The sequence below is a fragment of the Crocodylus siamensis genome, chromosome 1, assembly GCF_052110815.1.
Source record: "Crocodylus siamensis isolate JL-2025a chromosome 1, ASM5211081v1, whole genome shotgun sequence".
Lineage (NCBI taxonomy): Eukaryota > Metazoa > Chordata > Crocodylia > Crocodylidae > Crocodylus > Crocodylus siamensis.
The window spans coordinates 417,583,857-417,845,370 of record NC_143395.1 but is presented as its reverse complement, the minus strand read 5'-3'; the positions used below and the strand labels follow the sequence as shown (position 1 = coordinate 417,845,370).

Below are 261,514 nucleotides of genomic sequence, written 5' to 3'. Positions count from 1 at the left end.
TGAGCGCTTGGTGAACCACAAAGCATGTTCTGGTCTGCCTTCCCTTTGTCTAATGCTTCCTTGTGTGCGAGCTGTCCTGAAATTCAGCCTGCTGCTTCCAGGAAACTGATGAGTAAAGTTATCTCCTTTCACGAAACCCTATCCACCAGCATCCTGGGTAAATGTGCAAAGGGTGAGTAGTGAGGACCTCTGAAGTCTCCAAATGAGCCAGGAGGAGGATTTTTGTGCTGAAGGCTCTGCGAGTCCCCAAATTAACATTTCAGGGCAACTGCAGAGGTCTGAGAATCTGTGATGACCACAAAAGCACCTGGTCTGTGCTCAAGTGTTCCCTGAAAAACTTAGTGTGAATTCTTTCTTGTGGAAAGCTTGTGCATCATCTTGGTCTCTGCATACAGCTAACCCTACGGAAGATGACCTGCCGGTTTATTTTAAGGACTTCCCTTTATTGATAGCTATTTCCTAGCTTAATAGTAGAAGTTGCCAAAAAAATATTTCAAACACATGAGACTGGCTTTCTCCATTTATTTTCAGCAGTATAATTTTATGTTAAGCGTACTCTGGTATAGTCTCTGCAGGACTCGGATCATGTCTTCTAAATCTCTTTCTAAAACGTTGTTTCCCTCCCGCCCACAATTCCCCTTTGCCTTCCAGAGCTGTCCAAATTGGGGATATTGTGACTGTTGGGGAATGTCGAACCTATCAGCCAGATTACTGATTCAACATCTGCAAAGTCATAAGGGCAGCTGGCACCAAGAAGCTGCTCCAGAAGTTTTAAAGGCAGCAAATGGAGAATGTTCAGAATGAATAAAGCTTTTCTTAAACCTAGGGATTTCATTACCAAAAAACCAAAACCCACCAGGTTGGGGATGCCAAAAAGTATGAGATAATTTGACTGGGGACCGGGATACCTCCCCCACTGGAATTGCAGATGGACCCAGGGGAGGCACCGCCAGGCCTAGGGTCAGGGAGGACCTAGTTAGGGAACTTTTGGAGGGGCTGTGTGTGTTTAAATCACAGTCAGATGGCTACTGCTGGAGCCCTGGGAGTTCCCTAGGATCCCATGTAAGGCTGCTCTGGCCATCCCAGGTGCTGGCCCCAGCCTCCCCTACCCCACCCAGAGCAACTTGCTGCATGTCAAAAATATGTGCTGCTGCTCATCCCTGGGGACTGCATGCTCATGGGGATGTGCCCACTTGGAGTTAAAAATAAAATAGAACAAAAGGAAAGTGCTGCCACGTCTTTCCTGCGTCCCCACGCCCCATTTCAGTACAGTCTACTTTACTCCCTGCCCCTAGGAGAGCATCTGCCTTGCTCCACTCGACCTCTCTTCGCACCTATCCCTTTAAACTGGTCTTCCCATGTTTCCTTGCATGTCTCCCTGGCCTCCCGGTATCCCAAGAATAAAAATGACAGGACCCCACTCTCCCTGGAGCAAAGTGCCCCTCTGTTGTGCCTGCCACAGGGCAGGCTGCAGCCCCTATAACACCTGCAGGCTGGACAGACCCTTCCCAGCTCTGGTGGCCATGCAGGGCCTGTGCCCCTTCCCTGCTGTGGGCTTGGCTTGTCCTCGTGGAGTATAGGCCTCTTTCAGGGAAAAAGGGGGATGGGGGGTGATGAGGTAGCAGTGCTCCAGACTAATGGATGGTAAAAGGCAGATGCCAAAGCTTTTCCTGTCCTCGTTGCAGGGACAAGATAGTTAGGATGGGAGCAAAAATCTGAAATTGCAAAAACTTGGAAACACCACAAGAAAAGGACATTCACAGCATGCAGTTTTCAAACGGCAAGGGTAGCCTCTTGCCATTGCGTCTGAGCCCAAGAGTAGAAAAATCAGCTCTGAAAGCAAAGAGGGGTTTTTGATACATTTTTCTGGACTAACTACCAGGGGGAGAGAAGTTTGACCAGCTCTCGTGCACACAGCGCCCTTCTTCCTGGCTTTCGGGTTGGGATTATAGATGGAAATCCCTGTTGGGCTGCCATCCACCATGCCTGTGTATGGGGAACTCTCCTGGATGTTTCTGACCAGGGTCTTGCCCGGCCCAAAGTGCAGTATGTGTGGGCCAGGCTGCCAACTGGCAGCCCCCCCAGTCAGTGTTCGCCACAGTGAAATACTCCAGTGTCTTCTCAGAGTAAATGAGGCATTTAGTAGCAACAACTGGGATGCAGGGAAATAACAATGGTTGACAGTCTCAAAAATGTAGAGGAAGGAGCATATGGGATTGGTATGGAAGTGCGGAAGGCGTGGTGACATCTCCACCCTCCAGTGTCTCCAGCACAGTGCAGTACTCCCTATTCTCCCATTCACAAAAGAGTAGCACATTGAGATCTACAACCAACCCTTGAAACATTCCCCTTAAATTCAATAGGAAGATGTGCACCCACTATGCAACAGTTGATGATTTCATGTAGGAAAAAGTAGAAGAGTTATGATCTAAAGGAGAACACTGTCAATCAGTACATGCTCTCCAGTTAATACTTGCAGGTGACGCTTTAGCAACTGGGATCATTCTGTTGTTTTATGAAGCTGGTATTCTGTTAGTATACAAAACTTAAGGCTAGCCAGGAGGCTTAGGTCAGGTCTACAATTCTTGTTCCATCATGCATCAGAGGAACAATTCCAGCGGGCATGGCCTATTTGCATCCACACTGATAGCAGGTGTGGTGTTTCCTCTCTGTGGAGGAAGGACCCGGAGCATCTCCAGTCCTCACACATGCTACTCAGTGGCCCACCTTATAGGAAGCACCATGTGGCTACAACACAGCCATGGTACCCAGCACTCCTGTCTACACTGGGAGTTAAGATGTGCTAGACACTTTCTCTGGTCTGAAAACTCTGGGCTGGCTGTAGTTATCCACAGGGCTAGCTGGCCTTCCAATTGCACATCCTGCTGCAATCTGTGAAGCCCATCTATCCAACCATTTCACTGTGTTAAAAAGGGTAATCTTCGCTATTTTACGTCATCGATCATATTGAAGTTCATGTTTTATATTTTAAATGCTGCTGCTGAGGTCTGGGGTGGGAGGGGAGCAGGTCTGTGTGTGTGTGTACCCCCCCCCCCACACACACTACACAGTACTGTTAACTAAACTTTCCACAGGGTAGAATTGTTTTGCCTACCCATGTAATACATCATCATCTACTAAGAAATTCTCTACGTGTTAAAAACGTCTTGTAAATAGGACCGTAATTTTTTAAACATTTCCCATTTGAAATCAGTTATAATCAGAAACCTTAGGTGCTCCTTGACAAGCTGCCATGCATTACAGTAACCTCCTTTGTCTATAAGACAGTACTAGGGGATTAGACATATCATACATCACACAGGTCAATCATCCACAAGGTTTTCTGACATTTCTTTTTGTAATGCTAAAACTAAACATGGTCACATCTTTGTTATCTGGCCTTTTAGTTACTGGAAATTCTATTAATTGGACTTTCTGGCTGGCTGGCGGGGGGGTGAAAAGTCACTCAGAGGGTTAGTAGTAGCAAATTGGGCAAAGATGCAGCTCAGGCCTAGAGATGCAATGCTAGAGGTGGTGATGCAGTACTTAATGCCATGCTCTGCACTACAGAAGCTCCTCTCCAGTGCTGCCAGGAGGGCCCTTTTCCTAGAGATGAAACTCATCCTCTAGCAGGTTTGAAAACACAGGATTGGAAGGGACTCCTGGGTTATCAAGTTCATGCTTCCAGCCCCTGGTCAAACGGGTGTAGAAGAACACCAGGCCTAGTTGCAGAGCACCCAGGAATCAAACAGCTCCCCATCGTGAGCCACAAGAAGAGGGTTGAATGACAAGTGTATGTTCTGGGCAAAAATTATTAGATGAAATAAGATGGTTGATTCAAGGAAGTGGGCTGTGTCCTGCACCAGGGGTCTGCATGCTTTCATTAACGGGGTTGTGGAATGAGCACAGCCAGGTCCGGAGCCAACACACACGCCTGACGCCTCTGTACCACTGGGAGCCTCTCCCAGAGATCCTTGACCAGAGCCTTGCTGGGCCAGACCTCGGTTTCTTCATGCCAGGCTGCCAGTTTACAGCCCCCCCATGCCCGCTGTACTAAGTATAATGCAGCGGTTCCTCCACAGCCCACGGAGAGGAGACAGCAGCCTTAACGCCTGCATTTCTCCCGGTGCTGAGTGCGGGACACTTCCATGAGCAGCAGAGGATCCCTGCAAGGGGACATTTCTCGGGGAACCATCTCCATCCGCTTTAATTTTGAAATGGGATTTAGGCACCCAGGTCATTTAGTTGATTTTGGAAATTTTAATTTAGAACTGGTCAAAACTTAGTCAGCTGCTTTGTTAATTTTTGCTTTCAATCAAGCAAAGCTTTTTTTTTTTTACCGTGAGACTGATTTTGAGAAGTTTCTGACTTTCAGATTTTTCCACAAAAAAGCGTGGTGCCTTTTTTCAGTCCTTTCTTGGAAAATGTTATCGCCAACCTTATTAAACAGCTGCTTCACTGAAAGCTGGCCCTTTGGTAACTCCAACATTTCAGTTACAATTTTGAAAAGGTCACATTTCCAAAAGAGAGAAAATGCTTTATTTGGGACACAAAAACCTTGGGCATTTTTCACAAAAGTCAGGTTTTGGTTTTGGCCAGTTCCAGTGGAGACCAAACCGCATTACACTTTAGGGATCCATGTTATATTTCTAATTCAGACTAAACAATTTAACAACTGTGAGGAGTGTCCTATATTATCATGCACATGTGTTAGTGATTCTTGGATTGGGGCATTGGTATTTTTGTGGAATAATTTTGGTAGTGTGACTGACTATTGCTTTATAGTTCTGGAAAACAGGAGTTGGAGATGTAAGTGAAAACTTTTAACCAGTGAATAACATTATTTTATGCACTATATTCCTTCCCTATCTCTTCTATCCTTTCCTTCCCTGGAAACCTGTCCCTTGCCATAGTTTTCTCTCCATCTGTCTACATTACATTGTTTAATGTGTGCAGTAGCACAGACGAGGTGTGAGATCCTGAGGAGGCTAGGCACTGATGTGCTTGGAAAAGCTCACGTGTTTTTCCTTCTTAAAGACATTGCTATCAGTTGGGGATTGGCATCCATTTTTATTTTTTTGAGTTGAAGTTTATGATCCTAAGAAAAGCAAAGGGAGGGCAAAAAACACCATTTCTGCTGTGAGGCAGGGGAGATTTTGTGCTGCCCAAGGTTTGCATCTCCTGTCTCTCCGTGGGCTGTGGAGGAACCGCTGCATTATACTTAGTGCAGCGGGCATGGGGGGGGTTGTAAACTGGCAGCCTGGCATGAAGAAACCGAGGTCTGGCCCAGCAAGGCTCTGGTCAAGGATCTCTGGGAGAGGCTCCCAGTGGTACAGAGGCACAGTGGGGGTGGCCCAGAAAAGATTTCCACCCATAATCCCACTCCTAATCCAGTTCTCTATTTGAGCCCATATACTTAGTGGAGTGGGTATGGGGGGTTGCCAGTTGGCAACCTGGCACAGCCAAACCGTGCTTTGGGTTGGGCAGCACTGCACTGTGGGTGCTTCAGGACAGGCCCCCAGTGGCAGTGACAATGAAGTGTGGGGTGGCCCCAGAAGTATTTTGCACCATAATCCCATCCTAATCTGATCTTGATTTAGGGCTCTCTACTTGATGCACCAAGACTCACCAAGGCCGAGTACAAGGGGAGAATGACGTCCCGGGATTTGCTCGAGAAGCATCTATGGATGCAAGCCAGCGTTTTGGTCGCTTTACTAGCCGCACCATCACATTGCAGGCTCATGTTCATCTTGTGGTCAATGATGACCCCCAAGTCTTTTTCTTCTGTAGTGCTAACCAACGTAGCACTGCCGAGCCTATAAGGATGCTGCAGGTTTTTCCTCCCAAGGTGGAGAACCTTGCATTTATCTGTGTTAAACACCATGAGGTTCTCGTCTGCCCATTTGCTGAGCTTGTCCAGGTCAGCCTGGATCACCCGCCTATCTTCTGGCGTGGATGCTGTGCCCCAAAGTTTGGTGTCATCGGCGAACTTGGCCAGTCCGCTCCTGACTCCAATGTCCACATCATTAATGAAGATGTTGAACAGTATGGGTCCAAGGACAGAGCCTTGGGGGACCCCACACGATGAGTGACTGCCATCTATTACAACCCTCTGGGTCTGACCAGGGAGCCGATTTCCCAGCCAGCAGATTGTGGTGGACCCAAGGCCACAACTGGCCAGTTTTGCCAAGAGGTGATCATGGGATACCAGATTGAAGGCTTTTTTGAAGGCTTGTGAGATGCCATCTGGGAGATGATTTAATGCTGGTGATGGGAAGGCTGGGTTTTACCGCTTCCAGTAAAATTTGTAGGCAAACCAGTGGCCAGAAAAGGGAGCTTCGGTTGACCAAAGCAGTGGGGAGTGTGGGGAGGTGCACAGGCTGGTCTCCAAAATGTATCTTGATGGGTTCTGGCAAGGCAAAGGAAACTGAACTCTGTCTTTGAATTGCCTTATACTCCTGTCTTGCTTCTTTATGAAGAAAACCTGACTGGTTTGTATACCTTTTCAATCCACCCAAAACCTGTCCTTTTAAAACATAACATTAGAAATATCAGGCGTGCTCAAGAACTCAGTAGAAGCACCAGGGGTGGACTGGGAGCTTTCAGAGACCACATCTAAACAGGAAGCATGTGGGATCTTTACCAAGGAGAGCTGTCCTCCTTAGTGTATCTCAGGCATTTGAGCACATGGTTTTCACTGACATAGAAGCCGTGCATACAAATCAGCGCTCCTCTCAGCCCGTGCCACGTTATGAGACCTATCAGACCTTGTCCATCACTCTCAGGATATTATCAGTGCTACTGACCACAGCTCGGAGGGCACGGGAGGATGGGGTGGGGGAAACAGGAGAGAGAAGCACTTCCGTGGTCCTTCCTTTTCCACTGCTGGATGACTTGTGTGTGCACCGCAACGTGCCCAGGTCTGATTCTGGTGGAAGGCATCTGACATCTTCCCCAGAGGTTGGCACTCACCCCGCGCCTCTCTCCGCCACGCTGCAGACCGCAGATGTGAGCGGAAGGATCGAGGAGACATTTTTATTTTGAGGGAGCTCAGGAATTAGGACCCAGGAATTAGGACCCAGACTTCCTGCCTTTCAGGTCCCAGCTCGAACCCCCGCCTCTGACTATAACAGGTGCCACTGTCTGGCAGCAAGGCAGCAAACACCCCACAATTGATTCGGGCATCAGCAGCAAGTTTTATTCATACCCATTTCTGAGCAGCCTGGCACCGCAAGGACAATTTTGTACCATACAGTGGGCTTGTAGTTTCTTCCGGTTTAACAATCCCAAGCAATCTTTTTTTTTTTTTTTGCATGCAGGCAGATGCATTCAAACCAATACGGAGCCTTCCTTCCGAAGCAAGTTGTCCTGAGACTGCAATGCCCCTTGGGTCACATCCGCAGCCCATCCATGCCAGGGGGGGCCTTCTCCAAAAGGCTTTGCATGGGACCTCCTTTGTGGGAAAGAAGTGAAAAAAATCTCTAGCTATGCTCCTTTTTGAGGTTGCATTGAACAGGACGCTTATCTTAGGGAAGGAGACAGACATGAGCCGCAGCATGGTCCACGCAGAGCCATGCACAGAGCACCCCTAGCTGGGGTCAACCCTGGACACAGAGAGGCCTCATGGAGTAGCAGTATGGAGCAAAACTTGATACCAAACCTGTATTCCCTGTCTTGCCCCTAAATAAATATGACAGCTGCTGCGATCCACCACGGGGCAGCCAGGACAGCATCTGTGAACCCAGTGTAGGCCACGTTGCTGGCAGGAGTCTTTCGTATACAATAGTCTGTGCAAGCAGGTGATGTACAGAGCTGCAGTTCAAGGGTGACCGAGAACCAGGAGGGAACGCAGCTCCCTCTCCTCTGGGCAGCATGGGCCTGCGCCGTACAGGAGGGAGGCACTCTCCTGCTGCTTAAACTACCATAATGGTAGTTATGACCTATGACCCCAGCTGACTTCCTGCCCTTTGGGCTGGGGGCTGGACTCGATGATCTCCCGAGGTCCCTTCCAGCCCTGATGTCTATGAAATCTATGAAATATTCCACATACTACACACCCTCCAAAAAGACAGGTGCTGCATTTTTGGAAGGCAGCATGGAGACCATGACTAACTGGCCTATAGTTCCCCGGGTCCTCCTTCCTCCCCTTTTTGAAGATGGGAACCACACTGGCCTCTTCCAGTCCTCTGGCCCCGCACCAGAGCCCCACGAGCGCTCGTACAGCTGTGCCGGGGGTCCTGCAATGACCTCAGCCAATTCCCTCAGCACTCGGGGGTGGAGATCGTCTGGACCCGCTGATTTGAACACGTCCCGTCCCTCCAGACGCTCCCTGACTAGATCCGCCCTGACCCTGGGCCTGGGTGCGCCTCCCCGGGGCCTCAGGGGGGCCGGTGGGGGGCTGATCCAGTCCCTGCTCAGGAAAATGGAGGCAAAGAAATTGTTAAATATGTTAGCTTTGTTGTCTGGTGTGACCACCAAATTTCCTAGCGTGTCCTGCAGAGGCCCCACATTACCCAGTACCTTCTTTTTACCCGCTATGGATTTAAAAAAAGCTTTAAAAAAACAGTGTCTGCTTGCTTCTTTTCTTCCCTGCTTCTATTCCAGCAAAGAAAAACCGGCTTCTCCACTTAAGACACACCCTTCATTTTCATAGAAAATTAGGGTTGGAAGGGGCCTTGGCATGCAGGTCATCTTGGAGGGTGGATCTAGTCCGGGTCATTTTGGAGGGTTGATTTTTTTGGGGAAAGGTGCATCGAGTGTGCAAGTGCGGTATCTGATCGTGGTCCAGGGGTCGGGGCTGTGTGCGTAAACAATGCTACAAACAAAAAGCCAAAAGCCTGTGAAACAAAGGCCAGTGAGATTCGAGTTAGTCTGCAAAGCTAAGAATGCTTCAGTGCTTAAAAAGAAAAAAACCTTTAAGAGATGTAACCGGGATCCTGGCTTCCTGGACTGTTGAAGCGTGCTAGGGGAAGTATTACTTACAGACAACATTGCAAACAGTTACTGCTTTGTGTAGTGTTTCCCAACGTTTTGGGACTGACGGGCCCCTCTTAGCAGAACCAGGCATCGTCATCGTCTAACTTCTAATTCAAGACACTATGAACGCATATGTGGCCTGGTGCTAGGCAGACCACTTCCCACAGCCCAGGGGTGCTAACCCCTGTCAAGGCCTCATTGTGCTAGGTGCTGTATATACATTCACATGGAAAACGGTCCCTGGACTTGCGAGTCTTGGCCAAGGACGGGTGAAAAGGGGATGGATTGCTACATTGCAAAGATGAGGCTCAGAGGCAGAGAAGCGCAGCAGCTTGGCCCTCATTGTTATGCATTCTCCATCTCCAGAGCACTTGCCAAATATTCTCCTGTTCCCTCTGGAGAGGGGCTGCAGGAGAGCAGGCCTGAGCAAGGTGGCGGGAGACGCTAGCAAGCCCCCCACCGCAGACAGCAGCTGCCTTGGATCATACACGGTGCTGCTCTTCTGCAGATACGCCTTTTCGTTGCCTTTCTTCCCTTCTCCAAGCAAGCCCTCTTTGGACAGAGCATGGTTCTTAATGGATGGGGGGTGTCCCAGGGTGACAGGCCACACCACGAGGGCTGCCAGTCCTAGCAGACAGATCAAGGGTTGACTGTGGACCGCGGACTGGGCAACCCAGGCCCGGATCCTGGCCGGCTGTAAACCAGCCCCGTTAAAGGCGACGGGGCTGTGCACTTTACACCCGCCCAGAATCTGGTGCTTTCAGTGGATTTCCGAATCAAACAGTCTGGGCTGTACTACACACAAGCTGGCACCCAGAGAACAGCCCCGTGAGGCTCCAAAATGAACCACCTTGCGAAGAAAGCTGGTCTGGAGGCTCCCCGTAGCAAATCAGGCTGGGATCGGTGGGAGCCTAGCTGGGCCGGAAGGGCTGAGCACCCGCAGGTGCATGAGGAGTGCGGAGGCTCGGCTCCCCTGAAAGCTGTCCCGAGGTGCTCAAGGAGATCGATTCTGGCAGAGCAGGCGTGGTTGTTTCAATGCCCCCCGTGGCACCGAGATGAAGAGCTTTAGGCAATTCTTCCTGCCTGGGATACGGCCCCGTCTGGTCAACATCCATCTTTGTCTCTGGCTGCTGCTCGGAGGAAGAGGAGCGCCCACGGCTCTCCAGCTCCTGTTGGGTGAAGAGCTGAAACGCGATCTGCTCGCACGGGCAGACCACCCCGCACTCGAACAAGCAGCCGAACAGAGGTGGCGACTCCTCGCACACGGCCAGGTCCGAGTACCCACACGGCCCTTGGTAGAGGACCCAGGGGCTTTCCCAGCTGTTCGTCTCCAAAGGAGTCTTGTTGAGGTAGATGCCCAAGTTGACCCTCCTGCGACTGCTGGTGGGGTGGGAGTAGACAAGCCACGAGGTGGCACCATGGCAGGTGGTGGAAGAGGCGTTCCCGCAGCGTGCCAAGCAGGTCTTCTCACCCACGTCGGGGCCCGTCCCTTCCACACCATCCACCGCAGCAGGCTCTTCTGTTGGCGAGAAGCTCACCACACTGCCCTGGCACCCGTGCGGCGGCTCGCGCAGCTCCGTACACTGTGACGGTCTTGCAAAATCCACCCCGCGGTCTCTGCTGAACGCTACCACCCGGCACTTGCCCGGGGTGCGGGCATTGCAGTACAGCACGGGGCCTCTGTCCGGGTCTCTCACCTCGGCCACCTCACACTCCACTGTGCTCTTGCCCTTGAGGAGCTTGCCTTTATGCCACTTTCGGCCCTGGTCATCGCTGTAGAAGATCAAGGAGTGGGGCGTGGTGAAGCAGGACACGGGAATGCCGCAGCAGCGGGTGTGAATGTAGTAGGTGTAAGCTGGGATCACCAGCCGCCCAGAGCTGAGCTGCACCCCGTGGCCTGGCCCCACTGCAAAGGTGGCCCACTTCTTCAGGTCCTCCCCGATCACTTGCTCCGTCAGATCCGTTAGCGGGCTCCAGGTCTGGCCGCCGTCCCTGCTAGCGACGTTGCACAGCCTGGTGGCATTCCTCCCGGTGTGGATCTGGTGCCACTCTGTCACGTGCTGCCTCACGCAGATGAAGAACAGGAAGACTGTCCCGCTGTCCTGCTCATACACCGGGCAGGGGTTCATGGTGCGGTGGTCCGGTAGCACGGCTGCCGTCAGGGTTTCGATGGGCCCCCACTGCGGCAAGAAGGAGAGAGGGGGAGACCCGGGAGGTTAGCAAGCTTGGCCCGTTCCTCAGGGCATCTCCACGACCCCGCAAGAAGGCTGCTTCTTTAGTGATCACGAAGACTGGGGTGTACAACTGGAGAGCTCATGGACACCAAACTTCCCTCCCCGCCCTGGAAAGAGTTGTTGCATAACCAACACCGCTGAAAACCAGCCCTGCCCTGAAACAGAGGCCTGTGATGCTCCCGCCCCGCATAATTATGGTGTGGGCTATCCCAGTTACGGTGACTTCTCCTTTGGGAGCTGCCTCTGGTCCCATCGGCATTTGCTTTTCCTCCCCACGTGGCTCCCAGCGTGATGGAGGCACAGGCCAGCTCCCATTAGAGACACGGCACACGTGAACTACACAGTTGTCTGTGTGACGGGAAGGGACTCTAGCAGCCCCGTCATCTGCAATCAGCTGTCTTGGCCCAGCCGCCATCTGGAGCCCGTGGGGGGGGTGTGGTGAGGATGAGCCACGCTGGTATTTTTAACTTGGGAGCAATGTGTCATGAATGAGATCAAGGCCTATTTGTGCGGGAGGCTCGATTTCCCACCCTGCCCTGCCGTGGCTGACGTCTGAGCGAACAGAAGACCCTTATCCCATATGCCCCGGAGGGCGACGGCACTCAGAAACTGGGAGATCGGCTGGGAGAAAGCGGACGCCAGCGCCGAGGGATGCTCCACCCGCCCCGGGACGCGGTGGGGTCCTCTGAGAGTGTCAGCTCTGCCTCGCCTGCTGCTTGTTGCCTGTCCCTGGTGGGTGCGGAGAAGGGGGCATGCGACCAGCGCTTAAAGAGATTATCAGCAGCTTGCCCCAAACAATAGAAATTAGCCACTGGCGCTACCGCCTGCGTGCTGTGAAGGGCCGCCTGCGCAACGCATACACAATGCAGGAGGCTGAGGGGACCGGGCTCTGCGGACCTTGTAGGCAGGAGGAGCACGTACTGCTTCTGTTGCACGGTGCAGAGATGATCGGCCGTCCCAGGCCTCGGGTCAATTTGGAAAACTGACGCTCGATTCCTGCTAGCTTCCCACAGCAGGGAAAGGCATGGAGCCCCTCAAAGGAGTGCGCAGCACCTCATAGGCGTCCAGCCTGGCATGAGAGGAGTCTGGAGGGCACCGCAAGTCACCCCCGGGGGCTCTGGAGCCTGCGTATTGGTACGTGCTAAGGCTGAGGCAGCCTGGGGCTGAGAGCAGAGAGAGATGGGTCTGCCGGGCACCGGGCCGCCAGCTGGCACCCGGCGCACGAGGGATTACCTTCACCGAGGCTCCCTGCTTCCAGCCCCTTCGCAGCACCAGGCATTTGGCGTCCTCGTCCTTGACGGAGCAGCGCTGCTCGGCGAAGGCCAGGAAGGTGTGGGTGCGGGGGAGGTAGAGCAGCGCCGGGATCCGGTAGGTCATCCCGCTCTGCGCCTCCGGCCAGAAAAGTGCCTGTCTCCTGGTGTTGGCTGGGGCCCGGGGCATCGCTTCTCCATGCACGGCAACTGCTGCGGGGAGAGGGGAGGGGATCACACCGAGCCTCGAGGGGGCTAAACCTCTGCTGTGCCTTCCTGCCCAGGGGGTGGGTCGGGGAGAACCAGGCATGGGCCAGAGCCTGGGAGCCGAGGGGGAGGGTATGGACCCTGCTTGCCCCCCTGCGCTTTCTGCTCCGGGGGGTTTGAGTCTCTCTCAGAGGCGCTGGGTGCTGCTGCAGCCCAGGCTGGGGATGGGGATCGAGAGACAGTGGCCTTGTCTGGGCTGCTTTGGCCCGGGCTGCTGGTGCTGCCTCAGGCAGGGGTTGGACTAGATGTGAGCTCTGGCGGTCCCAGCCCCACTTCTCTAGGATTGCTTTGATTTCTATGACCCCACATGCTGCAGAGTTGGGCACAGGTGTCCCTCTCCCCTCTCTGCGGACCCCCTCCTGCTTTTGACTTCCTTCTGATGGGAGTTAGTCCCGGTGCCTTCAGCCCAAAATGGGTGTCTGGGCAGGTGCAGCCCCAAAAAAGCCCCCACTATGGAGAGAAACATGACCATAGCATTTCCGGATTGCCCCAGCGACGGGTCGGTGTCGCAGGGGGGGCTTTCCAGACTGCCCCAAAGCTGGATGGAAGCAGGATCGTGATGAGGAGAGAAGGAAACAGCTGCATTACAGACGGGGAGAAGGGGTAGGGGGATCCTAGACCCGAAATGCAGCCTCACTCGTTCTCTGACAAGCCCCGGAGGGGGCCGAAGGTGCCGTGGTCTCGGCAAGGGGGGGCAGAGGTGCTGGACGCTGGTTCCAGCTTTACCATCCCCTCCTGCAGCCCCGCAGCCCCCGGGCCCCAGCCCGTGCATGCACAGCACCCCCGAGGATTGCAGGTGGGCATACGGCCAGGGCGCTGGGCCTGAGGGCCACCCAGCCCTGAGCTGTCAGCACCTGTGCGGGGCTCAGTGCGGCTCTCAGCAGCCCGGGGTGAGCCGAGCATGATCTCCGGCACGCCACGGCCTGGATTCGAGCTCACGCCAGTCTTTCAGCTCTTGCATCTCTGTACACTCACCCATCCCCCCAGCCCCAGGGCCCTGGCTGCAGTCACCGGCTCCTGGAGGCGGAGGGGGACCCGGACCCGCCGTGCAAGCAGGAGAGGGGGCACCCGTAGAGGATGGGTGCGGGGGGGGGTGTCTCTCCAGGCCCCCCTATCTCCATCAGCTCCCCTGCAGCAGCACGGGGTTGGGAGGGGCACCGCCTGCTCCCCCACCCCACCCCCTCTGCCCGGGCAGCCGCTGCGGCCCCCCAGCCCAAGCATTGCAGCCTGCGCTCACCCTCCGCTCTGCCCAGCCCAGCCCAGGCGCTGCTGTCTGCTGGGAAAGTGCCTCCCGGGCTGCAGAGGCTGAGCCCGCCCTCCCTGCGCCTCCGCCCACTGCTGAGCCAGGCCCTGGCCCTGCTCCTCCCCTACCCCTGCGCCTGCCCTCCCAGGCTGCTCCTCGCCTGCACCTGTGCTGCCCCTGCTTGCAAACCGCATTGCTATCTTCCTGGGGCAGCTGGTTCCTCCTGACTTAGAGTCTGTGCACGGTGATCCACACAAGCACGTGGGCACGTTTGGGTTATGTGTTGCGGGCATGCTGGCATTGGGTGCCGTGGGCAAGTTCGCATTGTGTGTTGTGGGTACATTGGTGGTGTGTTGCCGGCACATCGGCGCTGTCTCTTGTGGGCATGTTGCTGTGGTCTTGCGGGCACTTTGGCATTGTCTCTCGCAGGCACGATGGCGTGGGGTGTCGCAGGTGTGTTGGCATTGTGACACAGGTATGTTGGCATTGTCTCTCACAGGCACAATGGTGTTGTGTGTCGCAGGCATGTTGGCGTTGTCTCTTGCAAGGCTCTTCTTCAGAGGGAGCTCAGTCTCCTGGCCCAGCAGCGTCCAGTGTGCTCTGCTCGGTGGCCCCCCCTCAGTGCACTCGTTACAAACCTACGACCCTCACTCCTTTCCTGTCCCAAGGAAGCAACCATTACATCCTCTGTGGCCTACTTCTTGAGGAAAGTTTATAGTTTTACTCAGCGGCCCTAGGCCCACGCTTGCCCAAGGGCATAAATAGGCTGGGCTAACAGGTTCCACGACTTGCTGTCTGCAAGTTCAGACGCATGAAGTACAAGTCACGAGTTTGTTACTGGAGTAACCTTTAATTGCTGTTGGAGAGCTGATTTGGCTGCTGGCAGTAGGGGAATAACACAAGATACATCAATCCCTGACTTGCTTCCCCCCCGTATACAAATGATATATCTATATTTTCTACGGTTGTTTGATGCACATGATCCACTCGTATAAAAACCACGCATGTGGAACTGAACATGGATCATGTAGGTACCTGTACCTTCACTTTACATAAAGGCATCCCAGTGGGTGCATCTACACAAGGCATTTGCTGTGGAGTAGACTAATTAGCTCCTCTGCAAATGTCTCGCATCTACATGTGCAGGGCTACTAGGTTGGAGTAACTAATAAACTCTGCAGCAGGGTAATACTTGGAAACGCAAGTACCAACTTACTGCAGCTTTTTTTACTCTGCAGCAGCACACGCGTAGATGCTGACACGGCTTGCTGGGGCAGGAGGGCGCTTCAGTGCAGGGGCTGCCTGCCATCTAGTCCTGCACTGAATCACCCTCGTGCCGCAGCCAGCCCCTCCACAGCACAATGTGCCAGACTGAAGCAGCTCTGGGCTGGTAGGCTGACCCCACGCTCCCAGCTCAACACACTGCAGTCCCAAGTGCCCAGTCAAGCGGTGCGCCTGGGAGTAATACGCACCGGAGTTTACTGCTGCATGCTAATTGCACATGGAGACGCATCCAGTGTCAACTTTCTGTGTCTCAAATACAAAGTCTCCAGGTTTAGAAGTCCATTCCCAAACTAGCTTGTTTTCCATTAACTGCAAGGCCTCTGCTCTGTTTACTTGGGTCGCTGGGTAAGTTTTGATTCTTCGGGAAGTTTTAGCAGTTAACCCTTCTCAGACATTTTAATGAGACTCGGCCAACAAAAGTCTACAGTGTGGTCAAAGAGCCAAGCTGAAATAGCCGGCCCAACCCCAAAGAAAGGGGCCACAATGGGGGCAGTAGCAAGCCACAGTATTTAAAGTTAATATTAATTCCTTAATTCAGATACCTGTACAAATTCAATTAAGTAAAAGTGAAAAGTCAATTAACATGCCACTAGACGCTGGTACCGAGCTATGCATTTTAAACTGTGCAGAATAAAAAGGAGCACGGGGAACCTCCTACCCGGTAGTAGGAATGGGAGGCACCAAACGACCAGGACAACTGGTCCGACCCACGCTCACCTTGCCTAGCGGCTCCGTACTAACCCAAATTTGCTGGGTCTCAACGTGTTGCAGGGGCAGCAGTTTATCCTGAAGCAGGAAACCTGGCAGTTTGGCTCTGCCACGGCCCAGGAAATCAAGCAGGAAGACATGATGACGGCAGTAGCCCAGCAGTACTTCTATGACGCTGCTCACCCTGCCAGCCGCGACGGGGGTACACTGACCTCAATACCGCACACCTCCCGAAGCAACACAACCCATTCGAGACATTATTGACCGGCAGCTGGAGGATGGAGCCATCATTCGAACTCATTCCCCGTACAACCCAGTGTGGCTGGTACATAAACCAACTGGGGATTGGCCTCGGGGCGCTCTGGAGTCATCATCCTGCTCCAGAGCAACACCGCCACCCTCATCCAGCAGTGACAGGGTGGAGTGCCATCATGACGGGACTGCTGGTCAGGGGCTGTTGTCTGACTAATGTGGGGCATCCCCATGCTCCCACACCCCAGATCGTACCCACTGCCAAGGCCTCAGACCCACTGGGAGCGCCCAGCTGCAATCGAAGAAGTGCGAAACTGGCCTCAGTCGTTGGCGATGGATTGTGAACTGGCAAGGGGGAATCTGTCAATATTACAGTGGGACAGGGTGGTTACTTGGTTTCCTCCCATATGCCAGAACCGGGAAAAACGAATGTGGGACAGGGGGAAATCAGTAGGGTTTCTTCCAATGGCCCTGGTGCTGTTATATTCTGCCTGCAGGTACGCTGCCCACCCCGGGTCCCGGCGTGACCACTGCCGCAACTCCGCCTGCAGCTCAAGATTCTGCAACCGCCCAGAGCCCAAAAGGCGGCGAAACCCTCCAACCCCACCTCCGTGGGAGACAATAGCTCCAGCGGTTCCCCTGCCCCATGACACTTTGGCACAGTGGTGTACAGCTTACCAAATACACCAGTCCTCCAGGTGATGAGCGATCTCAGACACAAAGAATGGCCTGCTGGCTTAAATCGCCATGGACTACCCCCAGTTTTAACCCAACGGTCAGTTTACCGAGAAACATGAAGCACACGATGGGAGGGGTGTAGCAAGACAAAATGCTTTTTTGTTGTACATGGGGGAGCAAACGGCACGTGGTCCACTGCCCCATCTCTTAACAACAGGACAGGGGGAGAACGTATGTGGGACTGGGACTTACATTGTCCCATTTGGAAAATTATAACCCCAGCAGGCTCCAAGTATTTAGCTCAGTCTCCAGTGTATCCTGTAAATGGCATTTTAATAGGCTTAGGAACTTTATGGAGGGGGTGGCCCAATAGTCCCCTGACATGGTTTGTGTAACACCCCTACCAGCAGCTCCCTACATTACCCTAGCTCAGCGGGTTTGTTGGGAAGGTTTTGGCCGCTTGTACATCCCAACAGTACGTTTTAGACCTCCTGCACTAACTTCTGTGCAGAAGACCAAGATTTTCAAGGAGCATCAGCTATTTTAAATGTCCAAGGCCAGAAAGCTATTTTAATGTGGCCGAAAACCCAGTTAGAAAGCATCACCCCGTAACCCAAGTCTTCCAAAATTCTGGGTTAAGGATGTAGACATACCCCAGCTAAAAGGATGGGATAAAGTGGCAGCTCACATTAAAGATTTGTTTGAAGATGCCCGAAAAGGAAAACAACTTGCCCTCATAGCTCAAGAGGGAGGGCGAATTATTAAATGTGGTACTAATATTCCCCTGCTGTGTAAGTGGTATGCAATAATCTATACTGTGCAAATGTATACCTTTACTAAAGGAGCTCCTTTTCCTTAGTTTGTAGCAGTTATGTTTGGTTATGGGCTTAATATTGTTCAATATCATCTTTAAATATTGTTGTTATAAAATTAAGTCTAACACCCATGCCAAAATAAATGTTCTTGTTTCTGCCAACCATGTATATGCCACCTAGCAGAAATCATATTTGTAGGCCTTACCAAATGCTCCAAAGCAGCAAGGGGTGGATTGTGACAGCAAGATCCAAGAAATTACTAAAGAATAAATATGTGCTTCTTAGAGGCATTTGGAATTTTTGTCTAATATAAAGCTTGTATTTTTGTAACCCACAAATGTAACTTGTAACTGTTTGTAAAACTGACTTGGCCTCAAAGACAAAACTATAGTTGTAAAATTAGCTGACCTAACGGTTTTTTCTCTTGTTCAGAATTTAACCGTGATGATGATAAAAACTGGATTCACCCACCTGGCCTACCCAGCACATTCCAGGAAAGCACATCTCAAAGAAGCATAGTCAGAGAGACCTAAAGAGGTTGGATTTAGGCAGAGTAACATTAATTTCAAACCTGAAGATGCTGTGTTGTAATTTGCTTATTGGATAAACCTAAGTCTGGGTAGTAAACTTTTATAATTTTTAACACCTTTTAATCCCATAAGGTAATAGCTGGAGAACAAGATTGTGAATGGCTCTAAAGCCAACAGATTAGCATAAGACTAGGTATAAAAAGCACGTGCATTAGGTGATCAGCAGGAAGGAGGGAACTGAACAGTCATTTTTGTTCCACGCCCAGACCCCAGACTCCCCGTGTGAGCAAGGACCAGATCCTGATCAAGGGACCTTCCCCGGTAATCCCTTCGACAGTGTTGACTGAGGATGCCGGACTTCACTGGAATCACCTGGCACACACTTGGCATTGAGGGACTATCAGTAAGCTGCCAACCCATGTCTGTCTATTTGTTGTTTAAAATAGCCAGTGGCTGATACCCTCGCAGTGCTCAGCTGGTCTGCGAAAGATTGATCCATTTATCTGTTGTTATTATCTGTTATTATTTACTATTAGCTCTTTAATACTGCATTATCTACTTATCGCATTTATCTTCTGTTAACTGTTGTGTGTGTAAGCTATAATAAACTTGCCATAGCTTTACTCCCTACTCTGCCTCCTCGATCCCAAACCAAACAGCCTAGTGACTAAACTGATATACCCACAGTGCCCAGCTGGCCTGTGACACAGAGCCACCACAAAGGCAGGTCAACTACTGCACCTAGACTTTTAGCTCTAAAAATCCTGGATCCAAAGTTAAAAATCTTGCTCATCCAGAGCTGAATAGGATTTCAGTACAAAAACAGAGGCAATTAACATGTGTTGCGATGTAACTTTATTGGTAATTGAGCCTGACCCGACCAGGAAGGTAAGGGCTGGGATCACTTTATTTTCCTTTCCGTGGCCAACCCGTCATGAAGCTTGGAGACTTCTGGCTCATAGGCTTCCATAACTAATGTTCCGTTGTTATCAAAAAACTTTGCGATGGACTTGGTGAACTCTGCTTCTCGCTGCTGTTTGGTTTTTCCACTGATGAAGGTCAGTTTTAGCGTGTATTTATCATCAAACCTGGAGGGACAAAAAAAACCCAGGGGTCTGAGGTCTAGTTTAGAATGAGACTGGCCAAACTGGGCACGGCTGGCACGTGATGATGACCCTGGACCCCAAGGACCACAAGTTATCATGCACAAGTGGGAAAAATTTAATTCTCCCTCATCCTTACTATAGGGGCATAGCTCCCAGAAGCTGCAGGTCCTGGCATGCGATGCTCCACCTTATGGTCCACAAAGGTAGTGCTCTACCTGCCCCAACACATACATCGGTTATGTGTAATACTTGTTGACAGAAGTGATTCTCAACCTCTGTCGTCTCAAGGAACCTCCTGGTAGACTCAAGGCACCCCTTAAGTTTTCACTTATGTTTTGACTATACAGTAAAAGCTTTGTTATCTGGCACCCATGGGGAATGGAGGGTGCTGGATAACAAAATATGCTGGATAACCGAGCAGCCTGAACAGGCCCTAAGGAACAAGGAAGGGGGACCTATGCAGCCTGCTATGCCCTGGGCTGTGGGGGCTTGGCAGCACAGGCTGCTTCCCCGCTCCCCCCCACCCAGTCATGGGGGCTCTGCGAAACTGGAAGTGCCACCATGGGCACTTCTGCTTTCACTTTTCCCTTGCAAGCCGGCATGCCAGTTAACACAGCATGCCAGCTTGTAAGGTGCTGGTTAACACAGCTTTTGCTGTAGTAAAATAACTGAACAATTCTTCTGTTGCAAAGAACTCATATTGCCCACAACCGGCCATAATATTTTTAACACCATGGACTCCTACCTGGAATCTCTGGGTTTATCTTGTGAACCACATTTGCACACCTAACAGTGCTGACATTACAGGGCAGGTTTAGGCTAGATATCAGGAAGCGCTACTTCACGGTCAGGGTGGCTAGGATCTGGAACCAACTTCCAAGAGAAGTGGTGCTGGCTCCTACCGTGGGGGTTTTTAAGAGGAGGTTGGATGAACATCTTGCTGGGGTCGTTTGACCCCAGTATTATTTCCTGCCATGGCAGGGGGTCAGACTAGATGATCTACTCAGGTCCCTTCCAACCCTAGAAACTATGAAACTCACAGTAGTACCCTTGAAATGATCTCATGGCAGCTTGGCTGAGAAAGCAAGACTTCTGCTGTTTAGTGGCAGGTGATTGCTCTGGCCTAATTGCTATTTTCAGCTAGTTAGTTTTAACAAGGCACAACTGACTCAAGAGGCTATAAAATACTGAGGAGGAATTACCTACAGCATTTATACATAGGTAGTCATGACAGTACAGCGCTGGTAAAAGGCAGGTGTGAAGGGTGCTGATTGGAGAACATTTAGGGGGGTTGACTAATAACTAGCAAAGAATATGACTTAGAAGCCACCTGTCAAGGACTGCAGCGCATGAAACAGTGACCAGATGGCTCCTTCCACAGGGCTTGTCCAACACAGTAAACAAGCAGAGGCAGCCCAGCCACTTACTTGGGGGCTACTCTGAGTTAGTCCATACAGAGGAAGGGAGATGGATCCCACAATAGGTACCCCACAAGGGAACACACATGGGCAGGGCAGAGGCCCCAGCAAGGCTTGGCTGTTCCACTGCTCTGCACCTGGCTGGTCCTCACAGCTGCAGAACCCACCGCACCTTTTTAGATTGGAAGAAAGTTGCCAGATGTCATCCGGATCCATCCCTGTGGGATCTCTCCTGTGAGCTACGAGGAAGATGCTCTTTTCTTTGTACGAGGTGTAGATGGTTAGGATCCCCATCATCACAAAATAAGTGCGGGCCAGTTAAGGAAAGGCATACGAGGGACACATGACGACAACAATATAACAATAGCAAAATGTGCATGTAAATCCTTCGCCTCCACTGAAAATCTGCTGTTTAATCTTTTATCATCTTACCATACTGTTTACAACTTGGTCCTTGGTTGACATTTTATCAGCATGAACAAGCTAAGTGCAAATAGGTGATATCTGCTCACTCTGAAATGTCTATCTAGTGGCTCGAGACTACAGCTCTATCCCCATAACAATGAGAAAGGTGGGCTGTTTCACTACTGTTGAAATGCTGATTTACGAAACTTCCTTGATCCCCTATCTTTAAAACCGCTCTCTACATTTTACCGTGGCTTATGCTTCTCTACTCCTCCCATGTTCATGCTGCCTTTCCTTCCTCAAAGGCAGCCTTGTACACCAATTGATCCTGCTGCCACTGCACTCTCAGCACCTGAACTACAGAAAACAGCTGCATGTCAAAAGCACGCTGCAGCTGCAAGCAGGCAGGACATGTGGACTGTCATGTTAACTGAAACTAGAAAGCTAAAAAGAAACCTGCCTAGCTCCAAAGTCTGTGAAATTCTGATAAGAAAAACTGATATATCCTGAGCAGTTCCTGAAAGGAGGAACGCAATGAGGGGCGTTTCATCTGTTCATGAGAAGAGGCGAGTGTCGCCAAACGCAGCACAGGGTGAAGGATATGACACCACACAGATGGCTAGAACGGGTTTGGACTCGGGAAAGGGATGCAGATAATCCCAAATCAAAGCCACAATGGCAAAGAGGCAGGAGATTGTGCAGATGAGGAGACGGCCATCGATCAAATGGAAATTCTCCACGTACTTGTATTTTTCCAGGAGAACCTGATGAGAAAGCAGAGAGTCCCGGTTACTGTGTGCTGTGACTACCTTCAGGCACTAACTTCAGATGCCCTGAAGCAGGTGAAATTCTTTTAGGACAAGAAAGGTAATTGTATGAGTTCCCCATTATTGAACTGGGTCTCAGAAAGGAATAAAGTACTGGAGGGAAATACCTGAGCCATTTACTTCAGTCCCCTGCACTGACAGGCAACCATTTGTCCAAAAATGGTTCTGAGGACCATCCCCTCTTGCCCAGCAGTGCAACCAATAAGAGCCAAGCCTACATTATACTACAGAAAGAGAATAGGAGGAATCAGGTCACCACCAATACACAGGCCACTGCAAGGGCAGGAAATTACAGCAGAGGGTTATTAGTTCCTGTCATTTTGGACACAAACTTGCTTTGTCCAGTTCAAATCCAGGAGACTCATGAAAATGGCAACAGAGGTGGCAAGAATGTTCCCACCTGAGAAACTAGAGCTAAAAACATGTTCTATAAAACTCAGGGGAAAAAGTCCTGATGCTGAACAGTCTGATTTTATTGCTGCAAGAAATGATGCTGGAATTACAGGTTAATTACATGGAAGCATTTCAGAAAGGCAGTGAACTACAGGGTTAGTTCCAGCTCTAAAGGGAAATAGTTCCTGGGAGCCTGATGCTGGACATTCAGCACTGGCGCTGGCTTTCAATGAGAGTTCAGGACACAAGAAGAGGTCTCAGTGTTTCAAGAGGAACCGAGTCAGAGAGAACGCACCTTTTTGGCAGAATCATCCAGAGAATTTTTCACAGCTGATCCATCCCACTTGTCAATTTTTACTGGTTTGTCATCAATCTTCCACTGCAACACAAAGCAAACAGTCAGTGACACCAGAGAAGTTGGCATGTGCTAATATACCGCTGAAGACGCGTCACATTTTTAAAGCCCTGTCTGCTCAGGTTTAACCCTGATTTGTCTTGCAAGTAGTGCTGAAGAAATGGTTTTGCAAAGTTGTTTCACTAATATTTCATTTCATTACCTCGGGTCATGCACACTTAAGGCAAACACTTATGCACTGAAGTATTGCCTTCAGCCCCCTGCACTGCAAGCAGCCAGATATTCTAAAGAGCGAGTTGCTCCGTGACCTGGCCCTACACATTTCAGACCCGCGGGAGTGATTCTGAACTTTGCTTGTTTTATGGCAAAGTTTATGAGATGGCTTACAAACGTACTGCCAAGAGAACATAGCTCCTTTTGTGGATAAAATAAACTTACACCTTAAAATAAGCCCTCATCTTTGATTTACACTCGTGACAAGCACTGAAAAGAAAACGCATATGTGTTCAGAGGAAAGCAGATGGGAATTGTTGGGTGCTGAGGAAGTTTCAACCCCGTGCATACACGGTCACTGGTTTTACCCAGGACAATGGAAACAACCCCTTAGGCTTTGTCTTAAAGGGTCAAACATGATCGTTGCAGTTTTGAACTAAAATTAGCTCATCTCCAGGCACTGGGTGTTCAGGTGGACAGAACTGGGTTTCTTTGTAACAGCTGAACTGGTGGCCAGAAACCTCCAGGGAACCTACCAAATGCTACCACCAAAACCCACTTCTCTGTTCCACTGCTGGAGCGGTGCCAGAAAAAAAACGGAAGAAGAAGAAAGGCTTGAAGAACATAACTGGAACCTGGCTGATTTCAGTCCAGTCTAGTCTCCATTTCTCAAGCCCAAATTCATAGATGTTAAGGGCTGGCAGATGTTAGCAGCTCTCAAGAGATCATCAGGTCCAGACCCCCCGCACTTGGGCAGGAAAGACTGCTGGGGTCAGATGACCATAGCAAGGTGAACATCCAGACATGTTTTGTGGAAAAAGTACACTGCCTGCCTACCCGTGATCCTGTTTTGAACACTGCATGTGTAACACTGTTCTGAAAAGGAGCTGTGTAAAAGATGGTGCCTGGCTTCAGCCCCTGCACCTTGGGACTGCAGGATTGTCTCTGCTCGCTTCAGTGACAAAAGGAAGTGGCTACTGGTAGATTTGCACAGGCAATGTGACAGCTGGATTCTCATTTGGGGCTCGCCACTGAGCTGTGAACTGCTGTTAGCTACAGGAACAAGTTCTGTCCTTGATTGGGAGTGAAAGTCTTGCACACCTGCAGCCTTCATTCCCACTGATGAAGTGCAAAGAAGGGATAAACTTTCAGGGCTGACAAAACCCTGTCTTCTGCAAGCAGTATTAAGAAAATCTAATCTAAAGTTATCAATAAAACAGGAAGCCTCAAGAGGGCATTTCATAAGTCCCCTTAAGATTAGACCTGCACCTGGAAGTGCACTCTAGGGAAAAAAATTAAATTAAAATCAACCAATCGGGCAATTACTATATTGCCTTTTAAAAATTATCTGAACAATTACATTAACTACAGAATTTTTTCACATTTTTGAAGCTACTGTAAGTAGCTCTCCCCACAAAGTCACAGCAGTATTTTTGGCCTTGTTCTCAGGGAAGAAGAAAAGTGATACCAGGAAAATATAAAGATATTTAAAGGGAAATGGATCAATGTTTCATGATTAAACATTTAATATCAGTATTTAAAGTGACTCCAAAAATCTGGAGGCACTGAACAAGTTGTGTTGTTATGAAGAAACTCTGAATTTGAATGTGCTCTTATGTGAAAAGAGCAATTAAGGATACAGGATAATAAAAACAGAGCTGAATACTGCTGTGCTTATAAGTTTGCCTCTATAATATTCACTTTTGTTTCTGGACTTCACAGCACCCTTCTTTGATAAGCAAGTGCTAACTCCATTTGATTTGCATAGTTAGTTCATCAATTCAGCTTCCCCCAGTTTAAAACCACAAGGCAAACCATGCTGCCCCGTCTCAGAACTGCATCATGAGTCTTGCATTATTCAGTTTTCTTAAAGCCCCTGATAACAAAAATCACAGGAATTTCAGTTTTTATTTTAAAAGAAACTTTCTAGTCCTTGTGAATACAAGTCTACTGCCTATGTCCCTGTCCGTGGAACCCTCCCCTGTTGCAGGGGCATGTGGGCAGCAGATCGCGGTTCTGTCCTGGCGTTAATGCCGTGCCGTCTCCATTGCACGATCCCAGGGTCTCCCTGGCTCTGCCCACCCATCTCTCTCCCAGCTGTGGCCCCATCCCAGCTGCCCGGGTGCACACCCTGCCCAAGCTGGTCCTGCTCTTGGCAGTGGGTATGGAGTGGATGGGTCAGGGTGCCTGGGCAGTGGGGCTGGGTCCGGTGGTGGCAGCCAGGAGCTGCTGGCACAGAGGCTGCTGCGGGCCCAAACAGGCCTGCAGGCCGGACTTTGCCTACCCCTGTCCTATCACCATTTCATCTTTTTCTTGCCTCACTTCTTCCACTGCTATAGTCACCCTCATTTATATATTGTCTAAGATAAGACCATCAACCCTTTAGCACAGCAACCTTCTCTTTTCATATATACTGTACTCCACTTACGGGCATACTAGAGAAGTGCATAATTTGCTTAATTGCACAAGACAGTGGTTTTCAACCTTTTTTTCAGTTGTGGACTGCCAAAAAGCTTCAAATGGAGGCACAGACCCCTTTGAATTGTAAGTGTGGATATTCACGTACTTTTGATTGATCATACTCCTCTTTCATGGACCCCTTAGACAGAGCCTGCAGACAGCTGGTGATCCATGGACCCCAGGTTGAAAACCACTGGTGTAACACACGATTTGCTGCCTACCGCCCCTGCCCCCATCATAACAGACCTTGGTTAGCTAATAATCAGGTGATCGAATACATTGTTTAAGTGTGTATCATCTCTCAGCCCTGTGGTCTACTTTACCAACTATACTTCAGTTATGTAGTAGTAACTCCAGCTATGTCTGCCCCTACTTTGTAATTAATAGTACCCCTGTTTAACTCAGTGGTTCTCAAACTCTTTGGACTCGGGGCCTACCTTGTTAGACTTGAGGCACCCACTGGAAAATGCCAGCTCTTAGCTTTCCTTCATTTTTTGACTACAGAGAAATTACTCTTGCAAAAAACTAAGGAAGCCCACAACAGCACAGAAGATTTTTGACACCGGATTCCTATTTGAAATCTCTGGGTTTGTCTTGTGAATCATGCAAGAGTTTGCACATCTAGCAGGGCTAATATTGCGTGGCACTGTATCACCCTTGAAAGGATCTTATAGCACCCTAGTTGAGAATCACTGGCTTAACTGTACCACCAAAAGTGAAGGTGGAACATCTGTCAAAGCGGTGCTAATAGAAGCCTTGAAGATGAGGGGCCCCAGTCAGTGCACTGGGCTATCAATACATCAGCACCCACAGTGCTGTAAGCAATGCTCTTAAAATTTAGCAGAGTCAATTAACCAGAAAAATCAATTAATCAGAGGTCTTGTATCAACAAAATCACCAAGCTGCAGCTGGGTTTTGCTTGTCGGTGAAACAGCTGTGTGTTATTTACTAGTCCTTTGAGATTTTAAAATGTTTCACAGTACTATACATTTATGGCTTGCTGTCTTTCTAATATTTATAGTTTTTATAGTCAGTAATTATAGTTTCCAGCACTTCGTACTGTGTCATTTGATTACCTGGAAAGAATAATTATCCAGAAGGATGGCAACGCTAATTATTCTGGATGGCAGATGTTCTGCTGTACGTGGCACTACCCCTATAGTGGCACTAGCAGCCCTGAAGGTGATGAGTTTTTGAGGCTTCTGATTGTTAGTTTCTGAGCCGCTATTAGAAGCCTTGAAAATTAGGAGAGAGGATGATGCTAATACCACAGCACCACCAGCAGTATGTCCTTCATAAGCACCGTCTGCACTGAGTTTGGCACAGCCTTTTTTCAGAGACTTTGCATACAGGCTAGCCAACCCAGTGAGAAGGGCTTTGGACTCGGTTCACCAGGAGATGGAGACAAAAGCACAGAGGGTAAATAAAGAGCCTGGAGACCTGCATAAAAACTTAGTAAGGGGAAGCAGTAATAGACACCTTCACGTTATGAACACTCAGACACCCAAAATTGTTTATATGCTAATGAGAGAAGCATGGGGAACAAACAGGAAGAACTGGCTGGGATGGTTTAGTCGGGGATGATCCTGCCTTGAGCAGGGGGCTGGACTAGATGACTGTATGAGGTCCCTTCCAGCCCTACTTTCCTATGAATTTCTATGCAGTACACAATGCCCTCTGGAGTGCTACAGCCATTAATAATAATCAAATCAGATGTTTGCTCCCGCTGCAAGGTCACCACAGGACAACTGAAAACATGTCTGTACCAGCTGTCTGAGTAAAACCCACTTTCACGCTGCACATTTGGCTCTGGAAAGGACTGAATGAAAGGGACAGTCCCCAGTCCCTAACCCGCTTCCCTGCTTTGGATAGCAAAGGCCGAGATGAGATGCGTCTTATAATGTACCTTCGAGCTGGGTGTGGTGTCACCAACAGATGCAGGACACATTAAGCCAAGCAGGTTACACATGCGGCCTGTGGGGCTGCTTCATCTGATGCGTTTTGCCAGGGAAATTGGCTTGCTGCACAACCCAGGACCGGCCACAGCAATCAGTGTGCTTGCCCCACCACAACTGGTTCTGCCTACAAAGAGTTCCTTGGGCCAGGTCTGGCCTGGGGCAGAAGGTGAGTTTGACACCCCTAAACTAGGCAATGCAGGAGCACAGATCAGCCCTCAACAGGTAATGTCTGTCAAAATCCTGCAGGTTACCTCCTTCCTGGTACAACTGGACTCACTCAAATCCAGTTTTAAACACACCCTGCTATCTCTCAGCCACCAACTGCATCTAAATATTGAGCTCTTTGATCAAAATGCCCTCTCTAAAATTAACATAGTTTCATTCATAGCTCTGTTTCGCCTTGAGCCTACCAGCAAGAATGGCTGGAATAAGCCTTTCTCCCCTGCAAAACAGAGCCTACTTAGCATATCAAGTGTCCAATTAAACTAAAAAGGGAAAAGGCAGCAGTGAGTCAATTGTCTCAAAAAGGGAGGCTTGAGGCCAAGCAAACACTGATGTGAGAGGCAACACCAACACTGGAACTTTTGCACACTAAGTATGATTGGAGGCCTACTGCCAGCTAAACAAATGTAATAACGACGTGACGACACTTAGTTTGGTAACTAAGAGAAATAAGGCAGCTTCACAGCATCTCAAAGAACCCGGAGGGGCCATGATCAATCATACACCATCAGGTGGCTAGGGTCTTAATGAAAAGGCCTGGAGCTGATCTTATGTTCAAAGAATGCTGAAAGAACCACTAAGGCAGGATAAAGTAACCTGCACAAATCCCACAGAGAAAATTTCCACCTGGTTAGCATATTTGTTATATAATAGTATAAAAATGCTGCATAATTGCCTTTGGTCATGACACACTACAGTCGAGAGGCCTCCCATAGTGCTTGGGTTTGTCTGACTAAACCCACACTTGCAAATGTGTTCAAACTCCAGTTCTTCAGATAATGTTTTAATACTATGCACCCCAAAGGCTCTGCTTCTGGAGGTTATTACCAGGCTTCCTTAAAGCCATCCCATGGAGCAGATAAAAGCATTCTAAAATGGATCAACATACATGGGGGATGAAAGCAGGAGAAAGAAAAGTTCTCAAGTTTGTGTGCAAGTAATAGAAGATGATGTGGCCACCTACAGAAACCCTGAAGAGACTATCCCAGATTATAATTAGCAGCACCAGCAGCTTTAGCGCATGGTTACCAAATGCCACAGCATCCTCTGAATACATTTGCTCTGATCACTTAAATAAATGACTGCAATTAAACGGTTACAAAAGATATTAGCAGTAACAATGACACTTCTAGAAGGCCTCCAGGAAGCCAGCACGTTAAACTTAACCACAAACACTGCAAACCTTTGAAAACAGAAAACTCAACAGCTGCCTGCAAGCAAACGTTTCTGGAAGTACTAAATTAAAAAACACACACACACAAAAAAAACACCCACTGTCCACATCAACAGTTAATTCAGCTCTCTGCAGGTTTTTAAAGTCCCAAAAGCCACAATAACGTGCATCTTCATCTCAAGCTGGGGGCCACAGCAGAAGCATTCACATTGTGACCCCCTCAGGTAATACCTGTGAATTCTGCTAATGCTCCAAACCATGATTTTGATTTTTGATTTCAAGCTTAAAGTGCTCCATTCCAAGCTAAATTCAGAGTAGGCAGAAAGGACCTGAGGAAGATGCATCTAATAAAGAGCATGACTAACCATGCAATTAAAGAAGAGGGAAAAGAGGATACTATTAAAAAAAATCAACTTAAGCATTTCCTTTTAGGCACTACGGCAGGTAATATATTATTAACCTTGAAGGTTGCTTGATGTGCAAAGATGTATATACAACAGCATGACAGGCCTGCCCTGCACCACCAACTCACACCTTGGATGGTAAGAACTGGCCCCAGGTGTGATGGTAAGTTGAGTCTACGCTGACTGATGATGATGAGTTTCTTTTGTACTGGCTTTGGATGCAGTTGCCAAAAGCCTGCTGGCTGCTATAGTATCTGCAGCAATGGGTTGTACCATGCAAACACTCTGGGCCCCCTGAAACTTAGGTAAGAGCCAACTCTTCCATGTATAAAATCATTTAACTTACTGGTGCTCAATCTTTTGGCCCCATCAGGCAGATGAGTGGAGCAGGGCTAGTCTGTGGGCTGGATCAAGCTCCGCACACCAGGATCTGGTGCTGGGAGCAGGCTTTAAGGCCTGGCACTGCTCCCTCATGTCACGATTGGTTTTGGGGGGCCTGATACTGCCCCCTCCCACACCAGTGCACCAGCATTGGGTCTTGGGGGCCTGGCACTGAGATTGATCCTAGGGGGCCTGGCTCTGCCCCCTTCTGCCCCAGCACATTGGTTTGGGTTGTGGGGGCACAGCCCACCACACTGGGATTGGGCCCTGGAGCTCTACTGCTTCTGCCTGGCCCTGCGTGCTGGGAGGGGATGCCAGATCCAATGTGCAGGACCTGGGGGCTCCCCATAAGTCTGAAAGTTTGACAGTGGGGGAACAGTGCCATTGTTCTGCCACTGGCAGATTTCCAGACCCATTGGGAGCCTTGGGGGCCAAGGGCTGAGCACTCTGGTTTCACTAACACAGCACAAGATTAAGACAGGTCTACCTCGGCAACTTCTGCCAGCACAGCTAGCTGCTCAGCAAGGATGCCATCTCCAACCAACACAGCTGTGCTGGTACAAAACTGGAGAGCGTTAGTTAGCTGTGTTAGTCTGAAGTCAAAGTGCAAGGCAGAGTACACGTGCACCTTATACAGTAACCAACGTGTGCATGTGCATGTGCACGCATGCAGGGTAGAGTTGCACCTATACTTATAAACTAACCAAAGCGCGCCCACGTAGGGTAGATGTGCACCTTATACGCTACCCACAGTGCATGTGTAGCTGTGTGCGTCTACAGGGACAGGCAGGCCAGGGTCTCTGGGTCAATCCGGTGTCTTTCATCAGACCAGCGAAACCGCTGTCACACCTCATGGTGTTTAACACCAATAAATGCAAGGTTCTCCACCTTGGGAGGAAAAACCTGCAGCATCCTTATAGGCTTGGCAGTGCTACGTTGGTTAGCACTACAGAAGAAAAAGACTTGGGGGTCATCATTGACCACGAGATGAACATGAGCCTCCAATGCGATGCTGCGGCTAGTAAAGCGACCAAAATGCTGGCGTGCATCCATAGATGCTTCTCGAGCAAATCCTGGGACACCGTTCTCCCCTTGTACTCGGCCTTGGTGAGGCCGCAGCTGGAGTACTGCGTCCAGTTTTGGGCTCCACAATTCAAAAAGGATGTGGAGAAGCTTGAGAGAGTCCAGAGGAGAGCCACGCGCATGATCAGAGGTCAGGAAAACAGATCTTACGATGACAGGCTGAGAGCCATGGGACTCTTTAGCCTGGAAAAGCGCAGGCTCAGGGGTGATCTGATGGCCACCTAGAAGTTTATCAGGGGTGACCACCAGGATCTGGGGGAACGTTTGTTCACCAGAGCGTCCCAAGGGATGACGAGGTCGAACGGTCACAAACTCCTGCAAGACCATTTCAGGCTGGATGTAAGGAAGAATTTCTTTACTGTCCGAGCCCCCAAGGTCTGGAACAGTCTGCCATCGAAGGTGGTTCAGGCACCTACACTGAACACCTTCAAGAGCAAATGGGATGCTTATCTTGCTGGGATCCTCTGACCCCAGCTGACATCCTGCCCTTTGGGCGGGGGGCTGGACTCGATGATCTCCCGAGGTCCCTTCCAGCCCTGATGTCTATGAAATCTATGAAAGATGTCTGCAAGCTTCCAGGCACAGGGGCCCTTCCTCAGGCCTCGGGAGTCTCTGCCTGACGAAGGGAGCTTGCGCCCAAAAGCTCGCAAAGATCTTTCCCCCAACTATTTCTTTGAAGACACCGCGAGACCCTGGCCTACCTGTGCATCACCCCCCACCAGCACCCCCAGCCCATGAAGCTCGCGCTGTTTCTATCGGCTCTGCAGTCCGCAGCCGCGCTGCAGGCCGGGGCGGGGCGCGACCCCTGCAGCCCCGCGTCGGTGGGTCCCCTCGAGCGGCGCTCGGACGCCCGGGCGGAGAAGGCAAGGGCAGGCCGGGATGTCTCGAGGGATCATCGCGGACACGTTGCGCGCCCTCCCCCCACAGCCTGGGCCGCACCCGACGCCTCCGGGGAGGCCGGAGCCCCCCACACGGAGCGCGGAGCCGGCCCACGCCGCACCTTGTCCAGCAGCCCGTTCCGGCCTCCCCTCGCCGCCATCTTGTCTCCTCCTCCCGCCACGCGCCGGCCCGGCCGACCTGTCAGGCGCTGATTGGCTCTCGCCCTTCACTAGTTGGGCACGGGACCGGAAGCCACCACTCTGCCCGCCCTCTCCTCGCGGGGCATGCCGGGAGCCGGCGTTCGGCGCGCGGCGGTTGCCGTGGAGACGGCGCGAGCGCGGGTGAGCATGGTCGCGTCGCGCCCTGATAATGTTCTGTGAAATGACGCGGGGCCACATCGTGGGCTTGACACGCGCCTTTGCTGTTGAATGGAGGCATCGTTTAGCAGCTCCGTTCAGAGCGATGGCTGGCAGCTCCGGGCTTTTGCTGAGTGCCACTGAACAGCGGCAGAGCGTCATGTTGTGGCCAGGCACCACCGCGTTCTGAGTTCATTGAAGGAGGCCGACTGCAGACTTCAGATCGCACCCTGCCCTACACCACAGTCCCCTGGTTAAAGCGTAGCGACCTGGAGTCATATGGGGAGGGGAAGGTGTTTGCGGAGCTTGGAGTACACGCGGCTTCTGTTCAGTCTGTGAAGCTTTTGCACCTCGGCAGCTTATTCAGTGCCTTATTGTTGGTCAAAGTGGCCAGTTTGAAAATGGCGGTACCATGTGGCTTGATCAGGCCTCGGCGGAAGGGGGTAGGGAGAAAAGGGACACGAATTAAAAGACGGGAACGACGTGAGTCACGTTCTGCGTTGAGTGAATCATGAACAGTCCGTTATTTTGAAGGCAGATTTACTGTCTGAATCTTGGCACCCCCATTTGAACATGTTGGCCCCATTCTCTCTATCGCAGTTTACACAGCATCATTCAACGTCTGTTCAGTGATCTGGTCCAGTAGTATTGGCTGCCAGGGAAAGTTTTAATTGTAGGTGTAACTTATTTGTACCCTGATCTTTTAGTAATTTTGCAGATGACTACAAGATGATGGCAACAGGACTATGCAAATTGGACAATGGAAGCAGTTACGCAACCAACTGCTTCCCTGCCAGGAGCATCTTGCGGACAAACGGAGAAGGTAACGTTGATTTGACAGCAGCTAACGTGAAGCCACACAGCAGAAGGAAGGGCCTGTCGGATTCCAGGCTTGTGACTGTTAAAAGCTTGGGGCTGGATCCTGAGCTTGTATAAATCAGCAGAGTACCATTATTTTCACTGAAGTCCTGTTGATTTACACTAGCAAAAGGTTTGATCCTTTAGCTTTTCCTTTTGGTGTCTTTTCATCGCCCATTTGATTGATATATACTTCCAGAGCTGAACAGTATTCAAGCTAGGAACTCCAGATGGCTGTTTCAGTTTGCATGCAAGAATTCTTGCTTTTGCATTCATTTAATATTGGAAAAGTCACTGGCTCAAGTTCAGCCTTAAGTTGTTGCAGTTCCCATTGACTCCTGTGGGAACTGTGCCTCTCTACTCCTGGGCTGAATTTGATTCAGTGTGAAAAAATCAAAACAAAGTAACGGAGGGTGACTCCATTTTAAGTGTCAATGTGTAAAAGCATTATTTTTCACTGGCTTGTTTTATACCAGGCCACGCAGTGCTGTACAAGTAACTTCTTTCAGTATTTGAACCCAGCTCTTGAGAATTGGTCTAGCATTATGTGAACACAGCTAATTAAGGCTGTGTCTAAACTAGAGAACTGAACTACTAGTAACTGAACAGATGGGAAGTACCTGCAGTGCACTGGTCATGTGCTTCTCCTTTATGTTTTGGCTTGTATGTGCATTCGTTCTACAGTGTCATCTCCGCAGCATTTTCCTTTGCTTGGCTTTAATACAGTTCCCAGCACAGCTTCATGAAGTAGTCGGAGGCTAGATGAATGCCTTGCTGGGGTGGTTTGACCCCAGTACTCTTTCCTGCCATGGCAGGGGGTTGGACTCAATGATCTGCTCAGGTCCCTTCCGACCCTAGAAACTATGAAACTAGTGGCCCACCAGTTTCAAAAGACCTTTTAGAAACTCAGGAAATTGAGGAAAAATCAGGTTGTGTTCTGGTGAGATGCCTTAAGTTTCTGGAAAGTGGTGCTATTCCCAAGTCTTTTTCTCCAACTGAAGGCCAGGAGGAGCATGCAGCTTTTGTTTCCTGCTTAGCCAGAAGGGTTTCTGCTGCCTCTCTGGAAGAGTAGTTATGAGACAACTATGTGGAAATAGTATGGATTTCTAGAAGCATGGTGGTGTTTCTCAGGAACCTATTTGACTTTTTTTTCTCCTCCCAAAAAGCCTTTTGAAATTTTCTGTGGGCTGTTGTTTCAGGAAGCTGTGCTTATCTTTGTTCGTTATCAAATGAGCAATTTGGCCACAATGATAATGCACAGTGACAGTTTATATGCAGGGCAAAGCAGGGCAGTTTGTTACCACTGGTACTTACTTGAATGCTAAGTTGTATGTTCACTTGCTAATGCCTGAGTTCTGCGCATACATACAATCGTGGTGTCAAAATTCCTCCTCAGCCTGGATCTGTGCCTCTCATTGCTAAGGCTTTATTTTAGGGGTACCTATTAGCTCATAGCTTGTAAATTCTTTGGGGTTGGGACCTTGTCTTCATTTCTGCCTAGAAAGGGTGAATTTTGGTTTACAAACAGAGTGGAAAACTGCATTGTTTTCACTATAGCTTAGGTCTGTGTTTTTCAATGATTTTAGACTCAAGGGATCCCTTGTTAGACTTGAAGCACCCTTGGGAAAATGCCAGCTCTTAGTTTCACTTGTTTTTTGACTGTAACAAAACAATACAATAGTTCTTCTATTGCAAAGAACTCATAAATCCCACAGTGAGTCAGAATGGTTTTGACAATGTGGATTCCTGTTTGAAATCTCTGGGTTTATTGTGTGAATCGTGTGAAGGGGTTTGTACACTTAACACTGCTAATTTTGAGTGGCACCCTTAACAGGATCTCTCAGCATCCTAGGGTGCTGCAGTTGGGACCAGGAACAAGACAGAAAGTAAACTCTCTTGTTCTGTGTATATATAGAGCCAACCACAATAAGGTTCTGCCCCATGGCTAGCACCTTTTAAAAGTTATTCGTGTGCCAACAAGCATCATCAGAATCTGTAAAGTAAAGGAGCACGTTCTGAAACCTTGTTTAAATGTCTCTGAAAATGTTCCAGGGCTTCCCTGGATACACTGTGAATAATCCACCATTTTAATGCTCATTCCAGCAGGAGTCACAGCATGATGAGAGAGTGGGAAAGGAGCTTTAGAATAGCAGCCAGGGAACAGCGTGTGTTCCTTACAATTGCTTTTTGCTTTGTTTTATGTTCTTTTTTCCCTGGGGTTGATTTGCATGAGGGTTGATTTGCATGAGAGTCAACACTTTTGAAATACTTAGAAATCATTAAAAAAATCCAGGATCGACATTTAAAAAGTAGTAGAATTCGCTGCTTCACATCTCCAGTCAGAGCCTGGCTATTTCTGTCTTTAGTGATATGGTCACTAATTATTTTCTTTGTATGGCATTTATAAATGGGTAATTTGACCATGTTTACATCAGAGCAATTGATGAAGTGCTGAATGGGCAGTCGGTGCTCTATAAAAGGCATATTCTGAAGTTTCTTGGCCACATTGAGATCTGTTCTAATTGTGCACGTTCTTAACTCAGGGGCTGGTCACTGGCTGGTGGCACATAAATCTAGTCAGGAGAAAAGAGTGGTGAAAGTGGCTTCACTGTATATATCAGCGCTCCAACCCTGTATAGCTGTAGAAGAGGTCATTGAGGAGAATGTCCTGGATGGGCCGTTTCTGGTGAGTGTAAACCATTTCTGCTGAGTCGTGCCTCAGTGACTCAAGATATGATTAGTTTTGCAGGTAAAAATAATATATTTGACTGCCACTTCTGAAATCTGGTATTTCCTATTACAGTTGCCCTCACTTCACCCTCTCCACTCTGTTATTATGAGTCACTTGTGCTACAGAGAGGAAAGCATCTACTAGTTCTAAAATCTTGAAGGAAGTTGTGATCAGAAAGCTTCAGTAAGTCAGTGCAACCTTACTCAATGGAACAGCTTGTGTCTGCTTTTGATCTTGCACTGGTTTTATTGATGTTACAAGTATTACATGAGGCCAGAAGCATCTGTCGTGCTATTAAGTCATAGTTTAGGCATTAAAACCATTTCATCCTTCATCCTCATTTTCCCTGAGCTTTGCTTGTTATGTTGGTGAACTGCCAACTATCACATTGCTTCTCTAGGCTGGATAGTGTTACCCCTTTGGTTTGTTCTCCCAGATGAAGCTTCATGGTGTGAAGACACCTTCAGATCTGTGTTCTGTGAATATAAGCAACAAGAACCTGGCATTGGTGAGTATGAGATGCTCTCTAAAATGAACATAGAAAACATCATGAAATCTTGAGAGACATTCACCAAGCTGGCCTTTGCAGGTTGGTGTTGTAGGCAAAAATGTGTGAGAACATGGACCCTTCTTCCCCTGCAACCATTCACTGGCTTGGTGAGATGTGTACTATCACCTGAACCTGTTCAGCCTCCACAAGAGAGGGCTGAGGGTGGATCTAGTGGCCATTTAGAAACTAGTCAGAGAGGACCAACAGGCACTGGGGGAGTCCCTGTTCCCCTGAGCACTACCAGGAGTAACAAGAAATAATGGTCACAAGCTGGCAGAGGGTGGATTCAAACTAGACATCAGGAGGCGCGACTTCGTGGTCAGGGCGGTTAGGATCTGGAACCAACTTCCAAGAGAAGTGGTGCTGTCTCCTACCCTGGGGGTCTTTAAGAGGAGGCTGGATGAACACCTGCCCGGGGTCATTTGACCTAGTACTTTTTCCTGCCATGGCAGGGGGTCGGACCTAATGATCTGCTCAGGTCCCTTCCAACCCAACCAACTATGAAACTATGGACTTAGTTGATCTCTTGCCTATTAACAGATATGACCCTCCCACCCAAGCTTAGTGGTGCTTTCAACTTTTCAACTGTCCTAGCTAACGGGGAAAGGTTAAGATCCAGGTACAGCTTTCCTGCGGGATGGTAACTGGTCCACTTGACAGGGAGAAGGCTCACAGAAGTGCTGATTGTCCTCCAGTGCTTTCCTGTAATTCTCCCTGCATGCGCAGGGAAAGAATCATAGAGTGGCACAAGAAATCATGGTATATGGCTCCTAGTGAGAACATGCAGGATTGCAACACTAGGGAGGACACACGAAGCAGGATAAGGATTTGCAGCATGGTTGCTCACAGCTGAGCTAGGCAAGTACACATGCTCAGATATGGATATAAATCACTCACAGTGAAGAAGCACATGAAAGAGCTTGTTTTCCATTTCTGTAACACAGCAGAGTTGGGTATGACTTTTGGAAGACACTGCAATATAGATGTTGCGAGAGTTAAAAAAAGACTCATTGATTTCAGACCAGGCTGGTTGTTTTCCTTTGTACTTTCTCAGGTCAAAGACGATGACTTTGAGCAGTTTGACTCTGTTGCTTTTGTCAACGCTACAGAAAACCTCTTGACGTTAGGTAAGGAATAATGTTGTTGGAATGGAGATGTGTCCCAGAAACATGGGAGCAGAGAGAAGCTTGTCTCAGCATGTGGCTAGAGCCTTAATTAGGCTTAAAACCCCTCCTGTACATGTAGCACTTCTGTGCAAAAGAACTTCTCCCCACCCATTCTAGTAGATTCCCTTGCAGCAGTTCTTATAATGATAGCACTTAGCTCTTATATGATTGTTTTCATCAGTAAATCTCAAAACCTTTTCCAAAGAAAGTCAGTATCATTATCCCATATAACAGGAGGGGAAACAGGCACAGAGCAGTGACTTGCCAAAGGTCATGTAACAAGTCAGTGGGGGAGCTAGGAACAGGAGTGAGTCTCCCGAGTACAACTCCAGTGCACTCTGCTCCGTTAATAAGTAGAAACCTAAAAAATTGTTCAGCAGAGATCAAGGCATTTTAATGGGTCCTTCTGAAGAGAAATTATATTTGGCCCTGCTACAGTGTAGAGATTGTGCTAAGGTTTAGCTTGTATTTTCCTACAAACACATCCAGGAATAATATCAAGAGTATCCAGGGTGATTAAGGTCAGCACATTTTTGAGGGAGAGGTGCTTCAAGCTTCAGAGCTTCAGCCAATCACTAGTTCCTGCTAATCAAAATGAGAGCTACAATGGGAGGCAAATTACCACAGCTGCTTATCCAGGTCTGTCTTCTTCCTCTGAAGCAGTGGGTGCTGACCACTGCCAGAGAAATTCTACCAGTGATGCTGGGCAAGACATGGGGCACTGGGTTAGGTGGAGTGCGGGTTTGATTGACTCTCACAAGTTCTATATTTTATTGTACCTGTCTGAGGCTTCCTACCTTTACAGTGAAACCAGCATAAGAGAGCATGCTCTGCTCCCATGTATCCCACTTGTTTCTAAAAGAAAAGCCTTGTGACACTGGAATTGAATGGTTAGGCAAGGCAAACTTAATGAAACCCTTTCCAAGTTGCTTTGCTGGAGACAGGATATTCAGTCTCAGTCTCTTATCCTTGTTTCTATTTCTTTGTGCCTTTTTAACATGAAAGTCTTGGTGTGTCTGTCATGGAAATTAGCAGGCCAAGGTCTCTGCATGTAGAATGATGCCAAGCTTGATTTAACTGCTTCGTGTTGCATCTCAGTGGGATCACTTTAGTAGTTGGACTGTCTAGGCCACTCCTTCCTTCAAAATTGACACAACAGCACCTCCCTCTAGAAAGCCACTGTTCATTTTTAAAAGTTGGCATTTTCAAAGGAAAAGCTTTACCCCTTGACCAAGCATTAGAAATAATTGCCTTGTTTCTTCCCCTCTCAGGGAAACATGGTCCCACTCTTGGTACTTTACCCTCATGTACTGTCACAGCCAGATGTGAGTTACTCTTTTAAAGTGACTGATTTCTCATGTGAATATTGTCTCTTTTATCAATATAGAGGCATTCCGTAAATTTCCAGGATTACGGGAGCTGGAGCTTTCCTTGAATGGACTGAGGCATCTGAAAATCCAGGCTGGGGAGTTTCTGACCTTGGAGGTAAGATTGGGAGAAGGAGGGATCTCTAACTTTCTAGCCCCACATTCAAGGTACAGTTGGGGTGGTCACAGCAATGTGTATCTATGTTCCATTTGTTATGCACATTATTTAATGGAGAATGTAGAGGGGTTGGAGCGGATGACCCTTGAAATCTCTTCCAACTCTGCACTGTGCAGTCACTTACAAATAGGCTGTGGGGTCCTTAGTTTTAAACACATGGCAACAGCGTGACCCAGCCCACCTGCAGTGGCCACAGCTGATTGGGGCATGGTGCACAGAGTCAGGACACCTGGCCAAGCAGCCCACTTGCTGCATGGTGTTGCTTGATGTTTTCCCTTCTAGGTCTCAACTATCCCGTGTGTAAAATGGGGTTGACTTGAATGCCTCATGCGCTTCCCTGGAGACATGCTTTGAGGCACTGGAATTCCTCAGGCAAAGGCGCAGCTATTGTGGCTCCAGGTGTTGGTCATCCTCAGTCCTTGTGCCCCCTGCAGCCCTGCCAGAGAGAGAGAGGTGTCTTTTCAGACCCTATGAGGCACATTACAGCCCCAGCAGCATCGCCTCTGGGTTTAATCACTGACTATGTTTTGGGAAACAAAATACCCATTTGGACTGGAAGACCGAGAGGCAAGAACCAAGCCCAAGAATTTCCCCTCAGCAGGGTCAGCATTGGGCCCATCACACTCATGGCTGGGCAAGAGCAAAGCCCTTACAGACAGAGGATCCTGTTTTAAAGACCCCAAGTGACCAAGAATCCAGCAAGTCACCTGGATATGGGAAATTTCAGCTTTCTCTGTCCCCTCCACAGCCATCATCTCTGGGCTCTACTGGGTGAAGCAATCTCTTTACCTCCTGTACCTCTTCCCACTTTAGTGTAGAAGGTTCTTGGGAAGTGGGACTGAGGTCCTCTTTACACCAGCTAACCCAGCAGCCTTAGAGCTTTGCACTTTCACTTGCCCATGCAGGGGGTGAGTTGCTCAGCTGGGCCAGACAGGGCGGTGGGCCAAGCTTCAGTGAAATGCATTTTGGACAACAGAATTTTCAAGGCCCTTTTGGCCAGAGCTGTGCTCCCTCCCATCTGCTACAGCCTTGCTAGCAGAAATACAATTTTAGATCAGTGGCTCTGTGATTTTGGACTATAAGATTCTTTGTGTAGATAGGGCCCGTCATTGCCAAGTATTTCCCCGTTAAAACTCCATTCTCCCCAGTGCCCTGTTCTGGCTCTGTCACACTCCATGGTACATCTTCCATGAACAAACAACAAGAATACTATGTTGTCATAGCTGCTGGATATTTTATTGCTGAAAAATGAAGTTTCATCCTACAATCAATTTTTTTTTAGGGAAAGTATAATTTTCAATGTTATAGATATATTTTGTTTTTTAAATCAAATCACATATCTTCCAGACCAAGTGTGATGATTATGATGAGGGAAAGAAACAACTCTCTTCACAGGGCTTAGTAATAAAGCATATCAGCATAGTCCAAACTAAGTATTTGTTCTGCATTAAATCAGGACTTTCTCTTTCTCGTGGTCCCTAGTTACTGGACCTGTCTTACAATAATTTGTCTCCTGAGGATGTTCGAGCATTGGGAGTTTTGTCTCAACTCAAGGTTCTTCACCTGACAGCCAATGGACTTCAATCTCTCCCTCCCGACTTGGTAATCTCAGAGGAGTAAGTCCTGAAAACAAGACAAGCTTTAAGCATTGGTGGCTTGACCTGAGTAAAGTCAGGCCATTATATGAACTAACGCTACTGTCCTATTGGAAAGACATGCTGCTGGGGTTAAAGGGATGATTGTGTGGCAGGTAACTTTGTTAATTTGATAGAGAGCCATTGTCATGGCTGGCTGGCAGGGGATTTAACCTCTCCTGACAGCAATTACCTCTTGAAAATGGCAATCTTTTATTTTTTTTTTATCAGTGAATAACCTCACAGTAGCTGATACCTATCACAGGGAGCGAGACCCATGGAGTGGGAATGTCCAGTTTGTTAGCTCCACAAACACACAGGTTGGCTGTGGCAACTGTAGTGCAAGGAGAGCTGTGGAGATTGCGGACTCTGTCAGCTCCAAGATCTGCTGGGAGTAGGAGAGAGCCTGGTCAGACCAGAGATCCTGCTTCTCATCCTGTGGGTCATCTGAGGGGGAGATGACATAGCTCTTCTACCTAGACAAGGTGCTGAGTATGGAAAGGCCCCCCAGCTGTCGTCACATGAGGCATCCCCATTAACTCCAGTCTCATTCCTTTCACCACAGGGGCATCTGAGGTCAGGGAATGGGTGCAAACTTGTGGGTAGCTTGAACAGACTCATTGGAGCCATAGCAGCTTCAGTGTCTGAAGCCCAAGTAATCAGAGGATAAATCTGCAGAACCAAGGGGTTGGGTTGAAGGAGCCAACGCAGGAGAGTGCTTTCCTGTAACTGGTGGTGATGATCTTGAGTCTGTCCTGCAAACCTCTTGCTCACATGAGTACACTTCCATCATGTCAGTACTACCCTTGAAATCAGTGAGGTTTCCACCTGAGGGATGGGGACTCGCATCAACTTGGCCAGACTGGATCCTTTCTGGGCCCAAACCTAAAGGCTTGACTGCCAGGAGTATTGAGTGCCCTCAGCTCCCATTGATCCTGGTGGCATCCTGGGAGTGAAGGGTGATCAGGATTGCGCCTTCGATGCTTGCTCAGACAAACTCCCCCTGAAATCAGTTAACTTGACTGCCTCATATGGGGCTTTTGCTGGAGCAAGGACTTCATGCTCAACCCTGCTTCCTGTGAAAGCAAAACCCCTTTTGTCATCTCAAGGAACAGGATCTGCTCCTTCAGGACTGGTGCCTGCTGTCAGAGGGCTTCCAGGATGGCTGGCAGGTGCCATGGCTTTAGTCTGTCACTGTCATAAGTGCCACAGTAAAAATAGCATAACACATTGTGTCATGGCTACAGTATATAGTATAGTTTTGCTTATTGATTGTTAATAAAGACTTAGTTCAGTGGTGCTCAACCTTTTTGCCTGGTGCCTGGTCTGTCCATGGGCCAGACCTGGCTGGTGTTTTGGCGCCTGGGGCAGGCATGGTGGAGCCCCTCCAGCTGGGTGGGGGTAGGTGGTGGGCAGCAGTCCAGACTCAATCTGGCACCACTGGAGAAAGGGGCTTGCCCTTGCCCCAACCCAACCCTATAGAGTGGAAGGGGGCATGGCTTGGCCCCAGCCCAGCCATGTGGAGACAAGGGGACATGTCTCAGTTGTGACCTACCATGCAGGGCTTGGGGTTTAAGAATTTGGTGGAGGGGCGGGTAGCCGTGTTAATTGCTACTGCACCCCCACCGCGAAATTTCCTGATCTGGGGGGAGCCCCTGGCTTAGGTAATAGTAAATAAGGGATTAATAGTTAATAAATGTCATTCAAGGGCTAATTGTTGTGCATTTTTATAAGTCCCAACTGGTCATCCACCAAGAGCACATGTAAGGTAGTTACTTGTTTATAACATGGATTAATCATTTGTTAACTCTCTACATGCCATTTATAAATAGGTTGTTAATACAACACATCGCCTCAAGTGCACTGTCAGATTTTTATATGAAAATGGGAAGAGATCAAGGCTTGTATCACTGGTTGAATTGTATTTTCCCCTTGCGTGACAGCTAGCAGTGTGTTTTCTGCCAGTCTTTGTCAGTGTGACTTATTAATGAGAGTCCCTTTATATCTGCAGGGGTGGTTCTGCTCCACCAAGGTTCCCTTCTCTAGAAATCTTGTTGCTGGATGACAATGATCTTTCTCACCCGAGCGTCTTTGTGAGCCTGGCTAATCTTCGCAGGTAAAGATCCTTCTTCCCACAGCAGATGTGTGATCACTCTTGGCATGTCCCCATCTCTGCCTGCGGCCCCCCCCACTGAAAGCTGTACAGAGAGTCAGGGTAACTGCTTGAGGGGATTTTCCTTTCTACTTTGCCCAGACTTGGGATCTGGGAATCAAAGGGAACCAACAGCACAGTGAAAACCACCAGCTGCCCTAAGACAGACGGGTATATTTGCTGGTACCTGAGGCTCTGCATGACCTTTGGGGCATAACTGAGGCCATGAGTGAGATTTCCTGTTCCTTCCAGCTGCCTCACAAGGCCCAGCACTTTATTTCAGACTAGCTGGGTCAGGGAAGCTGTTGGGTAGACCCTATTTGATGAAGCATTTGTATTTGTTATTTCTGTGTCCTGTGTAGTGGGCGCTGCATTTCACAGGCAGCTGTGCTGAAGAGGGTACAGCACAGTCCCACCCTAGGAGATTCCTGGTGGGGGTTTGTATTGTGAAGGTGGCAATTGGTGATGTGTTTCATGGATCCAAAGGGATTTTGGAGGACACCCTTGGTAAAATCCAAGTGGGAGCTAGTTGTGGGTGCACTGTGTAGCTAGGGAAAGGGCAGGCATGAAAATGCCAAAGGGAGTGGTGAGGAGAACCTGGCTGAATGTCATTCTGTGCTTTTGATGCTCTTTAAACCACCAGCCCCTGCACAGACACTGACCTGCTCAACATCGTTTGCCATGGGTTGGTATTATCTGTTCCTGCACACAGCTCCCAGCACCAACATTAGCTGCTGGATCACGTTTCCTCCCAGCAGGTTGGGTGCTAGGAAGATGCTGGGTCTGGCATTTTGTCCTTCCTCAGCTGTCATGGAGTAGAGTTTCCAATGGCCTGTGAGCATAAGGAGGGGAGGAACTACACTGAGGAGTGGTCGGACCCAGAGGGTTGTGATTGATGGCAGTCACTCATCATGGTGCCCTGTGACCAGTGGGGTCCCTCAAGGCTCTGTCCTGGGACCCATACTGTTCAACATCTTCATTAACGATGTGGACATTGGAGTCAAGAGCGGACTGGCCAAGTTCGCCGATGACACCAAACTTTGGGGCAAAGCATCCACGCTAGAAGATAGGCGGGTGATCCAGGCTAATCTGGACAAGCTCAGCAAATGGGCAGACGAGAACCTGATGGTGTTTAACACCAAAAAATGCAAGGTCCTCCACCTTGGGAGGAAAAACCTGCAGCACCCTTATAGGCTCGGCAGTGCTACGTTGGTTAGCACTACAAAAGTAAGAGACTTGGGGGTCATCATTGACCACAAGATGAACATGAGCCTGCAATGCGATGCTGCGGCTAGTAAAGCGACCAAAATGCTGGCGTGCATCCATAGATGCTCCTCGAGCAAATCCCGGGACGTCATTCTCCCCTTATACTCAGCCTTAGTGAGGCCGCAGCTGGAGTACTGCGTCCAGTTTTGGGCTCCACAATTCAACAAGGATGTGGAGAAGCTTGAGAGAGTCCAGAGGAGAGCCACGCGCATGATCAGAGGTCAGGAAAGCAGATCTTACGATGACAGGCTGAGAGCCATGGGACTCTTTAGCCTGGAAAAGCGCAGGCTCAGGGGTGATCTGATGGCCACCTGTAAGTTTATCAGGGGTGACCACCAGGATCTGGGGGAACGTGTGTTCACCAGAGCGCCCCAAGGGATGATGAGGTCGAACGGTCACAAACTCCTGCAAGACTGTTTCAGGCTGGACATAAGGAAGAATTTCTTTACTGTCCGAGCCCCCAAGGTCTGGAACAGTCTGCCATCGAAGGTGGTTCAAGCACCTACATTGAATACCTTCAAGAGCAAGCTGGATGCTTATCTTGCTGGGATCCTGTGACCCCAGCTGACTTCCTGCCCTTTGGGCAGGGGGCTGGACTCGATGATCTCCCGAGGTCCCTTCCAGCCCTAATGTCTATGAAATCTATGAAAACTGAAGCAGGCAGCAGCAGGCAGGAACCCTGGATTTTATACCTGGCTCTTCAGCAAACTTTCTATGTAACCTCAGTCCAGCCACCCAACCTCAGTGGGCTTCAGTTTGCCATCTGTAAAATGGGAATAATAACACTTCACTTCCTCACAGCATGGCTGCAAGGGTAAAACAGGCAATGGGTTGCTTGTTGCTGTGGAAGGACAGCGAGTAAAAAAAATCCTTGTACCACCCCTTTTAGGCAAAGCTGAAGAGCATCCAGCCCACTGCCAGCAGGCCTGGTCTGCTAACTCCTGAGCATGGCAGTATCCAAGCTGGTCTGAGGGATGCTGAGCTTTCCTGACTGGTGCTAAGCATCTTCAACTTCCATTGACTTCAGTGGGAGAGAAGGGTCCTGTGGATCTCTCAGGATTGTGATCTGCTGTATTTCAGGGATGGACAGCAGCCGCATGGGTGCTAGGGGAGCTCACAGCTCCATGTGCCTGTGACAGCGCTTAAAAGAGGGCGATAATGGTACGTGTGCGATGGTGAGGTCTCAGGCCTGCCTGTCATTTCTGCCTTTGCTTAGCCTGAAGCAGCTGAATCTGGACAAGAACGGGATTTTGAAGGTCCCGTACCTGCATCAGAAGGGGAATTCCCGGTTCTCCCTCTCCCCTGACGTGGCCAAGGTGGGTACCAGAGCAGAGGCAGGGAGCAGGCTCCGGCAGTGGCACAAGCGGAGACAGCGAGGTGGGGCAGATGGACACAAGGAGCTGAAGGAGAAGGGAGGACAACTGGAATACTTTATCTTACAGAACAGCAAGGATCTAGACAGGACAGGTGAACAGCTCTGCTTTGCTTTGCCCCCTCAGGGCCTTCTCCCAGCTCCTGCTGAAATCATTGGCAGGTTTCATGGGGCAGAAAGATCAGACCTTTTCATCCACTGCTGGGCTTCTCTGGAGCTCCTCACTGTGCATCAGTGGGTACAGCTACATGCGACGGGATTCAGACAGCATATGCATTCAGACAGCATATGCTCAGCAGCATTGGAGGAAATTAGGGTTAGGAATTAATTCCCTGGGGGAAGAGTGGGTGAGACCAGCCAAGATCAAAAGAAGCAGCAGGAAAATAGAGCTCCTCCATAGACATAAGGAGTGCTGCGGTGGGACATCAGATGAGGTGGTTACAAGAAGTACCCCCTCCCCCAACCTTACAACTGATGTGGGTAAAATCCTGGCCCAAGGAACGCAGGTATTCAATACCAAAGTCCCATTGACTTCCTCCAGAGAATGCAGTGCATTCAGCAAGCCCGCTAAGGACCAGCTCCTGTTCCTAGCCTCAGTAGATGTGTTGCCATTGAGCCAGGCCTTAGCTGGTACTAACTGGTGTTCTTGTGGGCAGACTCTGACAAAAGACATCACCTGAAGATTGTCTCTTCGGGGATGCCTACACCACAGCAATGCTCCAAATCCAGATTCCAGAGGATCCTGCTGTGGCTACTCTCCAGACTTCAGTCTCTAGCCTGGCTGAGAACAGCTGCGGGGGATGCCCTTAGGAGGCTTCACTGATGCAGTTCCAGGCTGGGAGTGTGCAGATGAAAGTGGGTGGGTGGGGTGTGCGTGGAAGTGGCCATGCTGTCCTTGTGCAGCCACTGCAGATGACTCTAGCATGGCCTGTATCCTTCAGATTCCCCTGGGTGTGGTAGCAGCTAAGACAAGAGTCAGCTTCATGCAGTTGTACTTTGAACCTGTTTGTTTGTGCTTTGTTGCAGAGGTCATCTTCACTTCAGCCTCTCGAGAGCCACCATCTCTGGTAAGAGCTCCCCTGGTAGTGTACAGCTCGGGGCAGTGATTCGCACCATGGGGCCTGCGAGAGCCTTGTAAGGGTGCCACAGAGTGCCACAACATATTAGCACTGTTAGATGTGCAAGCACTTCGACAGGCTCCATAACGCACAGATTTCAAATAGGAATCCATAGTGTCAACACCTGTCTGCCCTGCTGTCGGCTTTTGGAGCTCTGCACCATGGCAGAATAACTTTGTTATTTTTCCATAGTCAAAAAACAAGTGAAAGCTGAGAGCTGCCATTTTCAAAGGGGAGCCTTGAGTCTAACAAGCTTGAGGAGCACTGGCTTGGCAGGTATATTGCACAGTTTCCTCTTCCACAGGATTCTCGCTCTGTCAATGTTAGTCTCTTTCTTAATTATTTTTTGCAAGCCCATCAGATAATGCTGAGGCTGATCAGCCTGAATGGTTTTTGACTAGGACCCACCATTGTCAGAAAGGAGCCTTCTCAAAGGACTTCTCACCTAAACAGTGAACATTTGACCTACATCTGCCGTAGCTTCTTTAAAAGGGACAGCTGTGCAAAATACTGCTCACCCAGGCTTGGAGTCAAAGACAGATGCAAGCTTGCTACCAGCTTTTTCAGCAGAAGGGATGTCTGTTGTCTAATAGGTCGCTCAGCTAAGTCCCAGCTACATGGTTACATGCAGGGGAAGTCTGGGGTATTTCAGCCCATGCCTGTGCCTTCTTGCCCTAGGGCCAGAATGTAGCTAGTTGTAGGAGAAGTTGGGTCTTGCTTCATGCCTGGTACATCTGTCATTTTGGATGGAATGTGCACATTGGTGTCTGACCCCCACTGCATACTGCTTGGCTTTTCATAAACTAGCTGCTGCCCTTGCAGCAAGGCCCAGTGGAGGAAGAGGAGACCCCTGGATGCCTTTTGCTCCATAGTCCAGTAGTTAGGACACTGACCCAGGGAGCTGGAGACCTGGGTTCTAGGTCACACTCAGCTAGAGGGCATTTGAACCTACCTTGCCACTTACTAAGAAAACACAGTGCCCCCCCCACCAGGCTGGGCTTGACTGAGGGAACCCTTCATGGCTTCCCTTGAAGCTGACCCACTGGGCAGTCAAGTCATGTGGCCAGGTGGTGAGCAAGCAGGAGAGAGTTTGGCTGCAGCCTAGCCAGGTGGGTAGTTGCCAGGAAGGGACTCCTGGGCTATGTCCTTGAGGGCTGCTTGAGCCTTTTATATTGCTGTTGAATAAAAAGCATAAACAGTCAGATCCCAGGGGCAGAGGTGGGCTTGAACCTCTGTAGCAGCATGGGTCCTGGAACCCAGGCTTCCAAATCCTGGACAAGCTCCCAAACCTCTAAGTCATCCTTTGGATAGATGGAGGCTTCCCTGCTCTACAAGTCCATAAGGCTGTGCTCTTGGGCGATTAGGAGGCTCTGACTGTGATTCCATGTGGTCAGAAACACCCAATTCACAGCTGCAGGGAGAAGTGCAAATGCTGCTTAACACCAAGAGGGCTGTGGGATTTCAGATCCCCCTCCTGCAATTCCTGTTGGCTACCCAATGCATCCCCTGCAATATATGTGGGTGGGTGAGATACCCAACTAGAAGAGACCCCAAAACATTTAACAACTCAGAATTATATTTCAGAGCCTGAAATTTAGGTGAGGCTGTGCACACGTGCCTTTCTGATTCCCTGTAACACTTCCTATCCGGTTGTAAGCGTGTTGTAGTGCTTCTGGTTGGCAGTTAAGATCCAGGGTTGCCATTCCCTCGCTGTATGACCCTGCATGCATTTTTTTGCCCATCGTGTCAGACCTGAGGGCTTCAACTTAGGCACCAAGATCCGTTTAGGCACTAAAGCAGCACATTTTTTCAGAGGTGTTAACACACAACTCTTTAGTATCACAGGTGCAACACCCCCCCAGCCCACCACACATATGCGTGTATGTGCGCACATGTGTGAATATGCATGTGTGTGTGTGTGTGTGTGTGTGTGTGTGTGTGTGTGTGTGTATACATACGTATAATAAGAGTAGTTCTGATTCCATCCAGGAGAGGGGAGTGTAACCCACATCTTAAATGTTATACAACCAAGTTGGATGTATTTCAAACTGCAAGGTGGTTCCCCGTCCATCATCATGCGACATGTGAAAGGCTCTCAGAAGGTGCCCCAGAACTTGGTCCTGCGATGGCACAATCTTCAAAGAAAGCTGTTTTAAAGTGCATTTTGGTTGCTTTTTAAGTAACACAAAGGAACTATCAGCTGCTACTGAATATCCAGATAGGAAGAGCCAGGCTATATTTCCATGGAGAGCTTTGTACAAAGGTTTCTAAATGCTTTACAAACGTACAGCAATTCTCAGGAAAGAAGTAAGTACAAGCAGTGTCTCCTCTTCTGCTTGTTATGTCATCGAAGTTGCTGGACCACGCAGGAGGTCACACAGTTTTCCCCAACATGACAGTTCCACATCTGCCTTGCCAACTCTCAGCACTAGGGGAAAAGTGAGTTACACAGACATCAAATGGTCAGATTCAGTGCCCCATTTACATTGATAAGGCCCATGCTGCTTTCTTAGTTGCTGTTGAGATGTCTCCGACCAATTCATGATGCCTGCCTGCGTCCAGTTTGTACAAGAAGGTGTTCATTGCATGCATAAGCGTTAGAGTTACAAATGAAAACTCTGAATCCTGGAGCCCAAGAGGCAGCCATCAGAGAAAAAGTATCCAGTGGTAGGTTGATACCCATTTATACCAATTCATCTTTTAAAGGTAGAGCGGTTAAGTGGCTTGTCCAAGGTCTCACAGTCAGTCAGTGGCGGAGATGGGAATGGAACCCAGGCGTCTTGGTCCCTGTTCCTACGTTTTGAGCATCGCGCTCCATCTACTGACTTTGTACATTTTTCTTTACACTTAATGCCTTGCTGGTGGCTGTTAGGGCACATGGGCACTGGAGTGGATTTGATGTTGCCATGTCCCTATCACCTCCTGGTGTGACATCAGATCTCCCTTTCTCCTGTTCCCCTCTTTCTGGTAGGATGTTTCCGACAAAGGGAACAACCAGTCATGCCCTGCTGACTCTGAGGCTCTTCCGGCAGCTTCCGTGAACACAGTGAACCAAGACTTTGTGCCGCCCTTTCCAGAACTGAGGTCTCTCAGCCTGGCCAACAACAAGGTGATTCAGTCCCTGGGGTGAAAGATTTCCCTTGATCTGCCTTGGTGTAAGGATAAATTTGGCAGTTTGAAGTGACTTTGTGAGAGCGCAGGAAGTGGGAGCTGTCATTTCTCTCCTGTGTGCAAGCCCTAGGCAAGCCCTAGGCTTCCTGGGGAAGCTCTTTGAGAAAATTATCCAGGAGCACAACTGCGAGGGACCAGCAGGGGAGATCATACTTAGGGGCAATCAACACAGGTTCATTCAGGTTCCTGTCAGACCAACCTGGTGGCCTTCTATGACTAGGTCACAAAATCCTTGGATGTAGTCTTTCTGGACTTTAGGAACGCCTTTGGCACTGTCTCACACCCCATTTTCATTAAGAAATTAGGCGACTGTGGCATCGATGACTACACAGTCAGATGTGTTGCCAGTTGGCTGGAGGGCTGCACCCAGAGAGTGGTGGTGGACGGGCCATATTCAACTTAGACAGATGTGGGCAGCGGGGTCCCCCAGGGCTCGGTCCTTGGGCCTGCGCTGTTGAACATTTTCATCAGCAACTTGGACAAGGGGGTGAATAGCACCTTGTTCAAATTTGCAGATGACACTAAGATGTGGGGGGAAGTGGGCACGCTAGAAGGGAGGAACAGGCTGCAATCGGACCTAGACAGGTTACAGGGGTGGGCGGATGAGAACAGGATGGTTTTCAACATTGACAAGTGCAAGGTGCTGCACCTGGGGAGGAAGAACCAGCACCATACCTACAGGCTGGAGAACTGCCTTCTCATTAGGGCAGAGGTGGAAAAGGATCTTGGAGTAATCATTGATGCCAAGATGAACACGGGCCGGCAGTGTGGGGACGCGGTCAGGAAGGCCGACCGCACCTTGTCCTGCATCCACAGATGCATCTCGAGCAGGTCCAGGGAGGTGATCCTCCCCCTCTGTGTGACACTGGTCAGGCCGCAGCTGGAGTACTGTGTCCAGGTCTGGGCGCCGCACTTCAGGAGGGATGTGGACAGCATGGAGAGGGTCCAGAGGAGGCCACTCGCATGGTCAGGGGGCAGCAGGGCAGGCCCTACGAGGAGAGGCTACGGGACCTGAACCTGTTCAGCCTGCACAAGAGAAGGCTGAGGGGGGATCTGGTGGCCGTCTGTAAACTGGCCAAGGGGGACCAGCAGGCTGTGGGAAAGTCCCTGTTCCCCTGAGCACTACCGGGAGTTACAAGGAATAATGGCCATAAGTTGACTGAGAGTAGATTCAGGCTAGATATTAGGAGGTGCTACTTCACTGTTAGGGTGGCTAGGATCTGGAACCAACTTCCAAGGGAAGTGGTGCTTGCCCCTACCCTGCGGGTCTTCAAAAGGAGGCAAGATAATCACCTTGCTGGGTCGTTTGACCCCAGCATTCTTTCCTGCTATGGCAGGGGGTCAGACTCGATAACCTACTTAGGTCCCTTCCGACCCGACCAACTTTGAAACTATAGGCATGATTTCTTGGTGGAGATAGCTGGTCCTGGCAGAGGTCCTTGATGGGACCTCTCACCCACCCCAAGGGTATGTTCTTTACCCTGTGATGCTGATGGGCTTGGAAATCTCAAGTCCCTCATCTCAGGCTTGCCTTGTTTCACCTGCACTCTCTGGTGAATCAGTGACTTCCCTCCCAGCCTATGCCATTTGGTTCTTAGGAGCCCCTGTGCCATTGCATTGGTAGCAGCAGGATCAGGCTGCCTCTGCCTCAGGGTGCTGGCCTGGAAACCGCTGCCCCTACTGCATTCATGTGGCCTACACATATGGCTGCTTTGGCCATCAGCTGCCAGCGGGTGCGGGACAGCGTGTGCCCAGCACTTCCCTGCCCAGCTTATGCAGCTCAGAAAGCAATGGGAGGTTTGGCTGTGAGTGCACTGGTATAGAGCAGGCACCTTCTCCCTCCTCCCTGGCCTTGTGCCCACACACGCAGCTGAGATGGCTGCAGTGCTTGCGGGGTCAGGCTGGGTCGCTCCTCTTCCTCTCGCACCTTCGGGCCCAACTGTTGTTGTCTTGCGTTATGTCCTGTGATTCCTCCTTTCAGACAAGGAGATGTGGCTCATGGAGGCTGCACCTCCCAGTATGTGCTGCTCCACATTGCCCTGAGCAGCCAGGCTGCAAGGGAAGGGTGCCTGCACCCTCCTGTGCTGCCAGAGCTTGCTTGGGTGTGGCACATGATCTCAGTGCCTTGGGGATGCAGCTTATCTCCGGATCCTCTGCATCCTCAGTTGCTACCTGGGGGTTTTGCACCATCCTGTGCCCCAATCTCTTGAGGTCATGTCCTCTATTCAGCACAGCCACTTGGGAGGGGACTGGAGGCAGTTCTTCTGGACAGTGTTTTATCTTGCAGATTGAAAGCGAGGAGGATCTGCTTCCCGCCGTTCTCTTTCCATCTCTGCTGGAGTTGAGCTTCTACGGGAACCCCCTCAGCACTTCCAGGAGTGGTACAGTGTCGGCCGTGCACCCTACAGGGAACTCTCCTGTCTCCCTGTATCACCACTGTCCTTAGTGCCTTAGACTGTATGTCTTCCCTTGTTCTGCACTGATATGGCATCTGACCCAAAAGGGTCCTGGATGGTGGCACTGGGGCAGCGGTGCCCAGCCTTTTCACCCCATGGGCTGGATGGGGGGTGCTGGGTTGGTTCATGGGTTGGATCCCATCCATGGGCCTGATCCAGCACTTTGTGCTGGCCTGGCCAGGGTCTGATCCATCTGCACAGGACTTAAAAATTTGGCAGTGGAAGAGCAGCGGCAACATTCTTTGCTACCACTCCCCTACTGCCAAATGCCTGGAACCATGGAGAGCTGTGCAGGCTAGGTGACATGGTTCCTCAGGCCAGATTTGGCCTTCAGGCTGGGGGTTGAGCTTCCTTATGTTAGGGTAGTGCAAAGAATAACAGGGCTTGATGTTTTGTGAGGAGGGACCCATGCAGGGGAGGTACACTCAATGCACAAAAGGGTCTGCCCCACACAAATACTCAGTTTCTCACTAGGGCACTACGGCTCACATTGTGGGCGGCTGTAGGGAAAGGGTGGAAGGTGTGCTGCTCCTCATAGACTAGTTGCATCTGATGGTCCTTCTGCTTTCCCAGCCACAGAGACTGTGCCCATAGCTGCGAGCTGGTGCAAAGGCTGCTGGGATAAGGGAAGGCTGCTGGGATAAGGGACTCCATCCCTAAAACCACCAGCAGAGCTAGCTGCCCTGGTGGGGAGCATGCCTCACCTCTCCTAATGAGCATGGGCTGCTTGGGAGTGTTCACTTCCAGCTCCCCCTGGAGATGGGGCCACTTTATGTAGGAATCTAAGGCCTTGACTTTCTGGAGAGGGAGCCTGTATAGGGTGCTGAGCCTTTGTTATGGCTCTGGGGCTAGGGTCTTCTGGGTTGTCTAAGAGATTCATGACTCTTGATTTTAGAGGCTAATTCCTTTAGGTTCCTGCATCTGAAAGCTTGATCCTCTGGGGTCCTGTGCCAGTGACTTGTCAGCCCTCTTGAGAAATGGGGGCAGACCCTTCACTATCCCCAGTCACTGTAGCTCTGTTGAGATCTGTGGAGTGATGGCAGCTGAGGGTCTCCATGGATGTCAGTGGAGCTGGGCCCCAAGGCTCTTCATAGTCATAAAGAAGTGGGGCTGGAAGGGAGCTCCAGAGGTCACATCTAGTCCAACTCCCTGCCTGAGCCAGGATCAGCCCTATCCAAACCATGCTATACAAATCCACAATCTAACCTCTTAATAAAACTACAGTTAACTCTGATACCACACAAGACCTTACACTTGAACCTGCCACAGGTAAAGCTGGGGGACCACGGTGCCAACATCCTGCTGATGTTAATATATGCTTAAGAGATCCCAGGAAAGGCCATGCTGTCTGCTACAGAGGAAGGCAAAACCCTGCACAGCCGGGCTGCAAATATAGCATCAGTGTGATCCTGAGTGGTGGGGCAAGACCCTCTAGCGAGGAACATCCAGGTTTGAATCTCAGCAGGAGCATCGGCACAGGCCAGTCACAATCTCTAGCCTTGGCTGCAGTCAACACCCAAAGCCCTGAGGAAGGCTTCAAACCACTCACACATGTAGCAGTAAAGGTGGGGGGAGCAGGGTTCCCTCCCAGCCCCATGGGGCAACCAGCAAAGCTCAGAAACCCAAGAAATCCCTGTAGTAGTGCACAGGCATAGGGACACTTAGATCACCCCCAATAAGAAAGCTTTAACTCTTTCTGCACTTAATGGGACCCAGCAGAAAGTGCTGCCCCTACTTGTACTTCCAGCAGAGTCCGTCCAGCTGGCTTCCGCGAAGCCAAGCAGAACGCTGCTTTGCTGTGAGAGCTCTGCTGTGGAGAGACCTTGCTTGGGACGATCACTGGGACTGCCATTGCATTGATTAAAGCAACCCCCGTGTTTTTGCAGGTGATCCACCTCTGCTGACCAGTTTCCTGCAGTGCAAACTGGGGATAAAACTGATCAGGAGAAAGATTTCCAAACTGGGGAAGCTGCACATCTGTATTCCTCTCAAGGCCAACAGAAAGGTAGGTAGGGCCAAGGCTCCAGGATGCTGTTAGCTCCCATTCAAGGGGATGCGAAAAATTGCAGCTGCATGGGTACAGGGTTTTGCCTGCCCTGTGCTAACTTGCACTTGGCTCATCCTGCTGACCAGTCAGCTTGCACATCCCCTGGCTGCAGGTAGTTCATGCTAATAAACTCAGCTGCAGCTGAGTCAAATTGTGGCACAGGTCAGTCCGACCTCTAGGCTTGGGGCAAGCTGCATCTTGACCTGTCAGCTCAGACTGTTGTGCAATCTGATGTTGACGTTGGCTGTGTGCATCATTGCTTGTGTGCTCACCACTAGCACTGATTCCTGTCCCAGCAGGGCAGAGCAGTCGTGGGAGCCTGCCCAGTGTGCGCCATGGCTTTGCAGGTTTCCTCTCCTTCTGTTTCAGATAACATCTCACCTCCCAAAGGTGCCAAAGCAGCCGCTGGTGCTAGAAACCCCACAAGAATCCTGGAAACTGTGCTTGGATACCAAAGGAGCACAACCAGAAAAGTCCAAAGAAGGATCACATAATCTGAGCCTGTCTGACCCCCTTCCACCAATTGGATCATCTTCTGTGGAGCAGAACAAGATGCTTCCCTATGGAGCCAAACTGGAGGAGCCTGAAGAAGGTTCCCCCGGCCTGAGCCTGGCAGAGGAAGACTCCATGATCAGATCGTCTTCTGCAGAGGAGAATGAGGCTTCCCACAGTGCCGAAACCCTTGGTAGCAACCGGGAGATGCCAGAGACAGAGGACTGGGACTCTGAGGTTGGACCTGAAGGAGATGAAGAGGATGTTGAGTCATTTTTCATGACTCAGGTGTGTGAGCTTGGGCAGCCAGCACTCAATGCCTTTGAGAAGCCTTAAACCACCCTGACACATGTAGCAAAGAGGGGTGGGGGGCAGCAATCAGCAAATCCCAGAAGCCTGGAAAATGCCTATGGTAGAACATAGGCATGGCTATGCCTATATCATCCCTGACCAGTGGTCGGGGTGTGCTGTGAGGTCAGGATCCTGTATTAGATGATCAAGTTGTGGTATCATAGTATACACCAACATGGTAGCTGCTTGGACATCTAGGTGTACTTAATGTTAACACTTCCTGAGGTGTTGAGTGCCTTTTGTTAAAGCTGTGGAGCCCCAGTTGCTGGAGCTGTAGTTGGTGCAGCAGTTGCTAGGCTTTGGCCTGGACATCCCAGAGGATGGAAGTGATCACAGACAGGGCTCAGATGAATGTGAGAGGAGATCTGCTCCCTTTCTAGAATTCCTCTTGGCCTGAGGGCATGACCACAGCCACAGTGAAAAACCTCTATAAATATTTGCTCTTCCTGTCACAAGGTGGATGGTGCATCTGGTCCTCTTTGGCGACCTGAAACAGAGGAAAGACATGCAAAGAGGAGCAAGCAGGGGAAAGGGAGCAGAGACCAGGACATTCCAGCGAAATACAAAGGTTACGAAGAACTGCTCGATGCCAAAACTGACCCCAGTTTCCTTGAACCAGTTGGTGAGTAGTAAGGTTTCTTGCTCTCTCTTGGCCAGGGAGAGTGCTCACCACTCTCTCAGAAAGGCTTGGCTCAGTGTCCAGCCTGCCTTCAAGCTTTCCAGCAGTCTAGATAGCACACCAGGGCATCTCAGTGTGTGGGGGGTGGGGGCTAGGAGGGGTGCTGCATTCCTACGCAGTCCCCCATGCAGATGATCTGAACAAAGCTGTGTCACTGATGCTCCCCTGAAGCCCTAAGAGACTTTCCCTTTGCTCAGTTACCCATTTCTCAGGTGAGTGGAGCAGAACCTATTGCCCCACAGCCTGGAGCTCCAGTGGACAATGCTGCTGCTGATCCAGGTGCCTGACTGCCCCATCCAAGATGGAAGTCCTGTCCCAGCTGGTGTGTTACATCCCAGGGAAAAGCAGAAAAAACAATGGGCTATCCCAGCCCTGCCACATTATCAGATGTCACCAGGGGCTGTTTGGAGCCCATTACCAGGCTAAACAATTTAAGCAACCATATTTCCTCATTGAGTAGCCAGATGTGAGATCTAGCTGTGCTGGGGAAAGGTGGCAGTGATGAAAGAAGCATTTCTTAGCCTTTACTCTAACCTGTTGTGCAGTGAGCCTGTGAAACAGGTGCCAGGTCCTCCACCAGGAGCGGTTACCAGGATACAGTTATACACTGCGTTCATGGTTCCCTCTGCCAATCAGAGCATGATGCTTTGGGATAAAGGGAGCTGGGGTCTTTCTTTATCAGACTAGTTCATGTGGCAAAGCATTATGTAGCGCAGGGACACAGGGACAGTGGCGACTTCTGGCTGCCACGTGTTCACAACTGCAATTATGGCAGCAGCTGCTTTTCTTCGTATCCCCCAGCATCAGCCCCCTGGGACAGTTCCTGTGTTCACCCCACCCTAATAATGCCTCTGGTGCAATCCTACTGCCATTGCTGGTGGCAGCAGGGAAATGAGCAAACAAATTTATCGAGTGCTTCCACTTTCTTTCTGGCCCCAGGAATCCAGCAGAACGTCCAGGCTCTGCAGCATGCTCTCAGGCACCCCCTCGTGTACCGTGACTCGAGGCCAAGGCTGGACAGCCTGCAGAAACCCTATGTGCCCAGGAGAAAGGTAAAGAGGTTGGACCCTGAGGGCAGAAACATTGTGTACCTCTGCAAAGCCAGAACAGCTCCAAATCAAAACTCTGGATCCAAGTGTGGGGATAAATCCAGATCAGAACTTGGTAATGGGTAAAGGTCGAGCTGAAACCTTGGGCCCAAATGCCCCAGCCAGGTCTGGATCAGAACTAGGACTCTCGTCTTTTCTCACTACATCTAATCCATAGTCTAGCAGGTGCCTCCTCATCTAGTCATGCATGTACTAACTATAGGTGCGTCAGACTTCAGAGCCTGGTAATAGGTGCTAGCAAATGCTTTTACCAGAACAGCAGGAGCCAACTTTGTTGGCAGGAGTGTCACAAATTGACCCCATGCCCTCCCCAGGTGCCACTCTGATACCCTTCCCCTGCTGCTCTGCTTTCTGCTCTGTGCCCTGCCAGCAGCTGTGTTACCTGTCCCCTCCCCGATCTGCTGGGTGCCACACACACAGGCTGGCTCTGGCACTTGTGGCACCCACACCGCAGGTCGGCCACCCCGGATTAGAACTTTGTAAAGGACCTCAAGGTATTGCCTAAAAGCTTGTCTTCATCCAGTCGTGTGGACTTGATCTCCACTCTGGAGCATGGTGGGCTCCAAGACATGCCATGTTCCAAGCTGCGGTGGCTTGTAGTGTGCAATTTGAAACACGGATGGGATGGGTGTGGGCCAGCACAGCTCTGGTGAATGGACTCAGGAGTCCAATGTTTGATAGCCCCTCAGCTAGGGCTTACTGAGATCAGAATGGCATTTAGAAAAGTCCACCTGAATAGCTACTTATGGAGTAAACACCTGGCAGCAGAACACCTCAAGGCCTATACAGCAGGATTTCTTGTGGCAGTGGGCAGCTGAAAGAGATGGCTTAGTCTGGCATAGTAAAACAAGGATGCATGGCCCTGGGATGCTTCCTTAGGCTTGAGCGAAAGCTCCAGCAGCTTTGCCCAGTGCCGCAGCTCAGCAGTTAAAATGGACAGGTCTTGTTTCCAACAGGAGAACGCTTTGCCTACCCCTGTGAGACTGGGTGGGAGGGAACAGGGCCGGACTGTCAGCATGCTCACAGGAACGAGGGGACTCGCTCTGAGGGAGAGTCACCCCTCCTTACTCTTGCTTGCTTTCCCACAGGTTGGGAAGCCGCCTGGCCCTGCTCCTCGATGGACAAAGGCAGAGGTGCTGGAAGACCTCCTGGTGGCCATGAGATGGCCTGTGAACATCACGGAAGTGCCGCTAGGTGTGTTCCACCCAGCCCACGACTCGTCTCAGGGTTTTAATCCTGTGCAGAGATTGTGCTAGAACTGAGTGTGGAGGCGCTGGACACACCTGCCTTATAAGGATTAGATTAGTGATGGTAACTTAGGTGGCCCAGTGGTTGAGACAGCAGACTTGGGACAGGATGTCTGGGCTCTGCCCCAATTTTCCCCATGGCCCAGGGATGCCAATGGCTGTTCCACTCGATGTCGATGTCTCTGCCCCTTGGTTTCCTCATCTCTTCAAGGTAATGATCCTCCTCCAGGAGGTGCTGAGGGCTTTAGAAGCTGGGAGGACTCAGCCTGTTACAGAATCAGGCCCTCTAGAGCCAGACCTATATGCGTTTCCTTGACAGCTCAGATGCAGGTAAATAAGGAAGTAAAGGTAGCATGGACCCTGCTGCTTCCATTTCTGACATCAGGAAACAATTGCTTTCAAATCTGAAAAAGCACCAACCTAACCCTAGCAGAAGGGTGAGGAGGACAGTCAGGTGTCTCAGCTCTGGAGGGAAAAACAGAGTGTACAGGGAGTGCTGGCTTGGTTCTTGAATCCTCTGCAGCAGTGCTTCAGGTCAAAAAGGCCATGTTTCAGGTGCTGTGATCACTCTGCACTGGGGCTGTGGACTCAAGCCCTAGCACTGTCCTGCACACATCCTGCTGCTTTACAGATGAGGGAAACTGAGGCAGGGAGGTTAAGTGATTTGCTCCAGGCTACAGTGGAGTCATAGAATCAGAGAGGTGGGACAGTTAGAGACTTCCAGAGGTCACATCTAGTCCAGCCCCTGCTTGAGGCAGGATCATCTGTATTCAGACCAGCCTGTACAACTCCATAATTTAACTTCTTAGCAAAGCTACTGTCAACCCAGACACAAACACAAGGCCTAACTCCTGCACCTGCCACAGGTAAAGCAGGGGGACCGCAGCAGCCAACATCCTGCTGCTGTGAAAGGTTGTTAATGTACACGAGAGATCCCAGGTATAACCCGTGCCCTGCCCCCCCCCGTATCAGCCTGACCAAGGGCAACATTTCTTCCTGGCCCCAAATGCAGCAGGAGTCTGAGTCTGAACAGAAGCAAAGCCGTCTAGCAAGAAACCTCCAGCTTTAAGTCCCAGCAGGAGCATTGGCACAGCCCAGTCTCCATCCCCAGCCTGGGCCTACAGCCAGCACCCAGCACCTCTAGGGGAGGCTTAAAAAGACCCTGACACACATAGCCAGGGGCGGAATGTCTTCCACAACCCATGCAGCAACCAGCAAAGCCCAGAAGCCTGGAAAATCCCCATAACAGAAAACAGGCATCACTACACCCAGATCATCCCCCACCAGTGCCTGTCCAACCTCTTCTTGAACCCCTCCAGTGATGGAGTGCACTGCCTCCCTGCTCTAGCTGTTCTCACTGCTTTCTGAGTCAGCCTCAGAAAGCCTGGGGCCGAATCATTTACTCAGGCCACTGAATCAGCTTCTCTTCCTGCAGAGTAGAAGCTGTTTCAGGCACAGCCACAGCCTCAAGTGTTTTTGGGACTAAGCTGCTTTGTGCTGCCACTGTATTGTGAGTCACGGCAGAGGCTCACGTGTCTGCAGTGAGGCGCTTGATGCCTGGGTGCTTCTGGAAAAAAAACAGTCTTATGCTACAGGGCCAGCCTTTCCAGTGCTGATCCTCACCGACTCAATGGGGGCACCGGTGAAGCAAAGGGTGTAGGGTGGGTGGACATTGGTTTCCCCAGGGGAGTTGGGAGGGAAGCAGCAGGAGAATAAAATTCAGCATGACCCCAAGGAGAACTGAGTCCAGGGGAGAGCCAGTGAGATAGTGACTCTGATTTTTCCCTAGTGTCAGTGTTGAAGAAGAAGACGTCCAACCCGAAGGAGTACCAGGAGGCCCTGCGGCTGGTGAGGGAGTTCCAGAAGACATACAAGGCCACGATCGCCAGCTCCAACAAGACCCTTCCCAAGGAGTGCAGGAGAGTAGAAGGGTTGGGTCAGAGCCCAGGTGCAGGAGCTTTTGCCGAGATCCAGGAAAGCAAAGAGCAGCCGTGGGCTGTACCAGCAGCTATGGCCAAGATCCAGAGCCTCAAACATTGTCCCCTGGTGAAGGGAAGTCCATCCACGGGACCAGCCAGAGTGAAGTTTGCTGCATAGACACATCTCGGGGAAACTGGAGCTTCTCTGTTTGCGTTGCTGGAAGATGACGAGTTTTAGAACCAGTCTATTGCAGCGGTTTGGAAATGCGGAGCAGCAAAAGGACATGCGCAACTCGGCCAGTCTCAGATGGTGACATCCATGTTTGCTGGAGCAGCGCAGTCATATTTGCTGCCGTCCACATCATCACAGCTTCAAGCATGGAAATAAAGAGCGCACAAACCTCCTGCAGTTCAGCCCTTGCTCTGGTGTGGTCGACCGTGGGGCATCCTGTGGCTTCAGGCACTTAGCAGATTTGCAGTCGAGCTGTGCAAGGGAGCAGTGCTATAACCGACTGCTCCCACATGGGAGAAGACCCAGAGGGGGTGCAGTGGTGTGGCTGCACCCCTTTTATCCCTCCTCCAGCAGGTGCAGGGAGGGGGAATATGCCTCTGGGCCTCTGCTGCCACCAGTTCCCAGTAACTGCAACCCAGCTGGAGTGGACAGGAGCTTGTCTTGCTCCCAAGATTGCACCCAGGAGCGGCAGGCAGGAGAGGGGAGTGAAGGGAAGCAGGGGAATACTTACCTGCCTTGGGACTGAGCGCTGGCTGCAGTGCTGTCCACCTGCCCTGGTGTAGGGGAGCAGGGGTGGGGAGCAGGCTGGGAGCAAGGGGTGATGCAGCCCGTCCCTTCGCTTACCAGGCTTACATTCTTCATCACCAGAAGTAAACCCTCACCCCTTTGAGATAGCCTCAGTTCCCCCCCAGGGGCTTGGGGAGAGGATTGCTAAGGGTGCAGTTCAAATCTATGTGCTCACATGCCCCGATCATGGGGCTGGGAGAAGCCCTTTCCCTGCCTTGGGATTAGTCAGCCCCATTTCAGGCATTAATCACTCTTCTGGGGCTGGGGAGGAATTTCTCCCTTGCTGCCTAACTGGCCTCTGCACTGGGGTGGGGTCACCTCCCATTCAGCAGTCCAGAGGCCTGGGGAAGGGGGCGTGACATCGTCCAGTGCATGTTGCCACCATTTGGCCTGGGCCCAGCACTGGCAATGGTTCAACATAGGTTTGTGTCCCCCGATAAATCAACTGCAGTTGGATATGGCAGCAGGGAATGGGATGGGAGGAGACAGCCCTCTCCTCACCACCCCTTGGCTTTCATGTAAGAAGTGGGTACAAGGACATAGCTTATACAGTGTGGGGAGATGGCAGGAGCACTCCATCAGGTGGAAGAGATGGCAAAGGAAGGGCCAATGTGGCTCCCATCTTCAAAAAAGGGAGGAAGGAGGACCCGGGAACTATAGGCCAGTTAGTCTTACCTCGATCCTGGGGAACCTCTCTGAGAGAGTTATCCTGGCACATGTCCCGGAGGGGCGAGCGGGGGAGATTATGCTTAGGGGCAACCAACACGGGTTCATTAGCAGCAGGTCCTGTCAGACCAACCTGGTGGCCTGCTACGACTGGGTCACCAAATCCTTAGCCACAGGGGGAGCAGTGGACATCGTCTTCCTGGACTGTCGGCAGGCCTTCGACACCATCTCTCACCCCGTTCTCATTAAGAAACTGGGGGCTGTGGTGTCGACCCCACACAGTCAGATGTGTCGCCAACGGGCTGGAGGGCCGCACCCAGAGAGCGGTGGTGGTCAGGTCGTGTTCGACCTGGAGGGATGTGGGCAGTGGGGTCCCCCAGGGCTCGGTCCTCGGGCCTGCACTGTTCAGCATCTTCATCAGCGACTTGGACGAGGGGGTGAAAAGCACCTGTTCAAGTTTGCTGATGACACTAAGACGTGGGGGGATGTGGGCACGCTAGAAGGGAGGAATAGGCTGCCATTGGACCTAGACAGGTTACAGGGGTGGGCGGATGAGAACAGGATGGGATTCAACACCGACAAGTACAAGGTGCTGCACCTGGGGTGGAACAACCGGCACCATACCTACAGGCTGGGAACTCCCTTCTCGTCAGGGCAAAGGCAGAAAAGGATCTTGGAGTCATCACTGACGCCAAGATGAACATGGGCCGGCAGTGTGGGGACGCAGTCAGGAAGGCCAACCGCACCTTGTCCTGCATCCACAGATGCATCTCGAGCAGGGCCAGGGAGGTGATCTTCCCCCTCTATGCGGCACTGGTCAGGCCGCAGCTGGAGGACTGTGTCCAGGTCTGGGTGCCGCACTTCAGGAGGGATGTGGACAACATGGAGAGGGGCCAGAGGAGGCCACTCGCATGGTCAGGGGGCAGCAGGGCAGGCCCTACGAGGAGAGGCAATATGACCTGAACCTGTTCAGTCTCCACAAGAGAAGGCTGAGCGGGGATCTAGTGGCCTGTTACAAACTAGTCAGGGGGGACCAGCAGGCACTGGGGGAGTCCCTGTTCCCCCGAGCACTGCCAGGAGTGACCAGGAATAACGGTTACAAGCTGGCAGAGGAGAGATTCAGACTAGACATCACGAGGCGCGACTTCACGGTCAGAGCAGCTAGAATCTGGAACCAGCTTCCAAGAGAAGTGGTGCTGGCTCCTACCTTGGGGGGCTTTAAGAGGAGGTTAGATGAACACCTTTCTGGGGTCGTTTGACCCCACTCTTTCCTGCCGTGGCAGGGGGTTGGACTCAATGATCTGCTCAGGTCCCTCCTGACCCTAGAAACTATGACACTTATACAGGACTGGAATGACCGATGCTGTCAAGGCAAGACTGGACTTTTGTCCGGAACAGACACTGGACCCCAGGCACACATGACAGGGCGCAAGGCAAGGGCAGTTGGATGCTATTCTGTCACACAAGGAATCACACTAGCAGTCCTCTGGGACCTTCCCAAACCCATCCACCTGTAACATAGCGCAGGAGACGTTCCCACACCTTGACTTGGGACCCCTCCTCACGCCATCATTTCTGCATGGGCTGGGTGGCTTCCTGGGGGTGACAGCTGCTAAACATTACTGGAGCTCACTCCGAGTCCTGCATTGGTGCCTTCCAGCATCTATGAAGGTCTCTATTTATACAGCAACTCTCCTTTCCCCATGGCTTGTTCTGATCTGCAATGCTCCAACATAGATCTTAGCCCTAATTCTGCTCTCACTGATTGCACTTGGATCAGCAAGGCCCCCGCTGGGCTCTTCTGAAAATCCCACCCTAGGCGATAGGTGGAAGCCAGAAGCCTTGTCTATGCTAGAGAAATGGTGCAATCCTCTCTCATTTTGGCCAATACCAGTTCAACTCAACAGAAGCTGAAGACAGAGATTAGTGTTTGCCTTATGCCATCATCACGTCAGTCCAGTCCAGTCCAGTCCTCGCTGCCAACTCATTCTCAGCCTCAACTTACCATAGTCCAGGGCTTAGGAGCATTTCTTTGCAGCACAGGCTAGCTAACACCTCGGTGGACTGGACGCATCAGTCGCGGTTTCCTTCCATTCGCTAACAGACTTCAGGAGCCAGCGGCAGCTGTGACGCGCGTGTGAACAGACCCTGGAAGGATCACGTTGGGGTGTGTAGTGACTTCAGAAATAATAAAAAAAAAAAAATATACTGGTCATTCACCTTAAGAACCTGGTTTTTATTCTATGTTAACCTCCGCCTTTATCCTGTGGTTAGAGCCCTCTTTTCTGCTGTTAAAATGCACAAGGTATTTGTATGATTGGCACATTTCTATGTTGTGACAGGTTTTCACGACCATGGTATACTCTGCTTGGAATAACAAGCCACAATACGAAAGAACCCCGCATGTTATCGTACCCGCGTATTATACACATGCAAGTAAATGATCTTTCAGTAACCGCTGATTTACTTTATAATGTTGAGACCCAGAATGACCACAGTCTTTTGTTGCACTGCCGTTTGAGTTGTAAGGTGAGGACACACCAAAGCACAACAATTTAAAGCATAGTGGAAAAAAGGTAGCAACATCTAGATTTGTTTTCAACAGTTTGACAGGAAACACCAGAAAACTAGGCATACACAAAAGCCCATTATTTGTAATCAGTTAAAGGTTTTTTTTTCTTTGCATAGTGAAGAGCTAATTCTATCTCTGTTTGATCCTTTGCGGTGGGTGAAGATACAGGGAAGAAACAGGTTTGCATCAAACAGCACGTAGATCGTTCCGGCTTCTGAGCTACGGTCCCAGTAACGGACGCATCCCAGTTTTCACCTAATTGCGAAGATCTACAAAAGATCCCACAGATCTACATCACAGTGATCTTCTGGGCCTTCCTGTCCACCTCCAAGAGTTGTACAAGGAACGGTCTTCCGCTTTCTCTCTTGAAAAATCAGAGAGGATGGGTTTGGATGAGATGCTTCCCAAGTGCACAGGACAAGCTCCTTGTCAGCCTTTCACTGAATAACTACAAGATGGCAAAGAGATCCCAGAAGTCCAGCTGAGAGCCCAGGAGGGCTATCCTTGAAGCATTGCTAAAGGCCTGTTTTTAAGATCAGTTATAGTCTTTAAGGCTTCTACCTCCCCCCTGCTTTCAATGATAAAATACAAAGCACTTGTTCAAGCTCTACGTCATTGACTACTGCATACTGCATGTACAATATCGTTTGAAGAAAAGAAATACTGACAATATAGGACAGCGTTATACAATCATCTTGCGCAATCCATTCTTTTGGCACTTTTCCTTCATTTGCTTACTGATTGACGTCCGTCGTCGCTGACCCCAGGAAAGCATGGCGATACCGATTCCCCCTCCAGCGGAGGGAATGCCATAGATTCAGAGCAACCTTTCAGTCACGTGGCGTCTTTGGCAGATTCAGTCATTCAGCTACGACACAAAATCCCGAGCCCCTTCTGGTCACACACAAGTGCTACGAGCAAGGGCGACCGCTTGCTAGTTGGGTCTTCCAGGAAGGCAGTAAGGTGGGGGAAGGTGTCCAAGATCTTAGGCACGTGCCTGCGCCTTCTGGCAGACCAGAGGGATTGTGCTGCATCCCTCAGAGAACTCGGTATCAGAGGAGGAAGATTAACGATGATTTCCAAATACAGCCATTTTAAATAAATACTTGATTTTGCTCTAGTGCCTCCACAAAATGCGGAGATCCTGAACAGCATCCACGGTTCTGGTGTCTCAGTGCGAGCTGTTACGTCTCCTTGTGACAAAGGAAGCGTGCATTTGACTGTTAGTGTGCGAGAGGGGCTGGGAACTTCTGTTCTTTTAAGTGAGGTTACATAAAGTACGGTTTTTTAAACACAAGCTTTTTAGTAATAAAAGGCTTGTTCACCTTAAAGACAGTGTTAAATGAATAAATACATTCCCTTAGATCTTATCTTAAAATCGCCTCTTTAGTCTCTGGCCTCTCCTCCCACAATTTGCACCAGCACATCAGTGGAAAGATGCCCAGCACCTTCCCAGGACGCGGGGACAGGCTGCAGGGACCCGGTCATGCTCTCACTGACTTTTAAGGGAGCAGGATTTGGACTGCGCTCTAGAACTGGAGGGTGACTGACTGGGGCCTGTCTTCATGAAGCAATGAGATGGCGAGAATAATTTTAAGGACTGCACTTGTGTTTCACAGAAAGGTTGCGCTACCAGAATGCAAAACTAGCGCAATGCTTTGTGAATAAGCACCCCCTCGAACCAGCCCCACCACCACACTGGAAGATGCTGCTGCATCCTGGCAGTGACCAGCTTTTCGAAAAGGAACAAGGTCTTTTAGGACCTGCAATTATTCTATACGTGCACACAGAAATCAAAGCCCTCCTTAAATAAATACAGATGCACTGGACCAACACCGTCAGAAGGGCCTAGCAGGGTCCCAAGCTGTATCTACTGAATCAGTGGCAGCTTTGCTATCGACACAGACCTTTTGTGTGAGCAACCCATAGAGAGCAGAGCACATAACAGACATTCAAGCATTATTTTCTTCCACAGAGCTTTGGCTCAAGGAACTTTTTTGCCCTATACAGTGCCTCTTACACATCCACTGAGACTCAGATTTTGTACAAAAAGAGATTAAACACACAATAACACCCCCCCCCAATATTTAAAAAAGTGTTCAAAAACCATCCAAAAAAGGACACTGGCCTGGTGGGCAGGATCCCCAAATCTCATTCCCAGAAGACACGCACTCGATTTGTAAAACCCACGCCAGGCTCTCAACAAAGCCAGCGCCAGAAGACACCATCATGAGCATGCCGAGAAAGGATGGGGACTGACTGAAGAAGCCTGTTTCAAGTTTCAAGGCGTTAAAACTAGGGGTAAGAAAACTGAAATAAAATAAACCCAGGATGTCTGGATAGTACAAAAAGTTTTAGCTCTTAGAACAAGGGAATGAAGGGTACATAAAAAAAAAAAAAAAGCAATTTTGTCCTTAAATTAACCTGCCGTTCTTAAGCACTAGAAGGGACCAAATTCAACCCTCAGTTATTCACATCCACCCCACCCGACTGACTTCGGCTACGTCAATGACTAGCCAACGTCCTTGACATCCACTGTTGGCTTCAGCAAGCTCAACTCCCTTGGAGTGAATGAATTTGTGCCTGCGTCGGTCAGCAGCGCGCTTGGCCCGGGGAGGTTGCAAGCGTGTAACTGAGGGCAGAATTCTCTCTCCAAAGAGGGTCAGACCGTACCGAACCCGCGAGCCGTAGCCATCCGGGTATAGTCGCGTGCGGAGACCCAGCACCCATTTCCTGACCTCGCATACCATTTGAACATCCAGCAGTTGGTGTGTTAATGCGATAATATATTATGTCATCATTGCTACAAGATTTCTCAAAATGAAAAAAAGTGTCGATCTGTTGAAATATAGTATTTAAAATATATAAATTTCATCCATTAAAATATAAGATTTCTTATTTCTTTTTCTTCTCTTTAAAAAAAAAAAAAAAGAACGAAACAAAACCAAAACATCTGGTTCAAAGTAGCATGGAGCTTCAGGGTCCTTGTAGTTACACTGTGGAAAGGGGAAAATAAAACCAATTTCTTTGATCCCAGGAAGGCAAGCCATTCATTACCACACACGCAGAGAAGCTGCCAAGGTACAGGAAGTGAAGACATGCATCTGAGAGGGAAGAGAACAATTAAACTCTTCTACAATCAACCCCATCAGTATGCCATGCAACCAGAACTTCCCCAGACCCCATCCATCCCCCCAGCAGCCTGCCGCGCTACCTGTTAGGCATCTCTTACTATCACCTGGTGCCAGGGCCTGCAAGACGTTCGCTGGCAGGTTCACACCATGAAGAGAACGGTTGTGTTTAAAGCAGAGAAGACCTGTGTAGTAGCAGGTCTGGACTCACAGTGAATACACTGAAAGGCAGTACTCGAGCAGGGAGCGGGCTTGACACTTCTGAGCCCACTGCTGGTGGGAATTAAGGGAGTTTCAGCTCAGTTTTAACAGCAATGATAATTACAGGTGGGAGGAAAGGGAAGAATGAATCATGGTCCTCTCCTAAGTAAATGCGCTTGACACTGGCTTTGGGCACAGACACATAATATGCCCAGTGACACCAATCCTGTCCTGTAACCAGTCCAAGACACAGGAAAATCAGCACCCGTTGGACATGCTGCACTGGCACCATGCATTGCTGGGGGAAGCTCTCCTGGGTTATAAAAACAGTTCTGCTGAATCTACCCAGGTGATGTAGCTTGCTTTTCAGAGTACGGCACTAAGAGGCCTATACTGTTTCCTATACCTGAGCTAGCCATACACGGCCCATCGTGCCTTGCGGACAGACAGGTTTTGTCTTCTCGAATACCAGGCAGGCTGTCTGGGACATCGGTTATTTGGGCCATGCTGTGACACCAAACTAATGGTGAGAGAGAGCCCTGCAGGAACTGACTGGACTGACCGCCACGTCTGGGGTGCACAACGTGCTCTCCCGTGGACAGGGCCCCGGGCCCAGAGTCAAGAATGCTGGGTTCCCTTCCCAACTCCAACGGCAGCTTATGGCTCGACTGTGGGCAAGCCACTTAGGCCCGGGACGTCACTGGGCGTTGAGCACCCAACATGAGACAGAAAGAGCCAAGATACCGAAAGGTGCTGGATGCCGGCAGCTCTCAAGACTCCAATGAGAGCTTTGTATTACCCAAAGCTGGTGACTATATTGGGATATGGCCACAGCTTACACATTCATGAAGCAATGGCAGCAGATACTTAGAGATACGAGATGCTCTGAACAGGAGTGGGAAGAAAGTGCCAAAGGCATTGTTATGACTGCAGGACTCTGGTTCCCCAGCCAGCTGGTTTGCATTCAGAGAGCAATGGCAAGTTTACAAACTTGGCTGGGATGATATAGTTGGGGCTGGTCCTGCTTGGAGCAGGGGGTCGGACTAGATGCGACCTCCTGAGGTCCCTTCCAGCCCTCGTCTATGATCCTATAAAGCTGCACAGCTCTCCCCTGCAGCTAGTGTGCAACAGGATTAGTATGGACAGATTCTCAGTAAGAAATGAATGCAGAGCCTTCTCTTCCAGGATGCTGAATGCATCTTTAAAGATGCTTACGGGGGAGTCACAAGGAAATGAAATCAGTTCCTTACAAGGGTGCAGGGGAAAGAGGGCCAGAAAGGAAAGCCTCTCTGTTCACAGAAGCCAAGGCAGGGGCGGGCAATTATTTTGGGCAGCGGGCCACTTACTGAATTTTGGTAAGCCACTGAGGGCTGCAGGCCAGGCAGCCAAAGCCAGATAAATATTAATTTTCTAAATTATTTAGGGGCTCCGTGGGCCGGATAGAATGGCCTGGCGGGCCACAGCTGGCCCCCAGGCTGCATTTTGCCCACCCCTGCGCCAGGGAAACCCAAGCAGAGCAGGGTGGAAATCTCCACTTCCCCTGACACCATATGGCTCATTTTCAAGAACACGTTCTCAGTAATGTCCTTGTTTTCCACATTTCCTACTTTGCGTCTGGCCTCATAACCTATGTTCCTGACTCCCGGATGGATTTCTCCTTGTGTGCCCTTGAAGGAGTGTTACAAAATTGCATCCTACTCTTAGCTCTCATTCGCTGGGAAGAAAGCATGAAGCAGAACCACAATCCTGTCCTACTGCTATAAATTTATGAAAAATTAGATAATTATACACCGTGATAAGGATCCGTGCACTATTTCTAGCAGCAATGTAAGAGAGTGGAAAAAGACATAGGATTGGGGGCCTTAACACTGGCCTAGCTGATTCATGTGACTAGGTCTTTTCAATTTCTGTCTCTGCTGAGAGGGCAATACAGCAACGTGCAGGCAATCCAGTACCTTTTTGGAGAGTGCTGGGGACAACTCCTGGTGCAAGTGTTGGAGAGGCCAGGTAGGGGCCGTGCTCTTCTCGACCTGCTGCTGACAAACAAGGATGACTTGGGGAATGTAGTAGTGGATGGCAATTTGGGCAGCAGTGATCACGAGATGATTGAGTTCAGGATCCTGAGGAAAGGAAAGACGAAGAGCAGCAGAGTAAAGACCCTGGACTTCAGAAAAGCAGACTCTGATGCACTCAGGGAACTGATGGGCAGGGTCCCCTGGAAGGCCAGTCTGAAGGGGAGAGGAGTCCAGGAGAGCCGGTTGGATTTTAAAAAAACCTCACCAAGGGCAGGAACAAACTATTCAGATGTGCAGGAAGACTACCAAGTATGGCAGAAGACCAGCTTAGCTTAGCAGGGAACTCTTTAGTGAGCTAAAACACAACAAGAAAGTGTACAAGAAGTGGAAACTTGGACAAATGCCTACAGAGGAGTATAAGGTATAAGAGTATTGCTTAGGCATGAAGGGATGAAATCAGGAAGGCCAAAGCACAACTGGAGTTGCAGCTAGCAAGGGATGTAAAAGGTAACAAGAGCTTCTACAAGTATGTCAGCAACAAGAGGAAGGTCAGGGAAAGCGTGGGTCCCTTACTGAATGGAAGAGGAAACCTAGTGAGAGATGATGAAAAAAGGCTAAAGTACTCAATGCATTTAAACTTCAGTCTTCACTGGCAAGGTCTGCTCCCAGACTACTGCACCTGGCAGCACAGTCTGGGGAGGAGGTGAGTGGCCAGCAGCGAAAGAACAGGTTAGGGACTATTTAGAAAAGTTTGGATGTGTACAAGTCCATGGGGCCGGACAGGATGCATCCAAGGGTGCTGAGGGAGTGGGTTGATGCAACTGCAGAGCTGCTGGCGATTATCTCTGAAAACTCATGGCAACAGGGGAAGGTCCCAGATGATTGAAAAAGGGTGAATATAGTGCCCATCTTTAAGAAAAAGAAGGAAGATCCAGGGAACTACAGGCTGGTCAGCCTCATCTCAGTCCCTGGAAAGATCATGGAGCAGGTCCTCAAGGAATCCATTTCTAAGTACCTGGGAAACAAAGTGATTAGCAACAGTCAGCATGGATTCACAAGGGGCAAGTTATGCCTGACTAACCTGCTTGCCTTCTGTGATGAGATGACTGGCTCTCTGGATGCAGGAAGAGCAGTGGATGTGATAAAGCTTGACTTTAGCAAGGAGTTTGATATGGTCCCCCACAACATTCTTGCAAGCAAGCTCAGGAAGTACAGGTCAGATGAGTGGACTGTAGGGTGGAAAGAAAACTGGCTGGATGGTCAGGCTCAAAAGGTAGCAATCAGTGGCTCATTACTTAGTTGGCAGCCGATACCAAGTGGAGTGCTCCAGGGGTCAGTCCTGGGGCCAGTTTTGTGCAATATCTCCATAAGTGACCTGAAAAATGGGATGGAGTGAGAACTCAGCAAGTCTGGGGAGTAATAGATACTCAGGAGGGTAGGGCTAGTAGCATGCAGAGAAACAGCCAGATTGGAGGATTGGAAAAAAAAACTCTCACAAGGCTCAATACGGAAAAGTGCAAAGTCCTGCACTTAGGAGGGAACAATCCCATGCACTAGTGCAGGCTGGGGGTGACTGGCTGGGCAGCAGCTCTGCAGAAAGGGACCTGAGGGTGACAGTGGACAAGAAGATGAATAGGAGCCAGCAGTGCGCCCTTGCTGTGAATAGCATGCTGGGCTGCACTGGTAGGAGCATCACCAGCTGATGTCTGGAGTCCTGTGTCTAGCCTTGAGTCCCCCCTACCAAAAGTATGTGGACAAATTGGAGAGAGTCCAGTGGAGGACAATGAAAGTGGTTCCAGAACTGGAGCCTATGACTTGTGAGGAGAGGCTGAGGGAAGTGGGCTTAATGGGGAAGAAGACAGAGGGGATTTAACAGCATTCTCAGTGGGGGCAGATAAAAAACCAAGGAGAAATGGTCCCCAGTTGCAGCAAGGGAAGTTTAAGTTGTATTTTAGGAAACACTTTCTCACGAGGAGGGTAGTAAAACACTGGAACAGGATACCTAGAGAGGTGGTGGGATCTCTATTCTTGGAGGCTTTCAAGACCCGGGCAGACAAAGCCTTGGCTGGGATGATGCAGTTGGGGCTGGTCCTGCTTTGAGCAGGGGTTGGACTAGATGTGACCTCCTGAGGTCTCTCTCACCTATTTTCTATGTTCTTACTGCTGGCTCAGAAACTGCTGGTGTCATGGCCTTAGTAAAAAAAAAGCCCGCTTTTAGTCTTAATTTAAAAATGTCATTGACCCATTTCAGTGCATTTCAGTGTATGCATGGTGAGATCAAGACTTCTCTTCTAGACTGAGGGACTATACAAGGCAGATAGATGAGTGTGTGTGCGAGTGTGTGCATGTAACCTGCAAGGACCCCAGCTTCTACTTGAACTGGATCTCAAGTGTTTTACCATCAAAAATGAGAAAATTTTGCAGGTGGAAGTATGACAAGAAAATAGTTTTTTCCTATAGGCTTTTTCAAAACCTCATGTCCTCTAGAAAAGGCAACATCATCCGCTAAGTGCTACTTCGCACCCGTAGTGCTCTTTGACCGCAAGAGATACTGATCCACTCTTCCTTTCCTCCTATCCACTGTCCTGTTTTCGCTGTCAAAAATTTGCTGCAGCTGCAAAGCCAGCCGCCGGTCCTCCTCCTCCTGCTGCAGTTTCTGCTCCATCTCCCTCACCAGGGGATCGTCGACGGCCAAGCCCATCTCGCCAGCTGTCTGCCTCAGTCTTTTAACAGACCCATTCTGTTCCAAGTGCTTTGTTTTACAACATCTCTTCCGGCCCCGGCGCAGCGAAGGGGGCTGTTCACTGCTGACATTTTCAACGGAGTTGCAGGTACCATTCTGCACATTAATTAATTCACTATTATTCAGGTATTTCAGCTGCTTTTTCCCTGCTGTCTTGACCAGAACTCCCCCTGGGCTACTGTCTGGCGGTGCTGGGTTGGCTCCAACGATTCTTCTGGTCATTATTTTTGGGCCAACGCTAAGACAAGATTTGTCCGTGTAGGAATTTGCTTTGACATCAACCGTGTCTTGAGCATTCAGAGAGGCTCTGTTTGTTCTTCTGTTAGGTTCAGAGGAACTGTTGTCTACTGTTAAGGTCTGTGAACCTCTTTTCTTGTCACCAGCCCCTTCTGGCTTACCTTTGCTGATAGAGGGGGAATAATCTATCTCCATGTTACTGTCTGTGGCGGTGTCAGGGGGGACGTGATCATTTAACATTCGTGGTTGCTCTTTGCTGGAATGAAGGGAGTTTGCAAGGTCAGGAACCAGGAAGTCCTCCCCGGTCTCTGAAGTCAAAGATGTCAGGGTGGCTTTAGAGAGAGTCTTTTTGATCTGGCGCTCCTGAAAGATCTGCTCCCATTTTTTCAGGATCCTGGGGCTTGCTTCATAGGTGGTTGGTTTCTGCAGGCTCCGGCTGAGGTTCCTTGGAGTTGACTTAATGATCAAAGGACTCAGGACACGGCCATCAGGAAGTCGCTTTGGAGGGGTGCACGGCGAGCAGACGATGGGTTTGAAATGATTGAGCTCCTCTGAGATGCTGTCGTTGCTCTCGGGGCTGATGGAGCGCTCCGGTTTGTGCAGTGTGGACAGCGAGGAAGCCGAGTTGAAAGCCAGGCGTTTCTCTGCAGTCAGATCGGGAGCGGAGAGGCAGCGATTGTTTTGGGTGGATAACAGTACTCCGATGGGTGTGGATGCACTGGTTGCTGACATGACCTGCAGGACAAGTCATCGAGGTTAGAAAGCTCATGGTTGCTGGGGGGGAGGAGGGAGGGGGGGAACACAGGGATTGCAGTAAGAACACAAGCACAGTAACCACTGGACCCGTGTATCAGACCAAGATACCTGTTGTACCAGCCAGCCTCAAACACCTTATTTGGCTCCGGCCAGCAACTTTCTTCCCCCCAACTTTAACAATGGGCACAAAATCTAGCCTCTCTCCTAGCCCGAGGTCCTGCCTGCCGGCCTCTCAGCTGTGCGCACTCTAATCTGGAAAGCAGCTTATGACACCGCAACAAGTCCAGCTCTCATAGTCTGAAGCAGACTTGGCAACCAGAGCAGGCTGGAGCACATTAAATGGCTGATCATGATGCACTAAACCCCACATTCATCTACAGCATCAGGATATGCTTGTTTCTCCGCAAGGAGGGGAAGTGGGCTGGCTGTACTAGTGGCCAAATGCTTGAAGCAACGGAACAAATAAGGGTCTGAGAATCACTGGCATACACCAACCAGCAGCAGGATTGTTCTGCAAGGAGCCGCTGCTGACAGTAGATAAACAGAAAGATTTTCTTTCCATCAGCTGACTGACAGGGGGGAAAAGAACAAGTATTAAACCCAGGCTTTAACCCCTCGATCTCAACAAGTGGAAAGGGTGTCTGAAGGACACAGAGCAGGACCAGTAAAATAATCAATCCCCCATGAGTTACCCGAACACAAAACTGTTTCAGCTGATGGCATTCAAAGGAATAGTGGAGTCTGCAATGGATCCCGTCAACCTCAATGGGACCTGGCTTGGGCCCTCTGAGAGGGACCTTTTCCAGGACCAGGGGCCATGACTGCAACCTCAGGAAAGCTGGCAGTCCTTTGAATCTCATCACCCACACCATTTGGATCACCCAAGTATGGCTGAGTGAGGACTGTCATCGCTTTCTGCTTCCCAACCATGCTGGCACTCCAAGGGACTCCTTGGGTTTCCTACACTAACTGGATGTTTTGCATGGTTGGATTTCACTTGTGGGGGATGAAGAGGAGGCTGAAGAAGAGAGGATTTAACTGCACCAAGTGGAAGGTCCCAGTAAGGGAGGGAGCTGATGTGGGGAGGACAGGGACATTACTCTGTTCCAAGATGAGTTGTGAAGCTTGCAGGGAGACTGATTTAGTGAGGATCGCTGGCTGGGCGGGGGGTACAGAGGGAAGTTGAGGTACCGCATCGATCAGTGGAGGTCAAGACCCTGACGTGCAGCTGGAGGAAGGAAGGCTCTGGAACAAAGGGCTCAGTCCATGGCTGTAGAGGACACCCCACCCCCATGCCGGGAGGCTCAGAGAGCAGGGGGAAGGAAGGACAAGAGATGAAGGGCTGCAGATCTGCTAGGCAGGCCTTGCCACTGAAGCATGCCACATCTCCCACCTTGACTGGGCTGGACCTTTGCATGTGGACACAAGGCACCAGGTACCGGGTGCAAGTGGGCTACGCAGCACGGACTGAATCGGCAGGGATCACACCTGCTGCGGGAGAGCCAATGCCGGGCAGCACCGACCAGACCACACCATATGCACACGGGAAAGCTGCTGTTGTCGTTGCAAACCATTGGGATCCCACTGGCCAGAGGCATGATTAGGAAGAGGCAGAAATGGCTCCTTGTTGGAGATTAGTAAAGGAGTCAGAAACAGAAAGAATGACCGACTAGCATGGCTTCTGCCAGAGAGGGCAAGTACTGGTGCTGACAAAGGTTTTAGGGACTGAGAAACCCTTGTTTCTTAAGGGAAACATTTCCACAAACTGCTTCCAGAAACAGCAGAAGCAACTCCCTAGATGGGCTGGAACAGCAGCCAGACATTACCTGAAAAAGCTCCCAGATGTGCTTAGGAACCACGACTCCTACCAAAGCCTGTATGCACTGTGGGCACACAGTGTCCCTGCAAAGCAGGCCAGTCACTTCCTTTCAATTAAACACTGGGCCCCATGGTCTTCCCAAAAAGCCAGACTGGACACGCTCTTTGTAGACCTGTGCTACCCGTGCACAGGCAGAGAAGCAAACGCCAGGCCAACAGTGATCATTTTTTGCTCCATCTGAAAAACAACTTGACAGGGACTGGTGTGTCTAGGGGGAAGTAATTATTTTCCAAAACACAGACAGGAGAAAAAAAAAAAAAAAAAGGTTGGGTGGGGCTAGAAGATTTCTTTCAAGGCTCTGAGGAGGTCCATTGGTTTAAATAGTCAAGGAATCAGCTTGGGAAAAAAAAAAAAAAAAAATCACCAAAAAGGAGCCTTTTGACTCAGTTTCATAGATTTCATAGACATTAGGGCTGGAAGGGACCTCGGGAGATCATCGAGTCCAGCCCCCCGCCCCAGGGGCAGGAAGTCAGCTGGGGTCATAGGATCCCAGCAAGATAAGCATCCAGCTTGCTCTTGAAGGTGTTCAATGTAGGTGCTTGAACCACCTCCGCTGGCAGACTGGTCCAGACCTTGGGGGCTCAGACAGGAAAGAAATTCTTCCTTATGTCCAGCCTGAAACGGTCTGGCAGGAGTTTGTGACCGTTTGACTTCGTCATCCCTTGGGGCGCTCTGGTGAACAAACGTTCCCCCAGATCCTGGTGGTCACCCTTGATAAATTTATAGGGTGGCCATCAGATCACCCCATCAGATCAGTTACCACAGGATGCAAGGCCAAAAAAGGAAAAAAGCGCAAGTGTTGTCTGTTTTTTCCGATATCAGCTTCTCTCACAGAGTCTGAGCAATCACCCAGTGCTAACACCTCCATTGACAGAACTTGGCAGTTTCTGTTTCTAAGTGACCAGCGTGGCGGTGTCTTTACCAGCCGCCCTACACAAGAACATCTCCCCCAGGGAACGTGACACGCTTCCAGATTCAGCCGGTACCTTTGTTTTGCTGGCTGGGGCTGCCCGCTGCCTGCTCTTTGATCGATCTTGGAGGGTGTCATTGCAGCTCTGACTCCTCTCCACCTTGGAGGTGAGGCTCCTGGAAAGCAGGGATGAGGAACACATTCAACATGGGTATTCACTTAAAAGCAACACATTAATGACACCAGCAACAGCAACCCACACTGTGTGGGGTGGAGGTCCCTGCCTTGGCAGAACTGAGCTGGCCCAGGAGACCCTCCATGTTTGGGGTGGGGAGAATCGGGAGGCAGACCGACTGGGCACTCTAGTACATAAAGGATGTAGGTGCCTATCTTAAGCGTCCTCAAGAACAGGACCCAGAACCCACTGTTAGGCACCTGGGCTCCCCATACAGAGCAAGGGGGGAGACAAAGGTGCTGCAGAAGGGTGATCCCAAAACACCCACATACTGAGCAATGCCAGCCAAACTAAGCACTAGGGGGCATCTGGGGCTTGTATCAGGGCTGCAGGCTGGCACTTCCTTGCTTCTCCTTTGGAGGAACAGAGCAGGGCTCACTGTTGCCTTTTGAAACATGGCTGGAGGAGGCAGAAGAGGAACTGGTGGTGGTAGCCCCACCTTTTAAGAGCCTCGTGGTCAGAACACGGAGAGCCAGCTACAGTCCTTTCTGCACAACAGCACAGCTTCAATAGGAAGGATGGCATCCAAAGCTCAGGCTGGTGGTTACTGCAGGGTCTGGTGGATTGGGAGATCTAGCTTTGAACTAGGCTCCCCTTTTCCCAGGCAAATGCTGTAATCACTGGGCTCTTAATTTATTTTATTTAGCAAATGCAAATCGGTGAAGCCAAGCAATAGCTTTGGCACTGCTGACTGCCTTTAGAAAGAAAGCAGCTAGGTGTATGCTTTGAAAGGGTACGTTAGACATGGTCTGTGCAGGCATGCTGGACCAGACCCCTGGCAGGGGATCTGCCTAATTTCTGGAGCCCATTGGGGCCGAGGCCGGAACTGGGTATCTAACTGCTTGGGCTGGGGCAGGCAACTGGGGGCACTCCCCGTCAAGCAGGAAGGACCCTAACAAGGTTAGGTATGTCCAGGAGTGGTTGCAAGGTGAGCAGATTTGCTCTCAGCTGTAATTTCAGTCCTTGTGTCTTGTTTCAGGTGCTTTCTTTGGGCCTGGCTCCACACATCAGTCTGCTTCTTGGGGCACTACACCTTGCCCCACACCCAGAGCTTGTGGCACATTACTCTTCAGTAACTGCATGACATTATGAAACCCCTTGTCCTCTCTCATCCTAGTGCTCCTTAACTTGTTTCTCTTTACTCCTTGCATCACAGTGTAAAACTAAGTTATGAGGCAGAGGACGTTAGGGGGTGTTTGTGAGGGCGGTTTAAATAACAGCGTTATGGATGAAGCCACCACATAGGTCATCATGAAGCACAAACAACAAAAATGGAAGTTTAACAAGCTCTAGAATAAATCCTTCCCAGGATTAACTCCCTGAGAATTGTGCGACAGCTACGAGACAAACAGAGCTCGTTTCCCCCCTGTAATTCCAGTCTCATGGTCTCCAACTTGAAAATAGCCACAGCTAATTTTGGGTTACAACAGCTGTTTGAATGAGATTTTCAGCACCTCCGGGATGTTCACAACAACGAAATGATCACGAGCAATATTTAGGTTTGTCATGGACATTACTCAGTTTGCACCGAGCCCCCAACTTCTTACCCTGAAAAGAAAGGAAAGGAGTAAGCGCTGCCCTTGGACACAAAAGCCGACCGATGCGTTTGTTTGCCCTGGAAAGGTTCCTCATTCTCCGAGTCCGAGAGTCGTTCAGGAAACTGAAGTTAATCAAGGAAGAATTAGCTGACACACACAAAATGAGTCACTTGGGAAACAAACTTTTTTTTATTACAACATTTCCAATCCCCAAGAATTCCATGCAGCGGTTACAAGTGACATGTGCAGAGAACAGAATGATTTTCTAGCTGGCGTTAATGGTCACAGATCCACTATCACTGGAGCTACAAGAGTAGCCAAGTGAGGAGCTGGTCCAATATTTTCACCTGTATTCATTATATGTTGCTAGCGTTACAGAAAATGCTACTTTAGGAATGCTTTTAAAGGCATTATTTCTTGCATTCCTTTTGCTACTGTGAAGTCCAAAGGGCCAAGGCTCAGAGGAATCACATATACCTGAGGTAGGTAGAGAAATAGAGAATTGTATTTACAAAAATACATGGGGTGGGGGAAGATAGGATGGTATGGTTTACAGAATATATTTCTACTCTGTAATATCATAGCTGAACTCAAGCTACGATCTCCAGTCCCTTCAGGGGTAGGAAGAAATAAGGCAATTCTGCTATGAAGTTCTCTTTTCTAAGGATATAAAAGTCCAAGTCTCAGCAGCGTAGGAGTGGCAAATACCGGACTTTAAAGTAAGCAATTTTTGTGCCTAGAAGAAGTTACTGCCCCAGGACTGGGTCCTGACAATGCAGAGCTGTATTTGGGTACTTACACATTCCTGATTCATTTTAAGCATCAGTGGTTCCTCTTTTTTTTGCTCTTCCATTTTTCTTTTTCCCACTTCCATGTCTTCCAGAATTAGCTTGTGAATCAGATCCTCTGAAGTTTTCTCCTCTTGTAATTTTTCTTCTCTCAGCTGTGCAAAAGAGAAAACACGAGAACATAAGAGCTGCCATTTACCGGGTCAGATCATAGGTGCATCTTGCCCGGTCACTGGGCTGTGCACTGGCAGAGAATAGATGCTGAAAGGGAGAGTGAACGGGGGATGACCAGGGTTTTTCCACTGTTCCTCTCCCACTTGCAGCCACAGCATTTAGGGTCTAGGAAGTTACCGTACTTGAAACATGCTGTTCGTAGAGGCTGTGTGTTTACTGAATTAAACATGGACCTCGAGAGTCTGAAAATCCTACGTTCTAATCCTAGTGCAATGACTTGCTGTATGATTTCAGCTGAGTTGCTTTATACCTCACTATGCATGTTGGTTTGCACATCTATAAAACAGGATCGTTATCTAACTCTCGGGAACACGCTGAGCAGTCGTTTCTGCAAGGTTACACACACACTTTGTGAGTACCACAGCTATTACTGCCTTCACACATCTTGAAATACCAATGGCCTTGTTCTTAGGCCCACCATTTGATATAGCCTTTCCCTTGTATTTCTTTTGAAAATACAAAGAGACAAAACACTTTCACCTATTTTAAAGGATCGGGTGACTGACCTTGTAACAAAGGTGCAGGAAGGAACTGTGTTACATACCCGTAACACTTCCTGTTCAGACAAAGGCAGCTTTAATTTTCAAATGGATTATTTATTCAGACACACCAATAGTGTTGATTTAATTAAAAATCTGCATTGGTTATGCCGTTACCTATATTAAAATACACTAAAGTACAAGTTGTTTAGAGGCAAATGTCTGCAGGACCTTACACTCGGACTGTATTTCAAGACCATGTTATTATTTCACAAAATCAAAGAGCTGGAAGAGACATCAAGAGACCATCTAGCTCACGCCCTTGCACTGAGGCAGGACCATCTAGACTATCCTAGACAAACCTATTTCTAACCTGTGCTTTAAAATGGTCTTTTCTGCAGAAAAAGCTGATTTCTCCATGTCCTTCCCCAATGGATGTGGTCACCACCTCTTCGTAACAACCTTTTCAATACTGCATGACTTATGCTTCATCTTAGTCCTTCGTTCTCTAAGGACGCAGTGCTCAAGCTTTGGCCCAAGCAGCTGTGTCAACTGGCCCATGGGGCTTTCTACAGGTCTGGAAATTTGGTGGCAGGAGAGCGGAGGAAGTGTTAACTTCCTCTCCCCTGCCGCCAAATTTCTGGACCTGTGGGGAGTCCTGTGGGCCAGATGATGTGGCTCTGTGTACTAGATCATGCTGGTGCTCCATAAGGCCGGTGTGCTGGCCACACCAGCATGCAAATGGATCCAGGTGCATGGGGTTGGACTAGCATGCAGCCAGATCCAGGCAGGCAGCGACTGGGTCAGCATGTGACAAGATCCAGCAGCACAGGGTCAGCCCCAGACCCTACCCCCAGGCCTACCCTGTGCTGGATCTGGCTGGCAGACTGAACTGTGCCACTCATCGGCCTGTGGGACTGGTGGGTTGAGTGCCACTGCTCCAGACTAAAGAAACCCAATTCCTTCAAGCCGTTCGTTCCCTAGAAGTTGTCCAAAACTTTTATCTTCCCTCACGACTCTCTCCAATTTGTTCACATTGCTCTTAAAGTGCACTGCCCAAAACTGAAGTTGATCACAAGGGATTCTGGTTTTCTCTATTTAAAAATCACAAATACGCTGATTTGACCCCTGCCCCCCCAATTCCATGTTTGTGTGCGATTAAAATGGAATACCATTATATGTGAATATATCAGTTGAATGCTGTTTTATTTGCAGACAAGGTTCTTTGGGTGAATCTGATATCTTTTATTAGACCAACTTAAATATTTAAATATTTAAATAAAAGCACCTTGTCTGCCTATGTCCTTAGACCCGCACGTCTACAACCTATGCCCCGTAGCATGTTTTATTTGCAGTTTTTAAATGATTTGGAAGCTTCAATCATTATAATAAAATAAGTTCTAAATACCTATATATTTTGGCATTTGACTTTGGTTTTGTTTTTTATTGTGGGCCACCGCTGCCTCCTCATGGGAGTGGGCTGCAGGGTAGGTGTCCTGGCTTGTTGACACTGCTAGCATGCAGGTAAAGGACCCTGCCTACCTGTCCATCTCTACCCCCATCACAGCATGGTGCACCTGGGTCCTGGAGTAGTGATGCTGCCTGGGTCCCCCTGAGGGCCTCAGTGCCCACAGACAGCCCCCAACCTGGTGCTCCAGCCTCCACCCACACAGTCCTGCTGCCTCTCTCTGCAGCCCCCACTCCACTCCCCAAGCCCTGACAGTGTCACCCACACTTCACACAGCCTCCCTCAACCCCCCAGCCATACTGGTGCCCCTTATTCCCAACCCACAGCAACCCTACCCCTGTCCCCAGCCAGCCCCCAGCAAGCTTTACGTACTCCAAAGGCTTCAGGAAGGAAAATGACCCTGAGCCAAACCCTGGCTGACTCAGATCTTCAGGCCTTGCTCCCTCCCCTCTCTGGACAGGGCTTAGGGTTTCCTGCCCTTTTTGCAAGAAGCTCTTGCAGGCTGGGACTCTGCCAGTTTGCAGAGAGATCTTTGCACAAGGAAAAACCCACAGATCCCTCTACTCCAAATGCAGAAAACCCACACTCTTCTCCTTTTAATGGGAAAAATGCATGTTTTTCTGCAGGAAACAGAAAACCTGGATTCCTGTTGATCACCAAGGGTTCGGAAAGCAAACTTTATCAGGCCTGACCAGTTTGAATACATCTAGTTTATCTAAATAGCAGGACCACACGGCCATAAACATTGCCAGCTCCAAAACTGCAGAAACACAGCCTTTGCATGTGACAGCAGCGGTGCCAACCTTATCCTTCCCCTCCAGTGCCCCAGTGAAAGAATGAGACCAGCTCCATGTGCCAAGAGTGGGTGGTGATGGCACTGTGGTGGGTGGTTACCACTCTATGGAAAACCAGCTTGGGGGGCAGGATCCACAGTTGTGACCAGTGTCACCAAGTTGTGCAGAGGCATCTTCCTGAGAAGGGCTCCCCCTGAGCAATGCTGAGATGATAAATGAAGGGTTTGAGGCTAGGGGCTCAGGGGAGTCAGGGGAAGCCAAGAAGCAAGATGCTTATTCCTATTCTGCCCCGCACTGTCTTTCCTCTGGCCTCCAAATGCATCAGAAAAAGGAATAAGTCTCCAGTGATGTGGAAACCGGTCACTCATGGGAGCGGGGCTGGTTAGGAAAACTGATGCTTGCAAATTCAGGCACTAGGGCCTGTCCAAGAAGCTGCAAGTAGGGGCATTCTTCTTCCACGGGTGATCTGTGGGCTCTGCCCGTCCTCTGCTCATTGACCCAGACTGGTTACATCCGGACAGAAGTGAGGAGAGGTATCACTGCTGACTGAGCGGATGCAGGCTGACAGTCCAGTGTGCTTCTGGGCACACGATGGGACATGGGAAGCATCTCCTTGCAAGGCCTGACTTCAGCAAGCCAGAGATCTCCATCATTCAGCAACCAGTAGCAATATTTCAGAGGTTAGTGGGGAACCCCTGCTCGCAGGGCGACAGGTGGAAGTGGATGGGCCGCCTGCCAATTCTGAGCAGCCAGATGCAAAGGGCAAGGGAGTAAGTAGAGCCTACTGTGACGGTGTTTGCTTGAGGGAAGCCTTAAGGGAGCATTTTGGTGCTGTGCCATGAATGGTAACGACATTTGCTTTTACAGGCAGCACCCCAGTCCTGTGCGGGGAGGAAAGGTCACATGCTTGGGCATGCTGGTGGCCATCCGTGCTTTAATGCACATGCGGAATCCCAGTGTGAAAGAGGAAAGGCTTTATTTTAGGTAACAATACACAGTGATGAAATGCAGAGGGAATGGGCACAGCGAGCCACCTTGTACACAACAAAACTGCCTGAAAACACCAGCTTACAGACAACTGACCCCTAAGCATTGAGCAGGCAGAGTCTGGAGTGAGGAGAAAGGACTAGGGGCTCGTCAGCATGCTGCCTAGAGTCTGGGGGAGGTAAAGCCAGAGTTTCCTGTCCCATCTGCAGCTTTCCGTGATGCAGCCCAGTGGAGGAGATGGTGCGTGTGCCTAGGCTGAGCTAGGGTGTAAAGCTTCTTATCACAGGTGTTTTTCCATGCGATGATGTGATCGTGGAGCGTTAGGCCTGCCGGTCAACTAGTTTCTGCTGTACCACCATCACTGCTTCAGTAGATTCGTTACATACCCGTACCATGGATCATGCCAGGTCGAGACGATGCTCTGCTCTGGGATTCACCAAGAAGCAGCTTTATCTAGTCTCCCTCCTTCGGGGTCCTCGAAGCCAGCCCTGGCCTGACTTCTCAAGGGGCAAGCCTCTGGCTCAAGACCCTGCCTCCTCTCTCTCCCTGGCTTCCTTGGCAACCTGCAACACCTCTGCCTCCAAGAGCTCTTTCTTATTGGTCAGCTTATTGGAAAGAGCGCCAATATCCCAAACAGCACAGCAGACAGCCCAGCTCCAAACACAAGTCTTTACTGTACACGGCAGCCCTTTGCCCTCACTTGGGCCCCTGCTTACCCCTCTGTGGGACTACACTCTTTATGCCATCCTTCCCGGGACTTTTCACCTCTCACCCCAGATCCCTCCGAACCTCTCGCTCTCTTCAGGCACGGGCCACCCACCTGATGGGATGAGGGCTCTGGAGGCATTGCTGCGATACCGTTCTAGGCTCCTGAGATGACGACAGTAGGTCATCCATGTTTCACATCCATAAAGAAGGGTGGAGATGATGACTGCATCGCAGACCTGGATCCTGGCGTCCTTCTGTGATCAGTAAAATCAAGCCAAAGCAATTTCCTGATGGAGATGCTTGTGCACCAAATCCTGTGCTGGATCTCCTCCTCAGTATTTGCTCTGAGAGAGAGGTGGCTACCAAGGTAAGAGAAGTGCTCGATGGCCTCCAGGGTCTTTGAGGAGGGAGGAGGTGTCACCATCCATGGCCTGGAGCAGGCTGGTAGAGCACTTTAGCCACCTCAGTGTTGAGAGAGGACCAAAGTTCAATAGGTTTCTGCTATGAGGTTCAGTGTAGTCTCGAGATTTTTTTCAGTGTGCACACTGATAGCCCACTTATCGGTGTGTTAAAGGACAAGGATGGCTGTCATGAATACTCTGGCCTTTGAGAGAAAGTGTCCTAGACTGAAAAGCCCTCCATCCGTTCGCTATTCAAATATCAATTCCAGAAGGGTGGCAGTCCTTAACGAGAACCAAGATGACACTCAAAAAAAAAAAAAATTAAAAAAAAATGAAGAACAGAATTGGGGCAATGGTGCATCTTTGTATAACCTCAGTTTAAAAAAACAAATGGATCCATCTCCAATCCATTACAAAGCACAGTCGCAGTCATTTGGTTGTGGAAAAGCCTCAAGACTTTAATGCATTTTTCAGGGCATCTAAATCTAGCCAGTACTTTCCACAAGGCTGCATGACTGTTGAGTCAAAGGCCTTAGTAAGGTCAACGAAGACCATATACAGGTCCTGATGTTGTTCCTGACACTTTTCTTGGACCCGGTACATAGCAAATACCATATAACTTGCCCCACAGGATGATGTGAACCACAGTGAGATTCCAGAAGGACTTGCTCAGCAAGAAGTAGAAGATGGTTCAGGAGGATGAGGCTATATCTTGAGAGTTCCCACACACAAACATGTCTCCTTTATTAAAGGCAGTCATGCTGTTAGCATTCCTCAAGTCCTCCGGGATCGCCCTCTGAATTGTTCCAAATTTGCAAAATAAATTCATGGGTCATAGTATCAGTTCCTCACCGCCTGCCTTGAAGATTACAACAGGTATGCCATGCGGTCCAGTAGCCTTGTTCTTCATTTTCTTGCTAGCATGCCAGCCTGCTAGGATAGGAAGGCTGGTGAGGGATCCCCCCTCAGGGTGTTAGGTGGCAGACTTGATGGTGGCATCTGTCACAGCTGACTCACGCTCTTTCCTTTTAGCTTGGATAGATTCGTTGTCTCTGATGCGCACTAAGCCACCACGCAATCAGCCTGTCCCTGGAGCTGAATCTGTCCCTGCCATCACTGATTTTTGAAGATCTTCCTTTGAGCTTCGGCTTTGAGCTGGTGCATCTCTTCTATTGGTAGGAGGTGTCATCTTGCCAAGCAGAAAGAGCCCTTCACTTCTGGTTGAGGAGGGCTTGGATTTCAGTGTTGTTCTCTCATCAAACCAGTTTTGGTGTCGATAGGTGGTATAGCCAACGGTTTCAGTACAGGCCATATGGACGGCAGCTTTAAACTCCTTCCAGAAATCCTCAGTGTTACCTTACCCTCAAGTTGTGGGCAGGAGCAGAGAGCTTTTCATGGAGACGCTGCTGGAGATCCTTATGGCCCTCCTGGCCTTGAAGAGATTTGGTGTTGAGAGCCCTTTGCATTGCTTTTGGCTGTTTTCAGTGTTACAAAGCAAGCTGGGATAGTCATAATGGATCTGATGAGATGATCTGTCCAGCAATCGCCAGTTCCTCACACGGCTTGTGATACAGATATCCATTTGATCATGGGCTCTAACAAGAACAATAAAGGAGGTCCTCGTGCTTAGAGCAAGCGTGTCTCCAGGCAGTTTTGTATTTGTCACTCTGTCTGAACATAGTGTTCCTAATGACCAGGGATCCTGGTTTTTTTGTTTTCAAATCCCCAATTTTCAGATTAAAAAAAGTAACCCAAAATCCACATTTTTCTGTGATCAAAATGAAACACTACTAATATATAGATACCTATCTATAGTGGTGCTTCATTCTGATCACAGAAAAGTATGGATTTTGGGTTACTTTTTTTAATCTGAAAATTGGGGATTTTTCTTTTTTAAATTAGAGAAAACCAGGATCCCTGCAGGAAGGATGGAGAAGCATGCCACTACAGCCAGCTTTCTCTACTCCTTCCTTCCCAGTGGTGCCACTCCAGTTCCAGGTCATGCCCAACTCTGGCACTGAAGTCACCGAGGAGAATGATCTGGTCTTCCTTGGGCGTACTAGTCAGAACTTGGTCGAGATCAAAGTAGAATTGCTGACATCCTTGTTAGTCTCAGTACCCGGTTGTTACTGATGAGATGGAGGGTCACAAGATGTTCACTGATGTCCACAGGGAACTCTGTAAGTTGACTAATGAGCTGATTCTTGAAGACAAAATAGGTGCAGTGTGTGCATTTGGCTTGGGCCAGTTTCCCCTGCCACAGGAAGGGGTAGCCTCCACCATCTTCCCTCAGCCCTCATCCCATCATCTTGTCTCACTCAGACCTGCAACGTCGATGGTGTAACTTACTTCCCTGGAGATGACGCCAGTCCTTTCTTTTCTGGCATGTCACTGTCTTGGTCGGCAGTCTGGTTCCAGCAACTCTGTGCATAGCAACTTCATAGCCAGTTGCTGTAAACAGTTTCCCAAGCAGGATGTCTTGATGCCCCTTTTGCCCCAGGACAGGATGACAGTCTGGGCCTGACAGCAGGCTGCAGTGACTGCTCCCTGGTTGATTCTCCCTAACAAGATGTTTAATTTTTCCCCCCCACTTTTCTGTAGATTGAGACCCTGTAGTGGTAGAGAGACTTGTGTGTCCCAATGATCCTCAGAGTCTCACACTCCTAGCAGGCTCACCCATTGAGGAACAGGTCTGAGGGGAGGTTTCAGACAAACCGTGGTCCAGCTGTAAGTCCTCAGAGGTGGGTCAGGAAAAAGACGATGTCAGGATCTCAATAGTTGTAACAATGAAAGAAGGCCGCAGCAAGAAGGAGGTCTCCTGTTGTCTAGGGCTCTCCCTTGCCACTGGATCCAGATCTCCATCTTGTTAAGGTTGTGTGGTTGTTTTCATGCACCAGCTTCCTCATGTTGAAGTCACGTGCAGGCTTCAAACACAGGAAACACATTCTTCAAAATCCCTGTGGCGATGGATCAGTGGAGATGGAGATAGGACCAGTGCATCTGCAGGCAGCAGTAGCCTGATGGTCGTCTTGCACCTGGGTTGAGACAGAGGTGCAATTTGACAGCTGCTACCATGACTGTGCAGCCCTCTTCAGGATCCCTGCTCATCCTGCACGGGGAGAGGGCTAGAAAAGGTGCCCTAACCCTAGGCTGCCTTATCTGCTCTTGCCTGGGGAACCACATGCAGTGGGATCACTCTCTCTGCAGTCAAAAACGTCACAAGACGACAATGTTTTGGCAACGTGGAGCGCTCTATCAAAGTAGCTGTAATTTACTAAACAAATGAAATTAATAAACCTGCTAAAATACATTGTACAGTATCCCAAAATGCACTTGGAGTAGAAGCTGTTTGTGCATTTGTATGTAGTAGCATGGCACCAAAAAACGTTTTGTACAACAAAAAAGCATGCTAGATGCTTTGGAGAAAGGCAAAAGACCTAGCGGCAAAGAGCTTACAACCTAATGCCCACTTCTATATCGGTGTACCTGGAAGTCAACTGAGATCAGTCAAGTTGTACACAGAATCCAAAAGAAATCAGTCACGTTGGACACACAGTTCTTGCAGCCGAAGCAGAGTCAAAAAGATGCAACATACGGAGGGGAAAACCATGCCCAAAAATTTTGTGCCTCAATGCTGGGGTTCAGCAAACATTTTGATAGATCCAGGCTTTCTAGGGTAGATGAGGGTTTTTACATTAGACTGATAAACAAGGCATCTAAAAACATATCTGAAGACAGAGCCACAGTATTTAGTTTAAGAAACACACAAACCTCACTACACGACATCATTATAAAGATTTGCTTGGTAACGGGAGACTGACGAGCAACCGCTCGCAGAGGCACCTGGCTGTATTACAGGAAGTGCACAGCCCCACTAGGGGTAATGCCTTGCTGGACCTGGTCTTGGCCATGGGGGATGACCTGGTGAGGGGACTGCAGGTCCTTGACCACCTGGGCAATAGCAATCATCACCTGCTGGATTTCACTATCCAACGTCAAGGGCTCACACCAAGGTTAAAGCCCTTGACTTCAGAAGGGCCAACTTCAATGAGCTCAGGAGACTAGTGGGGGAGGCACTGAGGGCCCAGAAGGTAGAGGAGACGGGAGTCCACGAGGGATGGTCGTACCTTAAGGGGGCGATCCTCCAGGCCCAAAGGTAACAGTCCCTGAGAGAAGCAAGGGGGGTAAGAGTGCTCAGAAACCCCCTTGGCTCAGCAAGGGCATTCAGCAATGCCTGAGGACTAAAAAGGGGGTGTACAACCAGTGGGAGGGAGGGGCTGTCACCAAGGAGGAGTACTCCTCCTTGGCCAGCAGTGTAGGAGACCTGTTAGCAAGGCCAAGGCAGAGATGGACTCCGGCTAGCGTCCGGGATTAAGGACAACAAAAAGTCCTTTTTCAAGTACATTGGGAGCAAGTAGAGGGCACCAGGCAATGTAGGGCCCCTGCAAGACGCAAACAGTAACCCTGTGGCTATGCCAGACAAGAAAGCTGATATTTTTAACAGTTTCTTTGCCTCCATTTTCTTGAACAGGAACCGGGACATCCCACCTACCAGAGGCTGGGACAATCTTGGGGATAGCTCTGTCAGGCCTTCAGTCAGCGCAGATGTAGTTAGGGATCTTCTGGAAGGGCTGGACATTTTTAAATCTGCAGGTCCAGATGCCCTCCACCCAAGGTGTTGAGGGAGCTGGCAGGGGTCATCGCGGAGCCCTTGGCCCAGCTGTACGAGCATTTGTGGTCATCTGGCCAGGTGCCGGGGGATTGGAAACTAGCTAATGTGGTCCCAAATTTTCAAAAAAGGGAGGATGGAGGACCCAGGTAACTATAGGCCTGTAAGCCTCACCTCTGTGCTCGGGAAGATCTTGGAGAGTGGGGGGGCAGCAGGGGAGATCATGCTCAGGAGCAATCAGCATGGGTTCATCAAAGGCAAGTCCTGCCTGACCAACCCGGTTGCCTTTTATGACCAAGTAACGAACTCCTTGGATGATGGTGTCACTATGGATGTAGTCTTTCTAGACTTTAAGAAGGCTTTTGACACTCTCTCATCCCATCCTCATCAATAAATTAAGCAACTGTGGCACTGATGTCTGCATAGTTGGGTGGGTAAAAAATTGGCTGATGGGGCGCACCCACAGAGTAGTGGTTGTACTCAGCCTGGTGAGTTGTGGGCAGTGGGGTCCCCCAGGGCTCGGTCCTCAGGCCCGCACTGTTTAACATCTTCATCAGCGACTTGGACAAGGGGGTGGAAAGCACACTGTCCAAGTTTGCTGATGACACTAAGATGTGGGGTGAGGTGGACACACTTGAAGGGAGAGAGAGAGGCTGCAACTGGATTTAGACTACAAAAGTGGACACATGAGAATAGGATGGGGTTCAATGTAGATAAATGCAGGGTGCTGCACCTTGGGAGAGGGAATCCACAGCATACACACAGGCTGGGGAGTTCCCCTCTTGAAAGCACAGAGGCAGAAAGGGATCTCGGAGTCATTATTGACTCCAAGATGAGCATGAGCTGCCAATGCCAGACCGCAGCCAGCAAGGCCAGCCATACCTTGTCATGCACCAAAGATGCATCTCAAGCCAGTCCAGAGAGGTGATGCTCCCCCTCTATGTGACACTGGTCAGGCTGCAGTTGGAGTACTGCGTCCAGTACTGGGCTCCACACTTCAAGAGGGATGTGACCAGCCTGGAGAGGGTTTAGAGGAGGGCCACCCGCTTGGTGAGAGGGCAGCAGGACAGGCCCTACAAGGAGAGACTGAGGGACCTGAACCTGTTCAGCCTCAGCAAGAGGAGGCTGAGGGGGGACCTGGTGGCTGCCTACAAACTCATCAGGGGAGATCAACAGCAAATAGGTAGAGCCCTTTTCTCCCCAGCACCACTGGGGGTGACAAAGAGCAATGGTAATAAGCTGATGGAGAATAGGTTTAGGTTAGAGATCAGAAGGCAATATTTTACAGTTAGGGTGGCCAAAATCTGGAACCAACTTCCCAGGGAAGAGGTCCTCACCCCTACCTTGGGCAAAATTCAAGAGGAGGTTGGAAGATCACTTGTCCGGGGTCTTGTGAACCCAGCATTCACTCCTGCCTGTGGCAGGGGGTCAGGCTAGATGATCTGTTCAGGTCCCTCCTGACCTTAGTTACTATGAAACTATGCTACATTTAGTCCACTACGCGGTAAATCATCTCTCAGGCTGCATCCAGATGAGTGGGAATGCCTGTAGTGGGGCATGCCCAGGTGGAGTAGGGAAGGCTACGGCCAGCAACTATGCTGGCCCTAGCAACCTTACCTGGAGTCCTGGGGGCCTTGAAGAACTGCAGCTGCCATGCTCCTGCAGCAGGAAGCCTGGCCAGCAGCTGGAGAGTCGCTCCAGCTGGCTAGGCTCGTTTTGGGTGGCATGCACTGCTGCCAATGTATGCTGCCTTGTTTTTTTCCCACGCAGGTTTTTTTGACCCCAGGATTTCCCAGGGTCAAGAAACATCGCTGCGCTGCAAAGTAGCAGCATGGGAAACACCTGCATGTGCAGCGTGTGGTGCTGCAGATGGGTCTGCGGCGCCACATACTGCACATCTGTGCTCATCTGGATGCAGCCTCAGAGGCTAGTCATGCACAAAGGACTGAATGAGGGATAACAAATCTTTAAGGTTTCAGTAACGTTCTTTTGAGCTGTCTGAAATCCTCCCACAATTTTTGCTTCCCTTCTCTTGTCCCCCCACCAGAGCCTGTCAAAATCCACACAGTTCTCCATTTGTTCTCTGGTCCATGTTTGTATTTAATTCAGCTTCATGTACAGACACATGCACACAAATAAAAACATAGAAAATTTTTTATCAGCTTGCTGAAACAGACAGCAAGAGATACAGACAGAAAACACTGATGGAGCCAAAAAACACATCTCTTTTGAAAAAAAATACTTTTTATCCTTGTTTTAGAAGCCTTGTATACCTCCTTCAAGCCAGCTGGTTAATGTTGGCACCTAGGCAAATATTTGTGTAAAGATATCTTGGAAAGTTTTGTTTCCATCTGGAATGCAAGTTAAGTTTGCTAGCCAGTGTTACTAAATTTGGCTCGTTAGTTTAATGTTCTCTGATGCGGGTCCTCCATCCCTCTCCAGACATACCTGGATTAGATGTATGGGCTTCCACAAATCAAAATGTCATTAAGATGCAAGAAGAATTGTGCTGCAGAAATAATCCTAATAATAATCCTATTAATAATAATGGGATGTTGCTGGGAAATTCAGGTGTACAATTTAATGGCAAACAAAACTTCCCATTGACAACATTTATATTAGGTTATACAAAACTGTAAGGTTAAATTATTTTCCCCGGATGCAAATAACACCTTGCAGAGTTTCCAACAAAACACTGCAGTACTGTACCAGTTCAGGAGAAATAGGTAAAAAAAATGCTACCTTATTATAGATTTCACAGACATTAGGGCTGGAAGGGACCTCGCGAGATCATTGGGTCCAGCCCTGATTATACATCTCTGATTTAGTTAGTCTACAATGTGGAACTCTAACCTGCCTTCTGCCTAGCTTATCTAAAGCAACCAACTTGTTAAAAGGTAAAAAAAAAAAAAAAAAAAAAAAGTATAAAGATAGATTCATAGAGGTTTCAATTCTAATAACTTTGGATGTTAATTAGTGGTATACGTAAAAAGAATAGTTTTAACCAAACCTTGCAAGAGCCCAAGAAATTGTTATGCTGGGAGTCTGAGACTAATCCTTCCCATGCAACTGAAGGGAAAAAATAAACTTCTCTCATTTCATGGGCAAATTAGGAATTGTATTCTTGACATCAACATATACACCCAAAATCTGGTAAAACTCACATTTGACATCTTCTCTTCATTCCACAAACTCTCCAGGTTTACGTGGTGTTTAAAGGTGCGCTACAGTGAAGGAGACTGCTCTGTCTATCACTGCTGCTGAGAAGGTACATGTCTGCACATGCCACAGGTAGGAGTTTCCCTACTGATTACACAAGATTACAAGCAAAAGACTGTTTGTTGTGTGAAGGAAACTCAAAAACCTGAGATTTTACTAAATATTACAAGTTTTTACCCCTTGGCAATATAAAAAAGAAACCAAAACCCCAAAGCAAGCTTTCCTTTAAAACAAAATAACCATAAAACCCCCTTTATTTTGCATAGTTGGACGGATGCTAAATAATTAACCTTATTTTAAGTACTGGTGCATCTACAAGCAAGCCTGTCCACTGTGTCAAGAATAGCCTTTTACAGAATTATCTGAATCTGATCAGTGGTTTTCAATGCAGTAAGTGCCTATAGACAGCAAAGAAGTACTGTGTTGTATTCAACTACAAAAGGGTTAAAACTAGGGTCAATATTTAGATTTCTAAAGCATCTGACCTTTTCAACAAGATGGAGGTACTTTAAAGCAGTGGTCTCCAAAGTGGGGTGCGCAAGACGATCCATTGAGGTGCGGGAAGAAAATATTAGACCTTCTATTTATATTTATTTTTTATCTAAAAAAAATAAGAAATTAAGCTTTACTAATATTTAATATATGGACTGCCACTGGCGCTCTCACTCAGTCCGTATGCCAGACAGTCACGTGTCCTGTACGGTGCACGAGGTATCCCGAGGGAAGAACGGGAGTTCCACAACGTGGAGGGGTTGACAGTGGCGCCCTCAGCAGTGCCCCCAATAAATATACATATATTGGGGGTGCATGCTCAAAAATGTTTTACTGATAGGGGTGTGCAATCAAAAAAGTTTGACCACTGCTTTAAAGAACTGCCCCTCAAACACAGAAAGATGATAAGCAAACTGGGGAGACTGTGATAAAGTTCGGTGATTGCCCCCACGTCACAAGAGTCGGAGTTGGGTATGGGATTTAGCACTCAAGACTATGGGATTATGACTTCAGGAGTGTAGTCAATTGTGACAAAGAGCTAGTTCATGAATCTAGCCAATAATGACAGTTACCATGAAAGGCTGGTTATTTTAGTTAAAAATGGAGTGTTTGACCCTCAAAATGTCACCTATCATTTTTAAAGCATCATCGCCCAGCATTCATCCCTGTCTGTGGCAGGGGGTCAGGCTAGATGATCTGTTCAGGTCCCTCCTGACCCTAGCTACTATGAAAGCTGCATATTAAAGTAGCTAAGTCTCCGTGATGAATGAAAAGTCAGCAGGCAAGGTGTCAGAAGCTGTAGTCTTGCACTTACTTGCTCACTCATATTTGGGGAGGAAACAGATCTCCCAGCTGTTGGTGAGTAAAGATTTAAAAAGGGAAGGTCAGTGAACAAGCAGACCAAGAGGCGTTAGACAAAAAAATCTATTACCAGAATGTGTGTGGCATAATTAAAATGCCAGCAATATTTCATTGTGTGTGAAGTGTTCCACTGAACTGCATATATAATATCAACCGCTTCAGGTGGGGCAATAGATGCAAAGATCTCATGATGATCTAGAGCTGTTGCAACCTTACTGCAGGTAAAAAAAATAGTCAGTGTAGTACAACCTCTGGCCCTCAATCAGGCACAGCAATCAGATTTGATCCGTGGTGCTCAAACTTTTGGTCCGGTAGGCCAGATGAACAGTGCGGGGCTGGTCCGTGGGCCAGAATGGGCCCCACACTCCCATGTTGCTCCTGATCCACCATGCAGGATCACTCTATCCAGCCTCCAGGCCTCCAAATTTCCAGGCCCTTGGGAGTAGAGAAGCAGTGCCACTGCTTCCCAGCCATCAAATTTTCAGATCCGTGGGGAGCCCTGCAAGATGGAAGACATGATGCCAGGGGATAGATCTGGCCTGTAGGCTGGGTTTGAGCACCTCTGAATTAAGATCTTTCATACAGTTAGTAACTGAGTGACCAGAGAAGTAGATATGAACAGCCATTTACTGGGTCAGACTGCAGGTCCTTCTTGCTAAGTATCCTGTGTCATGCAGTGGCACAGGGTAGATGCGGAAAGGGAGAATGAACAGGGGACGACCAGGGTTTTTTTCACTGTTCCTCTCCCACTTGCAGCCTCCAGCTTTTAGGGTCTAGGAAGTCCTGATTCAGAGGCCGTGCCCCTTACTCCTGCGCTCAATAGCTACTGATTAGCCTTTTCCTCCAAGGATGTGTTCAATCCCTTTTTGAATCTGGCTGAACTGTCAGCTTCCACAACATCTTGCGGCAATGAGTTCCACACTTTACGCAGTTTGTGGTATTAGTTTGAAGTCAGGGGTAGAAATACACCTTAAAGACTACCTGAATCAGAGATGCATAAGCTTTGTGAGCAAGCGCTCACTTCGTCAAAGAGTTTTAACTCCTAGCTACAGAGATTCCCATTTGAGTTAAAGAATAAATCAGACATTTAAGTAACATTCTTAACCTTTCACTGGTGTCTATAATAAGGAATTTCATAACAAAACATTCCCAACTTGTAGAAATGCCCAAAGCCACAACGTTTTAATCTACACAGCAGGCTTGGCTACATAAGAGAAAAGAAAACGGAAAGCAGTCTGATTGCAATATCCCGCATGACAGAGATGTTGCATTCCCTTCCAAAAGTGCTTTAATCAACTGAAGTTACTCTATAAACTGCAGGGACAAGCTGTGGACTCTCCATCACTGGAGGTGTTCAAGAAGAGGGACAGCCGAGGGTCAGGGACAGGGACAGGCACAGCTATGGGTATTTTCCATGCTTCTGGGCTTTGCTGAAGGTCGCATGGGGCTGGGAGGAAATTCCTCCCTCTCCCCTCCCTGTTTTTTAAGTGCTTTTTAAGCCTTCCTCAGAGGCACTGGGGATCAGCTACAGCCCTGCCTGGGAGTTTTGACCAGGCTGTGCCAGTGCTCCTGCTGGGACTGAAACCCAAGTGTTCCTGGCTAGATGGTTTTGCCCCTCTGCACAGGGTCAGCCTGATCACCAAATCTGGGGTCAGGAATTTTACCCCACGTTAAGACTGGTACAGACAGTGGGGATTCTTGCCTTCCTCCACAGCAGGAGGCATGGCCCTCTACCTGGGATCTCCTGAGCGCACGTTAATGATCTTTACAGAAGCAGGACATTGGCTGCTGTGGTCCCACCGCTTCATCTATAGCAGGTTCGGGTGTTACATCTTGCGTTGTGTCAGGATTGACTGTGTAGCTTTGCCAAGAGGTTAGACAATGTGTTGGGTTTGGATAGGAATAACCCTGCCTAAAGGAGTGGGAGATTGGATTAAATGACCTATCGAGGTCTTTTCCAGCCCTGCTACTCTATGATTTTATGACCTGGCCAGCACAGGAAACTCTTTCAGCTATCACTGTGAATGCTGCTATCAAGATTGCAAGAATGCTTTCAGAATGAGAAAAGTGCACGTCTTCACTATATGGCTACACACATATACTCTCCTTGGTTTCAAAGGCGCACGTGCCACTCCTGACCAAGCCTTCAACCAAAAAACCCCCACTTTCATCAAGAAAAAGGCCCTGACCCAGCAGAGTCGACCTGAGCTTGCATTGGCCTTTGCATGGCTCCCTGGGAATGACTGCAATGGTCAGATCAGGGTTTATATCAGGAAAAACCAGTGAGCAACTCAGAACATGGGGGCAGAACGGACACTGGTCTCCACCCTTACCCAGAGCAGCTACTGCTACACCTACTGCATTTCTAACCCACCAGGCAAGCAGACTTCACATGTGGCTCACCGCAGGAGACCTTCTAGTGTAAAAACCTGACTCACTTCAATGATTGATTTTCAAAACATGCTCCTTTTTAATGTACAAAACAATTCTGCCACACAGAGTCTATTTAATTCCCAAAGGTCTAAAAAGGCTTTTTCTTACCCTTTATTTTTTCCCCCCTTTTATTTTCCTTCATCCTTTGCATTAGACCAACTTTTGAAAGCCTGGCTTTGAAAGATTTGATTTCTGAGACAGCTGCGAATGAATGAAGCATGGTGGGGGCAGATCAGGACTGCAAAAGGCTTTGCAAAATAATAATTTGCAACAGCAAATGCACTAATAAACCCTGTATACCTTACAGTTGGTTAAGTAACGCCGAGGAAGGTGCGTTTTCATCTCTTGGAAGCCAGCCTAAGATAGCAGTAGCTGGCTGCTAAGCTGTTAGCTACTGCCAATGTTTCCTGAACTGGCTGGGTGGTATGAAAGGAAAAATGACCTTTGTTGTAGAAGACAGAAAAAGCCTCTGAATGCTCCATATAGGTAAAAAGGTATATTTGTAAAGAATCCCAGTTACTCTGGATGCAAAGTCATTATTAAGCAGAGTACTATACCTTCTTCAGTTGGCTTTCATATTCCTCACGCAGTTCCCCTGGTTTGCTTAATTTGATGGGTGCTCTGAATATAAAGTCTGGAGAGATAAGGGGGAGGGGGAAAAAAGGAGGAACATACTTTAAAAAGGTACAATACTTGGAGATATTTCCCTTTATTCTTAAAAATGGCTAGCAATACTGTTATTTTCCATTTCAGTGACTGAAGTTCGACTCTATTTAGACATACAAAGTTCTACAGCATTTCCTTGACTGCATACATTTGTATTACAACCCTGCTACCAGAGCTGTGTGTTAACACACAAGGTATTCAAGCTGCCTTCACTACACTGCTCTGCTCCTGCAACAGCATGCACAAAACCTTTTGAAGGGAGAGTGCCGATTAATAACTTCCATAGTTTTACCCTGCCTTACTTTCTGCCTGTCTTCAGACTAACACGGCTAATCACCTCTTGCACAATTCTTATCGTGATTCTGAGTTGCTTACTAACAATTAACCGCCACAACATCCCACAGAGGACTTATTTCCATGTTACAAGCAAAGAGAGTAAGCAGCTTGCCCGAGACGTCACAGTGAATCAGTAGCAGAGCCAGAAATAGCAACAACAACAATAAAATGTGCATTTTATTAGACTAATTCTAGCAAGGCCATCTACACCAGCAGCATGATATTCTCATTCCTGGACCCCTTTCTTCCACTTACATAAAGGCATGAATCTAATCATAATATAAATGCTTGTTTAAGCAAGCTGTTATATTTATCAGCACACCTACTAGATCTACCTACCATCCACCTAGCCATTTTACGCTATCAGCTTCTGACAAAGCAACTTTTTCAACTATAATTAGCAAGCAAAGGTTTTCTTTTCCTTGTGCTGCGCTGGGTAACTTTAGCATTAAGTCGAACAAACAGTTTACTTTTAATCTAGAGCAGAAAGGAGGCAAAAAAAAACCCAACTAACAAGAAACAGAAAGTAAACATATTTAGGATATTGGTAAACAGTTACTTTTTGCCTTCCTTTCCAATGTTTTGCCACGGGCCAGCTTCCTTTATGCAGCTCCTAATGTCATCTTTAGAAGTTTCCACCTATTTTTGCATAGCACAAGTCTGGACATGCCATACTTTGCAGTCAGAGAGCACGTTACAGTCATCCCGGAAAGGAAGCAATCTGACAAAGCTTGCATCCTGCAACCTCAATTCACCTACTCGTTATTATGAATTCAACAACAATCCATCATATTAGTGTAGGCAAGCTCTAAATACAGGGGATGGGGACGGATGAGAAAAAAGAGGCAACAGAAATGTGCTTTTCTTTGGTCATCATCTCCCAGCCCCAGCAGGAAGGAAAAAAAAAAAAAAAGTTTATGACTTGAAAGAGATCACGCACTATAAAATTCACTGAGCCGGCATGTTTAACCCTCAAAGATAAAAGGGTGCATACTGTCCAAAGGGCACACGCTTGTCTAAAACGGAAAGTTCCTTAAATAGGGTTACCGCCTGGGTCTTCCTGGACATGTCCTCTTTTTTGGCCCCCTGTCTGGGAGGGTATTTAAGATGTGAGCACGTGTGGGTGTGCGCACGCGCGTGCATGGGAGCTGTGTGGGCAGCAGGGCTGGGGGGGTAGGGGGCTGCAAGCTGGGAATGAGGGGCACTGGCAGCTCAGGGGAGCAGAGGCTTAGGAGTGGGGGGCAGAGGCTAGGCATCGGCATATCACTGCCCCCTCCCCCGCCCCCATCAGATAGCCCCCATAGGTGCTCTCTTTTTAGATACTGGAAATATGGTAACCTCACAACATAAGTAAATTAAAACACAACAGTCTCTAGCCATTTGCAACCAAATCTTTTACATCTAATCTTGCCTATCCATACAGTTATACAACTTCCTTGTTTGTGCATTACAAAGTTTTACTTAGGCTTAAAAAACAAAGACACCCCCCCCCCACACACACACACGATTCAGAGCTGGCAGGACAAGATCCAGTCATTTAGAAACTGATGAAATACTGGACTTCCCCATTCCTGCCCTCCCCGCTTTTGCTTTCAAGTTTTCCAGCATTTTGCTGCAAAAGGTGACCCAATCTCTGCACAGAAATGAACCTGGGGCAGAGGTCTGGAGCATCTGAAGCTCTGAGGAAGGGCCGTGCGTGGCCAATATCAAAGGCTCAAAAGCAGTGAGTCAGGGAGCCAAAAATAAGTATGAGATGAGATTTTCAGAAGTGGTGAACTTCGGGAGATTTGCTTCCTGGTTTTTGATATATTCAGGAATACACTTTCAAGATGTTCTTGTCAACTGCAAAGTCTACAAACTTGCTTTGCTTTTTAACCAAAAGCTGAAATTCCTCTTTGAATCGCATAACTTTGGATTTGTGATAAAGATCAGGACTGGAAATGCTGTGAAATGAAAGCCTGCATTCCCTCACCCGGTTTCAGCCTCCTCTTCCTGGCCGGGAGTCACCTAACAGTTTTGGATTCAAAACCGGTGAGGCAAGGTTGGAAAAGCCATGGCACAATTACATAGCTTCTCCACCCTGTTTTCCATTCATGTCCTCCAGCAGTTCCTGTTCCTCCCGAATTATCAGGCTGGATTTCCACTGAGACCATGCCAACGGGTCATCAACTTGTAACATGCTTCAGGTACTTTTAAACATTTGGAGTTTGTCTAAGGTCTTATCTTCACTACTAAAAAAGTATGCAACCCCACTCAGTGTAACTAATATGCATGAGTTAGGAGGCAAAAAACCCAGCAAGGAAAAGGCATAGCTTTTGTTTAGGTTGGTTTAGCAGCCCAACACAAGTTAACTTGGAATGGATGCAAGGGTGCCCATATACAAAGTTGCATGGATTTAATTAGGTTTAACATCAATACTTTGTATATAGCTTGGGCTTCATCATCATGCTGTGAAAACCTTAGGGTAGCTACACATGCTATTAGTATACAGCACTCAACTCCAGCCCACACTGAGCCAGAGTTTATTGCTCCTGGGTGCACCATTTGAACATGCATCCAGAACCACAGCACATTGAGGTCAGAGTAGCCACAGCTGGCAGGGGACCTAGGGGGTTGGCTTGCCAGCCCCAGGGCTGCTCCGACTTGGCTCAACGAGCTGTGGATAGGTTGGATGGGGCACGAGGGTGCTCCAGTATGGAGCCAACCGGCAGGCAGCCCCCCCACTGTAGCACACTTGTGACCCAGCCAGCTGGGTCAGCATTTACAGCTGTGCACAAAAAACCCCACACTCTGAAGCAGGATAGTATTTGTATTTAAAACTACTATCCTACCGTGGAGTTTATTAGTTTCTTGCTGCCTAACAGCACTGCACATGTAAATGTGAGATGTTTACTGTGGACCTGATTTACTCTGCAGTAAACGTCTCACGGAGACTCTCTCTTAGAGTGTAAACTAAATCATGAATAACTTCTCAGGTGCACCTAGTATCCAGGTTGTAGCCGTACTGGTCTAGAAGCAAAAGGAATACAAACTTGTGGCAGAGGTGATATCTTTTATTAGACCAACTAGATATTTGCAGAAAAAAAATTCTTTATTTGCAAGCTTCCAGGCACAGGCACCCTTCATCAGGCATAGGGGAATGCAGACTGTAAAAGTTCTTGTTTTTCATTTCTACCTAGGAGAGCTTTTACAGTCTTTGCAAGCTCCTGCACCTGATGAAGGGCGCCTGTGCTCAAAAGCTTGCAAATAAAGTTTTTTTTTGCAAATATCTAGTTGGCTTAATAAAAGATATCACCTCTGCCATGAGTTTGGATTCCTTTTGCCTCTAGACCAATATGGCTACAAACTGGATACCCAGTATTTCAGCACATTTAATGAGAAAAAAAAACCCCTAAAAAACCAGATAAATAAGTTACATGCCCCCCAAAAGACAAAGGGCCATAAAGTCAGTTCAAATGACCATCCAAGAATCTCTCTGGCACCGTGAAATCCTCAGGAGCCAGCATAACAGCTCAGCTGGGATAATGCTGTACTCTGGTTAGCCTGGGATGCTAACAGCTGGATGTACACATAGGCAGTGTAGAGTCGCTATAAATTATGCCAGGGCTGAACTGGCTCCCAGACAAGCCTAAGGGGCCTAGTTTAGGGAGATATAATACTGATGTAAAATCACTATGCTCTCACCAGCCAGATCTCAGACAGTCACCAACAAACATGCCTATGGTCTCATTAAATATCACTGGAAGTTGGACAATTTTAATTTTTTTTTTAAAGGAAGTTGATTGTGGTCCTGGAGGAGTTGTGATAATTTTCTTGATGTGCTTTACAACTGTTTTAGATACCACTCCTTTTTTTTTTTTTTTTTTCTTCCATATGTGCTGAACCTCCATATATCAGAGGTGCAGGAAGAGCTTTTCTTTTTCCCCCATTTTACATCTGTTGCCTGAAAAGAACGGCACGACTATTTTGTCATATTGTTTGGAGCTCCTGAATGTCATCTTCAGCCACTGGACCCACTCCTCTCCAGCCTCCTTTTCAGGTGCAAAATCAAAGTCAAGAAACATTTTCCCCCTCTATATGGACCACTGTATTCATCCTCACACCATTGATCATTGACCAATAATTTTTCCCTTTGTTTCCTTATTTGCTGCATTCTAGTAACGGCCACATAAATTGAAATCTACCCACATATCCCGAGATCCTTCAATATTTTGTTTAAATTGCTCACTTTGGAGTGCCTAGAAAGCAATATAGTTAGCTTAAAGGAATGGTGCAACTGGAACAAAGCTTAAGAGATGGCTTTGTAGCTGTTTTTGTCGTCGAATTACTGCCTGATTTTTGTCAGTTTGGAGGGAGGAGGTGAAAGTCAACAGAAATTGCTTTTTGAATGAAGCTGAAATTGAAGCGGTCAGTAGTGAAAGGGCTGGCTCCGAGACCACGATTACTGTGATGACATTTGGATGTCTCCGGCAGCAAACTCAGTGTTCTGCTCCACTACTTCAATAAGCATTGGGTTTCATCCCGTAGCATATCTGATGCTGAAGAAGCCAAAGCAGATGCTTTCTGTACCATCCAAGATGTCAGTAGATATTGGCCACATCTACATGAGATGCTGGCTGCGCAGCAGCTTGTTACTACCGAGCAGCAGCATCACGTGGCACGAAGAGTGACATGACGCGACTGCGCAGTAGTAACGAGCTACGGTGCAGTGAGCATCACCAAAAAGCTGGGGACGTTACTGCGCAGTGTAGATGCAGCCATTTTCTAGTCTGTTACTTAACAACATCTACATTTTACTTCGGGAGAACTGTCTGCTTGTGTTACTTCGATTCATTCAGTTGCTCCTTTCCTATAATTTCTTTCAACTATGCTGAACCAGATAAATTCATTAATGACAAAAAAAAATAGTATTATCGATAGCCTACAGTATTGATCACCAGTTTTCGCACTGATGATAGAATGAATCTGCTATGCGAGTGTTTTTTCATTAACATGAAGACAGAAAAATGAAGATGAACTCCTTAGCTTTATAAAAACCATGATCTGGAAGCACTGCTCAACTTCCAGAAGCATCAACCTTCGGTCAAATCCATTTTAAGGTTCAGTTCACTATTCTACCCAATCACAATAATTAATCCTACCACTAACCAAACCCCCCCGCCCTCTAAATTTAGGGGGCTTTGTAACATTTTCCATGTCTGGCATTATAAAAACTACTTGAGGTCATCATTGCTTCTCTTTTAACTTGTAGTCAAATCAAAGATCAGCAGTAATACTTTAAAGAAGGAAATGAGAAGCACACACAAGTATCAGAGCAGTGGAGCTCTGGAACAAAATTTGCAAAGGAATAAAGTGCATTAAAAACTACCATTTTTAAGATGAAATTTAATAAGTTTATGAAAGGGCCTACAGGATATTGTGCCTCTGACAGTAAGGGCTGATGCAACAGGTGCCTTCCAGTGCTGTGTTCCTAAGTTATGCTCATGTAAATATTTTAGGATGAAACACAAAAATGGAAACAAAATCCCCTGGGGGAAAAGCCCTCGATAAAGTCTCTTTTTTCATCTACTTCCTGAGAAAACAGGTTTTCCACAGCTCTGCCAGACTTAATGAAGAGTGAAGGATGTAGACATCAAGGAAGGAAAGGTATTCTACAGGAGAGATTTCCAACCCCGGACCATGGCCCAGTATCCGGCTACAAAGTGTTGGCTGCTGGTTGGCAGGAGGGTTGGCTGCTGGACTGGAAGTGACTGGCATACTGCGGATCGGCAGCCAATCCTTTTTATACCGAGTATAAAAAAAGGGATGGCTGTTGGTCCGCAGTATACTGGTCACTTCTGGACTGCAGTATGCTGCTCCGCAGTTCACCAGTCCGCAGTCTAAAAAGGTTGGGAACCACTGCTCTACAGGACTATGCAAAAAGGGCAATAAAAATACTAGAGATACAAACAAACAGGGCCAAAAGCAGCAGGCCAGCTGTGCCAGGATGTGCAATCCTAAGGGACAACAGGCATGGTGTTCCCTGCTACCAGGGGCTTGTCCAGAGATGCCCTGGCACACGCCTCTAAGTGGAAAAAGCCGGGGCTCTCCATTTGCAGAGACCCACCCCAGGGAGACTCCTGGATAACTTCCCTGTAAGCTGGGAAGGCCAGGTAGGCGCTCTCGAGGCTTGAGGGGCCTGATCCTGTATAGGCATTCCCAGGGCATACAGGATTATGGAAGCAGGGCCTGGAAGCACCTGCTCAGGATGAATAAACAGCATGGGCAGCTCCATGCTGCCTGTGCTCTCCCATCAAAAAGTTAACAGACACCTGCCACAATGAAGTCGCAGACACTATTACCGCCTTTTATCAGGGCCACCGACGTGGCTATTTGTGGTGTGACAAATGGTGCTGCCATAAAACCTGTTCTGGTGGCACAAAGGTTACGTCTGTTTGTGCCCTACGACCCAAGGACTGGAATTTAGAAAGTTTAAAGCTCAGCAGGCAGGTCGAGGCAGTCGAGCTAGGTTTCAAGCTACTCATTTTGTTATTCTACATGAGAGCTCAAAGGGTAAAAAGTGCCCGAAAGCTTGCAAAGAAAGTTATTTTTTTTTGTTATTTCTTTGCTGGTCTAAGAAAAGGTATCATCTCTGATCCGGGAGTTTGAGAGTTTTGCATTTCTTTTTGTCTCGGACCGCACTGGCTACCAAATACATCCCTGACACAAGGGGTAAAGTGGCATTTACTACCTTTAACAGGATGGATTTTGCTTGTATAAACAAAACCTGTCTCTTTCCCTCCACAGACAGAATCAGGATCAGGATCAGGATCATTTATTTCCCTGCTTTACACAATTATCCCCTACAATGCTTTGAAAGAAGCCACAGAAAAAAAATGAAGTGGACACAATCCTTAGACATTTCAGTCTGGAGATGGCCCAGTCTAGATTTTTTTTTGCTGGCCTTATTCTATGCTCTGCCATAGCCTTTCCCAGACACTTAGAGCAGATGTCACAAACTTACTGTGCCAAGCAGCGGTGCCCCCACAAATGCCAGCCCAGTGGAAGCAGTGCATCTCCTGAACCTAAAGTAGCCTAACTGCATGCATAAGGTGCTGCAGGGAGGCTAGCAGGCCCTGCTGCGTGGCTATGTAATGAACTGGCCCGCTGTGATGCACACACACGACCACGCAGCTTCAGCCCAGAAGGCAGCCCCCGCAGAGCAGAGAAGCGTGTTCGACGGGGCTGCTGACTGGCTTGTTAGCTGGATGGACAGACATTTGTTGTATAGGACAACGATAAAAGCTCGATGTTGTGTTTGTAAACACACTCCCCCAAAATACAGGCTTGTTAAAAATCGTTTTAAAGCACTTGGTTTTGGTTCCAAGAATTTGATTTAGGTACAAGCACTGCACAAATGCTGCAGCATTTAGACATAAAGCTTGTAACCGTGTTGGTCTCAGGACACAGGCGGGCAAGGGTCTTTGGGGAAATCTGCTTTTATTAGACCAACTAAAACAGTTGGAAAAAATTCTTCTTTGCAAGCTTTCAGGTACAAACACCCTTTGTCAGGCTGACCAACTGCAGACACTTCTTAGCCGGACGAAGGGTGTTTGTACCTGAAAGCTTGCAAATCTTGTAAGGTCCCATCCAGCCTCTAACATCTATGAAAGAAGAAATTTTCCAACTATTTTAGTTGGTTTAATAAAATATACTGGATTTACCCTATCTGCAGCATTTAGATTGTAGGCAGCAAAAGAAAGACCTTGTATTTACAAGAATATACTACTCCATGATGAGCAAAGGACACAAAGTACACAAGCAGCACCAGCCATGAATACTGAAGGTTTTTAAAAGTAGTCGGTTTTAAAATACGGTTTTAAGGGAACGCACCGTTTTACTGCAGATTTCCAAGATTCAGGGATTATAAGGCTTGAGGGAACCACTGTGATCATCTGCTAGGACCTCCCGTATAACATGGACCTTAACATTTCCTATATTAATTCCTCTTTGAACAAGGGCATCTTTTCCTCGTAAAGAATCCAATCTTGATTTTAAAGCTCCCAATAATGGAGAACACACCATATTCTCGACGGGTTGTTCCAATGGTTAATTACAATTAAGAAAAGAAATTTACATTATTTTTAGTCTACATTTTTCTAGCTTTAACATCCAGCCACCAGTCCTTGTTGAACCCTGGCCTCCTAACCTAGTTAAAGGGCCCCTGATTATGCAGCTGGCATTTATGACCTAATTGTCATGTCATAGTTTCATAGTTTCATAGTAGCTAGAGTCGGAAGGGACCTAGGTAGATCATCTAGTCCGACCCCCTGCCTTAGCAGGAAAGAGCACCGGGGTCAGATGACCCCGGCAAGGTGCTCATCTAACTTCCTTTTAAAAATCCCCAGGCTCGGAGCCTGCACCACTTCCCCTGGAAGCTGGTTCCAGGCCCTAGCCACCCTGACTGTGAAGTAGCGCCTCCTAATATCTAATCTAAACTTACCCTCCGCCAGTTTGTGACCGTTATTCCTGGTCACTCCTGGCAGAGCACGGGGGAACAGGGACTCCCCCAATACCTGCTGATCCCCCCTGACCAGTTTGTAGCAGGCCACAAGGTCCCCCCTTAGCCTTCTCTTGTGGAGGCTAAACAGGTTCAGGTCCCGTAGCCTATCCTCATAAGGCCTGCCCTGCTGACCCCTGATCATACGAGTGGCCCTCCTCTGAACTCTTTCCATATTGTCCACGTCCCTCTTGAAGTGTGGCGCCCAGAACTGGACGCAGTACTCCAGCTGCGGCCTGACCAGTGCCGCATAGAGGGGGAGGATCACCTCCCTGGACCTGCTCGAGATGCATCTGTGGATGCATGATAGGGTACGATTGGCCTTCTTGACTGCCTCCCCACACTGCCGGCCCATGTTCATCGTGGAGTCAATGACGACTCCAAGATCCTTTTCCGTCTCCGTGCTGGCAAGAGGAGAGTTCCCCAACCTGTAAGTGTGGTGCCGGTTCTTCCTCCCCATGTGCAACACCTTGCACTTATCAGTGTTAAACCCCATCCTATTCTCATCCGCCCACCGTTGCAACCTGTCAAGGTCAGCTTGTAGCCTATTGCACCCTTCTAGTGCACCCACATCCCCCCACATCTTAGTGTCATCAGCAAACTTGAACAGGGTGCTTTCTACCCCCTCATCCAAGTCACTGATGAAGATGTTGAACAGTGCAGGCCCGAGGACCGAGCCCTGCGGAACCCCACTGCCCACATCCTTCCAGGTCGAGAAGAACCCATCCACTACCACCCTCTGGGTGCGGCCCTCCAACCAGTTGGCGACCCATTTGACCGTGTGGGCATCGACACCACAGTCTCTCAGCTTTTTGATGAGGACAGGGTGAGAGACAGTGTCGAAAGCCTTCCGGAAGTCCAAAAAGACTACATCCACAGCAACCCCTGCGTCTAATGATTTGGTGACCTGATCGTAAAAGGCCACCAGGTTGGTCTGACAAGACCTGCCACTGATAAACCCATGTTGGTTGCCCCTGAGCATGCATTCCCCCGCAAGGCCCTCCTGGATGTGTGCCAGGATAATTTTTTCAAAGAGCTTACCCGGGATTGAGGTCAGACTAACTGGCCTGTAATTTCCCGGGTCCTCTTTTTTTCCCTTTTTGAAGATAGGGACCACATTGGCCCTCTTCCAGTCCTCCGGCACCTCGCCAGAGCACCACGAGTGCTCATAGAGCCGTGCCAGGGGTCCCGCAATGACCTCAGCCAGTTCCTGTAGAACCCTAGGGTGAAGATCGTCCGGACCAGCGGACTTGAACACGTCCAGCTTCTCCAGAAGTACCCTAACTAACTCCTCGCTAACCCTTGGCCCAGGCGTGTCTCTCTCGGGGCCCGAGGGGGGCCCAGCAGGGAGGTGGCTGAACTGGTCCCTACTTAGGAAGACAGAGGCAAAGAAATCGTTAAATATGTTAGCTTTGTCATCTGGCGTGATGACTAAGTTGCCCATCGTGTCCTGCAGGGGCCCCACATTACCCGGGACCCTCTTTTTACCCCCTATGTATTTGAAGAAGGACTTCTTATTGTCCTTAATCCGGGAAGCTAGTCCTATCTCCAACTCTGCCTTGGCCCTCCTGACTGCCCCCCTACATCCTCGGGCGACTATAACATAGTCCTTCTTGGCGATGACCCCATCTCTCCATTGGGTATATGCCTCCCTTTTAGCAAGGAGACATTCCCGGATGCTCTTAGTGAGCCATGGGGGTTTATGTGCCCTCCTGCTCCCTTTGACCCTTGTTGGGATTACCTCCCTTTGGGCATGGAGGATCGTCTCCTTAAGGAGCAACCACTCACCTTCGACATCTGATTCCCTTCCCCTCTGGGTCCTCAGCGCTTCCCCAACTATCCTCCTTAGCTTGTTGAAGTCAGCCCTCCTAAAGTCTAGGGCTGTTGCCTTGCTGCAGCCCTTTGCCACCTTACGCTGGATGGTGAATTCCAGCAAGCGATGATCACTGTCTCCCAGGTGGCCCATCACCCGCAGCCCCCTCACCAGGTCATCACCCGTGGCCAGCACTAGGTCCAACAAGGCGTCTCCCCTGGTGGGGCTGTGCACCTCCTGGGTTAGATGGAGGTCCTGCAGTCTGGCTAAGAACCGACGTGAGCGATCAGACTTGGCTGACTGCTCCTCCCAGCAGATGTCTGGGAAGTTTAGGTCCCCCATGATGACCACATCCTTAGCCCTCACTGCCTCTGTAAGCTGACCTAAGAATTCCAGGTCGAGCTCTTCTCCCTGGTTGGGAGGTCTATAGTAGACTCCCACCGTTAAGTCTCTCTCCCCTGGACTGCCTTTTACTCTAACCCAGAGCACCTCAGAGTGCCCCCCCTCTACCCCCATGCTAATTAACGAGGAAGTATATTCCTCCTTGATGTAGAGTGCTACTCCTCCACCTTTCCTTCCTATCCTGTCCTTCCTGTATAGCCTATAGCCCTTGACACTCACCGCCCAGTCATGCGATGAGTCCCACCACGTTTCTGTGATCCCTACTATGTCAGGGCTGGTGACAGCTAGGAGGAGGGCGAGTTCCTCCTGCTTCTTCCCCATACTTGTCACCCGTACCTCCTTCACCCAACCTTTCGGTTAAGCTATGCAGATCAGACTCTACTGCTCTTTCATTATAAGAGTTCTTCCAGTCCATTCAGCACTCTCCTGGCCCTTGGGGCACCCTTCCCAGTTTATCTAAATCCTTGAACTGTTGACACCAAAACTAGACACACCGGTGCCAAATACAGACATATGTACAAGCCATGGGTGGGGAAAAATACAGCCTGAGAGCCACGTCTGGGCTGCCAAGGGGTTTTATCTGGCCTTCAACAGGTCCTCTGGCGCTGCCAGATATGGGGGGCAGCCTGGGTTGTGGCATGTGCCACTGGTCCCACCATACCTGGTCATGCAGCGGGGCTAGGGTGGCGTGGCAGCCAGACTCCGCTTCCTGGCAGCCCAGGCGGTAGCAGCTCCTTCTGGCTGTCACTGCTAGTGTTGTCCTGCCCCCACTGCCCGGGCACCCCAGCCCATCTGCCCTGCACCCACGGTAGGGGACGCAAGACAGAGCAGGCAGGCGGACAGGGCCCCATGGAGACTGGCCTGGGATTCTTGCGGGCAGGGTGCCCGTGGCTGGGTGGATAGGATGGGGCCACGGGCAGGAGAGGAATGGCATCTGGGACTGGGACAGGCGAGCAGGTAGGGCCAAGGCTGGGATCGCAGGGTAGTGACAGTGTGGGGCTGGGACCGGACTGACCCGGGTGGGGGGAGCGCAAAGCGTAATCCCATTACCCGCCCCCACATGAGCACAGGTGTGCGTGAGCAGGCCCAGTACAGCAGTTCAGGGTGGCCCCGTGTTACCGGGTTCCTCTGCCCCACGGCCATGCTCTACAGGGGCTGCCTGCGCATGCCTGTGCTGGGGTGAGGGAAGCAAGGGCCAGGTCACAGTCCACTGTGCAGGGAGCCGATCGTGGCTCTGCCCTGGGCCCGGCCCCATGCCGTCACGGTCCTGGCTCTTGCTGCCTGTCCCACTCCTGGATGCTGCTTCCCGCCTGCCTGCAGCTGCATCCCATCTGCCCAGCCAAGTGCACCCTGCCCGTAGGGATCACTTCAGGAGTTTTGGCGAGTTGTAAAGGGGGGGGAGGGTGCAGAGTTGATGACCCAACTCACCAAAACTCCCCAAGATGTCCTCCAGCCCAAATAACTGCGGCCTTCCAGAAGTGGGCAGAGAGGCCGTGGTTCCTTTTTCAGGGCCCGTGGTAGTGCAGAGTTTTTCCCACTCCCATGCCCAGGGGATGGAGGTAGTTTTACCCATATTCCAGCTGGAAGTTCTGGCTGCAGTTGGCTGTGACTGGTGGGCTGCAGTTTGTCAGGCTGCGGCCACTTCTGGGACGCAGTTTGCCGGGCCATGGCATAAAAACCTTGGGAACCCCTGCCCTAGAGAGTAGGGCTAGGATCCACAATGACCTAGAGAGACTGGAGAAGTGGTCTGTAATCAATCAGATGAGATTCAACAAGGATAAGTGCAGAGTCTTGCACTTGGGACTGAGTAACTGGGGAAGGACTGACTAGGTGGCAGTACTGCAGAGAAAGTAGACCATAAGCCGACTATAAGCCATGTGCATGCTCTTGTTGCAAAAAAAATGCCAATCGCATCCTGGGTTGTATTAACAGGAGTATCACTTGCAAATCAAAGGAAGAGATTCTTCTGCTTTATTCAGCGCTGGTGAGGCCTTGTCTGGAGTCCTGTGTCCAGTTTTAGACCTCACACTTCAATAAGGACGTGGACAGATTGGAAAGAGTCCAGAACAAAGCATCAAAAATGATTACTGGCCTTGGAGTCAAGAGTTAAGGGGAAGGGCTCAAAGAACTAGGGTAATTTAGCCTGGTGAAGAGAAGACTGAGAGAGGATTTGATAACAATTTTCAAGCATCTGAAGGATGATTACAGAAATGATGGAAATGGACTTTACTCCTAGTCCTGTCCCCTATAGCTACAGAGAAATGTCCTCAAGCTTCAGCAGGGAAAATTTAGTTTGTAATTAATTTAGGAGGAATCTTTTGACTAGGAAGGTAGCCAAAAATCAGAACAAGCTGCCCACAGGATTTGTGGAATCTCCATCCTTGGAAATTTTCAAGAGCAATTTGGACAAACACTTGGCTGGGATAGTTTAGTTGGGGAAGATCCTGCCTTGAGCAGGAGACTGGATTAGATGGCTTCATGCCACCCCTTCCAGCCCTACTTTCCTATGATCCTATGGTGCAATATTAAATCAAATACCTTATACAAGTGCAAGAATATTAAAAACCTGTTACCTTTACCAACCAGGCGAGCGATTTCATAAAAAAGAAAGTTAGGTTGATGGATCTATTTTTCATAAATCCATGTTGATTTTGCTTCTTCTGTTTTTATTAAATGCTTACAAAATCAGCAATTATTGTTCCTGAGATTTATATCATGCAGGCAAGCTTGCAATTCTCTCTGTTGTCCATTTACCTTTTGAAAATATTGTACAACATTCATTTTTTTTCCCCTCCTAGTCCTCTGGAACTCGCTCACTCTTCTAATATTTTTTAACACATGCTCACTCTCTCTCTCACTCCCACCCCCTTAATGGTGCAGCGAGCTCCTCAGCCCACTCTTTGAGAACTCTTTGATGCAAGCTCACCAGAGCAAGTGATTTCATAGGAGCTCTTAACTTCTGCTCAACTCTGCCAGTCATAAGTTTTTCTTTGTGCCTTTGTTTAACTCAGTGACTAGGAAAAATGAGGGATCTTCATTACTGGCATCTAACACACATGGAAGATTAGACAACTTCTCTATAACAGGTTCTTTAACAAAACCTCAGCTGGGAATTTTTGGCTTTTGGAGTATCTAGTAAAGTATCCTTAAACAACTTCCAGTGACCATTCGTATTTTTCTGTTTAAGTTCTTTTTCCCCACCCCAACTGATTTGATTCCTATTTGCTTTCAACTTTTGAGCCTTGTCCTTTTACAAGTACGTACCAGAAATACATTAGTAGCTCGGGGTTGATTACTTGTGTTACATGCAAATAGAATAAAGTCATGATCACTTGTAGTTAGGCTGTTTTAAGTTTGTACTCAACTCCTCCCTCCTTCAAAAAGTCTTATACAGATTTTATTCAACCTGGATACCACATTTTGTGCTCAGAACTGTCCTCTATATTTAGAACATCTCAGGACATTTTAAACCTGGCAGCATGAGATCTCCAAGATGTCACCCACAGCATGACCAAAGGCAATGCTGACACAGGTACAGTCATGGTAGTGCAACAGAAATTAAAAAAAAGCACGCAGATGACACAAATTCCTAATCTGGGGTAGAAAACTACCCCAGAAAGAATTAGGGGTAAAACTGCTGGTTGACGATACCAGGTACCACTTTCGATTTTGTTTGTGCTGGAGTAATCAATATAAACCGTAAGGGGGTACATACTTTGTCTCTGCCCCTCCAATGCCATTTCTTGCACACCTTGCTACCTTTTATAGATGGGTATGTAAAAACTTACTCTCCTTGTTCTCAAAGGATCTGTTAGTTGGGTCTGACAGAGACTGGGGCCAAGTAGCACATCTGCTTGTTTGTTCGTTGAACAACTGACCAGTGATGCATGCATGACAATCCCGAGTTCACAGGGACTCAAACGGGTGCTCCCGCTGACAGAGTCCCAAATGCCTTTCCTTTCCAACTACTGGGTCATTCTTAAATACCGGCAGATTATATCCAGTGTTTTTAAACTCTGCAACCACTACAAGTTTTCCCATCAGGTTTCAGTCAAATTGTATTGTTTATTTAGAAGCATAATCTCCTCTTGTATTATCAAGGCTCTTCGTATTAGCATATTTTTAATTAGAGACTTCCCCCCCATCATATCCTTTAGTGTCTTTAATTTGGTTGCAAGCATCTTCATTCTCTGTAAATTGGTTCCTTTTTAGTATTTGTTTAACAGCCTCCAGACTAGCCTAGCCAACCTGTCCTCAAAGGCTGGTTCCCCCTATAAGAGGCTGCTCAGACAGCGCAACCCCCTACCCACGAGGTGGATCCATGCTGCACTACAGCCAACTCCTCCACATTACAACACTTATCCATAGTCAACAGCTTATTTCAAGACTTTGTTATCTTGCATCTCCTTTGTTTGTGGAACCAGATTGACCTCAGTGATCACTTAGCCCTATTCTCCATCGACATCTTTCCCTGAAGTCATCAACACATTGTAAAGGTAACCTGGAAAGTAGTGCTGATCTTTAACATCAATGGATTTTTACCAATCAGCTTCAAACATCAGTCTTATCATGCTTGCCCACCCTTCACTCCTTTCATTCTTAGCATAGTTTCTGCAGAGATATACCATCTTCTTTGATAGCTGGTTGTCTCTTTGCGGGCTCATCAGCCCACCCCACCTGTACACACCTCTGATCTATAAGACCTGCTTGCTCTTCAGAGATCTTCAGTTGTTCTGCAGTTTCCATTCGGAGGACCTGGTAGTGATTGAAACATCTAACTGGTTGCATCTACACGTGCTATTACGCTGATAAAATAAACCCCAGTGCAGTTTGCACTAGAGTTAACTGCTCCTAGGCACAGTGTCTATACATGGGCCTGGGACTGCAGCAATTAAGAGCTGGGGCGGAGCAGCCCCAGGCAGGCAAGAGGTATGGGGATGGATGGGGTCAGCTCCAGGCTCTTGGCAGTAGCATTGGGCAGCAAAGGGGCTGGGTGGGCTAACCAGGTGCAATTTGCTCCTGGCAGTAACCATCCACACAAGCATTTGACTGCAGTTAGTTACTCCACTGTATGATAGTATTGTCAGTACAGTCCTTGATAGTATGAACTTATGGTAGAGTTAATTAATTTACTGCATCCTAATACCAGTACGTGGTATTTACTGAGAATCTAATTAGTCAACTCCGCAGTAAAGCACGTGTAGATGCACCCACTGTGTGGAATACCTCCTGGTCTTCTCTCTGCTTGCTCATCTTCACCTGTCTCCGGCCTATACTTCTTCCTTCTGATGATAACAAACTACAGATGTCTTCTCTGATTTCCTTGGTGGCTGGAGTAGTAGCATTCCTTGAATCTGGAGTAGTGTTCCTTTCCAAATCTAGTTGTCCAAGGTCTCTTCAACTGCTTCAGTACTCTGCAATATCTGTACTTCCAGCACAGTGCCAAACTGCACTTCCTACAATGAAGGTCGGGGTGTTACATCTTGTGTTGTGTCAGGATTGACTGTGTAGCTTAGGGTTTAATGTAAATAAATGTAATTGGTTCTGCATCATCTGCCAGCCCTGGCCCTGCCTCTCCCAGCAAGGTACTGCGCGGGCTCTGCCAGGGAAGGCATTGGCTCCTCCCGGCCTCACTGTTCTGTTGCCGTGATGGTCCCAGCTGGCCCATACCCGCTGGCCACCAGTGCACCTGTGCGTGGCCCCAGCCACCCAAGGATTAACAGTGAGAAGGCAGCGGGGCTCTGGCCCGCATAGGAGCAGCTCGGGATGGTATCCACACCCCGTGGGCAAGCACATGACCTTGTACTCCTAGCCTTGGGCCCTGTGTTTCTGCCACTCTAGGCCCTGCACTCGCGCCCCCCACCAACCCCTTCTCACCACTGCCACCGCTCCTCCCTGCCCACTCCAGCAGCACGTGCCGGAGCGGACCCTGGGCTCCTACCACTCCACCCTGGGCCTTGCTGGCTGCCACTCACCGCTTCACTCAAAGCCGCTGTCACGACTGCTTCTCCCCTCTCCCCTCCATGCTAAGCTTTATAACGAAACGCGCTGAGTGCCAAATGAAACCAGGTAGGTACTTTAAATGCGTACTACAGTGAAACGTTAAGTGGGGGTTGCTTGAATTGGTCATTTTTTCTTTGGAGACAACTGTAAAATTCAGCTGCTCTAACAGGCGCAACACCGCTTGGGACAGTGCCACTTCAGAGTCAGCACTGTATCTCTGGGTGCATCAAAGCCACAGAAATATGAAGGTGCTGTATACAGACCAACAAGAAAACTGGTAGCAACACAACAAGCATTCAAAGTATTATTTTGATGTTTGCTCCCAGTGCTTGAGACACCGCATAAATACATTTATTATCTTTCCTTGTTTTCACTAAGTTTAGAGTACTCTGTTTTTTGTACATATTTGTGCGGCACTTAGCACAATAGATTCCTGAATCCCCAGTTATGGTTGTGGGCTCTCCAATTTAGATATTTCATAATAATTCCAAAGTACATATTAAAAAACCAGGATAAAGACAAATCCTAGATAAATGTTTCTGTTAGGTGGAAAGTTATTTTAGTGGAAGACATGGCATCTTTCTGGTGTCATTTCAGAAATAAAAGCTATAAATATTCCTAATTGATAGTTTTATAAATAACTTAGTCCAGCTTCCCATTTTTAAGTATTTTTTTAAGCATGTATGCTGTCTAACTTGCTTGGCCTCTTGCTAAAATCCTGCAGACTCTAGTTGCAGTTGCTGGTAGTGGACCGGCTAACTCTGCTTTCTGAACTGTTTAATTTACAATGTAAGCAGGCAATTACTTTTACAACCCAAAGTTAGGTCCAAGCCCACTGGGCTGATGAAGGCCATGTTGAAAAGTTGCTGACTCTCAGCATAGTAATGCAGAGGCCATGCATCTATAAGCAACAGCTCAAGTTAGCACAACTGCACTACAATTCAATCAGAGTGTCGTCCAGATGTTACTTTGAAGCACCTCAGTTACATGGGTATCCTAAGATCATCTTCAATTTCTGCACTTGTTCCTTGCATTTGGGGCACGTCCCAGGGCCCACTCTACGGGGACACTCTAGGATTCTCTCCCAGAAAAAACATGTCCGTCTTCCAGGCGAACCATTTGGAAGCATAAAAGGACTGAATTTGTTGTTGTTGTTGCAAAAAATCTAATTGGTTTAATAAAAGATATCACCTCTAGCATCATCCCAAATGCTTTTTCCTGTACCAATACGGCTACAACCTGGATATTGGCATACAGATAATTTAGGGCAGTGGTTCTCAATGTTTTTTTGTACCAGGACCCATTTGTAAACATCGATGGCCAGTCCCAACCCAGGGCACCTCACTCCCAACCGGCTGCCCCAGCGTACGGGGCAGGAGGGGTGTGCGTGGAGAATGTGGGGCCCCAAGCTGCCCCTTGCAGGCTGGAGCTCTGCCAGCCTGCAAGGGAGAAGCCACAGTTTCCCACGTTTTTCTCCTTTACAGAAAAATCCATTTTTAAAAGTTTATTGATCCATTTTTAAAGTCTGTTTGTGACCCTCCATATATTTTTGCAACCCATGAACTGAAAAACACTGATTTTGGGCATGCAAAAAAAATACTGAGAAGCAAGGAAGGAAGGGGCTTTGCTATACATCAGGTGCTCTGCAGCAACTGCTCACACACCCCCTTTAACTAGGCAGTACATGCCAGCTGATCTGTAGTAATTTACCTGGCTTTCACTTACCACTAAGTAAAGAGTGTGCAAAGGTAGCTACCACAGACCAGCTGACAAGTGGCAAAACCCTGCCTCTCCTTTCCTTGCCGCCACTTGTGCCTGTGCCCCTACTCTGCAAAGCTTGCAAGCAGGGTCCTAAGCCGAGCCCTCCATCCAGGTAAGGTAGCCCTCCGCATGCAGCCTGGAGCTTATTATGTGTGAACAATGGAGTGGGGAAGGGTTAAAACTCAAGTAAGATCCCAATCTAACTATACAGCATTGACATCTGCACAGCATGGTCAGCCATCCATGAAGCACTGGCTTTAATTTGCAGCAAAGTAGATTTATATGGGGGCGGGAGGGCAATTCTTCCTTACTATTAGACAAGGAAGCAATGGGAGAGAGTGCCCAGGGATGCTGTGAAATCTCCTTCACTGGAGGTGCTCAAGAGGAGGCTGAATAAGTATTGGACAGGGATGATTTAAGTGTGCCAGTACTGCTTTCATGCAGGGGGCTGGACCAGATGACCCTTGAGGGCACCCATGCTAGGAAGTCTGGTGGTCACACCAAACGACAAAGCTAAATTATTTAACACCTTCTTTGCCTAAATTCTTCTGAGCAGGGACCAGGTCATCCCCCCCTCCCCCCACCAATCACAATCCCTGATGGTCCCTGGGGAGGCACAGCCAGGCCCCGGGTCAGAGCAGACCTAGTCAGGGACCTCCTGGTGGGACTGGACGCATCCAAATCAGCAGGTCCTGACAATCTCCACCCCAGAGTGCTGAGAGAGTTAGCAGAGGTCATTGGGGGGCCCCTGGCACAGTTTTACAAGCACTCATGGTGCTCTGGCAAGGTGCCAGTGGACTGGAAGAGGGCCAATGTGGTCCCCATTTTCAAAAAAGGGAGGAGGGAGGACTCAGGAAACTATAGGCCTGTTAGTCTTACCTCAGTCCTGGGAAAGCTCTTTAAGAATATTATCCAGGAGCAAATCTGCAAGGGACCAGCAGGGGAGTGTATGCTTAGGGGCAACCAACACGGGTTCATTAGCAGCAGGTCCTGTCAGACCAACCTGGTAGCCTCCTATGATCGGGTCACTAAATCATTGGACGCAGGCAACACGGTGGACGTAGTCTTTCTGAACTTTAGAAAAGCCTTCGACGGCGTCTCTCACCCCATTCTCATTAAAAAATTAGGAGACTGTGGTGTCAGTCCCTACACAGTCAGATGTGTCACCAACTGGCTGGAGGGCCGCACCCAGAGAGTGGTGGTGGATGGGTCTTTTTCGACTTGGAAGGATAAAGGCAGTGCGGTCCCCCAGGGCTCGGTCCTCGGGCCTGCGCTATTGAACATCTTCATCAGCAACTTGGACAATGGGCTAAAAAGCACCTTGTTCAAATTTGCAGATGACACTAAGATGTGGGGGGAGGTGGGCACGCTAGAGGGGACGGACAAGCTGCAATCGGACCTAGACAGGTTACAGAGGTGGGCATATGAAAATAGGATGGGTTTCAACACTGACAAGTGCAAGGTGCTGCACCTGGGGAGGAAGAACCAGCAGCAGACCTACAGGCTGGGGAACTCCCCTCTCGCCAGCACAGAGGCAAGCACTACCGGGAGTAACAAGGAACAATGGCCATAAGCTGACAGAGAGCAGATTCAGACTAGACATCAGGAGGCGCTACTTCACAGTCAGGGCGGCTAGGATCTGGAACCATCTTCCAAGAGAAGTGGTGCTGGCCCCTATCCTGGGGGTCTTTAAGAGGAGGCTGGATGTGCACCTTGCTGGGGTCATCTGACCCCAGTACTCTTTCCTGTCAGGGCAGGGGGTCGGACTTGATGATCTGCTCAGGTCCCTTCCGACCCGACCAACTATGAGGTCCCTTCCTGTGAGAATGAGTTTTGTTGAAGTGATGCACAGCTGAAGATGGCTAACCCAGGCCAACTATGGCAATGAATATAAGACTTAAATCAGCATTTAAGAGAGTCTGGAAGTGAAAAATAACAAGTCTGTTTATCTTATCTAATCTCTGAAACATGAGCATCACTAGTCAAAAAGCATCAGTGGTTTCTCTTTCTTTTTTTTGAATGACATTTTTCAAAAAATTCTCTCCAGCTTGCGTCCATTTAGCTGTGTGGCTTTACAGACGGACAGGGAATTCGCTACAGGAAATGGCGAATTCAGCGTTATTGAAGGTTTCGCCAAGAAGAGACTCCCTTTGGCACTAAACTTGTGTCAGTTCCTAATACTACAGAGATTAACTCCACTTACTGCTATCAGCTGACCAAACCGAGCCCAAGGACAGTACTTCAGTAACCATTAACTTCTGAGCGATGTATTTTGCCAGCGACAAAGTAATTAGTAATCAGCCATCTCTGTGTGTGCAAGACTGCGGAAGGGTTTTTCTGAAGCATGTATTTTTCAGCTTTGAAATCACAACTGTGCAAGCGAGCTGAAGACGTTATACAACTGCTTGATAGGAAGCCAAGCACATACAGAAACTATGATCACATGTATCTATCTCCCAAAAGCCGGTTCTTTGCTAGCTTTTTTAACCAAGGCTCGTATTGATGAAAAAAAATTCAGGGACACTATCTACAGCCTAAAAACAGGCAAGAGGGGTTTTAGTGGGAGCTATTTCTGCTTATCCATCCTTCTCTAAAAACACACCTAACACAATTTGTCTGCCTACGTCCTTAGACCAACACAGCTACAACCTACACCCCCCAACACAACTCATACTTGTTAAAAATAGGCTCAGCAATGCTGGTTTAAGGAAATGCCACATCCTTCTGAGCTTAGTTCTCAAGAATTTTATCCTGAGGTATCCCAAGGACTCGGATCTTCATGTAAATGCTGTGCAGCCAAAATTTAACCTGTGGCTTTTCTCTACAGAGAAAGCTAACTCATGGGTCTTAAAAAGCAGCTCAGTGTCCTGCCCCCCAATTCTCTGGCTTTGGCTCTTCTCAGCCCGTATGCCGTCTATTAAAAGTTTAGGGGGCTGCAGCTAGAGAACAACATAAAGGGAACTCAGGGCACCATAAAAAAAAAAAAAAAAAAAAAAAAAAAAAAAAAAAATGCAGCGTGCAACTGCCTTCAGCCTGGATAAATATATATTACACACATACAAAACACCACCAATCACCTGGAGCCCAGTCAATGTCAGCGAACGATTTAATGTCATCCTGGGTATTAGAGAGGAACCAGAGTCCACCCACCAATGTTTGTGGTATTTGAATCACACTCACCACTTTATGGTTTCTCTCCCCTGTTGCCATGTGAAAAGGCTTGCGTAAAAAAAAAAAAAAAAAAAGGGAAAATAATTATCAATTTAGAAAAAAAAGAGTCCAACTGATTCCCTATAGCTAGACTGTTATCAAGTACAGGAGCCAGAAACTGGCAGGAACTTTCTTCCCTCTAATCTTTCAATTTGCTATTTTCTAACATTAGCAGATTCAATTCTCAGGAAGAACGAGGTATTTCTAAGTTGATCTGGACTCCTGAATGGAGCAGTATTGCCTGCCAAGATAACCTGACAGGCCACCTGCTTCTGTAAAAGGTGGGAGTTCATATGCATAACCCTCCATCCAGGACAGATCACAACTCTATGGAAAGAAAAAACAAAGCACCTGCAATCTGCGCTTTATTAAAAGTGTGCGCAGCCTGGAGACAAACAATTAATTACTGCCGCAACTCCAGGTTTACTAAGCCTTGTTAACATCCTCCCTCCTTTATGAAATTCACCCCAAGGAGACGACCGCTGGAAATTTATATCAAGAAGCAACCACAGAAGCAAGGCTATCACTGTAAAATGTAATCACACCACACTAGGACAGCAGTACTCTGCTGTTTTGAGACTCAAGGGCCCCCTCGTTAGACTCAAGGCTCCCACAGAAAATGTCAGCTCTTACTTTTCCATAGTCGAGAAATAAGTGGAAACTAAGAGCAATTCTGCTTTTGCAAACAACTCCAAAAAGCCTGCAACAGGTCAAAATGGTTTTGACAGTGCGAGGTCCTATCTGAAACCTGTAGGTTTCCCCTTGTGCACGACGCGTTAGGGTTTAATGATGCTCATACTGCGCATTGCTGGTAAAGGGGTCTCACTGCACAGCAGTTGGGAATCGCGGCACTAGAACGAGACAGTGGGTCTGACTGGAAAAAAAAGCCCCGGAGTGCCCCAACCCCACCACCAGCCTACAACGTGCAGGTCTCCGAACTGTTTCATGAGCCCGACACCCAGAATACAGTGGTTCTTGCAGCCCCCCAGTGCCTGGTGTGGCGCGGCCTGCTGCATCGGTGACCCCCGAGGGACCTCGCCTCAGCACACTTAGTTCACGTGACACCCTCATCTCAGCCCCTTTGCAGACTCCTGCATGGCCCTGAGGGCTGAGGCCCTGCACGCTCAGTACATGTAACACCCCAGCCTGATGCTATTAGGCAGGCAGCTCCATAACCCGGTGCCCTGCCTGCCACTGGCCCCAGAGCACCCCCGCCCCACCATGCTATTGCCACTGGACACTGGCGCCACTGGGAGAAGCGCTCCTTTATAGCTCACATCGCTCGCTGCCGTCCCCCATGAGCTGAGCTCCGGCACATTCACTGCACGTATGCACGCAACCCCCCACACCATCCTTCACTCTGCATGTACTGAGACCTGACACTCGGTGCATGTAACACCCTCACTCGACTGTAACCACCAGTGCAGTCAGGGCAGGCACCTCATTCACAGCCCAACTCCGTGGGGGCTGAGTCCATGTGCGCTCCAGCCACAGGACACCTTCCCGTTCTCCCTGCACCTGCACAAAACCGGGGACCCGCCACAAGCACGGCCTGTGCACAGCTACCGACTCACAGAATCACAGGCCCTCCACATGCACATGCGTGCACGCACACACATGCACAGTATCATGGACCTCTCAGCAAACGCACACACACAATTATGGACCCTGCACACATACCTATGTGTGCACACACAGCATCATGGACCCTTCACACAAACACACAAACTCAAGGATTCTCCATATGCACTCACATGTGCACACCATCAGGAACTTTCACACACACGCAGACAAATGGGTGCACACACAATCAAGGCCCCATACACCCCCCCACACACACACACAAATGCAAAATAACGGGCCTTCCACACATACCCACATATGTGCACAGAGAATCATGGACACACATAAACACACACACACACACACTCACGGACCCTCCACACACACGTGCATGCACACACAAAATCAAGGAGCCTCCACAAATACCCAAGTGTGCACACACAATCATGGACCCTCCGCAGGCCCCGATGTGTGCGCACATGTAGACACACACACGTACACACACAATCATGGACCCTACACACCCACCCACACATGTCCACACACAGTCAGGGACCTCACACACACATGTGAACACACACGCAAAAATCACACCCTCCATCCCCCAGTCAGGCCCCCCGGGAAGCTGTTGGGGGGGGGGGCGGCCCCGCTGAGGCCGGACACACTCAGGACACCTCCCCTGCCCCTCTCCCCGCACGACGTGTCCCGAGCCCACGTGGGGGGGGCCCCGCCGCGCCTCATCCCCCACCGCGGGCTGGACCCGGCCGCGCTCGTCGCCCCGCGCGGGGCCGCACCTGGCTCCGGCGCCCGCTGCTCCCCGGCGCCTCCCGCGGGCTCGGGGCAGCGGCGGCGGCGGCGGCGGCCCGGCCCGGGCACGCACCGCGCGTGCGCCACCGCCTCGGCCGCCGGGCCTGGCCCCGGCCTCGGCCCCGCCTCCTCGTCCGCCGCCGCCGCCGCAGCAGCCGCCGCCGCCGCCCGGCCGCGCCGCCACCCCCGCCGCGCCCGGCTGCCGGGGCCCGCCGCCGCCGCCGCCATCTTCTCGCCCGCCGCGGGGCCCCGCCCCCTCATGCATATCTACCCCCGCCCCTTCTTCCTTATTCATGAGGTGGCACCGCCCCCTCTATTCATATTCACGAACCGCTCGGCCAATAGGGCGGGGCGGATCGCCTTTGGCCACGCCTCCTTATTTATAAGCTGCTGCCCCGCCCTTCCCTCAGCCGCAGGCGCCCTGAGGGGCGAGAGGGCGGTTTTGTTTTCTGCTGTCCTCTGCCCGTCGCCGGTGTGGGAGCCTTGAGGCGGGAAACAGCCCCTGGGCATGACCCATGCTCTGTCCCCAGACCCTCGAAGACCCCCTTCAGGCACCACTCGTATCAAAGAGCTCTGTCGTCCCTGATGGACGCCGTCGTGCCAGTCCCACGTGCTCCAAAGCCTGCTTTTCACCAGGCCTTCCCTCTCCCAGGAACCAAAAAAAAAAAAAAAAACATCTTCCAAATAACAAAGCTTTCCTTTTTTGTGTTAAGGGTACGGTGCCTCTCTTTTGGGGATTCTGGCTTCATTTCAAGCCCTTTGCCCACTAGGAGCCAATACCAGGCCGACCGGAAAGATCCAGGCGCCGACTGGAAAGATCTGGGCCAGAAGCCGTTCTGCTGATGTGGACGTTCGGCTCAAAACGAATGACGAGTATCGCAAAAGACCTCTGGGCGCTGGGGGGCAAACGTTTCGTTGAGGGGAACGCGATGTGTCGAGAAGTTGCTGAACAAGTGGATGGTGCGGGAGAAGTGTGCGTGAACCCCGCGCTGGGCTATGTGTGCGCCACGTGTGAGCGCCGGCTGGGCGGGGAAGAGCACGCAGCTAATGCTTGAGCATTTGGGCTTTGAAAGTAAACAGCTTCAGCCTCAGCAGTTGGGAGTGGGTGTGTGCACTAGGCACGGGCTGCCGACGGAGAGAGGACGCGTGCGTCTGCCTGCCTGCCAGGCCTGTGCAGCAATCGTGGCGCTGCCTGGATCTTGCTGGTTTGGAGGCTGTGTAGCAAGAACCTTTCCCTGCCGGGCAGGTTTGCAGCAAGGTGGATTTCAACGAGAGACGGCTATTGGAGAGATTTGCATGGTTTTCCTACACGTAAGAAGAACTCAGGCCTCTGTTCCATCTCATTGGACGGATAGAGCCGAGTTGGTTATCGTAGCCTGGAGCTGTCTGGAGTTTCTGACCCACGTGGTCCTAAGCACAAGCAGTGCGCAAAGGGGTGTTGCTCAAACACACAGTGCATGTGCTTGTAGCTCTTGGAAAGAGCATGGGGCAATGGATTGCCTCCCCCTGCAGCCCACTGCTGCAAAGGTTTGGGAGGAAGGTAATGCTTCCTTCTGTCACTGCTCCAACGGGGGATGGAGACAAGTAGGTATGATGTGAAGAGTCAGCTTTGAGCAGCTGCTGCTTCCTGTTGGGGTTAGCCAACAGTCCCCTTGCAACTGGGACGCACTGCAAGTTGCAGTCTGATGTTTCTGCCTCCTATGCTCTGCAAAAGGACCTGGGGTGGATGGGTGAAGAGAAGGGGGTTTGTACGACAACTGATATCCTGGTTTCCTCTTCTCCCAAGGAACTGTAGGAAACAACTTTTCCTGGTACTGTAGGACTGTACTCAGGTCTGCCCTGACCAATTTATTACTGCTTCTTTAATCCCAGTCTATGGGGGGCTTTGTGGCACATGGCTGTCTCAGCTGTGTGGTCAGAGCAGCTGGATCTGTGCAATTAGCTGTGGGAACCTTCTGTTGCAGAGGACTTGAAGGGAGTGGTTTGGGATGAAAGAAAGTCCAGACCCAAGTACCTTTCCGCAAGGGGGTGATGTTGCTGCTCCCACAAGCAAGCACCACAGGCATCGAGGTCATTTGACATCAATTTCCCTGGGCCAGATGTCCGATTCCAGACTCCTGAAGCAAGTTTTGTTCTCCCAGCTCTGTCAAGGTGTACGCTCAAGAGGAGGGCAGAGTAGTCCTCAAGGCCAACTTGAAAATATGCAACATTGACATCAACAAATTGGAGACTATCACCCAGGACCACCCCAAATGGAGGAAGAGTCTGCTGCAAGAATCTCAGTAGTTTGAAACTTTATGACAACAGGAGACAGAAAAATGGGAGCAGCAGATACAGCATGTCGTCGACCAAACCGAGAACCCAGAGCCACCCACCTGTGCAGAAATGTGCCCAAGCTGCAGCAGAGTCTGTTGATCCCAGATAGGCCTCATCAGCCATTTTCAAACCCAAAAATAAAATAATCATGGAAGACAATTATCTTCAAGTGTGAGGGAGTGCTGATGCTGATTTTGAAGGCCAGGCTTTTGAAGACATTTAGACACCTGAAGATGCAGATAGGCCTCGGGGATTTTCCAAAGCAGTGAGGCACCTTTCCCAGTCTCCTTCAATACAGAAAGACCCCAGAGCTGTTCCTAGGGAAGGAGGAAGGTTAGTTTTGTGGCTGACACATGGATTTGTGACTTCTGTCCTGGGTCTGCCTTGCTTGTCCACTGTAAGGTGTAGCATGGCTGCCTCACAGCACCTGGTATGAAAAGTGCATTGACTCCAGACAATGCAGAGAGGGAAAGGAGGAGATGGGGAGGTTAAGAAGCAAAAAGAGTGATACAGGAAAGCCATGGAGATGCAATAGTAGGACCAAGAGTCCTCTAGAGCCCAAGCTAATGCTATGGACCAGAAAACCAACCACTTGCTTTCCCCTCTTTTGTGTAGAAACAATACAGCTCGACAAGTTTCAGTATCATGCTTCAACCCTTTGGCCAGCAGGGGCCAGAACTGCTCCATGCAACAGGAGCCCCTGCTCTGCCTTCTGGATCCTGTGCAGGAAGCATCAGTTTCTGGTGACGGATAAGCACAGGATCTGCCTTATCTCCCATTCCTGCTGATTTTAGACTATTGACCCTCATTCCTGTAGGGGCCCTGTATTGTCACTGATGTTGTGGTCCTTTACGCAGATCATTAGTTATCTTATGCACCAAACAACAAGGGCCTCTATATTTCTCCCTCTGGCTAACCTGGTATTTGCTGCTTGTATAAGGAATTGCCTCTGGAGCTTGCCTTACCCCAGCTAGTTGCTCTGTCTCAGCTTTAGGTTTTATTAATGGGCAGTGAAAACTGGGTTGGTGCTCTGATACCCTTTTCTAATATAAGCTTCAGTTAGATTGTAACTCAGAGCCAGGACTGTATCTTCTCCCTGCGTTTTTGCACCACTGAGCATACTGTGTGCTGGAGAGTATACTAAGGGCTAGATTTTAGTCTACCTATTAGACACATAAGTGGACTTAGGCACTTAAGTGTAGGTTTATTCTATCCTGCTTGAGTCCCTAGAAAACAGCTGGCGCAAAAAGGGAGTGAGTCTTCTCACTGCTTTCTGCTGAGTCAGTCTTAAAGGTAAGCTGACAGCATGTTGCAGAAGTAGATGCATTAATGTTTTTCCGGGGGTGAAGGGTGGAATAGAATTGCACATAGGTATCTGCATCTACTTAGACAGCCATTGAGATCTGGCCCCTGCAGTGTAACAGATATTCAATTGCTATGAAAGGGTAGTCCGTAAAAACATAGGGTGAAGTTGCGCTTAGACCACACTCACGGCACTTAAAACGCGAGGTTCCTCATGTTAAAGCTTGTTGACTCGTGCTAAGTGCCCTTTGAGCCTCTCAAAATTAAGCCACTTCAGGCAAGGGTTAGAGCAGAGGTGTCCTGGCTCCTGGCCACATCTCTTGCTCACCAGCCCTCTGCCAGCAAGTCTGAGCTGTGCAGGTAAGAAATCATCTTAACCCTTAACGTGCATAATCACAGCACGTTCTAACTTCACCAGTGCTCAACTTTGCACAGATTTAATACAGGCTAAGTGTAATGTGTAACTTTAGAGTGATTGGTATACTGCAGGGATAAAAGCTGCAAGAAAGACATGTAGTGTGGTGGCTGGCATTCGGGCACCTGGTGTTGACAGGGAAGACTAGAAGGGTACGCTTTGCGAGGAGGAAAGAGGAGACAAAGCGGTACTGCCTCACATTGTCACAAGGACTCTGCCGCCATGGAGGTCAGTCTCACATAGATGTCAGCAGGTACATAAACCTCCAGGAAGAGGATTCAAGGGAGAACTGTTTGCAAAAACTCCAGCGGGGCTCAGAGAGGCAGGTCTGTCATTGCTTGTTTATTGAGAGACGTAGCAGAATGGTCCCTGACAGTTGGAAATTGTGTTGTGAGAGCTGGACCAAGATAAGAGAGAAAACCTGGCCACTTCTGGGCCTACTTGCTAGTCTAGTCTAAATAATCAGCCCAGGCTTCCCCGTGTATCTGAGTCTGCCTGTGCCATGGTCTCCCCTCTTCCTAGAGAGTAGGGGACAAGGAATACAGCAGAGTTAGCTACAAGACCTTGGGGACACAGCAAAGGTGTAACAAGCCTGGGCCCAGCTGAGGAAGAGCCAGCCTAAGGCCCCAGCTGGGAGAAATCAGGAATTAGGTAGGCTGAGTCATTCCCCAGAGCTACAGAAACATGGTCCTTCCAAAACAGGCCTTTATCAACCCAGAGCAGACAGCAGCAAACTTCTTGGGCAGTGGACTGTTGTGTTCCTGGCTGCTTGGACTGCCTTGCCTGGTCCTGATGGTCCCTTCTGATCTTGACTCTGCAGCTCTGACCTTGGCTTTGCACTCATGACTTGGCTTTCTCCTGGACTCTGCTTGCCTCTTGATACTTTAATCCCTGACCTCAGTTTCTGGATTCTGCCCTCTTCACACAGGTGACCTACCCTACCTATGCCCCGGTCCCTTGCGAACAAGGGGTCCTAGGAATGTCTCCTATACTCACCAGGAACTGATTGTAATCACCATGGAAGCTTCTTTGTACGTCAGATGGTTTGATTAGCCTTATTGCCTGTTCAGACACCTTTATCTTGACAAATTGCAAGATTCATTTTAATTAGACATCCCTGTTGTGTATTCTCTCCCCCTCTGGGGCTGGATTATATCCCACCTCTTAAGTTCATAAGTGGACTTGGGTGCCCAGGTATTATTTTACTCTGTGTTGCTTGAGTCCCTGAAGCATGCTTAATACAAAAGGAGCTTGCTTCCTTCTCCTTATTGCCTTTGTGACTCCTTCGTAAGGGAAGGGTGGTGGTAAGTTTAACAATTAGATGCATTCACAGATTTTTCAGGTCTTGGACAGGCGGATTAGAATTGCACCTAGGTACCTAAATCCATTTAGGTGCCTGATAGATGGAACAGAACCTGGCCTTGGTGTCTGAGCACTGTGTAAAGTTAAATGAAGTATTTCTCCCAGAGCTAGTCTCATCTTAGTGAACAGCCTCTCTATGAAAATTCCCACCATTTAATTGCCACATTCAAGAACCTACAAATTTCTTTACTTTGGTATAAAGAATAATAGACACATACAAAACATATCTATGAAGTGGTGAGCTCTTGTGTATGGGTAAGCCTCATTTTCCTTGTGATTGCTCTTAAATGTGAGTGGGGATTTCCAGTTCAGCCTGGATGACACAAGAAGATGAGACAGGCAAAAAATTGTCCTGAGACATTGTAATGGAATTAAGTGGTAAATATATCATTTGGCTGAACTGGATCCCAAAACTTGCTTTAAAAAATATGGCTGCTTTCTTCAAAAGCTTATGTTCTACTGGCGCAAACTCTGTCACCGTCACACACAGCTATTTTAGCCCAAAGCATTACGCACTTTCTCACAGAGCTTTTAAACAGCAGTTGACCCAACAGATAGGTGCTTTTCTCCTGTTTAAGAATAGCAAGCTACTTGTGATCTTTGCCATGAAAAAAGTACTTAAAGATGAAAAATGCAATGTAATAATTAAGAGGAATGCTGATTTTTTTTCCCTCTTCCCCTTGAGAAATCAATATTTTTAAGGGGAGCCAGCAGCAGAGTTTGCCAAAAAGATACCTTCAGATAAGCAACCCAGGACAATGGCCTGTGGGATTTCTAAAATAATATTAATAAAGAAACAGTGAAAAGTATAATAAGAGAGATCTTGCAATGACACCAAACATTGACAAGTGCCTTAACGCACTCAAAGCATGCTGGGAATCATCAGCCATGAGCTGGAATGAAAATGTCTTCTCCATTTAAGTGGAATGAGAAGGGAAGAATCTGAGCTCTTCAGCTCAGCCCATCCTGTCTTTCCTGAAGGTAAAAAAGGGGATTGTTTGATAGCTCTATAGCTTTGTAGTGCCTGCCAGTAGCTAAAGCTTCTAATCTTTGGTGCTGAGACTGTTAAGTAGTATTTATGATGTTTCTGTAAGAATGAGCCCAATCACAGATCTGTATCTTACCAGCCAGAAGAAGCCAGAATAGCCTGGCAAAGTCTATCCTTCTGCTGCAAAGAGACTCAGTGGGGAATATCATGTGTATCCCTATCAATTGATTTTGCAGAGGCCTCCCAGAAGGTGGACTGGTTGGGGAGGTGTGAATAGGCCAGAAGGTTATGGGAGGGAAGGCATTGGAGACAAAGTCCAACAGAACAAGGGGGAAGAAGTAGCTATGGAGCAACATAGATACCAGCAAAGCTTCCACTATTTCATGCCAGCTTTGATCACCACAGGTTTTCCTCTTCAGTGTTCATGTCTTCAGCGTTCATGGCACTCACCATGGCTGTCATGATGATCTCTATGGCTCAACTCAATTTGTTTTCCATGTACTCCGTCTTTTCATCTACAATAACATTTTTTTCTTGGCTTCCACAGCTTCTAATGTTGCCATGGTGACTTTGTATTTTTAGGAACAAACGTAGAAAGGCCTACTAAATCAACATATGTCTTGAATTCCCAATCATAAAGAACTTAAAGCCATCAGTTATTGCATCATACTTAAAACTTCATTAGATGATGACACTGGGCATGTTGTCATTGGCCTGTGGTCTTGCCATGTTAATGTTTGGGTTCTGGGAAAAGTAAGAAGAGTTGTTGAGTTTCTACATCCAGGTTGTTGAATTTTAGAAAATGTTCACCCCTTAGTTTTACACTTTCCAACATGTTTCTGAGTCTCAGAGTCTGGGTAGAAAGGATCTTGCATGTTCTTGTTGCAGAAATACAAATGGCATAGAGGATTTAAATGCATCCAGAGCTGTTACTTTATCTATGGACAAGTGCAGCATCTTCCGGACCAACGGCAAGCTGATAGTAACTCATGTCCTACCACAGCCAGATGGCCAGGACGTGTCTACAGGGATGACAGACATCAGAAGAAATAAGACAAAGCTAGATCTTATGTGGTAGCATAGGTCCTGTTTGTTTCTTTCCTGGTTCTCTTCTTCCTTTTGCGGTGTTAGAATAAACTCCCTCCCTATCATATTTTGACTTGGATAGCAAGTGCCCTGTAACTAAGATTCAGCATAATGGAATTGCTGATGTTAGAAACATACTTTTGAACATCCTAGGTATTTTGATTATGGATACCAGCTTCTGGTTAATGTGCTTTGTTAACTATGTACAATATACTTCACCATTGCAATGCACCCACCTCTGGGGTGGAAGATGTCAGCCCACTGCAGCATATGGGATACCCAGGAAGGGAAATTTTGGCCAAAACTTCCTTGATAAATTTATTTTCCAATGGAAATTGCTCCCATAGTCTTGTCCTCACTTTCCCCCCACCTCTAGCTCTCCTGTTTGCATCCTCTATTATTATTGAGCTGTTGTAGTTTATATTGCTGCATTGATTTTGAAAAATCAATCGTTCAGATTTTCTAACAAATAATATTTGCTAAAAAAAAAAGGAGAATGGTAATCATGACTTTACCCTGCAGATTGGTAAAAGTAGAAGGTATCTTTAGACTTGCCCTTGGATTGTGCTCCATCTCAAAGCCAAAGCATGCACTCAAAGACAGTGCCCAGTAGATGTCTCTGTTACCTAGCACCAGGCCCTACATTAAATATTACTGCAGATGTTAATGTGCTCCTAAAAAAAGCAAAACTCGTTTGTAAAGCAGCAGGTCAGATCTGGATCTCTTGCACCAGTGGGAATTTGGAGTCATTCCATCAGTCTCAGAAAAAAACCTGATCCATAGCATTCTCCATTCCAGAATTACACAGAACATGACTAAGATTAGACTGAAGGTCGGAGTTTTGATGCCTTTCTCCTGCTTTTTCTCTTTTCTTTCATTGCCGGATTCCTCTCCTTTTAAACACAGCTTTGCCCCTAGATCTGAGAGACTACAGCGGTAGGGAGAGCGCATTACTTATAGGAAAAAGATAGCGATTCAATCGGTACAATCCAGCCTGCCTACACATAGGAAGCAAACGTACTTATAGAACATCACTGCTCCAAGATTAGGATCCTTGCATAGCACAGACAGCGTGAGAGGGGGCTCCAGGCAGAGCGAGAGGGGGGTCTGCCTGTAGGGGGGGCCTACAGGCAGAGTGAGAGGGGGCTCCAGTCAATCCCAGTTACCCAAGGAAGTCCATCCCAAAGGACCTGGCAAGCATCAGCATTGGTTGGATCCCAGAGGAAAAAGGCCAGTGTAGAAAGCCTTCACTACTTCTTGCATGTATTCTCAATCCACTGAAGAGTGCTGTCCTTGGCTAAGAGGCACATGGCAGAGTGGTACAGTCACCCACCCTGGCGATCTTCAAAAAGCATCTTGATGTCCTTCTTCCTGGGGTTGTCTGACCCCAGCAGTCTTTTCTGCACACGTGCAGGGGGCTGGGCCCCTAAAAAGTTATGAAAATATGACATGCTTAGTTTGCCGTCTTCCTCACCAGCGTACTGAGGAAGCAGATGCCATGATCTATTTTCCAAAGGAGTTGGGTATGTGAATGAACAAAGATGCCTCAGTCTTGGAGTCGCTGATGTCCCAGACTTAGCACCTTATTACCTTAGGGTAGCAGAGAACAAAGTCCATCAGCCAACTCATAGATTCATAGGTGTTTGGGTTGGAAGGGACCTTGCATTGGGGTCAGACAACTCCGGCCAAGTGCATGTTCAGCCTCCTCTTAAAGACCCTCAAGGTAGGGGAGAGTGCTACCTCCCTTGGAAGCCTGTTCCAAATTTTGGCAACCCTTACCATAAAGAAGTTCATCCTGATGTCCAACCTAAATCTGCTCACTGTCAGTTTGTGGCCATTGTTCCTAGTTACTTCAAGGAGTGCCCTGGTAAACAGAGCGTCCCCTATTCGTTGCTGTCCCCTGATGAATATGTAAGCAGCCACAGGATCACCTCTCAGCCTTCTGTTGCGGAGGCTGAAGAGATCCAGGGCCCTCAATCTCTCCTTGTAGGGCTTTGCCTGCAGGCCCCTAACCATACAAGTGGCCCCCCTTTGAACCTTCTCATGGTTATCCACATTCCCCTTGAAATGCGGCACCCAAAACTGGACAAAGTACTCCAGCTTTAGCCTGACCAATGCCACATAGAGGGGAAGTATCACCTCCTTGGACCTGTTTGCCATGCACCTGCTAATGCATGACAAAATGCAGTTAGCTTTACTGATCACTTTGTCACATTGACAATTCATGTTCATCTTGGTGTCAGCAGTGACTCCCAAGATCCCTTTCCGCTGCTGTGCTGCTGAGGTCATCCCCCAGCCTGTAAGCGTGCTGGTGATTCCTTCTTCCTAGGTGAAGCACCTTGCATTTGTCCTTATTGAACTGCATCCTATTCTGTTCTGCCTGTTTTTCTAACCTGTCCAGATCTGCCTGGATTCATTCCCTACCTTCTGGTGTGTTAACTTTACCCCATCATTTGGTATCATCTGTGAATTTGGACAGAGTGCTTTCCACGTCCTCATCTAAGTCGCTGATGAAGATATTGACCAGCACAGGGCCCAGGACCAAGCCCCACTGCCCACATCTTTCTGGATCGATACCAACCCATCCACCACCACTCTCTGGGTGTGACCCTTAAGCCAATTTGCCACCCACCTGACCTTGTAATCATCTACATCACAGTTGCTCAGTTTATCTATGAGAATATAATGAGAAAGCATATTGAAGGCCTTCTTAAAATCTAAGTAGATGACATTCACCTCGATTCCTGCATCTAAAAATGTTTTGACCTGGTTATAAAAAAAAACCAAGGTTGGTCAGGCAGGATCTACCTGCTATGAATCCATGCTGGTTGCCCTTTAGCATTGCTTTTGCCACTAGACTCCCACAAATGTGATCCTTAATAATTTTTTCAAAGGTTTTTCTGAGGATAGAGGTGAGACTAACCAGTCTATAGCTACCTGGATCCTCCTTCCTCCCCTTCTTGAACACAGGGACCACATTGGCCCTTTTCCAGTCCTCTGGGACCTGACTGGAGCACCATGAGAGCTCAAACGGCTGTGCTAGCAGCTCTGCTATGACACTGTCCGATTCCTTCAGCACCCTTGGATGAAGTTGATCCGGGCCTGGTGACTTAAACAGATCCAGCCCCTCCAAGTGTCCCTTCACTAAGTCTATGCTAACAGTTGGTGTGCTGGGCATCCCTTTATGCCTGTCTATGATCCAATTGAAATCTAGCTCTGTGATTTTATTAGCTAGACCAAAAAAGGAAAATCTCTTAGTCAACTCCACACACCTGGGTCTACTGTTCCCCATAATGTCTGCACTCCAGAGGTATTGACCTCCTGGTGCTCTCTGAGTGAGGATGAATAGCTTATCGTTCAGGACTCCTATGTATACAGAACTGAGCACTTCTCCACCTCCCCTATTCCTCTCGGGACCTTGCGTGTTACATTCCTTTGTTTTTTTTCTTCACCATTGCTTTATACCACGTATAAATAGGTCTGCCCGTGTTTTATTCCAGTTTGTAAAAGCTGGATACAAGTCGGGTGTCTCTGAGTCATGTCTAGGAAGGCAGAATTCATATAAACTAAATTGTCTTGATACTGTACACAAGGAAAAAATCAGGAGGCCAACCCTACCTTAAATTAGTGGGTTTCTTATTTCAACTTGGCTGCACATATCCTTTACTATTAGTTTCTCCTTCTATTTCTCGCTGGTCTCCCATGTACTATGCTTTCTCTTGTGGGAATATTCTTTTTCTCTCTTCTAGTGTCACAGAGGGAGAATACACAAGCAAAGCCACAAGCCCATCAGACATGTCTGTTCCCCCCTGAAAAATAAATCCAGCCTGTCAGGGTGGTGGCTTGGATTTCATATTGCCATCTACCCCAGAACTGCACTTCTGGCTGTTCAGTCAACACATCCAGAGGGCTCAGCTGTTGTAAACTTGAACAAAATACACTCCATACCAGAAGGCCAAAGGGGAATTTTCCTTCCTTTCTAGTGTGATGCAGTTTGGTGTAAAGAGCCACGTAGGTAACAAATATTTGACAGGTTCCCCGGCTAAAAGAATTTTTGGAGCCCACTTCTTGCATCTTCAAGAATGCATTCAGTTGTCCACATCTTTCCATAGATCAGAGACACACTTAGGGACTACCATCCATCCCATGTCAGTCATATCCAATATAAAAACACCTGTTGCAACAACAATTTTAAGCAACAACTTATCCTAATACTAGGTGTCCGACTTGAGCATATTTGAGTGTCGTGGTGCCCATGCTTGTGGCATGTGCTCCCATGCTCTATTCGTTTTACCAGCAGGGGGTCTCTGGCCTCCCATTCCTGCCCAGGGAATTTTTTGTTGAAATTCAACTCTGCTCTTGTCTGAGTCTGACCCAAATTCTCAGCCACCAGATGCTGCACCTCTTGTATTCAGGCCAGCAGGTGAGTCAGCTGCTGCTTGCTCAGCGCCTTGGGTTCCCTTTTGTTTGGTCCTTCCAAAACCAAGGCACACCTCTCAACCTCAGAACCTCCTGCTCATGAACTTGCGTAGACCAAAATCTGCGGCTGCTTTAGCTGTGACCCTAATGGCCAGTCATATCAACAGAAGTTTCTTCTCCCCATCTTTTCCTGGTTCCTTCACCATTTTCCAAAGCAGAGTTTCAAGGGTCCCTATGGAACAGGATGTTTCCTTCAGATTCCAAATATTGCCATGTCTTTGTACACTTTTTCCCATAAATGATCCCCCCCACTTCATTGCAGTCCATAACATTAGGGATTCCTCCCTAGAAGACACCTGTTTTGCTAAGTTTGTAGTAGTCATGTTAGAGCATAGTTTCTCAACCTGTGGTACACATACCCCTGGGGGTACGTGAGACACAGGCAGGGGGTACGCGGGTACCCCAACACTCTCTCTCTCTTGCCCTCTTTTTCTCTCTCTCTCACCCATTCCTCCACTCAAAACTGTGGCAAAAAATTTGGTGCACTGTGCATTGCGCGGTGTTTTAAATTCCACAATAATTTGATGCCATTCTTTGCATGGCACTGGGTTCAGCCCTCCTAGCGTTGGCCAGGTATATATTTGTGTTGTGCACCCCAATGTAAAAGGTGGCAGCTCTACCCACACTAGATCAGACATTTGTCATATCATGGCCTTCTCCCAACATATGGCACACATTAGTCTGTAAATATAAAATCCCCTGGAAAATTGACTGTTGGGGTACTTATTAAAATATTCAGAAGTTAGGGGGTACTTGCTACTTAAAAGGTTGACAAACACTGTGTTAGAGGACAGGTTCCTTACAGGAGTTACCTCCATCCTCTTTGTACATGAGTGCATGATCTTTAATATATGCACAGTGTGTGGCATCTGCATGTGTGACCAAATCCCTCTTATTCTTTGGTGTAGCTATGCTCTCCTTGCTCGCACCTCTATATTCACCACTGCTTGCTCCTGACAGCCTTTCACATATCATCATCTTTTCTTCCTATGACCGCCACCAGTCTACCACTTCTCTGTGACTACGCTTGCCATGGGACAGATTTAATATGTCATTCCTAAAACCTCCAGGGCTATGGATGCTGCACTTTCTGTGATCGTGAAACTATCTGGGAACCTTTCAGTTTTTATTCCTTTAGTTTTTATTCACCTAGACTTGGGGCAAGTAGTGTGTGAATCCTCATATTTGTCTTCTGGGCCTAATAGCTCTATCTCTGCATGCTTCTCTACTTTGGCAACATGCTATTCTTTTATTAAAAGATACCCAGTTCTTTTCTTTCTGGTCCACTGCTTTGCCGTCTGATTCATCGGTCTGTTTAAAGCTGTTTCTGAAGCCCCTTGCACACGGTTTTGTAGGGATATTTCACTGTTGGGCTAATCAGATCACATATGCCAGTAGTGCATAAGCAGCAGCGTTTCCCCCTGAGTCAGTCATGTCTTGTTCTTCCCACTCATTAAACCACAGTACAGGTGCACTGTATACCCACTTCCTTCACGGGTCATGTTGATTCTCTGGTACAGTAAAGTCCTTTGCAGGCTTCACAAACGGCAGGGGAAGCTTCATACAGGTCTATTATACATATTTGAAAAAGACAACAGAAAGGTTCCTTTAATTTCCTGGCAGCACCTAGAACTTTGCAGTGTCTGCTATTGATTGGGGTTTAAATGCAGACATTTCAGCTTTCACCAACCCAGTATCTAATCTGAACACATGAGTCAAAGCATACGGTGAGTCGTGTTCCAAGGAGTCCGGAGAGCTGGTGGGACAGATCGCAGAGAAGCTTCTGTGTCTCTTAGAGGTCTTTGCAATCCACCAGTGGTTTCATCAGTCAATTCATGGTGGAGCTGGCACTACTGATACTTATATATATTTTGGAATTTATGAAATTTTGAAAGTTTTGGGGCAATACCTTGGCTCTTTTGGTGGCATATCTTTATATTGGTATTTCATCATGGGTAAATTTCAGCCCATGGATCTTGAATGAAATCTCAGATGGAAAATATCTTCAGATTTCTCTCTCTTGTTGGAGTTCTTCCCAGGCTGCCGTCATCAATTCCAATCCTTTAGCTGGGTGAATTAATTCCTTTGAAAGGTATTTGTTGACAGGAGCAAAACCTTTTGGAAAATCATTCACTTTCTTCTCTTCTACAACAAAAACGATGCCTGTATCTTTATCTTTGTGTGCTTTGGCATTTTTGTCAGTTCGGGAGCTCTTGGCCATGAGAGACGTTGGGAGTGGCTCTTGTTGGTCCCTATCATTCACATCATGTCAGCAGATAACGAGAATTTGGATGATTCTGTAACTTCCAACAGCTTGCTTGCTTCAAGGGGCAGGTCACCGAGTCCATCCACAAAGTTTCATGGAATTATCATCCACATTATAAAGGAATTTTTCAAGGTTTTTAGGTGATTTCATCTTGCTTTTGTGCATCTTGGCAAGTGCTGGTATTTGTAGCATAATCACTTCACACCTTGCAAGCACATTTATACAGAGAGATATGATTTGAGAACATATCCACCAACAAATTCACAAGCCAGTCACAATCCAAGTACAACTGGGAATGCAAGCAGTGTATGCAGAGTATTTATTTGCTTAATTTGCCATGTAAAAGCTTTTTGTATACCTCCTTTGATACAGTTTTGGCAAAAGGACATCAAAGCAAAAGGACTAGAGGAAATTTAGGTTGGAAATTAGGAAGAACTTTCTGCCTCTCAGGGTGATCAAGCACTGGAACAGGGTGCCCGAAGAAGTACTCAAATTTCCTTCCTTGGAAATTTTCAAAAGCAATTTGGATGGACATTTGGCTGGGATGGTTTAATTAGTGATGATCCTGCCTTAAGCAAGGGGCTGGACTAGATGACTGTGGGATGTTCCTTCCAGCCCTGTGATCATGTGATCATCTTTTGAACATCAAGACAGTTTTTGAAGGTGTTTCAAAAGTGATTATGTATGAGGATAAGTCAGAAAGAAATGTCTTCTTGTTTTTGTCACCTAAGAAAGCCACTGGTGGCCAGTGAGAACATTTTTGTCCAGGCACCTGAACTGCTACTTGAAATGGAAATATCATATGTCAAGGGCCTGTCCTGAAGTGCTGCTTCTGCACAACAACACTGGTCCACATATAAGCTTACCAGCCACAGAGGCAGTCTTATTGTTTGGGTGGACTGTGCTGCCCCATCCTCTGTACAGCCCTCCAGTGATCATCTGTTTGGTGCCTTGACAGATGTATTATGAGGGTGACAGTCTCAGGATAAAAGCAATGTGATGGAGACTGCAACAGTGCCTGCACAACAAGGACAAGGATTATTCAAATGTTGGGATACGTGCCCTTGTTCACCGGTGAAAAAGGCCATTGATGGAGAAGGAGACTGTGATGGAAAATAGTTGTGTGTTAAGCGATGATGTACATATTTTCCAGACCAATTTAATGTTTCTTTAATAGTATTTGGCTCAGAAAAAAAAATGAGAGTCAGGACTTTCTAATTGATCCTCATAAAAAACTTCAGTCTTAAGGCTGTGAAGTAAGGCTTTTCCACTGCATCTCTCTTGGTTTGACCATCAAAGAGGAGCATAAACCAATGGACAAATGTTCTACATTCACAGTATGGTGTACAGGCCCGCATTTCTGGCAGAAGACTTTGACATCACATTGGTCCCAGTATCAACAATACCTTTTAAAACCATCTTCTTCACACTGTCAGTTATTTCCTACTGAATTTCAACATCCACGTGCCTGCCATTTTTCAGAATTATTTTCAGAGCATCCATGAATTTGGCATCTTGTCCTGTAGGAAGCTTCAGCAGGTTGCAGAAATTTCCTGATGAATTGTTCCAAGTAAGGTCTAATAAGTCTTTGGTCTCCTCATAGAAGCAGTGGATTTATCATAGTAAACAAGATCATTTTTGCCAAGGTTTTTAAATAGAACCTGTCTTCCTCAAAGCCAAAGTGGGCATAGTCGGTGCGTCTACATGAGATGCTAAATGTGCAGTAGACTAATTCTACTGCACATTAGTGCATCACGGCAAAAGCCATGCTATTGAGCTAATGTTCCGTAGAATTAGTCTACTGTGCATTAGCATCATTAAAAAGCACCGGTTCATAGATTCATAGATGTAGGGTTGGAAGGGACCTAAGCAGATCAGCAAGTCTGACCCCCTGCCCTGGGCAGGAGAGAATACTGGGCTCATATGACCCCAGCTAGGTAATTGTCAAGCCTCCTCTTAAAGACCCCCAGGGTAGGAGCCAGCACCACTTCTCTTGGAAGTTGGTTCCAGATCCTAGCAGCCCTGACTGTGAAGTAGCGCCTCCTGATGTCTAGTCTAAACCAACTCTCTAGCAACTTATGATTGTTATTCCTTGTTACTTGGGGAGGTGCTCGGGTGAACAGGGTTTCTCCCATTCCCCGCTGGTCCCTCCTGGTAAGTTTGTAAACGGCCACCAAGTCCCCTCTCAGCCTTCTCTTGTGGAGGCTGAACAGGTTCAGGTCCCGTAGCCTCTCCTTGTAGGGCCTGCCCTGCTGCCCCCGATCATGCGAGTGGCCTCCTCTGGACCCTCTCCATGTTGTCCACATCCCTCCTGAAGTGCGGTGCCCAGAACTGGATGCAGTACTCCAGCTGCGGCCTGACCAGTGTCGCATAGAGAGGGAGGATCACCTCCTTGGCCCTGCTTGTGATGCATTTGTGGATGCATGACAAGGTGCGGTTAGCCTTACTGACTATGTCCTCACATTGGCAGCCCATGTTCATTTTGGAATCGATAATGACTCCAAGATCTCTTCTTTCTGCCTCTGTGCTTTCGAGAAGGGAGTTCCCCAGCCTGTAGGTCTGCTGCTGGTTCCTCCTGCCCAAGTGCAGCACCCTGCACGTGTCAGCGTTGAATCCCATACTATTCTCATTCGCCCACCCCTGTAACCTGTCCAGGTTCTGCTGTATCCTGTCCCTCCCTTCTAGCATGCCCATCTTGCCCCAGATCTTGGTGTCGTCAGTGAATTTGAACAGGGTGCTTTTCATCCCCTTGTCCAAGTCGCTAATAAAGGGATTAAACAGTGCAGGCCCAAGGACTGAGCCCTGGGGGACCCCACTGCCCACATCCCTCCAGGTCAAATGTGACATGTCCACCACCACTCTCTGGGTGCAGTTCCTCAGCCAATTTGCGACCCATTTGACTGTAGGCATCAATGCCACAGTTGCCTAGTTTTTTAATGAGAATGGGATGGGAGACAGTGTCAGAGGCTTTTCTGAAGTCCAGAAAGACTACATCTACCATGACACCTGCATCCAGTGATTTTGTGACCTCATCACAGAAGGCAATTAGGTTGGTCTGACAGGACCTGCCCCTAATGAAACCATGCTGGTTGCCCCTAAGCATCGTCCCCCCTGCTGGTCCTTCCCAGATGTGCTCCTGGATAATCTTCTCAACAAGCTTCCCCAGGACTGAAGTAAGACTAATGGGCCTATAGTTGCCCGGCTCCTCCCTCCTCCCTTTTTTGAAAGTGGGGACCACATTGGCCCTCTTCCAGTCCTCTGGCACCACACCAGAGCACCACAAGTGCTCGTACAGCCGTGCCAGGGGTCCCATGATAACCCCTGCCAATTCCCTCTGGGGTGGAGAGCGTCTGGACCTGCCGATTTGAACACGTCCAGTCCCTCCAGAGGTTCCCTAACTTGGTCCTCCCTGACCCTAGGCCTGTCAGAGTCTCTCCTAAGTCCATCCTGAATCTCAGTGGGGCAATCCTGATCCCTGCACAAAACAATGGAGGCAAAGACATTGTTAAAAAGGTCTGCCTTTTCCTCTTGTGCCACCACCAGATTGCCTAGTGTATCCTATGGGGGCCCCACATTACCTGGTGCTTTCTTCATACTCCCTATATATTTAAAAAAGGACTTTTTGCTGTCTTTGATCTTTGATGCTAGCCCTTAGTTCTCTATCTGCTTTAGCTTTCCTAACAGCCCCCCTACAAGCCCGAGCAATGGAGGTATACTCCTCTTTGGTGATAGCCCCTCCCTTCCATTGGGTGTACGCCTCTTTTTTGGCTTTCAGGCATTCCTGAATGCCTTTAGTGAGGCAGGGGGGGCTTTTGAGCACTCTTGCTCCCTTTGATTCTCATTGGGACTGTCACCCCTTGGGCATGGAGGATCATCTCCTTAAGGAACGACCACTCGTCTTGGACACCCAGTTCCCCAACTCTCCAGGACCCCAGTGCCTCTCCTACCAATCTCCTCAACTCGTTGAAGTTGGCCCTCTTGAAGTCAAGGGCTACTACCTTACTGCAGGCCTTTGACACCCTGCGCTGGATGGCGAATTCCAGCAGGCGACGATTGCTGTCACCCAGGTGGTCAAGGACATCGCCTGTGGCCAGGACCAGGTCCAACAGGGCATTTCCCCTGGTGGGACTGTGCACCTCCTGGGTGAAGTGGAGGTCCTGTATCTCAGCAAGGAGCTTTCGTAAGCGGTCTGACCTGGCTGACTGCTCCTCCCAGCAGGTGTCCGGGTAATTTAGATCACCCATGACGACTACATCCCTTGCCTTAAGTGCCTCCACAAGCTGGCCTGAGAATTCGCGGTCCAGCTCTTCCCCCTGGTTGGGTGGTCTTTAGTAGACCCCCACTGTCAAGTCCTTTTCCCCGTGACCCCCTTGTATTCTGACCCAGAGCACTTCAGCCTGCCCCTCCTCTGACCCCATCCTGTTAAATGAGGACATATATTGCTCTTTGACGTAAAGCACCAGACCCCCACCTTTCCTCCGTGCTGTATCCCACCTGGATAGTTTATAGCCCCTAATGTTTACCGCCCAGTCGTGGGACGAATCCCACCAGGTTTCTGAGCCCTACTGTGTCTGGGTTTGTACTACCTATCTGGAGGACGAGTTCCTCCTGCTTATGTGCTCCTGGTTACTATGCATTCAGTTAGTACCTGATTTTACAGGTACTAAATTTAATGCGCCATACTTACAGCACATTAATGTACATGTAGATGTGCCCAGCAGAACCTGGAAAAGGAAGTTGATAAAGTGAATGTCATTGTAACATTAATGAATAAATCATTTGACTGAGCAAGGAAATAAGCTGAAATCAGAAAATGAACAAAATTTTTGGCATGCTGGATCAAACACATCAAGTTCAAATTTTGAGGTTTTCTCAAGATGAGGGATTTAAAGTTTATGGGCACTGAGGAGTAAGATTTAAGGTAGGTCAAGGATGTGGACTTATATGTACAACTCTATGCCAGTTGAATGTCTGAAACTGCTTGTCATTCAGAGATGAATCTCAGCAGAATGAGGGGAAAACATACATATGAAATGGAAAAATAGGGGCAAAAAAATCCCTGCGGCCTCCGTCTTCCTTGCTGCAGTCTAAGCAGCCCTTGCATGCACTGGACTTAAGCGGTTGTCATGTTTGAGAAAACCTTTGCCTTGACAAAGTGCATTCTTCCCATTGCAGATTTCCTAAAGAACCACATCAGCTCCTGTTCCCCCATCACTGCCAGGTATGCAGATATTTGACAAGGAAAGGAAAAAGCTTCATCAGCACAGGTTGTTTCGTGCCTGGTTCATGTAGTACTTTTTACTCAAATAACCCAGAATGCCTCCAGTGTTTCTTTTAGGAAACCAGCTTCCGGTTGGGCTGGTTTGTGCGTTCCAAGGTCTGTTGGCATGGATCTGTCCTGTATAGCAACACCTCAGAAATACTCGAAAGAGGGTTTATTGGGGTGAAAGGAAAGCAGAACCAGACAGAAACAGATCTTAACAAATCAGTACTTTCTCTGGGGATGCTCATAACCCTGTTGCCAGTCATGCAAGGGCTTCCCCTTCACTGCTGCTATGTCAGACCCTGGGCTGCCCGTCTCGGACGCTTTCTCAGCTCTGCAGGACCATTCTAGTTTTGGTCAACTCCTCGGTGCCGCCCATGTGCGCCATAAGGAGCTTTCTCCTCTCTCTCTGTTTGAACGGGAGCTCTTCCCTCTTTTCTTCCTTCTTTTCCAATCGGGTTGTGGTCCTATAAATCCCGTGCCTCTATTTCGCATGGTATATATTGTAAGCCTCCATGCAGAGGCCCTCTCTGGAGACACCTAAGAGCATTGCGCAGCTGCTGTTCGAGAGGTAACATAACAAAGTCATTCTACTACATTTAGCAAAACCACTGTCTATATATTGGTCCCAGCCACCAGAACAGCCATGCTATTAGTCCTGTGGGCTTAGGATGAAAATCGCTTTTCTGAGGAAACTCAGGCAAAGAAACTAGAAAAGAAAACCTGGAACACGTCGTAATGAGGCTGATCAGAGCTCAGGGCCCTGCCAGCCCCAGACAGAGGATCAGAACAGTTTGCCCATCAGTTTGGAGGTGGTAGGTGGATGAAAAACGCTGCTTTACTGCCAAAAGCTGGAGGAGTTCCTGCCAGAAGTGAGACACAGGCTGGGATCCCCGGTCCAACATGATGCTAGCGGGCATCCCCTAGAGCTGAAAACTGCTCTCCAGGAACAACCGGGCCATTTTGTGGGCTGTGGGAAGCTTATTTTTGAGCCAATCTCAGGATCTCGAATCCAATATCATGATTTCAGAGCCTAACTCAGGATTTTGGAATGCGTGCTGTTGTCAATACCAAGCTGTCTTTCTTCCAGCTCGAGTTAGTTTTAAGTAGCTTCTTTTTTTGCCAGAGTTGGAGTTTACTTCTTATAATGTGTAATAGATGTGTGACACATGCGTGACATCAGGAAGGTTTATGACAGGTTATCCCTTTGTCTGAAAGCAAGAATTGATATTCCCTTTTTCCAATGGCCGCTGTTGTCATGGAGACTTAGAATAGCTTTCCTGATTGAGGCTTTGCACATGGAAAACTCCCTTCTAAGATAAGTATTTGCATAATTATGCCAGAAAAAATCTGTTCTAAACGTTCTTTTCAAACGCGGACCTTCTTTAGGAAAACAGCGCAGAGGATAAAGCATGTGGCGTTTTGAGTGGGATCCTGCAGGAATGTCTTCCTTATCTGATGCAATTCATTATCTTTTTCCATGTTCAAGAAGAAAGTATAAAGTCGTTGCTGCTAAAGTCTTCGGAGGCACAAGAACCGAAGACTTGGGCAAAAAATCATAATGAGAATTCACTTCTACAAAGCAGTCCAGATTCCTGGTTAGGCTGGGCTCATTTGAACAGTCCTTAATACAGCTAGTTGCAAGGTCATAGCCATGATTGCAGAATGACAAATTGTCTTCCAGGGACAGCCTAGGAGCTCATGTTAGAAGAGCAGTGGAGAGCGAGCCCCCAGCATGACGTGGTGTCTGGGATGGCTCATACGATCTCAGGATATTTCAGCGAAGGGATATTGGGTAGCCTTACGGCGGTGCTATTACCTCTCTGTACATGGCATGAGTTAAACCAGTGGTTCGCAACCTTTTTAGACTCGAGGCACCCCTCAATAGACTCAGGCCTCCCTTGGAAAGTGCCAGTTCTTACTTTGCACTCATTTTTTGACTACAGAAAAATTACAGAGCAATTGTTCAGTTGCAAAGAACCCAGCCCACAACGGGTCAGAATGGTTTGAACTCTGTGAATTCCTATTTGAAATCCTTGGCTTTATCTTGTGACTTATGTTTGCACATCTACCAGTGCTAACACTGTGTGCCCCCCTCCTCCCCCCCGAGCACCCTTGAAAAGAGTGGCTCCCGAGTTAGGAATCACTGAATTAGACCATTCATGGATTGTAGGGTCTGGTCCTGGTGCTCACACTGCAAACAGGCTCTAACCAGTTGGAAAGTGTTTGGGAAAGAGCTACTTAAATGATCTGTGGTCTTGTAAACCGGCCTCAGGGGGTGACTTACTGTGCTCAGCAGAGCTGGATGCAGTGACTTGGAAATCGGGCTGCGTGCAAGCTTGCGCAGTTTCCCCTTTCCTAGGCCCAGAAGTGAAGTGATGTGACTGCTGGTCCGAGCGTGACCATATGCACTAGCACACCTTGAAATCTTAGATCGGGCAAAGGAAGGATGAGACAATCAATGGTTTGAAGCATGTAGGAAGTCAGAGTGGAGGATCACAGAAGCCCCTTCTGGTATTTCAATCTATGACCCCTGGATTGTAAATTCTTTAGGATGAGGGCACCAGGGCAGATCCCCTGGTGAGGCCGAGGGCAGGAATGAAATACCTGAGATTGGGAGGAAGGTGGTTGCTTATGACAGCTTTATACTCCCCTGCTCCTGGGGAGGGCTGGGAACTGAGCTGGTCTGCTGCATAAGTAAGAGTAGCCTTTGGGCTGCTGTAATTTGTGTCTGGCTTGTTCCTTGTCTCCTGCAGCCAGTCCAGCAACTGAGACTAGTGGAGGTAGAGGGATGCCCCAGCCAAGCTCCCTTTTCCCTGGCCTTGTTCCACATACTGGAAGCAGGGACGGTGGGAGGAGGGGGTCTGAATTGTGGCTCTGTGCCAGGCGGGGATTCCAGTAGGCAGGGGGATATAGTGGTCATTTAAGATGGCTTTACACAGCAGCAGGAATGCAGAGCAGCTGGGGTGGAGACCACGCTCTCACCCTCTGTCTGGCCCTGTGCACGCTGAGCACGCTGCAGACTAGCAGGATCCGTGTCCAGGCGTTAATGAACTGAACCTCCCCAGTGCCCCTGGGAGACTGTTTTATAGGAGGGGAAACTGAGGCCCATGCAGGATAAGTGACTGAGCCTCAGCCTGGACGGACACCCACAGTGCCAGGCTCCCCATGCAGCACTACAACCACTAGACCCATCCTGCCTTTTTGGTGTACAAAACAATCAGCAGCAAAAGTCCTAACCGTGGCCTCCTTCTCCTCTACCTTCCCAGTCCGGAGCCACCAGAGCTGGAAGGCTTTCATTGCCTGCGAGGTGGACTTCTGCAGGAGACCGAGGAAAGATGAATGAGTTTTCACATGAAGAAGCAACAGATACAACAGCAGAGTTAAATGCAATGCTGGGATATCCCAACACCTTTCGAGAGTTAGTGCAGTGCTAGTGTGAATGCAGTTGAAAGGGCTTGTCTTTAGTGTGGATGTTCAAACCGTGGCTTGGATAACCTAGGACTGGGGACCCGGGAGAGCTGGCAGAAGATCAGGATACATTCCCCATGAGTGGGGATACACTGGATGCGAAGCTGATGCTACAGACTCGTGATGGAGCCGTAGGGTGGGAAGAGACCTGAAGGCTCGAGTCCAATCCCCTGCCCAGATGCAGGATTTGTTGTTCCTAAAGTGAATTGTCCAATCCTTTGCTAAGTTCAGGGGTATTTTTTCCTATGAAAGGGGAAAGGTACTTGGGGGGAAGGGAAAAGCCACAGCCTGGGTGCGAGGAAACAATCCCAAGAATGTTATACAGCATGACGATGGGAAAAAAATATATCCCTGGGAAGCCTGCAGAAAGGGAGGGGTTAACGTGTTTCAACGCCCTGGAAAGCCTCCTCCTGTCCCTCCCCCATCTCTCCCCAAGTCGCCAAGGAATTGCACAAAAGTGGGAAAATAAAAAAAAAAGTGCTGATTTTTTTTTTTAATATACTTTGGGTAATCGGAACAAACAAAGTTCTTTGCTCTCCCCTAAAGGAGGCGCCTTTGATGAGAGTAAAATAAACTGCAGCTGGGACCTCTGTGTGAAGCAGGAATTAGCTGGGCTGTGCGCGTCTGTCTCGCGTGCTGCCTCTGTGGTGCTTGGCTGCTGCTTTTTTGGATACCCGGTCCTTTTGACACTTTCTCAAAGGAAAGCATTTGGTGGCCTTCCCCTCCCTGCCCCTTCCCTGCTCTCCCTCTTGAGTGGAAGAATGATTCCTGAAATCCAAGATGTTTGCTCTTTCCTGGGATTTTTGCTCCTTTTTATTGCCTCTGAGGTTGAAGCCAGAGCTCGTAAGTAAAGGGTGACTTAAAAAAAAAAAAAAAAGGCTAAAGGGGTTATCATTAAGGATGAGACAGAAGGGAAGGGATGAAAGTTAGCCGCGGGGGAGCAGGATTTGTGTGATGGGGACTTCTTCCTCCAGGTGTGCCGTGGCTGGGAGGAGTGATCATAAGGGATGATCAGTGGCAGAGAAAAAACAAAGACGTGACAAGTGCTACATGTGGCGGATGTCGGGAATCGGTGCAGAGGTTTGTGCGTCCTCTCTCAAACTGACAGCAGCGGGGTCAGGTATGAGAGCACGGGGTCAGAGTTACACCTACGCATGTTCCCTTCCTCGGCTTTGCAGCGAGTCCGTGTAGCTGACAGCAGAGGCTGGGTCCCCCGGCGTGGGGCTCAGCACTGTCCTAATGAGCATATCCTGGTGATGGATGCTCAGGACTCTACGAATGGGGCACCTGTGCCCAGGGGGTGGTTGGAGACGTCGCCAATACCGTACCAGTGAATCTCTTGCTCTAGGAAGCGCTTGGACATCATTTCTTCTAACAGGATTCAGTCTCCTGGAGGGGGGCAGCTGTGCTTGTGGAGCCCTCTGCTTTGGCACAGGTGGCGTGGCAAAGAGAGCAATGGGATGGTGGCCGTGCTGTTGGGAATTGTGTAGTAGGGCGCTCAGAGCGCAGAGTTTGCAGGGTGCTGGAGCCGTTTATCTTATCCTTACAAATAGGTCTTTCCGGTTAAAGCCCTCTAGGGTGATTGAGACTCCTGCTCAGTGGTGGTGAGGGCTGCTCCATCCCCACAGCATGCCAGTCAACAGCAGGGACACGGCAAGGATCTTTTAAGTACAGGTTTTTACCTGGTGGGGATGTTTCCCTGAGTATAGCTCTGAAAGGGTTGGCAGATCCGTGCTGCATTTCATATGCACTCTCTGCATCCTGGATGATACGGATGCACCTCTTCAGAGACAACTGGGAATAACCAGCTCAGGAGGCTCCGTGCCTTAAACTGCACGACTGAGCTTCAGCTCAGCCAAAAGCCTGAGATGGGAAAGTCAGTGCACCTCTCTGTGTCTCAGTTTCCCTAGCTATAAAATGGGGGTGGTGCATCCAGCAGGTCAGCAAAATACGTAAAGGTACTTTCCTTGGGGATGCAGTCTTTGTGCCTGCCTGTATAGCACCTTGCACACTGCTGGGACATCAGGATGGTGCCGGAAGAGGGAACAAAGTGCAGAGTGTGGTTAATAAATGTGCAGGGCTCCTTTCACTTAATACCAGCGTGGAGCCTCACTTGCAATGGAGTTGTCCCCACGTACCCTTGCTATCGCTCCCATCCAGAGTGACTGCAGCACCGTTCTCACGGAGCGCAGCCAGCTGCTCTCCCTGCTTGCTGGCCAGGTCCCCGTGCAAACATCTCCGAGATCTTCCCTGGTGGCACCCTCACCCTAGCCCTGGCTGCTCATGCTGAAGGTTGTGCCCTTCTTGCAGCAGGCTCAGGGCTATGAGAGAATGAGCAAACACAAGTAATGGGGAACCCATCTGTTGCTGGACAGAGCTAGCCCGCAAAGAGAAGGGATTCCTAGAGGGATGATAGAAAATGCTACCCCGGGAGGTCTGGAAGGGATGCCAAGCCCCAGGCTTCAGGGCTCCAGACAGTCCCTAACTCTTGGAGATTAAACCAAGATTTTTGTGGGGAGCAGATCATTTTGCCTCTGCCTGCGGGGAGGTCTCACACTTCCCTCTACAGCCTCTGCTGCTAGCCACAACCAGCGATGGCAGACCAGATGCACCGTGGCTCTGGTCCAGGCTGGCAACTCCTCCTGCCTCTGAGAGGCAGGTACAAGGAGGGGAGATATCCGCTGACTGCTCACCAGTTGTAGAAAAAATGGGCCAGATTTCCCCCTGGGGCAACTGTGCACAAATCAGGCATTGCGCTGGGGCTCACTTCGGTGCACAGCACACAGGTCTGCTGTTGGGCCAGCAGAATTTCCCATTCCCACCTCTTTCCCAAGGAGAGTTTCTCCAGGGGAGAGCTCTGGTGGGAAGTGTGTATATCCCAGTGACCAGTTACCCTGGTGCTCCTGAATATGGGCCCTGGACCATTTGTGAGCAAGGGCATTGGGGATGTTGATTTCTAGCCTGCCTGCCTTTCTCCGTGCTGCTCGGTCCTGTTGTAAGAAGCCTAACTTGTGTCTTTGCCATAAACCCATCAGGAGAGCTGTTGAGCTGTATTTCTTGGCTGTGATGTGGGGGGAGTCCTTTCTTTGTCAGCGCACAGCTTGGAGATCTCCTCTGACACGTGAATCCTCCCTGCTCCAAACCCAGTGGACCCGTCCTTCCCACCTGAGGTTAAACGGGGCATTTCTCACGGGAGGGCTTTGGGGGAGCTGGTTCGTTCACTGTCATGTAAGAACGTGCACTGATAGCAAACGTCTTGTAACATAGCACAGCAGGCACTAAAATCCAGCAGGGCATTGGGAAACCCTTCCCTGCTGGACGCACCCTTTATCCATCAGAAACAGGTGTCTGATCTACAGCAAGGGGCTGGGCTGAGTCCTAATCTGAGGGTCACATCGCTGTAGGCTCTTGGTTAGGTTGTGCTCTCGGTTGCATCTCTGGGCTGGCTGGCCTTGCTGTCGAGAAACTATGAAACTAAGTACGTGGCAGTTTGATAGTTTTCATAGTTTGGGGGGGCTGGAAGGGACTTTACGGACCATTGGGTCCAGCCCCCAAAGCACAGTGCAAGGCACGGCGAGATCAGCGGCGCGTGGGGTCTCTGCAGTGGTACTGCTGTAACAGCACTGTCCATCGCCAGAGGAGATGGGGTGCGGGATGCCGCAGGGGCATCTTTCGAGAGTCTCTAGATGAGCAGAGGAAGGCAGGGAGCCACGGTCCCGGCAGCGGGCTGCCCTCTTTAGCCAGCAGAGGTCTCTCCCATACGCACGAGAGGCAGCTGCTTCCACCGCTGCACCTGTTCCCGCAGCTGCTTTCCACCCTCAGCGGGGAGCGAGGCTCTGGCCGTGCTTCTGGCTTGATTGCTGCTGGCATGGACCGTGCTGTGACAGCAGACAGGCCACGCATCCAGGCTGCATCCCCTCTGCTGCTGGGTGCTGGGCTTCCTTGCACGGGTCCAGAGTCTGGCTGCCCCCGGGGGTGGGCACTGCCCTCTGGCCACCCACTGCCAAGGCTGGTAATTGGGCCGTGCTGCTAGCTAAGCATGCCCTGTGTTGTTCTCCAGCCTGTTTTGGGGTGCAACGGCCTGATTTCTGAGCTTTAGCAGCTGGGCAGGGTATGTTACTCAGGGGCACGTCTGCCGCTTCAGCCTCAGCAGGATCCAAGAGAAAGACACAAGGGCCTGGAGCATGGACCATATGTCTCCCCTGCATCCTGTCCTCGGCCTTCCCTGGCTCCATCCCATCCCCTGCACAGCGCACCCCCTCTATGATTGGGGTGTAGCTCCCAAGGTCCTCTTTTGAGAGGAAGGATGGTCCAGTTGCCAGGCATTAACTAACAATTCAGGAGACTCTTCTGTCTCTTCCACAGATGGCCTTGCGCCTGGGCAAGCCATTTATCTTCAATCCTTCAGCTCCACCTGTGCAGAACAGGGAAAACAGAAGATCCTTCCTGCAGAGGGAAGCATGCAACTGCTATGCTCTGCCATCACGGGGACTATGATAAAGCTCCTTTAGCTGGAGAGGTTTCATACAGAGGATGGGAGGTATGCATCAGCTGAGATCTGCACCCTTTCTCTGCCACTAAATGTGGAGAGTTAGGGGCATGAGATGAGGCCTTTGCTCTTAGAGCTAGGCCCTGGCAGTAAAATAAGGGCACCCTTACAGCCTTTAAAAGCACTCAAGTACAACAATAAAACCAGTCAGGGCCCTCTATTAATCATCTCTCTAATCTGCAAGGACCTGGGCAGAAGCTGGCTGGGTTGCACATGGTGATGATTTATAGCTTGCATGGTGCCAACAGTTGGCATAGGTGCTAAGTGAGTCCTGAATCCAAAACCTGGCTTAGCCAGTGGGCTGGAACAGGTTTAGGTGCAAAACAATAGCTTTTGAGAGGAGGAAAAATGAGCTGGCAATAGAATATGTCACAGCTGTGTGTGAGCAGAGGAGAAATGGGGGTCCAGGGACTAAGCACTAGCAGCGCCCACTCAGAAGACCCCATTCAAGTCCCCATGTAATCGGCGGTAGGTTATGTAGGATGTACGCTGCAGTATGTCCTGACCAGGAAGGTTTGTGGGTGTCGTGCTCACACACTTCAAAGCCCAGATTACACCAGTGGGACTCCTCTGGGCTCCTCATCCCCAGTGGCCGCTCATCAGAAAAAAAGATTTGCAGAGGTCCCCTGGCATAAACCATCCCCAGTGGACTTCTGGGTTTGCAGTGCCCCTTTCTGGGGTGGGGGAGATGAGCACTTCATTTCCCCCATGCCTTGTTTGCGACTAGGGGACTTCTGTTTTCTTCTTTGCTGTGTTGTGGGGGTGAAGCCGAGAGCTGTGCAGAAAGGGTCGCTCCGTTCTGCAGAGAATTTACATTTTTGCTTTGGGTCCACTTTGCAGCCAGTGTCCCCAAATGTAGAAAATCTCTGCAAAGCAGAGTCTGAGAACGACCTGTTGTGCAAATGGCAGTGATTCACTTCCAGCATTTCAGGTGAAATCCCATCCAGCAGAGGCCCAGCACGCAGCTGAGCCTTCCGGACACTGCCTTGTAGAATAATGTACAGTGGAGAGGGTGTCCATCGGGGCACCCATTTCCGTGTCCTGGACACATAAGAACAAGGGGATGCCCAATGAAAAAACAAGTCAATTCATGTGAATCTGACAAAGTGGCATACTTTTCTGCCGCTGATGCAGTTAACCTGTGGAACTCACTGCCCCTCGATATTATTTGGCACTGAAAAATTAGCAAAAGAGATTGAATCATCTTAGATGTTCATAGGGTGGTTTAAACAGGGAGGATCCTGCCTTGTGGGGTGGGGTTTGAACTAGATGAGGTTTCTCCCAACCCAATTTTTCTGTGATTCTGTGAGTTGTAATCAACTACAGCTTGGCTAAAAATGCATAAGAGTGTGCTTCAAGACATAAGCCAGTTTGAAAGAAATTTCTCCTATTGGCTAGGATAGTTTTAGAGTTTTATCCACATCTGAACCATCCAACACTGGCCTAACACAGGGCTCAGGACTAAGTGTATCATAGTCTGCTGATTATAGCAATCCCAATATGATGCAGGCCATATAGTTCCGTGGGTGCCATTGGCTCCAGAAACTGGTATGTTTGTGTGTTTCCCACACATTTGCATACCTGGGACATAGTTTTTTCTGGATTAAAATAGGCGGTGCACTTCACTCTTACACTCAAAATGGTGTATCTGTCTGTTTTGTTGTTTCAAAACACATAACATCTTCCATTGCCCGGCCAAAGGAGATCATACCAGTGCTGAAATGCACCATTAAAAAAGGACACTAAATCCATCTTGCTTTAAGCAAAGGATTGGTCTCTATAAAGGTGGGGGGGGGCACGGTTCTTACCCTTTCTAGCCCCAAGGTCCAGCAGCACCTTTCTGAATTCATGGAGATAGATCTATATTCAAAAAGGATATGCAGGAGGCCTTGAGGCTGAAGAAGCTGGGAATCACCAATGTAGCCAGTGCCCTTAAGGGTGGTGGAGGCAGGACCTCACCCTGGTGTGCCCTGCTCTCTCTACTGTCTGCTCCCTCCAGACCCCTGGTCTGTACCTTCCAGGTCAAGGGCAGTCCCCACTGCTGATGCTGATCCTGCAGGGTCTCACAGGCTGGCAACCACCCCACGGGCCCTCCTGCCAGCCCGGGGATAGGGGAGGAGTGGGGTTGGGGGGGGATGAGAAAAGTGGAGCTGTGTCTGTGCATCCATCTGTGTGGAAGAGCCAAGGGAAGAGGTTTCTGTAGCCACAATCCCCAAACAGCCTGAAGGGGCATTTAGCTTGAGGAGCGAGTGCTGACTTCCACACGTGTGCGCTGATAGAGGAGCGGTTAGGATGCAACTTGCCAAGAACCCAGCATGTTTTAACGAGTCCCTTCACCACCCTCTCCCTCCACCATAACTAGTGTTTTAAAACTTCCCTAAATCCGTGGCTGTTATATCAGCTCTGGGATTTTTTAGCTGCTGGCTTGCTTCTTCCTCTGTTGATGACAGCCCACAAACACTTGCGCACCCCGAACACACCCAGAATAACATTTGCTGGTGAGAGCATGACTCTGATTAAAGCCAGCGATGGCTAGCAATCCTGTTTAGTTAGCTATGCCAAGCTTTGATAAACTGGGGAGAGAGCTCTGGTAGGACTGTACAATCCATGTGAGAACAAGACTTCACACAAAAGGTTGCAGAAGGAGAGAATGAGGCTTTGTGACTATTGAAATAGATGCGACTATACGGGCCAGCTCACTGGAGTTGATGGAAATCTGAGCACTGATCTTAGAGAGCTTGGTCGTGGTCCCTACTCAACAGGCACCCAGGATTACACTCTCGTCCCAGGTACGTTGAAGTCACTTCCCTGATTGCAGGTGACACATGAATCTCGTGGTCTCAAAGGAATCCACTTCTTATTACTCCTGCCCTCCCTGGGCTAGTTACAACACCTACAATTTTCCTTCTCGTTCCCATTGGAGTTGGTGGTCTTGCATGAGTCCACATCGACATCTGCCTGCTGGGCTGCTGTGATTCTCCCCACAAGTGCCCATCTGCATGGGCAAAATGAACCTTGCCTTCACAGACAAAATCATAGAAAAAGGAATGGGAAGGACTTTGCGAGGTCATCTGGTCCACCCCCTGTCCCGAGGCAGGGTCAGCTACTTCAGTCATGCCTGATAGATCGCCACCTGTTTAGACTCAAGGCCCTGTCTCCGAAAATGCCAGCTTTTAGCTTTCACTTGTTTCTTGACTACAGGGAAAAGACTAGAGCAATTCTTCTGCTGTTGCAAAGAACTCAGAAAGCCCATTGCACATCAGCATGTCTTTGCCACGACGGATTCCTGTTTGAAATCTCTGGGTTTCTCTTCTGAATCACGCGGACATGTTTGCACACCTAATGGTGTTCATATTGCAGCACCCTGCTTGAGAGTCACCCCGGCATCTGGGCTTCGAAACCTCTAGTGGTAGGGGTCCCACAGCCCCTCTAGGTAAGCTCTTCTAGCGCTTAATTATAAAGTGCTTCAGGGTAAAGAGGACTAGAGCAATGTGACAGGTTATGATGCCCTTTTCCCTGAGATTTTCTGAGCAGGGGAGGATGGCTGCTGAATGCAGTCATGTCAGTCATGTGAACGGAGCAGTTGATTTCCAGGTAGGATGTTGCCAAGGAGGACTTCCTCACCTGATGCATCTAATCCCTTTGCAAGAATAGGCAATAACTGAGGAGCTGTACAGAAGGTGCATTTCATGGGGCTCCCAAATTATCAGGGATAATCCTCCAGCATCATGTCATTGCGATCCCTCAGGGAGCGAGGCGTCAGGTTGCTTATCTGTGATTACGGCTGGAAATTCCCCACAAGACGGAGATAGAAGAGATGGCGAGCGCAGATCTCAGCAGCCCAGCCAATTCTTGTCAGTACGGGCTGGGGAAACTGAAGTCTGGGGCCGGGGGCGTCTTGCACGCACGTGTACATGCGCGCGTGAGCCCGGGTGTGTGATTTGGACGCTCAGTGTGTTTAATCCTTGATCCTTTAATACGGCCAGACAGAAGTAAAATAAAAACACAGCCGACACTGAGTGAGGTGACTCTTTTTATAGCCACCACGCTAGGCTTCAATAACAGCTACACACGCTTTTTTGTTAATTATCTGGCATATGGGCTTGGGACTCCGGCCAGCTGGGCTCTCCCTACGCCTGGCTGTGACTAAGGACTTTCAGTCCAAGCGTGCCACTGTCAACTCAGCACTCATGGCAGTGACTGACAGGCATGCGAGCTGACCAAGAAATGCACGTCCTGAGACAGTCTTTCATTCAGCTGGCCCACACCACAGCGTGCTGGATTCAGCCAAGCGGAGCAGCCCTGGCAGCAAATGTGCCCCCCGGTACCTATGCTGCATAGATGTGAGTGGACATAGGTCAGTGCAGCCCGGGCAAAGATCTGGCCCATTGTATGGAGCTGCGTCCTGACAGGACCAAACGTTTGGAGTCTGACTCACGCACCATTGCGTGCCCTCGTGGGGAAGCAAACTTTGCAGAGTCCTGAATCTGATGTGAGCTCGTAAGCCAGGGGTGCTCAACATCTGGTTTGCTGGCCAGATCCGGCCCAGGGTGCTGTGTCGTCTGGCCGCGGGGCTCCCCAAAGAGCTGGGGCTTCGGTGGTGAGAGAGCGGTAGCACTACTCCCTTGCGGCCCAATCTCCAGATCCATGGGGAGCCCTGAGGGCTGGGTCCCAGCGTGTGGGGCTGGGAAAGGGCAGTGCTGGCCCCCTGGGACCCGGTCCTGGTGCCTGGGCAGTGGGGTGGGGCAGTGCCAGGCTCCGAGGGCCCAATTGTGGTGTAGAGGGAAGGGTAGGGTCAGTGCCAGGGCCCAAGCTAGCCCACAGACTTGCCCCATGGCCCTCATCTGGCCCGCGGGGCCAACAGGTTGTGCACCACTGCTCTAGGCAGTCAGTGCCTTTGATGAATCTAACCCAGATTTATTTTGCCCCATAAGCTTTATTCAGAGGCAAGAGTGACTCACGCCTAGATTTGCCATCATAAACCTCAAACAAGGATCTAGAGCAGGGATCAGCAACCTTTTAGGAGCAGGGGGCCAGATTAGATCCTGCCCACTACCCCGCTAGCTGGCTCCATGCTCCCAACACAGCCACCGCTCCTGACCCCGGCGCTGACGACCCGGCTTCACAGGCCAGATGGTATCACTTGACGGGCCATATCCATAGGTTGCTGGCCCCTGATCTGGGGGAAGGAATGAGGATGGGTGTTTGCTTTGTTCATCCAGATCAGAACAGCAATAGATCCTCTTTCTTTCGGGAGAAACAATGGGTAGGGCTAGAGCTTCAGCTGGTCTAACTAGTACACCTCCAACGAAGCCATTTTGCATCCATTGAGGACCTAGTGAATGTACATCCCATGGCAAGCCATGTCATGCAGGGTAGGTTTGATCCAGGGTCAGCACTTTGCAGAGCTGAGAAAAGAAAGCCAGATTCAGCCTCTTTCAGCATGTCTCCAGGGCTCCCAAACAAGCTAAGGCAAATTAGCGCTCTTTTCCAGGCCTACATTCAAAGGGAGAACAACCTTTGCTAAAATGCAGCAGTTTTCCCCAACATCCCTTGTGGGGTGGGGGTGGGGGCCAAGCAGGGAGTGGGGGTTGACAAGCTGGGCCAAGACAGCGTGTGTTAACTAGGTCCTTTGATTCGAACATGCACGTTGTGGCTTCTTCTTTGATGCCTGTGCTGGCTTCTGCTTGCTGGAGCTGTCCGTCACAGGAGTGGAAAGCAGCGGGAGGCACTTCCTCCGGCGTGAAACGGGTGTTTCTGTGAGCTGGCGGCATTGCCTGTTGCTGCATTCACTAATCAAGGCTGAAGGAGTAGGTGTATTTTCCTGACAAGTTTTCCCGGGGGAGGCCGGTGTTTGCTCTGCAGTTCTTGAATGCCTTCCCTTTGATGATCACAGATGCTTTGCCAACAGCACGGTATGTGTGTATATGTATATGTATGTGTGTGTATATGTATGTATGTAGATGTACCCGGGGAGGCTGTGATTCCCTTGAGGTCATGCAGAAAACCTGGCTTTACAACCCATGCACTTTTCAGTCCTAGGCTTCTGCTTTTCCTACGTGACCAATCTTTTCTCTCTGTGCAAACAGAAACAATGTCTTCTGTTACACAGTACAGCCCAATTCTGTACTGGGATTTCTTCCATCAGAGGGAGATCTGCCCAAGAAACATGGGTCCAAAATCAGAGTCCCTGCACTGACTTCCCTTCTCCCGCAGCCAGCTCTCCGTCCTTAGAGGGCACAAGGACAGGTGCAGGCGGGACCGAGAGGTGAAACTGCATGTGGGATGTTTGATAAGCGGGAATATGCTGACCTGCTTAGCTCAAGGAGGCTTGGGTGGCATTTCTCCAGGTCTGAGAAAGGTTGCACTGAATGAAACCAGGTGGTGTGCATATGTATGTATCTATATACATAGAGCTGGAAAGGACCTTAGAAGATCTCTAGTCAAGGCACGAGCACGTCTATCTCAACTCTGGACAGGCTTTGCTTTAGTGTGTTAAAAACCTCCAGTGAAGGAGACTCCACCATCTCTACCCAGCCGGCTCTAGTACTTCACAACCCTTACAGATAGGAAGGTTTCTTGATACTTAACCTACATCTTCTTTGTTGCACACATTATTTCAGCTACTTCTTGTCCATTCTGCACCGGACTTAGAGAATAGCAGATCACCAAACTCGTCATCATAATCTTTTCGATATCAGAAGTTGGCTATCGTGGCCCTTGTACTCTTAGTTTCCATTGGTGAAAATTAATAGAAGCAATCTTCTTCCCAATTACACGCGCAGGAGGGGATCAATGAATATTCATTCCCGATGCTGTTTTCGCAGCAGATGGAGCTCCAGTTCAAGAGTTTTCTCTGGACTCAGAGAAGCCATCGCTGCATGATTCAAATCAAGGTAACCTCCGTTCATCAGGGATAGGCATCGCTGGGAGCCCTCGCCTGCTGCCATTGACATCAATGACAAAACGTCCACTGAGCCATGTCAGCAGTGGACACTGGAGGGTCAGTCTCATGAAGGCACTCAAGCAGCTTAAAAACCTGGGTGAAGAAGCAACTGGTATGAGCGAAACTTTACCTCCTTTGCTACATTTCCACTGCCTACAACATGGGTTTGGAAATGTCTAGGTGCTCAGGGCCTGATTTTCCTCATGCCTAGGCTGAATGTCTTGGCTGAACGATAGACGGCAGGGGCAGGTGAGGTAGATGAAAGCAGAATAAGGGTTATTGCTCTCACGGCCTGCGAGGATGAAGAGGTTTGAGTCTCCTCCACCGAATGGTTTGAGAAGGGGGTAGGATATATGCTGGTTGTCATGCCCTCAGTGCATAGCCATATTGAACTACCCACCTCTCCCTTCTCTCCACGGTGAGCACTGGAGGGAGAGATGCTGCTCTGCAAAGGGGTGTTTGATTTGGCTATTTCCGTGCCCCCAGCTCCTGACCTTGAACTGCCACCCCAAACCCAGGGCTCCCCAATGCCACATGTCATCAGATAGAGAAATACCCTGGTGGTGCTCCTTCTGGTGGAGTCCTATGAGGTTAAGGCTGCCCTATTTTAGAGGGACAAATGTGACCTTCTGCAAGGGAACGCACCGCTGGAATAGTAAACGAGGCCGTGGTTTTAAATGTAATGTGCCCCTTCGTATTTGAAAGTCTTCTCTAGTGTGAAAATCCTCCTTAAAAGAATAAAACAACACAACTTTTGTGAGCGTGTGATGCTGAAGACGGCTGTAAATAAGGAGACTGAAACACAAATGGCGATTTATGGCCACAAATAGCTTTTCAGGCCGAGCAAATTGGGAAGCTATCCAGCGGTTGGCCTATGAAAATGAAATGATTATACTGGCATGGGAAAAAATGATCTGACGTCTCAAGCGTTTTGAGCCTCCTCCTTCAATACATCCCTGGATCACCTTGAACTGAACGCCTGCGCACTTGGTGCCAAGCGTGCAGCATAGCGCTTCTGAGATGCAGACAAGTGTCTACTGGTGCCCACGACTGCCAGGCCTTCTTAATTTTAACTGCTGGCCCCTTGCAGACGTTCATCAAGCTTGCTCTCTAGGTCTGGACTCCAACCAGGGATCCCCTTCTGAAAAGCAAGTGATTAAACATTTGAACCGTGTAGCCAACTGGCATGGAGAGCCTGCTCACTTAGCAAAACTATGTCATATTAGGGTAACTATATTTCTTCACCTTCAGCATAATTCATTAAGATGCTGCAAGCATGGAAAAATGAGGTCATTATTTATCACTTCGAAAATTATTTTTTACTAGTTCTTGCAGTTTCCAACCCGGTGTAGATAAACACGGTGCCTTGCAAAGCCAGTCATTTGCTCTATGGTCACGCCATTCCTATGGGCCGGGGTGGAGAAAGATGAGTTTGTTGATTCTTCGTCACTTTGGTGTGAGTTAGGTGGGTGTCTTTGGAAATGGATTGGCCACACACTTGGAGAGACTGGAGACCTTCACAGTCCTGCTTAGCGTGCAATGCAAACTCCTGCAGCAACACTAAACACCATCCTGTTTGCACTGGAATTTTCTTCTGGAATGGACAATGGGGGCATTGTATCACGCTGTGTTTTGTACAGTCACTCAAGGGATTAATAAAAGGTGGTCTGAGCAGAGAGGTGGGTTTAATCCTCAGGACATGCTAAAGTTCTGTATGGCATGGATGGAGACATGTTTGGGTAGAAACAGAAACAGAGGGTGGGTTTTGGTAACAGAGGGTGTGTCTACACATGCTTTTACATGCTCCTAAACTTAATGCACACTTGCCTAATGTGCAGTAAGGCGATTCAGGTGTGCATCTACACATGCACACGCTAAGGCACATTAATGCGGTGTGTAGACTGACTTGGGACTAAAGTTAGTCCCAAGTCATTCAACACACACAGCGGTAATGCACTGTAGTGCGTCTACACGTGCATTAAGGTGCTTTAGCTATCCATGCCTAATTTGATACTTGCTTTTGCAGGTATCAAATTTAGGTGCGAATAGCCTAAAATTGCCATTTTTAAGGTGCATTAAGGGTGTGCATGTGTAGACCCGTGCCCTTAGTGCACTTTAAAAATGGCTAATGTGCCTTAAATTGGCATGTCTAATTCATGATGCACCTGGAGTGAGGCATTTAAAATAGAGCTACCAACGCAGAATAAACCTCATGCCCCAGTGAGTTGCTACTTTGTTTGGTTCATCCCTGGACTGTGTAATTTAAATGCTTTCATGTGGTCATATCAGGTGCTTCTAGGTCACATCTCCATAGATCAAGGATTCAAAGGCAATGAGGTCTTGGTATCTGCCTGTATGTTTAAGGCATGGTGATGTGGATGGAAGCCATGTGTTTCTACCCATCATTTTAGTAAGGGATCAGTTAGAGGATCAAAATCCTCCTCCCAATCTCTCTATGAACTGCATTTGACTCCTACTTTGCAGTGGTTGCAATGGTACCTTCAGAGTTTCATAATGATGTCTCTTGTTAAAGATAGCCTGAGGGTCAGTTAACACAAGAAGAGGTTACATGCTAAAGAGACCAGGCAAAGCATGGGTCTACAGTGCAACAGGGGGAACAGTGCAACTATGGCACATGCTAATCAGTGCTAGCTTAAACCAGCTTGCATGCATAGCGGTAGCTCTGAAGGCATATTAGACACCATGGTATGGACACAGGGTTCCTCGAAACTTTTTGCTAGCACATGCCAAACCCAGTGGCGCTGTGTCTTCACTGCTACTGCTACCCGAGCTACCAAGGGTATGAAATAACACACCTTCTTTTGGCTGTGTGGACAAACCTAAAGGGCAAGGAGAGAAAGGGCAGTGCTGAATGGTATTTATGCACCAAACTCCTCCTAATTTTCATGGGAGTTAACACATCTGGCCCAAGTGTCCTGCATAAGATCACCCTACAGGCTGGGAACAATTAGGAGTAAAATTGAGCTGCCCATATCTCCTAACCATCATCCTACCCACCACATCACCCTGCCTTCTGGGGGTTGAAGTACCATTCTTCTTTGCCTGAGCTCTCCAATCCTAAGGAAGGTGGGGTAAAGACCTGAGTGAAGATGGGATGCCTTGGGCTTATCTTTGCCTCCAGTGGTGGAGAGATGTGGTTGTGAGTCCTGGTGTGTTGCTCCCTGGGTTGCAGAGTGCAGGTTTGTTCCTCAGAGAAGCATTTGTCACATCACATCAACATGAGCATCTGGTGCTCATGGAAGAAAAGGGAGTAGAGGAACGCACGCTAGGGCATCTGAGCTGAAAAAGAAGACTGAAAGTTCCCCTGCGCTTGCAGGAAGGGAGGTTTGGGGACCTGCTCATTCCGCAAGTGCAGCATAATCCATGGCACGTCAACGCCAAATCTCTCGCTGGCTTCCACCAGCCCAGATTTCACCCCAAGGACTGCAGGGGCAGATTTTCCAAGGACACTTGGGCACCCAGGCAGGGGGAGCTGGGCTCCGTGCCTCTGAAAATAAAGATCTTCCTCCCCCGCTGCAGCCCTGGAAATCCCGCCCCCCAGCAGCGGGAGGTGGAATTTGAGGCCCTGTAAATTCATAAGGTAGCATAAATACCTCAGCTGCCTTATGGCAACATAATCACCTGAGCCACTCAAATCCTCTCAATGACATAACCTTTTAAATCCCGTTAAATATTTAGTGTGGCTTTAAGCACTTAAACTACTAATGACATACACTGACAAGCAAAGACTTATTCAACGAAAGAGCACAAACCACTCTCAGTCTCGGGGGCTGACTGGTGCCGGGTGATGCATGCCGATGTGAGCAAACAGGGCCATGTGCTCGTCTCCGTTACAGAGGTGCTATTTGCACCTTGGACAGCGGCGGTGGCCAGGGCAGGGGTGGTGTCTGCTTGGGTTGGTGATGGCAACCACTCACCCAGCCCTAGTCGAGGTCACTGCTCAGTTACCCCACTATAGAGCTGGAGCCATCCCATTAGCACTGGCGGAGTGTGCTCCAGTTTTGCATGGGTGTAGCAAGACCAGGATAATCGTGTGCAATACATTTTACTATAGGGAGGAAGAGCAGTTGAATCACGTTTTCTTTTGGGCATGTGCACCAGCTGGTTTTTCAGTTGTTCATAAGCTGGGTGGAGTGGCGGGCACTTTGGAGGGCAGGACTGGGATGCAGAAGGCCTCAATACACTGGGGAAATGGTCCAAGGTCCATTGAATGAAATTCAATAAGGACAAGTGTAAAGTCCTGCACTTGGGATGGCACAATCACATGCACCGATATGGGGAATGACTGGTGAGGCTGCAGTACTGCAAAAAAGGGCCTGTGGTGGACAAGCTGAACATGAGCCAGAAAGTGCTCTAGTTGCCAGATAAACCAATGCTAGGTTGTATTAAAAGAAGTGCTGCTTGCAAGTCATGAAAAGTGACTCTGCTACTCAGTTCAGCCCTCATGAGGCCTCACTTGTTGCCCTGTGCCTAGTTGTAGGCACGGCACTTCAGGATGGGGACAAATTGGAAAGAATCTAGCAGACAGCAACAAAAATGGTTGGAGTCTTGGAAACATAAGTTACGAGGAAAAGCTGAAAGTCCTGGGGTCATTTAGCCTGGAGAAGAGAAAACTGAGGCGGGGGGAGCTGATCACCTTCAGATACTTTAAGGGCAGTTGGAGAGAGAATAGTGATAGAGTATTCTTGGTGGCAACAGAAGACGGGACAAGGAACAGTGGTCTTAAATGGCAAGACGGAAAATTTAGGGTGGATCCTAGAAAAAATTTCTCATTATGAGGGTGGTTAAGCATTGGAACAGACTACCTAGAGCAGTTGTGGTTAATAACCCTCTTCTGTGGTTATTAAGACCAGGTTAGACTTGGCTGAGATGGTTTAGACAGGGATGACCCTGCCTTGAGCAAGGGATTGGAGTAGATGGCCTCCTGAGGTCCCTTCTAGCCCTGTTTGTCTCTGATCCTATGATAATTATCCAACTCATATTAACCTCCTTGGTCAATTTTCCCATTCAAGTCAAGCAGAGGCTTGGTGTAGATATCTAGGGAAGCAGAGTTGGGTTCATAGCTTTCAGGTTTCTGCAACATATAATGGCTTTCTCCCTGTGGAAAATTTCAATTGATCACAAATACAATTGTTATGCTTGCTCATTTCCAGGCACGAGCATTGAGTTTCCATTAGTTCTTGGCTGACCATTTTCAACTGAAAAAAGTTTGCTTGGAAGAACAATTTTCAGTCAGAAATGTTGGGCTAGCTCTTCTGCAGCCATTAACATTTCGGGGCGGGAGAAAGCGTTTGTTTTCACACCGTGGTATGGTAATGGGACATTCCTATTTTCTGTACTGAGAACTCGGATGAAACAGATTCTAGTCCGTGCTGGAGCAAAGTAACAGAGCCACGACCCTGCCATGAGAAGGAAGCTAATGATTCTCCCCAGGTGTGAGGACCCTCAGGAGGGATCATGTTTTCACTATCTAATAGATGAGATGGAATTGCTTTCCTCATTTTTGCAAACATGGAACTGAGGCTAACGTCTTGTCCACGTCAGTATTTAGGGTTGACCCTGAGGACTCAGTCTGAACTACCCCTCCCATGTATCTCTTGACCTTGCATCGTCTGCTTATTGTGCTGTTTTCAAGCCCTTCTAGGTGTGCTGTTTTGGTGTCCCTTCGCCAGACTAGCCTGATAGGCCAACAAAGCTGAGAAGGGGTCTTTGTCCTTTCTTGTCTCTAACAGGGCAGCTGCCAAGGGCACAAGAAATCCCATTCAAGGTGGTGGCATATCCAAATGAAAACCTTGCTGATCTTTTCCCAAATGCCAGTCAGGGCTGGACGCAGGCCTGAGGTGTACGCACTAACTTCAGCCCCCTGCCAGGTGGATGGAAAGGCTGATGGGCAGGAGGTCTGTGGTTGTGGCTTGCTTTCTACTGCATCGGGAAGCATGGTCGGGGGCAGGATTGCTCCACAGCAAGTTGCGCTGGCAGGGTAAGGGCTCATAGCCTGCCCTGCGCTTGGGCATGGCCCCTGGGAAGCCTGTGGACCAGATGACATGGCCTTGCACACTGGATCCAGATGGCCTCCCTTGCCAACCTTGCATATTCTAGTCCCAGGGGCACCCAGACTCTTTTCACCACCCTGGCAGCACGGACATCCCCAATGCTGGGCCACGTTCCTTGGTGGTGCCCAGACCTCCGGGTGGGGTGACACCAGCATGAGCTGGGTCTACTCCAGTGTGATAGAGCAGGGTTGAATCTGGCCTGCTATGTTTAAATCTTCAGTGATTCCCCAGCTTATTATAAAGCAGTGGGGAAGAGCAGTTTCCTGCTTATAGAGTTGGGCTGCAGTGGACACCCACCAGGCACGGAGGAGACGCCAGACGGCTCTGTTGAAAGATGCTCAAGGGATGGAATGGGTCTGTTGTGCTTAGGAAGAGTCAGTCTGTTTCCTCTGAAACCACGTCTCTGCTGGGGGCACCCTAGTCTGTGAAGTGACAGCGGTGATACAAATCATCTTGTCAGCAATCTGTGCGCCGAGAAGGTTTGACGCTGATGGAGGCGGAGGGGATGAGAGAGCTATCTTGTGTATGCAGTGAGGTGCTCCAGGCCGGGACACTTCTGTTCCACCTGTTGACACAGCTTCTCTAAGTACCCGTTTGAAGACATTTTGGCAAGACACTAGTTCATATTAGGCAATCAGGACTCGTAGTAGAGATGATATCTTTTATTAGACCAACAAGAGTTTTGCCCCCCAAAAAAAAATTCTTTAATTTTTTTGCAAAAATCTTGTTGGTCTAATAAAAGATATCATCTCAACTATGAGTCCCAGTTGCCTTTTTCTTTAGACCAATACAGCTACAACCTGGATACCTAGTTCATATTAGCACATTGGGCAGGTGAAACATTTATTTCGAAAAGGTGCTTTTGGGGGTTTTTTGAGGCAATTTTTTATACCAATTTTTGTGGAAGACACTTCACACTTTCCAGGTGTTTGTCCTCCCCTGTATGTTTGCAAACCAATAAAAACAATTTGCTGGAGGGTAGGGCTAGGATTCAGAGTGACCTGGACAAATTGGAGGATTGGGCCAAAAGAAATTTCACGAGGTTCAACAAGGACAAGTGTAAAGTCCTGCACTTCGGACAAAGCAATCCCATGCACTGGTGCAGGCTGGGGGTGACTGGCTGGGTAGCAGCTCTGCAGAAAAGGACCTGGGGGGGACAGGGGACAAGAAGCTGAATAGGAGCCAGCGGTGCGCCCTGGGTGCCAAGAAGGCGAGCGGCATCCTGGGCTGCATTGGTAGGAGCGTTGCCAGCAGTTCGAGGGCAGTGATTATTCTTCTCTATGCGGCACTGGGGAGGCCCCATCTGGAGTCCTGTGTCCAGATGTGGACACATTGGAGAGAGTCCAGTGGAGGGCAATGAAAATGGTTGTGGGCTGGGGGACATCATGGGTGAAGAGAGGCTGAGGGAACTGGGCTGACTGAGTCTGCAGAAGAGACAACCGAGGGGGATTGAATAGCAGCCTTCAACTGCGTGAAGTGGGGTTTGAAAGAGGATGGGGCTGGACTGTTCTCAGTGGGGGCAGACGACAGGACTGGGCTCACATTGCAACAAGGGAAGTTGAGGTTGGATGTTAGGAAAAAAATTCTCACTAGGAGGGTAGTTAAGCACTGAAACACATTGCCCAAAGAGCTGGTGGCATCTCCATACTTGGAGGTTTTTAAGACCCAGCTGGACAAAGCCCTGGCTGGGATGATGGGGCTGGTCCTGCCTTGAGTAGGAGGTTGGGCTAGATATGACCTGAGGTCCAACCCTCATTTCCTACGATTCTTTGATTCTGTGTGTAAAGTCTTAAAGATGTGATCCTCCATGGCATCCACTTTCCAAATGTACCACCCCAAAGCAGACCAGGAGCCTATGCAGTCGGCTCTAGGAGAATTACTGTAGTGTGGGAGAGGTCTTCACAAAGCAAAGCATAGAATGGATGTGCCAGAATTACCTTTGGCCAATCCAGGAACAGAAACAATGCTAGGTGATTTTTATGACCAATCATCATTTTTGTGACCAAAGGTGAAGCAGTGCAATACCCTCTTGGAAGGACAAGCCGACAGGGTAAAACACAATTTCTGAAAAACATTGTGGAATAACCTTGAATAATGAATAAAACCCAAAGAGTCACCACCTGCCAGCAGGAAAGATGAAATCCATTGAGTTTAAGGATCTTCAAAGAAGCCAGTGGGAGTTAGGATCTGAGCACCTGACTCTCCTGGGTGCTCTTGAAAGTCCCACTATCAATACATTGTTCATTAGAAAGTGTGCACTCAGCTCTGCTGATCTCCTGGTGGGGAAGAGGATGCTTCTCTAAGGCAAACCTCTTCTCTGACGTGGTGTCCACTTCTCGACTTACAGGTCCAGGTATGTTCTGTGACTTTAATGGCAAGAAGTACAGTCCGGGAGAGAGCTGGCACCCTTACCTGGAGCCGCAAGGGCTGATGTACTGCATCCGATGCACCTGCTTGGAGGTGAGTTTGGCACAAGAATGGGCATCTAGGACATTGCATGCTAGCTTTGCCTCTGCTGCCTGTCATCGGTCCAGATCCAGCAGTAAGCCTCTTTCAGGGAGATGGGTCCTGCGATTGTGATAATGGTCCTCAAGTTTTGGAGTAGCTTAATCTGTTCAGAAAACTTCTGCAGCTGAACTCTCTTAGACCACTTCAGCTCTCGCCTGCCTTGCCTCCTGCCTCACTAGCGACTTGTGGGTGGAGATGTGGCTGCTGATGAAGTGCAGCCCTGACCCTTGAATGGCAGTGGTGTTGGGAGACAAGATGCTGCACCAGGAGTGGAGGCAGGGATGGGATGGGAGCAGAGGGGCAATACCTGGGTCTTAGTCCATCTTGCAGAAGAGACTTGTATCTCTGTGCTGTACTAGCTGGGGCTTCTGCATTCCCCTGTGAGCTATATCTACACAGCCCAGAGTGACAAAAGACATGGAGCAAAGAGCCCCGTATGTCTCGCAGAAGGAAGGAAAGACGTGTCCTGATGAGGATGTTTGCACCCTTCCTAACAGGGGCCTCCAAGGAGATGGAGGAAATGCTATTAGGTACTGTACAAACACACGACAACAATAGAGGATGCCTGCCCCCAAAACACAGACTAAATAGGCAACACCAATAAAGGGGGAGGGAAAACCAAGCTAAAGCCACATTGTAGCAGAGACAGAACAGAAGCCAGATTGGAAAATCTGTTTACAGTGCACAATGCAGTGAAGTGTAGAGACACCGGAGGTAGCTTGGGGACCAGAAGCAGGTCCCCTGCCTTCAGAGATACGCTGCCCTGCGTAGAGAATTCGCTAACACAGCTGCTGGCACCTGAGATTGCACCATGTGAGCTAGCTTGGGTATCCCTTGTCACCACTGAGACCTGTCCAGGGCAAGACCTAATCAGAGTCCCAAACTAAGCCACTGCTCCTAGGGAACCTGATAAATGTGGAGAAGAGGGTGCCCAACGGTGAGACGTGGCACTGTTGGGAGGAACTGGGATCTGAGCACAGGGGAGGACGCTTTCAGGATGCAGCTACCGAGCAGCCTGGCAATGATGGGGTTTCTTGAGGATCTTACCTGGGTGCCAGTATAGGTTCTCCCCAATAGTTTAAATATCACAAACCTTCCACGGGGGTCACTTGGCTTAGCTTCTTCCGCCGTTGGAGTGCCTTTCCTGCAGCAGCTCTGGGGAGAAGTCACCTCAGGTTTTGCAGCTGGAAGCTGGGGTTGAAATGGCTGCTCCGAGGCCAAAAACATAGGAAGGGACATCACCCCCAGCAGCAGCGAACATCCCCCTCCACCCCTGCTCTGCCCTCTTCAGTGCTGAAGGTGTAGGGTGCGGGGCAAAGAGTGGGGGGATGGAGGTCATAGATGTCCCGGTCACCATACTGGCCAGTTGCACCTCTGGCTTGGTAAAGGCCAAATGAGGTGGCATCTTCAGAGAAATCATAGAGAAGTGGGGCTGCAAGGGACCTCTGTAGGTCACCTAGTCCAGCCCCTGCCTGAGGCAGGATCAGCCCTGTCCAAACCATCGCAGACAAATCCATTATCTGACCTCTGAGTTACACTGCCTGATACTACACGAGACATCAGGGTGGGGGAGGCAGTCTTAACTTTTTGGCTGACACGGCCCCATGCTCTCTCCGTGCCAACAGAGCATAAGCGTGAGCTGCTACCAGATCCAGTGCCCGGCCGTGTATTGCATCAATCCCGTCACCGAGCCCCAGCAGTGCTGCCCACGCTGCGCCGGTAAGTGCCGTTCTGGCCCGGGCTCTCTCTTTCTGTTGGCCCAGGAGCAGGTTTTCCTTTCAGCATGATCCTTTAGCTCTTGGACAGGCTGAGACATAAGAAAAATGGGATGCATGGAGCCCTGGAGGCAGCAAACTCCCCCTTAAAGGGCTAGGCTGTGACTTACACAAGGTGGGTGTCTGGAGGGTGAGTAGCCTGCCTTCCTGCTCTGCTGGGCTGGGCTCCAGAGCAGACGGTGAATGATGAACTGGTGGGGCAGGATCAATGCCCACCTATTCCCTGGCTTGCTCCAAGCTGGGGTGTTGGTGCTAGTGGAAGGCAGCAGGCACTGGGACCTGGGGGGAAAAAAGACGGAAATGGGTCTGCCTGATCTACGTGTCCTCTCCTGGAACAGTCTGGCTACGGCTGTGTCCTTCGCGATGCAGCTCTCATTTCAAGATAAATTATGCTCAGAGAGGTGGGTTGAGCTGTGCTTATGGGTTTCATTCCAGCTATTGATGGTGCAGGCGAGCCTGGATCCAGTTTTAGGGATCTGATAAATACACGCTCTGTTTATGTTTCCCCTGGAAGGTGGTCCCGGCTTCCCATTATTCAGAGCCGTGTCAGCGCCGGGAATCTGTTTAGCATCAGCGTTTCACCTCCTGCGGGCTGGGCCGGGGAAGCCGTGGAGCTCAGCAGTCTTGTTTCTGTCCGCCCTCTCCCCCTGCAGAGCCGCACACGCCGTCTGGCCTCCGGGCGCCTGTGAAGTCTTGCCAATACAACGGGACGACCTACCAACAAGGGGACATGTTTACCACCAGTGAGCTCTTCCCTTCTCGGCAGCCCCATCAGTGTGTCCAGTGCAGCTGCTCTGTAAGCTATTTTTGAACCCAAGGGGGTCTGAGTCCAGCGTGGAGGGCCGGTGTAGGGAGGATATGGCCATTCAAGCCTGTGTCATCTCCCCCTGACCCTATGAACGCAGTATCACAATGCTGCAGGTCATCTGAGGAGCTCAGCTACCCATGGCCATCAGCATAGGAGCATTACAGCTCTTGAGGTTGTGGTCCTGCCAGGGGCACGATTGCAGCAGCTTTCCCTGTATGGAGCAGTGCCTCTCTCCACAAAGGAGTCCTTTTGCCTTCCATGGTATTAGCCCATAGGACATGGAGCTGCTCCATGTGTGCATAACGGGTCTGTCCCTCTGGCTAGGATTCTGCTCTTGCATGCGTGTAAACAGGCAGTAATTTCACTGCAGTTAATGGATTTATATTGGAGGGAAACCTGAATAACGGAGGGGAGAATCAGCTCCTTGCCCAGCAGTCGGGGCAGTTTCATCTGAGCAGTACCTGTGGCTGGCTTCCGATCTCCATTTCCAGTGTAGACCTTTCCAGTGCTTGGTCCAAACTCATGTTACACATTCAAAGGGAAGACCCGCCGTCCCTGACAGAGGGATGCTACAAACCTCTACTGGAGCTTCTCGCAGACACCTTGCTGTGGATGGGACCCACGAAGATGGGATTCTGGGCTGCATGGACCTGGGCGCTGATTGTCTGGGGTTTCTTATGAAGCAGCACTACTGTCTGCATGACAACACCTGGCCCCCTTCACTTCTAGATCCAAGACGGGAGGCCAGCCCCATCACCATGTTGCAGTGCTGCCCCTGTACACTTAGACATCCATGGCTGCCTTGCTTCCCAGGATGTCTCATACAGCAGTCCCATGGCAAAAGGGCCTCGTGTGCATTCACAGCACAAAATCATGGACAGAATCAGAGAGAAGTAGGGCTGGAAGGGAGCTCCAGAGGTCATCTAGACCAACCCGCGCCTGAGGCAGAATCATCCCTACCCAAACCATCCTATACGAATCCACAACCTACCCTCTTCATAAAACTACCCTCAACCCTGGCACCACACAAGACATCATACCCTAACCTGCCACAGGTAAAGCAGGGGGACCACAGCAGCTGATGCCTCGCTTCTGTAAAAGGTCATTAATGTGACATGGCGCCTGCAACAGCAGGGGACAGGACTTGATGAACCAGGCGGTCCCTTGCAGTTCCTGTATTTTGTAGGAAGCTCCTACATTATTCCTCAGTCAGCAGCCCCGAGATTGTAGGTGCATACCACGGAGATCAAATTCAAATGAGTTGACGGGTCACATCTGGACCGGGGGGCTTCTCATGGGCTGGACAACCCACTTCTGTATCCAGCTCACAGAGCTTCTTGCCACAGGTGCTGGGTGGATGTACAACACACGGGGCTGCCATTGCTCATCCACGTGCTCCTGATCTGTCTGCTGAATAGCGACACGAAACCAGAAATTCAGTGGCAGGCAAAGGGTGGGTGGGGTGCTGGCCTGCTGACACACTGAGAAGTGCCACAGGCCTGGCAGCCCACCTCTGTTGGCCATTATATGGCCTGTGGCACTCCTGGGTTGCAGGATCCTCTGTCATTAGATAGCATTCACAGCTGTGATCAGAAGTAGACGGAGGTACTGTGTGCAGTCTTTCTATCGTCTCCAAGGCCTAAGCAGATCACTAGCAGGGGCATCTCTTGTCTCCCTTGTTTGCCAGCACCGCCAGTGGGCATTTAATAAATGTCTGTCTTCTCAGAAAGCCTGCGGATCCAGCAGCAGGCTCAGGCATAGGCCTGGCTTAGATCTGTCAGCCTTCTGCATCTGCATTTTACCCTGCCTGCACAATTGGATCGCATTAACAGCCTGTTGAAAACATGTCCCAACTCCTGTTTACTTTTCAAACTCTTTACTATGCTGGCAGGAACACAGCTTATCCATTGTGTGGGCCAAAGATGGATGTCTGATGCAGGATGACTCCAGGCCTGAGTGTCTGAGGATAGATTGAGTGTCCTCTTCTACTCCAGGAGTAATGGGAAAGAGGAGAGCATAAAACTAAGAGCAATGACCACTCTGAGCTTGGAAGCCATATGGTAACTTTCCAATGCTCTGCATGTCCCAGGGCCATAAAAACACAAGTTTTGTACAGAGATTGCTTCATTGCAGGTATTGTATGAAGATACTGAGGGAGAGCAGACAGCTAAGGTCAGGGGGATGGGATCTGGAGCTAGTCAGCTCTGCACGGCTGTTTCAGCTCAAGTCTCACAGCAAAGTGTCCAGCTGTCATTAGTACCTGCAGACTCTTGGAAGGTCCATGTGGAACGAGGTTTTGGTCTCTGACCAATTCCTAATGGTCAAGTGTCCTCATCGCAGTGGACAGTACCTCCCTTGTTGAAAACCTCAGGAGAGAAGCCAAGGAGCCAGCGAGCCATGGAAAGCAAACTACTTTCGTTGCAAGAGGTGGCCCTGGCATGCCAAGTGGTGTTGGTGTTGGCACTGGGATTGCCTCCGTTGTTCCCTTTAGGTAAAGAACAGATGCTTCAGTCTGGCTGTGTCAACCACTTTCATCACCTCTTACAAAGTCACTCCAAACATCATCTGAAAGCCACGTCAGGACCCGATGCTCTACCATACACCATCAATTATATTTGCATCAGGTGGGCCAGAACCGTGGTTCTTTGTAAGGTGCCTTATGCTGTAATGTCCTCACCATGAGGAAGGATGGCCGAATCTGACATGCAGAGCCAGACTCAGAGATAGACAGGAGCGTGGGGCAGCCGAGAGAGAAACATTAGATAGGCATAAGCACCAGTCCTCCCAACTATACCCATATAACACAAGCATACTGCTAATGACATCTATAATGGTGGGGTAGAACCAGACCCAGGGACTGCATATGGGTGGACATATGGATTTGCAGGTTTTTGTGTATGAAATATTTCCACAATGGGAAGGATACTTCTGTCCATACTTGGGCATCTCCAGTGTTTGGCTTAAGTTCATCTGCTTTATGAGACATGGCCGGTCAAGGACCCGCGTCATCCACTCTCATTAGATGTGTCAGATTGCTTTCCTTCCCCTCTGGTTCCCTGTTTATTCGGCCGGACTATGTCTTGGCTACTAAGAGGAAAATATAAGGATTGCAATGAAGATGTGCACCAGTTGGTTTTTGATTGCTCGTGTCTGATGCTGCCAGCTGCCGAAACAGCTGCACGAACAGCTGGGCTGACTATCCTCTTTGAAAACTGCAGCGAGCCCACGGCCTTTGGCGTCGGCTCTGTTATTTATGACATTTGCTTCTCGTCCACTGGAGGCATTTACATCCACCGCTCTTAGCGGTAACCTGACAGTCTCAGCTGTGACCTAAAAGAAACAGGAACCAAATTCCACTCTCCATGCATTGAAGGCAGTGGCGATAAGTCTGGATTTACATGCCTGGAGCTGGAGCAGCAGTCACTGTGGGGCTCTCGACACAGACTGGCTCCATGAAGCACCATTTTGTCGCAAGGTCTGTTTCCTTCTTATCCTCGTTTGACGATGCCAGTGATTGTCACATAGGGTGCGGCCAAATCCTGTCAAGGGTGCTGTGGGGTGCTGGCCAATTTTTGCCCTGGTACGAATTCACAAGATAAACCCAGAGATTTCAAACAGGAATACATAGTCTCAAAAGCATTCTGCCCTCTTGGATCTTTTTGAGATCTTTGCAACAGGAGATTTGCTGTAGTATTTTTCCATAGTCATAAAATAAGTGGAAGCTGAGAGCTGGCAGTTTCCAAAGGGATGTCTTGAGTCTAACAAGATGGAGAGCCACTGACCTCCATGGATTTGCTTTCCCTGGTCTCCGGTTCTCTGTTTATTCAGTGGAATGATGTCTCGGATGCTAAGAAGAAAATAAAAGGATCGCAAACGCGCTCTTGCTTAGTCTGGTCTGCCGTAAGCGGAGGTCGCTGAAATATCTTGTGGACTTCCCTTAACTAGAGATATTCAGAGGTCATCTCTCCAGGCTACCCTTGAAGGAGACATTACAGATGTAATGAAAAATAACCCTGGTGCTTGCAAGGGGGAGAAGGTCCCATTCAGCACTGATGTCCGAGCTCTGGATGAGACATGGGCTGCAGCGCATAACTTTTCTTCTGGAAGTAGTTTTACTTAATGGGCCAAAGCCTGTCCTGGGGCAAGCACATGCAAATCCATCAGCTGCAGTGAAGCTGTGTTGGCTTCTACCATGTTCACCACCACGGTAGAACGACATCTATTATTTTTCAGATTTAATTTGCACAACTCTGGCATTTTCCAGGCCTTTTTCCAACCGGTAATCAAGAGGGGTGTGCCGAAACCACAAAATGCATCTCTGGCTCCAAATTATGAACTGAACTGCTGGAGGGGCTTGGTTCTGGGGGATTAGGATTGACTTGGTAGAGGGCAGAGTCACGAAATCTGGAGCCAGCTCCAGGCTCACATTCATAGCTCTACCTTTGCAGCAAATGGAGCTGGAGCGTGAGCCATGCTGGTCCTTAGCAGGATCCTGGCATGGTTTTGCTAGTCAGAACTTAATTTCCTCTGATCACACGATTAATCAAAATAATTTCTTCCCTCCGTAGTCTGTAAAGCAGAGCTCACAGACCCACAACCTGAACACGCCTCTCAACCAACCTGTGCTAGAAGCCCGCTGAAAAGGTTTAGGGTGAAACCTCGTGATAGCCATGATGGTGATGGCGGTTAGCATTGATGTGATGGTTGCGCTAGGTGCTGTACGTGGATCAGAGAATATCAGCACAGTTCCCCTCGGACCGCTTACGGCCTTACCCCTGCCTGTCTGAGCAAGCGATGCACAGCACGGACGGCATTGCTTGATTCTGATCTGCACAGTCTGGCCACTGTTTCTCATCCTAATGAACAGCAGGGGATGCTGAGCCTCCTCTTTAACCCCTGTCAAGCAGACTAGCTCTCCTGAAGTCAAGAGGGTGCATTTGATTTACAGCCAATAAGGACCTGGCCCATCAGACGAGCTTTATACTTAGCAGTTAGCCTTGATCAAGAGGGGAAGGCTGCTTCGGGATCTGTGATGGGCGGCGTTGAGACAGGCTGATCAGTGCTGCAAATTATGCAAGAGCTGCCATCCTTGCTACAGTAAACTGGGGGTCTTGTTGTGGCATCTCAATAAGAAATCAAGCGAAGAAAGTCTGCTGCAAAGTTACAGTGCTACAGTTCAGCCCCTGGCTATTGGAGAACAGCGACAAAAAAGGCTTTCTCTCTTTTTGTGCTTGCTAGGAAGGCCAGATTTACTGCGGCTTGGTGACGTGCCCTGAGCTGCTGTGCTCCTCTCCCCTCTCCGTGCCAGACTCCTGCTGCCAAGTCTGCAAAGGTAATATGGGAACGTGTTACTGCAGTAAAGCAAGGCCTGAGAGGAGGGCAGCAAATGGGAATCACAGCCCTCTCGGTTCGCCAGCAGCAAGAATTTCAAGCTTGTTAAATATGACTGTGCTGGAAATCGCACACAGCTCTGCCTCCCTGTCACTGAAAAGAGCGAAGTGTAAAGGCCTCCCAGGCTCAGTTCTGCTCTCGTGTCTCACACCAGCTCCCTGGCGTATTTGTGGGTGGTGTAAGCACGATAGCAGCTGTGGCCTGCATTATTTTTTTGACATTATAGCACATCACTGATGGGAGCTGCATCAGGCGTGCAGTCCTCAGCCGTGATTTATCTCGTGGTCCCCTGACACGACAAGAGAGGCAGCGTTGCACCTGTAGGCCTGGAGCTTGCGTTAAGGTGATGACCAGGAATCCTGGTTTTCTCTGCTAAAAATATCCAATATAAAAAAGTAACTCAAAATTCACATTTTTTTGTGATTAGAAGGAAATACCACTATATACATATATATTTATATATTAGTGGCGGTTCATTTTAATCATGGGAAATATCTGAAAAATGGGATTTTTTTCTTTATCAGATAAAACCAGGATCCCTGGCGATGACAGTGCCTGGCTGTCATGGGCAGACTCAGGAGAAAAACCCACTCTGATATAATTAAGAGCCTCTAGCATTTTATGCAACACAGGCTTGATTTTCCTCTCGCTTACAGAAGAAGTGTGACTCTATCAGCTTTGTGGTTATTCATCTTGATGTACAACAGGGGAAGTGGTAGGAAAATCAAATCCAATGTTGTTAGGTGAGGTTTAGGCCTGGCACTATACCAGCCTGTCTCACTATAGCCTTAGGGCACATGTAGACATTACACCTAGAGCATCCTAATGAGGGTTAGGTCGATCGACGTGCTGATCTGTACATATATCCGGGGAGGTTAGATTGGGGAAAAAATGAGTGGTGTGGCTCCCGGCACCAGTGAACACGTGCACTGGTGAGGCCCGGTCTATGATCATGCCACTTAAAGTAAGGCAGGTCCCAAGAATATGCGCACATGCCCTGACACTTGGCCGTATGATACAATGATGTGCAGGTAAGGACACAATTTTTGCTCTCTTACACTAGGCCACGGGGCTGTTCATTTTCTGGGCAGCCAGAGGTCACATGCAGTATGGGGTGCAGATGGGGGCTGCATGCTTTGTGAGCAGCCCCCTCCCCACCACATGCACTGCGGCTCATGGTGCCTGGCAGCCAAGGCAGCCCAGATCCCTCCCTCCCTCCCTCCCTCCCGCTGCCCTGCTCTGTCCCCAGAAGAAGGGGCAGAAGCCAGAGGAGGAAGAGGGAGCTGGAGACCCCAGCCACCACTGCAATGGTGGGGAGTGGGAGCTGCCTGAGAACCTGTGGGTTGCAAGTTAGCCCCTAACAGCCCTGAACCAGGGAAAATCTGAAACTGTGCCATGGAAGACATGGGAACTGCTGCAGATTAAGCTCCTGGTTTTACTGCTCCTACACTGACAATAACATGCACTCCAATAGCTTGAGAGGCCTCCATTGCTCAGATCTTATCATACCCTTTAGGCGTCCACGTGAACTCAGGCGCCTACATGCGATCCTATGCCAGCCCACTGAAATCTCTGAAAAAACATGAATGCACCTATTTTTCTTACACAGCATCATCTTCTTTATAAGACTCTGGTCCCAAAAAGCAGTGATCAGGGGGAAGAGGACCCACCTGCCTTTTGTGTCAGCTGTTTTTCAAGGATTTCAGCAAGGTGGAATGGAATCAAACTTAGGTGTCTGATAAGTCTACTTTTACATCTGGGTCAGTCAAGGTGGGATAGGTTCTGGCCCTATGTTTCTAAAAGTAAACTAGCTTCTTACTAAAAGACCTATTTGCAGAGCAGCTGCATCTTCTATCCCATGCCTTCTCCAGACTTGTCCTTGCAGCCCATCATAGAGCAGTGGGGCTGGAAGGGACGTCCAGAGGTCACATCTAGTCCAACTCCCTGCTTGAGGCAGCATCACCCCTGTCCAAACCATCCTATACAACTCCATTGTCTAACCTATTAGTAAAACTACGCAGTCAGCCCTAACACAACATGACATCATACCTGAACCTGGCAAGGGTTGGGCAGGGGCACAATAGCAGCCAACACCCTGCTGCTGCAAAGGGTGTTAATGTACACTTGAGAGAACACAGGAAGGGCCGCGTCCCTTGCTACAGAGGAAGGCAACCCCCCCCTAGTCTGCACCAATCTTAGCACAGGGCAAAATTCCTTCCTGACCCCAAATGTGGTGTTGGTCTGACCCTGAGTGCAGGGCCAAGACAGTCTAGCCAGAAACCTCCAGGCTAAAGTCCCAGCAGGAGCACTGGTACAGCCCAGTCAAAATCCCCAGCTTGGGCTGCAACCATCATCCAAAGCTGCTGAGGAAGGGGGAAAAAACTCATAGCAGCTTAAAACTCCTTCCTGGCCCCATGCAGCAACCAGCAAAGCCCAGAAGCCTAGGACATCTCCATAGGAGAACATAGGCATGGCTACACCTAGATCCTCCCTGACCAGTGCCTGTCCAACCTGTTGAACACCTCCAGTGATGGACAGTCCACATCTTCCGTGGGCATCTATCCCACTGCCTCCCTGCTCCCACAGTGAAGACGTTTTTGCTGAGATCCTATCTGGTCGTACTTTGCTGCAGCTTGGTCCATGTCCTCATCTCTGCAGCAAGAGAGAAAAGGTGCTTTCCCTCTTCTTTATGGCAGCCCGTCAAGTATTTGAAGACTGCTGTCTTGTGCCCTCTTAAGTGTCTTATCCACAAGCTGAACGTGGCAATTTCCTTCAGCCTCTCCTGTGACGTGCCTTGGAAGCCTATTATCATTTTTATCACCCACCTCTGAACCCTCTTTAACTTCTCCATGTCCATGTGGAGTCCAGGACTGCACGCAGCGCTCCAGGGGAGGCCTCGCCAGTGCTGAGTAGAGAGGTATTATCACCTCCTGTGTCTTGCACCTAATGCTTCTGTTGAAGAAGCCCAAAACCATACTTGCCTTTGGTGCATTTATGGTAGTGGCTTTCAACTATTTTTCATTTGTGGACCCCTAAAAAATTTCGAATGGAGGTGTGGACCTCTTTGAATTGTAAGCGTGGGAATTCACGTGCTTTTGATTGATCGTAGTCATCTTTTGCAGACCCCTTAGACATAGTTTGTGGACCCCCAGGGGTCTGTCGGCCACAGGTTGAAAACCACTGATTTGCAGTATATCACACTGCAAATTCATGCTGAGTCTGTGATCTATCGTAACTCCTAGATCCTTCCTTGTAGTGCTACCATCCAGCCAAGTGTCTCACATTTTGTGTTTGTATTTTTGATTCTTCTTCCCCAGGAACAGCACTTTGCATTTGTCCACACTGAACTTCACCCCGTTAGCTCCAGCCCAACTTTCCAGTCTGTCAAGATCCTTCTGAAGTGGGTTCCTATTCTCCAATGTGCTCACAAAACTTCTTAGTTATGTATCATTTGCAAACTTGCTGAAGAAGCTTTCTATGCCGGCATCCAAGTCATTAATAATCACGGTGAACAGCATTAGGCCCAGGACAGACCCCTGTGGGACTCCGCTCAAAACCTCCTGCTATTCTGACATGGACCCATTTGTAACTACTTTTTGTTTGTGGCTATTGAGCCAGCTGTCTCTCCACTTTATAGGAGTTTTGTCTAGCCCATATTTCTCCAATTTGTTTATGAGAAGGTCATGTGGGACCTTGCCAAAAGCCTCGATAAAGTCCAGATATTCTATATCCACAGTAGTTACTTGGTTGAAGGAGGAGATCAGATTTGTTTGGCACAATTTGTTCTTAGTAAATCCATGCTGGGTGCTTGTGATCAACCTTTCCTTAGCCAGATGCTGGCAAATGGATTCCCTTGTAATGTGCTCCAGTAACCTCCCAGGTATTGAGTTGAGGCTAACAGGGCTGTAGGTCTCCAGGTCCTCCTTTTTGCCTTTTTTAAAGTGGGGCACTATGTTGGCCTTTTTCCAGTCCTCTGGTACCTGGCCCATTTACCACAGCGTCATGCATATCATTGCCAAGGGCTCGAAGATCTCTGCCGGGTCTTTCAGTACCGTGGGATGAAGTTCATCCAGCCCTGCTGATTCAAATTCATTCAGACCCATCAGAAGCTCGCTGACTGTCTCTTTTGCTACCTCATCCCTCAGCTTGTCTCCTTCCTCATCCAAATAATCCTTATTAGGTGTCTGGTTTCACCTTAATTTTGTTGTGAAGACTGAGGCAAAGTAGTTGTTGAGTATCTCTGCCTTCTTGGCATCTTCTCATAAGAAGATGGGGTCTGGACTCAATGATCTTTCGAGGTCCCTTCCAGCCCTTAATTTCTATGATAAGAGTTCTTATTGCCCTTAACCTCCCCTGCCTTGGGCAGCTCAATTTTTACCTTCACCTTCCTGATTTTGTCCCTGCAGGGTCTTGCTATTTCCTGGTACGCTTCCTTGGTGACCTGCCTATTTTTCCATTGCCTCTATGCTTTCCTTTTGCATTTGAGGCACCCTTGAAGCTCCTTGTGCAGCCACATTGGTTTCTTCCCATTCCTCTTGTGCTTCCATCATGTTTGGACAATTTCTTTTTGGGTTTCCAATACTGTGCCCTTTAGAAACTCCCAGCCCTCCTGGACACCTTTGTCCTGCAGTCCATCTTCCTGTGTTCCTCCCCACAAGTTGCATACATGTGTCTAGCATTGCCAGAAGTCACCAAACCCTGAGGAAGCCAGCCAGGATGCTAAACACACAATACCACTATCCCCTTGCCATGCTTGGCAGCCTGTACTGCTGTTGAAAAGAAGACGGCTGCGTCTTCAAAATCCAAGCCTCCAGGACATGCTAGTAGCAGTGTTTTCTTGGAGTTGTAAAATACTCACGCAAAAGACAAAAAGAGCTTTTAAAGACCTCCATGATGAAGTCTCCTCTGCCACTGCCAATCTTGACTTAAGCACGTGCTGATTTATCAGTGAAGGATTCCCATGCCCACACTTTAGCAACCAAATTTTCATAGGGCCAAGTTCTCATTCTGAGACTCAGAGAAAGGTTGGATGAGCAAAGTGGTTTAGCACCCAGCATGCACTGATTTGTGACATTTCAGCTTTTGAGCATGTCAGGGGTTGCACTGGGACCCGTCCCCACTGCATTAAAGACAAGCCTTTAACCAGGGGTGGGCAAAATGCGGCCTGCGGGCCAGATGTAGCCTGCCAGGCCATTTTATCTGGCCTGTGGGGCCCCTAAAATGCAGCCCCCGATGCCTTGCCAAAACTCAGTAAGCGGCCCTCCACCCAAAATAATTGCCGCCCCCCCACGTTAATCACTTAAAGGTGTTTCCTCTGACTGTCATTTGGAAGGAGCCCATTCTTCCCAGAATAATCTCCAGCATGGCAGCCAGGGTCCAGCGGAGAACAACAAAACTTTCCAGCCGATGACACCAAACTTTGGGGCAAAGCATCCACGCCAGAAGATAGGTGGGTGATCCAGGCTGACCTGGACAAGCTCAGCAAATGGGCAGACGAGAACCTGATGGTGTTTAACACCGAAAAATGCAAGGTTCTCCATCTTGGGAGGAAAACTTGCAGCATCCTTCTAGGCTCGGCAGTGCTACGCTGGCTAGCACTACAGAAGAAAGAGACTTGGGGGTCATCATTGACCACAAGATGAACATGAGCCTGCAATGCGATGCTGCGGCTAGTAAAGCGACCAAAACGCTGGCGTGCATCCATAGATGCTTCTCGAGCAAATCCCGGGTCGTCATTCTCCCCTTGTACTTGGCCTTGGTGAGGCCGCAGCTGGAGTACTGCGTCCAGTTTTGGGCTCCACAATTCAAAAAGGATGTGGAGAAGCTTGAGAGAGTCCAGAGGAGAGCCACGCGCATGATCAGAGGTCAGGAAAACAGACAGTATGATGACAGGCTGAGAGCCATGGGACTCTTCAGCCTGGAAAAGCGCGGGCTCAGGGGTGATCTGATGGCCACCTATAAGTTTATCAGGGGTGACCACCAGGATCTGGGGGAACGTTTGTTCACCAGAGCGCCCCAAGGGATGTCGAGGTCGAATGGTCACAAACTCCTGCAAGACCGTTTCAGGCTGGACATAAGGAAGAATTTCTTTACTGTCCGAGCCCCCAAGGTCTGGAACAGTCTGCCAGCGGAGGTGGTTCAAGCACCTACATTGAACACCTTCAGGAGTAAATTGGATGCTTATCTTGCTGGGATCCTATGACCCCAGCTGACTTCCTGCCCCTGGGGTGGGGGGCTGGACTCGATGATCTCCCGAGGTCCCTTCCAGCCCTAATGTCTATGAAATCTATGAAAAGTGATTAGAAGCATGATTTATGAGGGAAGGCAAGGGCTACATAGTCTGGAGAAGAGATTGAGGGGGAAATTTGATCACCATCTTCAGACACCTGAAGGGTGATTATAAAGAGGATGAAGATAGACTACACCCTGTAGCTGGAGGGGATAGGATGAGGAGCAATGACCCCAAGCTCAGCAGAGGAAATTTAGGTTGGAGCTTAGGAAGAGCTTTCCAACTCGGAGGGTGGTCAAGCCCTGGAACAGGCTGCTCAGAGAAGCTGTGCAATCTCCATCCTTAAAAAGTTTCAAGGGCAGGTTGGACAGACGCTTGGCTGGGATGGTTTAGTCATGGGTGATCCTGCCTTGAGCAGGGGGCTGGACTTGATATGGCATCATGAGGTCCCTTTTAGTCACGCTTGCCTGTGAAACCGTTTCCCTATTGGCTTGCCTGTGCACGCACAGTGCAGTGGAGGAAAACATGAGTTCTTTGCTCCTTTTGCTTTATTTATGGCTATGCTAAAGTTGCAAGCGCCGTGCCAGACTTGTGGAGTCAGACCCTGACCCCGCTGCCTGCTTTGCATGGTTCTCCTTTGAGCAGATCCTGCAGCAGAAGCCGCAGGCTGGTCAAGAGACATTCCCACTCTGACCTGCTATGCCCCTAATCATAACCTTTGGGTTTTTTTTGCAGATGGTTCCTATGAGAAATCCACCGAAGAGGAGCCCCTGCAATTAAACAGAGGTGTTGTACGTGATGTTTGCATTTTAAAACTCCACTCATAGCTTTTAACCCGATTCTGCTGACCAATCCATGGAAAACCATGACTTTGCTATGCATGCCCTATCAGTCACTCTTTGATCAAAAAATCAGTCAAACCAAAAATAATAAAGAAATGAATAAAAACCCAACCTTGACCAAAAAAACCAACCCCAAGCAGACTTGGTTGTTTCATAGCTCAGCAGACTCCAGCTGGAGTCTCTTCAACATACAATTCATAGCGATAATTAAGTTCCTAATGGACTTCATGGAGTGGACCTCAGAGTCTCCAGCTGCTCATTTGCAACTTCATTATTGCTATGAATTGTACGTTGAAGAGACTCAGGTATTATGGTGGTGACCAACCAGCAGGAGAAAATCCTGACGTACAATGGGTTTCTCCTTTCAGAAATACTTGGAAGCCCTCTTTGAATGCAGAGCAGCACTGGGATCTCCGACCAGCTTCTGCTTTGCCCTACCCTCTGTTCAGGCCAACGGGGCCAGGATAAAGAGATGCATTGTTGGTCCCCAGCAGTAAAACCCTTGTTTCCCAGCACTCATATTTGTGCTTTGACCTCTGAACTCCTCTGCTGACTATTAGGTACCTTGAGCAATGGCAGTTCATGCGTTAAAGGCTACCCACAGCCCTAACCATAAGAGTGCTTCCTCCTGTCTCCTGCCATTGGAAGAGCTGCACTGGACTGAGCCACAATGGGACATTTCGGAAAGGAAGCCAATGCAAACACAACCTATTTCCCATGCCTGGGTAGCAAGCGCTGTCACTCAGGAGGCTGGCTTCCCTTTTTTTCCTCACGTGAAAGGAGTTCATTCCTCTGCACATAGCTCCAGCGTGGCAGCCAGAGCGTGGGCAGGGCTAGAGGGAGATTTGTTACTGTGGTATGGCCTAGTCTCAGTCTTCACAATATTAGGGAGGAAAAAGTGAACTCCTTGCTTCTTTAGCTTGATTCATGGCTGCATTTAGAGTTGGAGGGCTCATGCCAGGTTTGTGGGATGAAGTCACTTACAATGTCTTGCCCTTGCTCTTTTCATAGCTCAGCAGATGCATTGCCAGCATCACACCTCCGTAACTTATAAAACTACAAAAATAACTACAAGAGGATCCTTTGTGCTAACTACAAGACTAATCTACTGCACAGCAAAGCATCACCATCTACATGGGCAGGGATTTACTGCATAGTAAATTAGTCTACTGCACAGAAATTTAAACTGCATAGTAGCAGTAAATGCAGGTAGTAAATTTAGTGCGCAATAAAGCCAAATAGCATTAATTGCACATGTAGACACATTCAGGGAGCAGGAGAGCAGCAATGGGGCATCCACACATAATCTGATTGACTGGTGTTGGGTCGCTCAGAGTGGGAGCAAGTGGGCAGTGCTGTTGTCTCAGTGTGGTCCCTGGCTTGGTAGGGAGGTGGCGTGGCTTTGCTGGCAGAGCTTGGAAAAGGACCCAGTTCTCTTGATTCCTTCCAGACCTGTGGTTAACCAAGTAGGCCTTGTGACTTCTTGAAGCCTTGAACATGTTCCCCACGGTGTGCTAGGGCAGCATGACTTTGCCTTAGCACTTCTAGTGAAGTGTTAGAGACAGGGCAGCCCGACTGCCAGGGTCTGAGGAATATCCTTGTCTCCCTCCATTCACAGAGACATTCCCAAGAGCAGTGCTCTGGGGAAATGGCCAGCCGGAGGTCGGGTCACCGGGGGGCGACTCCATCCCCTATCATGAGTTCCTCGCTGGAGTTCATCCCCCGGGGCTTCAAGCCAAAAGGGGCAGGTGGCACCACAGTCCAAATCGTCTTGAAAGAAAAGCATAAGAAAGGTAATTCCTTTGGGAAGGGGTGGGCGGGTTTTGAGATATTCCCTGGAAAAAGGGTGCCCAGAGGGGGCTGGGAGTGCTAGGTCGTTGCATCAGTGCAGGAGATGGTAACGTGGGCTTGTGGGAGGCTGGATGCCAGTGCCGGGATGGGGAGGGTGACTCGCATGAGCTATCACTGCTGGGCCAGCTGGGTACTGGAAGCCATCCTGATACCCTAATCCATGTGTCCCTTGCATGTGTGGATCTGCTGCCTTCCAGGCTAAAGGGATGTGGTGGGCTGGGCTAGACTCCACGGCCTTCTTCTGGGCTGCTGGGATGCTGGTGAGAGAGGGAGCAGTTTGGGGTCCCTTCACGAATCCTGGAGGGTGAACGCAGCCAGAGGCAGGACTTTAGCAGTTGTTCTCAGGAGTCTCCCCTTATAATGCAGGCTGAGGGGTGGCATTATCCCTGCATGGGGATTTGCTTCCTTCACTGAGGATCCCAGGAGGTGGAGGGGAATTATCGCTGCAGCCTAATGGGACCATCTGGGAAAACTTAGCTAACTGGACGGTCCTTACCCTTCCTCCCTGCAAGTGCCACCTTGTGGGTTTGTCCCCAGAAAGGAGGAAGGAGGCCTCCAAAGACACATGAGGGTCTACAGCGGCTGAAACCTGTGGCCCAATATATGTCACTGATCCCCCTGGTCCTGACTACTCATGCTCATTAAAGACACCGTGGCACTTCCTGCAGAAGCAGGACTGTCAGTCCCATGGCCCTGTGCAGAGGAACTAGATTGGGGTGCTCAACCCCCAGCCTGTGGGCCTACTCCAGCTCCAGATACCATGCCATCTATCCCCGTGGGGCTCCTGTAACCCTGCACCTGACCCTGGCATTCAGGGGCAGTGCAGGTCATTCAGAGCCTGATCCCAGCCAGGCAGGAGTGGCATGGGTCCCCAAGGCCCAATCGCAGCTCAGCAGAGGTGGCCTGGGGCCCTGGGGTGCAAACCTAGCTTCCAGGGGTGGTGCAGGGAATAGACAGAGGTGGCACAGGGCCTCAGGACCTGATCCTGGTGCACAGGATGCATTCAGGTCCTGATTCAGTCTGCTGGCCTGAGGGGCCAAAACTGAGCACCACTGATCTAGGCGGTTTCTTGAGGTCCTCTCCACTTCTGGTTTCCATTATTCTGCTGTTTAAATCCCCCTTGTTGTTTCATTTTGGGCAATTTTCATTCTCACATTCTGTCCAACGGGACAGTGTCATGTTTCTATGGCTCCTTTGTACCCAGAGGGGCTGGACTGCGGTGTCGGTAGATGGTACCCCCTTTTTATAGCTTGAGAGATATGTTGTGTCCCGTCAGCCTAAGAAGCACCTTAGTAATTCACATCCCTGCCATTACTACTATCGCTGGCGCTACTAGGAACCCCCTTGTCTCCTTCTCTCCAGCTTGCATTTACAACGGGAAGACCTACTCCCATGGAGAGGTGTGGCACCCTGTCTTCCGATTGTACGGCACCCTGCCATGCATCCTGTGCACATGCAAAGATGGGGTCCAGGACTGCCAGAAGATCACATGTCCCAAGGAATATCCCTGTGAATATCCGGAGAAAGTAGAAGGGAAGTGCTGCAAAGTATGCTCAGGTATGAGATGGGACAGAGATCAGGCTCATCAGCACTACCTGCTCCTCCTGGTGTTTCTTTCTCTTTTACTACAGGCTATAAACAGATGTTACATGTGTCCTGGGAGAAACCATTTTATCTCAGGATAAATGGTAGTTATTCAGATGTCCATGTCCGTTATCCTGGGACAAATTCTAAAAAGATTCATGCAATAGGAATGGCTACCAATTCGTCCTGGGACATCACAAAGTGAGCCTGAACAGCTGTCCAGGAATTACATCATGGAATCAATGGCAGAAAAGTGGCTGTGCATTCAGCCACTTGCTAAACGCTGACTGGAAGGGCAATAGGTGTACGTGCTGATCCCGGGACATTTCTGTTCTTGGACAAACACAGGCACAGCTTGTCCCAGGACAAATGCAATGTCTGTTCCCAGGAACAGGCTTCTCTTTTGGTTTCTTTCAATTGCTTTGTTCTAAGGCCTTCATCTTACAAATACTTATGTATATACTGGGTGCATCTACGTATGAAATTAATGTGACTGAATAAATTCTGGGGCAATTTGACCCAGAGTAAACTAATCATGATGTCGCCTTGCACATGTGTGTTTAAGCACAGTAATTTACTCTGCTGTTGGATAGTACCTGTGTCTGACGGGATTATCCTACAATATTAAGGACAATATTAAGGATAATATTGTAGGATAATATATAGAGTGTATTACAGAGTAAAGTAATTTAGTGCACCCTAACTGCGGTGCACATGTATATGGCGATGCTTTACTGTGCAGTAAATGAGTCTACTGTGCAGTAACGTGCATGTGTAGATGCACTCACTGAGAGCAAGAGGAGTCACATGACTGCAGCAGCAGAAGCATGTGTTGGCCCAGTTAGATCCTAACTTTGTACCTGACAACGGGAATTTGGTGTCTCTTTGTAGGATTCTGGTCTTTTCTGAAAGCTTTTGGGCTTGAGTCATAGAAATCAGAGATGGAGAAGACCTGCTAAGCCTCATAACTGATTATGGTCCCCCAGGGAAAGTTTGCTCCTTATGTCCCATCCCTCTGCGCTTAGCCTAGTCTTAGAAATTTAGGTGATGTAGCTTTTACCATTTTCTTAGGTAAAGGAAAAAAGTCTTGGTCTGTGCAACACAGGAGGGTCTCCCCAGAGGTCCAGAAATGTGGAGGCGGGGGACAGGAATGGCCTAGCCTAGGTTAGCTACCCGACGTGCAGGTGTAGCCCAGGTGCTGGGCTCTGGAGAGGCTGGTGTCAGAACTGGACTTGGAGCCATAGCCAAAGTCAGGACAATGAAGCTGGAGATGAGCCAAGCTGAGGGTTAACTAGGGCCAGAAGCCAAAAGCTGAAGGTCAAACCAGAATCAGGAGCAGGAAACTGGAATCGGGACGCCGAGGGTCTCCCTGGAGTTGGGAGTCAGAGCCAGAAAGGGCAGGAGCAGGAATATTCACCTTTGCCTGGACGAGGAGACTGTGGGCTGGGCCTGGCCTTTATTTGCCTGTGGCTTCAGGGGACTGGCTGCCCTGATTGCCTCACTCAGCCCAGCCGGGACCAGGGCACAGCTCTGGGCTTGCTACAGGTGACATGTCTTCAGGGGATGGTTTGCTCCAAACTCTTGATTGGAGCTGGCAAGTCCAGGGTTGTATACTGGCCTCATCAAAGGGAAGTGGTGGCAGCATTAATTGCAGCTCCCCAGCTGCTAAATTTCCAGACCCGAGCCTGAGTGATTCCTCCTCTGTCCTTCCTCTGCATAACTTATTGCATCCCCATGCCTGGTCATGGCTTCGCTAAGTTTTGTCTTCTGCTATTAGCTTCCTTGGGATCAGGGCTGGAGCCACCTTCTTTTCCAAGCAGTTTTCAAGACTCGGTTCCTCTCACTCTCATGCACCGAGCAGCCCAGGTGAAAGTGGTGCCTGTTTTTTATCTGCTGGAGTGGAGACCCATGGGGGGGAGGAAAAGAGGTCCTAGCAATGGGGGAGCGATTACAGACCACATGTCCTGAGACAACCTGTCTAAGTGCTCAGAGGCCATGCCTCCTGGGGTCTATTCCCAATTCTGCCCCGTGCTACCATAGGCAAGTTATTTAACTCTTGTGTGTTGTCAATCCCCTCAGAAGGGGGGTTGTGAGGTTTGCTCAGCTGTGGCTAAAATGCCCTGAAAGGTGTAATAAGATCGCCAAAGATTATCCTTAGGATCAGTGCAGTATCAATGGCAGCAGTGTATCACTCTGCACTGCTTGAACAGGTCTAACAGGCCAGGGCTCCAGTGGAGGTTTTGTCTGTCTTAGGAGTCAGAGAAGCACTGGAGAAGGACAGGAGCATGGGTACATCCTGTTAATGTCACGCTAAAGCCTTATGTCTGAACAGCTTGCTGGACTATATTACGGTCACTGAAAAACACTACCCTGCTTTTATCCTTACGTACCTCGGGAGTCTGATCTCATTCACAACATGGTGAATCAGACATCACATAAGTCCACTGCGGAGGGCGAAGATGCCCCCCTCTAATCAGACTCATGCCTGAAAATAATCCTGCTCCTAAAATAGACCCCATCTATTTACACCAAACCCAACTCTCGCCTAAGGAGCTTAACGAGCTCCACATCCAACACAGTGAGAGAACAAGGCTAAATTTACTGGAGGGAGGGGGCTCCAAGACCCTCAACCAAATGCAATAAACCGGCTTCTAAAACCTAATCGTTAATGACTCCAGAAACTGGGAATGAACGGCACACGTTCACCGGCGGTGCAAAAAATCGCCTGCAGTTCTGGAGTTGCTCCCACTCCAGCTTCCCTCCTGACAGGGCAGGCGAAATTCGGAGGTGGCACATACAGAGTAAGTGGCACCCCGAGAGGCGGGTGCGAGTGAATGCAAGCAGGTGTGATGCTGAGCGGGTGTGTGGGGCTGGATCCTGGCGCGGCGCTGATCTGCTCTGCTTTGCCCTGCTGTCTTGTCTCACTGATGTAATGGAAGTGAGATTGATGCCAACTGAACTGAGGTCAGAATCAGGTCCGAACTGGTGTCATTTGTATACCCACTGGGGTAAAAGAGAAGGATGCAGCTTGACAGGCACCTGCCAAGAGGGGGATGAGGAGAGAGTACCAGTTTGATTGATTTTTCTCTCTGATCCACTGCAGTCACCACTGTAGTTCCCAGGACCAGCATAATAATGGAGACCAACAGCCCCACAACTGCTTTACACCTTCCTTTCCTCCAGAGCTCAGGAGAGGAGGCTTTGCTTGGATGTCCTGGAGCCCACACCCCAAAAGCATGAGTGACCTTAATACTGATAATAAGGTTAGGCATAGCACTTACATTTTAGATGCTGTGGAAACAGTCTCACCTCTACCCATTCCACAGATGAAGACCAATCCCTCAGGCTAGGCCAACCTATCAAGTACGCTTCCAAATTTACGGACAATAGCCTGAGCTAGTAAATCAGCATAGCTCTGCTGGCTTCCATGCAGCTGTGCTGTTGATACCAGTTAAAGCTTTGACTCTCAGATTAGTAAATGGGAGTCAAAACCAGATACAAGCATCCCCAACATTCAGGAGTGCCCAGGTCTAAGGGCTCTCGTATGAGGCCTCCTCTCCCCAGTGCAAAAGCAATGAGAAACCTGTGCGCCCAGAAGGAGCGTCTCATGGTCAAGATCCACCAGCGGGTCCAGGACGGGAATTTTGCCTTGCCTTGTTTGGTGGAAGTTTTTAGTTTGCTGCTATCTGAGCTCTGTAATGCTCTTTTTTACAGGCCTTGGATTAGAAAGCATGAACATTGGAAAAGGACCAGCAGAGAGCAACAAAAATCATTAGAGCTATTAGAAATGTGACATACACAAAAAGGCTGGAAGAACTGGGTTTATATAGTCTGGAGAAGAGAAGCTTGAGCAGGGATTAGATAAGTCTTGAAAGACCTAAAGGATGGCTATAAAGAGGATAGGGATGGATTACTGGTATTATCTGTCCCCAAAGGGATCAGGATAAGACATAACATCCTGAAATTGCAACGAGGGAGATCTGGATTAGATAGTCAGAAGACACTTCTAACTGTGGAGGTGGCTGTGTTGGTTGCAGAAACTCTATCCTTGACAACTTTTAAGAGCAACTTGGAGGAAATGATTTAGACAGGGGTGATCCTGCCCATTCTCTATGAAGCTTGTCATAAATAACTCAGGGAGGTCCCTGCTGGCGAGACCTACATGCAGTCCCCCCCCCCAGAAAAAAACAAAAACAAAAAAAAAAACCTTTTAATTGTTTAACGCCCCAAGAGGAAATCAGTCTGGAGTTGCAACTAGAAAGCCCGGTCTTCCAGCCTTTGTACCGATCTTAGTAGCTATACGTCCGAGCAACAGCTAACACTGACCTTGTTTTTTGCCTAGAGGCCAGAGTCAAGCCCACTGATGAAATAAGCACCCCCAGATGTACCAAGCATCTGAACAGGGTTTTGGTCTACATGTTTGTGCCCCCCAGCTCGGAGACCCCCACGGAGCTCCTGCGGAAGATCGCGATCGAGAAAGAAGCTTCCGATGAGGTGGAAATTTACAACTGGAAACTGGTAAAAGGTGAGCCTTGAAGAGGAAGCCAGCCAAGATCTGGGGAGATTCACACAAGGGGCCACTGCCCGTACATGTTGAGTGGCCTGGGGCGGCTCCTTCCTTCCTCCAAGTTATGGGTAATGCCTACATATGTCTCCAGGGAGGCCCGTTCTCAAGTACACCTCGGTCACCTATAATGTGACCTTAATCCCAAAAATCATGCACCAAAGTTGACCTCTCTGTCTCTGGTGGGCTTGAGAACAGCTGCATGCGGGAGCAGAGGAAGGCCTCTGGAGCGGCTTAGCCACCACACCTCCCGGTTCGGGGCATGCGGACGCGGTAGGGGGCTGCTCAGGAGTGGCCATCCCTGGGGACACCAGAGGCATTGGGTAGACCAGTGACTCTCCAAAGGGTGTTACAGTGCCTCGGTGCTGGGATACCCTTTCAAGGGCTGTGTGGGGTGCCACACAGCATGAGCACTGTTAGGTGTGCAAACAGCTACACATGACGCACAAGATAAACCCAGAGATTTCAAATAGGCATGCACAGCATCCAAACCATCCTGACCTGCTGTGGTCTTTCTGAGCTCTTTGCAACAGAAGACTTTCTCTAGTATTTTTCTTTAGTCAAAACATGAGTGAAAGCACAGAGCTGGCATGTCATTAGCCTTGAGGCTCATGAAGAGTGCCTCAAGTCTAACAAGTCCAAGAATCACTGGTGTAGGCATAGCCTCCATCTCCTGATTTGGAGAGTTCAGAAAAAGTCGAGGCCATGATGCTCTGGTAGGATTGCCTGTAGAAACGTATCCAGTAATCCCTGTATTGCACAGGTGAGGCTCCACAGCTGGGCAAATCAATACTGATTCTCTTTTGGGCTTTGCCTGGATAGGCATCACACCTGAGCTGACCTGAAATTCAGGAAAGCTCTGTGAGTATCTTCTAATTCCTCTCAGCCCCGTCCTTTCCGTTTTCCAGTCCAAATGGAAAGAGCAAACATTGCAGCGCTGCAAAAGGGCTCTTCTCATGGCCTGCTGACCCAACAAGCAGCAGCAGGCACTGGAAATCGAGTTATACAACTCATCCAACTTTCTGGACTTGATGGACTTGCATTTGAACCTCTGACCTTTGGAGGCTGAAGCACAACTCACAAACACCGAGATGAAAAACCATCTCAAATTAAATCTTCTACAGTTCTTCAGCTGGTGTAAATCAGGATCCCTCTGTCAGCTTGGGCTGAGCTTTAAATTAGCTGAGGCTCTCACCACTGAAGCAATGATTAGTCGACTGTAGCTCAGACTCTTGATTTAGTACCATAAGAAAGTGGTTTGAGTTAGAAAGCGCTGCGTGCCTGAAAGCAGGGGGTATTACTGTATGGGGAGATCTCCACGTCAGCTGTTTCTTATGGTTCATAAGCTCATTTTCTACCCAGACTGTTGTGCTCCTTTCTTTACCAGGCCAGGTTCTCCTTCCTTAGACCATCTCCATTATATTTGCATATCTATGATTTTGTAAGGACACCCGCGCTCGGGTTGTCTTATCTCCTTTACTGGGGCATCTGCCCCTTCTAGGTCTGGTTGTGCCAGGGATTCAGAGGCTCTGTAGGGTCAGCACTGACACAGGTTAACATTGGGCCAAATTCAGGAGCAGACACCGGTTGCTTATTTTCCATCCCTTTCGTAGCCCTCTTGATGTCCTCCAAGCTAGGCTACATCGCCGGTACCCAGTGCCTCCCACTTCCAACGCACCTGCACCACCGCACCGTGCTGGAGCCGAGAGGACAGCGCCGATGCTCTGTGCGGAGCCCACTTGTTCCACTCCTCGTGGTTTGGCAGGGGTTGCTACCAAAACAGTGCCCAGTGTAGCCCTGCCACCTACCGTGTTTCCCCGAAAATAAGACACTGTCTTATATTTATTTTTCCTCAAGAAGACACACTATGGCTTATTTTCAGGGGATGTCTTATTTTTATTAAGTATAACGTGTTTCCCTGAAAATAAGACACTGAGAGAGACCCACAGTGCTGAGTAAAACAGCAGCCACAGCTTTATTCTTCCCCCTGAGGACACACAATACCTAAAGCAGAACTTCCTGCTCCTCACTTCACTGAGGAGACTTTTACTTTCACTTTCTATTTCTCCCTCTCCGGTCACCTCCGAGATAGCAGCTGTCACGATGGGGCAAATGAGAAGGGCTGCCCGTCTTATTTACCGCTTCGCGCCGGTACGCTTAGCCACGCCTATCACTATGTCTTATTTTCGGGGTATGGCTTATATTGCGCAAATACGTAGAAATCCTGCTACGGCTTATTTTATGGGTATGTCTTATTTTCGGGGAAACACGGTACCACAGCCAAATGCCACATGCCTCTAGGAAGCTTTCAGCCAAGAGTGAGAGAGCCCTCCTCCAAGACTGCAGCTCTGCTCTTTTGCTTGGCAGCCTGGAGTGTTGCTACTGGGAGATGGCTTGAGCTCGGTCCTATGCAGCTTCCACCTCTGCACTGTAAATCACTGCAGCCCAGGACAAGAAGACGGGCTCTGAGCGGCCTCCTGGAGCCCAGCCACCTCCCTCTTGTATTGGATTTATATTCCTACCCCTAAACAATATTGGCTATTCCAGGCTCAGTGCGGCCTGCTCCGCATGTCACAGCAATCATCGGTGCTGTCTGTGCCTATAGGAAACAGTAGGAGCTTTGCTGTTGGTTTCAGAGGGACAGGAGCAGGCCCTGGGTGCATTTTGTCTGAGGATGCTCTTTACAAATACAATGCCAGTTAAGCAAGTGGGGGGACTCCCCTGTGAGACTGGCATGTGGTACGATCCCTGAGGCATTTTAAGGCATGGGTTGTTAAATTCTGTCTTTGCGCTGGGCACTGGGGCGTGGATCTGACATAGGGAAAGGGAGTCCAAGAGGAAATGTTGGCAGGAACTTGCATGGAAGAGAGGCTCCATCTTTTGCTAATCCCTCCACCCCCACTGCTCTCACTCCTAGCTGGATGCTGGGGCAGTGGCCAGGTCAGGTATGATCTGGTGACAGCACATTCGGTCTCAGGATGGGGCAAGGCTCCACTTCTCCCTGCCACTTTCTTTCCTCGCTAGATTTTTTCAGGGACTTGAGCAGGGTGGCATTGGATCACAGGTAGGCACCTACTAGGTAGGACAGGGAGGACAGGGCTTACACTACACTAGCATTTCAGGCCAGAAGAGACCATTAGACCATCTCCAGTCTATCGCCAGTCATACAGGGTTACCCGGTGACCCCCTGGCTATAGTCACTTGTTCTGATTGACCTACATGCTCCACAATGGCATCACACTGGATCTGGGGGCATCAAGAAACAGAGAACCCACCCTTTCCCTTGGGAGTTTGTGCCAGTGACTGGTTCCCCTTGCTATTAAAAAATGTTTGCCTTGGTCCCAGGTTGATGTTATGCCTCTTCCCCTTGGCTTTAAAGAGTACCTAATGTTTGCTCCTTGGGGGGGCACTTCTTACAACCCTTACTTGACCTCTTCTTTGACAAGCTAGGCAGACCCAGCTCATTCCTCTTCTCACTCCAGGGGCATCTTCTTTCTGTCACCTCTGCAGTTTTTCAACTTCTTTTTGATGGTGCAGAAACCCCAACCAGATGAAATGGTTCAATGTCCATCTCAGCAATGCCAAGTCCAGCGATAAAACCTCCCTGCTCTTACTAGCAACCGCTCACATGCACCGCACTCACAATCCTTTGCCACGGTATGATACAAGACATTTATACTGAGCTGCTTGTCTGCCAGTACTCCGAGATCCTTTTCAGTTGTTGCTTTCCTGGATACAGTCTCTACTTGGTTCAACTGATCTGTATTTCCAGTTCCTAGATGTACAACATTGCACTTAACAGCATTCAAACCTGCACTGTTGGACTGGACCTAGCTTACTAAGCAATCTGGAGAGCTGTGTGTAATAGCCCAGCCTCATCTTGGGGGCCCACATCCGGGACATTGCGGCGAGGATCCCTAAGCTTCTCCAGCCCACAGACCACTATCCCATGCTCCTCATTCACGTGGGCACCAATGACACGGCTCGGAGCGCTCCCAGCCGGGTCATGAGGTGCTACAGGATTTGGGAGCGGGGCCAAAGGGTCTGGGAGCACAGGTGGTGTTCTTGTTGATCCTCCCAGGCTCAGGCTATGGCCTGAGGAGGGAGAGGAGGATCCATGTAGTGAACCAAAGACTGCGGCGCTGGTGTCATCGGGAAGGCTTTGGCTTCCATGACCACAGCCCGCTCTTTGGCAAGAGAGGCAGCGAGCTGCTGGGAAGAGATGGCCTCCACCTCTCTCCCCTGGGGAGGAGGCTCTTCGCAGCCAGGCTGGCTGACCTGCTCCACCGGGCTTTAAACTAAGCCCGCTGGGGGATGCGGGGACTACTGCCACTGCTGGCCCTCTGAGCAACCCTTGCAAAGCCAGCAGACCAAGGCACTTAAGGGAGCACACCCCTGCCCCAGCCCTGGCACAATCTGTGGGCAAGGCAAGAGCCCCTAAAGGCACACTTGCCTGCCTGTACACAAATGCCAGGAGCTTGGGGAACAAGCAGGAGGAGCTCGTCCTCCTGCTCAATGCAAATACTTATGATATCATTGGGATAATGGAGACCTGGTGGGACTCCACCCATGACTAGACCTCGGGTATAGATGGCTATACCCTGTACAGGAGGGATTGAGTAGATAAAAGGGGTGGGTGTGTAGCTGTCTATGTTAAGGAAAGCTACACGTCCCTGCAAGCTGATGTTGGTGACCAGGGTGGACAACTGGAGACCCTCTGGGTTAAAATTCGTGGGGAACACGGCACAGGAGACACAACGGTGGGAGTCTACTACAGACCTCCCACCCAAAGTCCTGAGCTTGACCAGGAGTTTGCCCGGGAACTGACTGAGGCCGCTTGCTCCAGGACCTTGGTTGTCATGGGTGACTTCAGTTACCTGGACATCTCGTGGGAAGATCACTCAGCAAATCCGAGCGGTCACAAAGCTTTCTCTTGTGCATGGATGACCTCTACCTGACTCAAGAAGTCTATGAGCCAATGAGAAGCAAAGCGCTGCTTGACCTGGTACTGGCTATGGGGGATGACCGAATCGGTGACCGAGTGATGGATGGGAAGCTGGGTGACAGTGACCACGAGCTGATCACCTTCACCATCCGCTGTAAATCTGGCAAGTCAGTCAGCAACACAGAAGTCCTTGACTTCAGGAAAGCCGACTTTGACAAGCTCAGGAGGCTTGTCGGTCAGGCCCTTAGGGACCATGACCCCAGGGGAGGGGAGTTCAGGAAGAGCGGTTGCTGCTCAAGAGAGCGATCCTCAGTGCACAAGCTAAGTCTATTCCATCATCTCAGAGGAAAGGCAGCAAGAGGACACAGCAGCCCCCCTGGCTCTCCAGGGATCTAGCAGACCTCCTGAGGCTAAAAAGAAAGGCCTACAAAGGATGGAGGACAGGATTCACCTCCAAGGAGGATTATTCTGCGCTGGTCCAGTCCTGCAGGGAGCAAACCAGGAAAGCCAAGACTGCAACTGAACTCCAACTAGCTTCGAGCATCAAGGACGCTAGCATCCCCAATATCTGTAAAAAGTCCTTTTTCAGATATTGGGGAGCTGGATGAAAAGCAAGGGTAACACTAGACCCCGGCTGAACCAGATGGTGCAACTAACAACTGACGCCCAGGAAAAAGCCAACCTATTAAATGGGTACTTTGCATTGGTCTTTCATCAGTCCCATGGGACACCCTTCCCTGCTATGGGACAGGGAGGTCCGGGTGAGGGAGATCCCCTGCCCTCCATAAAATGTTGACCTTGTGGAGGAACATCTTGAGAAGCTGGATACCTTCAAGTCAGCCAGCCCTGACAACCTACACCCCAGCTCCTCAAGAAGCTGGCGAGCATCATAGCCCAGCCCCTGGCACAGGTCTTCGAGAGCTCCTGGCACTCTGGTGAAGTGCCCGAAGACTGGAGGAAGGCCAATGTGGTGCCGATCTTCAAGAAAGGGAGGAAAGTGGATCCAGCAAACTATAGGCCCATCAGCCTGACTTCTATCCCAGGGAAGGGCTTAGAAAAGTTTATTAAAGAGGCCATCCTTAATGGACTGGCTGACGCCAGCATCCTGAGGGATAGCCAGAACGGGTTTGTTGTGGGTAGGTCTTGCTTGACCAATCTCATTTCCTTCTACGACCAGGTGACCCATCACCTGGACAAGGGAGAAGAGATTGATGTCATATATCTTGACTTCAAAAAAGCCTTCGATCTGGTATCCCATGATCACCTTTTAGTGAAACTGGCCAATTGTGGCCTTGGGTCCACCATGATCCTCTGGCTGGGAAATTGGCTCTGAGGTCAGACCCAGAGGGTAATAATTGATGCCAGTCACTCACCATGGTGTCCTGTGACCACTGGGGTCCCCCAAGGCTCTGTCCTTGGGCCCATATTGTTCAACATCTTGATTAATGATGTGGACATTGGAGTCAGGAGCGGACTGGCCAAGTTCACCGATGACACCAAACTTTGGGGCAAAGCATCCACGCCAGAAGATAGGCGGGTGATCCAGGCTGACCAGGACAGGCTCAGCAAATGGGCGGACAAGAACCTGATGGTGTTTAACACCAAAAAATGCAAGGCTCTCCACCTTGGGAGGAAAACCTGCAGCATCCTTATAGGCTCGGCAGTGCTACGCTGGCTAGCACTATGGAAGAAAGAGACTTGGGGTCATCATTGACCACAAGATGAACATGAGCCTGCAATGCAATGCTGCGGCTAGTAAAGCGACCAAAACGCTGGCTTGCATCCATAGATGCTTCTCGAGCAAATCCCGGGACGTCATTCTCCCCTTGTACTCGGCCTTGGTGAGGCCGCAGCTGGAGTACTGCGTCCAGTTTTGGGCTCCACAATTCAAAAAGGATGTGGAGAAGCTTGAGAGAGTCCAGAGAAGAGTCACGCGCATGATGAGAGGTCAGGAAAACAGATCTTACGATGACAGGCTGAGAGCCACGGGACTCTTTAGCCTGGAAAAGCGCAGGCTCAGGGGTGATCTGGTGGCCACCTATAAGTTTATCAGGGGTGACCACCAGGATCTGGGGGAACGTTTGTTCACCAGAGCGCCCCAAGGGATGACGAGGTCGAACGGTCATAAACTACTGCAAGACCGTTTCAGGCTGGACATAAGGAAGAATTTCTTTACTGTCTGAGCCCTCAAGGTCTGGAACAGTCTGCCAGCGGAGGTGGTTCAAGCACCTACATTGAACACCTTCAAGAGTAAATTGGATGCTTATCTTGCTGGGATCCTATGACCCCAGCTGACTTCCTGCCCTTGGGGTGGGGGCTGGACTCGATGATCTCCCGAGGTCCCTTCCAGCCCTGATGTCTATGAAATCTATGAAATGACATTCATAATTTCACCCACAGATTTTATCAGTGATACTTTTATGCTAATGGATGAGGATGTTGAATAGCATCAGGTCTATCTCCAGGTCTCTTTGGACCTCACTGGAAATCCCCGCTATTGTTTGAGATCTGTCAGCTAGTTGCTAATCCATGTGACATTTTCTCTGCTGATATTCTATATGGTTATTTTTCTTTAATTCACATGTCATGCTTTGTTATGCCAGGGTCTCAGTGTATTGCAATAATTCAGTTTCCTCTATCGACTACACTTGTAATCCTCTCAAGGAATGAAATTAGCATTTTTTCATGAGATCTGCTTTCCAGAAAGCCATGTCAAATGGCTTTAATGAGCTTCCCATGCTTTAATTCTTTAACTGTTGAGTGCCATATCAGCTTATTTCACCCAAGGCTGATGTCTGGTAAAACAGCTTGTATTTACCTGGTTTATCCTCTTTGCTCTCTTTGAATACTGGCACAACATTAGCACTCTTCCAGTCTTCTGTAATCTCCCCATTCTTCCAAGATTCATTAGAAATAGATACCAACAGGCCGGATAACTCCCCCCTCCTTCCCGTTCTTTTTTTCCCTTCTTTTTTGTTGTTGTTGTAAATCTTCCTGTTCTTTAAGGACTTCTATATCTGGGCCTGTTTATATAAAAATACGTCTCTCTAATAGAAGTTGTGTTACATCCTCCTGGGTTAAGAATGGATGTACTACATTGCGTTCTTGTGATACAATCGCATTGCAGCACTTCCTTCCAAATACAGCACAAAAGTATTATATTGAACACTTCTGCCTTTTCTACATCATTAGTCACAACTTTACCACCGCCACATAATCCTGGGTCTCTTTGCTGGGATTTCTTTTGTTCCTAATATTCTTAAAAAGACTCCTTCCTTTAGCCTCGAGCCTTGTCAACCATGGGGTTTTCCTAGCCCTCATTAGCTTCTGTTATCCATTTTGTACATGTCATAAATTCCAAGGTCTTTTCTCCCCTTTCCCTAAAAGTGTGGATCTCATTGCCACCGGATGTGATGGCAGCTGACAGTTTAGCCAGATTCAAAAAGGGATTGGACACGTTTTTGGAGGAAAGGGGCATCAGTAGCTATTGAACCAGGGCATTAGGGATACAGCCTCTGGATCAGATCTTTCTGGACCTTAAAAATGCTGGAGGCTGCAACTGAGAGGAGCGGTGGAAAAACCCCTGGCCATCCCCTGTTCGCTCTCCCTTTCAGCATCCGCTCTCTGCTGTGGTGCGACACAGGAGACTGGGCAAAATGAACCAGTAAATGGCAGTTCTTATGTTCTTGCTGCCTTCATTGGGCCAAGGGCATCTTCACTAGACAACATTACAACATCCCAAATGAATTAAACATCAGGACCCAGGGGTGTTTGGGACAAAGGAGAGATTGAAAAGTGTGGAGGGGAGGATATATCAGGCATACCTGGTAGGTTTGTCAGCACTTGCCTGTTTAATATGCACATTGTAATGCCTAATCCCTCGGAAAGGTCATTTCCATTGCTAAATACGCTTTCTGGTTTTCTTGCATTAAACAGACTCAAACGCCCCCACAGGCACAATGACTGGTACGAAGGAATCATAAATCTATGTAGAAATCTTTTCATATTTCCTAGTCAAGTGCATTTGTCAAAGCTGGAGTATTAAAACAAAATGTTGGCTGCTGCATTGGTCTCAAAAAATGAAATATGAATCAGCATCATTGAGCCCTAGGGACCAGAGGGAGAGAGACGTTCCAAAAGCAATGGGGAGTGTGTGTGTGTGTGGGGGGGGGGGGCGGGTCTTGGAGAAAAAGGAGGTGCTTGTCTGGAGGAAAAGGAGGCGACCGAAGACAGGCACCCCAGGATCCAGCTGTTGTTATTTAGCATAGATCTGATTTATGGTAGCAGCTAAAGGTCCCAGCTGGGCTCAAAGTCACACTGTAGTTGGTGCTGTACAACACAACAGGGTTTTGATTTTGGTTGGAGCTTCCTCGTGCTTCTGCAACAAGGATATGGATGCTGAGCGAGCATTACCCAAACATTTGTTGCTCTCTGAGCAAGCAGGCATGGCTTCGTCTGCCGTGTTCTGCGCACGTGCTAGTCCATCCTATAAACAGGGAATAAGAATGACAACTGCAAGAATCAGGGGTATTTTCTAAGAAACTGGATTTTGAAGCCTTGCTAACTCAGCGAAACTTTACTGTATTTTCGTGAATATAACACACCCCACAATATAAAACGCACCATGTTTTTCAAAAGCAGAAGGCCAACATTGTTTCCCCCAGAGATATGTCGACATAGAACAGAAACAGAGCCTCATTTCTAGCTGCATCACCCTCCTTTTCCTGCTTAGGTTAACAGAAGCAGTTAGCAGACAGCAAAATTGCCCCAAGAAATGTTAATTAATGGAACATCAAGCCCATTCAAACAGAGAGATGATTGTTAATCTACCCCAGGCAGAAAATCAGTTTTCCTAATTAATACATGCACCCCAATTCAGAGAGGTTGGGGGGAAGTGTGTGTTGGATGTGAGAAAACATGGTATTTTGCTTCTTTCTGTGAACCAACTAGTGTTGGCCATTTTCAGAGATGTGCTACTGGCCTAGATGAAGTTCAGCTCTGATCCAGACTGGTAATTCCTCTCCTTGCCTAAGTAAGAAATGGGTGTTTGAATGTAGAGCTGATCTTTAAGAAGGCACAACTGCAAGATAACCATGCCACTGGTTTCTGTTCTCAGGGATATTTCACTTGATACAGATCAAGAAGATTAGGAAACAGGAGTTCAAGCAAGAAGCAAAGAACTTCAGGCTGATCACCAGAACAAATGAAGGTACAACTATTTCTTTTAGATGAGCATGTCCTAATGCTTGTGATTTGGCATTAGCTACCTGGACTCTACCAGGTCATGTGCCATTCGGTAAAGTTGTCCTCGTCCCCACTGAACAAATGAAATGCACTGTGAACCAAGTGATTTGTACAGCTTTAACCAGGGGCATGGATGAACTTGCTGTAAAGCTGCCTGCTGGGTGCTTTGCTAACAGTCAGACTTTTGCTTTATGACATTTGAAAGGTCAGCCAACATTGCTAAAAGTGGACATGGGATTATGGAATCCAAAGGCCGCATCTCTCCAACATCTGTAAAATGGTTTGATATTTATATCTAATCCATCTGGCATTACAGGAACAATTATGCAACGGGCTTGAAAAATAAACCCTGAAACACTAAAAAAAAAATCTTTCTTAATGTTCCTGGAAGTGTGTAAATGTCATCATAACCAGGAACGGCAGGGCACAGGCTGACGGAGGGTGTCTGCGAAGGAGTTCAACTCCGTAGTCCTCCCCACCTAGCTCACCTGCTCTAGCTGATCCAATGACGACACCGGTTGTCTGATTGTTGCTCAACAGCTTGCCTGAGAAGACGTGAGGGTCTTCGTTCAGGGCAGCAGTGTCCACACCACTGCTCTTGACTGTCACTGCTTTTGTCAATGGCCGGGGACTGAAGAGGGCAGATGTAGTGTCCATTTTCTATCTTGAGATGGTCCAGTCACAGGAGAGATGAAGTAAATGAATCTTAGAGCATGAGGGTTGAAAGGGACCTCAGGAAGTCATGTCTAATCCAACCCCTGCTCCAAGCAGGACCAGCCCCTGCATCATCCCAGCCAAGGTTTGTCTACCTGGGCCTTAAAAAACCCCCGAGGGTGGAAAGTCCACCAACTCTCTGGGTAACCTGTTCCAGTGCTTCACCACCCTCCTAGTGAGAAAGTTCTTCCTCATATCCAACCTCAGCTTCCCTTGCTGCAACTTGAGCCCATTGCTCCTTGTTGTTCAGAAGCCTTAACCAAAACCCAGGAAACCACAGGAATGATCCTCATTGCGTTCAGAAGGTTTTGAATCAGGGGAGTTTGGAAATTTGTTTGCAAGTTCTCCTTTGGTGGGTGGATGGATGACTTGTGTTTCTGGGACTGTCTGCTGGGAAGATCCCTGGCAATTTCCATCAGCCGTTTCTTGGCAGATCAGTGGGATGGTCCAAACTTCTCTGCTTGCTGCCTCCCTCGGTCTGAACCTTTGTCTTCCCTCCCATCCCCGCTCTTGTCTCATGGCTTCTCCTTAGCATTTTGTTGCCTTCCGGCAGCACGGCTTTCCTGAAGTTGAGCGAGTCAGGTCTGTGGTGTTAGGCAGGCTTGGATCTGTCTTGGAAACAGGTTTATAGACTTGCAAGTTTGGAAGGGGCATCAAGGCTCATCTAGTCCAACCCTCTGCACAGAGGCAGGAGTTACTGTTCCTAAACCATCCCAGGCAGATGCCCATCCAGCCTCTGCTTGGAAATGTCCAGTGAAGAAGATCCCACCCCACACCAGGTCCATTGTCCTGATGTTTGTACAGGATGTGCTCTCAGTCTGCTTTGCTGCAGCTTCAGCCCATTGCCTCCTGTCCTGCCCTTCTGAGGCACCTTTATGGTTCTGTCCCTGAGTCATGTCACCTCTCTGGGCAGAGCTTTTTTGGGTAGCATCCATAGGCACCAACTTTTATTTTTGCCGGGATGGGGAGGACTACGGTGATGGCCATGTGGAAAGTTTTATGTATTTCAGGTGACAGCCCTCTTCCTAAGAATGTCCCTCAGGCCCCCGTGTATATTTGGCACCCATGGTCGCATCTAGACTCATTTACTAGCTGAGCAGCAGACATTGTCCAGGGCTGTCTGTTTCGTACTTGGGTTTTAAACTCTTCACCCTCACTCCTGCTCCTGTTTTTCATCCCCTTCCTCCCACCCAGAGTTACATTCTGGGTTTGGTGCCCCCTCCCCATGCCTTAAGTTTGCTCTGATTTTTCAGCCATGCCCAACTCAGCTTTGCTTGAGCCCTGCCAAGCAGAGATTTCAGGAACAAAAATAAATTGGGCTGCAAACGTCACAGGCACCATTGCCTGAAAGAACTGTTTAAAATTCTATTTTTGCTCATTCTTCTTCCACATCCCTGGGGATTAATACCGTGACCCTCTGATCCCGTTCCCTCCTGACGAAGTTTCCAATGACCTAAGCGCTTGTCCTGCATGGTTTCACTGTAGCACCATTTTGAAAGGGGCCCGTCATGTGAAAAAATAGTTGTCTTGTGAAATCATTGGTTATGGCGATGACAATTCTAAGGAAACCTTTGGCCAGTGATTTCCCAATGACAGAAGACTAATGGCTAGAAGATATTCTTTCCAGAGATGAGACGTTAGGTCGTCTCAGTCCTGCCTGGTGTTAAAGCAGGTGATATCAGCTGCTGGGCAAACAGGGAAAGTTTCCAAGCCCTGTATAGAAAACTGGAATCTGAACTTCCAAGCAATATAAGCAAGGGCCTCTCCAATGTTTTTGTGGCTAACATTCAGATGAAGGCAAAAATGAGCGTTGGGATACTGTACAGTAAAAGAAACCAAAAATCGTGAAGAGTACAGTAGCACTTATTTGGTGGAGTGCTTCCCACATCTGTCAGAGGTGGAGAGATGGCTCCCATTACTGTAGTGTTAGAGCACTTTGAAGTTTGCAATGTGTTTGCCTCAAAATATCCCGAGGAGGTACCAGGAAAATGCAGGGCCAAAAGGGACTTCAAGCAATTGTCTTGTCCAACTCCCTGCAGTGCAATATCACTTGCACTTTCTAGCTAGAGAATGACGGTACCAAAGATGAGATTCGGAAAAGCACCTTAGATGCCTCCAATGTAGGTCTGGTCAGCTGAGCTGGAGCTTGAGCTAGCCCCTAGGCCAGTGGTATTCAACCTGCGGTCTGCAGACCCATGAGGGTATGTACAAAGGGTCAGCGAAAGAGGGCTATGATCAATCAAATGGCTGTGAATACCCACACTTACAATTCAAAGGGGTCTGTACCTCCATCTGAAATGTTTTAGGGGCATGCAAATGAAAAAAAGTTGAAAACCACCGCTCTAGGAAATGCCAAGGATGGGGGTGTCTAGACTCTTTCCACTCTGCAGGGTTTAGCTGCCTTGGTCCACTTGAGATACAGATCCCAGATCCCTCTTTTGAGGGCAGACGGCAAATTGAGCAGAGCTTGTTCTCTTCAGAAATGCAGCTAGTGGGAGATGGACCCTTTGGATACTGCTAGGGATCTCAGCTCGGAGGAGCGTGCTGGCCTCTGCTTCCTGGTGTAATAAGGGATTTTGCATTCACCCGTCACTGGAGAAAGAGCCAGGGTTAATCAAGGGAGTAGTTGGACTCAGGGCTGTTTCTGTGCATTAGGATCAAGACTGGAGATGCTTGGGGGTGTTGCAGCCAGCAGCAAAGGGGCTTTGTGGACTTCAGCGCCTGTCCTCCCAGGTCTCCCATAGATTTGACAAGTGCCCTGGGGTTGTACTGTCCTTCCCGTCTTAGCCCTCTCCTGCTCTATGAGAGTGTAATGATGACAAGAGTCCGGCAGATCATGCCACATATTTTCCCCTTGGATTTTAAATCTGTCCACAGAGGCACAGAGTTCAGGGCTAGAGGGGACTTTTGAACCACGTCATCCAACTGCCTGTGTAACATTTCACCCATGAAATTATCCCCAGCAACTTGAGCTGAGCTAAAGCTTGTCCCCCAGGAATCAGAAGTCACGGCAGAGGTGACATCTTTTATTAGACCAACTAGATTTTTGCAAAAAAAACTCAAAAAAAACAAGATTTTTTTTTGTGGTTGCAAAAATCTAGTTGGTCTAATAAAAGATGTCACCTCTACCATGACTTGTGATTCCTTTTGCCTCTAGGCCAGAGGTGGGCAAAATGCGGCCCGGCGGTCAGATACAGCCCGCCAGGCCATTTTATCCGGCCTGCAAAGCCCATAAAAAATTTAGAAAATTATTATTTATCTGACCCTGGCTGCCTGTCATGTGGCGCTTGATGGCTTGCCATATCTCAGTAAGCAGCCCTCCACCCAAAATAATCACCCACCCCTGCTTGAGACCAATACGGCTACAAACTGGATACCTGTCGCCCAGTAAGGCATCTAGTCCTGATTTGAAGATGCTAAGGCATGGAGAATCCTCTCATGTTCCAATGGTTCATGATCTTCGCTGATTAAAAATCACTACACAGACAAAAATTGTACCTAATTTGCAGTGCCCTGAGCTCTGGAGCTTTTGGCTTACATCAAGCCTGCAATTTCATTGATTTAGGGCTAAAGGGCCTACAGAGCAAAGAACTCCATTCTGCAGTGGAAGAAATGATTTTTCTCAAATCTGTCATTTGTAAAAACTCTTCTCTTTAAAACCCTTCAAGATGGAAAGTGCTATATTCATATAGGATGCTATGACTTCTGCAAGTTTCAGAGAGCTCATAATAATAAATGTCCATCTATCTGCCTCCTTGATATAGGTCACTGGAACATCTTCAGAGCTCAAACATCAGAACTTAAGATGACAGAAAGTCCAGAGAAAGAAACAAAGAACTTGTGAAGAAAAAAATTATATAAATATATGAAAAAATGCATTATTAAATAAACTGGCACAGCAATAAAAGGAAAAAAAAAAGACTAATGTAAATTAAAAACTCAAGCAACCAAGCCAAACCAGCAACAACAGATCTGAGTGTGAAATACAGCTACAACCATGGATGTGACACCCTTGGGAGTGCTCCAACAGATGGGCAGGGGGTCAACCTGCTTTCTTCTGCTTCTCCGAGATTTCAGGTGTGTGAAGAAAAGCAAAGTGGGCAGGACAGATGCCTGGAAGGCCTGATTCACTGCGAAGGAAGAAAACGCAACCCCCCATCTCCAGCTGCTGGTACCTCTCGAGAGCGTCATAAGCTGATGATGAAACAGCACGGGAATCTCCTTCCTTCCACCATGACCAGCTTAGAGGGAACCTGCAAAGAGAGAAAATGCCCTGTTTTCTTCCTTGGCATTTTTGTGACGTACAACCTTCCCCTACCACCACTCCCACCTCCGTAAACAATACTATTTAGGGCTATCAGAGCTTTATTTCTCTGTTGTAGCTGGAAGGTTTCCTGGAGGACTTGAGACCCAGTGATGTTCTTATCCCATCCAACGCCTAAGCCAAGGTTCAGCCTGGTTCTCAGCACACGCAAAATGTGAGTCCTCTGAGGAGTGTTGCTACCTTTTCTGGACTGAACTATCTTTATTCTTGAAGTCAGGCGTGTGGTCTGGAATCCGGCCGAATTGGGGCCCTGAACAAGCCGCTAAGAGGAAAGAGGATGCTTAGTTCAATTGTTTGCGATGACTTGTACTGGGTTTCTTTTACTTCTGACCTGTTTAATCCAAACTCCTGACCAGCAGCAGGAAATAAGGCTCTCCTTGTGAGAGACTCAGATACCCTTCTCACTCATTGGGCATGTCTACATATGCATTTATGCTGGCTTCGATTGGCTGCGCAGTAAGTTACTGCGCATTAAGCGGGAAAAAGCTGGTGTCTACCCGCACAGGCATTAAAGCACATTAATGCTGTGTGTGGACTGACTTGGGACTGAAGTTAGGGCCAAGTTAGTCCCAAGTCAGTCCCAGGTCCCAAGTCAGTCCACACACAGAGTGTTACTGTGCAGTAAGGTGTTTATACATGCATTACTGCGCAGTAACTAGGTGGGCATAAATATGGTACAGGTATCAAATTTATGCTCAAGTTGGCATAAGTTGCCATCTTTACTGCACAGTGTGGGCGTGCACGTACAGATGTGCACCCATACTACGCAGTAGTTTTGGTTACTGTGCAGTAAATGCACACATATAAACGTGCCCATTCAGACACAGGCCAGATCCATTCTGAGTGTCGTTCTCGATGGTCATATCTACACTGTGCTCCATTGTGCTACTCCCGGTAGGTAGTAGTCAACAACCATTGAGCCCTTTGGATCATGGTATATGTGTGAGCGGTTACCAGGACCTTCAATGCATATACCTAGGGAACAGTACTGAGGAGTGGAGGCTGCCCACGAACCTGCTAATTCATTAAGCATGCTAATTAACTTGACTGGTGCCCTTGTGTGGACACAGCTACATCCCTTCTGGCCTAGGACGTGAGCTGCCTAGAGCAATGCCATTGCTGGGCAGCGTGGTGAGACTTACCTTGCCGATTTAAGTGGGCTTCCAGCAAAACCAGGGGAGACCAGGTTTGATATTCCAGATACTCGAAGACAGAAAAGGAGCAAAACAAAAAGATTTCTGCGAATTAAACAACTGCAGGAACATGGTTATGTTTCCTCTGTGCCTCACACCCCCTGGCTTCAAGAGCACAAATAGAGCAGAGCCAACAGGAGGAGCTGGGGGATGGATTTCCTCTTTGCAGATCATTTTAAATGAACTTTTCTATGAGGTGTGCTGATGGGCAGCTTCAGGCTCTAAAAATTGCCTGCTAAATCCAGAGCAGAGAGGGGTGAATGATGAAGAAGGGTCTAATTCTTCTCTGGTGTAATTCCATTGCCTTCAGTGGACTTACCCAGGGTTGAATTTGATTTACTTTTTTAATCCCCGGTTTTTTCCTCTCTGCTAATTGTTCTTGCTCGCCCCCTGGGCTGGTGCAGCACTTCCCCTCGGCTTTAAGAAATCTAGGAAATACCCTGCCACTTGCCTTCCCACATGGACTTCACCTAGGTGAAGCTCAGCTAGCGAAAAGATGACACCTCTTCCCTCACACACCTGCTGCTCCTATCATCAGACAAGAGTATTTCCCTATCCCAGGAACCTTGCCAAGCCTAGTAATCAATTATGAACCTTCCTTCTATCCACAGTCTCACCATGCGACCCCTCTCAGGGTTGCCGAAGCATGTGATGCATGGTGAGAGGCTTATATTCTGCTCTCAGTTGCTTTCATCTAGATCCAGAAGGAACCTATTGAAGTCAATGGGCCTGGTGTATGCTTGAGAGGAGAATCAGGACCATAGACTGAGAAACACTTTCCTGTGGTGAGTGAAGAAGCAAAATGAATGTCATGCAAAATCCCATGGCATTGCAGAGCCCAGGGTAGCAGAAACTGCTTGCTGGGCGCCATACCCAATAGAGGGGACCTTAATCAGTGAGCAGCCGGATGGCCATCTTAGTAAAGCTGGTACAAATCCAGAATGATTAAATTGGCAGCCTTGCAGAGATCTGGGCCTGGTCTATACAGAGTGAATCTGGCAGGGTACCAAAGCCCATTTGGGATCTGATAGGGCTGCAAAGACGCAGTGGGTCATGAGGGAGGCCACGTACCAAAGGCGGGACTCACTCTTGATAGACCTTACACAATAGCCTCCCCGCCCTCCCGTCTCCCTTATAGGGATTAGTTTTCAGCGACTTGGGTTTTACAGAGGTTGAGTTTTCTGGAACCTCTTCAGTCCGCTTGACTTTCCAACCGGATGTTTAACGGAGGTTGCCGTCCTCCAAGCAAGACACCATTTTCAGACACAGGTGCTGTGCGTGGGGCACGCAAGTCATAGTCGCGTACCTGAAAAAGGGATCTGATTTTCAGGGGGCCTAAGGGCCTGTCGTCAGTGCTGGCAGGCAGGCAGGCACCTGGGTCAGTCGGTGGTGTCTCCAGATAGGTCTGCACTGCCTCTTAGAAATGCTGCTGAGAAATACGCCCCCTGCACCCTTCCTCTTAGCACCCAGCAGCACCTGGAAATCAGGCAGGGTAGCTAGACGGGTATGGGGTGAGCTGGCTTCTTGGAGCATGCTGGGCCCACACACACAGGCCTGCATCTCCACAGCACTCCTGGGCTCCCTGTCAAGCCAACATGTCGTTAGTCATCAAAGCCATGCTTGTGCCGTTCTGCGCCTCCCTTCAGATCCTGGGGGATCCACTTCAAGGGCTCCAAAGCGGATCATAAATCCCTTTGGGCTGTCTTGAGATGTCTCCTCCTGATGATCCTTCCTGAGACACAACTGACCCTTTGGTGCAGTAGCTGAGAGCTTTTGCTGGGAACCAGCATCCCCGCCTGAGTGTATTGCTTTACCTGGCACCCAGCCTCAGGAACAGCCCCGGGATGACCCTCGGGACCACATGGGCGGCTGCTGGCAATGCCTCAGCCCTCTCCATAGTTGCTTGGAGAGCCTGGGTGCTCCCAAGACTCTGGGCCTGAAGATAGTGGCCCACCGTAATGCAGTCATGTAGTTGTAGTTTGGCTGCGGGATTTTACACCTGCTCTTCTTGCCCTCTCTGCTGCCCATCCCGAGGGGAGCGAACCTCCCTGCTGCTCCGTCTTCCTCCTGAGGACCAGCCAGGGAGCATTACAGGAGATAACTTGGCCCACGAAGCTGGTGCCCCCAGCGTGCCCTGCCCAGCGGGTGTTACAGAACGTGGGCCCCATCCACACCCTCCCCAGGTGCAGCAAAACCCTGCTGATGACCCCCCTCCCCAAGAACAGGCCTCGCTTGTTCCTTGATCCAGGGCGATCCAAGCCAATGCTATGGTTGTACTTACTTTCACTTGAAACTTGATGTTAATTTATATGGCAATGAGGGGGCTGGTCCTGCTCCCAGTGAAACCAATGGCAAAGCTCCCATGGGCTTCAGTGGGAGTGGGACAGGCCCCTGCCGGTGGCACCACGAAGCCTGGCGAAATGCCACAGCGGCTCTTGGTGCCACGAAGTTTGGACATTCCCCCTTGGCTTTTACTTTCAAGTCAATGACCTCTGCTTGGGAAGAAACATTTCCTTGCTAACATAGCCTGCAAAGATATAGCCTCTGGAGCTAGCAGCTCTCTAGCTCCGAGAGCCTAACCAGTGCACTAAAGGTAGCTATTTAGCACATTATTATCCTGCATTTATATATCCTACGTAATATCGACGGTACTATATTCACAGGAGGGAGTATCTCCCAAAGGGAAAACAGAACCATTTCTTCTACGTTCATAAGAGGAGGGTGTGCTGTAGCACCGGCATTTACACTGACTGGAAAGAGCTTTGGGGGATTTTCAGATTGTGCGGTATATGTATTTATCCCTGTTTTTGGTTTTGATAAATCTATTTATTTGGAGATCCATATCTGTCTGATTAAAGTGTTTTCTCAACCTGCCTGGCCCTTCCTGAGCACTGTTTTTTGGGCTGTGATGAGATGTTTCCCCTCCATGTCTCACAGACCTATCTATCAGAGGCCCCTGTGCATTTGAGCCTTGCACACTCAGGGATGTGTTTCTCCTCACAACACCTTGGCGGGGTGGAGCAGCAGTGGCGGTCCCATTTTACAGATGAGGCCCTGATGCACAAAAGGGCTAGGGGAAAATTTCTGTCGACCCCCCAGATGTCTCATGCACAGCTGCTGGCACAGCCCTGACTTACCTGACCCTCACCTGTGTAGCCACACTGGTCTCCTGTTCTTTCAAAGGGGACCCAGTATAGGATCATAGGAAAGTAGGGCTGGAAGAGACCTCACGAGGGCTGTCATCTAGTCCAAACATCTTGAATCATCCCTGATTGTACAAACCAGCCCAACCAAGTGTCTGTCCAACCTGCTTTTGAAAACCCCCAAGGATGGAGATGCCCCAGCTTCTCCAGGCAGCCTGTTCCAGCACTTGAGTCCATCCTCCTAATTTCCAATCTAAATTTCCACGCCCACAGCTCGAAGCCACTTCTTCTAGTCCTCTCCCCCACAGCCAGAGGGAAAAAGTCCATCCCCGCTGTAATTGCCCTTCAGGTATTTGAAGAGAGTTATCAAGTCCCTCCCCCCCAACTAAAGAACTCGAGATCTTTCAGCCTTTCCCCATACATGTTGCCTCCCAGGCCCCTAATCATTGCTGTCTCTCTCTGCTGGGTCTTTTCTAATTTGTCCGTGCGTGTGTAGCTTGCGCACCCCTGGAAGAAGTCTGCTCTTGTTTGTTTGCATGGGCTGCATTTAGACGCTTCAGGAGATGGGGCCCTGATTCAGGAGGGGGCGTAGCTCCCCCTTCATCTCAATGGGGAATTTTAGCCGGTGCTAAAAGACCTCCCTTTGCTTGCAATTCGTCTTCCTCCTGCCTGCGTAAGGCCTGTACTTCTGACCAGCGCAGAGATACACGGATACAGACAGCAGCATAAAGATCCTCCCCCATCAACAGCCCGGTGAGTAGGACACTTGCGCAGGCGTGGGAGAGCTGGGTTTGATGCCCCCTAAATTACAGGGTAGTTATAGGGCCCACTGGAGCATAGGTGTTGACTTTAAATGATGGATGGGTCCAGGCTGTGGGGAAAGGGGGTGGGGGCGTGGGGGTAAGGCGGGGGCACAGGTGATGTGGTGCGAGCACTGCAGCCCCTGCCTGCCGCGCAGCAGCGGGGCCATGGCAGCGCGGTGCTCCCTCCCATGCTGGCTCGCCGGTTTGGCCCTGCTGCAGCCCTGCACCCCACACCCCACTGTAGGCACAGCCATCTCGGGGGGCATGTGCTCCTGCCTCCACGGCGTCTTGGCCCCCCGCCCCTCTCTGCTGCATCATCTGTGCTCCCCTACCCCCGACGCATCGCCTGTGGCCCCTCACCCCCCCAAATGCATCGCCTGCGCTCCTCCCCCCCAGCCGCCTGTGGCCCCTCGACCCAGCCCCCATAGACTTACCTGGAGGGAGCTGCAGGAGCTGCTCTCCATCACTGCTTGGCTGCCACGTGCACATTTGTGCACGCACGCACATGGTGCCGCTGCCTATGATTACCCTCCCCACTCCCCCCAGCCCCCAGCAGCCTGCCGACCGGCAAGGCACAACCCACTGCTTCCTGCATTTTTGCCCTTTAAAAAAGAAAATCTGCATTTTCCCGCAGCAAATGGAAAACCCGGATCCCTGGTAATAGCTCAGGGCTGCAGTCATCATTCCTTACATCCAGCATGTGCAACGTAACCGAATCCATCTTTTACAATATAGAAATATTATGTCATTTTCCTCAGGTTTAGGTCCTGATGGACTGCATGGGGGTGGGGGCAGGGCCCTCGGGCCCCCGTGGACTGGGCACCTGTGCACTGGAGGTGCCTCAGTGCAAGTCAGGGTCATCCCAGAGCACAATGGTTGGTGATCCCTAGTTTACCCGTTGCACCCTTCTGTGTTGGGTAGATGAGATGTGTGCTGAGAGGTGTCCCAGAGGAGCAGGATGGCAGAAGAGGATCACTAGTGGAGATAATCGGCTAGCATCCTCTCTGTACCCGTGTTGACCCATGTCTGTACGCATCGGACCCATGTCGGCTTTCTTTGGCTGAAAGAAAAGCCCGAGAAGTTTGTTCCAACCACTCTACCAGACTCCCCATTTCTCTCTCCAAACGCACGCCCTCCTCTTAGGGTTTCTGCGTCTTGCAAAAGGCTTCCCCTGCACGTCATAGGATTGAAATGAAGACCTCCACTGGAAGTCTTTCCCAACTGTGCAGCCCAAGCCTCCCTCCCAGCCCCGCAAGGAGCGTCGAGCAGCCATGAGAAGGAACCTGCTATTTGTCCCACATTTATGCAGTTTTTCCCCTGGTGACCCTGTAATGCCAAATCCCCAATTAATATGAGAAGCAAGAAGGGCAAGGCTTTGTAGCCAGACCCTGTATTTTCTAGTGTACAACACACTCCAGAAGACGTGCCTTGTTTTTGAAAGGCAGAGTCAACGAAGAAAGCTGCAGAGAGCAAAGACAGCCACATCTGCATCTGAATCCCCCTTCTTTCCCTGCTTAGGCTAACAGGAGCAGACAGCCGACAGCAATGTTGCCCTAAGAAATATTAACTTAATTAGGGGAACATCAAGGCCATTAAAAAGAGAGACGATCCTCAACACCTCAACAGAGCCTAACTGGAGTTAGACACCTCCAGGGCCGTCCTGAATCACTGATGAACTCTCTCCGCATTAGAAGTGTCCATAGCACTGATTGCTGCAGCCTCTATTTGTTTAGGGTTAAACAAATCATTAGCAATGGGCATTAATGAGCGTGGATAAAGCAGCAACAAAAATGAGGCCTTTTGAAAGGAAAGCTGCTCCAGATACTCTTGACCCTGACTGCGCTGCCCTGAAAGGGAGAAGTCATGCCCTAGCCAAGACAGATGATAGCTAAGCAGCACTCCAGATGGGGCTGCTCCCCCTGGGCAGGAGAAGCCTGTAGAGGCGATGGAGAAATGTATCTTCACATGACAGAGCAAACCAGGCTTTATAGATTTATTTTGCCCAGTCAGCTGGATTCAGCGTTTCCCAGACTTTGGCCCCCTCATGTTTTGGGCTGCATCACAAATGTTGCAGCATTAAATCAGGGAGGACCATCCCAAGGAGAGTGTGGCCACTTTTAATCACCGTAAAAATACACTGCTGTTTGCTGAATATGCTCTTTTTCATCTGTTTTTGTGCACATGGTCTCTACACACAGGCCAGGCAAGGTTTTTTTTTATGTACTGGTGAAGGTGGTTACCAGCCACATCTGGCCAGCGGTGATGGGCAGGTATTAGCAGGGCTGTGTCCAAGTGCTTAAGAAAAACAATTTATGGAGTAGTCGGATTTGCTTTTTTTTCAGTCTGTGAAACAGGACTCACTGCTGGAAGTTGGCACGGGAGGTGCGTGAGTGCGAAGGTGAATCCAAGCCAGGAAACTCAAGGTTCAGGCGTGCTGGAAAAACATGCCTGACACGCTTTTAAGTACTCCGGTGTTTATCCAATTGGAGTGTCTTGTGCACACATGGGTGCTATAAAATCATACTACTACTACTAAGAAGAACAATAATGATGATAAGAACAATGTTAATTATAATGGTAATGTCTTCCTCCCCACCTCCTGGGAGTCTCACAGCTTCCTATTACCTTTTTTAGTGCTGGCTGCGTTGCTCACACTGTCCACTGCTATTCGCGGCATTATCCATCCATGCTGCATGTGTATTCAAGCTAACTGTGAATTTGCCCAAGGCACAGGTTTGGTCCTTTTTGTGGCCCCTAAACACTGAAGATTCAACCTGTTTGTGCTTCTGGGAGAGTAGAGAGACCTCCAGGGTTTGTGAAGGTATCTGGCACCCGAACCTAGGAACCGGCATGAGCTCAGCCTGGGTCCGAGCCACCGGGCTGCGATGCCCAACTCAAATGACTGTGTCCTCACCGGTACTGGGCTTCCCTGTGTGCTGCTTTGAGTCCTGGGGCCGCGGCCCGGGGGTCTCTCCAGCTGCAGCAGAAGAAGTTTTCAGACTGGACATAAGGAAAAACTTCACGGTTCATGTGGCCAGACTCTGGAATAGGCTCCCAGCAGGGGTGGTGCAGGCACCTACCCTGGAGATCTTCAAAAGGAGACTGGACACACACCTCGCTGGGGTGATTTGACCCCTGCGGCCTTTCCTGCCCAGAGCAGGGGGGCTGGACCCGAGGATCTCACAAGGTCCGCTCCAGCCCTAAACGTCTGTGAATCTGTGAAGCCCGAATTAGCTCTGCCCTGGTGACGTGCCCTCCATGACACCCGCCGAACTCCAGAGATGTTAAAGCCTGATGCTCCAGATGGCCCTGCTTCATGCCACTGGCCGTTTCACCCAGCGATTCATGACCTACACCCAGGAACTTGTGGGTAAGCGAGAGCCAGTCTTTTGGGAAGACCTCCAAGCTTTGGTGCAGGCCAAGCAGGGAGATCATAGATCTTGGAAGCTCAAAGCCTGTTTCTTTGTCTATCCCAAAAAGCGGGGGCCTGCCTCAAGGTCCTCTGGAAAGCACCGCCACTTCACTGTCACGCTGGGGTCCCAGGCATGGAGGATTACATGCATTTCTGGTTTTGTAGCGTGCCAGAAATGGAGGTCTCGTGGGCAGCTATGAAAGGTGGTCCCGGGATGGCTTTAATTTACTGCCACGTCCCTGGGTTTGGAGCCCCCGGGCCGGGCTCAAGAGCACCTCTGCCCAGCTGCTGCCACTACGTGGGGACCTCTCTTCACTCCAGGTTACCATAATCAGGCCCACAGGACTATAGATCATTTTTTCCTCATCAGGGATTTTTTAGCTCTCACTAGCCAGTGGCTGGTCGATGTTTTGTGCCTGGTTGGTTTTAATACAATATGATGATATTTGTGTTGAAAAACTCACACAAAAGCTCTGTGCATGAGGGTCCAGGCTAGGCAGGTGCAGGGTTACCACAAACCCCTCCTGTGCAGCTGTGGTCCCGGGACAGGGATGCCTTCAACCCTGGGGCTGAGGCTAAAGCACCGAGGCAAGGATGCTGTCAGCTGCCCACATGAGCCTGGTTCCTCACTAGTAAATCCAACTAACCATCACCTTGGGGTCCTCTAATTAAAGCCCGACTTTAGACTTATTTACCAGCAATGCTGATATTTGGATAACCTCGATGCCCAGGCAGAGCTTTGCTCCTCATGGGCAGTCAGCACAGAGATTTCAGTGTCCGGCCTCCACCTGATTTCCTTTCCTCTCCAGGGCTGGTGCAAGGAGCCTAATTGAATCCTGTAGTGCAGAAGCACAGCATCACTCCTCTTTTTTCTTTTTTTTACTGGTGCAGCCCCCCGCAACTAGCTTGGGGTACAGAGCACAGACGCAAGTCCTCTCGATAGACTTGGGAAATGCTGGACGTGCCGAACAAGCACACATTCATTACGTCTTCAAATGAAACTCAGCATTTCCATAAATAACAGCATGCTGGTCTCAAAGCCAGGATTTTCAGATATATATTCAATGTTTAAACCCACTCTCCATGGCATGGAAATACAATGCCTGACCGGGTATAGGCAGACACGGTTCTTTGGGTGAATCTGATCTCTTTTATTAGACCAACTTAAATATTTTAATCTTTTAACCCTAACCCTAACATAGTTTATCTATTTTATTTTAAAATAAAAGGTACCAGATTCACCCAAAGAACCGTGTCTATGTCCTTAGACCAACACAGCTACACCCTACACCCCCCCATCTGATATAGTCCTCAAATCCAGCTGTCTGCTATCACAGGCAACCATCTCTTCCGATCCCACTGATGAATGTATCGAGCTCCAGCTGGCCTTATATCTCGGACAACACATGGTGCTGTCAGATCCAGAGAAAGCTGGAAGGAACTAGTGAACAGTTTTAGATCAAGATGTCCATGGAGGAAATGCCTTCCTCATCTCTGTCAGTCAATGGATAGTTTATACCATAGCACAGTGCTTAATTCCTTCTCAACCCCCTCCTCCTTCATCCTGGTTGCTACCAGGTATCTGAATCCCTCCCATCACTTCAGAAGCTGCCAAATTCATCACCAATACCTGGGCTCTTGGAGCCAGATTAAAAAAACAAAAAACCACTGCATGGGCTGGATCCAGCTTGGGGCCCATGGGCTGCCAACCCCTGCTCTGTACCATGGATGCAGATTTTAGGAGTATTCATACTAGTAATGCTGCTAGTGCAGTACTAGTATTAGTAGACTCACAGATAGGCTGGCAGGAGGTTATCTAATCCAATTCCCTGCTCAAGGCAGGATCAGTCCTATCTAAATCACCCCAGATAAATGTTTGCGTGACCTGTTCTTAAAAACTTCCAATGATGGAGATCTGGTCACCTGTCCGGAGAATCTGATCCAAGGCTGAACCACCCTCAGAATTAGGAAGTTCTTCCTAATACCCAGTCTACATCTCCCTCGTTGCAATTTAAACTGGCTACTTCTGGTCCTGTCCCCCATGGGCACAGAGGCCAGCTGATCACCAGCCTTTGCAGAACGGCCCTTTTTGTATGGGAAGTGTTGTATCAAATATCCCCAAGACTAGATCAGATCATCTTGGTTCGTCCAGTTTTGTCTCATGCATCATGTTTTCCAAACCTCGAATTATGTTGTTGCTCTCTGCCGGATTCTTTCCAACTTGTCCATGTCTTTCTTGAAGCGCGGGGCCAGGACTGGACACAGGACTCCAGTTTCCTCAGTGCCGAAGAGAGCAGACAAATCACGTCCCATGAATTGCACACAACGCTCCTTTAAATACAGCCTAATGTGCTCTCAGCTATTTTTGCAGCAAGAGCAAACTGTTGACTCAGATTCAGCTTGTGGCCCACCATCACCCCCAGATCCTTTTCTGTTGTAGCCCAGCCAGTTATTCTCTCTCTTTTTTTGTTGTTGTATTTTGTATTTGATTTTCTCCTCCAGAGCAATACTTTCCACTTGTCCTTGCTGAATTGCATCCTACTTAATGCAGACCATTTTCCTAGTTTCTCAAGGGCATCTAATCCTCGGCGGCCCTGCCAGCTGGGTGTCGTGCACAGCTTAACTAAGGCTACGTTCCATTTCCAGCCTCCAGGTAACTCATGAAGATATTGGACAGGGGAAGTAGGGTTGCTTTCCACTTTATAGACTTAAAAATGTAGATACTGAACGGTACCAGACTCAGGAAGGACCCCTGAGGAACTCTACTTGAACCCTCCTTCCAGTTTGACATCAGGCCACTGATGACTACTTTTTGAGCATGAAGATATGCACTCACTCAACAGTAGTTTCATTTACACCCAGTTTGCATTGCTCATTTATGCGAACATCCTGTGAAAGAGTGTCAGGAGCCTTAGCGAAGTAGATGCATGGCTTAGCACTAATATTTCAGGAGTACTCACAAGTGCTAGGCTTGCCCCAGGCCACCATTGCACTGGGCTCTGCACAAACACGTCACAAGAAGGCGGTCTCTACAGACTCCAGAAGTGACATTTTCCCTGAGCAGATGATGTCTTCTCCTACGGGAGAAGCTTTCTTGACTTCCATGCTTCACTCCACAACCATTTGCTAATGACCCCAAAAGTGCTGGTGACTCCCTGGGTGCCTTCATGCCTCCATCCCCTCGCCCCTTTAAAATCCCTTATCACAAGGGTCCCTCTGGAAGGTGCTGCCCGCCTTCCATTGCCTTTAAACCAGAATAAAGTAAACCATTTTATTTATCCTTTTATTGCTGCTATACCCTGGGATGCTGTCATAAAAAGCACCCCGTAAATTTTATATTGAGTGGTAAAACACTCTCTTTGGCTGCTATTCTCACCCTTCTGACACAGGAGCTTGGGCCAATGCACCTCTATGGCGGAGCACGCATTAATCACAGACCCGTGGCCACACTTGTAAAGAGCTACCCTCCCTCTGGCAGGTGATCTGATGCCTTTGCTCGGGCTGCCCTGACACAGCTGAAAGAAACCAATGGCTGATGGCTTGATTGCTCGGCATGAGCAGCTTTAAAATGGAAACCCGGGACAAGCTGTTGCTTCGTCGCACCTGTAGAGTGATGAGCCCAGATGCAAGTCAGCTCTGTTTCTCCCAGCTTATCTCCAATGTACAGCCTGACCTCCCTGGAGTGAGGGTTTTCTTTAGTTTAAGGATGGTCAGGACAGACCGCTCTGGGGTATTTGCATTCAGGATTCAAGGCCTGTTTTAGTTTAAGGATGGTCAGACAAGCAGACCGACAGTTCTTGGGTATTTTCATTCAGGATGAGGGGCTGGAGTTATGTGAAAGGGGGTATTCGATTTTCTGAATGAGAATGTACTAAATTAAACTGAAGGCTTTCGATGTGGGCAGTATAGGCCATTATGTCTCTAATGTGTGTAGTCATGTATGACTTCTGCAGAAGGAGGGTTAGGGCCTCTTCATAGCTCTGTCCCCTGGTGTCAGTGCTGCACAGCTGTCCGGACACGTTTCATCAGCTCTCTGCCCACCTCCAGCCCTTCTTCCATATCACTAAAGCAGCCAAAGTCCTGAGTTTTGCAGAACAGCCTCGACCTGCAGGACCACGTTGCTCCAGGACTCCCAGAAACAGGAATGTAAGCCTGGTTTTGGCTTGACATCAGGCACTGCCTTGCTGCATCTGCAGAGAGGAGCTCATTAGCCTGCCCGCGGTGCCACGTGATAGCAGCTATGCTAACTGGAACGGGACTATAGGTAGCTTCTGGTCCCAGGGGGCTGAGGAGTGCCTAGTGCTGGGCTTTCTACCCTGAAGACTGGTCATTAGCAGGGGACACCGAGGCCCCCCTCCATAATGTTCAGTACCCCACTGGAAAAAAACATTTATTCCAGTGCATACTTCCTTGCAGAAGGAGCAGGCACTGGGGGTAGGGGAACAACCCAGCCTGAAATGAACCCACTCCTGAGCTTGTGCATATCTGCTTATCTCTTTGCACCTTGAGGCACCCTTCAAAGGATCTCATGACACCCTGGCTGAGATTACTGTCCCAAACTGGGGATTGGGAGCTGGCAAGTCAGGAGCAAAGGGGGCCCAGCTGGAATCGAGGAATGAAGCACAAGGAGCCAGCAGTCAGGAAGCAGGGCCCCAGGAACCAGGGCGTGGGGACCAGGAAGAAGGACTGAGGCCCAAAGGCGTTGGTTCGGGCGAGTAGCCGCAGCAGGCCGCCTGATCCGTGCAAGGCCACCTGGGTGTAGTTAGACCAGGCCCACTCAGATCGTCAGGGTCAGCTCATCCTGATGACTGCCCTGACTTCTGATGGCCATTTCATCTCAGAAGATGCCGTGTAGCGCCACAATGCACCCACAAGATCTGGCAATACCGATACCAGAAGCAGTAGCCTGTGCAGGCTATTGGGAAGAGCCCATGTAGAAAGGTTGGACTGGAGACATGAGAGCAGGCAGCCTGTCCTCCTAGGAGCAAGGGAAAGGTGTGGAGGCTGCGACCCCCAACACTCAGTCCCAGCCCTCCCAGCACAACCCCACGGCTGGTGTTTGCTGACTCCAGGGGAGTTGAGGTAGAAGGGGGGAAGGAGGGGCCTCTGCTACAGGGTAGCTCCAACTTCGATGGGGCTTTTCAAGCTCACAGGCAGAGTCACCCTGAATACCAGCTGCTCCCAGAGACCCTCCATTCCTCCTTTGGGTCAAAGAGTGACTTTAATCCCATTACATGCCCAAGCAGTCTGGTGACTCCAGGTCTCTAGCCAGTGACCCAGCAAGTGCCGCCAAGTCAGCTGCAGGGCCCGTGTCCTGCATGGCTCCCCTTTTAACACGCCTGTGATCTGGCCCAGGAAGACTCCTCTCCCTGTAGAGTAAGCCCTTGGGAGCTGATCCTGAACTGCAATAAAATGCAAATGCAAGCACAGGTCCGTTGCCTCTCCTCTTCTGTCACAGCCTAGCCTATACCGAAATGCCTCGAGGGCAGGGCTGCCTTTTTTATAGGGTTTTTATTTCCCAGCATGCCATTCTGGGGACTAGCCCCATGCATTTGGCTCAAAGCAGCAGGTGCAGTTTTCTGGTATCCCCTTTCTATGTGGCTCTTTCTTTCTCGCTGGCGAGGATCCTTGTTCCGGACACATTTTCCACTTGTTGAGGGTAGGACCAGTATATCCTCATTAGGAGGAAGTGGTTTGTTCATTTTGTAATACTATTGGTAGCTGGTATTACAAGGTCCCTGCTCTACCTAGCTTGTGAACTCCTTGCAATAGGGGCTGCCTTTTTTGCTCTGTGTTTGCAACGGTCTCCAACACAACTGAGAAGTGGCCTGGGGCAGGGTTCCTAGGGTTGCTACCACTTAAAATGATGTCCTTCCCAGTCACGGTATCAAACAGCAGCTAAAGGAGTCTTCGAACTGAGCTTTCTGTTCCCTTTCCCCCCCTCCTGCTAATTTGTCGTCAAGCTGCGTTGCTTTATTTTAGAGAAGAACTGTCTTTCCCCCACCTTAATCTTGACTTGCATGCATCTTACATTCATATTTTAAGGTAAGCTTTCACTTGAAAAACTCATGTTGAATGATGCACTCAGCTCCGCATGCTACCTGCTGCCCGGTGCTGTAGGGAGGTGGAGCATTTTGCAGAACAACAAGGTGACTGTGGGCGCATGTGTCTGCAGTAATGGCAATTTATCCGTCTTTGAGAGTGTTTTGACCCCAAAACATGTTGCACAAGTGGGCAAAGCCCTGCTATCCCCCCTTTCGTTTTCCATAGATCAGAGACCTGAGGTGCAAAGAGTTAACTTTTTCCTGAAATGCCTTTTGATGATCTGCCCAGGGTTTGAACTGTCAGTTGAAGACACCTGGGGGATGCTTACACCATCTCTCACCGTGCTAGGGAGCACGGCTGTGCAGATATGCCCTGCGGGTTATCTTCCTTTTGGCAGAGCTGAATGCCAAACAGTAGCAAGTTGGTCCATGCCAGGCATTGCTAGGAGCCCCGGGGATGTTCGCGGCCCTGTGCACTGCTCACTTGCAGCAGGATCTGAGCTACCTTTCATCAGCAGGTGACAGGTGGGAGAGTGTCGACATAGTGTGTTTCCCACGTGGCACAGTCACAGCCAGGTAGTCATGTCCTTAGGCTTTGGGTTTTGGGGGTTTTTTGAGGTGCTGAGCAGCAAAATTGCCCAGTGCCTCCAATCCAGATGATGTAAAAGCACAGGAGCAGAGATGTCCTGATGGGGAAGAGCTGGCTGCTCTGTTCTTCCTGCAGTCCCGATCATTTCTTGGCCCCAAATTCAAGCCTAGATGGTGATTTTTATCACCCAACATTCAAACAAGTATTGGGCTTTTGATTCAGGCCTCTCTGTGCTGGATGGTGCAGTGCTGTGTAGACCAGCCTGAGACAGAGACCATTGAGCTCGCTCTCTGCCCAGCGGGGCGGTGCTCCATGCTAGTACAAGCTGCTGCTGATACCCAAGCTGGGCCCACTAGACCCGCACAGGCGCTCCTCCCTGGTCCTGCATTGTGCACTGCATGTGAGAATGAAGGCTGTGAATATAGATAGTTTTTAGTCCAGGTCTGATTCAAGGAGAGTAGAGGGTGGGGAAGAAGGATGCTCTTGTGGTTGCAGAGTTGACCTGGCACTTGGTCGTCTTGGCTTCCACTTCATGACTTTGCTGCTTATGCGGCTCTGGATCAGCCACTTCTCTTTTTGGCTTCCATGCCCTATCTGTAAAATGGGAATAATGGCCCTTCCCTTTGTCACGTGCCATTAGCAGGTCGGCCCTTGAGGCAGAGACACTCAATATCTCTTGCGGTTTCTCTCCGGGACCTAGAGCGGTGGTACCCCGACCTTACTTGGTGCCTAAGGGTGCGTCTACACTGCACGCTCAGCATAGCCTAGCAATGCACCCAACCTGCAAATGCATCCAGGATGCTCACATTTTGAGCATCTCAGGCACATGGACACTCACATTTTGAGCCCCTTCATGGCTGCGGTCTCCAAGTTGGTGTGAGCAGCATTGGGTGGGAGAGGCATTCCCCAGACTGGCATCCCCAGGGATGTGTTGGAGACATAAGTTAGGGGCACTGCTGGTTGAGCTGAGGGAACTTCAGGACTAATAGCACAAGCTGCCCGTGCTTGCTAGCTAGGGCGGGAACAGGTCTGGATCAGCACAGAGGGCAACCTGTAACACAAGCTTACCCATGGGACACTACGCGCAATATTATTTTTAACCACTGTAAAGCATCGTAATAAATCCAGCACCTCAGAGGAGCCTTAAAGCTGTCACTATGGCGCATTGTGCTGTCAGTCAAGGCGTCCTGGCAGCAGCAAGGCTAGAACACCGATCCTCCTGAATAAACACAACCGGCTAGTGCTCGTGCAAAGCGGGGAGCCTCGGCTGGCTGTGTGGGGTCCGTCACGCAGCTCTGCAATTATCCTTCCCCCCAGGAGAGGGCAAGCACTAGCCAGCTGACCAGAATGGTCCTGCGAAATTTTGAAGCAGAGTGAAAACTGTGTGTCTGACTTGGAGGAAGCTGTGTTTTCCAGGTGGGGGGATAAATGCATTCGATTGGGGAGGCAAGTGCTCAGTGGGTGGAGTACCAGAAATGCAGACTGAGAAGAGTCTGTCAGGGTCTCTCCCCATTGAGGAGTGGGCCCTGGCTTTCCAGTGGCTTTAATACAGGAATGATATTCATATCTGGCCTTATGCTTCTACCTTTTGGGGATCCTTCTGCAGAAGCATTTGGTACAGAAGAAAGCAGACGGGGCGGATCCGGGGGGGCAGTGGTGCAGTTGAACCTCACTTTGATTCCTGTGCCATCCAAAGTTCAAAACAGTGACGGCGGCATTTCTACTCAGGCAGCAGGGAGGGAGGCAATGGCAATGGGCAGTTCGTTATCATCTGCCCATGTAGAAGATGCCTTCTAAACTTTTCATTCCACAGCTGTTCATGACCCTTTCCCCTTTTTAATGGCTTGATGATCCACTAATCAAGCTATGCTCCTGCAATTCTGCTGTCTGTTAGCTGCTCCTGGTAATATAACTCCCACTTCACAGCCCTGACGACTGTTTTTAACTCCAGCTAAAAACATGAACACAGGTGTGGAAACATTAAGTCAGGTGAGCCTTAATAATTTTCAGGGAAGCACTGTCAAGTTGTTCAAGAAGGCTGGGTGGTGTCTTATGAAACTGGAAAGATGTATATTTAATCCTAATGACTACAGGACTAATGAAACAACATCTTTTGAGTATTTTGCTGAGTTTGAAGCATAAAATCATAGAAAATGAGGGCTGGAAAGGACCTCAGGAAGTCCTATCTAGTCCAACCCCCTGCTCAAAGCAGGACCACCCCCAACTAGATCATCCCAGTCAAGGCTTTGTCTAGCCAGGTTTTAAAAACCTCCAACCACCCTTTCTGGGTAGCCTGTTCCAGTGCTTTACTATCCACCTAGTGAATTTTTTTTCCTACTATCTAACCTAAACTTCCCCTGCAGCAACTGGAGCCCATTGCTCCTTGTCCTGTCATCTGCCCCCGCTGAGAACAGCCCAGCTCCATCCTCTTTGCACCTCGCTGCAGGGAGTGGAAAGCTATAAATCCCCCTCAGTCTTCTTTTCTGTAGACTAAATAAGGCCAGTTCCTTCAGCCTCTCCTCACAAGTCACGTCCCCCAGCTCCTGACCCATTTTCATCACCCTCCGCTGGACTCTCTCCAATGTGTCCACATCCTTTCTGTAGTGGGGGCCCAAAACTGGACACAGGACTCCAAATGTGGCCTCCCCAAAAATCATTTCCCTTGATCTACAGGCAGTGTTCCTACTAATGCAGCACAGGATGGTGTTATCTTTCTTTACACCAAGGGCACACTGCTGGCTCCTATTCATTTTCTTGTCCCCTGGCACCCCCAGGTCCTTTTCTGCAGAGCTGCTGCCCAGGCAGTCACCCCAGCCTACACCGCTGTAAGAGGTTGTTCCTCCTAAGTGCAGGACTTTGCACTTGTCCTTGTTGAACCACATGAGATTTATTTTGGTCCAATCCTCCAATTTGTCCAGGTCACTCTGAATCCCAGCCCTGACCTCCAGCATATCTACTACTTCCCCCAGCTTGATGCCATCCGTGAACCTGCTGAGGGTGCGCTCCATCCCATCTTCCAAGTCCTTGATAAAGACATTGAACAAAACCAGCCCCAGGACTGACCCCCGGGGCACTCCACTTGACACCAGCTGCCAACTAAACATCAAACCATTGATGATTACTACCATTTGAGCCCAACAATCTTGCCCATTTTCTATCCATTTTATAATCCCTTCATGCAACCTGTACTTTCTTAGCTTGCTTGTTATGTTGATATATATAATGTATGATATCACAAATGAATGCATGCTCCCAAAAGGTCTATTTGTTTTTGTTTCAAGCTTAAAATGAATAATCCAGCGCTAGGTCCCTAGCTTATTAGTAAAGCTTCTAGTTTCCTTTTAGTTGGAGAAAAAAATGTCGTGTCATGTGTGGTGATTCACTTCACCATCCTCTGTGACACTGGATTTATGACCCAGATACCTTGTTCCAGACGGACCCAAATCAGACCAGCCATGACCTCTCCATTTGATAGCAGGTGACTTTTTGATACATAATGATAGCAGATAAGAATAATGCAAACGATTCTATATCTACCAGTCCCAGGGCTGTCATCAGAGGGAAGGTAGGTCTGGCCAGTATGCGAAATTCACTCTGAGGTTCACTTTTGAATATTAGATGTCAGCAACCTGGTGGTTGGAGGCCAAGACCCACCCTTTCATTAGGATGGGTGAGATGGCCTGGTGGTGTGCCCTCTGTCCATGGTGGCCTTGGGTTCCCCTCTTGGGGATCCTTTGCTTCTTTGAAATCCTTCCTTTTGTATCTTTTTCCCTGTGTGATGACTCTTCATCTTTGGGCATCATCGATTGGCCATCATACTATTTACGTTCTGTCCTGTCAGCATGTTCTTTTGTTTCACAAACCCATCACATGCACGCATCTTAATTTGGGTTTTACTGGTCTTCTCCTAATTTGGTCTGTTCCCCAGAACTGGAAATCCGAAAGGCTCTGCAGTTGGGCACTGTGACCTGGTGCCACCTTATCTCACGTTATGGAACAGTGTGGTGCATGTCTTCAATTTCCCAGCCTGTGTGTCTGCTTGCTGCTTGCCTGTGGCAGACACAGTGGGCTTTGAAGGCACGAACAGGCTTTTAGAAATCAATTAACTCTTGTTGCTGCCCTGGACCATTGTTCTAATGCATATTTACTTTACCTATGCGTCAATTCCCAAAAGCAAACCTCTAAATACCATTTTCTAGCCATCAGTCCTTACCATCTTTTTCAAAACCTGAGATCTGCCCATGAAAGTAGGTACCACTGAAATGCAGCCACCCTTGAGTTTTAAAGGCTATAAAGCCAGAGCACAGCATAGTCACAGAAGGAGTGTCTGGGATTGCACGGTTAGGAGAAACCTCTCTCTTAAGTATTTTTGGACCTTTTTTCATGATACAATATGGAAGTTTCTGGCAACCATGCCTCAATATACAGCTATCTACATAGCCATGAAGATCTTTTTTAGTACCTTTTCTATGACTCGGACTTCTAGTTCTACAGACCATAGGTACCTCACTCTTGAGCATCACGGCACCACGCTGAGCAAACCTTCAGACAACATGCTGAACCTGCAGAAGATACTGGTGTCTTGTGTTTGCCAGGTTTTCCAGTGCGTGGTTAGAGAAGGGCTTTCATAAAGCAGTTGACTTGCTGGTAGGAAATGTATTCAACTGTTTTTGCAGTCTACCCTGGGCTCACTGCTGGAAATTTCTGCTTATATTTTACATCTGGTCAGCATCTTTGGGCAAATCAATACCAATTTCTGGTTTGCATTTTAAAAAGGCCAAACATCTTGGCAGTCTCTCTTGTCTAACTTTCAGCAGGTTTCTGCTTTACTTGTGCAATAGTCAAGCAGAGATCCAGAAACAGGACCAAAGCAGTAGTTGCTCACTGGAGTAAGGTAAATTTTTGTGAGAGTTACACACACAGATGCTTGTGTTGGCAGGACAGGTGCATTCATGGTGGCCATCGTCTTTAGCTGCCGTGGGTTCCAAACTTGCTGCTTTTCCCGTCTCAGTGCTCATGTCCCCTCTCCTCACACTTCTGCTGCTCAGCATAATTGCCTTTCCACCGTGGATATAAATTTGTCATTTGAGTTTGTTGGCTACTTCTGAGTGTTCTGTTAATTTGGTGTGTGTTCTTTGGAAACCTAAGTGCAGCAGCTCTGTAATAAAGGTGCCATATTATATAGCTGGTACCAATCCCTATATTTATCCTGCCTCGCTCTTTCCATTCTAAAAGATGCCCTTTCAGCTCTTTGAGAGCTGCACTGCCTCCATTGTTAGTTGCATTTCTATGAAATTCAGCACGGAGAAGACTAGAGACGTGCTTTTTCTTTGTTCCATGAAATCCCAGTGGGATTTTCCTGAAATATGAAGTGTTTAAAGAGAAATCACTCTCTCTCCTTTTGCTTGTGTAGATGCTATAATGATGAGCTTGGTCGGGGAATGGAGGAGCTCAGAGCCTGGCTGGGTTTCCCTGAACCATCGCTCATATTTTGACTGACCTGACTTAGTTTAGACCCTCTTTCTCCTGCCCTTTTCAACTTGTGTGGCGAGTTCATAGTGAAACAACAGCTTTGCAAACTAGGGTGTGTTGACCTAGTGTGCAATAGCCAACAGCACACGGTTTCCCAACCCTCCCCAATCCATGTGTTTCAACCCTGAAATAAAGCAACCACCTTGAGGATAAGACCACTGCTGAGACTTTAGGCCAGTTCAGTCTTTGGTCTTGGTGGAGAGGCCATCAAAGGAACAAAGACCAAATGGTTTCATTGATCTAGGTGCCTTTCTAATGGAAGACGATCTTCTAACCACCCATCCTCTTCCACACCAGTCAGAGGCATTATGATCTGGAGGGTCCTATTTGCATTGGATCAGAACCAGGCCTAGGAACACAAGGCTTCATCCTTTTAACAGTGCTCTGAGCCACTTGCTTAAGCTTTGGCATTATTTGGCTATGCTTTACTTTCCTCAAAGGACAGAAAAAAACAGCCAATCATCGTTAGAAGGACAAGCGCAAATAGAACTAAATGAGATTGCGCTGGGCTAAAACCCAGCAAGAAAAGTTCCAACAAGGGGTGGTTCAGGTTCTCTGAGATCATGAGGAGCAGCACTGAAGGAGAGATGTAATAAATGGGCTGAGTGACTGGAACAGTCCAACCAACTCTCCCACTCCACTTTTTTACTAGCGTGGTGGACAGCCACTATCCTGCAACCATATGACACATCCTCATCTATTTCTTTCTCTTTTTTTTCAGAGGCATGTTATTGCATGCTTTAATAGTCTTTTCCAAGCAATCTTTATTTTATATAATTGGCCAATTATGCCTTTTCCTTTGGCTCAGAGACCCTGCCATGCTAAGCATTTAATTTACCTCCCCTGCATTGAGTCCTCACTCCCTCAGGACTTCAGGAAGGAGTAGGTGGTTGACACTTCTGGGCTACATTCAGTTTGTTCTGATTTACCATATAGAGTATTAGGAAATAAGTCTATAAACCAGTAACTTTTACAATAAAATCTAGCTAGCCAAGGTATGTTGACCCTCAAGGATCTAATCTGGTCAGGTCTTACAGACTCAGCAGGCTTGGAATAGAACAATATTTTTTATAGGAGATGGTGTCTGTGGCGGGCCAGTAGGGGTTGCTCCTGTGCTGAGCCACCCACCTCACTGTGCTTGACCACCTTCCAGGCTCCAAGTGCCTCCCTGGGGGTGCCTTATGTCTGGCCAACCCTCTTCCTTGAGCACACCCGCTAGCCTGGGGGTAACACTGCCACCATCCAGGGTCTGGACTGATCCTGGATCTGTGCCCTCTGGGAAACACAGGCCTAATAGCTCTTGAGGGTATTCAACCCACTTCAAGAACTTGGGGTGCTTCCCTTAGTCTGAAGCACAAATAGTAGTCTCCCTTAGTCAGCCAAACCAAGGGGACCCCAAGGCAAAATCTAGCCCCTCTCCCAATAAATCTCCCACCCTAGGTAAAAAGGAGAACTGTATTGGTTACAAGGAGTAGGGTTGGAATAGGGTACAGAGTAGAGCAATATCAAAGAAATCCCATAGAGCAAACAGGGTGGCTGGGTAGCCTTTGCTCACACATCTGAGTTACTGCAAGCTATATATCTATAGATCTCAGGTAGCTTACTCACAAGTATCATCCAGAGGCAGGTGGAGATTCCCTCTGAAGGCAGGCAGTTCATTGATCATGAGTTTCAAGAGAACAAGTTTCAGATGGTCCACCTTCTCTCTAAGTTTTCATCATGGCTACTGCTGCTCCTCCTGGGCAGTCCTTAACTTATATAGACCTTATGACCTAATTTACCTGGTCCAATGGAGGCCAGCACTTGTTGCCTGCCAGCCAACCAATTTGAAATGCATTATGGGTTGCTGGGTAGACTGTCAGGGTCTCTAGCCCCCTCCCAATCAGGTTGGGATTTCTTAGAACAATAGGGAGTGTAAGCCCCTCACCCAAGTATGTGATGTCAGTCACGTAAGCAGAAGGAGCAGGTTTCCCCCCTCCCTCAGGGTCACTTGAAGTGATGGGGCAGAGGAATGACCATGGTAACCAGATTGTCAGGTAGCAGAGTTTTGGAGAGAGACAGAGGTAGTATTCTGCCACAGTGTCAATGCACCCAGGTAGGGCTGGAGCTATCATCACATCCAAAGAAGTATGGTTTGGGGCTTTTAGCATCGGTACGAGGCCCAGGAGATCAGGGTAGGTCCTATTCCAGTTTTGCTACAGTCTCTCATTGCTGTGGAAGGCACTTGTATATTGAGTCGTAAATGAAATTCCTGGCCATACCACCTTAAGTAGGACTTATGGTCAATGTACACTCTTGTCCTGTTCTGCCAATGGCCAGTACCAGATCCTTCAGACAAAGGAAATCTTGTAGGAACCAATTATTGAGTAACTTGCCCAAATGCAGCATTTCTCCTTAACTTTCCTCATGATGTGATTTGCTTCTACACGGGAAATGTGGGTGGGTATTCATGTTGCAGTTTGATGTGACCATGGAGGATCTCATCTATATAAGCACAGTTTAATCACAATATTGTCTTCATTTATATTTTGTGACAATCTTCTCCACAGATTGTGTTACACAAAGATTTTCCTTTTATCCACTAAAAATGTGTTGCATTTTAGTTCCAAGTGGGCACGCAGAGACCATTTCAGCTTCTTGTCAAACTGGCAGTCCCAGAACAGATCTTTTTCCCCACTGGTTTTGAACAACTGGAATGCCAAAAAAATTCAGCCCCAGATTACTGACAATTAAAACAATTTTGGTCTTCAGCTTTTTCAATGAGAAATTTGAAAGTAAATGCGTGCTCTCCATGGAAGCTTTCATGTACCTAAAAATTCAACTTCCTTTTTGGGGAGATTAACAGGCAGTTATTGAACACCACTGCAGTTATTGGATGCTGCTATTTAGCTAACGTTTTGAGCAATTCCCATTGAGTGTGTCTTACTGTTATACAAATAGACTTTTTGCCTATTGGTTTTAATCTTATGTATTTTCTTGAGATGTGCATTGCCTTAAGAAACTCCATTTTGTATTGCTCTGTAGCTTGACATAAGTGCTTGACCATTGTATGCTGTGTGTGTGAGAGAATGGGTGAGAATGTGCCTGTGAATACATCAGCTGGAGACTGGCTGAAGAATACAGAGAGATAAAAAACCAAAACAAGAAGAATCTGCTCCAGAACAGTGAAAGAACAATGGCAATTGACCTTTAAGGAAGAATACAGTGAGAACACAGCAAAGCCCAGAGGACTGGGTGAACTGACAAGGCTATAAAAGATAGAGTGAGACATATCGATTTTGGGTCTTGTTCTGCATGTCATCCTGGAACATTGGTTCATCTGACAAGATAGACCAGCAGGAGCCTGGCTCCTACTCCTGACCAACTTGGCTGGCCACTAGGTTGATCTGAGCACTGATAAGACGGGTAACATATACCAGTGTGGAACAGAAATTGGGGTATGAATGTGGTGTGTGTATATTAAGCATTTAATCAATAAACGCAGCATCTTGCCTTATCCTCCCTCATAAGGTCTCACTCGTGATTTGAGGAATTGGCAATTTGTGTAACATTACCCCACAGTAGATTATTACATGAGAGACCAAGAGACCTTCTTGATGTTCAGTGTGCTCCTTTTTAATGTCAAGGATGTCTTGAGAAGATATACAGTCCTCTTGATCTCATGCCACTGCACATCTGCCTACAGCAGTGGGGTTGGAGCTGGGAGTGGTTTCAGCGGGATGATTCATGGGCCAGCTGGGTAAGCTGCAGGTTTATTTCATGCCAGCTAACAAGGAGATTGGTATCTTTATAAACATCATAAATGGGCTCTACAAAAATCATTTAAAAAGCATAATGTGGCATTCTAGCTTCTACATTACCTTTTCCCTCTTGGTTGTACCTCCAGAATTTTATTATAAAGGTAAGGCCAGATCCCCAGTGGTTGATTTTAACTGGTGGCTTGGTGTGATTCATATCAGCAAAAGCCTTGACCTGATGTAGAATAACAAGGAGGAAGTTCTAGAGGAGTTTATTGTAGCACTAACTACATCATTTTCTCACCCTCTTCTGCATGGCTTACCTTGCAGCCTGGGTGCTGGTACAGTCCCCCTGCCCCGGTGCTGAGAATCCCATCTGTGTATGCACGTACACTGGGTTCATCCAAAAAAAGCTGTGTGAGTCCTTCTCACCACCCCTGCCAAAGACCATGATTCAGAATAGTTGGTAGAAATTCATTAGTTCAGGGCCATCATAATTATCAAACTCAGTGAGCTCAACAATAACCCACTGTGTAATGGTGGTTCATGCGCATTTAGCACCATCTGGGTTGTCTGATCGGTGGCTTTGAAACAATCAAAAGAGAAGTGAGAGAGATTGTTTGGCCTGCCCCCCTTCCCCCCCACCACCTCCCAGCTGCAAGGATCATGATGGTGATTCTGTTTCATAATGAACAAGGCTTCCTTATTCATCACCTTTATGTACAAATAGTAGCATGATTCATAGTGGGGAGGTGATGTGATGTGGCACAGGGTATGTTGATCCCGTCTGGTAATCGTGATGGAAGGAAATGGTAAACATCACCTTGCAAAATCTCTTCCTTGAGAACAACACATAAAAGCTCGTAGTTAAAATAATTTTAAATTTGCAAATGTGTGTGCTTTAAATTATCCCCACGTTTAGGCTATCTTGTTGCTGTCATTGCATGCATGTTAATCAGAAGTTAAAGACAATTCCAGGATCAGTTTTGGTCTGAATTTGTGTCTAGCATATGAGAGGGTGGATCCATTGGGGGTAGTTTAGTGAAGCTGAGATGCATAGCCCAGGGACCACACCACGGCTGATAAGATGACCCCGGGTACCGCCCATTGTCATGTCATGATTCAAGAATGTCACTGTTTCCTGCTGATTTGGCCAAGAGACAGTTATTTCAGGGAGTTAGTTGAGAATAAAGAAAAGTTGGAATTTGGAAATGTATAAAATGCCAAGATGTAGACATGTGTGAAGTCTGGAACTTGCCTTGACTATGAGGACAGATGTTGAGGTGCCTGAGAGAGAGTGAGTATCAGTGTATATTGTATGTTCGTAGCCGCTATTGCATGTAGCGCTCTTGGTAATCTTCCTGATTTCCGAATATCCCAATGAACTGGTTTATAGTTTGGAGGAATTTCCTTTGGCTTGTCTTGTACTTCTCCAGACCCAACGGCCTCCAGAGTAGTCCTAAGTGTGACAGGTGTTGGTTAGGCGGCTGTGATGGGATGGCAGCATCAACCACAATCCTTTGTTTCTTTGTGCACCACCTCCTTCTTGTATCCTTTTGTTCTTTTCTTCTTCATACTGCATTGTGGGGCTGGAGACGTCTTCCTGGCATGCCTGGGCAGTATCTAGCACGAGGGGGCTCTGATCCAGGACTGGGGCACCAAGGCATAACAGACGTCATCTTCGTCGTTCTGTCTCCAGCCAACCCTTCTAAATGTCTGCTCCCAGTAGTCTGCAGAGGCCCCTGCTTCTGGTGCTGGTGTTGCCAGATCTTGTCCTGTGATGGATATTAGCTTGAGCCTGAGTGTCCTTCAGCTGTAACCGGGGTGGCTTACAGAAGTTCAAGAGGAGAGCGTCTACTTTCTGAGGAACACAGGGGCACGCTGGTTAGGCTGGTGCTTCCTCGGATCAGGGCAGCAGGCAGCACGCGGGTCCCTGGGGGCTGCACGCACGGCAGCCTCGCACAATGGACAGGCTGCGTTCTGCACTGACCTGCCAAGACCCAACCTCCTTTCTGTTACAAGTCGGAGTCCCATCATGTACGCCGATGAGGAAAGGACTCGAGATGCTGCTTTCAGTATAGAGCACTTTAGGATTCCCGTGTAGGGGTGGCCTGCTTCGGGAACGGCGAGCAGCATTCAAGTTTCCACCGATCCAAAGCGGAGCTGGCAACTTCTGTTTCTTTGGAAGCCCAGGCCCTTTCCATGTGGGATTAGGAGTCTAACGTGTTGGATGTGGTTGCCCTGGACTGTGTTTTCCAAACCTGGAGCACTAAGACCATGGGCGAACGGGGAAAAACAGGCGTGAGAGTTCAAAAGTGCTGGAGCAACTTGCCTTTCCTCTCTGGATGCTGTGATAGGCAAAAGGGTGTTGACAGCTTGCAGAGAACCCAGAAGAGCAACACTTAAGTATTTCCACATAAAGGGGAGGGACTGACTTAAGAGAATGGCCAGGTCTTTTGCCAGCGCCCATCAGAGCAGCTCCATTGCCATTTGACTCTGGCTACGGCTCTAGCTTGTGGAGGTTGGCTAGACAGTGATATGAGGTGTCTTGTGATTGCCTGGTTATCTGAGAAGTGTGAGCAGCACACGAGCCCACTGGATGGTACCAGCAGACAGGCTCTTTATATCGGTGTTTTCTTTCTCTAAATGGTATCTGAACACTGAACAACGGGATTGAGCACAGGGGAATCCCAGTCTGGTTCTCAAATGATTTTTCAAGGGATAAGATCGAAATTATTGGGCAATGGAAAGGCTCCCAAGGGAAGCAATAGATACCCCATTGCTTACATCGCTTACAGCCAGACAGGGCAAAGCAGTCGAGCACTTAAGACCTTCGTGACAGGGTTAAACTCAGTTGTCTGCACTCAAGTTGCCCCTCTCAGGTTGGCCAAGATGGAGGAAGGCTCCAGGATATCGTCAAAGCTCCAGAAAAGGCGGATTCTCCAGCAGCCACATTGCAGGTGTCGCGTCTGCCTTTGGGGCCAAGTGCTTTAGGCAGGCTTGCACGCTATGTGCTGAGAGGTAGAGCTCCTCAGTCTGGGTGCAGATACATGAATGCGTGTCTGCTGATCCCAGCTCATGAGAGCGTAACTGCTCAGTTAGGTCAGACCAGTGGTCTGCCTAGTCCAGCTGCCCATTGCCAACAGGGGCAGATGCTTTTAGAGCAGCGGTTCTGAACCTCATTAGGCTCACGGCCCCCCCTTGGCAAATGCCAGCTCTTCGCTTTCACTTGTTTCATGACTACGGAAAAATAACGGTGCCATTCTCCTGTTGCAAAGAACTTGGCAAGCCCAAAGCAGGGCAGAGTAGCTTTGACACTGTGGTTTCCTATCTGAAATCTCTGGGTTTATCCTGTGAAACGTGTAGGCGTTTGCACACTTAGCTGTGCTAATATTACACATCACCCTTAAAAGGATCTTTTGGCACCCCAGGTACTACGATATCCTGTTTGAGAATCATTGTTTTAGAGGGCGAGGACATGAACGGGGCACCTCTAGGGTGATCCAACCGCCATTTGTTTAGGGGCATCAGAGGATTCATGTCTCTTTTATTAAATAGCTCCCAATAGACTCGTCCTTCATGGCTTTGCCTAATCCCTTTGTTAACTTGGTTCAAGAGGCAGCAAAGCAGAAGCAGCACAGCTGCCTTCACGTGGTGTCAGGCAGCCTTGTGTTGTCCTCTCAGCAGACACCACAGGATGCTTTCTAGCCCCCCGGGCAGGTTGGCAGGCAGGTGGGCTTATCCAGGCCCAAGTCTTCAAATCCGTGACAGACATCCCATTTCAGGACACAGCATCTGAAATTTGGGTCTGTCCTGGAGCATTCGCTGTGGTTGATCCTCACTGCAAAGTAACTCCCGAGCCTCTAGGACCACGGGGGGTGGGGGTGTTATTCAGTTGTGTAAAGCCACTTTTGAGGGCATAGCCCACAGGTCTCAGTCCCACGCTGAGCCGAGCCACTCTGTGCATTGATTCCCAGTGAACTGTGGGAGAACAGAAATATCCCCCTCTCCGTCTTCTCCGCAGAGAAGTCAGGACTAGCTGGGTGGGAGCATTCGCAGCAGGGCTGCAGTTAAGAGGCTGACTCGGGCTCAGATGTAAGCCTCTGCTCAAGCAGGGATGGCAACCCGCAGCACATGTGACACGAGCAGCCTGTGTGTGTGGCACGTGGCAGACTGGGGAGGGAACAGGCAGCACAATGACAGAGCAGGGGGCAGAAAGAGAGCTGCAGACCAAGCAGGGAGCACAGGGCAGGGAGCAGAAAGCAGAGCTGGAGATCAAGCGGCAAGCACAGGTTAAGAAGCAGAAAGCAGAGCAGGCAGGGAGCAGAAAGCAGAGCTGCAGATCAGGCAGGGCAAGGGGATGAGAGTGGCACTCAGGGAGGATACAGGGATCTGTCCCAAACACACACAGCACTTCTCTTGTCATTGGGAGCACAGCTGGGGGAAGACATACTGGTTTAATTTTGGGGGTGTCCGTGCACAGCTCTTTCCTCTTCATCCAGAACTGCTGAGCAGCCATGACTTCGAGTTGCAAGCATTGACTTGCCAGACTCAAATAATTTCCAGCCAGGTCCCTGCACATGCCCTCTAGCAAGCTTCCTGCTGGCAGCAGCCACCATCTGCTTGGCATTACTGGACCCACATGGACTTTTAACGGAGAACAAATGGAAGGTGGTCCTGTTTTCTGAACAAATTGGGAACCTCTTGATTTAGAGGACAGTGAAACATCATTACAGGTGCATAATCAGGACTAAGTATTAATTATTATTATGAAGTACGAATTATCCATGAGTTATCTTGCCCTCTGCTCAAAACAGAACCCAGCTTGCAAATCAGAGTCAGAATTTGGGGGACCCCCTTGACAGTGCCCCTGAAAATCTAGTTGGGGGTTTCAAAGACCCCGAAAGCTCAAAGAGCTCAAGATCTGGGGTTTGACTGCTTTGTGGTCAGACATGTGGTTCACACGTGCTGCAGCTGCTCTGCATCTTGGCTTGCCATGGGGAATGTAGCAGTGCATGGGCCGTGAGCATTGGTGCTCTGGGTTGGGTTTGTGTGGTGGGGGCTCGATCGCCACATTTGGTACGGAGAAAGCCGATGCCCATTGATGTCTTCTGCTCTGTTATATCACTATAAATCTGCAAACTGTACACCCTTCACCACCATGTCTGAGCACTTCATGACCTTTAATGTAAGAAGCTCTAGTAAAGTCGGGATTATGAGCCAACAGTGTGCTCCTGTTGCAAAAAGAAAATTAAGAAAAGGTAATATCACACCGGGCTTTATTCAGAGGAGCACTGCTTGTAAGCCAAGGGAAGGGAAGACATTCTTCTGCTCCGTTCCATACTGGTGAGGCCGCCCCTGGAGTCTGTTGTCCAGTTTGGGGTCCCCCACTTCAAGAAAGATGTGGACAGATTGCGAAGAGTCCAGCGCAGAGCAACGAGAATGATTAGAGGTGCTGAAAACACAACTTATGAGAAAAGGTTGGAAGAACCAGAGCGGTTTAGTTGGGAGGAGAGAAGTCTGAGAAGGGATTTGATAACCAGGAATCTTGTTTTCCTCTGATTTTAAAAAATCCCGAGTTTTCAGTTTAAAAAAAGTAAATCCAAATCCACATTTTTCACGATTAAAATTAAATGCCACTTTATATAGATAGATAGATATAGATAGATGTGTGTGTATCTATATATAGATAGACTGAGATTGACCTAGATCTAGATCTATCTTTATATCTATATATAGATACACACACACACAAACACACACACACATACACATATACAGTGGTGTTTCATTTTCATTTTAAGTGGCATTTTATTTTAATCACGGAAAAATGTGGATTTGGGTTACATTTTTTTAAACAAAAAAAATGGAGATTTAAAAAAAAAATCAGAGTATACCAGGATCCCTGTTGATAACAGTCTGCAAATACCTGAAAGGTGGCTACGAAGAGGATGGAGATGAACTTTTCTGTGTGGACAAGGAGCAGCAGTGGTCTCAAATTTCAGCAAGGGAAATGTAGGTTAGAGATTAGAAAAGCTTTCTTGCCACGGGGGTGGTCAAGCATGGGAGCAGGCTACCCAGAAAGGGCGTGGTATCCCTATTTGTGGACATGTTCGAGAGCAGGTTAGATGAACAGCTGCCTAGAATAGTTTAGACAGGGACGATTCTACCTTGCCTGGGGGCTTGGCCTGGATGTGCCCTCCTGAGGTCCCTGCCAGCTCCCCGATAATTATACCCATTTTACAGCTCGGGAACTCTGACGACGCATCTTATGCGAGAGCATGCAGGAGGTCTGTGGCAGAGCGTGGAAGTCCTGGGCTAGTTCCTCTCTATGCTGATCTTACTCTGTGGTCTGGGCCGAAGCTCGCTGCCACCAGCGGGGCTCACTTCGGTACCGCCAGCTCCTGGCTCTGCTGAGTGCAGCAGGTCGCCTGGACAGCGGCTGGGCCAGGAGCCTTCATCAGGTTGTGATCAGCCCCTGCCAATAGGACCCTGGAGGAGAGTAATTTCCAGGGCTGCAACCTGCCGGAGGAAGATTGAAGGTGGCTCTGGTGAGGCCTTGCTTGCCCTGGGGCAGCACAAAGGCTTTTCCTCCCCTTTTGCCTTGCCCCATCTGCCTGTGTGTCATGGGAACCTGGGTGTTATTTTAGGCTGTTTGTGGCAGGGCAGGCGGGTGTAGCACATGCTAGCTGCCTCCCTTCCTCTTTTTGGTACCGCTGACTTGCTGGCCTCTGCTTGCTGGTCTGAAGGAGTGCTCTTGGCAGGCAGCAGCATTGATCGGTGCCACGGTCGCACCTGGGTAGTGGTCCACAGCCTTCTCAGCCCTGAGGTACCCCTCAATAGACTCAATCCCCTCCTGCAAAATGCCAGCTCTTTGGTTTTTTGGTTGTTGTTGTTGTTTTGTTTTGTTTGTTTTTTGGGGGGGGGAGGGGGGTTGACTCCAGAAAAATACTAGAGCAATTCTTCTGTTACAAACAGCTTGGAAAGCGCACGGCAGGGCAGAGCATTTGGGACGCTATTTGCAGACAAGGTATTTGTAGACCTTGGCTGCCTATGTCCTTAGACCAACACGGCTACAGCCTACACCTCTGGGACACTGTTTGAAATCTCAGGGTATTTATACAATGCCAGAGTGGCATTGTGGGGGGGCTTTAATTAGAGCAGCTCAGCTGCTGGACCAGAGTTGTCCTGCAAGCAGGCACTGTGTGACAGGCTGCATAGTGCATGGGTGGGCAAAGAAGTCCCTGCAAGGTAACCAGGGAGGGGATTGACCATGGGCCAGCTGCTCTGCAGGACCTGCCCACGTGCAGGCTCTTACCCCGGAGTAAATGAAAGGCAACCCATGGTAAAAAGTAAATTCACTTTTCTCTCGTTTTTGTTTGTTTGTTTCTCTCCATCGATTGCCATGATTGGCCCCTTCAAAAAAACGAAGACTGTGCCCCCACCCCTCCGACCTAGTTGGAGATGAAATGCATCTTTTTTTTTCGTTCCACTGAAAGATTTGGAAAAAGGCAAGAAGAAAAAAAAAATCCTGGATGAAAGATAAGGTATTGAAACCTGTTCCTTTTTATAAGCTTAAGCCTTTGGTCTGGGAACACTTGGAGGATTGGCAAAAACATCTTGTGCTTCAGCCCTGACCAGCTCAGCGGTGGGTTTGCCAGGGAGGACAGAGTTCAGCAGTTTCTCTTCGCACCCACTCAGCTGCTTTTCTGCTCTCTTCTGCCAGCTGGCGCTGAGCGGGGGCCCGTGGGGCCTGGAGGCTGCTTGTTCTGTGTTTTCGGTGGATCCCAGGTCAGACGGGGAAATCTAAGAAGCTCCATTACCTGACAAGGGGAGAGTGGGGAAAGACCGGGCTGGCAAACCTGCTCAGCCCTCGCCAGCACAGCTTCAGCAGGGGCCGCAGACAGAGCAAAACGTGGGCACATTTGCAGCTGAAATGGCCTCGGTGGCTCTGTCGGTGCTGGAAAAGGAGATCTCTGCTGTCAAGAGTGGGCTCCCGTGGGTCCTAGTGAGATGTCAGGGGGATTGACCTCAGCCCACACTGGCTTTGCTCTCACACGAGAAGAGTGTGCAAAGGGGTTGCACGCTTGGCAGCAACTGGTGTTGAACGCTGCCTGACCCTGCTGCATAGCGGTGGGATGAGGGATGTTGGTGTTTGAGAGAGGGAGCTCATAACAGGTTATATATGTATAATTCATAGCATATATATGTATATAGAGGGGGGCAGAGAGCGAGCATATTTCCTTGCATCCTCCCCACCCGTATGAGACATACAACTTGTTTTGGGGAAGGCAGAATAAAGGAAAAAGGATTTTTTTCCCCCACCGACCCTAATTTTCAGCTCACACTCCTTCCTTCTTCCTGCTCGGACAAGAATACTTGTTTTAACACTTTCACGGTTGAATTGTCAGCAGCTATTTCACCCAGAAGCTGAAAGCGTATCTGCTGCTGAAGACTGGACTCTATGGGCGGATCTAGGATTTCAAAAAGAGCTAAAACAAAAAAAGCAGTCTGTGGAGTTGGGAAATAGGAGAAGAGAGAGCAGGAGTAGCTAATTCTGCATCACAGTTGCCAAAGAAAAGATAGCTTGATTGGTGGATCATCAAGATCATTAAGAAGAACAGTGGGTCATTAACGCTTGATGAGTTACAGGTGATTAGCAAGATTCAAGTAGATTATAAAGAGCCAGGAAGTCAATGGAGGCCCTCAGGACTGCCTGGATAGAAATGCCACTGCTCCTGTTCTGGTCAGAAAATCAGCTTACCCTATGTGTCCTGATTTAGGAAGGCTAATTTGGAGGGAAAGGGAGCATGGGGTATGTGAGTACATACAGTACCCAGTCTGATTTTTCTTTTATTTCTTTTTTGTAGGTGCAACAACTACCTTCACTTGTCCTTTGTACCCGTGATGGGTTGTGAGAGCAAATAGTAACCACTGGTTGCCAGGATTTGGTAAGTGCAGGCAATCTGTGTATATACAAATTGCAGCACTGTGGAGGAAAACCTGCACTTGCAAAAACTGAATTAAAAACCTGGGCTCAGTGGGGAAAGCAATGGTTCAGTGTCCTGAACCAGGGGCTGCAGACAGAGTTTAAAAGCATGTTAGTTCAACAATGCCTCATCGGCACTTGCAACTAAACCGAGCTTGCTGAAAACCTCACCAGAGGTTCATTTAATCAACAGATATATGATTTTTGCAGTGCCAGGGAGGTGGATGTCAAATGTGTCTGTGGTCAGATCTAGGTACCATGGTGTCACAAGAGATTTAGATGCTCCAGAGCCTCAGCTTTCATTTTAAATAACAAGTAAGCATCCAGCTGTCATGGCAGTAAAGGAAACCACCTTGTTGTGAACAGGAGTGGTGATCTCTGCCTGAGTCTCTGCAGGCAATCAGAAATAACGGTTTATGGTGGGCAGGGGAGTTCCCTGCTCTTAAGTGTGTATATCAGCTTTAAAGAGCAATGATGACATGATTGTCTTCCCGGTTTAATCATTGCTATGATGGTTGTGTGCACTGCTGTGCTAACAATGGGGCACAGGGCAAAGAATAAATAGCTGAACTGTTAACTGCATACAGGCTATTCTCTCGCCTTAATTTCAGAGCAAGCTTTCTGCTGACGGTCACCAGCTGCTTGGCACTACTGGGCCCATAGGGCCTTTTAACCGAGAAGAACTAGAAGGTGGCCCTGTCTTCTGAACAAATTGGGAGCCTCTTGATTTAGAGCACAGAGAAACATCATTACAGGTGCATAATCTGGACTAAGTATTAATTATTCTTATTAAGTAGGAATTATTAACCATGTCAAAGGCATTAACATAGGACTGGCCCTGATTGAACAAATCATTTAACCCATACCATGGGATCGTTGACCCGCTTCAAGTCCGATGCATGTACTTAAGCGCTTTGCAGGATTAGGTGTCCTCGGTTTCTGCAGAGCTGAGCACCCTCAACACTAACTGACTTCACAAGTCATCAAAGGTGCTGCGCACTTGGCCGTATTCCAGCTGCTCGTAGACGGGGGACATATTCCAGTCTACCACCCTCCCCCAAATCAGGTTGATCGAACTACACCTTTTACCCGGTCAAAGTGGCTTCAGGCCAAGTGCTGGATGTCCCGGGTAAGAATAGCTGATGAGTGGCCTGAAAAGGTTAAATAATCATAGAGAAAACATGGCCTAGTTAAGTCAATGGGAACTTTTCCTTTCTGTTTAATGGCAGAGGACAGGGCCAAATTCCATCTGAAGTCAACAGGAGTTTTGCCACTGGCTTTAAGGAAGCCAGGATTTTCCCCTTTTGTTCACAACAGGTTCATTTAGATAGGCTTTGCCTGAACAATAGCCACTCTCTTCTTAGCTTACTGGGTTTTTATGACATTTTCCAAGAGTGCTTTTTATGGGGTCTTATCCCTGCCGTGCTCACGTCGGGGGTTCTTGGGGTTTCACAAGCTCAGCAGAATTGGGCCTGGCAGGGGCTGGATGGGAGACCTCGGGGGCATGCGGGCAATTCAGAGGATGCCTCTTGGCTCAGGGATGGATAAGCATGTCAGCTGGTTTCTGGAAAAGCTGGAGGTCCCCCTGAGGAAGAAGTGGGGTGCTTCACCCTCCTAGAAGTGGGTGGGGAACGGGGCTCTCTCCCATCCCTAGCAGTAGCGGCCTTAGGGGAGGGCAAACTGTGTCCAATGCGATGCTGCGGCTAGTAAAGCGACCAAAATGCTGGCGTGCATCCATAGATGCTTCTCAAGCAAATCCCGGGACATTATTCTCCCCTTGTACTCGGCCTTGGTGAGGCCGCAGCTGGAGTACTGCGTCCAGTTTTGGGCTCCACAATTCAAGAAGGATGTGGAGAAGCTTGAGAGAGTCCAGAGGAGAGCCACGCGCATGATCAGAGGTCAGGAAAACAGATCTTACGATGACAGGCTGAGAGCCACGGGACTCTTGAGCCTGGAAAAGCGCAGGCTCGGGGTGATCTGATGGCCACCTATAAGCTTATCAGGGGTGACCACCAGGATCTGGGGGAACGTCTGTTCACCAGAGTGCCCCAAGGGATGACGAGGTCGAACGGTCACAAACTCCTGCAAGAGCGTTTCAGGCTGGACATAAGGAAGAATTTCTTTCCTGTCCGAGCCCCCAAGGTCTGGAACAGTCTGCCAGCGGAGGTGGTTCAAGCACCTACATTGAACACCTTGAAGAGTAAATTGGATGCTTATCTGGCTGGGATCCTATGACCCCAGCTGACTTCCTGCCCTTTGGGCAGGGGGCTGGACTCGATGATCTCCCGAGGTCCCTTCCAGCGCTAATGTCTATGAAATCTATGAAATCTATGAAACTGGGACCCCACACTTTAGGGGGCCCCAAAATTTTGCAACAAATTTTTTGGGAGGTGAAGTTTTTGCAAGGAAGTGGCTCTATTTGCATTTTAACACTTGACTCTTGATCTAATTCCCCCAAAGAACATGAAAAAGATCTGTGATACAACTGTAGGTCATCAAAATTAAGCTTCTAAAGGGCCCCCAGTGACTCTCTTGCCCAGGGCCCCAACAGCCCCAAGGCCACCATGGTCCCTGGTCATCCAAATGATGTTTTCTCCATGAGGCCAGTGGGACCCAGGTGGCTGAATCATTATGCATGGCTGTGCAATTAATGCTTGCATGACGATTTCACTTAGAAATGTTGGAGGCCTGACCTCCGGGAACAGCTGCACACGGGGCACCCAGTGACCTAGAGTGGCCTGGCTCTGATGTGGGAGGTGGACTTCCCTTGATCCCTATAGCTGGAGCCATTGGCATTCCTAGTTTTCACCCAGGTTTCCGGTGGCCTTCATTTCTCCTGGACCTCCGACAAACTGACTGGATCCTTTCTCGATGGCTCAGCAGGAAACCAGCTATAAAAAAGGGAAAGAGTCAAGTCTGAGAACACAATGAGACGGTACGGGCCAGGACCAAAGTCTCTTGGCTCGAGATGGCCTTCGGGGGGAATGTGAACTGAAAATCATACAAGCAAAATCCGAGGCTTTGCACTATTTATGTAACACTGAGCCACGCGGGGGCCCCTCGTTTAACCAAGCCTCTTGTATTCTTTTCATGAATGAAAATGAAACAAGCAGGTGTGTAAGAGAGGCATATCTACCGTCCAGGTACTTAGTGGCAGCTCAGATGCCTGAAGGGGCTGGAAGGCTGTTTTGGGCCAAGGGCATGGAAGAGTCTCTCTCTTATCGTTACTCTGACGATGCAAGGTGGCAGCCATGGTACTCAAGTGGGCCAGTTCAGAGGGGAGGATATAGCCCGGATATAGCCCGGATAGCAACTTGAGGATATAGCAACTTTAGTGTCACTCGCAGACTCTTCTGTGTCTTCCCTGCGCTGGGCAGTTATACCAGGGGAGACTGTCCCTGACTATCCAGTTATCAGCTACTTGGAGGTGATTCCCCCTCTCTCCCTCCTGTTCCATTTTATATTGAAAAAGGGCTCAAATCTTTTTCTTTACAGGCGCACCCAGGCCCAGGGTCAGGGCAGATCTAGTCAGGGAGCATCTGGAGGGATGGGACATGTTCAAATCAGCGGGTCCGGATGATCTCCGCCCCTGAGTGCTGAGGGAATCGGCTGAGGTTGATGCGGGACCCCCGGCACGGCTGTACGAGCACTCGTGGGGCTCTGGTGTGGGGCCAGAGGACTGGAAGAGGGCCAACGAGGTTCCCATCTTCAAAAAGGGGAGGAAGGAGGACCCGGGAACTATAGGTCAGTCAGTCTTACCTCGATTCTGGGCAAGCTGTTTGAGAGAGTTATCCTGGCGCGTGTCCACGAGGGGCGAGCGGGGGAGGTTATGCTTAGGGGCAACCAACACGGGTTCATTAGCGGCAGGTCCTGTCAGACCAACCCGGCGGCCTGCTACGACCAGGTCACCAAATCCTTAGCCGCAGGGGGAGCAGTGGGCATCGTCTTCCTGCACTTTCGGAGGCCTTCGACACTGTCTCTCACCCCGTTCTCACTAAGAAACTGGGGGCTGTGGTGTCGACACCCACACAGTCACATGTGTTGCCAACGGGCTGAAGGGCCAGAGAGCGGTGGTGGACGGGTCATGTTCGGCCCGGAGGGATGTGGGCAGTGGGGCCCCCCGGGGCTCGGTCCTCGGGCCCGCACTGTTCAACATCTTCATCAGCAACTTGGACGAGGGGGTGAAAAGCACCTGTTCAAATCTGCTGATGACACTAAGATGTGGGGGGGATGTGGGCACGCTAGATGGGAGGAATAGGCTGCAATCGGACCTAGCCAGGTTACAGGGGTGGGCGGATGAGAACAGGATGGGATTCAACACCGACGAGTGCAAGGTGCTGCACCTGGGGAGGAACAACCGGCACCATACCTACAGGCTGGGAACTCCCTTCTCATCAGGGCAGAGGCAGAAAAGGATCTTGGAGTCATCATTGATGCCAAGATGAACATGGGCCGGCAGTGTGGGGACGCGGTCAGGAAGGCCAACCGCACCTTGTCATGCATCCACAGATGCATCTCGAGCAGGTCCAGGGAGGTGATCCTCCCCCTCTACGCGGCACTGGTCAGGCCGCAGCTGGAGTACTGCGTCCAGCTCTGGGTGCCGCACTTCAGGAGGGATGTGGCCAGCATGGAGAGGGTCCAGAGGAGGCTACTCGCATGGTCGGGGGCAGCAGGGCAGGCCCTACGGGGAGAGGCTACAGGACCTGAACCTGTTCAGCCTCCACAAGAGGAGGCTGAGGGGGGATCTAGTGGCCTGTTACAAACTAGTCAGGGGGGACCAGCAGGCACTGGGGGAGTCCCTGTTCCCCCAAGCACCGCCAGGAGTGACCAGGAATAACAGTCACAAGCCGGCAGAGGGCAGGTTTAGGTTAGATATCAGGAGGCGCGACTTCCCAGTCAGGGCGGCTAGGGTCTGGACCCAACTTCCAAAAGAAGTGGTGCTGGCTCCTACCCTGGGGGTCTTTAAGAGAAGGCTAGATGTACACCTTGCTGGGGTCATTTGACCCCAGTACTCCTTCCTGCCATGGCAGGGGGTCGGACTTGATGATCTACCCAGGTGCCTTCCGACCCTAGAAACAATGAAACTATCTTAGACCTCCATACAAGTGCCCAGCCGATGTGCTGCAGAAACTTGGATGCGTGCATCCTCTTGTATTTCCTTCTTCTAGCCCACTGACCACCTAGCTGTCCAAAGTAGACATGCTCCAAAGGGGAGCTTCAGGAGGACAGGCTTCATAGCTCAGAGATCAGGGCACGCACGAGGGATGTAGATGGCCTGGATTCAATCCTTGGGCCAAACCAGGAAAGGCAGGAATGATTTTTCCTTTGGGTGCTCCACGTTTTAAATAAGCGCACCCAGGAGGTCGCTCTCCTAGAAGTGTGTGGATGTGCACGTGTGTGTCCAGTTCTCTACCTAGGTGGTAAAGACAAAAAATTCAAGAACTGCAAACACTTTCAAGATACGAGAAATATGCTTCACCCAGTTCTGACTATGTAACTTCCCCCACATCCAGAGGCACTTCTGTAATATAAATATGAAAGACCACCACGGGTTCTTTCCCCAGGTTCATGGTCTCCTGTCTGTGTGAAGATGATGCATCCTTTATTTTTCTTGTAACAGTCTCAGGGAACTGCGTCCTGGTGCTGAATTACTGGATCCACTGCCCTTTCTCCCTTTAAGGTCTCCTGAGGCAGCCACAATGGCTCTCAATCATCCCAAGAGTCTGTGCTGAAAATCAAAGCCAAGCATCCTCCACGGCGTGCGCGTCCCAGGAAGCAGAGCCTGGCCTTCTCCTGCCTGATGCACAGAGCACCATCTGGGGACTGATCCAGAAATCCCTCCTCACTCAAAACCCCTATGGAAAGGGATTTGTCTCTCGTGCCTATTGGTCTAATTAAGCCATGCGGCAGCTCAGTTGCAGGTGAGTAAGAGGTGCATGAAGTAGTCCCAGGCTGGCATTGATGTGTGCCTGGACTAGCTCCTTTGGCCTCAGTGCATTGCAAAGAGTTGACACCAATAACAGCGAGATCAGAATTAGGTTCAGTAGTTGTGGGGCTTTGCTGACTCCGACTCCACGTAGAATAAATCAGGAAAGCTTGACCGACTGACTTAGCGCTGCACTGACTTGCAGCAGCAGAGGAGCTGACTCTTAGGGACATAGAGAAGCAGAACAGGCAGCGTCCTTGGGAGGTCGTGTAGCCCGGCCCCCCGCTCAAGGGTGCATCATCCCTGTCTAAATCATCCCGGTCAAATCTCTGTATAACCCATTCTTAAAAACATCCGAGGATAGGAAGCCCATAATTCCTCTGGGAAACCTGTTCCCATACTCGACTACTCTCGTAGCAAGAGCGTTTTTCCTAAGATCCCACCTCAATTTCCCTTGCTGCAGTTTAAGATCACGACTCCTTGTCCTGTCCCCTGTAGCCACAGAGAGCTCTTATCCGCATCCCCTGCATAACCACCCTTCATGTTTTTGAAAACCATTACCAACTCCCTGTCACTCTTCTCCCAACTAGACAAACCCAGTTTTCTCAGCCTTTCTTCATAAGACACATTTCCCAGGCCTCTAATCATGTTTGGCTCGCCATGAGACTCTTCCTGTTTTGTCCACATCAGCAGGGGACCCAAAGCATAGGACTGTGCCATCATGCTGCTAGCAGCCGTTCCCCAAAAATACCCATGAAACACCCATTTCAACCCCCCGCACATCCACAACTGCGAGGCAGAAAACCAGAAATGCCAAAAACTCCCTATGGCAGTGGGTCTCAACCTTGATATAGACTCAAGGTGTCCCCCATTAGACACAAGGCTCCCTTTGGAAAATGCCAGCTCCTACTTCCCGTTTGTTCTTGACTATGGAAAAATAGGAGAGTATTTTCTTTTCTGTTGCGAAGAACTCAGAAAGACCTTAATTGCTTTCAGAAAGCTTTTGATGCTATGGATTGCTATTTGCCATCTCTGGATTTATCTTGTGAATCACGCATAGGTGTTTCACACCTAGCCGTCTTACCCTTGTGTGGTACCCAGTGACCCCTTGGAAAGGCTCTTATAGCACCCCAAAGTGCCAGGGCACCCAGGTTGAGGATCACCACCCTATAACTTGCCATAGGTGAAAGCAAAGGAGATGAGGGCACTGCCAGTGCCCAGCTACTGCAATGGCTGAAAAGTAATTCCTTAACATGTGGTCAGTGGTTTATTATTATTATAGTGAAGGTCATAATGCCTACACGACAGCCTGATGCTTTTCATTTTAAGACTGTTTTTGCCTGTTAAAACTTTGCTCCTCTTTCCTCTGTTGGGTCTCTCTGCTCTCGGTTGAATTTCGGAGAAGGCGGGGAGAGGGGAGGAATCGCGGCAGAAATAGTTCAGTCATTTTTCAGAGTGAAGACAGTGAAAAATACACATTGTAGCAGAGAGGCTTAGTTTGAGGAAAAGTTGTTTGAAAAACTGGCTAGCACAGTTTTCCCTATTTCCAAATTGCCCATTTTTCTGTGAACTGTTTATATTTCTGTAACACTTTGAGAAATGTTTCATAACTATTTTTATTTTGCCATTCCCCCATCAAAATGTTTCATTTTGACTGCTTCATTTTTCCATTGATATTATGCAATTAGCATGATAGAAAAATTGAATGCAACATTTTTATAATGCTTAGACATTATCCATGCTGCGCTGGGGCTCCTTCAAGGTCCTGGGCCATGAAATAGCTTGATTTAGGACAAAGGGAGGTGGAAAAAGGGTACATCACAGCTTTCCAGGAGAAAGCAATTCTGTTTTGTGACAAGGACGGATCCAAGGCATTGGTCCTTGCTGCGTAACCGAGGTGGGGCTGGTTCTTCTGAGCAGCTCAGGGCTCCTTCATGTGACCGCATGGTACAGGGGGCAGTTTATCTTGTAGGGAAATGCTACAGAGTGAATTTAATTTGCTAGGAAAGAAAAGAAGTCCAAGGTCACAGACATCCCCAAGTCCTGCTCTTACTAGATTGTAGTGGCTGTCCATCATAATCGAAGGGAGCAGCCAGCGATTTCTTCTCCACGTTAATCCTGATGGAGTTCCCATATGGCTTTCAAGTTCGGTTTTTGCAAGGTATGTTTTCCCACGCACGAGGCAGAAAATGTCAGATTGATTTAGAGGCTCTTCATTTTTAAGTTTCACTTGAACTCCTTCCTTCAGCTAGCTGGACAGATATCTGTCTGGGATGAGTTAGGTCCCTATATATGTTCAGGGAGTTGGACTAGATAGCCCTCGGGGGCCCTTCCAGCTCTGTGATACTGAATTGTTTCAGTGGTAACTACACTGTCTTATATCAGCTTTCACCACTTGTTTCTGTCCCAAGCACCAGGCTCATTTGTGCCAATGGAAATTCCACTCGTTTTTAAAGCTGGATTTTAGGCAGCCTGTCTGCCTGTCAAGTTGATTGCCACGAGAGCATTTACCAAGCCTCGGTTCATCGCTGAATGCCTTCTGGGTAGTTTGGGATGGGCAGCCAGCCCTCCTAAATAGCCTTTGTTTCATTGCCACTTCATGGGGCATATTTACTCTTTTCAGGACCTTGGGGTCTGCAAGCATTGTGGTTTATTCCAGCAAGGGCACTGACAGATATGCAGCTCCCCACTCTAACTCATTGCACTTCACCGAAAGCGCCATGAGTTAGATCGACCCTCCCCACCTAACAGATGTTTGCTGTTGAGTCCGGAGGGCGGGCGATCAAGCTCCACTTTGGAGCCACTCCAGTGAGACAGGCTGCCTGTCTGCAGTTTCTCTCCCCCAGCCCCACCCTTCTCTCCCAGGTCTGGTGCTGTCTCAGGAGGGCAGGGGGAGAAGGCATGGGGGGAGGTCCATTCTGGGGTTTACCAGCTGGTGCTGGAGTGGGAGGGGCACATGCCCTGCTCCTGGTGCACACTAACAGAAGTTAATGAAAGTGCTCCACTTTGAAGCACCTTCATCTGAACCCTCATGTAATGAGGGCTTGTTTGTTGCACAATCAGGCACTTTTTAAAGCACTCTGAAGCCATGCACTTCTATCAGTGCACAGCTATAGAGCACTTCCAGTATCTGATTGCATGACAACCCATCACTTCTGTCAGCGCCTCATTTCAGAGCCCATCGTTCTTCCTAGGTAGATGAACATATTGCAGCCAATGGGATACCCATCGACAGTGAGGTGAAGTGGGACATGAGGTTTGCCGTAGCAGGCTGTTGCATGACTTCCACCTTCTGGAGATGAACAAATGAAGCTCAAAGTTTTACAAGCCCCAGAAAAATGGTCCATGATGGTGCAGAGATTCTCTTCTGTGTGGGCAAAGGGGCACAATCATCCCAAACCAAGGGCTGTGGAAGTTGGAAGGGTGTTGGATGCTTTGTGTCTCTGGTTGCAAGCTGCCCCTGGTACAGAGGGGGATGGAAAGGCACCAGCACTGTTCTTATGCACAAGCAACTACTTACTGACTGACCACAGCGCTAACCTGGGGAAAGAAGAGGTATTAAAGCAAAAATGAGACCAAGATGGGGCCTGTGGTGGAAACTGCATTGAAGTTACTCTGAAGCAGGGATGTGCAAACAGAATATGCTGGTTAATGAGATGCTTTGTGTAATGAAAGGAAGACGTGCATCTAACGAGAGGAAGACATGTATCTTTAGTGCAGGCTGAAATCACATCAACAGGCCTGGTGGGTAGGATAAACCCTGGCCCCCGGGAATCAGCGCACTATGTATATTGTTCAGCCCAGCCCCCACTGATTTCACAGCACCACACTTCTGTGCTTCAGGCCCCAGGGACCTCAGTTTGGGCACCCTGAGTAAGGGGACTGCACAGTCGGTGGCCGCTTGTGGAGCCATGCCAGTCATGTGGGGAAGACTCCAGGGCAGCGCTCAGCTGGATGGAGGTTTCTGAGTGGGTTCCTCAGGGAGAGGGAGGGAAACAGCAAGTGATGGTGTGATAGTAACCTAAAGACACCCATCCCATGGCTTCACAGACACAACACACGGGCGGTTTTTGTCCTGGCACTTCTTCCATCTGACTTTCCCACCGTAGCATCCTTTCCTGTCATTGTTATGACAGGGGCACCAGCCAAGGTGAGGGGACAGCGGGGAGGCATTCACTCTGATAAGCCCGGATGCATCAGAGACAACCCCTGCCCTGGGAAGCTTACAGGCCAGGAGAGGCAGCAGAAGCCCAGGGAGGTGAAGGGAGCTGCCCAGAGCCACAGAGCTGATCAGTGGCAGAGCTGGGAACAGGCTCAGCCTTTCCCGACTCCTTCACGTCTCAGGGTCACCCCTCACCACTGCTCCATCTCCCTACATATCATCAAGCCTTTCCAAAGGGCTCGGTGCAGCCATGAGTCGGGGCTGACTCTGCTGGCGCATGTCAGGCTACTGTTTCTCTGCTATTTGCTTCTGTCAGCTAGCAATTAGACTTTTAATCAAGCTTAACGTGCCCGAGTGCCTGATGATTGAAGGTGTCTGGGCAGGGCTGGAGAGCAAAGCCCCACAGAGCCCCGTCGTTTTCTGCATTCCCTGCTTGACTGACGAGTGTCTTTGAAGGGCTGCTAGGGAGCCTTCCTCCGGTAAGAGTGCGAACTTGCTGAGAGCCGATAGGACTTGGCTCAGCTGCTTTGCTCTGTCTTTTGTCACTCAGCACTCAAGGTAACGCTGATCCGGCGCCAAGGAACATATTGTAATAGCTTCCCACGGACACCGGCTCGCCGACTTGGAATCCGACTGCTTGAACAATGCATTTATGTAAACCTGTCCCGGCGTTCTCTGCGGAGGCTGAGCAGCGAGTTCTCCGTCCTGCCCAGAGAAGAGACTTCTGCAGAGCAGAGCAGTGCTGTGCAAAGCTGGATCATCCAGAAATGCAGGCGGAGGCCCAGGGACCTCAGGGGTGGGAATTCAGGCTGCTGCAACCAACAGGGGAATGGTCATTTAGGATAGGTCCAGACCGCGTCCTCGCTGCTCTCAAGTCTGCCCCTTCCACATACGTGTGCTGAACCCCCAAAATGTATTGGGGGATGTTTAATGTGGCTGCGTGCAGGGTCACTGGCTCTGGGGTGTATGAGAGCAGCCGTGGATGGCTTCGCTGCTGCATTTCTGAATTTAGCCCATGCCAACAGAAGTGGGTGCTCGGAAATACCCTTTCTTGGATCCTCTGTGGATGAGATGCAAACCCACCCTGGAATTCGTGCCATCCAGGTTCTCCTCTTTGCTCTCCCACTAACCCACTGCAGCCTTGTCTGCGCTAGTGACACTTCTTTTAAACCATGTTAACTCACTCTAATCCAGCAATTTGAATTTTAGCTCTCGTTAGCTCATGGCTGCTGCCCACCTGGAGAAGGCTCCAGGGTTTGTAACCACATGATTTTGTCACACTAACCCTTGTCCTTCATCCCAACCCTTTGATTCCTCCACTGGGCTATGTCTCAATCAGTGTTTTGTGGGACAGGGGATCCTTGTTGTTTCCTTTGCCTTATTATGCCCTATGCACGTGTCTGGTTATTTTAGAAAAGGAGGCTAATAGTACAGTGGGTGACTCAATATATGTTCACAATATTGTGTCCCCCACAATATAGTGGGCCACACAATTTTGAGGCCTGCTAAGCTAGTACAAATGTTGGATTTCAGAAGCAAGAAGGATAGCTAAATGTGGCTATAAGAACCAAGGGGCTAATTATTAACAAGTAGAGTAGCCAATCTAAAAAAGGGGAAATACTAGATTTTATTGAAAGGCTCTAAAAATCACACACAGGCACAATTAAAGACAGGCAGGAAGGCTGTGAGCTCTACATCTTGAATGGGAAAAACAAAGGTTTCAATTAGCTGTGCCTTGTACCGATATACCTGCAGCTAGCAGGCCACAATAAGATTGCAGGAAGAAAAGGAAACTTGTAAGTGCCTCTGTGCACCACTCCCCCATGTCATCCTGATAACACTTGGAATAACATTTTTCAGAAAGGGGGAGGACCAGGCACGTATTGCCTTGGACGTGTCTGAGCTCCAGCGGTCTGAGATGAATAAGCAACTTGTGAGCCAAGTCACGATAGGAAACTGGTGCTTCATTTCGAATTCACCTTTGCCTCAGGGAGCGCCTTTGTGTAACTGAAGTCTGTGGATGCAAAACCTGCCGTTAGCTCACGGAGAAGCAAAAAAAACCCCATCACGGCCGTTTGCATGCCAGTTCCAGGCTCGAGGAGTCCAATTGCTTTCTTCTGTACGTAAGCCTAAGCGAGACCTTGAACTGAGCCAGCGGTTCTTTCTCCCCAGCAAAGCAACGGTCTCCTCTCTGCCAACCTTTCTCCTGAATAGAAGCAAATGTTGCAATCAAAATAGGTCATCGTAACTGTCCTGCTTGGTCCTTTGGTTATTTTCCAGTAGCACTAGTGCTTGCACTCGGCCACGGCCGATCCTGCCTTGAGCAGGGGGCTAGACTCAATGACCTCCAGCAGTTGGCCTCCCAGCCCTGTTTTTCTAGGATTCGAGTGGTGGAAGCAACTCTCCACAGCCCCTGATGCTGGTTTCAATGATTAAAGCTGGCTCCTTCGTAGCTTCCCAGCTCTTGCGATTGCACGCCACATGCAGCTGATGAAATTCTGGCCCACTGAAGACAACGGCAAAACTCCTCCTGACTTCAACGGGACCTGGATTTCACCCACGACACACTGGTATCTCAAAGTGCACAAATCAAGACTGAGTTTTGAGCCCTTCCCCTCCCACCATGCCATGCACTGAAATCATTAGGCCCTGAGGACACTGTTTCAAAGACAGCCCTCACGCCCTTGTTGAGGGCAGCTGACACCTCCCTTTACAGAAAGAAGAGGGTTTGCAGCAAGGCTTAAATATACCAGTGGATAAATTCTTCCTGGTTAACCTTATTTCTGGCATTCGCTAACACTGGAGCTCTTGACCTCACATCCTTGTTAACGCTCCTGTGCAACAGGGATTTGCGTGTTATGGTGTATCCTCTATTACTGACATGTCTCCCAGCGGTGCTCAGGTGCAAACCGAGCCTAGATCTTTATTCTGTCAGGTGCTGTAGATCCATCAGGAATACTGAGCGGTTGAGTGATCAGATCTCTTTGACTTCCATGAAGTTTGCATGCAGTGTCGGCCCCTGGCATTTAGGGGAACGTGATGGGTGTTGGCCCCGATGGCCGGAGGCAAGACAATTCATTGCTACTTCTGAGCTAATCTCCCACAAAAGCTTCACAAAGCCCCAGGAGAAGGTCACATGCAGTCATCCTCAAGGTACATTTACTTTAAATGAGTGAGAGGCAAGGATTTCCTTGGGTGATCTCTTTTATAGGACCAACTATGTAGCTGGGATGAAGTTATGCCTAACTATGTAGATGGGATCGAGTTATGGAAGTTATGCGTAACTATGTAGGTGGGATAATTATGTAGGTGGGATAGCCAACTATGTAGATGGGATAAAGTTATGCAAGTTATGAAGATACAAGATCTCCTTCGCTGGGTCTTTGGTTACAGGAAGCCAGGCCCAGCAAGCGAAGCACAGCGTCAAGTTCTGCTCTCAGAGAGATGTGTGGCAGCTATAATGATTTGGGTGCACGTCAGGGGTCACTGGGAGGAAACTGAAGGGCCTTTGAGGGGCAGGAGGTCGGAGCAGATGGTGTACGAGTCCCATCAGGGGATAGAAACGGAGATCTGGATTCTTCAAAAACCACCGGGCGTCGATGCCTTTGGATCTTCTGGGGTGAACTTGCTACAGGCCCAGACATTATTGTGTACGGCAGACTCAGGGTCCATGTTTGCTCAGTTAAACACAGGTGAATTGGAGGTGGAGGGTTTCTACCCAGGGTGGTCTGTGCTGAGTACTTTTGCTGCATCACAACCAGGACGAGCGATGGTAACTCAGCAATTACTGAGAGACTTTCCACTTGACCCTGAGCAATAAGTGCTGCTACAGAGAGAGGGATCCAACCCACTCGGATGCAGTAGCTTTTGCTGATAGCCGTAGTAGCCCATTGTCCTCCGGAGCCTGACTTCTAGAAAGCAACCTATCAAACATACAATGGGAGGGGAAAGCTTTCTTTTCCTCATGAACAAAGGTTTGCTTTGCTTTATCTCTACCATAACGTTAAGGCAAATGCCAAATTTTATTTCAGGGCCATGCCCAGTTTTGTCCAGATAAGTCCTCTTGAGTATCTTGGCCAAAGAGGAGAAGATAGAAAGCCAGTTGGGCCACCCCAATGAATTTGGGAGAAGATCCCAAAGTTCCTCCAGCCCACAGGCCACTATCCCATGCTCCTCATCCATGTGGGCACCAATGACACGGCTCGCAGCGCTCCCAGCGAGCCGGGTCATGAGGCGCTACGGGGATTTGGGAGTGGGGCTAAAGGGTCTGGGGGCACAGGTGGTGTTCTTGTCGATCCTCCCAGTCTCCGGCAAAGCCAGCAGGCCAAGGCACATAAGGGATCCCACTCCAGCCCTGGTACAAATGTAGGCATGGCAAGAGCCCCGAAGGGGACACTTACATGTCTATACACTAATGCGAGGAGCCTGGGGAATAAACAAGAGGAACTTGTTCTCCTCCTAAATGCAAATAACTACGATGTCATTGGGATAACGGAGACCTGGTGGGACTCCACCCATGACTGGACCACGGGTATAGAGGGCTATACCCTGTACAGGAGGGATCAAGTGGATAAAAGGGGCGGGGGTGTAGCTCTCTATGTCAAGGAAAACTATGCGTCCCTGCAAGCTGACATTGGCACCCAGGGTGGACGACTTGAGACCCTCTGGGTTAAAATCTGTGGGGAACACGGTGCAGGGGATACTATGGTGGGGGTCTACTACAGACCCCCTACCCTGAGTCAAGACCTTGACCAGGAGTTCACCAGGAAATTGGCTGAGGCCGCACAATCCCGTTTTACGGTTGTCATGGGAGACTTTAACTACCCAGACATCTTGTGGGAGAAGCGCTCGGCCAAATCTGAGCGTCACAAAGCTTTCTCTCACGTGTGGATGACTTCCATCTGATGCAGGAAGTCTATGGGCCAACAAGAGGTAAAGCGCTGCTCGAGCTCGTACTGGCAACTGGGGATGACCTAATTGGCAACCTAACAATCAAAGGGAGGCTGGGTGACAGTGACCATGAACTGATCACCTTCACCATCTGCTGTAAGGCTGGCAAATCAGTCTGTTGTACAGACATCCTCGACTTCAGGAAAGCTGACTTTGACAAGCTAAGGAGACTTGTCAGAGAGGCCCTAAAAGGCCACAACCCAATGGAGAGGGGAGTTCAGGATGAGTGGTTGCTCCTCAAGGGACCCATCCTGGATGCACAAGCAAAGTCCATCCCGTCTCGGAGGAAAGGCAGCAGGAGGGCACAGCAGCCCCCTTGGCCCTCCAGCAAACTGGCAGACCTCCTGCGTCTTAAAAGGAGGACCTATAAAGGATGGAGGACTGGAACTGCCACCAAGGAGGAATACTCTGCATTAGTCCAGACTTGCAGAGAACAAACCAGGAAAGCCAAGGCTGTGACTGAACTCCAGCGAGCTACAAATATCAAGGAAAACAAAAAGTCCTGTTTTAGATATGTGGGGAGCCAGAGGAAAAACAAGGGCAACATTGGCCCCTTCTGAACCACATGGGAGAACTGACAACTGATGCCCAGGAAAAGGCCAAATTGCTAAATGGGTACTTTGTGTCAGTTTTTCACCAGTCCCATGGGACGGCCCTGCCCACTGTGGGTCAGAGAGGCCCGAGTGAGGGAGATTCCTTGCCCTCCATCAAAGCTGACCTCATGAAGGATCACCTCGACAGGGTGGACACCTTCAAGTCAGCCGGCCCTGATGGATTACACCCAAGGCCACTCAGGGAGCTGGCGAGCATCATAGCCCAGTCCCGGCATGGATCATCGAGAGCTCCTGGCGCTCTGGTGAAGTGCCCGGTGATTGGAAGAAGGCCAATGTGGTGCCGATCTTCAAGAAAGGGAGGAAAGTAGATCTGGCAAACTACAGGTGCATCAACCTGACCTCTATGCTGGGTAAGGTCCTGGAAAAGATTATCAAAGAGGCCAACCCTAGCAGACTAGCTGACGGCAATATCCTGAGGGATAGCCAGCACAGGTTTGTTGCGGGTAGGTCTTGCCTGACCAATCTCATTTCCTTTTATGACCAGGTGACCCATCACCTGTACAAGGGGGAAGAGATCCATATTGTATTTCTTGACTTTAAAAAAGCCTTCGATCTGGTATCCCATGATCACCTCTTAGTGAAACTGGCCAACTGCGGCCTTGACGTCACCACGATCTGCTGGCTGGGGACCTGGCTCCGCGGCAGGACCCAGAGGGTGGTGGCTGGCGGGAGTCAATCATCTTGGTGTGCTGTGGCTAGTGGGGTCCCACAAGCCTCTGTCCTAGGGCCTATACTATTTAACATCTTCATCAATGATGTGGACATTGGAGTCAGAAGAGAACTGGCCAAGTTTGCCAATGACACCAAGCTCTGGGGCAAAGCATCCACACCTGAAGATAGGCGGGTGATCCAGGCTGACCTGGACAGGCTCAGCAAATGGGTGGATGAGAACCTGATGGTGTTTAACACCGAAAAATGCAAGGTTCTCCACCTTGGGAGGAAAACCCTGCAGTGTCCTTATAGGCTTGGCAGTGCTACGCTGGCTAGCACTATGGATGAAACAGACTTGGGGGTCATGGTTGACCACAAGATGAACATGAGCCTTCATTGTGATGCTGCGGCTAGTAAAGCGAGAAAAATGCTGGATGGCATCCATAGATGCTTCTCAAGCAAATCCCGGGACGTCATTCTCCTGTTGTAGTCAGCCGTGGTGAGGCCGCAGCTGGAGTACTGCATCCAGTTTTGGGCTCCACAATTCAAAAATGATGTGGAGAAGCTTGAGAGGGAGCAGAGGAGAGCCACGCGCATGATCAGAGGTCAGGAAAACAGACAGTATGATGAGAGGCTGAGAGCCATGGGGCTCTTCAGCCTGGAAAAGCGCAGGCTTAGGGGTGATCTGATGGCCACCTATAAGTTTCTCAGGGGTGACCACCAGGATCTGGGGGAACGTCTGTTCAGCAGAGCGCCCCAAGGGATGATGAGGTCGAATGGTCACAAACTCCACCATGACCGATTCAGGCCGGACATAAGGAAAAACTTCTTCACTGTCCGAGCCCCCAAGGTCTGGAACAGACGGCTGCTGGAGGCGGTTCAAACACCTACTTTGAATGTCTTCAAGACACATTTGGATGCTTATCTTGCTGGGATCCTGTGATCCCTGCTGACTTCCTGCCCCTGGGGCAGGGGGCTGGACTCGATGATCTTTTGGGGTCCTTTCCAGCCCTAATGTCTATGAAATCTATGAATTATTTTTTCTGGTGCTGTCCAAGATGGGCCCGGTGCTGTGCTGCCCAACAAGAAATCATCCCTGTTTGGAAATCACCTACAACAGTTGGAGAGGGAAGCTCAAAGCTATTAGGCTGTAGGCAGCACGTCACCGGTGGACGAGCTCCAGGAGGGTCCTGTAGATTGACGGGCTGGTTCAGTTTTCTCCCCCTGCTCACCCATAGGCAACAGCAAAGGGCTCCTTCCCCTGTGTGTCATTGCCCCCCCAGGGGTTGAAAGCAATGCTGGGCCACTTTTCTTTTTTCATCAAGGCTTTGTCACCTTAGTTATATTATCGTCCTTGCCCAGCACTGGTTTCCAAGACTGGACCCAGTCACTATGTTTGCTAGCAAAGTGGAGCTGCTGGAATTAGGCCTCTTGCAAAAGGCTCTTCCCCACATCAATCACCGGTAGAAACCCATAACCTGTTTTCTGAACAGACCCAGTTAAAAAAGGTGGGTTGGCCAAGTGCAATGGATTCCCCAGCAAGCCGGAAAAACCAGAGCCTGCGAATGGAAACCTGGTCCCATGGTGGGATTATTAGCCCGAGCACAGACGCGTTCCTCGGAAAGGAGAGGCTGCGACTGTTGTGAAACCGTTTTATTGCTCAAATTATCATAACCTCGCTTACACTTAATTCTTGGAAGTCTGGTTCTTGGCACATGGACTCCACCGGAGAAGTCCTTTTGTGCCACGGGAGAAGTGCGGTGCTTTCTTTAAATGCCGTGTCGAAAGGCAGCAAGGCTGAGCCCTTGCCAGGCCCCCCGGGCTGTCGCTTCCAGGCTGAGCGTCTCCCAAGTGCACAGTGGCAGCCAGTGGTTGGGGGCCAGAGCACTGGGCTGTGTCAAAATCACACAGGATGGGATTCACTCCTGCTCGCTGAGCCAAGCCAAGACCTTTGTGCAACAATGCCCTTGGCGGGGCTATCAATAGAGGCTGAGCCCAGGACGGCTGCATCGGCCTCCAGACATCAGCAAAGAATTCAGCTCCGTTATATCCCCCCCAGTCATCAGCTCATAAACCCCTGTCCATGCTAGAGCCGCCGAAGGGAGACAAAGATGCATGCTGTTAGCATAAGTGATAGATGCGCTGCTCTGTGGGTAGCACCATAGGCCAGCTAGATCCCATGTATCCGGCTTATTATTAAAATCATTCATTTGCTTTTTCCCTGTGGATACCTTCCTGTGGTGGTGACACCTGCAGGTTGACTATAGGCAGGACGAAGAGCACAGGGCTGGAAGGAGCCATGGAGCTGGGTTTGCGGGAGTCATAGACCCGAGAACGCTAACGTTCATCCACCCCAGCCCTCGCGCTCACCTGCGCACCGACTGAAAGAAGAACCTGAAATGCCCTGCAACAGGCTTCAGGCCAGGACCAGGGGAGCTGTACCATCGCTGCCGTGCTGCTGCCGTGGCAGATAAGTTATACGTGGGAAACGCTGCACCATTTTATTTAAATCTGTTCTCATTTTAGCTCTTATGAGGTGCCCCCGGGGGGGAATAGGGCTGAGAAAGAATGGCCGCTTGCCTTCTCTGTATAGCAATTGCTAGGTGCAATGAATATTGGCATCGAAGAATGAGAAGAACAGCAAACTTTAATCACAGAGCAAAGTGCAACCTCTGTGGACCCTTTCTGGCTCTAACTAGCAGCTACTTAATTGAGGGCCCATGTCCCAAATACAAGCATCCTCTACATCGGGGAGTGTCTTGAAATGATTACTGTTAGCACCCCACTCCACAGCATGCTTTAATTTCAATGCGTCAGGCAAGATAATAACCTCCCTCATACTGGCTTTGGGGCATGGGCAAAAAGAGTCAACATGGGGATTTTGACTGGGCTGTGCCAATCCTCCGGCTGGGTCCAAACCCAGGGTCCTGGCTAGAGGGTCTTGCCCATCTGCTTAGGGTCAGACTGATGCAACACTTGGGGTCAGAAAGGAATTTGACCCCCTGCTCAGATTGGGATGGATGGGGGAGGGGGGAGGGGGTTGCCTTCCTCTGTAACGAGGGCATGGCCTCTACTTGGGATCTCTCGAGCATGTAATAGCATCCTCTTAGCAGGACGTTGGCTGCTATGGCCTCTGCTTTACCTGTGGCAGGTTTGGGTGTGATGTCTCTTGTTGTGTCAGGGTTGACGGCAGTTTCGTGAAGAGGTTAGACAACGGATCTGGATGGTTTGGGCAGGGCTGGTTTGGATGGTTTGGACAGGATGGTTAGGAAAGGGCTGATCCTGCCTCAGGCAGGGGGTTGGACTAGATGTGACCCTTGGAGGTCCCCTTCCAGCCCTGCTTTTCCATGATTTCTAAGGAGGGGCTTGCCACAGACCTGCTGATGTGTGAGAACTGCCTGTGTGCCTGCAGTTTCTCCCCTCTAAGCAGCACATAAGCCAAGGCAGCTTATTCCTGCTTCAATCAGGGCTTTTCTGGAGCTGCAACTAAGTCCCAGCCCAGGGGGATAGAAAAGAGGGGGGAGAAGTGGAGGCAAGAAGGAGAAGGGACACGGGAAAACGAGAAGGAGAGAATAGATGGGAGGAAGGAGATGTAGAGCCCCAGGCACTTTGGTACTGGCTCTGTGGGAGGCTTTCAGGTGCCCCGGTGCTGTTATTTGAGCCCAGCTCAGTGGCTTTCTATCTCCTGGCACCTCTTTTGCTCCCGACGCTGCAAGGAAAGTTGAAACCCTTTGCTGAGCCCCCGGCGTAATCAGTTCGGGAGTGCTTGGATCCCACGTTCCAGGAGCGTGACCTCATGCTGGTGCCATCTGCAACGCGGACCGCGGCAAATCGATTCCTCGGTGCATTTGAGCCGTTCCTCATAGTGCGCCTTGCTCAGAGGAGAGACAGCAGGGGCAGCAGTGCCAGGCGATTGGGTGATGGGGGGCTGGTCAGGCAGGGGGGCAAGCAGGGGAGTGGGGAGGAGCACAGGAAGGAGGGAGCCGACACCACCCACGCTGGGTGGAAGAGCACAGACTGTGAGCAGGCTCCAGAGCCCTTAATCTCTAGGTGTCCCCTTCTCCCTCGGCCCAGAACGACACTTGTCTATGCCACAGCATTACGACAGTCCTGCTGATCCGCCCCGAGCCTCGAGCAAGGTTGCTCTCAAGATCTTAGCCTCCCAAAGTAGCCCATGGGGCATCTCGGTGCAGCTCGGTGGGTGGATTTCCAGGGGCTAAGCATTGATGGAGGTGTGCTTAGGAACAGCCCAGTTGGGACTTGCCGCTGCCACAGTGCTGACCTTGTGTCCGAGCCCTCCTCCTAAGGGGTTGCACAGGCCTTAGCGGAAAGCACAGGGAATTGCCGTCCAGTGCAGGGTGACTGTGGCTAGAAAGGAAGACGCATCCAACAGGTTTGTCCAGGAAATGGGTGTCACAGTGCAGGGCTAATCCAACTTCACTCCCTTTTCTGTTTGCCACTGAGCTGTGAGCTTGGGTTGACCAGTTTGTTATGTCCCACGGCGTTTGCGGGAATGAGGTTTGGCCCACGAATCACTTGCGAGCTGCACGCCCGCTCTCCGCCGCTCGTTCCTTCTGCCGTTCAAGGGGTGGCTGAAGACACGTGCTGCTGGCGCTGGACCCTGATGGCCTCTTCTAGCACTTCTGCTTCCTACCACTTCCTCTGGGTCACGTGTGAATCTTGTTATGTCACACAACAGATTCAGTTGCTCATTAAAACAAATTTCAGCTACGGGCCTCAGGCACGCCTGAAGAAGATGTGGCTCATACCAATGTTCATGGCAATTTCGCAAAGAGATTTAAATTCCCACTTCTTTTTATGGACTGTTTGCTCCACTATCCAACCATTATTACTGCTGTTATTTATATATATGTATCCACACACACACACATATCAATATGTGGATCTAGATCTATACCCATGATTCTCAACCGTAGGCCAGCTAGACCCCAGGTATCCGGATCATTATTAAAATCATTCATTTGATTTTGCAGTGGAATCATTCATTTTGGTGCTGCAGCATTTGGGGGTACCGCGAGATCCTTTTCAGGGTGCCACAGGGCAGTATTAGCACTGTTAGATGTGCAAACACCTACACACAATTCACAAGATAAAACCCAAAGTTTTCAAATAGGAATCCACAGTGTCAGAAATGTGCTAACCTGTTGTGGTCTTTCAATACAACCATTGCTGTATTATTTTTGTGCAGTCAAAAAATGAGTGAAAGCTCGGAGCTGGTGATTTCTGAAGAGGTGCCTTGAGTCTAGAAAAGTTGACTCTGCAAGCCCGTGAGTCCCCAGTTTTTCTATAACAGCATCCTGGGAGACCTTTTAAACATGGAAGTATGTGGCATCTATGAAGGATTTCCATTCCAGCCTCCTCCATGTCCCTTCTACCAGTTTCTTTTTCTTTGTCATTGTCTCCTTACCTGTCTGTCAACTCTGCCTACCTGTCTGAAGGCAGGTGACCTAGGCTGGAGACATTTCTGAGGACAGGGGGACCTGGACCTCCTTTTGTCAGTTTTCCCGCCTCTTCAGGTCATATGACTAGTTCTTTCACCTGTCTGTCAACCTGGCTGCCCCAGGTTACCCTGACCTCATTGTTTGGGCAGTGACCTCATGGCAGAGAGGCGGGGGCTAGAGAGATGTTACTTTCTAAGATGACCAGTGATGCTTTTTAAATTAATTGGTTAACACCCAATACACATGGCCTTCATTGGACCCCCAAAGGTGATGTCAAAAGGTCTATATAGGCTAAGGCTGCCCAGGAGATGGGGCAGAGCAGCCACGAAGAAGACACACAGGAGCTGAAGCATCTGCAGCTCTCGCTCTCTCTCTCTCTCAAGATGCCGAAGTGAGTAAACTGCTGAAACCTATCAAGATATATAGCTAGTAGTAAAGCAGATGTGTGATCAAAGGCTACCTAGCCATACTATTTGCTCTAGGGTTACTCTGTAATACTTCTCTATCCTGAACCCTTCCCCAAACCTTCCCACTGTAACCAATAATGTCCTTGCTATACCAAGTGTGGTGGACTTGTTGGGAGAGGCTGAACTTGACTAAGGGAAGCTACTTTTTGAGCTTCAAACTAAAGGAGATACCCCAAGTTTTCGCAGTGGGTGAAACACCCTCAAGGTCTATAAGGCCCGTGTACTCCAGGGGGCCAAAGACAGACCAGATCCCCTGGGTGGTGGTGGTGGTGACCCCAGGCTTGCAGGTGTGCTCTGGAAAGGGGCTTGGCTGGACGTGAGGCACCCCAAAGAGGTGCTTGGAGCCTGGTAGGTGGTTGGGTGCGGTGAGGTGGGACTCAGCGCAGGAGTGCCCCCTACTGGCCCACTACAGCATCATTGCAGGAGCTAGGAGCAGGGAGGAGAGGAGGGATCCAGGCACACGTGTGTCCCGCATGCACGTGTGCCCCCTTACCTGACCTGAAGAGGAGGCGGATGCAGCAGCAGCAGAGCCAGCAGCGGAGGCAGCAGCAGCTGATCCCCCTAAGGTAAGTGGGCAGAGGGACCAGACGCAGCAGAGCCGGATCCGGAGGGGAAGTCCCCTGGATCACTCTTAGCTGAGCCGGCAGGAAGCCGCGCTCGTGAGCCGCGCCGCATGAACAGAGCGCGCAAACAGGTGCTCTCTGTAAGAGTGCGCCAGCCTTTGCGTTGGCGTTTCCGCTGGCAGGCGAGCAGGAAGGGCCAGGAGGGAGACTCCTGCCAGTGTGGGGCGAAGGCACCGCACTAAGCCATAAACAAGCAGCAGCTCCTACGATGGTGTCAACAAGGAGTGCTGCCAGGGCGGGCACAGCCTCCCCAGGGCTTGTCTGAGGCCTCCATCCAGACAGAGCCCATGGGGGGGCTGGCGTCCCCCCATCCCCTGGCCTGTGGGGGGTGCCCAGCAAGGCCCAGGGGGCAGGGATTGGGAACCCCCACACCTGTCCTGCAGGCGCCCGCCTTAGGGCCCTGGAGGCGCAGGTGAGGGAGCTCCAGGAGGAGGTTAGCAGGCTGAGGGGGATCAGGGAGGCGGAGGATGAAATTGGTGGCTATTTCCTTTCCCGGCAGGGCCACACACCCAAGGAAGAAGCACCCCGGGAAGTGCCCTCCTCTGCAGAGTGACAGACAGTCATCTCCCGAACCAGGGCTGCTTGTAACACAGCAGTACCAGCTCCTCCAGTTCGGCTGGAGAACAGGTATGAGGCCCTGGCAGCTCTGGAGGAGAAGGAGGGAGAGGAGGCAACTGGAGAGAAGGCAACTCCACGCTCTCCACACTCCGAGCAGGCCGAAGGAGCCAAGCAGTCCCAGAGGAAAAAACATTGAGTAATCGTCATAGATGACTCCACCCTGAGAGGTACAGAGGGCCTCATCTGGGTAAGCAACAGGGGCCAGGGTCATGCTGAAAGTAGGGTGCCAGTACACACATCCACAGGAGGCTTCCAATGCCTCAACACAAACGCTCGTAGTATGGGCAACAAGCAGGAGGAACTCACCCTCCTGCTAGCCAACACCAACCCAGTGGGGCTCACCGAAACGTGGTGGGACCCAACACAGGACAGGCGGTGAATGTCAAGGGCTATCAGCTGTACAGGAGGGACAGGACAGGGAGGAAAGGCGGGGAGTGGCACTCTACATCAAGGAGGCATACCCATCCTCACCAGGTAGCACAGGGTCAGAGGAGGGGCACATGGAAGTGCCCTGGGTTAGGATACAAGGCAGTCGAGGAGAAAGAGACTTAACGGTGGGGGTCTGCTACAGACCTCCCGGCCACGGGGAAGAGCTCGACCAGGAATTCTTCCGTCAGCTCCCGGAGGTCGTTAGGTCAAAGGACGTGGTCATCACGGGTGACCTGAACTTTCCAGACATCTGCTGGGAAGAGCAGTCAGCCAGGTCTGACCGCTCACGTGGGTCCCTAGCCCAAATGCAGGACCTCCATCGAACCCAGGAGGTGCACAGCCCCACCGGGGAGACGCCTTGTTGGACCTGGTGCTGGCCACGGGAGACGACCGGGTGCGGGGGCTGCAGGTGCTCGACCCCCTGGGCGACAGCGATCATTGCCTGCTGGGATTCACCATCCAGCGCAAGGTGGCAAAGGCCTGCAGCAAGGCAGCAGCCCTAGATTTTAGGAGGGCAGACTTCACCGAGCTAAGGAGGATAGTTGGAGAAGCGCTGAGGTCCCAGAGGGGAGGGGAGCCGGGTGTCCAAGGAGAGTGGTCGCTCCTCAAGGAGACGATCCTCCAAGCCCAAAGGGAGGTAATCCCAACATGGATCAAAGGGAGCAGGAGGGCGCACAAGCCCCCACGGCTCACCAAAAGCATCCGGGAATGTCCCCTAGCTAAAAGGGAGGCGCACACCCGATGGCAGGGAGGGGCCATCACCACGGAGGGCTACACTGCAGTTGCTCGGGGTGCAGGGGGGGTCAGGGAGGCCAAGGGGGGGAAGGGACTGGGACTAGCTTCCTGGATCAGGGACAACAAGAAGTCCTTTTTTAAATACATGGGGGGCAAAAAGCAGGTACCGGGTAATCTGGGGCCCCTGCAGGACACGCTAGGAAATCTGGTCATCACACCAGATGACAAAGACAACATATTTAACGACTTCTTTGCCTCCATTTTCCTGAGCAGGGACCGGGTCAGCCCCCCACCGGCCCCCTCAGGCCCCGGGGAGGTGCACCCAGGCCCAGGGTCAGGGCGGATCTAGTCAGGGAGCGTCTGGAGGGACGGGACGTGTTCAAATCAGCGGGTCCGGACGATCTCCACCCCCGAGCGCTGAGGGAATTGGCTGTGGTCATTGCAGGACCCCTGGCACGGCTGTACAAGCACTCGTGGGGCTCTGGTGTGGGGCCAGAGGACTGGAAGAGGGCCAACCTGGTTCCCATCTTCAAAAAAGGGAGGAAGGAGGACGTGGGAACTATAGGCCAGTTAGTCTTACCTCGATCCTGGGCAAGCTTTTTGAGAGAGTTATCCTGGCACATGGCCATGAGGGGCTGGGGGGAGATCATGCTTGGGGGCAACCAACACGGGTTCATTAATGGCCTGCCCCCAAGCTCCTGGTGTTAATGCTGCAACGGATGTGTGGAGTCGGTGGAGCAGGCTGGAGGGCCGCACCCAGAGGGTGGTGGTGGACGGGTCCTTCTCAAGCTGGAAGGACGTGGGCAGTGGGGTCCCCCAGGGCTCGGTCCTCGGGCCCGCACTGTTCAACATCTTCATCAGCGATTTGGATGAGGGAGTAAAAAGCACCTGTTCAAATTTGCTGATGACACTAAGATGTGGGGGGGATGTGGGCATGCTAGAAGGGAGGAATAGGCTACAATCAGACCCAGACAGGTTACAGGGGTGGGCGGACGAGAACAGGATGGGATTCAACACCGACAAGTGCAAGGTGCTGCACCTTGGCAGGAACAACCGGCACCATACCTACAGGCAGAAAAGGATCTGGGGTCATCGTTGACTCCAAGATAAACATGGGCCAGCAGCGTGGGGACGCGGTCAGGAAGGCCAACCGCACCTTGTCCTGCATCCACAGACGCATCTCGAGCAGGGCCAGGGAGGTGATCCTCCCCCTCTACACGGCACTGGTCAGGCCGCAGCTGGAGGACTGCGTCCAGTTCTGGACGCCGCACTTCGGGAGGGATGTGGCCAGCATGGAGAGGGTCCAGAGGAGGCCACTCACATGGTCGGGGGCAGCAGGGCAGGCCCTACGAGGAGAGGCGGCGGGACCTGAACCTGTTCAGCCTCCACAAGAGAAGGCCAAGGGGGGATCTAGTGGCCTGTTACAAACTAGTCGGGGGGGACCAGCAGGCACTGGGGGAGTCCCTGTTCCCCCGAGCACCGCCAGGAGTGACCAGGAATAGCGGTCACAAGCTGGCAGAGGGGAGGTTCAGACTAGACGTCAGGAGGCGCGACTTCACGGTCAGGGCAGCTAGGATCTGAACCCAGCTTCCAAGAGAAGTGATGCTGGCTCCTACCCTGGGGGTGTTTAAGAGGAGGCTGGATGTATATTTTGCTGGGGTCGTTTGACCCCCGTACTCTTTCCTGCCATGGCGGGGGGTCGGACTCGATGATCTGCTCAGGTCCCTTCCGACCCGAGCAGCTATGAAACTGCATCTGCCACGTCTAAGTGGTTCATTACTTGATCATAGAAGGGGACAAGGTTGGCCAGACATGACCTGCTCACAGTGAGACCATGTTGGCCATCCTTCAGCATCACGCCTTCTGCCAGTCTCTCACAAATGGACTTCTTGATAATTGTTTTCCAAAATTTTACCTGGTATTGAGGTCAAACTGACCGGCCTATAGTTTCCTGGATCCACCCTCCTCCCCTTCTTAAAGTACGAGTTGTATTACAGCGCATGCTTTCGGGTGCTGTATATTTTATTAATCCCACACTGTGAGGCTTTACTGGCTGCCAGCTGGAGCCAGGAAGAATATTTTCTTTCTCT

General features: G+C 49.3%; 5 protein-coding genes across 12 annotated transcripts; 2 read left to right on the top strand and 3 right to left on the bottom strand.

Moving 5' to 3' along the window:
* Positions 1-7,172: 7,172 nt before the first annotated feature.
* NEU3 (neuraminidase 3) lies at positions 7,173-14,077 on the bottom strand. 4 transcript variants are annotated; one of them, XM_090030834.1, is made up of 3 exons: positions 13,965-14,077; positions 12,444-12,670; positions 7,173-11,156 (listed from the first exon to the last, which is right to left on the bottom strand). In XM_090030834.1, the coding sequence occupies exons 2-3, from the start codon at positions 12,648-12,650 to the stop codon at positions 9,888-9,890; spliced, it is 1,476 nt and encodes a 491-aa protein (XP_089886960.1). In that variant the 5' UTR covers positions 12,651-12,670; positions 13,965-14,077; the 3' UTR covers positions 7,173-9,887. The 4 variants fall into 4 exon arrangements, with proteins under 4 accessions (XP_089886960.1, XP_089886959.1, XP_089886957.1 ...); XM_090030833.1 differs by having other exon boundaries at positions 12,444-12,673; positions 13,965-14,073; XM_090030831.1 differs by lacking the exon at positions 13,965-14,077 and adding an exon at positions 13,703-13,940 and having other exon boundaries at positions 12,444-12,673.
* A 4,998-nt stretch (positions 14,078-19,075) lies between these two features.
* Positions 19,076-31,766, bottom strand: SPCS2 (signal peptidase complex subunit 2). The gene is made up of 5 exons (XM_090030829.1): positions 31,637-31,766; positions 22,682-22,765; positions 21,771-21,930; positions 20,934-21,069; positions 19,076-19,325 (listed from the first exon to the last, which is right to left on the bottom strand). Exons 1-5 carry the CDS (start codon positions 31,673-31,675, stop codon positions 19,139-19,141), a joined length of 606 nt encoding a protein of 201 aa, XP_089886955.1. The 5' UTR covers positions 31,676-31,766; the 3' UTR covers positions 19,076-19,138.
* Positions 31,767-31,785: 19 nt separating this feature from the next.
* XRRA1 (X-ray radiation resistance associated 1) lies at positions 31,786-65,844 on the top strand. Of its 2 annotated transcripts, none has more exons than XM_090030825.1 (18): positions 31,786-31,856; positions 32,590-32,694; positions 35,273-35,415; positions 35,897-35,968; positions 37,065-37,137; positions 38,564-38,661; positions 40,204-40,337; positions 42,367-42,471; positions 44,990-45,240; positions 46,172-46,212; positions 49,235-49,372; positions 51,722-51,815; positions 53,777-53,895; positions 54,307-54,717; positions 55,237-55,402; positions 56,399-56,511; positions 57,657-57,762; positions 59,605-65,844. In XM_090030825.1, the coding sequence occupies exons 2-18, from the start codon at positions 32,601-32,603 to the stop codon at positions 59,910-59,912; spliced, it is 2,466 nt and encodes an 821-aa protein (XP_089886951.1). In that variant the 5' UTR covers positions 31,786-31,856; positions 32,590-32,600; the 3' UTR covers positions 59,913-65,844. The 2 variants fall into 2 exon arrangements, with proteins under 2 accessions (XP_089886951.1, XP_089886950.1); XM_090030824.1 differs by having other exon boundaries at positions 31,792-31,856; positions 32,579-32,694.
* Positions 65,845-65,993: 149 nt separating this feature from the next.
* RNF169 (ring finger protein 169) lies at positions 65,994-120,284 on the bottom strand. 3 transcript variants are annotated; one of them, XM_090030827.1, is made up of 7 exons: positions 95,507-95,583; positions 92,766-93,015; positions 91,109-91,250; positions 78,216-78,359; positions 77,426-77,538; positions 75,720-75,819; positions 65,994-72,833 (listed from the first exon to the last, which is right to left on the bottom strand). In XM_090030827.1, the coding sequence occupies exons 3-7, from the start codon at positions 91,115-91,117 to the stop codon at positions 71,631-71,633; spliced, it is 1,569 nt and encodes a 522-aa protein (XP_089886953.1). In that variant the 5' UTR covers positions 91,118-91,250; positions 92,766-93,015; positions 95,507-95,583; the 3' UTR covers positions 65,994-71,630. The 3 variants fall into 3 exon arrangements, with proteins under 3 accessions (XP_089886953.1, XP_089886952.1, XP_089886954.1); XM_090030826.1 differs by lacking the exons at positions 91,109-91,250; positions 92,766-93,015 and adding an exon at positions 120,037-120,284; XM_090030828.1 differs by lacking the exon at positions 92,766-93,015 and having other exon boundaries at positions 95,507-95,575.
* Positions 120,285-143,492: 23,208 nt separating this feature from the next.
* CHRDL2 (chordin like 2) lies at positions 143,493-205,406 on the top strand. 2 transcript variants are annotated; one of them, XM_090030821.1, is made up of 11 exons: positions 143,493-143,840; positions 162,914-163,026; positions 164,700-164,793; positions 165,503-165,645; positions 170,896-170,989; positions 178,013-178,068; positions 179,738-179,912; positions 181,333-181,527; positions 185,897-186,079; positions 196,180-196,272; positions 200,786-205,406. In XM_090030821.1, exons 1-11 carry the CDS (start codon positions 143,759-143,761, stop codon positions 200,863-200,865), a joined length of 1,308 nt encoding a protein of 435 aa, XP_089886947.1. In that variant the 5' UTR covers positions 143,493-143,758; the 3' UTR covers positions 200,866-205,406. The 2 variants fall into 2 exon arrangements, with proteins under 2 accessions (XP_089886947.1, XP_089886948.1); XM_090030822.1 differs by lacking the exon at positions 143,493-143,840 and adding an exon at positions 153,387-153,461.
* The last annotated feature ends 56,108 nt before the right edge of the window (positions 205,407-261,514 follow it).

Excerpts from the sequence above, each read along its gene's own strand:
- CHRDL2 (XM_090030821.1), top strand. The coding sequence starts at position 143,759 with ATGATTCCTGAAATCCAAGATGTTTGCTCTTTCCTGGGATTTTTGCTC. Across the intron at positions 170,990-178,012 it reads CTGCTGCCAAGTCTGCAAAG|ATGGTTCCTATGAGAAATCC; the intron begins GTAATATGGGAA and ends TTTTTTTTGCAG. Across the intron at positions 178,069-179,737 it reads TGCAATTAAACAGAGGTGTT|AGACATTCCCAAGAGCAGTG; the intron begins GTACGTGATGTT and ends CTCCATTCACAG.
- NEU3 (XM_090030830.1), bottom strand. The coding sequence starts at position 13,630 with ATGCTCGGCTCACCCCGGGCTGCTGAGAGCCGCACTGAGCCCCGCACA. Across the intron at positions 12,674-13,581 it reads CCGCACTGAGCCCCGCACAG|CAGTTGCCGTGCATGGAGAA; the intron begins GTGCTGACAGCT and ends CTCTCCCCGCAG. Across the intron at positions 11,157-12,443 it reads AGCAGGGAGCCTCGGTGAAG|TGGGGGCCCATCGAAACCCT; the intron begins GTAATCCCTCGT and ends TTCTTGCCGCAG.
- XRRA1 (XM_090030825.1), top strand. The coding sequence starts at position 32,601 with ATGATGGCAACAGGACTATGCAAATTGGACAATGGAAGCAGTTACGCA. Across the intron at positions 42,472-44,989 it reads AGCCTGGCTAATCTTCGCAG|CCTGAAGCAGCTGAATCTGG; the intron begins GTAAAGATCCTT and ends GCCTTTGCTTAG. Across the intron at positions 56,512-57,656 it reads CCTATGTGCCCAGGAGAAAG|GTTGGGAAGCCGCCTGGCCC; the intron begins GTAAAGAGGTTG and ends GCTTTCCCACAG.
- SPCS2 (XM_090030829.1), bottom strand. The coding sequence starts at position 31,675 with ATGGCGGCGAGGGGAGGCCGGAACGGGCTGCTGGACAAG. Across the intron at positions 22,766-31,636 it reads GGAACGGGCTGCTGGACAAG|TGGAAGATTGATGACAAACC; the intron begins GTGCGGCGTGGG and ends TTTGTGTTGCAG. Across the intron at positions 21,931-22,681 it reads TGGATGATTCTGCCAAAAAG|GTTCTCCTGGAAAAATACAA; the intron begins GTGCGTTCTCTC and ends CTTTCTCATCAG.
- RNF169 (XM_090030826.1), bottom strand. The coding sequence starts at position 120,277 with ATGGCGGCGGCGGCGGCGGGCCCCGGCAGCCGGGCGCGGCGGGGGTGG. Across the intron at positions 95,584-120,036 it reads GCAGCGGGCGCCGGAGCCAG|ACTTTATATTCAGAGCACCC; the intron begins GTGCGGCCCCGC and ends TTATCTCTCCAG. Across the intron at positions 75,820-77,425 it reads TCCTTTCCTTTCTTTTCAGG|GAGCCTCACCTCCAAGGTGG; the intron begins GTAAGAAGTTGG and ends CCTGCTTTCCAG.